We start from the raw sequence: 273,491 nt of genomic DNA, 5'->3' as shown, positions 1-273,491 counted from the left end.
GCTGCTGCTGGGGACGGGCAGTCGTAGCGTTCGGCTGATGGCGTCATTTCCGGGAATCGTCTGAGGGCGGGGAACCTTACAGTGATGACTGAAGGGGCTTTCGTTTTGATTTCTTGTTGTAAAGAGGGGATTGGTCCCTGGAGTATATATTGTAAAAACAGGCAACGCCCCTTACACCCCCTAAAATCCTTTCCCCTAATCGTGTTTGTGCCTCCTGCTTTTCCTGTCGCCGAGCATCGAGTACAAAGGGCTTGTTCTACCCCACTGAAGACTTGAAAAGGATTTTGCTCCTTCAGGAAAGAAACAAAAGGAAAACGACTGCATTTACTAGATATAGACAACTTGGGGGTGTTTAAGGGAGAAGGGAAGACGCATAAGAATAATAAGCTTTGATACACTTAAACATTTTTAAAACTTTTAGTGTGTAAAATTTGAAGCATATACAAAAGTAAACTACAGTTACCTGCTGCATAACATGTTTTGGTCAACAACAGACCGCATATACAACTGGGGGATAAATAAATAAAATTATTTAAAAAATAATAATAATAATATTTCATGAAATGTGAAAATTAGATTTTGTGTATGTGTGTGTGAGGAAGATCAGCCCTGAGCTAACATCCATGCTAATCCTCCTCTTTTTGCTGAGGAAGACCGGCCCTGAGCTAATGTTCCTCCTCCTTTTTCTCCCCAACGCCCCAGTAGATAGTTGTATGTTGTAGTTGCACATCCTTCTAGTTGGTGTATGTGGGACGCGGCCTTAGCATGGCCAGAGAAGCGGTGCATTGGTGCGCGCCCGGGATCTGAACCCCGGGCTGCCAGTAGCGGAGCGTGCGTACTTAACCTGTAAGCCACGGGGCCAGCCCTGGAAATTAGCTTAAATTCAAGTTCCAGTGCTGTAAAGTTTGTTGGAATGTAGCCATGCCCATTCCTTTGCTATTAATATTTTCACTCCAAGATGGCCGAGTTGAGAGTAATTTCGAGTACGAGTTGTTTGCAAATTATGCCTTTCAACATCTCTCTTTGGTTGTCTAGCAGACATGCAAAACTTAACATGTGAAAACTTCAGGGGGAGGGGGTGGAATTTCTCTTGCTTTGGGATCCCTCCTTTTAGTAATTAGCAACTGCATTCTTCCAGCTGCTCAGTCCAAGAACCTAGGAAGTATCCTCACCATCTTTCTCATATTCCTTACATTCAATCTAATCCTTTCCCCTATACTTTCAAAATATATCCGGAATCTAATCATTTTTCTACACCACCTCCACTACCACCCTGACGTGTATTACCACTAAATCTTTGCTGGATGGTTGTAATAGGCTTCCAATCTGTCTCCCTGCCTTTGCCTACGCACTCGCACCACCCATGGATTATTGTGAACATAGCAACCAGAGTGATCTTTTTTTTTTTTTTTTTTTTTTTTAAGATTTTATTTATTTATTTTTCCCCCAAAGCCCCAGTACATAGTTGTCTGTCATAGCTGCACATCCTTCTAGTTGCTGTATGTGGGACGCGGCCTCAGCATGGCTGGAGGAGTGGTGCCTCGGTGCGCACCCGGGATCCGAACCCGGGCCGCCGGCAGCGGAGCGCACGCACTTAACCGCTAAGCCACGGGGCCGGCCCCAGAGTGATCTTTTAACACAGAAATAAGATGTCATTCCTCTACTACAAACCCTCTGATGGCTTCCCATCCCACTTAAAACAGACAGCAAGGGCCTGTGTTTTTCTCCCACACTTCCGTCTCTAACTTTTCCAACTATTATTCTGGCCTTCCCTTATGTCACTCCAGACACATGGCTTCTTTGTGCTCCTCAAATTCACAAAGCACACTCCAGTCTCAGGGATTTTGTATAAGCTGTCCCTCTACCTGGAATGCTCTTTCTCCAGATGTTCACATACAATCTTCAAGTCTCTGCTCAAGAATCACCTTGCCTATTGGTATAGTCTGAATGTTTGTCTCCTCCCCAAATTCATATGTTGACATCCTAACCCTCAAGGTGTTGGTAAGTAGGAGGTGGGGCTTTTGGGAGGTACTTAGGTCATGAGGGAGGAGCCCTCATAAATGGGATTGGTGCTCTTATAAAATACGACTCACAGGGCTCCCTAGCCCTTTCTGCTATGTGAGGATACAAGGTCTGGGACCCAGAAGAGGGCATTCACCCAACCATGCTAGCACCCTAATCCCAGACTTCCAGCCTCCAGAACTGTGAGAAATAAATTTCTGTTTATAAACTACCCAGTCTGTGGTATTTTGTTATAGCAGCCAAAACGGACTAAGACATCCATGAAGCATTCCTCGACTCTTCTTTAGAAAATAGCATCCTCTTTTCTCCCTTCCTCTATTTTTCACTGTAGCACTTATGAGCTGACATATAATTTCTTTGTCCATTGTGATCCCCCTCCAGTAAAATGTAAGTGCCATGAAAGCAGGGACTTTGTCCACTGCTATACCTTCAGGTCCTTGCATAGTGCCTTAGATACAGTTGGAGCTCAATAAATATTTACAGACTATTTAGTGAAAGAAATAAATTTTCTTTCTTTCCTGTTTCACTATATGTCTCTGTACTATCCCACCTCCAGTTTTCTTCCCACTACAAACTGTTAGTTTACAGCATGTTGGACTCATCATAAGAATAGCACTATAAAACATGAATTTAATCAATTTGTAAATTACAGCAAAAATAATAAACATGTTGTCCATAAACAAAGGTAATAATATTGTTGTGCACATTGCTTCTCAAACTTTCAAGTACATGCACATCACCTGGGGATCTTGGTGGAATGCGGATTTTGATTCAGTAGGTCTGGGATTCAGTGGGGCAGCAGCCTGTCGAGCTCCCGGGTGATGTCAATGGTGCCAATCCACAGTCCACATTTTGACTATTAAGTTTCCCACAGTTAACAGGAGATGCATTTTGCTTTGTTTTGGAGGCAGTACTGATAGATTTGCATGGATTCATCCATCTATTCTGATCTTCTTCACCTTCCCCTTGTGAGTAGTGACACGGCTACTGAAGAGATGTAGTCTTTGACCAAAAAACCAAGGCAATTGCTACATGTAGGCACTGAATTCTCAAGTATGACATTATTGTAGTTACAGCTAGGAAGAGATAAACACATTATCTGGGATGACACACGACTGTTCCTCCCTGGACACAAAGGATGGCAGTATTTTATTTTAGTGTCTACATCATAGCGGCAGGTCTCAGCTTCGCCACCAGTAAGAAGACTCCAAGGCACTGACTTACCCTGGTAAACTCACAAAGGACTAATGCATGTAACCAGTGTGGCAGGTCCCTCCTTTCTGTCCCATAAAGGGTCTCTAGCTACGCACTGAAGAGGAGAAAGTCAGGGAACTTATCCATAGTGTCTCTGAGGAATCTGCTTGTTGATTCTCTTTCCCACCTAATAAGTCTAATAATTGGGTAGGCTGGTACCCATCACACTTCTGTGAACAAGGATTATCTCAGTCTAGTTCTCCTTTCCCTTTCCCTCAGACAAAATACACACTGGATTGCAGAGGAGGATAAGCAGTTCTTTTGCTGAAGGTTTCAAGTCTCCTGAAACTATAAAGAGTCAGGGGAGATCAGGAGTTACACCTCTGTTTGGTTAATTCCTTTCCTTATACCACATACAAGGAAACTATCACAATACCTCACTGCATAGGTTTAAATAAGATGTATCTCCTGGACAATCCTAGTTCCCTTAGCTCTCCCCATTCTCGTCAGTTTCCCTGCTCCCCCCCCCCCCAAAGTCCTATCTTTAAGCTGTTCCCTTGGAATGACCCCTTTATCCTCACAGAATAAGATGTGGGCCCCAGCCCCTTCTTGAGTCTGTAAAATTTTGTTGTATTTAGATGGCACCTAGGTGTCGGCTAGATGCCAACAGTCTTCCTCTGCTGAGGCCTCTGATGGCTCCCAGGAATAGGGAAATGCTTTGGTTTTATGAGTGGTAAACAACAACACTTAGGTGTCTCTCTACCAATGAAGCTATAGTTACTTTTTCTCCAGACATACCAAAACGTAAACACATTTGCCACCAGGAGAACACATTTTCTTAATAAGACTGTCACCCAGCAGCCTTCTAAAATAACATGACCTTGTCATGTTAAAATCATATTTCTGGCCTGATTTTCATGACAAAAAGCATACTCATGAACTGAAATGGCCCTGCCTAAATCCACTGGATGGTGCTATGCTTAAATAGTTTCTCATCTGATGGCAGGGTTAGGAGTTTCAGTTCACCTCACCAGATATAACCTCAGAATGTTACTAAATTAACACCGAAAATTACATCTGCCAAGTCAATTGGACTACTCACGTCTCTCAGTCAGGGCATTATCTCCCCATAGAAAGATTTACAGAAAGAGGTAAGTTATAATCTCAGAGTTACTTTTTTATCATGATTCAGAGCAAGTAAAATAAATAGATTAACTTGATAAAGTAGTGATATCGTGTATAATAAATTGCATGCACTCATTCCACTATGGGCAATCTGCCAACCAAAGCAGATACTCAATTGTGTGATACAGAATACAGCTTCCTTTGGACAGAGCTGGGGACATATGACAAGTGTTTGCTCTTTGACCTCCCCCTTCATAAATTCTGTCCTGAACATCTCCCTTCTGTCCATATCTTTTCAGTTAGCCTGGCTAGAAGCTTGTCAATTTTATTGATGTTTTCCAAAAAAACCAGCTTATAGTTTTATTGATTTTCAATATTGATTTCCTGTTTTCAACGTCATTGATTTCTGCTCTAATTTTTATTATTTCTTTTCTTGCTCATCTTTTTCTAGTTTCCTAAGGTGGGAGTTTAGCAGATTGATTTTAGATCGTTCTTCTTTTCTAATATATGCACTCAATGCTATAAATTTCCCTCTAAGCACTGCCTTTACCACATCTCACAAGTTTTAATAAGTTGTATTATCACTTTCATTTAGTCCAAAATATGTTTTATTTCTCATGAGATTTCTTCTTTCACTGTGTGTTATTTAGAAGTGTGTTAATTTCCAAGTATTTTGGGATTTTCTAGCTATCTTTCTGTTGTTAATATCTAGTTTAGGGGGCCGGCCCGGTGGTGCAAGCTGTTAAGTGCGTGCACTCCGCTGCAGCGGCCCGGGGTTCACTGGTTCGGATCCCGGGCGCGCACCGACGCACTGCTTGTCAAGCCATGCTGTGGCGGCTTCCTATATAAAGTGGAGGAAGATGGGCACAGATGTTAGCCCAGGGCCAGTCTTCCTCAGCAAAAAGAGGAAGATTAGCAGATGTTAGCTCAGGGCAGATCTTCCTCAAAAAAAATATATATATATATCTAGTTTAATTCCATTGTGGTCTGAGAGCAGACATTGTATAATTCTTATTCTTTTAAATTTGTTAAGGTATGTTTTATGGCCCAGAATGTGGTCTGTCTTGGTGAATGTTCCATGTGAGCCTGAGAAGAATGTGTATTCTGCTATTGTTGTGTGAAGCAGTCAATAGATATCAACTATACCCAATATGATATACTTGAAAACAGCTAGCTGAAAACAGCTATGTCCTTATGTCCGCCTGCTGGATCTGTCCATTTCTGATATATTTGGAGGCTCCAACTATAATAATGGATTCATCTATTTCTCCTCGCATTTCTATCAGTTTTTCTTCATGTATTTTGATGCTCTCTTGTTAAAAGCATACATGTAAAAATTATGTCTTCTTGGAAAATTGACCCCTTTATCATTATGTAGTGCTCCTCTTTATCCCCAATAACTTTCCTTGCTCTAAACTTTCCCTGCTCTGTCTGAAATTAATATAGCTATTCCCATTTTCTTATTTTTTTTTGTTAGGAAGATCGGCCCTGAGCTAACATCCATGCCAATCCTCCTCTTTTTGCTAAGGAAGACTGGCCCTGAGCTAACATCTGTGCGGATCTTCCTCCACTTTATGTGTGACTCCGCCACAGCGTGGCTTGACAAGCGCTGCGTCAGCGCGAGACTGGGATCCCAACCCGGGGCCGCCAGCAGCGGAGCGCGAGCACTTAACTGCTATGCCACGGGGCCCGCCCCCTTACTTTCTTTTGATTAGTGTTAGCATGGTTTATCTTTCTCCATCCATTTACTTTTCATCTATATGTGTCTTTACATTTAAAGTTGTCTAAAATTATAGACAAAATATAGTTGGGTCTTGCTTTTTGATCCACTTTGACAATTTCTGTCTTTTAAATAGTGTATTTAGAGCATTGATGTTTAAAGTGATTATTGATATAGTTGGATTAATATCTACCATATTTGTTACTGTTTTCTATTCATTGCCCTTGTTCTTTGTTTCTATTTTTTTCTTCCACTTTTTCTTCCTTTTGTGATTTTAATTGAGCATTTTATATAATTCCATTTCCTCTCCTTTTTTAGCATATCAGTTATACTTCTTTATTCATTTATTTTTTTTTATAATTTTATTTATTCATTTTTTTCCCCCCAAAGCCCCAGCAGATGGTTGTATGTCATAGCTGCACATCCTTCCAGCCGCTGCATGTGGGACGCGGCCTCAGCACGGCTGGAGAAGCGGTGTGTTGGTGCGCGCCCAGGATCTGAACCCGGGCCGCCAGCAGCGGAGCGTGCGCACTCAACTGCCAAGCCACGGGGCCAGCCCTTTATTCATTTATTTTTGTGGTTGCCCTAGAGTTTGCAATATACATTTACAACTAATCTAAGTCCACTTTCAAATAACCCTATATTGCTTCATGGCTATTGCAAAAACGTTATAATAACAAAATGTTCCTAATTCCTCCCTCCCGTCCCTTGTATTATTGCTGTCACTCATCTCACTTATACACAAGCGTACCTATGCATGTAGATACATAAGCATACATAACTTAATATATTGTTGCTATTAGTGTTTTGAACAATTATCTGTTAGATCAATTAAGAATAAGAAAAATAAAAGTTTTTATTTTACTTTCACTTATTCTTTCTCTGATATGCTTCCTTTCTTTATGTAGAGCCAAGTTTCTGACCTATATTGTTTTCCTTCGCTCTGAAGAACTTCCTTTAAGATTTCTTGCAAGGCAAATCTACTGGCAACAATTTCCCTCAATTTTTGTTTCTCTAAGAAAGTCTTCATTTCTCCTTCACTTTTTTTTTTTGTGAGGAAGATCAGCCCTGAGCTAACATCCATGTTAATCCTCCTCTTTTTGCTGAGGAAGGCCGGCTCTGAGCTAACATCTATTGCCAATCCTCCTCCTTTTATTTCCCCAAGTATGTCATAGTTGCACCTCCTTCTAGTTGCTGTATGTGGGACATGGCCTCAGCATGGCCGGAGAAGCGGTGTGTCGGTGCGCGCCAGGGATCCAAACCCGGGCCACCAGTAGCAGAGCACACGCACTTAACCGCTAAGCCACGGGGCCGGCCCCCTCCTTCACTTTTGAAGGATAATTTCACAGGGTATGGAATTCTAGGTTAGTTTTTTTCTCTCAACACTTTAAATATTTTACGCCATTCTCTACTTGCTTGTATGGTTTCTGAAGAGAAGGCAGATGTAAATTTTTATCTTTGCTCCTCTATAGGTAAAGTGTTTTTTCCCTCTAGCTTCTTTCAAGATTTATCTTTATCTTTGATTTTCTAATATCTGAATATGATATGCCTATGCCTAGGTGTACCTTTTTTGGCATTTATCCTGCTTGGTGTTCTCTGAGATTAATGGATCTGTGGTTTGGTGTCTGTCATGACTTTGGAGAAATTCTCAGTCTTTATTGCTTCAAATATTTATTATTTTCCTTTCTTTCTTTTCCTTCTGGTATTCCCATTACACATGTGACACTTTTCGTAGTTGTCCCACAGTTCTTGGATATTTTGTTCTGGTTTTTCAGTCTTTTTTCTTTTTGATTTTCCATTTTGGAAGTTTCTATTAACATATCCTCAAGCTCAAAGATTCTTTTCTCAGACGTGTCCAGTCTACTAATCAAAGGCATTCTTCATTTCTAGACAGTGCTTTTGATCTATAGCATTTCTTTTTGATTCTTTCTTGGAATTTCCATCTCTCTGTTTACATTGTCCATCTCTTCTTGCATGCTGTCTACTTTATCTATTAGAGCCATCAGCATATTAATCATAATTTCTTTAAATTCCCTGTATGATAATTCTCAAATCCCTGCCATATATAAGTCTGGTTCTGATGCTTGCTCTGTCTCTTCAAACTGTGTTTTTTCCTTTTAGTACACCTTGTAGTTTTTTGATAGCCAGTTATGATGTATTGGGTAAAAGGAACTGCAGTAAATAGGCCTTTAGTAATGTGGTGTTGAGGTGTTAGGGGAGGGGAAGCTTTGTATAGTCCTATGATTGGGTCTCAGTCTTTTAGAGAGCCTGTGCCTCTGAACAGTGAACTTTCAGATTTTTCACCCCTTAGGTGGGAAAGGATGGCGAGAGTGAACTGAAGTTGATTATTTCCCTTCCCCCAGATCAGTTAGGCTCTGATAAAACTCCAATAGTTTAGGCTCTGGTAAAAATAGTTTCTATTAATGGCAGGCCTTGTTTAAAAGAACAGAATGCTCTGGTTGCTTGAAAATGGTTCCTTTATCCCTTCCCCTGCTGGAAGCATGAGGGGATTTTTCTCTGATATTTACTGTGAGAATGTGATCAAGCTCCTAGAAGTAAAACTCACAAAAGTGTGGGGGCCCCCACCATGACTGGGACCTCCTGGAGTTTTCAGCTCTCAGATTTGTTGACTCTGAGCCTCCAGCATTCATCAACTACAGTTCAGGTTTTCCTACACCAGTATGGGTTCCCATGGAGGACTGTGCTCGGAGCTTCTACTCTGGTAAGTTGTGATTCTCTGTATTCACCTGTCTGTCTCTCTAATTTTAGGGGCACCAGTTTGCCCTGTGACCTCACTTCTCTGATGAAGCTAAGAAGAATTGTTGATTTTTCAGTTTGTTCAGCTTTTTACTTGTTGTTAGTATGGAGTGATGACTTTCAAGATCCTTACATGCTGAACCGGAAACTGGAATTCCTGTCCATAACTCGTCAGTAGGTACTACACAGTTGTCTAAGCTACAGTGTCAGACATGCTAATGCAAACACTCTGATTATGATTACATTCATTGGAATATGGGTTTTTCCAAAATTCCTCAGCCACCTATGTACAGATGCTTTTATTAAAGTAGATTATTTTATGTGATTTCCTTTAGAATCACAGAACTGGAGAACTGGAAGTTACCTTAGAGATCATGTAATTCAATATCTCCATTTTAAATGTTAAAAAATCAATACCTGAATCTGAATCTAACCAAGCCTCTAGACCAGCTTATCCAATAGAAACTTCTGCAATGATGGAAATGTTCCACACCTGCGCTGTTCAGTACAGTAGCCACTAGCCATATGTAGCTACTGAATAACCAAAACGTGACTTGTTCAACTGAGAAATAAATTTTAACTCAAATAGCCACATGTGGCCAATGGTTACTGTTTTGGACAGTGCAGCCCTAGAGATAATTTGCATTGTAGGAAACACAGAGAATAGAGGAAGAAGCTAACTGACAATTTATTAAAAATAAGGGGTTGACTTGTCCTGTGGCACACTGCGTGTGGTTGACAGAACTGCAACTAGAGCCCGGAACTCCTTAATCCTAGGCTTTTTTGACTCTATTATGCTGCCTTTTCAGAGGCATGAGTTTAGAGCAGGGTTTCTCAACCGCAGCGCTGTTGACATTTTGGACGGGATAAGTTTTTGATGTAGGGAGTTGTCATGTGCATTATAGAAAGTTTAGCAGCATCCCTGGCCTCTACCCAGTAAACGCCAATTATATCTTCCAGTTGTGACAACCAAAAATGTTTCCAAACAAGGCCAAATATCCTTGGGGCAAAATCATCCCCAGTTGAGAACCTTTGGTTCCCAGAATTTCCTAGTCACATAAGATGTCCTCCAGGACCCTCACCAGAGGCAAGGTAGATCCAACTTACTTGATAGTGTAATGAGAACTTCAAAAATGTATCTAGTTCTAAAAGTGCAAATTAACTCAAGACAGGGCTGCCTATTGGTGGCTACCACTAGAATGGGGACTCAAAACCAAGCATGCATAGTAATCGTTTGTTGAGCACCTATGTACATAGTACTATGTGCTTTAAATCTTTTATCTCTAATTCTCAAACTAACACTACAAGGCAGATGGAACTCTCATTTTAAAGAATAGATAAGGGCCGGCCCCGTGGCTTAGCGGTTAAGTGCTCGCGATCCGCTGCTGGCGGCCCAGGTTCAGATCCCCGGGGCACACCGACGCACTGCTTCTCCGGCCATGCTGAGGCCGTGTCCCACATACACAACTAGAAGGATGTGCAGCTATGACATACAACTATCTACTGGGGCTTTGGGGGGAAAAATAAATAAATAAAATTATTTTAAAAATAAAATAAAATAAAGAATAGATAAGTGTGGTTCAGAAAGTTTAAGTAACTGGCACAAGGTCACAGAGCTAGCTAGCAAAAGGGAGAGGCAAAATTCATACCAATTAGCCAAGTCTGAATTTAACACCCATGTGCTTTCTACTTGGACACCCATCTCTCTAACAACCTCTTTAGTACTCAGAACTGAAGAGGCAGATCTGAAGCATAAGATAAAGAAAAGAATAGAAATAGAATAAAGGGAATTTTTAAAGAGGCAAAGGTACATTCAATGGGGAGAGTTGCAGGGAGATGCCACCAAATTAGGAAAGACCAATCAGAGTTTTGAAGCAGTTTTAAGTTTAATGACAAGATTACAACTATATTTGTTGTCCTAGACCTTGTGATATCTTTCCCAAGGCGATATGTAATTGGACACTCCCCATATACACAAAATACAGTAATTAAAATTCAGTTGAAACATGGAAGAAAACCATTTCACTTTCATGTATAATGAACTTTCTGTGGTGGCTGGGAAGTTAATTGAAAGTTAAGACTTCCACAGTCTACAGTAGAGAAAAATTCCTCAATCAAAAAGAAAAAGGAAATTACAGGAAAATTTTATTTAAAAGTTGGTATTTTCTCTTTTTAAATTCTTATTTCCTCTTACTTAAATGTGAAGAAAGAAAATTTTGAGACTGGGAGAGATTTCTTATTCTAAGAAAGCAGCTTTCTTGAAATTCAATTGCTGTAATTCAAATTCAAGTTATTCAATATCTGAGATCTCTTTTTTAAAAAATTATTTTAGTGAGGTCATAATGGTTTACAACATTGTGTGGTGTACATTACTATCAGTTTCTGTATAGACTGCATCGTGCTCACCACCAATAGTCTAGTTTTTATCCGTCACCATACATATGTGCCCCTTTACCCCTTTCACCCTCCCCCCACCCCCTTCCCCTCTGGTGACCACTAATCTGTTCTCTTTGTCCAGGTGTTTGTTTATCTTCACATATGAGTGAAATCAGGCGGTGTTTGTCTTTCTCTGTCTGGCTTATTTCACTTAACATAATACCCTCAAGGTCCATCCATGTTGCTGCAAATGGAATGAGATCTCTTTACTTGTTATGTAAAGAGATTTATTTCTTTCTTACAGCGATATAATACTATAAGAATTAAAAAGAAAAAAAATAACTTTGTGTAATCTCTATCCCTGCGTCTGCTGTACCACCACACATCTCAATTAATTTTTCCCTATATTTTTCACAGTAACAATCAAAGAATGTGTATTTCTGACATTAATCTATCACTATTCCTAGGAACTATATCTAGCACTGTGTTTTCAGTTTTTTAGATAATTGTTTTGATCTGTATATTCATTTGATTTATTGGCTCCTTTTACTTTTTCTGTTTGAGTATAAAGTAGATTATCAGCTTATTTGGAATTAAGGTTATGAGATCTAGAGTTTTAGGGGTAAATGACTGTAACTGTGACTCATAGGGCTTTACTTTTCATATTATAGCAAAATTTTATTAGTAATCAAATCAGTAACACTTAAAAAAATAGATCTGAGATCAGGTAGTTCCTACTTAAATTGACAGTGTGACACATATTAAAGGCAGTCAACTCAACAACGATTAAAATAGGAAATATTTCACAGTTTTTTAAAGACATTTCTGAAAAAAGTTACATATTTCATTTTTCCTATTTTATTATAATGGATTTAATGCAAGGGGAAAGATCTTTGTTTACTGAGCATTTCATTCTCATATTTATTTCCTGCCAAAAGGATCATTAGCTTTTGTTTATCACATGATTCATCACAGTGACATCACAGTGAAACAGATTAGTAAAGAAGATTGTGGTTTCTAACTGTGAATGCACAGATGGAAAATAGTGCCCTAAAGAAATAAGTATGAATGGAACAAAAGCTTGTTTAGTACAAATTTAGACGGAGAATAGAATACTAAAGAAAAAAAACTTTTTAAATTTAGTTTTTTAAGTTTCCAAGTGAGAAACCAAGCAGGCTCTGTAAAGGATATACCCTTAGTTGAGTAATTTTACAAATAGAAACAGCATCACAAAAGCCTAGTTTCCTACTACATCTTACTGTTTGCAGTTACCCACTCGGTCCCATTAAAAGCTTTCTGATGTTTTAGTGGATATTGAAAGATCATTTTATTACAAAAAATGGGGAGGGGTGTAGAATGGGGAGTTGTTATTTAATGGTTATAGAGTTTCAGTTTGAGACGATGAAAAAGTTCTAGAGATAGATAGTGGTGATGGTTACACAACAGTGTGAATGTACTGAATGGCAATGAACTGTACACTTAAAAATGGTTAAAATGGTAAATTTTAAGCTTATGTATAGTTTACCATAAAGGAGAGAGGGAGAGGGCCAGCCCCGTGGCTTAGCGGTTAAGTGCGTGCTCTCCGCTGCCGGCGGCCCAGGTTCGGATCCCGGGTGCGCACCGAGGCACCGCTCCTCCGGCCATGCTGAGGCCGTGTCCCACGTACAGCAACTGGAAGGATGTGCAGCTATGACAGACAACTATGTACTGGGGCTTTGGGGGAAAAATAAATAAATAAAATCTTTAAAAAAAAAAAAAAAAAGGAGAGAGGGAGAGACACAGAGAGAGAGGAGCCATTTTTCCACTTTAATAGGCTATGGTAGAAAGGCAAGAAATTCTAAGAGCCTAATTAGACATTTTGTGTAATATTTTATGCATTACAAATTTTATTTCTCACCAGTCAGTTGTAACAGCTATTAAAAATAATAGAAGTTACGGAAGCAATTACAAATTCCTGAGTGACCAGTAAGTGACCAGCTGAGTAAGCATATGGATAATGAAAATAGCAACTTCCTTTCTCTTAGGTTCCTGATCCACCCTTTACAGCTTCTGCTTTAAAGTGATGTCTTGGTAATCGCCAACCTTGCCAACTTCCTAGGCTGTGCTCCTAGGAATTCTATTATCTTTCTGTCTCTCCACTCCCATTCTTAAGTACCTGTGTAAGTGAAGTGGGGAGTCAAGCTAATATAACACAGATACCATTAAAATACAGTGGATTAAATAAGACAGGAATTTAAAATCTGTCAGAACAATCTAAAGGTAGGTAAGCTGTGCTGGTGTTAAGGCAACTCCATTCCACAATGAGATTCAAGCACACCAGTTCTCGCCTTCTCGTTGCTCTTCCAACCCCAAGGATGTTGTCCTTGTCAACCAGCTCACAGGAAGGGAGAGAGTGGAAATGAAGGGCAATTTCCTTTGAAGCAAGTGACGTAGAAATTGCACATCACTTCTTCTATTCCACGGGCAGGACTTTAGTCAATGGCTACATCCAGCTGGAAAGGATATTGGAAAATACTATTTCTCACTAGGAATCCATGTACCTAGCTAATACTATGGAAAAATGAATTCGGGGGAAGAATTTGCAGTCTGCCACACTACCCTTCTCCCACCAACATCAGGATGACTGAACTTGGTTTGTCCGATTCTCCTTATAATATCAGTACCTCTAGGGATGAAAAGCTATTAAGTTGTATCTATCACAACATTCTTCTAAAGGTTTCCATAGCCTTAAAATTTCTCATAGTTTTACAATTCCTGTATAACAAACCACCTCAAAACTTAGTTTGTAAAACAATTTTATTGTGCTCACAGATTCTGTGGACCAGGAATTTGGGCAGAGCAAAGAAAGGGTGGTTTATCTCTGCTCCACAATGTCTGGGGCCTCAGCTGGAAGACTCAAAAGGCTTTTAGTAGATAGTATCCTCATGATTTCTGAATAGGGAATGATTTTTTTTATTGTGTTAAAATATATAAAAAATTTGCCATTTTAACCATTTTTAAGTGTATAATTCAGTGGCATTCATTGCATGCACAATGTTGTGCAACCATCATCATTATCTATTTCCAAAAGTTTTCAACACCACAAGCAGATATTCTGTAACCATTAAGCAATAACTTCCCATTTCCCTCCCCCCAGCCGCTGGTAACCTCTAACCTACTTTCTGTTTCTATGAATTTGCCTACTCTAGATATTTCACATAAGTGGAATCATACATTTTTCCTTTTGTGTCTAGCTTATTTCACCTAAACCCATGTTGTAGTATGATCAGAACTTCACTCCTTTTTATAGCTGAATAATATTCCATTGTGTGTATATGCCATATTTTATCTATTCACCTGTTGATGAACATGTAGGTTGTTTCCACCTTTTGGCTTTTTTGAATAATGCTACTATGAAAATTGGCATACAAGTATTGTTTTAAGTCCCTGTTTTCAATTCTTTTGGGCATATACCTAGGAGTAGAATTGCTGGGTCATTGGTAATTCTGTTTAACTTTCTGAGGAATCACTAAATGGGAGTGATTTCTTTTCTTTTCTTTTTTTCTTTGTGAGGAAGATCAGCCCTGAGCTAACATCCGTGCTAATCCTCCTCTTTTTGCTGAGGAAGACCAGCTCTGAGCTAACATTTATTGCCAATCCTCCTCGTTTTTTTTCCCCCAAAGCCCCAGTAGATAGTTGTATGTCATAGTTGCACATCCTTCCAGTTGCTGTATGTGGGACACGGCCTCAGCATGGCTGGAGAAGTGGTGCGTTGGTGCGCGCCAGGATTCGAACCCTGGCCACCAGTAGCGGAGCGCGCGCACTTAACCGCTAAGCCACGGGGCCGGCCCCGGGAGTGATTTCTTAAACAAGAAATAAAAGAGCACTAGCCATAAGGGAAAAAATTGGTAATTTTAACTACATTAAGATGAAGAAACCCTGTTTCTCAAAGCACCAGAGAGTGAAAAGACACCCTGGAATGGGAAAATATATTTGCAACACATTTTTTTTTTTTTTTGAGGAAGATTAGCCCTGAGCTAACATCTGTTGCCAATCCTCCTCTTTTCTGCTGAGGAAGACTGGCCCTGGGCTAACATCTGCACCCATCTTCTTCTACTTTATATGGGACACCGCCACAGCATGGCTTGACAAGTGGTGCATTGGTCCGCACCTGGGATCCGAACATGTGAACCCCAGGCCACCGAAGCCGAGCACATGAACTTAATCGGTATGCCACCGGGCCAGCCCTGCAACACATATTTTTGACAAAAGACTGTTATTTGGAATATATGAAGAATTCCAACAAATAAGTAATATAAACTATCTAAATTGTGTGTGTGTGTGTGTGTGTGTGTGTGTGTGTGTGAGGAAGATTAGCCCTGAGCTAACATCTGTTGCCAATCCTCCTCTTTTTTGCTGAGGAAGGTTGGCCCTGGGCTAACATCTGTGCCCATCTTCCTCTACTTTATATGGGACGCTGCCACAGCATGGCTTGACAAGCAGTGCCTCGGTCCGCACCCGGGATCTGAACCCGGGAACCCTGGGCCACTGAAGCAGAGTGATTGAACTTAACCACTACGCCACCGGGCCTGCCCTTATCTAAAATTTTTTAAATAGGAAAAATATTTGAATTGGCCGTTCACAGGAAGGGAAATATAAATGGTGAACAAATATTGAAAAGATCCTCAAACTCAGTTGTGATTAAGGAAATGCAAATTAAAACCACAATTAAAAACCACTGTATACTTATCAGCTTTGCAAAAGTTAGGAAATCTGACAATAGAAAGTATTGTTAAAGATATGAAACAACAGGAATTATCATACATTGTCAGTGAGAGTATAAATTGGTACAATAAGTTTGGAAATCAGTTTGGCACTATCTGGTAAAGCTAAAGATATGAATATCCAATGACGTAACAATTACTTTGCATATAGGCTGGAGAAACTGTGCACATGCGTGCCAGAAGACATGTATGACCTGTACCATTTGAACACCAATCTATATATTTCACCAATTTAACAGACTAAAGGAGAAAAACCATACAATCATCTCAATAGATGCACTATATGACAAAATTCAACATCTTTTCATAATATAAACTCTTTGCAAACTGGAGACTATCTGAAATCTAAAGAGCTCCAAATGTGTGTGAACTACAGAATGTAATGGTTACTTTCCAATATAAATATCCTCTGAACTATTTGGTATACAAAATTCAAGATAGTAGCTCAGAGCCAATGTTCCTTAAAGATTATTTATTACATCTTTATAACATCTTGGTAATTAAATATTTTGTTGCAAGGGATTTCCAAGATCAAGGTGGGTTGAAGATAAAATTAAAGTGTTAATACTACTTTGGAAAAAAATATTAGTTCCCACATTAACATCTTAATGCATATCCTACAGTCCCTTATCTGAACTATCACCTTTTAATTACAGATGGGAATTCTCTAGGTTGGCAGGAAGCATACTCTTCCTTATGGTGAATCTTGATAGTTCATAAATTGTTTAATTTAGAGTTAAATCTGGTTATAACATGGACTTTAGAGTAACAAAGTCTTGGGTTTAGATCTCTGGTTCTTGGCTTCCTAGCTTTATGATCTTGAGCAATGTATTTAATCTGAGTTTGTTTTTATTCTATAAAATTGGGATAATAACACCCAAGTCAGTTGTGAGGATTAACTGATAATCAGAAAGCATCTGGCACTCAATAAATGTTATCTATTATCAAATTTTAGAACTAAGTTAACTAAATATAATATGATAAATGAACAACGCCTCTTTTTCCCACCATTGTTGATAGTCCAAATGCTGCATTGTTGGGGGAAGGGCAGGGCAGGTAAGTTAGAAAGAAAGTGCATGCTGCTAGGTAGCAAGTCATTACGTAATTCTTCCTTTTAAATAACTTTTTGAAACACTAAGCCTTATATTGTAAGTTCCATGTACATTATTAAAAAAAGAAGTGATTAAACATAGTTTAATTTTCTTTTTTTTTCTTTTCTTTTCTTTTTTTTTGTGAGGAAGATAGCCCTGAGCTAACATCCATGCTAATCCTCCTATTTTTGCTGAGGAAGACGGGCTCTGAGCTAACATCTATTGTCAATCCTCCTCCGTTTTATTTTTCCTCCCTAAAGTCCCAGTAGATAGTGGTATGTCATAGCTGCACATCCTTCTAGTTGCTGTATGCGGGACGCGGCCTCAGCATGGCAGGAGAAGCGGTGTGTTGGTGCGCTCCCGGGATCTGAACCCGGGCCGCCAGTAGCAGAGTGCGCACACTTAACCGCTAAGCCACGGGGCTGGCCCCATATTGTTTAATTTTATATCTATGTACAAAGTCCATACAGTTTTCATAATTGAATATAATTCCTCTTTCATAACAAGTGCTTGAGTTCATTTCTGCTCATTTGCTCTTTAAAACAAATGCTTTCAGTCCTGCATTGTGAGCAGAATCATTGCAAAGCTGGGGAAAGTAAGGAAATTTAAGAACTCTAAGATTTAATGATTGTGGCTTATCTAATCTCAAATTTTCAAATTACTCAGCTAAGTGTCAGAAGCCTACTTCCAAATAATTATGTCTATATAATTTCAGCTCCGAATGATTTCACAAGTAGTAAAAAAAAAATGTCACTTATTCTCTACAATTTAGTGTCCTCCACTATAAAATAGGAAGATAATATTTACACTTGGTTCTATCACAGAAATTTTGAGAAGGAAAGTTAAGCAACATGTGAAAATAGAAATAAAATGAATAACAAATCCTACCTATCTCACAAGGGAAATATAAAGATCAAATGAAATATTGTATATAAAACAGGTTTTTCTACAAACTGTACACCACTTTGCAAGGTATTATTATTACTACTACTAGTACTATAAGGCATTTATCAAACACAATAGTATCCAAAAGGAAGATTAATGTAGAAAATCAGAGTCTAAAGTCAATTTTTATAAAGCATGCAGTAGTAATAGCAGTCAACTTTTATAATACATGAGATAATACATTTAGTAATAAATGTATTACTATGTAAATACAGTGAATGCTGATGTAATATTTCACAAAATCCTGTGTCACTCATCTGCTTTCTATGAAATTTTAACTTCTTGGTTCATCTGCTGTGATTTGAATTATTTAGCTCCTTTTTATTTAGTTTAATATTCTAGTGTTATAAGTACAAATGTTTCTCAAAGTGCCCTAACACTGAGAGTTGAGAAGAGAAAAAAAAAAAAGGGATACTTTTCCACTCAAAATTTTTTTAGCCGCTAGCTGGCTTCCTCCTAAATCATTACCCATAATTACCACCATTAAACAAATGAATCCGTGCTGCTCACCCTAAAGTACAATACATGGAGTTGACTAAGAGAAGCCACTTGATCAGGAATCATCTCTTGTGACCTTCAATTTGGGGCTCCTATTTAAAATCACTCCTTTTAGTTCTGTCTTAATGCATGACATGTGTCTCTGAATAGTCCTTTATTATACAGGGGTCTCTGAATTCGAGCTGCTCTGGAAGATGGCTGGCTACTTCTTCGATTTGCCCTTTTGGACCTCCTGACATGAATTTTCTGTGCACCACAAACTTACAAGTTGAACCATCATAAACATACTCCCTAAATTTGGCAAACATGTTTAGTCATTTTTGTATGATTCAGTAACAGAGTATTAATTTAACCTAAACTCATCAACACAAGGGAAATTTATCTTGTTTTGGGGGATCTAGATTTATGCTTAATGTCATTTTCCAGTGTCATGACTTGATTTTCTTCTATGTTCCATTTAATTTTTGATTTTTATATCAGAACAAATTATTTTATCATCTTAGGTACCCACTAAATCATTTGGTACTTACATGTGATTCCAATATTTTTTAGGCTTTGGAATCAGACAGATAATTCTGCCCTTTCCAGATGACCTGGGGAAAATTATTTAACCTCTTTGAACCTCAGTGTCTTCATCTAAAAAATGGGGATAACAATACCTTCCTCATAACACACCAAACCCCCTATTTCTTACAACCCACACATTCTTTGCAAGGGTGAATTTAAAAAATAAAAATTCATTTCATTGTGTTTGGAGAATTGGTTACCTGAGGAAAAACTCCATTTAAACTTTACTTATTGTCTGCACCAAAATAATTTCAATATATGAAAAAAAAGACAAGAAAGATATAAGAAATTTTAGATAAATATGTACCTGCTATCTAGTTGAAGGAGAAGGACTTCTAAGCACAGATGTTATCAAATTAAAAAGCAAACTAGAAACAGAGAAAAAGAGCTATTTATAGACAGAGTTAATATATTTAATAAATAAAACATGTGTTTCACATGAAAGCTTTGAGGAAAAAATGAGACAGACCTAGTATATTGACATGGTAAGAAATCTGAGACAAAAATAGGTGTCCACAATAAAAACAAACCACATATGACAGTACTATATAATAAAGAATTTGACTCACCTTTGTCCCTGGTTCCTGGGAGTGAATCTAAATTCCTAGAATTTCCCAAGTAAAAGGAGTGTCTTTGTTGTTCTTGAGCCCCTTGGATCACATCTGGGTTTATGCAAATGAAGTGACTCATGGTGGGCCCCTAGACTGCTTCAGGATCCAAGCTGATCATGCCAGAAAGAGCAACCACGTGATTACAAGATTGGGGCTTTGAACCACGTGATATCAGCCCAGCCTCCTGATTTGGGGAAAAGGAGGGGTCTGCAGAATGAGTTCAACCACAGGCCAATGATTTAATCAATCGCCTCTATGTAATGAAACCCCAATAAAAACTCTGGACGTGAAGCTCAGCGGTGCTTCCTGATTGGTGAACACATTGATGTGATGGGGGCAGAAGGAAGTGCCTTGATTCCACGAGGAGCAGGCACAGAACCTCTACAGTCAGGACCCTCCTAGACCTTGCCATATGTCTTTTATTTGGCTGTTCCTGATTTGTATCCTTTCTAATAAAACTGTAATTGTAAGTATAGTGCTTTCTTGAGTTCTGAGTTGTTCTAGCAAATTATCCAATCTGAAGGGGTCATGGGATTGTCTCAAATCTGTAGGCAGCTGGAAGTGCAGGTGGCCCGGGGACCCTACTTTTGACTGGTGTCTGAAGTGGGGCAGTCTTGTTGGGGACCACGCCCTCTAATTTGAGTGGTCTGTGCCAACTCTGGGTAGTTAGTGCTAGAACTGAACTGCAGTATACCAGTTGGTGTCAGAATAAACATCAATTACATAAAATATATAAGAGATGCATTAAAGAATGGTTGCCAGAATATCAATAGTGCTTATCTCTGGACTGATTTCAGGTGATTTTTACTGTTCTAAAAACATCTTTCACATCTTGATCAAATTTTTTGTAATGATCACGTGCTGTGTACATAGTAGGGGGGAAAAGCTGTCTACATTGTGGGGAGAAAAAAGCAAGCTCCCAAATACATACTATTAAAGATGCTGAATAAGAGGTATTATACAATCCATTTATATTTATATATATGCATATCCATGTATATTCATATATATTTAAAGAATATGGAGATACATGCATATTAACAAAATGAGAATGGGAACAACATACTCTAAAATGCTGTTGACAGTGGTTATCTCTAAGGAAGGGTGTCAAGGGAGGGAGTCATTTGCTATGCATATTTCTGTATTGTTTGAATCTTTTACAACTAGAATATTTATGTGTTATTCAAGTAATAAAAAAAAGAAAGACAAATGATCCCATAGAAATGTTAAAAAAACACAAGGCCACAGAAATTGATTTTTTTAGGGGCCGGCCCGGTGGCGCAAGCAGTTAAGTGCGCGCGCTCCGCTGCGGCGGCCCGGGGTTCGCTGGTTCGGATCCCGGGCGCGCACCGACGCACTGCTTGGCAACCCATGCTGTGGCGGCGTCCCATATAAAGTGGAGGAAGATGGGCACGGATGTTAGCCCAGGGCCATCTTCCTCAGCAAAAAAAAAAAAAAAAAAAAGAGGAGGATTGGCGGATGTTAGCACAGGGCTGATCTCCTCACAAAAAAAAAAAAGAAATTGATTTTTTTAAAAAGTATATTGTAATATAAAAATGGGCTAAGTGAAAAAAATTGATATTTCACATAAGAAAAAAAGCAATATACGAAAAACACCTCAGTAAAAAAAATGTTAATTTTAACAAAAATGAGATATTTCAAGTTAGAAAAGTCTTTAAATTACCATATTTAATTCTCATGAGGATATGTGATCAGATGCACAATCAAAAGTTACTTTGAGATAGAGTAAAACAAAATTTGTAGAAAAAAATTTAATAATATTATCAAGAGTGTGAAAATGCTTATGCTCTTTAAATACTAATTCCACGTTTTAGAATCTAAATCAAGAAATACAGTAGTCAGAGACGCAAAAAATGGTTTTTTTTTTTGGTGAGGAAGATCGGCCCTGAGCTAACATCTGCCAATCCTCCTTTTTGTTGTTGTTGTTGTTGTTGTTGTTGTTTTTTTGCTGAGGAAGACTGGCCCTGGGCTAACATCCATGCCCATCTTCCTCTACTTTATATGGGACGCTGCCACAGCATGGTTTGACAAGCGGTGCGTCGGTGCACGCCCGGGATCCGAACCAGCGAACCCCGGGCTGCCGCAGTGGAGCGCGCGCACTTAACTGCTTGTGCCACTGGGCCAGCCCTGCAAAAAATGATTTTTATACAAAAAATATTTGGCATTAAAAATTGGAAATATCTAAATGTCCAAGAATATAGGGAATGGATAAATAGATGTGAAAATCCTATATCATGCAACATTATATATCCCTTACAAAACGACAACTTGGAAGAACTTTTAAGGCACCGTAGAAAAATATATCATAGTGTTCAGTTAAAAAAAGCAGGATTTATAACTGCATACAATCCAAATCATGTTTAAAGAAGACAAATTACTTGGTTTTAAATATAATTATTTTTCTATCTTTTTCAAGTCTCCTCAATGGGAGCTTCTTATTTTAATAATTTTTATTATTTTTTAAATTAAATTTACTCAGTGGCATTTTAAAGCAATGTTTCAATCAGCTGTCCGTTTAATCTTTGGTTTCCTGATAGAAACCTAACTCAATACAATAAAAATATTTTAATTCATGGATACAGGACTGAACCTTTTAAAGGTTATAGCTCTAAATCTGACAATATGGGCTGGCCTGGTGGTGTAGTGGTTAACTTCGTGTGCTCCGCTTCAGCAGCCTGGGTTTGAGGGTTCGGATCCGGGGCACAGACCTACACAGCGCTCATGGAGCTACGCTATGGTGGCGTCCCACATGCAAAATAGAGGAAGACTAGCACAGATGTTAGCTCAGTGACAATCTTCCTTGCCAAAAAAAAAACCCACAAAAAAAACCTGACATTAACTGTATGACTCTGGGAAAATTATTTATCCCCTCTGAGCCAAATTTACTCATCTGTTTAAAAAGAAAAGCATGGGATAGGATTTCCAAGGTCTGTTCTAGGTCTAAAAATGTTATGAGTGTCTGACTTAAGACACTCTTTGAATAAAATAAAGCAAACGCCATGAAATGAGTAATACTTTCAATTAATGCATATTATTATTAATGCAGTTGAACAAATAATCATATGTATACATGCAACTCATATTATTTATTTGTTTAGAGACAGTATTAGATTCTCAGATCCCTCTGCAATTAATCTACAACCCCTCAGGGATCTCAGCCAATAGGTAGGAAACTACTGATAAAGACAACTAGCAAATATACATGGGAAAGAAGCTAAATTTCAGTTCACAGGAAAAATTCAAAGTGATATTTTAATTTGTATCTTCAAATGTTGACTGGCACTGGGCAGAATTATCCTCTTTTGAGTCTCAATTTCTCATTTATATAGTGAGAACAGTAATGGCAGTTTACAGGACTGCTAGAAAGATTGAAAGATAATTATGTGAAAACAATGCATAATATATAGTAGATATTCAATAAATGTCAGTTCCTTGCCCTTTCCCCTTTGCATTCTGAAAATTACCATCATCAAACAGGAACAGAACCTGTAACACTTATAAATCCGAAAATTTAATGATACAGAAAGAGAAAAGAAAGAAAAGACTTTCTAGCTGTAAAATCTGCATTAGACCCATTTAGTAAATAATTTGTTTCATTCCATAGCTTTTTGTTACTGATCTACATCCAGTCCCTGCTGACAGATACCAAGTCATGAGAAGTACCATCAACACTGGGGGCCCATGTGGACAGTTTCCACAAGTCATAGGCTCCGTAGAGCCAACATATTTCAGAGAACCATTGAATTCTGTCATTCGCCCTCGCTCTCTCAAGTTGCAGATGAAGAAACTGAGGGCCAGAGAAATGAAGTGGTTCACCCAAGGTGACTCAGCTAAGTAAGTGGCAGAACTGGTTCTCTGCTCCTTCTATCACTTTACGGCAGTTGCACATTTCTCACACACTACTTATCCTACCAGCATCCCTTGCTGAGTTTTCTATTGTAGTTTACTTCCTGTGAAAATACTTTTAGCCAAAGGGTATCGACAAAAGTAGAAGAATTAACTGGATATAAAATTGCAGGGCAGGAGAAATTAGAAATAATCAACATACAGCTAAAGGTTGTAACTAAATGAAATTCAGGATCATTTTAAACCATCTTTTCTTCCTTTATAGTTTTTACAGTGGAAATGGGTAAAGCCCTAGCTTCTGTGCTTACTGCTACAGAGTTAAAATCTACGGAACCGTAAACTCTAGTGTAATTAAAAATTAAAATGATCTCAGTGTTTCCATGGAAATAAAAAGACCTCATGCATAAAGAATTACTATTACGCAACTGATACAGAAGTCTTCTACTCTGAAAGCCACATATTATTTTATAGCTACTACAAGGTAGATGTTTTTGTTTTGTTTTATTTTTGCCTATATCCTTTGGTTAAATTCTTCTTGAAGGTCTAAATACATCCATATTTTTGATGAATACAATTCTGATATCAAAATATTACAATGTATTTTCAAATGTTAATCAGATCTAAAAAGAGAGGAAAGATCTTAAGACAGTTAATATATTTACATAATTCTAATCATCTTTTTAAAGCCAGAATTTATAATTCCATCTAACAATATTTTAGGTAAAAGCAAAATAAGTGAAAAAGTTTAATAGTTTATTAAATCTAAAATTGAATAATATATTAAAAAGATAATAAAAAATTGATAGTTTAAGGTAGTTGGTTTAAAAAAAAAGACAAGAAAGCAGAAAGTCAGACTTTTCCAAAATATTTTGGTAATCAAGCCTAGAAATCTGATGCCCCTCACTTGCAAGGGAGTGTTATATGTAAATATGGTATATTAAGAGGCATTTAGACTGGAGTTACCTTATATTGTAATGTTTCTTGCAGACCCCTGTTTATAATACACTCAATATGTATTTGTTGGCTAAGGGACTGAAGAGATTGTTTCAATTAGGAACTAATCTAATTTGAGGTACTTCCTGCCCCTACATTCCCTCATAGGGTCCAAAGTGGACTCAACTGACCAGTTTGAAGCATTCTTGGTGTTCCTTTTAACTTCTTAGCCATCTTTCCTGCTCTAGTTAACCTACATTTTGGGGGGCCCCAGGGCTAGATCCTGGAGATTCTTCTCTTCTTTATCTATATTATCTTCTCAGGTGATCTCTCTGTTCTCTAGTTTTAAATACCATCCATATGTTGATAAATCACAAAAATGTTTATCTCTAGTCCTGACCTCTAGACTTTATTTCTAAGGGCCTACTTAACATTTCCATTTGGAAGTCAAACTAATCAGGTCCAAAAGAGAGTTCTTGCTTTTCTCTTCTGAATCTATTCATCCCCATCAGTATTCCTCAAAGCAGTAAAACTCACTACCATTGATACAGTAGCTCAAGACTAAAACCCTGGCGTCACTCTTCATTCCCCCCTTCTTTCACACACTATCCTCACTCCCACTCCCAACAGCCAATCAATCAGCAAGTCCTGATGATTTTATCTCCAAAATATATCCTGAATTTGTCCATTTCTCTTTGCCTCCTGTATCACTATCACTCTGGTTCCAAATCACCTAAGGTCTCACCTGTGCAATTGCAATAACCTCCTACTTGCTCCAACCATTTCTATTCATGTCCCCCTACAACACATTCTCCTACAACACATAAACCAAAGTATATCACTTCTCCACTTAAAATCCTCTAATGGTTTTTGTTGTACTTAGAATGAAATTGGGGCTGGCCCCCTTGCTTAGTGGTTAAGTGCACATGCTCCGCTACTGGCGGCCCAGGTTCGGATCCCGGGCGCACACCGATGCACCGCTTGTCCGGCCATGCTGAGGCAGCGTGCCACATACAGCGACTAGAAGGATGTGCAACTACAACATACAACTATCTACTGGGGCTTTGGGGAGAAAAAAGGAAAAAAAGGAGGAGGATTGGCAATAGATGTTAGCTCAGGGCCAGTCTTCCTCAGCAAAAAGAGGAGGATTGGTATGGATGTTAGCTCAGGGCTGATCTTCCTCACACACACACAAAAAGAATGAAATTGACCCTATGATTACCATGGACTCCAAGGCCTTCTGTACCTCCCTGACCTCATCTCATACCATCTTCTCTATTGCTCTCTAAGCTTTTGCCACACAGGTCTTCTTTCTGCCCTTTAACACTTTTTTCCCACCTCCCAAATCCACCTTTGCATTTACTGTTCCTTCTATCTTTGAAGCTCTTTTTGAATGATTGCTGCTTTTCGTCTGTTGAATGCCAACTCCTTGAAAATACCACCAACCAAAATAACCTGTTGATAGAGCAAAACTAAGTTTTCTGCTTACTACAGTAGGAAGAATACTACCTTGACAGATCGTAGGAGTGTCTCTGAGGGGGAAAGGGCAAGGAGAGCTATTTATGAGGTTTTTGGGGTCTAGCTGTTGTTGAGTTTTTCAACACAAGGACCTGATTGGTATTGGATCAAGTCTGCAAGGCTGATGGGGGAAGCTCGAGCCAAAGTTACTCATCAAAGAGTCCTCCTTCTCTCAGAAATGGGCCTGTCCTAGGGCCTTTGCCATGCTCACCATTGGCTGGGAGCAGCCTGTGAGAAGCACAGCTTCTGCAGAAGCACCACAGTAGAGTCAGAGCACGCAGCTGGGGCCATCTGTCAATGAGTCCACCTGCAGCAAGAGCTCTGAGTGGCTCATTTTCATAGCTGCCACAGCTCACCCCTTGCGCTGACCAGATGTCTCTCTTCCCACAGGTTCAGGGTGCACGTCTTCCATGATTCTTGTGGGCCTATGTTCCTGAGGGGAAACTCAGAAGTGTCCTCTGACACTGCAGTTGATCTTTGGGGTTATAACCAGTACTCATGCTCTCCCTCTTTCACTAGCTGTTCTAATTTCCCTCACCCTCCCCTCATCAGGTCTTGGTGGCTTCCTGGTGGTGTGCCTCAAATCTTAACTCCTGAAGGGTCCGAGCAATCATACTGTTCTCAGGTTGATGTTGCTGCATGTATCCATTCACAGTTACAATGAGACCTGGGAGTACCAAAAGGTCCCCAAATGGCTCATCTGGGTTCCACGTGTCCCTGCTCTACCTCCTCCTGCTGATCAGGGTCGATTACCCCTGCCAGAACGCTGATGCCTCTTCTTACCTGCTAGTGCCTGGATATAAGGACTTCAAAGTGCACTGACAGCAGCCATATCTTGTAATTCAGTAAAAACTTTGTGTTCCTCCTGGCAAGAATATGCTCCCTTTGGGGACCAGGACCTCCAACCCCGCAGAGCCCAGAGTTAAAGGGATGAGAAGCATAAAATCTCCCAGTGTGTCACTGGGAATGATGGTCAATGGGGCCACTCCTGCTTCTGCCCCTTGGTTCCTGGACCCACGTATTCTTCCTGTTGGGAACACAGCACCACGCAGAGGTCTCTGATTTGATGCATAAACTACATCTTCAAGGATGGCACCCATCCTTTTAGAATGTCGTCTCTGAGTTAATGCTACAGCTCTGCTTTTAGCAGGCCACTTCAGCATTCCAGAATTTACCATTTTAAGTGCAACAATTTCTTTAAGGAACAAACCGTATCAATCATTTTGCATACATATTCATATCTCTCTGTAATTATACTAAATATGGTCTTAATTGCTCCACTTAACCTAGGTGACCAACTTTTTTTTTTCTCCCAGATAAAACTAGAAGACAGAAAACCAGAAACTGTTTAGCTATTTTTCTAATGAGCATGCCTTTCATATCATCTTTATAAATTTTGAGAAGGCTATGTATATAGCAAAATCCAAAGGTACTTTCACATCCTCTAAATCTATATCTATTTTTAAGTGTATAAGAATAACAATAAAATACAACTTTCAGTGGCAAATGTTTTGTCTCTCATATTTTTTCTTTAGATTTTGTCCAAGTATTCAAAGATTATGTATCCATAAACTCAGTTTAACATTTGTCTAAGGTCTTTAAGTCAGCTAAAAATCTAGAAATTACAATTTTAGTTAAATATAAACTTCTTTAGAATTTTGATATTATAGAAATATCATAAGATTATAAACCTTTTTAAAATACTCATCATTACAATTTTATCTAGTTAATCATGATTCTAAATTTTTGTAATCTTAATTTGTAGAAATAATGGTAATAATGATAACTTGTTTGTCCCATAAAATGAGCGCAAAGAATATAAGAAGTTTAAATTATGAGATGTTCTATATTCTTGTATAAAGTAGAATATCATGTTGGCATTAATTCATATATTAAAGTCAGGAAGAAGATAATTGTTTTCAATTCTTTAAACCAATATGATTAACTCATTCTAATTTGTCCAATGATTCATCCATTTATCAGGGATATTTTATGAACATTTTATATATAATATATAAGCTTTGTATTCATAAATGAAATAATAAAAACTCTTATTTATTTATTTTCCCCCCAAAGCCCCAGTAGATAGTTGTATGTCATAACTATCCCTCCAGCTGCTGCATGTGGGATGCGGCCCCAGCATGGCCGGAGAAGCGGTGCGTCGGTGCGCACCCGGGATCTGAACCGGGCCGCCAGCAGCGGAGCGCACGCACTCAACCGCCAAGCCACAGGGCCGGCCCTATAAAAACTCTTTATATCCTCTTTCAAAGCCCTTCACCTTAGAACGAAGGCCTTTTCTTCTTTTCCTGTAGTTTTAACCAGAAATATCTCCTGAAAGTAATTTTAAAGAAAAAGAAACACAAAACAATTTAATGATTTTGCTTTCGATTCAGAAATTCTTAATTAGATATTCCTAGATTGAGCACATAATGATAGAATAATTATTTTCATCAATTAATCTTTAAAGTTTCCCTAGGGAGGAAAAGGAGAAGAGTAATAGAAAGAAAAAATGAGAAGGAGCCAGCTTTAGTCAAATACAAAATTATCATTATAAAAGATGAATTATCTTTCCTTATTTAAAGAGAGGGGAAAGTTTAGATGCAGGAAAACCTATTTTGACACACAAGCACACAAGAGAGGGAGGGGAGGAGAAAGCAGGGGAGAGAGAGAGAAAGAGGGAAAGTCATTACAGCTGGTTTAAAAATTAACTCAGGCCCTTGACAATTCGATTAATTAATATGATTAAAAAACTAGTAATTATTAACAGTTGAAGTATGGAAATGAGAGGGGTGTCTCATAGTAAACAAAGTGATCTTTCTCTTTTAGACCAACAAGACCATCTCCTTATGAGGTGTTTTTAAAGGAAGGAGAAAAAGTCAGAAGGAGAGATGGGACAGAGGGAAATGGAGGAACATAGGGTAAGGAAGTGGAATAGAAGAATAAAGGGCATTATATTTAAATTGGATTTGAAGGGATCCAAAAGAGATAGTTTTAAAATTTTTACATTTTTCTCTTGCCTTTGCCAAGGAATCTTAAGGAAGCAATTTCACAGTCCTTTGAATATATGCCTTAAAATTTAGACAAAAGTATGTCTGTGATATTTGCTTCCTTTTTGCTTCGAAGTGCCTACCAAAAGGAACAATTTTGTTCATATCAAAAGTTCTTCAAAGTAATCATTATAATTTGAAATAATTCTTATATCCTTTAGAAAGTTGAGAACTTTTTTTTTTTTTTTTGGTGAGGAAGATTGGCCCTGAGCTAACATCTGTTGCCAATCTTCCTCTTTTTACTTGAGGAAGATTCACCCTGGGCTAACATCTGTGCCAGTCTTCCTCTACTTTGTATGTGGGACGCCACCACAGCATGGCTTGATGAGCAGTGCGTATGTCCGCACCCGGGATCCGAACCCGCAAACCCCCGGGCCGCCGAAGCAGAGCATGCGCACTTAACCACTTGCGCCACTGGGCCGGCCCCCTAAAAAGAGTTTCCTATTCCTAAATACCACTCTCAAACCAAATAAACTAAACTTATCATTTGGAGTGTTTAATGAATAAATAAGAAATCAGAGCTCAAACCCCATATGAACTTACCTCACCATTGTCACTGGAAAGACCCTGTGCAGGAGCTCAAAGGGCCTCAGGAAACCAGGCTGTTTCCAAGGTGACCAGAGTTTGATGGGACCTCCTGGATCATCAAATGCTGGCTCCTTTAAAATATCTCCAAAATAACCTGTTGATAAAGCAAAACTGAGTTTTTTTTGCTTACTGCAGTAAAGGAAAATACTATCTTGAGAGCCTCAGCAGTGTCTCACAGGAGAAATGAGAGATGCAACATTTATGAGTTTTGGGATCTGGTTTAAGGTGAGTTTTAAAGCAGGGGATCTGATTGGGATTAGGCAAAGTTTGCACAGAATAGTTTTTGATTGGACACAAGGAGATGAGAGTTTGGGAGTGATTCTTTCACGATCATCTGGCTTCTTAGACTCATCTTCTGCTATTCCTTCCACAACCTGAATTCTTCACCGGTGTGGAACAACTTCTTTGATTCAAAATGTTTTTTCCTGTGTTTGAATTGATAGTACTTTTCACACTATATGACAGCTGGTTGATTGTGTAACTGTCTGCCCCTACACTGTGAGTCCCCGTAGAGCTAGGATCAGGTTTTGTTAATTTTTCTTATAGCCAGCAGGTAACACAGTGTCTGGTTCTCAATGAACACTCTGTCACTGTTGATAATGATTGGAGAAAAACATACAAAAACACTGACTAATCTGATTTTCAATTTATGAACATGAACCTCAAATGAACTCTTAATCAAGTAGGCCCATTAATAATATTACACTTTCCTCATCTACTTACTCTTTTACTTTTACTTTTTACTTACTCTTACTTTTTCCTCAATTCCCCAGCAGTTTCCCCACAAACTCATCTTAAACACTCACCTAAGGCCCTGCTTCTTATCTCACTGAGAAAACTGAAGCTATCAGAAGAGAATTTCCACAGACTCTCACTTGTACCCACCTCCTAGCACCTTTACCGATGTAGTCTGCCTTGTCAGCTATCCACAGATGAGGTATCTACGCTCCTATCTAAAGTCAAACCCTTTAGTTGGGCATTAGTTCCCATCCCCTTTCTCCTACTCAAAGATATTTCTTCAGCAATTCTCTCCCCTCAACAACTTTCCTATCTCTCTTTAAGTTGTTTTCCATTTGTTTTCTACAAGGACACTCTAAAAATCTTGAGTGAATGGTCATTCATTCAAAAATATTTTCTAAGCATCTACCACTGTGATACATCAATGAACAAAAATAGACAAAGATCCCTGCCCCGCGCTTTATAATCTAGTCAGGGGAGAGAGATAGACTATAAAATTTATTCTTAACACAATGGCCAAAGTGATCCTTTTAAAGGGTAAGTCTTATGATGTTGTCATTTCTCTGCTCAAAACTCAGCAATGGCTTCCCATTTCCACAGAGTAAAAGCCAAAGTCTTTATAATGGTTTATAAGACCCTACATGATCTGACTCCCCGTTACCTCTCTGACCTCATTTCCCAGTACTCTCTCACTTGCTCACTCCACTCCAGCCACAATTAGCCTTCTTGCTGACCTTCAGGCATAGGGGCACTTCTCAGTCTTGCAGCTCCCTCTTCCTGCACTACTATGCCTGGTATCTGCATGACTAACTCTCTTACTCCCTTCCAGGATTTGCTTACATGCACCTTCTCAATGAGGCCTGCTCTGATTGCTCTATGTGGAATTGCAACTCTCTCCACACTGAACCCCTATTTCCCTCTGTCTGCTCCACTTGTGTTCCATATCACTTATCAACCTAACACATAAAAGTATATAATGTACATATAATAATACATATAAGTACATATAATATGCTTACATATAAGTACTATACTTATTTATTATGTTTATATATACTCATTTATTATGTTTATTATTTATTGTCTATCTCCCTCTAGTGGAATGTAAGTTCCAAAAGGGCAGGAAACAAGTCTGTTTTGTTGAATGAGTGAATGTCCATCTTTAAGATTTTACAGTGTCCTTGTAGCATATAAATGTAAAAAACCCACGACTTTCTAAAAGCAATTATAGCTGCCATAGTCACGGCCATAAAATTGTTATACAATTTTATTATGGTAATCAATAAATTATTCTATCACCTCCATTTGGACATCATACCTACCCTTCAGAAATCTGTGAAGCTTTATTTTTCACCCAGATTTTAGGTACATTTTTTGATTCAATGGACTCCTTCAATAGATCATTTTAATAAGATTTTAATCTAACACATGCTAAGCAAAATGTAAAATTCTTAGCCTGGCCTTCTAGAATTTCTACCATTTAACCTCTCTTATCTTTCCAATCTTTTCTCCAGCTTCATCACTGAATCCTAATGTTCTCACCAAAATGAGCTTACCAGTACCCTCAAATGTGCCATGTAATTCCTTCTACTTGCTCCTTGAATTCCATACCTCTGTATTTTAATCTCATGTTCACATCCTGTCACAAAAGATCCAACTCAAAGATCCCATCATGAAAAGATCACTGCTTTTCTGGATTGTGTAGCAAAAGGAATGGGGATCGGTACTGGCCAGACCTTGGTACCAATATGAGCTTTGTTACTTAACAGCTGTGTAACAAACTCAGGCAAGGTATCGAATTTCTGAATTTCAGTTCTCCCATTTGTGGGAGACACCAGTAGTGGCCTAAAGGATATTTAAAGAATTCTGTCTCTTTCTCTTACTAAAACACGGTTTTTCTTGGGGTGGTAATGTGCCCAGATTACAAAAAGAACTACGTTTCCCAGCATCCCTTGTAACTAGGGTGGTCACACAGCAGTGCTAACCAACGAGATCCAGTGCAAGCTGCCGCTGGGTCTCCTGAGAAGGACGTTCGGCTCACTAACTCAGCACAGGCCTTTTGCCCCTTGTGCTCTTCCCGTCTGAACTCGGACGAGTGCTGGAGGTGGAGTAACCATCACGGGCAAAAAGGTAACAAGCATGTAGAAGCAAGTCACACGTTAGAGACGGGTATATGAAAAGATTCAAGGAGTCTGGGTTCCTGATGGCAACTTGGAATCACCACACCAGCCCTGGTCAGACTGCCCTTGGACTTGGTTTCATAAAAAAAAAAAAAAGATCTCTTTATTTGTTTAAGCCGTGTCTCTGCTGCAAGCAGCCAAAGGTGCTCCCTAACAGATACACCATCTTGAAAATAAGGATAATGCTTACCTTTCAGGATTTTAAAGTTCATTATTAATTTAATTAATTATAAAAACTAACATATATTGAGTGCCATGTATCAGATTCCGTCTAAGATCTTAACGTGAATTAACTCATTAAATCCTCATAACAATTCAGTTAGGTAGCTACTATGCCTATTCCCTCAATAAAAAATATGAGGAACTGAAAGTCTAAGTAACTGTCCAAAGTTACATAGCTAATAAAAAGGAAGCAGGATTCAAATCCTAGCTGTCTGACTTCAGAGCACATGCTCTTAACCACAAGTCCAAGCTATAATAATAAGAAACCACTTACCTCATGCCAGGCAAAGTCAAGTACTTTAACCAAACAATATGAAGCACCAAGTACAATGTCCAGTGCACATTAAAATGTCAGTTCTGGGGGCTGGCCCCGTGGTGTAGCGGTTAAGTTCACATGCTCCACTTCAGCGACCCAGGGTTCACAGATTCAAATCCCGGGCACAGACCTACACACCACTCATCAGGCCAAGCTGTGGTAGGTGTCCCATACACAAAATAGAGGAAGATGGGCACAGATGTTAGCTCAGGGCTAGTCTTCCTCAGCAAAAAGAGGACAATTGGCAATGGATGTTAGCTCAGTGCCAATCTTCCTCACCAAAACAAAACAAAACAAAACAAAGTTCTGTTCCTTGGAAGTAATGTCTTTTTCCTCTGAATTCTCACATAATTTTATCTATATTCCTATTATCAAACTCATTTTCTATCTTGTATAAAGTTATAGATCTCATTTAACAGACACTAAGTTCCTTTAAGGCAAACTTTTAAGTCATTTGTTTTGGTATCCTGCCTGGAGTCTAACCCTGTCAGTGATGGGACACAGAAGGCTGAGTCATTATGATTGATGAAACCATGACAGTGGGGATGGAAAACGATACCATCAAAGGTGGTCTCTACACAATCATGTAGTTCTCGGGAATTACTTTAGAACAATCATACACCCTAAATCTCACAATGATATACATACTTGTCTTGCTCAGATTTGTTGTACCCTATTCTACCTCATAATCTATCCTTGCACTTCTCTTACAACCTCCCACTTCATCTCCCAACTCTACTGCTCCTGCAGAAATCCAAATGTGACATTATGTTAAGCTGTCCAGAGAACCTCCACATCTAGTCAAGATGGAGTAAAAGTGACCAGATTTATCCTCCTGCCTGAAACAACTATAAAATATATGAAACAATGATTCTCAAAACATTGGACAGGGCCGGCCAGGTGGCTCAAGCGATTAAGCAAACGCACTCCGCTTCGGCGGCCTGGGGTTTGCGGGTTCTGATCTTGGGCGCACACCTACACACCACTTGTCACACCATGCTGTGGCAGCGTCCCATATAGAGCAGAGGAAGATGGGCACGGATGTTAGCTCAGGGCCAATCTTCCTCTGCAAAAAAGAGGAGGATTGGCATCGGATGTTAGTTCAGGGCTAATCTTCCTCTCACACACACACACACACACACACACACACACACAAAATTGGACATCATGCAACAGAGGACAGTAATCCCTGAGAGATGGAAACCAAATGAGATGAGGCCTTCATTATCCCAAATTACCACCCGAAGAGAGTTGCCAGGCTTTGGCACATGGATGGGGAATGCAGGCAGAGTCTCTCTGAGTAGAGGAGATAGAACTTGAAATCCAGGAAGATCAAAGCAGCTAGAGTTTGCAGGACAAAGTACTGGAGAAGAGAGACCTACACAGATAGAAAACTCCAGAGATCTGCAGAAGGTCACTCTCTAACATTTAACAGAGTACTTACTGTTCAGTGCCTGAGTATAAGGAAACTACTTGAGGCTAGGGAAAGAACAACCTGAAAGGATTTGAGGGAACAACCCTTGAGGTTCACATGGGACCTAAAGACAGCCTATTCTCACCAGCTAGAGTGGAAAACCTCATTAATTCAAAATCACAATGTAGAGAACTCAGAAGAGGTTTTTGTTTTTTTTTTTTAAGATTGCCCTGAGCTAACATCTGTCGCCAATCTTCCTCCTTTTTTCCTTTTTTTTTTTCTCCCCAAAGGCCCAGTAGATAGTTGTATGTCATAGTTATATATCCCTCTAGTTGCTCTATGTGGGATGCCGCCTCAGCATGGCTTGATGAGTGGTGCATAGGTCCGCGCCTAGGATCAAAATCAGCAAATCCTGGGCCACTGAAGCGGAGCGCAAGTACTTAACCACTATGCCACTGGGCCAGCCCCTCAGAAGGGTTTTGCCTCAATGGTGGGACAAAATTAAACACTAGGTTAAGTGCTGCTCTGGTCCAAAGCAAGATGTTAAGGGAACAAACTCTTTCCAAGAAACTTAACTGTGTCCTAGAAGAAAACTCAAGAATATTTATAGCAATACAAAAATATCCAGCACCCAACAAGGTAAAAGTTATGTCTGAGAGCCAATCAAAAGTTACCAGGAATCAAAGAAGCAGGAAAATACATCAGAATAATGAATAGAAAATCAGTCAACTGAAATCACCTCAAAAAAATAAAAGATGCTAGAACTAGTAGACAAGGATATTAAAATAGTTTTACAGCTGCATTCCATATGTTCAAGAAGCTAGAGGAAAGATTAAAGATGTCAAGTAGAGAAATAGAAGATACAAAACATTCCCAAATTAAACTTATTAATATGAAAACTACAATGTTTGTGTTGAGAAATACACTGGATTATTAATAACACCAAGTTAATCTAGGATTAACAACAGATTAGACATTGCAGAAGAAAATATCAGTAAATTTGAAGACACAGCAATATAAACTATACAAAATGAACAGAGAGAGAAAAGAGATGGAAAAAAAAAGAACAGAGCATCAGTGAGATATGGGGTAACTTTAAGCAGTCCAATATATATATAATTGGAATCTCTAATAGAGAGTAAGGGGGAGGAGAATCTACACAAAGAAATGAAGAACACTGGAAACAATAACTATGGGTGTAAATAGAAAGATTTTTTTATTATTTAAATATCTTTACAAGATAACTGATTGTTTAAAGTATAAATAATAACAATGTATTGTGGGGTTTATAAGATAGATAGAAATAAAATGTATGACAACAAATAGCACGAAGGCAAGAAGGGGAAAATGGAAGTATATTCTTGTAAGATTCTTACCCTATACGTGAAATGGTGGAATAGTACTTGAAGGTAGACTGTGATAGTTACAGATGTACAGTATAAATACTAAAGTAATCATTAAAATAACAAGAGTTACAGCTAATTAGTAAAGGAGGTAAAACTGAATCACAAAACAAGCTCAATTGTACCAAAAGGTGGCAGAAAAAGAAGAAAAGGGGAACAAAGAACAGATGAGATAAATAGAAAACAAACAGCAAGATGGAAACCTTAAACCCAACCATATCAATAATAACATTAAATGTAACTGAAACTCAACAATACATAAAACAGGATAATGCATCCTGATGAACAAGTATGATTCATTCTAGGAATGCAAGGATGAAAGGCTGTTTTACTCTTTGAAATTCAATCGAAGTCTCTTACCATATTGAGAGACATTAAAAGAAAAACTAAATGATCATCTCAACATATGCAGAAAAAGCTCTTGACAAAATCAAATATCCATTCCTCAAAAACTCTCAGCAAGCTAAGAACAGGATGAATCTCCCTCAATTTGATAAAGGACATATGCAAAACCTATGGTTAAGATCACACTCAATGGTGAAAGACTAAATGCTTTCTCGCTAAGATCAGAAACAAGACAAGGATGTCCACTCTAACCACTTCAAATCAAAATTGTACTTTAGGTTCTAGCCAGTGTAATAGTTGAGAAAAAGAAATAAAAGGCATCCAGATTTGAAAAGGGAATGTAAAACAACATGATTATCTATGTAGAAAATTTGATAAAATTTACCAAAAAGCTATTAGAACTAGTAAGTGAGTTTAACAAGGTTGTAAGATATGATTCATATAAAAAAAAACTGTATTTCTATATAATAACACAAAAATCAGAAATTGAAATTAAAAAACAATGCCATTTTTAAGTTCCTAGTGATAAATTTGACAAAAGATATGTGAGATCTGTACACTGAAAACTATAAAACATTGCAGAGAAAAATCAAAGAATATTTAAATTTCAATTACCCTCAAATTGATCTATATATTCTACATAATCCTAGTCAAAATGCCATCAGCCTTTTTTTTCTTTTTTAAGAAATTGATAAGGTGATTCTAAAATTCACATGAAAAAACCAAGGACTTAGAATAGCCAAAACAAAGTTGAAACAAGTAGAAGATTCAAGGACTTATACTACCTGACTTCAAGACTTATAATTATAAAGCACAGTAATCAAATCAGTGTGGTATTGACATCAAGATAGACAGAGTTTATCAATCTCGGTACTATTGACATTCTGGGCCAGATAATTCTTTGCTGTGGGGGCTGTCCTATGCATTGTACGATGTTGAGCAGCATCTCGGGCTTCTATCTGCCAGAAACCAGTAGTACCTCCCCAGCTGTGAAAACTAAAACTGTCTCCAGACTTTCCCAATGTCCCCTGGGGGCAAAATTGCTCCGGTTGAGACCACTGAGATAGACAATAGATCAATGGAAGAGAACAGAGAGTCCAGAAACTGACTCACCTATATATGATTAATGGATTTTTCATCAATTCAATGGAGAAAGTATAGTCTTTTAAAAAAAATGGTGCCAGAACAATTGGATGTTCATATGCAAAGAAAAATAAGTCAATCTATACCTTGTACTATGTATACAAAAATTAACTCAAAATGGATCATGGACCTAAATGTAAATCTAAAGTTATAAAACTTCTAGAAGAAAACAGGAGAAAATCCAACCTTGGGTTAGGCAAAGATCTCTTAGATACAACACAAAAATATGATCCATAAAGGAAATAAAAAAGATAAATTGGACTTCATCAAAATTAAGAACTTCTGCCCTTTGAAAGATTCTGTTAAGAGAGTGAAAAGATAAGCTACAGATCAGGTGAATGTATTTGTAAACTGCATTTCTAATAATGGACTTGTATCTAGAATACTTTTTTAAACCTCTATATAATAACAATAATTCATTTAAAAAGTGGCTGAAAGATTCAGACAGACACTTCATTAAAGAAAATGTACAGATGGCAAATAACACATGAAAAGATGCTCAACAGTGTTGGTCATTAGAGAAATAGAAAATTAAAACCACAATGAGCTGCTACTACACACCTAATACAATGTCTAAAATTTAAAAGCCTGTCAACACCAAGTGTTGACTAGGATATAGAGCACCTGAAACTCTCATATACTGCTGATAAGAATGTAAAATGGTACAACCACTTTGGAAAATCATTTGAGAGTTTCTTATTTTTATTTTTTGTGAGGAAGATTAGCCCTGAGCTAACATCTGTTGCCAATCCTCCTCTCTTTTGCTGAGGAAGTCTGGCTCTGGGCTAACATCTGTGCCCATCTTTATCTACTTTATATGGGATGCTGCCACAGCATGGCTTGATAAGCAGTGTGTCAGTCCGCGCCTGGGATCTGAACCTGCAAACCCCGGGCCACCAAAGCGGAGTGCGCAAACTTAACTGCTAGGCCACCTGGCCAGCCCTGAGAGTTTCTTAAAAAGTTAAATACATACCTACCATATGACCCAGCCATTCCACTCCTAGCTATTTACCCAAGAGGAATGAAAGCATATGTCCGTACAAAGACTTTTACACAAATGTTCATAGCAGCTTTATTTGTAATACCAAGAATGTAAACAACTCAAATGTTCATCAACAGGTGAATGGATAAACAAATTACGGTATATTCATAAGATGGAGTACTACTCAGCAGTAAAAATGAATGAACTATTCATACATCCTGTGACATAGATGAATCTCAAAATAACTATGCTGAATGACAAAACTCAGATAAAAAAAGGTTCATTCTATAGGATTTCATTTATACAAACTTGTAGACAAAACAGATTGATCTCTAGTACAGAAAGCAGATCAGTAGTTGTCTGGGGAGGGTGGGGTGAGGATGGGAGGCAGGGAGAAGTGCGATGGATTACCAAGGGGCAAGAGGAATCTTTTGAGGGTGATGGATATGTTCATTATCTTGACTATGGTGATAGTTTCATAGATGTATACACATATCAAACCTTACCAAATTGTACACTTTAAATATGTGCAGTTTATTGTACATCAATTATACCTCAACAAAGATATTTAAAAATAAAAATTCTGCTGGTATCTGACTCCCACTCTGTCCTCTGGTTTTAGAATTCTTTTTTTTTTAATTGAGATATAATTGACATAGAACATTGTGTAAATTTAAGCTGTACAACATGTTGATTTGATAATTTATATATTGCACTTTAGTTACCACTGTAGCATTAACTAATGTATCTATCACGTCACATAATTATTCTTTTCTGAGTGAGAAAAATTAAGATCTAGCCTCTGAGCAACTTTGAAATTTATAATACAGTATTGTTGACTGTAACTATTATGCTGTATATTAGATCTCCAGGATTTATGCCTGGAGATCTTATTCCAGGATATATATATATTCACTATATACACTATATATACACTATATATATATATATATATATATATATACACACACACACACACATATATATACATTAGTTGCAAGTTTGTACCCTTAAACAACATATCTCCTGTACTCTTATACCCATATCACATTCTCAAAGGTTTTCCATATTAACCAACTTATTTTTCTTATGAATCAATTTTGCATCCATTAATAAGTGAGATTTTTTAAATTCTGAAGTTTTAAATTTTTTTATTCCTGAAGTTTTAAGAATTCAGTCGGCAATGACTATTTGTATTATCTAACAACAGAATTCATAGCTAATATGTATGTGGCAAAAGAATACTAAGGCTTTGCCATTATGACTAAGTTAATTAAGTAGAATTACAAATGTTTAGATGTCAAAACAATATATCATTTAAGATGTCTAAAGCCTAAGTCAGCTGATTGGGAAGAGTCAATGCAGTCCGCCTTCCTGAGAAAGTAAGATTTTCTACGGTCTTGAAAAATAGGCAGAGTGGAATGAAGCAAAAAAAGCAAAGAGGGAAAAAAATTAATGATCCCTCCTTTTAAAATCACATACTTCCATCATTACTCCTAAAATATAAAGCTGTACTTGAAGATGGCTGGCTGAGTTGAGAGTAGTAAATGCATATATATCCCCAAATGTGATGATAACCGGAGTTACTGGTAGCTATGCTTAAAAACTTGCAGCTTCCAAATTGAACATAAATCTCTAGCCAAAATTCTCAGGTATTAAGTGTTTATTCAGCATCGTCAAGATAAACAAAACTACCACTATCTCCAGGAAAAGCATAAAAAGAAAACTACTAAGTTTAAGAAAAAAATAACACAGGATTTTTTTAATGAAAAAATTACATTATAACAAGGACACTATACATTAAATTACAATATATATACACACATTTTTAAACTTTTTTATAAATCTGGTACAAATTAAACATCTTTCTCACACTCACATGATTAAGTATGTATTTTAACAGGATATAAAGATGAAACACAAGCTGGTGGGCCTCAAAATTAGAAACTCTAATGCAGGACCAGATCCCAAAATCTGTTTTCTATCGCTTTTGTGACTTTTAGAAAACATTTACCTTGTATAAAACATAAAAGCTTTTTCTTTTAATTATGATAATTGCTTACACAGAAAATTACTATCGAGGGAAAGGCCTACATGGCGATGTTTATCTGTAATTCACCATAGTACATATAAAGTTCCCTTGGAGGCTTGGAACATGAAAACCACAATGAGGAAACAGGCTCAGCTGTGATTATGAATTTCTAACTGTTTATTTTGAAAGTCCACCTTACCACTATAGATATTATGCCTTGTAATACATGACACAAAAGAGCAAATGTCAAACTTTGCTGTAGAGCTGTTAGGAGAATGCCAAACATAGATACTAAAAATTTTATGCACTTGTATTTAATACTCTGTGCATTTAAAAAAAATTGAATATTTAAAATATGTAAACATACTTTTTAAAAAGCAATGCTAAGCACCTTTAAAATACAATACTGACATACTGAGACTGAACATGCATTTAGAGGACAAACGAATTTTTAAAAACTAATTTAGAAATCATTTTTAAAGGGCTACTCATTGAAATACTTACATGAAAATATTGATAGTTCCAGTTTCTACCTAAAAACCAAAAGAGTATACAATTAGGGATTTAAACCTTCCTTCATGTTCTTTTCTTTCTTTTATTTTTTGTTTGTGGGGAGGATGCACTGTAACTTTCTGTCCTCATAATAAAAAACAGTATCAGAAGAGACATTCACAGAGAAAGCAGCAAGAGAAATGTTTTTAAACTATGTTTTGTTCTTGATCAAGTGCCAAAGTCTGAATCCTCTGACATCTCTCATCCTCATAGGTAAGTGACTAGAGTTTGTATCTTAACAAGCATTTCTCCTTAGCAACTCAACATCAAAACAGAAAGGAATGTCTCCAAAAGACATAAATATTTCAACTGGTGAAATATTTAATAATAAACTATTACCATTATTGAAAGGTGAAGATCTATTATTTAAAATCTTGAAAAAGTTTCCATAAAAACTATAAATAACAGGGGCTGGCCTGGTGGCACAAGCGGTTAAGTGTGCGCGCGCTCCGCTGCGGCGGCCCGGGGTTCGCGGGTTCGGATCCCGGGCGCACACCGACACACTGCTTGGCAAGCCATGCTGTAGTGGAGTCCCATATAAAGTAGAGGAAGGGCATGGATGTTAGCCCAGGGCTAGTCTTCCTCATTAAAAAAAAGAGGAGGACTGGCAGACGTTAGCTCAGGGTCGATCTTCCTCACACAAAAAAACAAAACTATAAATAACAAATGAAAGAATATTACCTATAATGCAACACTAAACTATAAATAGATTTGGACTTACTCCTTTTAAGCATACATAGACTTAAGAGAAATCTGGGGTTGAGGTAACTAAGAGTTGTGTTTAACTTAGCAGAACATAATCAGATTTGACAGCCTGCCTCTATAAATGCCGACATCAAATATTTTCAATGCTTAGGCAAAAGAAAAGCAATTCTTACTAAAAATCACATATGTAACGGAATATTAACTTTGTATTAAATAGAGGTATAAATAATAAATTTTATATTAAATAGGATATAAATCTAAAGAGAACAGAATTTTAGAATTCCACCTACTTCTAATATAACAGTGCTTTATACTTAGATACATGTCATATACCTGAAATAATTAAAGTGAATTAAGAATGAGAGACTGGATTTAGAAAAGCCAAACATGACTCATATTCATGTAAAGTAGTAAGGTTAAATTTCATATTATTTTCCGCATGCTTTGAATATTAAACATTAATATCCATTTAAAATCATTATTTTTAAATAACATTTTAAATATACCCACAAATGGTCTCTGGGGGAAAAAAGTCTTTAAGTTGATTTCCTGACAGTTATAATTGACATTTCTAGTTTACCAACCTTCCAGAAAACAGAAGCTTATAATGAATATACTGATTAGTACCTATTCAGTATTTGAAGTAACTATGCTTACTCAACAAGCAAATATAACACATTAGTTATTTTAAAGTTTTAAATATGAACTAAATTTTAAACTATAAATACTTACCTTGAAATACTATAAATTCTAATTCCATCGATTCAGTAACAACTCTGGCATAGAAAAATAAATACAATTCAAATTCCTTTCTAACCAGAGCTAAATCTTCAATACAAAATAGGGGAAAAAATCCTCTGCTGATATCAAAAAGCTCCCCAAATTATCTGTAAACACCAGAGAATTGTATTATTGTTTCTGAATTCTCTCAATTTCTACATCTATCTACCCATAAGTAGTGTTTTGCCTACAATACTGCATAATCCTTGCAATATACATTTATTTCTGTTGCTTATCTGATTAATTCAAGTTAAAATTATCAGTACTTATCAAGACACTTCAAATTTCTACTGGATGACCATTAGTATGCTATTGGTTCCTAGTTATAAGTATAAAAATTAGAAGGGAAGAAGCTAAAACGCAACCACACAGTTTCCACAGATGTGACTGCTGGGCTTCGTGTTGTAACGTAGAGTCTACTGTTTTATCTTTCCAAATGAGACAGACAACAAATATTCTCTCACTCGTCTGCCAATTTAAAAAGTTTCTTCACAATTTGAAAGATTGAATAAGTTCTTTTAGAACTTAAAAAAATGTCATCACACACACACACATACACTCACACACTGTTATTGTTGTTTTTTGTCTTTTAAGAACCCAAACTGGCTATTTCCAGGGGATGAGTTAGATAACTGTGTTCACACTATATCACCATGGATAAGTTCAGATGATCTTTTGAAATACTGGCCTTATTAGATAATCAAAAAGCATAAGAACTATACAAGATAAAGGGAGTAAAATATCTCTTAAGGTAAAAACATGGAATTGGCAACAAACATATCAGTTTTAAATCAAAGCTGCTCATCGAACCAGTCTTCAGTCCATATATCACAACGCCGCACTTTGACAATATTCACCTTCTTTTCTATGACATCAGAAGTCACAAGAGTTGTAAATTCTGAAAAGCTTCAGTAATTTATGTAGTAGATAATTTCTTATAGTCCAAATTTTTTTTTGCTTCCATAGACAACGCTGGTTCTTTGGGTTCTTGCTTAACTTGGTTCACAGAAATGGTACCTTCTGGATTTTCTTCAACTTTAAAACCAAACATAAAAGAAAAACTCTAAAGGTTAATATAATTTGTAACATTAGAATCTTTAGAAATTATATTAATTAGAAGCAAAGCAAAAAACAGTAGTTTAGAAAAAGAATCAAGTAATATGGAAAAGCAGTCAGTATATTTGAGAACTCAGTGCTTCTGACATCTTAACGGTCGTTCATATTAAATTCCTTCAGTATGCTTCTAGTAAGAAAAAAAAGAAGAGATCAAGAAAACTATAAAGTTATTCCTTCTAAAGATACCTTGACAAAAAAGCAGTTCATAATTTGATAAAATGATGAGAAATATCTCATACTTAAACTTAACTGTCTTTAAAAATACGTGTGAATAAAAGTTAGGAAGCTTCCCATTATTTGAAAATAATTTGTTTTGGGCCGGCCCCGTGGCTTAGCGGTTAAGTGCGCGTGCTCTGCTGCTGGCAGCCCGGGTTTGGATCGCGCACCGAGTACCGCTTCTCCGGCCATGCTGAGGCCGTGTCCCACATACAGCAACTAGAAGGATGTGCAGCTATGACATACAACTATCTGCTGGGGCTTCGGGGGGGGAAATAAATAAATAATTATTTTTATTTTTTTTTTTTTTAGATTTTATTTATTTTATTTTTTCCCCCCAAAGCCCCAGCAGACAGTTGTATGTCATAGCTGCACATCCTTCTAGTTGCGGCATGTGGGACTCGGCCTCAGGATGGACGGAGAAGTGGTGCCTCGATGCGCACCCGGGATCCGAACCCGGGCCGCCAGCATTGCAGCGCGCGCACTTAACCACCAAGCCACAGGGCCGGCCCAATAAATAATTATTAAAAAAAAAAAAGAAAATGATTTGTTTTGCAAACAGCAGACATATGTATTACAAATTCACAGATGTGTTAGCATTCCCGTATGGTTTCCACATGTGGTCAAATATCAAGGAAAGTGTTCCCTCTGTAAAGAAACTTTACTACATAAGAACTTTAGAAAAAATATGCCACATTTTAAATGATAGCTCTGACTTAGCTGCACGAACCATGTGTTTGCTTCTCTGAAACATTTCAGAATGCACTTACCATTTTGATTTCAAAGTACTTATGACCAAATTAATCTAAATGTAGCATACCAGCATCACTATTGTGAACTGGCAAGTGGAATGTCTAAGATCAAATCTTTCTCTCTCTTTCTCAGGAATATCAGTTTTTCAGTTGCTATAGGGAACCATATTGCTCAGAGAAGTGTGTTGAACACATCTAATGTTTGTCATATATGGATGTGGTGGAGTTTAACCCAAGCCACAGAGAAAACCAGTAGGATGGATTTGACCAACCCTGAGAATTCATATTCAGGTGAAGTAGTCCCTTAGATTATGATCTAACTTGATAAATCATCCAAGTTCGGATCCAAAGAGGATCTCCTTTAATGCATTCTGATTTAGAGCTCCCAGAAATACCTTGGCATGACACAGAGGGAGGAACCATATTAGAATGGAAAGAAGCTTTGGAGCCAGACAGATCTGGGTTTAAATATTGCTCTGTCATTTACTAGATGTGATTTTTAGGCAATTATTTAACCTCCCTGAGCCTTAGTTTCCCCATTTGTGGAATGGGGACACCACCAACTATTTCACAGAGTTGTTGTGAGGATTAATTCATATATATTCCGTTTCCCTCCCTCCTATTTAATTCCCTCAATATTGACAACGGCCACAGCCCTCTGGATGAATTTTCTTAAAAGTAATGCTTCCGGGGCCGGCCCCGTGGCTTGGTGGTTGAGTGAGCGCGCTCCACTGCTGGCGACCCGGGTTCGGATCCCGGGCGCACACCGACGCGCTGCTTCTCCGGCCATGCTGAGGCCGCGTCCCACATACAGCAACTAGAAGGATGTGCAGCTGTGACACACAACTATCTACTGGGGCTTTGGGGGGAAAAAATAAATAAATAAAATCTTTAAAAAAAAAAAAAAAGTAATGCTTCCAATAAATTTAAAAGACAATGATTCTTTTCTGGAAGGAACTATCTCATGGTTTTCCTTATCCAGAAGAATAACGACTAAGAATGAAGAGAAAATACTTTATATGTTCTAAGGATAATTTCTATAAGATTTTTGCTCTTCAAAGCAAACTGCTAATCTTTTTTCCACAAAAGGTCCTAATCCAGAACGATTTGTGTAAAAAGAAGTGACATAGCTAGGTCAAGTAGGAATTAACAGAGTTTACTACTATGTTGACTGGTTTGTTACAAAGTGAAGGTAACAAGGTCTTGGATTAAACTGCAGTCCTCAAGTCTTACTAGTTACCTTCCAACATTTAAGTCTATGACTCAAAATCTTCCCTTTAATCTTTATATCTGCCCACTTCATTCCATTTTCCTTTGTGTGCGTATCAATTTTTCCATAACCTTTATACTAAAATAGTTTGCCTTTTTCAATATCTCTTATTTTTTTCACGTATTCTAACATGACCTTCTTGATTTCACATCATCACAGATTTTCCATGTAAAACTTGGTAATTAGGGAATGAATAATTTTGATAAGAAGAAAATAAATTTAAAAGTTTAAAGTTATTAAACTCATGCTAATGAAATTTTTTCCCTTTTTCTCATAGTTTTACTTGATTTACTTATATATTATACACCCAATGAGTAGAAATTCTAGTTTTTTTCTGTAGTTTAATAGTGATGATAGTCCATAAAGTTTAAAAAAATAAAATCATAAGTTGATTTTAACTTACTGAGAGCTGGGTGGCTGTCTATAATCTGTATTGGAATGGTCTGCACATCTTCCAACAGAATCCGATGAACACTTCCTTGCAGATTCTCTGTATCCTCAACATCTCCAACTTCCACCAGCTGATCCATTGCAACCAGATTTCGATCTGGTCCTGGAAGGTTACCCACAGTAGAGGCAATACTATTGTTTTGGGTTAGGCATGAATCTGTTTGAAGGCTATGACTTTGACCAAGCAGTAGAGAATTATTATTCATTACAGCACTTCCTATTGAATCCAGAAGTCTTGATGGACTGGAGGAGGGGTGATTATTTACTGATATCAGAGCCGGTGATCCATCAGGAGAGGTAAATCTTGGTTGCAAATGCAAACCCTTTTAAACCGAAAAGAGTTATATCAAAATGTTTTAAGTTACTATGTATGACTGTTTTCCTAGGATATAGTATTCTTTTGACAGAAAATTGACTCAATAAAATATAAGAGTACAGTTACTAACAAATATTAAGTGAGGACAGAAACAAGAGCCAAAGGAAAATACAACTAAATTTTATTGCATGCATAGTCAGCTCAAACTTTTTCAAAACATATTCTCAAAATTATCATCTTGGGGCCAGCCTGGTGGTGTAGTGGTTAAGTTTGCATGCTCCGCTTCGGCAGCCCAGGATTTGCAGGTTCAGATCCCGGGTGTGGACCTACACACTGCTCATCAAGCCACGCTGTAGCAGGCGTCCCACATATAAAGTAGAGGCAGATGGGCATGGATGTTAGCCCAGGGCCAATCTTCCTCAGCAAAAAAAGGAGGATTGGCAACAGACGTCAGCTCAGGGCTAATCTTCCTCACCAAACAAAAAAAAAAATCATCTTTAATCAAGACACAAAAAAATTCAAGAAATTAATAATGAAAACATCTTTGATCATTATTATAATTCTATAATAATTCTGTAAACTCTATAGAAGAAGAAGAGACGAGATTGAAGAAGAAAGAGAAGGTTGTTTGGCTGTTTCACTAGATACCTACCTGGAGTTGTGTAAATATTTTTGGCTCAAATGAGGAAAGTGAGGAGAGCAAATGGGCTGGCTCTGGAGACAAAGAATTCCTTATCTGATTTGTTTCCACTTTGGTGGTAACTGATTCTCCTGGTGAATTTCCTATATTATATAGAAAATAAACTATTAAAATAAAATAATTGTTATGGCTTCTAGAATATTACACTTTATTACAACCCTTATTATCAGAATTGGAATAGGAAATAAGGTCAAAGGTTTGGCAAGGACTTTTTAAGAAGTTATCTATCTAGTCCACTAATTCCACAATCTGGCAGATCATCAGAATCATTTAGAGGACTTAATATATAAATTCCTAAGTTTAACCTCCACTAATTTTAATTCAGTATATATGGGGTGGGATATAGGAGATTGTACTCTTTTCCTTGAAAGATTTTGTATCTGTAACTCTAATCTAGTCCATTTCCCATATTATGATGCTGGACTACACCTAAACTTCTCTAGATGTGGGAAACCTATTGAGCCTCTCAATCACCAAGACTAAACTTAATTCATCTTTGGTAGCTGTAGTGCCTAGGACAATGCCTGGCATAAAGTGGGTCTCAATAATAACACTACTAATTTCTTTCAGTAACTCATTTTGGAATAAATAAGAGTAAAAATCTCTCTTCTTAATATCTCAATTTTTAAAGTAATTGTCTTCAGTGAATTTGAGTTCTTCTCATGTAATTCTTATGTTAACCCAAATATATTCATCTCTTTAAGTCAATCAAAAATCAATTATCAACAACTATTTATTGCTTCCATACCATAACTGAGTAATTTTTAACAATGGCCCTGGTATCAGGCAAGGATGGATTTAAGTGCTGGCTTTTCTCTGTAACCTTCAACATACTATATAACTCGGTTTCTAAACTTCAGTTTTCTCATCTGTAAAATCAGAATAAGAGAATCTTCCTCAAAGGACTGCTGAGAGGATTAAACAGCACTCTTACATTTCTTGGCTTCTTCATTTCTAATTGTCTTTCTACTTCATCTGCTGCAGTTGCCCACTACTATGGTCATACTCTGGGCTATTCTACACCTAAAATCTTTTAATCCAACATCCCATTCTCTGATCACGGCCTTTCTCTTCCAGGGATTTGCTCAGGTACTCCACTACAATTGTTCTTCAACCTCATGTGAACCTCCAGTCAACTGATTCCTCAGTTTTCTTCAGATCCATCAACCTCTTCCTTAATAAAATTCTCTCCCCATCCAGCTTATAGTCCTGGGTTTATAATTTCAGTCACTCTCTTGCAAATACCCTAAAGTCCCTTGTCTCTCTGTCCCTTGGCCATACTCCCCCTGGTAAAATCCTAATTCTGGATGAAAATGGCTTCCAGCGCCTACACATGTGAAGCTGAATGATGCTGGAGAAGAAACTCGCTGCTACTGTTTTTACCAATTCATGATATCAACCTCAACAGGACCTTCCCTTGTACCTGACCACCTTACAATGTTTCTCTTACTCTATATTAGGGATGATATCTAATCTCCATTTTCCTCAAATCTTGGCCACCCTTCCGAGATCTTTTCCCATTCTTAGCACTCTTACTTAAAGAGAAAAGAAAAGCTATCAGATAGAAATTTCTTCAACTTCCCATCACCAAAGCTATCAAGTTCCTTCATCTTCCTCTATCTCTTCAGGTCTCTCCTGTATTAAAATACCTTCCCTGAACCCCTCAACCACACTCCCTTCATAGCAAACTTCTTGAAAAAGTGGTCCACATTGTCTCTACTTCTTCTCTACTTCTTCATTCATCTTCCATTCACTCTTCAACCACAATATGGCTTCCTCCCAATCCACTCCGCTGAAATGGCTCTGTTACTCAAGCTTTCCAAACCTGATCTCATGATCTTTCTTTTCTCTCCCCTGCCACCACCAACACCCCATTCTTATGCCAGTGCTGCTGAGCTGGGTAAATGCCACTATTAGTCAGTTGCTCACGGAAGAAACTCAGGAGTCATCCTAGATCGTTCCCACTCTTTTACCTCCCACTCTTGGTTATTCAATCAATAACCAGAGCCTTTGAATTCTACTTTTTAAATAACTCTTAAATCTGTCCAATTCTAGTATAATTGCCACCAACTATAGTCTAAACCACTATCACCTTTCATTTGGAAAGCTGAAATGATCTCCTAAACCTATTTTGCTTATCCAGTTTTATCTCCAAGCATTGTCTATGCTAAAACCACAATAGCTTTCTTAAGTTCCTTGACCAAGACAAACTCTTTCTTGCTTAGCCTTTGAACACGCTTTTCCCTTGACTGGAAAATCCCTATTAATTCTTCAGTTCTTAGTTTAAAAGTCACTTTCTCAAGAGTCCCTTCCCTACTCCCTGGACTAAATTATATGTCTCTATCACTATTCCCATGCAATTTTGTACAACTCTCTCATGGCACTTTTCACAATAGTAATTAATTAGAATATATTTGTCTAGTGTCTTTTTTCTCTTGCTAAGCTTTAAATTCAATGAAGCAGGAAACTTACTTGTCCTTTTTATACCCAGCATTCATCATAGTGAGTAAAATATGTGCAGAACAAATGAATAATGCTAAATAATTTGAAAGTTATTCTGTAGGGAAAGTGAGTCTTAAAGGTTAATAAGCTGAAGAATAAAGAAATAATTGTATTGTGTATAGTTATTCACTAATTTATTCTAAAGCATTTATTTAGGTGTTAACTTTTTAGCAGGCATTGTGCTAGGAACTAGGTATATTAATTTGAGTAAAATACAATCCTTGCCCCTGAGGAGCTCAAATTATGATGAGTAAACAAAAGGATACCATGTTAAATGCAGAGGTAAATACAAAAGAGTGAATATCTAACATTATGTAGGGGGAAATAAAGAGAGCACTTAAAGTCAGAGATTGAGATTGCTATTTGAGTAATGAGAGGAGTTTGCCATGCAGAAGAGGAGAAAAGATACTTCCAGAATAGAAATCAAAAGAGTTGAAATAAGCTTGGAATATTGAGAGAACATAGGAGTAAGAATGTATGAGAAAAAGCAAACCATACAAAATGGACAATAGTTTCCTGATCAAGGTATCTTAGAGTTATTACTATTGGAATTAGCCTAGCTTTACAGTAAACTGTGCTAGTAATCAGACTCAAAATTTCAATCATAAAGAAACATAAAAGCCGACAATAGCAGGAAATTTAAATAGCTGGACTTATTTTGATAAATCCTAACATAGTTGCTCTTGCCTCTTTGGGCCATGGTTTCCTTATCTAAAAAATTTGATTAGATGAGATAATATCTTAAACGTCTGCCAGCTTTAACACTGTTTGATTTTATATTTTAAAGGTATTCAAGATAACCTACCTTCTGCAAATGTAACTGTCACAGTTTCTCTGAGAATATTCCCGCTGTCTGTAGTCCATTGAAGCTGAAAGGGGAACATTTATTTCAGTAAAAATAATAAAGCATTTATATTGAAAAAATATTTTAAAACATCAATATAACTGTCATATTTTATTCAGTCATAGTATAATTGTGCTTTATTCTGTAACACTCTCTTCACTTGCTCATATTTTCAAGCACTATATACTTTACCATCCAAATACATTAGTTTCCCAAGTTCAGATAGCAAAAATTTGGATAATAAGTGTCCATGGCAAGGACCATTGTTAACCAAATCTGTTTCAGTTTCTGAATTTTGGATAGTGAATAATTAAGAGTTTTGGATAGCAAAGAATAGTAGCTCTAGCTTAAAAAAATCTGAATTTATTCAGTTACTGAATTTGGATAGTAAAAATTTGGAGAGCAAAGAATATTGCTAGTGAGATTTTAATGCTGTAATCACTGCCTGTATCAAAATCAGTAGTTTCTGGGTAATTTTATTAATCTCTTCAGAGTAGGCAAAATTTCATAGAAACGACCAACATTCAGGGGGAAACGACAGTATCACAGTATAAGGTAAAATTGATACACAGAGATGGCATATGGAACCAACATCTAGTTGTGTATTCAAGTCTGAACTATTCTACTTAAACTTGCCCATCTATTTAAAAAAGAGGGGGAGATATGCATAGTGTGTACTCAACGTCTGTTAAATAAGATATACTTTTTACAGAGATAAAATATGTTGATTTTTAAATGAAGATTACTATTGTTATTACAGTCAGAGTTGGAAATTCACTGATTTTTCTTCTTGTGAGAGTAATAAAAAAAATTTTAGTCAAATCATCTGAGAATTCATAGTGTTTACGTTTTAAGAAAAAGATACTACTATTTTTTCTTATATCACAGTTTTTTTATAGGGCCTAATAGCAACCATACCTATTAGGCCACATAGTAATATAAGCTAAGAAAGATTCTGTAATAAAACAAGGAAATACAGTTGTAATCATACCGTTGCTGGAATAATCTCTGAATTACATACATTATCTCCATTTCTCAAGGATTTCTGCACCTCATGGATGTGATTCTTTATATCATTTACAGTTGGAAAAAAGGATAAATTATGTCTTTCAGGTACTTCATCAGGTTTGAACAGTTCCCTTTCCACAAATTTTCTGGGGAGAATATAAAATAGAATAAAAACACAAACAATCTAGCAATATACTTTAGATCAAAGGAGAGAAAAAAGTTCTCTTTTATCATAAATTTCTGTAAAGCATGGTTTACAGCTTTATAAGAAATTGATATTTTTTTACTTTTAATTTTTTCCATACATTAGATCATAGAATTCATGAAGATTAAAGAAATGTAATATTTTCATTGGTTAAGCACCTGTATATCTTAGAGTGGGCTTTGACATTTTTATGAATTTAAAGGAATCACTATTTTCAATATAAGTATGTTTTTGAATGCTTATTACATCAGGCCCTGGACTGAACACTTCACATCAAGCGTCTCCTTTAACCCTTACTATAATCCTGGGAGGTTAGTACAATTATCATTCCCACTTAACAGATGAGAGAACTGAGGGCTGCAGAAGTTAAATAATTCGCCCAAAATTATACACCTACCTAGTAAGGAAGAGAGCTTGGGCCTACACCCTGGTTATTTGCATGGACATCACGTTATATTGCTTCCAAAAGGCACCAATTAACATCATACGAAATATGATCTGCTTGAATTTTACACGTAGACAAAAGAGAACATAGACACAGAGGGCAGCATTGCCATATAATCATATAAAAAAGAATACACAGAAGAAATGATATAGTTCAATATATATATGCTTTGTGCATTACATTAGGTAGACCATACTGCAGAGCTGTATTATACCTCTGTTCTTAAGATTCATGTTTAGTAAATAGTGGATGGCTTTACCAAACTTTGGCTCTGTTCTAAAACTGCCCCAATGGAAATAAATATAAAATGTCGAAGAAAGCTGCTAAGTAGAAAAGCCATTTATTAATTAAAAAATAATCCTAGGTGGGCCAGCCCCGTGGCTTAGCGGTTAAGTGCGCGCGCTCCGCTGCTGGTGGCCTGGGTTCGGATCCCGGGAGCGCACCGACACACCGCTTCTCCGGCCATGCTGAGGCCGCATCCCACATACAGCAACTAGAAGGATGTGCAACTATGACATACAACTATCTACTGGGGCTTTGGGGGAAAAAAAAAAAAAAGGAGGAGGATTGGCAATAGATGTTAGCTCAGAGCCGGTCTTCCTTAGCAAAAAGAGGAGGATTAGCATGGATGTTAGCTCAGGGCTGATCTTCCTCACAAAAAATTAACCAAAAAAATAAAAAATAAAAATAATCCTAGAAGGGGCTGGCCCGGCAGTGTAGTGGTTAAGTTCTCGAGTTCCGCTTTGGCAGCCCTGGGTTTGCCAGTTCAGATCCTGGGCGTGGACCTACACACCACTCGTCAAGCCATGCTGAGGCAGCATCCCATAAGAAGAGCTACAACTCTACAATTATGATACACAACTATGTACTGGGGCTTTGGGTAAAAAAAAAAAAGGAAGATTGGCAACAGATGTTAGCGCAGGCCCAATCTTCCTCAAAAAAGAAGGAAGGAAGGAAGGGGTGTTGTTCAGATCAGACTACATAATAACTAGTAGGAACAAGGTCAGTTTAGTACCAGAAACCATGATGAAGAGCACGAGCTGTAGAGTTAGACCTAGATTTCAGTTCTGCCTCTACTTCTTAAGCCAGTTACTTAACCACTCTGAGTTTCCATTTTCTCATCTGCAGAATGGAGATAAATACACTGACTTTATAGAGTCATAAGAATAAATGAGATTGTGCATATAAAGTGCTTAGCACAATATCTAGCACACACATAGTAAATGCCACATGATAATAATTATTATTATATCCTGAGTATCAATAAAATTGGACCAGAGTGCTACACATAAAATTTCATTAGACAAAGAATTATCCATATTCTTTCATTGTAATAAAATTTAATTGCATTTCAAATAGCTTAAAATAAGTATCTTGGCCTAGGTTTTAAAATCTCTGATTCTAAAAAGGTTTTTTTTCTGGGTTTTTATTATATAATTCAATTCATATATCATTTAGAAATAATCCAATTTGCCAAATCTGAATATGGAATGTCTCAGATGAGTAACTCGAATCATTACTCATGGCTTGCCAAGCATCTGCTGGAAAATGATCAGTTCATAAACAAGATTATTTTAATAAGTTAATAAACTGTATTCCTCATCTACTCTGATAGCATATATCTTGCAAAATGTCTATAATATTAAGAGTATTATTTAAACCAACAAACAAAAATGAAAAATGTAAAAACAATTCGTTTCTACTGTACCTTAGCTGTTTCCTTACTGCATACACTTGTTCTATTCCCTGTGATACTAACTCTTGAATCTTATGTGCTACTTGAGGATGTAGACGTGAGGGTAATGTACAATTCTCATCTCTAATTGCAGTTTCCTCTTCTTCAAGAGAAGACACAGGAAAAGGGGAAGGTGACAAAGGGAGGCAAGGAGTCTCTAATTCATGATACTGATGAGCTTGCTGGGTAGGTAACTGTACATACCACCTGACAAGAGAAAATATTTAAAATTATATTACTAGACAAAGGCAAGAATCATAGTTAATTATGTTAATACTCATCAAGATAAGGAATAATCTTTTAAGAAAAAATTATATATGATTATATCATATTAGATTAACATAAATAAAACTTTTGAAAATAATAAATTAAATAAAATTTAAAACATCCTCTGCTTAACTCTTCCAAGATTGGCTTTATACTCAATTAAATAAAAATCTTTATAAACCTTTACAGACTTTTACTATGCCCTAAAGTTAAAGAGGGTGTGGGATTTAACTATATATGAAAATTGTATTTTAAATTTCATATTAAGTAAATTTTACCTCAAAGTAATGAGACTTTAAGTCATCATCTTTGAGTTGCATTTTCCCATTCTTCTACCATTTTGTACCCAGATTACAACTTCTGTGTTGCACCTATAATCCTTCAACCAAAGAGTGGATATAATTCAGAGGCAATCAAGACTGAGCTATGTGGGAGGATCTTCTCTGACAGGAGCTCAGGGAACCAACTCAAAGGTGAATACAGGTCTCTCGTACAGCAGTGTAGTACAAAAAACAGATGCTAGGAAAATGAACTGATCTGGTAGGATACTGTTTTTTTGTGGGTTTTTTTGGTGAAGAAGATTGGCCCTGAGCTAACATCAGTGCCAATCTTCCTTTACTTTGTATATGGGACGCCACCACAGCATGGCTTGATAAGCGGTATGTAGGTCTGCACCTGGGATCCAAACCCATGAACCCTGGGCCACTGAATCGGAGCACACGAACTTAACCACTATGCCCCCAGGCCGGCCCCAGGATACTGTTTTAATTGATATTTTTGCACAAAATGCTTGCACTGACTGATATTGCATGACCTGGAGCCTAGTCAAAAATTATACACGATGTTCTCCAAATGAAGGATCTAATTATTGACTCTATTCATTTTTCCTGTATCTGAAAGATTTTTTAAAGATAACACAAAAACTAGATTCCATATACTTAAATCCATTATAGAATTGCAAATTCTTCACATGGACTGACACAAAGGAAAGTAAGAAAGAAAGCTAATTTTTTTTCTTATTTAAAACCCGAAGCATAAAAGACATAAAACAGAATTTTATGTAGAACTTAGAATTCATTTCTGGCTGCCATAAGTAATGAAGGATGAGTTAAAAAATATACAGGCAAGTTTGGCTCCTAATAAGTGTCTGAAACAAAGTACACAATATATAATGAAATGTGTTGCTAAATATGTATTTGTTGTTTTGGGAAAACACTTCCATATGGTATATAGAATTCTTTGGTCAAAATTATCCACAACATTTGGCTAATAAACCCAATGGTTTACACAGTGGCAAGTCATTTTAATACTTAATGGTTTACACAGTGGCAAGTCATTTTAATACTTAGAAAACTACTGATGAGACATCTGCCTTATAAAAACCATTTCTTTTTTTTTTTTTAATAATTTTATTTATTTATTTATTTTCCCCCAAAGCCCCAGTAGATAGTTGTATGTCATAGCTGCACATCCTTCTAGTTGCTGTATGTGGGATGCGACCTCAGCATGGCCAGAGAAGCGGTGGGTCGGTGCGCGCCCGGGGTCCGAACCCTGGCCGCCAGCAGCGGAGCGCGCGAACTTAACCGCTAAGCCATGGGGCCGGCCCTAAAAAGCATTTCTTAATGAAATAACTGGAAAACATAATTATAATTTCTTTTATAGAAAGAATTCTTGCAAATGGAGCTAATTTGTAAAATAAAAGAACTATATAAATGTCATACCTAAGAACACCACCAGCATCTACCAAGTTCTTCTTTAGCATGTTAAAGGCTTTTTCCTGCTCCATTCGGATTATTTTCCTATCAATTTTGGGGTCTGTAGGAACTCCATATTCAGGAAACTTCTGTACCTTTTTAATGTAAATCCTTTTTACAAGAAAAAGAAGAATTTGTTTCACTATATTATAATCTCAAGAAAATCTAACATATCAACCAGAAGTTTACTTTAAGCATTAAAGTTTAGAGAAAACTCAAATAATCTATAAAGCATTCAGAGGATTATGTGAAAGATATGCCACATTCTCAGTGCATAATTAGCAAATTAACAATAATCATGACTTTAGTAAAAATATCTAAATATTTATGGATATTAACATTTTTTTTCTGGATTCTGCCTCTTCTCTATTCTCCTGGGAGCCATAAACCTCATGCCTGGATTATTTTAATAGCCTCCTTCTGAGTCTCTGGGCCTCCAGTCTTTCATTACCTAAATCCACTTGATACATCAATACCACCATCATTCTTCATATTTGTACTTCTCTGGTGAAGAACCTCTCTGCTCTTTAATCAGGTACAAATATCTTGGCAGCATTCAAGGCATTCCATATGATTCTAGCTTATTTACCTAATCTTACTTTCATTTACTTCAAGTATAAAATTGCATTTCCTGTGAAGTTTATCGTCTTAATATGTTCCTTCCTCCTCTGATACCAAATATACAAATCACACGATATCTTTATTTATATAGGTCTCCTAGCATACAATATTTTCCTTCTAATTCTCTACCTACTCAAATTCAATCTAAACTTCAGCATCCAGGTTAAGTTGTACTTTCTTTCCTGTTAATGAGTTTGCATGGATATATTCCCTCTCTGAAATAGTCAGCTAATCCACACATTTGACACCGCATACTATACTATTATGTTCTCTAATAGTTTTTTGTTTCTTGATCTACTCCAACAACATTTTAAGTTACCTGTGATTAAGTAAAATCTTATACCTCTTTTATTCTCCCTCCTTCGCATGGCACCCAAGGAAGTTGCTGGGCACAGAGTAGATATTCAAAAGTACTTGTAGAATGATAGATAACAAAGTTATTTCTTCCCATAGAGAGATTTTCTCTCAACTTATACTTAAAGTTTTAGATTTATCATATTTAAAAAGCAATTGAGAGTTTTGTTTCATGGTCAGGTTTAAATATTGCCTAACGTTAACATTATTAAATTAAACATGAAAAGCCTTCTGAACTGGCTCTAAAAGCTTCTTAAGAATGCTGAGATTTGTGATATGAGATACAACGCTAAAATAAAACGTTTCAAAGATCAATTAAATCCAACCTTTACATGTTATCTTTTTAAATTTTATTTTATCTGATAATTTAAAACAGTTTCAATGTCTGAAAAAATAATATTATTAAAGGACATTATAAAAATTTTTTATTGGTTCACATTTTTCATTCTGATTCAGAGCAATGACTACTCTGCAGTCCTATTCTATCTAAAACTTACTATGTTTGTCTCATACATTGCTGGTATAAATATAATTGGTAAAGTATCTCTAAAAATCAACTTTGCAATACCTGTCAACATTTAAAAAGAATATAACCTTTGCCCTAGCAATTTCATTTCAAGCAATTTATCCTACTGATATACTTGCACAAGTGTACAAATAGGTACAATGTTATTAACTACAGCTTTGTACATAATAACAAAGAATACTTTTCAGAGCCTACATGTCCATCATTAGAGGACTAATTAAGTAAATGATAATTCGTCTATAAATGGAATATTATATCGCTATTAAAAAGATGGAACCATGAAAATACTATGTTATATGTCAATTATACGTCAATTTTTAAAATAAATAAATACAAAGAAGGAACCAGTGCTTTTATGTACAGATATGGAGCCAGCTTTGAGAGATATTGGGAAGGAAAAAAAACAAAATGTAAAGTAGTATATGTCATTACATTCACGCTAGTATGAAGCATAATAGCTGTGCAGTTAATAACAACAATAGGCATTCAGAATGGAAATAAATCAACGTGAATTCATAGCAGGAAAGAAGATACACCACCACCTAACTTTAAGGAAAGAAACTATTAGTAAGTTGTACTGAGACCTTCAACATTTATGAGAATAAGGAGGACACATATATATGCATATACACAGAATACCTTTGGAAGGTTACTCAAGAAACTAGTATACTAGACTTGCTCCCTTAAAGAGGGACACAGGGAGCAGGGGTAAGAGGAAACTTAGATTTCACTGTTTACTTTTTGGTGCTATTTAAACTTAATAAAAATGTTCATATTAGCTATTCAAAAATAAGTATTTAATAAAAAAGAAATAAAAGAAAATAAAGCTTACCGGGCTGGACAAGTGGCTTTGTAGAGCTGACAAGACCTGCTTTCCTGCTCACTGATTTTTTTTAACTGGAAACCTTTTCTCCTTGGCCCATACTGACATTCCATTACTACGGCTCTACTCCCTGTGGGCCAAAACCAACTATTGATATTAATTCAAGTATCCATCTGTTCTGAATACTAGATTAAAAACAACTTGGTGGTGGAAATGTCAAAATCTATACTTTCAATTACACAACTTTAAGGAAAGAAAACATTAGTAAGTCTTACTAAGATGTACAAACACATAAATTTAAAGGTTTATTGTAATATTTACCAAATGTACCACATTATGGTAAGGAAATTAGCAAATATCACATTTACTGAATGTCAATTGATATTTACATACATACAATTTTAATGATACAATTTACCACTTTATAAGTAGAAATTAGCAAATGTTAAACGTGTTAATAAATATTAAGGTCATTTAAAATTTTATTTCCTTTTATAATTATTTATTTCCTTATTTCTATTTGGGCTGTTAGAATAATGTGATAACCAGCCTCTGAGAGGGCCCCCAATGATCCCTGCCTCCTAGTACTCATGTCCTTGTGTAATTCCCTCCCCTTGAACATGGGCTGGACTTATTAATTTACTTCTAATGAATATGGCAGAAGTGACAGGACGCTATTTTTGATATTAGGTTATAAAAGACTGTGACTTCTGTCTCGGGTACTCTCTCGCTCTTGCTTGGATTGCTCTTTCTCGGCGAAATCAGCTGTCATGTGGTGAGGCAGCTCTGTGGAGAGGCCCACGTGGCAAGGAATAAGGCCTGCCAACAGCACATGAATGAGCTTGGAAGCAGATCCTCCCCCTGTCAAGCCGTGAGATGACTGCAGCTCCAGCCAACACCTTAATTGCAGTCTTCTGAGAGAACCTGAGGCAGAACCACCTTGCTAAGCTGCTCTTGGATTCTTGACCCACAGAAACTGTGAGATGATAAATGTTTATTGTCTTCAGCCACCAAGTTTAGGGTAATTTGTTACATAGCAATAGATACTACAAATAAGTAGATGTGAAAACTATACAGTTTAAGATTTTAAGTTGAAAATCCTACTCTATGTAGGGTATAGCAAACTTTTTAAATATAAAGCCAAAAACACCAATCATAAATAAAAATGTTAATAAAGCTGGTGTTAAAATTTAAAACTTTTATTTAAAAGACACCATAAAAAAAGGTAAAAAGAAAATAACTAGTAAACAGGGAAATGCAAATTAAAACAACAGCAAAATACTATCTCACACTCTTCAGATTGGCAAAAATTAAAAAAATTGAAAATACTCTAAAACAACCAAATCCACTGATCAATCTTAATATCATAAAAAGGTGTTACACATAGGTAGCTATAAGAAGTACACAGCACACCTATGAAGTATTCTTGCAAAATACTTTAATGAAGATTAAATCTTCATTTAATCAAGCCTCTAGATCTAACAGTTTACAGGAAATACAGGAGATAAAAGAACATGTTAAACTACACCACAGAGATGGAATCCGCAAAATCCAGAATATGGCAAACTCTACAGGACAAACTACCTGGGGGAAAAGAGGAGAGAAATTTTTAGATGAAAAGAAATTTAAGAGATATGTTAACCAAATGTAATCCATGAACTTTGTTTGGATGTGAATTTGAATAGACCTATGGAAAAAGAATTATGAGATAAGTGGAGAAATATGAACACTGGACATTTTAAGACATTAAGAAATTACTGTTAATTCTTTTAAAGTGTGATAATGAGATTCTCATTCTTTATATATATAAATGTATATAAAGAGTACTTAACTTTTAGAGATATATACTTTAGTATACACTATATACTTTAGTAATTATAGATGTAATGATATGATATCTGGAATTTGCTGTAAAATCATCTAGGGTGGGGAATGAGGAAGTGGGTAGGGGTATACATGAGACAAGACTGACCTTATGCTGACAGTCGTTGAAACTGGATGATGGGTACATGGAGTCAGGGGATTTCATATATTATTACCTCTATTTTGATATACATATGAAAATTTCCATAATATAAAGATTTCTAAAAGTCTTACAACGCTAAGTCACAGAGTGAACACGAGAAAGGGAAATTTTCATACATTACTGAAAGGAGTAAAAATTAGTATAGGTCATTAATCTTTCATGTACGATTCTGAAATCTAAAAAGCTCAGAAAACAAAATTTTTTTGGAACTCATTTGGATACAAAAGCTGAGGCTATTTATAGTCCTTATTTATTTTATATATGAGGTTATTTACAGTCTTGACTTATTCCTCTTAAAGTGACTATCCATAAGGTATTGTGATATTGTCTATAGAATACTTGCTAGTAGTATTTTATAATATTACCATATTACATTCCAAAAATTCAGAATTCTGGAATACATCTGGCTAAAAAAATTTCAGAGAACAGATTTTTGGACCTGTACAACTACTTTAGAGAGCAATTTGAAATAATCTTGTAAAGATGAAATGGGCATACTTCACAACTCAGCAATTCCACTTTAACGCATACACTCCAGAAAAACTAATTACATCTTTTCAACAGAAAACATATATTGTAGAGGTTTGACTACAACATTCTTTGTAATATTGAAAAGTTGGAAAAAACCTAAATGATCGTTCATAGAAAAATAACTGTGGTTTGGTCATATGCTGGAATGTTATATAATAGTTAAATTGAATTAACTAGGATCTATAAGTATCAATATGGAAAGATTTCAAAAAATAAGGGTTGGGCTGGCCTGGTGGCGCAAGCGGTTAAGTGCTTGCGCTCTGCTTCTGCGGCCTGGGGTTCGCAGGTTCGGATCCCTGGTGCACACCGACGTGCTGCTTACCAAGCAATGCTGCGGCGGCATCCCATATAAACTGGAGGAAGATAGGCACGGATGTTAGCCCAAGGCCAGTCTTCCTCAGCAAAAAGAGGAGGATTGGCATCAGATGTTAGCTCAGGGCTGATCTTCCTCAAAAGAAAAAAAAGGGTGACAAAAATTTACATAACAATGTCTACAGTTTACTATTTACGTATATTTTTAAATATTCAAAACAATAAAATATATTATTATAAACACAAATATGTATGGTAAAGTATAAAAATATAGACTAGAAAGATACACACCAAATTTATAGTGGCTGCCTGTGGAGAGTTAAGAAGGGGATTAGAACTAGGGAGGGGAAGAACATTGCACTTCTTTTACAGAATACTGATGAAACCTGGGCAGAAGGGATTACATTTATTTAATCTTCCTCTAAGTATTTCTCTTTACCCTCAGAGGTCCAGGGTGAGGCTGCGCCTCTTCCAGCTGAATCAGCACCCCCATAGTCCTGAAATAAATCACTTATTTTTAGGTTCTTTGGGGTATAACTAGTCCTAGGGTGAATCTCTGGGAATAGCTTGAAACTCTACTGCTTTAGTAAATGCCAGCCCAGTGTTTGAGAATACTGTACGTAACACACCTGATGCCTGAGAACCCTAATATTAGAATTCTATATAATAACTCCTGATTATATATAAATTCTATATAGCAACTCCAGAGATATAAGCTATATAAAATGGACACAAATTTGTCTCACAAGATAAATCAAGAAAGAAGGAGAGAATATCTGGATTAGATGAAAAAAACTCAAAAGACACACAATTTAAATTAATAAAATGGCTCTATTGTTTAATTTTTATTAAATAGGTCTACCTAGAATTTCACTATTTTTATTTTCTATTTATTAGTATAATATCTAAAGAAAGCATTTATTTACACTAACATATTAAAATGTAATTTTACAACATAAAATAATTGTTATATTTAAGTTTTTTTTAAATTTAATATGCATTTTCATCAATTAACATTCAGTTGTCATCTACCAAAATGAAAATGCATCACCTTAGGAAACCACACTTTCACAATGGATCATGGCTGGTGCTGAACCTTTTAAAATAATTCTTTTAAACAGTACCTGCATTCACAAATGGGATTCCATCATATGGGACATACTGGGATTTCCACATCAAGCGTGTAGCTGGCTTGGCTGGGCTCGGAGATTGGCGGGTCCCCCAAACACTCTGTGTTTGCTGCTTGTGAAATGTTAGGACACTTTCTAATTCAGTCTCACTTACACAGTAGCCACGGTATGAATCTCCAATTTTCTGCACGTAGTAGAAATTAAATAACAAAATTAGCAAATATGTTTCATTGTACAAAAAATTTAATTAAGTGGTTGTCTAAGATGAAAGACTCATCAGCTTTCAAAAGAGAATGTCATTTCTTCTCTCAGATCGATAGTGGATTACAACCAGTGAGTCTGATCTGAATTCAACCAGCATCATCAAATAGGTATTGTCCAGGTATTTGTTAGAGAATACCATGCCAAACTCACTCCCACACTATCTTTATCAAAATCCTGTTTGAGAGAAACAGTATTTAGGGAGGATAGCTTGAAGATCATATCATGTAACCCATTCTTCCATACATTTAAAATTCTACCCCTGGATCCAACCAGATCAGCATAAAACTAGCCACAAAGTACTGGTTTCCTGTGGGACCTCTTCTACTGACATTGATTTTGCTATGATGCTATGAGTCTCTTTGAAAACCTATGAAAATTGTGATGGTATCTCCTATAAAAATGATGTCAAAGAATTTTCTCATTATGTCAAGATTCTTTTTATGAGATCCTTCTCTGAAAGAAATTCCTGTCTAGCCTTACTACCAAAAATAGTTAATGGTTTTCTTTCATCTTGTGGAAATTAGCATAATTACTTTTATCTAATGGACACAGAATTTAGTAACTAACTAGGTTTCCTCTTTTGAAATGTAGATGCTTAGATTATAGATGAGACGAGTATATACACTTACATATAGTTCATTAAGATACACGTTTCTTACTTCCATTTTATGGTTCCATTCTTATTTTTCTTTATCCTTTAGCTCCACTTTTAATTTCCACCTTGCTAATATATTTTATGTATTTTTGTAAGCTGTCTTAAATTCCTTTTGAAACAAGGCAAGGTATGAGTAAATCATGTGAATAAACTGATATTATCTACCCACAACCATGTGTGTATCCCTTAACTAGAAGAAAAGCTTTTTCTATACCAAAAGAGACAATCTGTTAACTGTGATCTCTTATACTGAAATGCATACAGACTTAGAATTGACTCCATGTCCTGTAGGTAAAAGCTAAAATAATCATTAGATTATTTACAGAAAAGATATGTGGGACTTGCACTGGAATTTGAAGAAGAGTTAAAAAGGTAAGTAGAAGAAAAAATAATATATTAGGAAATGGAGACAAAAACGAGTGAGGGCAGAGATAAAGGAAGATTCTGAAGTGTACGTAGGAAGTAAAAAGACTAGGCTAACAGGAATGAAAACTGAGTTGGAGAAAAGCAGGGAATAAGGACAAGATACGGTGATACCAGGTCATGGAAGACCTTGAAAGCTAGCTACAGTAGCTAAATGACATGGAAAAATAACACTGAACTTAGAGGGCAATGAGAAAAGACAAGGAAAGCAATGTTTAAAGACAAGTAGTTTTAGAAAACTAAACAGTAAGGACCAGAAATGGCAGAGCCAAAGAGATTAGAGGGAAGGCTGTTACTATAACCAAGTTCAAGACAACAAAAGTCTGTGGAAGAGGAGCCCCCGCCCCCCAAAAAAGAGATACTTTAAAGGAAAAACTGAAAGAATCAGGCGACTCCCTGAATATGAGAAAGGAAGAAATTAGAACTTTGTGCCTGGGTGTCTAAGAAAATGGTATTTGTCATTAAACAGACAAAGAATTTAGGAAGGAGAGCTACTTGTGTTTAGGATATATTCTGTTTTGGATATGGTGAATGTGAGGTGAAATCCAAGTAACCTTCAAGTACCTCGAGATCTGGGACAAGACCAAGGGCACAATTACAGCAAGCAGAGAAAGAGAAAGAATGGTTAGGGCCGGCCCCGTGGCTTAGCGGTTAAGCGCGCGCGCTCTGCTGCCGGCAGCCCAGGTTCGGATCCTGGGTGCGCACCGACGCACCGCTTCTCTGGCCATGCTGAGGCTGCGTCCCACATACAGCAACTAGAAGGATGTGCAACTATGACATACAACTATCTAGTGGGGCTTTGGGGGAAAAATAAATAAATAAAATTATAAAAAAAAAAAAAAGAGAAAGAATGGTTAAAAGATATAAAGTAGAGAAACATACTAGTGAAGTTTCATGGAAGACAAGGGAAAAAGAGTTTCTAAGAGAAGAAATGATAGTGAAGTGTGAAGGGATTTGTATGATCTCTGCTTTAACAGAGCTTACAATCTCTAACAAATAAAAAAATAGATGAGATCAGATTTAGCATAAACATTAACAAAATATTACAGATACAGCTTATATTAGTTGTACTCAAAAGTGGACATTTTGGGATGAATTGTAGTTATAATCAATTGAGTGAACCTAGGTAAGGATTATTTTTAACTCACCTCACAGCTCCTAAGACGGCAGGCCCATATAGGTGTGTTAGAAGAAAGTGCCTGGAGAGGAGCCAGAAAGGGTTCTTCAAGCATTCTGGAACAGGGGAGGAATATAGATAGATACATATTACAAGTTACAGACACACACCCCCATTCAACTGCTTTATCCTCTTGGCCAATGTTGAAGACAATATATTGAGGTCATCAATAAGAAACTGTAATAATAATGACAGATTGATCTGATGGGTATATTAATTATAATTTCCTTAACTGCTAAATTTTAGTAATTTTAGTAACTGTTAAAGCAAAGGCCTAAGTTTGTTCTTCCAAGTACCTGTAGTCCCAACAAATTTAAGTATTTTATACGTCTCTCTCAAAGCTTATTTTGTACTCTTCTCATTATATAATTGTTTTTCATTTATCAAAAACGAGCTGGGGGCTGGCCCGATGGCTGAGTGGTTAAAGTTCTGCAAGCTCTGCTTCGGTGGCCCGGTTTCGCAGGTTTGGATTCTGGGCAGGGGCCTACTCCACTCGTCACCCATGCTGTGGAGGCATCCCACATACAAAACAGAGGAAGACTGGCATAGATGTTAGCTCAGGGCTAATCTTCCTCAAGGAAAAGAAGAGGAAGATTGCCAATGGATGTTAGCTCAGGATGAATCTTCCTCACCAAAAAACAAACAAACAAAAAAAGAGCTAATAAAATATCTTCAGGTGACTTGTTAAGAATAACATGATATTATGTCAAGTTCTAAAACTAAATGTCATAAGTATTGTGTTCATTTAAAAATATTTTCATAGAACAATTAAAAAGAACATAAATAATACAAAAACCATGTCTATATTTCCCTATATTATTATAGACAGCGTAAGGCAAAATAAAGCTGAAATAGGTGTTAACAAAAAACATGTTAAACACTTTACCACAGAGGAATTAAATGCATAATAATATGATGATACCACCAAAAATTTTAGGAACAAGAAAGGATATTTTTTTATTCTAAAAACTCTATTAGTGTCAGATAAGTTTTCAGATTGCTTCACAAGATCACAGGCAAGTGTCACTGAGGAAAAGTAGCACTTTGGGCATTTATAGTTTCTACGGTAGCCTCCTTGTCGCCAAGATCTCATTAAAATGATTAAAGATATATTTCATGATAGATTATTCTACTTCCTGAATTTATGATCTTTTCTATAGTCAGCCAGCTTTAGGTGTAATAATTAAAAAAAAAATTTCCATGGCGATGCCAAAAGATGAGCTCCTCTTTCCCACTGACTCACCTGGTCACTGTCTTTTTGGGCAATGTGAGGGATGTTTGTGGATGAAGACTATAACTACTGTTATTGTCTGCTAGAGCATCCACTCTCACAGCTGGTAAGTTTCTGTCACTGGGTTTCTCTTCAGAGACATCTTAACAACGATAACAAGGACAAAGCAACATCAGTATCTTGAATAAGACCATGAGAATGTAACTAACTATAACATATATTTGAAATAGGAAAGGGAAGTTATGCTCTGAAGCTAAAGATAACAACACTTACAATGCTTTATTGAAAATTTCTCTGACAAACTTGTTTACTTTCAAATTATAATACTGACTACTGAAATTTTATAATTAAGTTTTTGGGACTTATACTGAACAGTTTGGATATAAAAGTGGTAGGAGGAATCGTTATATTAAGAGTTTCACGGGGCCAGCCCCGTGGCTTAGCGGTTAAGCGCGCACGCTCCGTTACCGGCGGCCTGGGTTCGGATCCTGGGCACACACCGACGCACCCCTTCTCCAGCCATGCTGAGGCCGCATCCCACATACAGCAACTAGAAGGATGTGCAGCTATGACATACAACTATCTACTGGGGCTTTGGGGGAAAAAAAGGAGGAGGATTGGCAATAGATGTTAGCTCAGGGCTGGTCTTCCTCAGCAAAAAGAGGAGGATTAGCATGGATTTTAGCTTAGGGCTGATCTTCCTCACCAAAAAAAAAAAAAAAAAAGAGTTTCACAATATAATAGGAAACTGTAAAACTGACTCTTTTTTGTTTCTATACCATTTTTATAGTGTTTTCTACAAACTATTCTTTTTTTTGTTTTAATGACTGTTAACAAAGACAAAGAATCATAACACTCAGATAAAAATATCTACCCTAAACCATTAGCTCTGAAAGAGCAACAAACAGTGTAGCTACGACATTAGAAAAGAGATTCAAATAGATAGAAAAAGAAGGGAAGCAAAAGGAAGAGAACTAATAGGGATATTATCAAACAGATAAAGGAAGAATAAAATACAAAGAAATGGGGAGCATGATTCTCCTTTCTGAACATGAAGGAACAAAGGAAGGAAGAAAAGAGCACACAGGATAAGAAGAATCGTTAAAAAAAAGTAATGAGTCACATGGCTAACCACATATTGATAAAAATACAAATGTAAAAACTACTTCAGTAGCTGTTAGCACTATATTCTTGTTATTGTTGATGTTATTATTACTGTTATTATAATTAAGAAGAATTTATTTTATGCTCACTGGTCATTTGGAAGGAAGCAAGAGTCAACCAGCTTCATAGAATTCCAAAATGAAATAGCTAACCTAGACAGGAGTTGAAAAATGAACTTGAAATTTATTTGGGCCAAGAAACTTTTTCTAATTATTCAGTTCACAATCTCACCCAAACAGATCAGTTTTAGCACTGATTTTCATGAGGTGATTTTCTGAAATACACATTTGCTTTTTAAAACATTCTCCAGTCCCCTATTTCCCCTTACTACTCACCCTGAGGACTATTCACATCCACAGGCTGCCCCTGAGGTATAATCACTGGGGCCATTCCTGTCTGTGTGGATGGAATTACACGAAGCACCTGTCCATTTTCTGATGGGCTGGCAACAATCATCTTGGAAGCATTAAAAAAGAAATCAAATGCATAAGCCTACAATGATTTAACAGAATTATTACTTAAATAAATAACTAAAGACATGCCTACCTCTATGGTGGATACTAATATTTCCCTCATTTTATAGATGAAAACACTGAGGCACATAAAAAATTTTTCCAAAGTGTCATAACTGATAAATGGTAAAGCTAGGATTCAAAATAGGCACTTTGACCTATGTTCTATGATCTTAACCACAAGCATGAGGTCTAACTACTTAGTAATCTGAACAGGGCTCTGCATGGATTAATGTGTTTACTTTTTTTTATTTATTGTATTATCCATATATGTTTGACCTATTTGTGTGGTAATCATGTGTCCCATATTTTAAGTCATTTTCATTAGTTTAAAAACAGTATCTTGTTAGATGTCTAATGAAACAGAATTTATTTTTATATCTCTGCATTTACACATATTCTGTTTTGGTCCATAAGGAATACTACAGAGGGTCCCAAAAGTGTGAAAACGTAGGAAAAATCATAAATTTATTATACATTTTTCTCAGTTTAACAACTGAAACCACTGCCTCCAATTTAGAGGAATGTCAATTAAAAAGGCATCTACAGGGCCGGCCCTGTGGCTTGGTGGTTAAGTGCGCGCACTGCGATGCTGGTGGCCCGGGTTCGGATCCCGGGTGCGCATCGAGGCACCACTTCTCCATTCATCCTGAGGCCGAGTCCCACGTGCAGCAACTAGAAGGATGTGTAGCTACGACACACAACTATCCACTGGGGCTTTGGGGGGAAAAAATAAAAAATAAAATAAATAAAATCTTTAAAAAAAAGGCATCTACAGTTGAAGAAAAGCATTTTGAAGCTATCATTTGAAAATACAGCTAATATACTATTTGAAAATAAGTTTATCCTGTATTTCCAGACTTTTTGGACACCCTGTAAATTTTATTACCTAATATACAACTCTTCTACTGACAGTTTTACTGTTTTACCCCAAGTCCACTGTCCTCAGTTCTCCTGAGTGCAAGTCTCTCTCCTTAATCATTCCATCCCACCTTCCCAGCCTTCCCTTTTGCTATGTAAGACATGAAAACATTGCTGATGCCTGACAGGGATTGCATTCTTACTTTTAAGAGGGTCCTTTTAAAAAATTTAAATTTGAAAAAAATTGAATTAAAAAAACTCAACAAAGTAAAATGCTTTAAATATAATCATAAACATTTCCCAGAAATTAAGAGTAGGAATTGTTTCCCTCCCCCAATGTTTATCAAGTTTCTTGAGACAAAAATACCTTGCCATACTGCCTATCACTTCAGCATGAAAAAGCAACTGTCAACTCTGACGATGATAATTGCTTTACAATTGTTGAGCGCATACTAAGTGGCAGGACTTTACATGTATTACCTTATTTAATCCTCATCATATGTATATGAACTATATACATTTTACACATGAGGAAATTGTCATAAAGGTTACAAAACTCACGCAAGGTAACACAGAGCTAAGGAGTCGTGAACTGAAATTCAAACCCCAGCAGTCTGACTCCTTTTAATCACTACTCTGTACTGCCTCTCAATATCTGATGATGTTATTTAAACCTAAAAAAAGACAAAAAGAAAACAATACAAAAAACTCTGCTGAACTTTAAAAGGTAACAGTAATAATATTGTTTTAAATTCTTTACTCCTTATGAGATTAAATACCTGTGAAAAATATTTCATTGATTCTTAGAAAAAGTGCTGCAGTTATTTTTAAATCCAAATAAAACACATATATTGATAATTTACTCAATCATATGAAAACTTCATATTTAAGACTGATCTGTGGAATATCCCCTTAATTTTGAAGCTATGTTTCCCAAGCACAGTGAAGAGTCTCCTCCACTTTCTCTCTCCTTGGCTTATTCCACCTGGCACCTATTTTTAACTCATATAATTTCACAGTGGGGATGATACTATTACTTTTCCTATTTAGAAAAGCTAATTATCTTTAATTTTTGCTATGAAAACAAACATAGTTTTTAAGAGTCATCTGCTGCAATACATTCTGTTGGCGGCAGCTTAAAAATTATCAGAAAACCTTGGCCAATGAGTAGTCTCATATTTATTGGGCTCTTTGTGTACAATATATCTAATAAATCCAAAATACCACCTCAGCTTCACTCCAGAACCTCCTCATTCATTGCAGACTCACCCACTACAGAATCTTTACTAGTTCCTCGATAGCTTCTATATAAAAAATCATATTTCAAAAAAAAGAAAAAGAAAACCAATTCTTTCAAAAAGCTCCACTTAAGGGGGGATGCTGATAACAGGGGGCAGACTATGCACATGTGGGGGCAGGGGGTATATGGGAAATCTCTGTATCTTCTGCTCAATTTTGCTGTGAAACTAAAACTGCTCTAAAAAACAAAGTCTACTGAAACAAACAAAAAACCCAAAAAGCTCCACAAAGTTTCTCAGAATATCACCCCTTTCTGATCTTTGGTTCTTTGAAGAAAATGCTTTCTTATACTCCATGTTTCTTATATTTATTTCCAGGCTTCATGCCACACACTTCTTATTTCACAGCTTTAAATAACGCTTTGTATCATCTCCTATCCCAAACAACGTAAAAATCACCTTTATAATCACTTTGTATAGAAAGTTCAATACAATTACAAAAAGAAGGGGAACTCTAACTATTTTTGGAGTCAAACAAATAAACAACTTTGACGTGTTTTTTAGGGGAGGTACCATGTGTAAAATGACAACCGTTCACACATTTAGACTCTTTTGATCCTTCTGTCAGAAATAGAGACTTTCTAAATATTCTGACGGAAACTGGAATAAATGTCAAATAACAAGAGAAATTACAGAGTTTTTCATTGTGGACATGAAATATTAAAATGTAGTTGGCTCACATCTAGATTATCTGTTGCACATGAACCTCTGCTGTTGATGCAGTATGGTCACAGAAGCTCACCCTTATTTCACGTGTCAGTCCTGCAGGAGGCCCAGAAATATGTTGAGCCTGAACACATACAAAAAGGACTTGTCTACACTTAGCCACCTCTCAACCAATTCTTCTCAACTCCAGAATTTAGCTGGATTATAAGGGAGCAAAAGGACATAGATTAACTCTAGAATGCCCTAGACTAGAAACAGAAACAAGGATTAATTTTAGGTAAAATGGTTGCTTACTTGTGTATAATTTATAATTTAAGTTATGATTTTAAAAATAATTTTATTATGAAATTTAATAAATATTCATGGTAGAAAATTTGGAAAATACAGGTAAACAGACACACATTATTCTTCATATTATTACTAATGTAAGTATATCCTTATTAATCAGAGAGCAACTTAGAAGTTTTTCTCGGGCCGGCCCCGTGGCTTAGCGGTTAAGTGCACGCGCTCCGCTGCTGGTGGCCCGGGTTCGGGTCCCAGGTGCGCACCGACGCACCGCTTCTCTGGCCATGCTGAGGCCGTGTCCCACATACAGTGACTAGAAGGATGTGCAGCTATGACATACAACTATCTACTGGGGCTTTGGGGGAAAAAATAAATAAATAAAATTAAAAAAAAAAAGAAGTTTTTCTCAGTAATTTTCTTTATTTGAATCAAAATCATCTTCATCTCTTCTACTCCAACTACAAACTTGGTCATAAAGACTGTCAGCTAACAGTTTAAAGTAGCATTTTCATCTTTATGGATTCTTATTCACATGACACATACATATCTACCTACAAAGATCATCAAGGGTATGTCTAATGGCCAGTATAACATTGGGACTTTTATTACTTTCTTTTTCTCAAGAAAGCATACCAGCATGCGGCATGCAAGTTGGTGACTGAGATGTTGATAAAGCAATGACCTTGAGTTCAGTCAAATGCATACACAAAAAATACATGTAACTTATATGTAAACTCTGGCACTTGAGTACAAGTTACAGATTATGTTACATTTCCAACTGATCTCAAAGCACCAGTGTGCCTAAACATGGTGGCTGGGAAACACTGATTTGAAGTACTATTTGTAGTCCTGCAAGGGAACCTTTTAAAATATCTTACATAACTTAAAAATGAATGTCATGGGAATAGTATTTTCAAAGCAATGTAAGTCAATAGTGTCAAGAAATTGAGGTCATCTAGTAAGACTATTTTGCTAAATAGCAAAGAACTGGTTATTTATAAAATATACTCACCATTTGTGCACTAGAATCCCCCAATGACTGAAGTTCATATTGAATAGGTTGCCCATTTTGGTCCACTAGATGGAACTGTTCTGCAGAAAGAGTCCGTGTCTGAGTCACGGGCCCTGGTATATTCTGTGATGTGAGTGAATTATCTGCTTCATGAGTAGTAATGGGTAAAATTCTAGGGGAACCATTTTGTCCAAAGGAAGGATCCCTGGAGTCCATACAGGTTAGATCCTTTTGCAAAGAAAAAAAAAATCACTTAGATGTTTGTAAAATATAATGTCACACACACAAAAAATAGAATGTTCATAATAAAAATGTAAAGACGTTCACTTTTCAGTTAATTATTCACTTTACTTTTTGCAGGAGCTGTCAATTCACAAAGACTGATATAGACAAAAAGCAGTTCTTATGTGAAATTGTTGATTTTTATTATATTTTATTTCAATTTTATTTGAAATAAAATTGTCCATGGGAATGCAACTTGAAATGATGAAATATAATTCAATATACAGATTTTTCTTTATATACAAATTTTTATGAATACCTTACTTTAAGTAAAGCTCTATACTATAAAATTAAATATATGTAGAATTGTGGATAATTAAATGTTAAAATTCTTGAATACATCAAATATAACACTATTCCTTAAGCATAAAATGTTGTTAAATGGCATATTGTTTTCCCTTAGAATGGGAAAAAGTTCCCAGTTGAATCCCTCCCTCAAATACCTGTGAATCTGTTTTTGACTCTTCGGAATCATTATGGTTGACTCTTAATGAATCATTAGACTGCTCCATGCTGATATCATATTCAATTCCATTGTCTTCTATTATTTAATAGCTGAAAGAGTTTAAATATCTGATCAACTAAAGCACTTAACATTTTTCAGGAATGTTGTTTAAAACAAATCTCTCACCTTCCCTACTGTGTTACCCTATACAATTTAGGTTAAATCTTTCCATTCCCTGACTTGCCAGGGCACCAGAATACATTCAAGGCAGAGCAAAGATTAGTGTTATGCAGTTCCCTCATGCCATCCTTAATTACACTCACATACTGGCTTATTAAGATTGCTATTACATAACATCTCTTCAAAAACTTCTACAATTCTTACTTTACAAAGATTTAATGCAAATAAAGGTTTTTAACTTTCTGAGTTGGATGTGCCCTAAGGTAGCATTAGATAATCTTAGAAAAGATCTCTTGGTATAGAGGGAGACGAAGTATACATAACTCTTAACATAATATACAATCATACTGCTTAATATTAGTTTGACAAGCTTTGAAAATGAAGAAATATGTATTCCAAAAAGTTTGAGCCACTTAGGACTAGAACAGTGGTGTTCAGCTGGTGGCGATTTTGTCTCCTCACACGTTCCTCCACCCTTGGGGATATTTGGCAACGTCAAGAAACATTTTTGGTTGTCACACCTGGGAAGAGTGCTACTGGTATCTAATGGGGAGAAGCTAGGGGTACTGATAACCATCTTACAACGCACAGCACAGCCCACAAAAAGATGTTAGTGGTGCTGAGGTTCACAAACCCTGGCCTAGTATATTATAGTGACTACAGGATTCTGTATTATCTAACAGGAATGACATTTTATGTCTCAGAATTGGAGTAAGGTCAAATGAAACTGGTGAAGGATACCATTGAAACATTTATAATATAAAATAAACCTCATGGAATCTTTTTAATAACCCACCCATTTAATTTTATTTTTCATAAGATAGCATAAATTCTTTTTAAAAAATCTTTACAATTTTTTTAATTTAACATCCATTAAATTGAACTTTTTTTGGTGTATAGTTCTATGGATTTTAACACACGTAACCACCATCACAATGAGGATACACATAATTCCATCACCTTAAACCCTAATTTAAATTTATACCTTGTACTTAAGACTTATTCAGTATATATATTTGAATACATTGAAAACTTATTTTTCTGATAGCATCCAAACATACATTTGTGAAATTAACCATTTCATAAAACTACAAGGTTTGCCATTTTATATTTTCAAAATATTATAAATACTTCTACTCAAATGTAAGTTGCAATAGGCTATAAAATCTGTCTTATTTATTTATTCATTTTTGGTGAGAAAGATTAGCCCTGAGCTAACATCTGTTGCCAATCCTCCTCTTTTTGCAGAGGAAGATTGGCCCTGGGCTAACAGCCATGCCCATCTTCCTCTACTTTATACGTGGGATGCCTGCCACAGCATGGCTTGATAAGTGGTGCGTAGGCCTGCACCTGGGATCCGAACCTGTGAACCCTGGGCCACCAAAGCACAGCGTGAGAGCTTACCCACTACACTACTGGACAACCCCAAAATCTGTCTTATTTTTAATATATAACTATAAAATATCTTAAAACTACTTCTCCTTTAAGATTTTAAATTATCACTTGTATTCTAATCTAATTTATTATAAAAATTCCAAAAACCTGCAGTTACCTCTTAGGCTGTAAAAGTAAGAGAAATTTCATTTTATAACTTTCTGTTTTGAATTTTTACACTATACATACATTATGTAAGAATAATACTTTTTAAAGGGGTTTAAAAAATAATAAGAATGTTCCATTAACAACAATATGGCAGATTAGATACTATAGAAGGCTCTCTTGCTAGAAAACAAAAAACAGAATCTTTAACAATCTAACGATCTAAAACAAAATCTTTATTTTGTGGCTGGGCTCTGCTATAGGAAGTAACAAAAATCAGAGGCCACTCCTGTCCCCCCTCCTCTCCCCCCAGACACAAAAGAAAAGCAAAAGCTGTGAGCTAAAACTTAAGTGATGAGCACAAACAGAAGGAAATTTCCCCAAAGGCAGTGCTAATACACAGGTTTGGTGGCTGGGAAACTGGAGGGAGGACCAGCAGCTGGTAGTGGAGGAGAACTTAAAACTCCCAAGTTAAGACTAGGAATCCGAAAGGTCCTGGACCAGGAGTGTTAGTCTGGCTTCTGGTAAGAACAAATGCAGCTATTATCTGGAGGAACATGAACCCAATTAAGGCTCTAATTTCCTTTCACATTGAGATCAATCAAATATACACTTACAATCAAAGAGTGCCAAAAACACAAGGAAATAAACCACAGTGAGAGAGAGTCAGTGGACTCAGACACCCCCTAAAGACTTCAAATATTGGAACCATCTAATACTGAATATAAAATAATTATTTAATGTTTAAAGAAATAAAAGAATGAATCACAGGAATAAGCAAGCAACAAAAGACTAAAAAAGTTTAACTTGAAAAAGAACCAAACAGAACTTTCAGAAATGAAAAATATGAAGAATAAATGCAGAAGAATGAATTACTAAATTGGAAGACAGATTTTTAAAATTGCCCAGAATGCTTCATAGGAAAAACAGAAGATAAAAAGTATGAAGAGACTTAACACTAGGAAAAATAGAATGAGAAAGTATAGCATATCTATCATTGAAGAGATAATGGCTGACAACTTTTCAAAACTGAAGACATGAATTCCCAAATAAAGTAAGTACAAAATGTACCAAGATAAATCAAAAGAAATCCATACCCAATCTAGTGAAAGTGCAAATTCTAAAAAGAAACAACAAAATCTAAAATACAACCAGAGAAATAAGATCACCTACAAAGTACTGACATCAGATATACAGCAGACTACCCAATAGCAACAAGGGCAGTAGATGTCACAGGGATAATAAAAAAGAAAGTAACTATTAATACACAATTGTATACACTCAAAACTATTTTTTCACAAAAGAGGATGAGAGAAAGACATTTTAAGATTTAAAAAAACTGAGAGTACAATGAACAGATCCTACATGAAAGAAATTCTAAAGAATACAGAAAACAAAAATGATTTGAAAAGCTAGAAAAATGGTAGGCAAAAAAATTAATAACTATGAAAAATCTAAATAAACACTGTGTAAATAATATTATTATAATTTTGTGTATGAGTGTTTTAAGGATAGAAATAAAATACTGGAAAACTAAATAAAATACACATTTTATATAAATAAAATACACATCACCCCTCAGGAGGGGGTGATGATAGGTAAACACAATATATCAAAACTTATGGGATGCAGGGAAAGCAGCACTCAGAGGGAAATTTAGAGCAACAATGCCTATATTAAAAACAGAAAACATCTCAAAACAATAACCTGACTTTACACCTTATGGAATAGAAAAAGAAGAGCAAACTTAACTGAAATCTAGCAGAAAGAAGGAAATAATAAAGATTAGAGGGGAGATAAGCAAAATCAGAAATAGAAAAACAATAGAGAGTATCAACGAATCTAAAAGTTGCTTCTTTGAAAAGACTGACAAAATTGACAAACCTTTAGCTAGACTGACAATAAAAAAAAAGAGAGAAGATACAAATAACTAAAATCAGAAATGAAAGTAGGGACATAACTACCAATCTTACAGAAATTAGAAGGATAATGAGAAAATACTAAGAATAATTATACAACTATCCCTATTCACAGATGACATGGTCTTATATATAGAAAATCTGAAGAATCCACAAAAAACTATTAGAGTGAATGAAACGAGCAAACAAAGTTGCAGGATACAAGATAAACACGTGAAAATCAGTTGTATTTCTATACACTAGAAATGAACAATCCAAAAATGAAATCAAGAAAATAATCCATTTACAATAGCACAAATAAGAATAAAATACTTACGAATAAATTTAACCAAGGAGGTACAAGACTTGCATGCTGAAACTATAAAATATTGCTGAAAAAATTAAAGAAGACCTAAATAAACGTAAAGACATAGTGTGTTCATGGAACTGGAAGACACGAATATTGTTAAAATGGCAATACTGCCCAAAGCAATCTACAGATTCAATGCAATCTCTATCAAAATCCCAAAGGCCTTTTTTTCAGTCATGGAAAAGCCAACCCTAAAATTCATATGGAATGGCAAAGAACCTGAACAGCCAAAACAACGCTGGGAAAGAAGAACAAAGTTGGTGGACTTGTTCTACCCAATTGCAAAACCTACAGTACTCAAAAGAATGTGGTACTGACATACAGACAGCCATGTGGATCAGTGGAGTAGAAATGAGAGTCCAGAAATAAACTCATATATCTATGGTCAAATAATTTTCAACAACAGTGCCAAAGGCATTCAGTGGGGAATGAACAGTCTGTTCAACAAATGGTGCTGGGACAACTGAGTATCCACAAACAAAAGAATGAAGATGTACCTCTACCTTACACCATATACAAAAAATAACCAAAAATAGATCGAAGACCTAAATATAAGAGCTAAAGCCATGTAATTCTTAGAAGAAAACATAAGGGTAATTCTTCATGACCTTGAATTTGTCAATGGTTCCTTAGATATGACACCAAAAGGACAAGCACCAAAAGAAAAAAATAGATAAATTAGACATTATCAAAATAAAAACTTTTGTGCAAAAGACACCATGACAAGAGTGAAAAGACAATCTAGGGAGAAGATATTTGCAAATCAAACACCTGATAAGTGTCTACAACATATAAAGAACTCCTACAACTCAACAACAAAAAGACAACCCCAAACAACCTAATCAAAAAATGGGCAAAGTAGTTGAATGGACATTTCTCCAAAGAAGACATACAAATGGCCAGCAAGCACATAAAAAGATGCTCAGGTTCTTTAGTCATTAGGAAAATGCAGATCAAAACAACAATGAGATATCAGTTCAAACCCACTAGGAAGGCTATATTTTAAAAAAAAGAAAATAACAAGGGTTGGCAAGGATGTGGAGAAATTGGAATCCTCATGCATTGCTGATGGGTATGTAAAATGGTGTGGGTGCTGTGAAAAACAGTTTGGCAGTTTCTTAAGAAGTTAAACATAGAATTACCATATGACAGCAATTCTACTCTAGATATATACCCAAGAGAATTGAAAACAGGTGTTCAAACATAAACCTATACACGAATGTTCACAGCAGCGCTATTGATAACAGCCAAAAGTGGAAACAACCCTAATGTTCATCAGCTTATGAATGGATAAACAAAATGTGGTATACTCATATAATGAAATAGTATTCAGCCATAAAAAGCAATGAAATACTGATACATACTACAACACAGATGAACCTCAAAAACATTATGCTAAGTGATAGAAGCCAGACACAAATAGTCACATATTATATGGTTCCATTTCTATAAAATATCCAGAATGGGTAAATCCATACAGACAGAAAGCAGACTGGTGGATGCCAAGGGCTTGGGGGAGGGGAGAACAGAGAGTAACTGCCAAATGGTACAAGGTTTTATTTGGGGATGATGAAAATATTTTGGAATCAGATAGAGGTGGTACATGCACAACATTGTGAATGTACAAAATGCCACTGAATTGTTCATTTAAAAATGGTTAATTTTAAGTTATACGAATTGCACCTCAAATTTTTAAAAAAGTAAAATAGTACCAAAAAGAAAAAACATATATACGTGTGTGAGTGTGTGTGTGTGTGTGTGTGTGTGCGTGTATGACAATCAGGAAAATGTGAATATGAATTAGATAGTTCATGATATTAAAACAAGGTTTGGTGTGTTTTTAGGCGTGTGAATGATAATATAGATGACATTACATGATGTTATAATGCCCAGGATTTGATATTCTCTCTCTCTTTGTGCCTGCTACTGACCTCAGTTTTCTCTTGTGCGGCCCTGTGTGGCATGCATCACTCCTCTTGGGAAATGTCAGTAATAAACTATTTTTTCAATGGCAATCATCTTCTGATTTGTTGGCCTCACCATATCTGAATAGAAATAAAATCTATTTTAAAACAATCAGAAACATATAAATACTAACATCCTAAATAAAACCTCAGCAAACAAAATGCAGCAATGTATAATAAAAAATGCTGTATCTCATCAATTCTCAGATGCCATTGACTTTAAGTACACTCAACATGAACACTAAGTTTAGACTCGAATTTTATATGAACAAAGTATGATACCAGCTGCCTAAAATAGCACAACGGCATAAAAAAATGAAAATTCTAGAGATAAACTTGACAAAAGATATGCAAGATCTATGCACTGAAAACTACAAAACCTGGGTGGGATAAATTAAAAAACTATTAGAACTAACAAACAAATTCAGTAAAGTTGCAAGATACAAAATCAATACACAAAAATCTGTTGTGTTTGTATTCTATACACTAACAACGAACTATCAGAAACAGAAATTAAGAAAATAATCCTATTTACAATTGCATCAAAAAGAATAAAATACCTAGGAATAAATGTAACCTAGGAGGTGAAAGACCTGTGTATTGAAAACTACAAGACATTAATGAAAGAAATTGAAGATGACACTAATAAATGGAAAAATATTCTGCGCTCATGGACTGGAAGAATCAATATTGTTAAAATGTCCATACTACCCAAAGCAATCAACAAATTCAATGCAATCCCTATCAAAATTTCAATGACATTTTTTACAGAACTAGAACAAATAATCCTAAAATTTGTATAGAACCACAAAAGACCCCAAATAGCCAAAGCAATCTTGAGAAAGAAGAACAAAGCGGGAGGCATCATGCTCCCTGATTTCAAATTATATTACAAAGCTTTGGTAATTAAAACTATATGGTATTGGGGGGCCGGCCCCGTGGCTTAGCGGTTAAGTGAGCGCGCTCCACTGCTGGCGACCTGGGTTCGGATCCCGGGCTCGCACCGACGCGCTGCTTCTCCGGCCATGCTGAGGCCGCGTCCCACATGCAGCAACTAGAAGGATGTGCAGCTATGATACACAACTATCTACTGGGGCTTTGGGGGGAAAAAATAAATAAAAATAAAATCTTAAAAAAAAAAAAAAACAAAAAAAAACTGTATGGTATTGGCATAAAAACAGACACATAGATCAATGGAACAAAACAGAGAGCTCAGAAATAAACCCAGGCATATATGGTCAATTAATTTACAACAAAGGAGCCAAGAATATACAATAGGAAAGAACAGTCTCTTCAATAAATGATGATGGGAAAACTGGACATATGTAAAAGAATGAAACCCAACCACTATCTTATACCATACACAAAAATAAGTCAAAATAGATTAAAGGCTTAAACACAGGACCTGAAACCATAGAAGTCCTTGAAGAAAACATAGGTGGTATAGGTCTTGGCAATAATTTTTAGAATCTGACACCAAAAGCAACAAAAGCAAAGAAAAACAAGTGGGACTACATCAAACTAAAAAGCTTCTGCACAGCAAAGGAAACCATCAATGAAGTGAAAAGGCAATCTACTACTGAATGGGAGAAAATATTTGCAAATCATATATCTGATAAGGGGTTAATATCCAAAATAAATAAAGAACTCATACAAGTCAATAGCAAACAAACAAACAATCTGATTAAAAATGGGGTAGAAGATCTGCAGAGATATTTTTCCAAAGATGGTATACAGATGGCCAACCAGTACATGAAAAGATGCTCAACATCACTAATCAACAGGGAAATGCAAATCAAAATTACAGCATTATAGCTTCATAAAGAATTGTTTCACCACCACAAACATCTCCTGTACTTCACCTATTCATCCCTCCCTAACCGGCTCCCCCCTAATACCCAACCTCTGGCAACTACTGATCTTGTTACTATGGCCACAGTTTTGCCTTTTCAAGAATGTCATATATTTGGAATCATACAGTGTATAGCCTTTTCAGACTGTCTTCTTTCATTTGTCAGTATGCATTTAATGTTTCTCCATGTCTTTTTGTGGCTTGATAGGCTATTTCTTTTCATCACTGAATAATAATAATTCATTTTATGGATAAACCAGTTTGTTTATTCATTCACCTATTGAAGGACATCTTGGTTGCTTTCAAGTTTTAGCAATTATGAATAAAGCTGCTATAACTATCCATGTGCAGATTTTTGTGGGACATAAATTTCAACTCATTTGGGTAAATAGTAGTATAATTTCTGGATTGTATGGTAAGCCTATGATTTTTTTTCTTTTTTGTGAGGAAGATCAGCCCTGAGCTAACATCAGACACCAATCCTCCTCTTTTTGCTGAGGAAGACTGGCCCTGGGCTAACATCGGTGCCTATCTTCCTCCACTTTATATGGGACGCCGCCACAGCATGGCCTGACACGGGGTGCGTTGGTGCATGCCCGGAATCCGAACCCGGGCCGCCAGCAGTGGAGCGCACACACTTAACCGCTATGCCATGGGGCTGGCCCCCTAAGCCTATGATTTTTACAGTGATGAAACAATTCTTCATGATACTATAATGGTGGATACATGACATTATGCATTTGTCAAAATCCATAAAACTATACAAGAGTGAACCTTAATGAAAACTATGGACTTTTGTTCATAATAATGTATCAATAATAGTTCATTGATTTTAAGAAATGTACCAAACTAATGCAAGATGTTAGTACAGTCATGCACCACATAACAACGTTTCAGTCAACAACAGACTGCATATATCACAGTGGTCCCATAAGATTAGTACCATACAGCCTAGGTGTCTAGTAGGCTATACCATCTAGGTTTGTGTAAGTACTGTAGGGGAGGAAGAAATTTTCCTCTACACTTCTAGGTTCTTCTGGCTGATCTAAGAATTAAATTGACCTGAGACAGATTAACAGGAGAAAATCAAACAAAAGTTTAATAACATGTATACATGGGAGAAACCCAGGAAAACCGAGTGACTTGCTAAAATGGCCAAAGCCCTCACCTTAAATACCATCCTCAGCTAAAGATAAAGAAGATGTGGCGGTGGGGAGAGTCAGGGACTTCAAATGGAAGGAATGCAATTCACAGGTAGGTGAAAAGGAGCAAATGTTTGGAAAACAAGTGTTTGGCCACACAGAAACAGAAGAACACAAAAAGGAGCTCAACAAACAGGTTTTTCTAGGTCCCTCCCTGACTACCACCTAGTTCATGTTATGCTAAGGTGATAGTTTACTTCCTGAGACAGGTTTTTTTTTTATTTGAATTCTTTTGGGAAGTTAAGGGGGAGGCAACAAAAAAAACCTTTCTGAATCTTTCATTTCTTAAAAATAATCAGCCTAAAATAATCTTCATGTTAAAGAGACACATTTTGGGGTAGAAAACTTTGTTCCCTTTCAGTACACTCTGTGATGTTCGCACAACCACGAAATCGCCTAAGGATGAATTTCTCAGTAGAGATCCCTGTTGTAAAACAAAACATGACTGTAATAGGGAAAACAGTGTGCCGGGGTGGGGGATGGGGGGGTAGGAACATGGAAATCTTTGTATTAGCTGCTCGATTTTTCTGTAAATCTAAAACTGTTCTAAAAAAATAATCTTTTAGTTAAAAAAAAAAAAAAAAGCAGAGTGACTGCAAACTAAAGCCAATAACAAATCACAGTATATGAACTCCAAAATTATCCTGAAATTTTTGGTTACGGTACCACACTCTGAACAATGTTGGAGTTAGGGTGTACAAGAAAATATATTATATTTTCACTAACTTTTAAAACAAAAACTGAGAGAGTTTTGTCAATAAAACTGCATAAAATAGTCAGAGAGAGTGTTCTGTAGTCATATGGTATAGGTTTGCATTTCAGCTTTATGCTTACTTGTTAAATTAGTTAACCACTCTGAGCTTTAGTTTTCTCATCCGCAAGTTGGCAATAATATTGTATCTACCCATTGGGTTGTCGTAAAGATTAAATAAAATAATATATGCAAAGGGCTTGGTGCAGTTCCTAGTACACCGTCAGTGCTCAATAAATTATTTTTACTACCTATAACTATGCAAACTAAGGTTAAAATTTCGCCTATCCAGACTAAATAGACCCTTTGGTTCTTAAGGGCAAAAACTTTTAGTCATCACATCAATGTAATCAAAACTTATCTGGACTTAGCATGAAGCTTCTAAATATACTTTTCTATACTGTCTTTGAAAAATTGAAAAAATTATAAAAATTTTTTCACTTTCAGACGACTAATAGGCTCTATTTCAATATTATTATTGTTCAGCTTAAAAATTCACACATCTCATAAATGTAATAGAGAAAGAACATGGAGTCAGTCTAGATTTGATGATAAAATTCAAATTGTTAATTTCTCTGAACTTCAATTTCTAGTGCTTTAAAATGAGGAGTTGGTATGGGTGATCTCTAACATCCCATCCAGTTCTAAGATTTTATATTTCTAATAGCTGATTATCCTGATGATTTTTAAAATTCATTTAACTATTATTGCTTATTGACTGACTGCTTATGTGCATTGAGCAGAAAAATAAAAGAGCCCTATTCAAAGAGAAAACTTTTACAAAGTTAGATTTGGCTGAAGATAAATTCCTGTTGAGGGACTTATTAAAACTGAAATAACTGCTGTCAAGAATACAATTCAATTTTTTTAAGTAAATTACGTATATTGAAATAGTCACTGTTTAAACATATTGACATTACGATTAAAAAATATTTTTGAGGGGCCGGCCGGTGGTGTAGCAGTTAAGTTCACGAGCTCTGCTTCAGCAGCCCGGAGTTTGAAGGTTCGGATCCCGGGTGCGGACTGAACCTGCGGCAGCGTCCCATATAAAGTAGAGGAAGATGGGCACCGATGTTAGCCCAGGGCCAATCTTCCTCAGCAAAACGAGGAGGACTGGCAACGGATGTTAGCTCAGGGCTAGTCTTCCTCACCAAAAAAAAATAATATTTTTGAGAGCTATTTTGATTTTTAAATATAAATACTGTTATGATAGAATAAAGATTATGAATTTAATGATCATAGCTATAAAATAATTTAATGTTTATTGATGCTTATTATACTTAACAATTATTAACTAGAATTATTAAGAATCATTCTACTCTTCTGTGATGTAGGACCTATTATCACCATTTGCAGAAAAGGAAACAGAGGCTCAATGCTCAAGGTTATAAGGTTATCATTTACTGAACACTTACCATGGTAAAGCACTATGCTGTGTTTTACATGTCATTTTATTTAATCCTTTCAACAACCCTGTGATTCAATTACTTTCTCCAATTTACATATAAGGAAATAAGACTCAGGCAATTAAGTAACTGTCCCATGATTACAAATATACTAAGTGGCTGAGCAAGGATTCAAACCTACATTTATTGATTCCAAAGCCCACTCTTTATTATCATAACAGGAACGCTTTCAAGGTAACAGATAAAGCTCCCTCCTTCCTTCATTAGTCATAGCTTTAAATCTTTTCTTTTTTTTTGGATAGGTTAACAGATTAAAGATACTTAAAGAAGTTCTTTGTTCGTTTGTTCTCAACTTTTCCTGGTTGAAATTTAATTAGACGCAGTCCCTAAGACACACAAGCCCTCCTGCAAGCAATCTAAAGATCTCTGACACCACAAAAACACTAGAGCTTTAACTATGCAGGCATCGCAGCCACTGAGAAAATATTCTGTAAAGAGATTCAAAAGTGGAGCTTGGGAAGGAGCAGCAAAAAAGTGCAAATAGTTTAGGGGAAAGAATCCTAAAAACTGATCCCTAGTTTCCTAATAGGTGCCCTGATCCCATTACAAATTATCCCTACTGGCCTAAATTTTCTTTCATTTTCTTTACTTTCTCTTGAAAGTAAATGAAAATCTGAAGTTTTCATTGCAGTTAATGAGCATTTTCTCTCAAAAAGAAAAAAAACTCCAGAGATAGTATCAGTCATTAACAAATTTGTGTCAATTTATGTAAGGATAGTTTTCTTCCTTTAAGATGAGTTAAAAACAGCTACCCTGAAAAGTTCAATTTGGAGGTGAGGAAGTAAGTCCATTTGAGGCTCAGAGCACTTAAGAGATTCAGCAGGTCTGAACTAGTTGCTGCAGTGAAGACGGAGGGCAGGATGAATGCCCTACGGAAGTGCACCAGGGAAGGGCTGGGGATGATAACAGAGGAAGAGTGCCCAAACATAAACCTCCTGCTTCAGAACTTTGCCCAGACTGGAATCTTGCCAATGGAAGAAAGATAACTTTTTTCTTTCTATTGTCTTCTGAGAACTCAAAACTCAAAAATTTCCCTTCAGTATGTGCTACAACACATCTATACCATGGCTTAAACAAGCTTTTTGTGATTTTGCTGTTAGCGCCATCGAGTCAATTCTGACTGCTAGTGACCCATGTATACAGCAGAGTGGAATCCTGCTCAATCTTTTTATATCATCCTCTCACCTTCCAGTGCTATAGCGGACAATGCTATTCACAGCGTTTTCATGGCCAAGTTTTTCAGAAGTGCGTGGTCAGGTCCTTCTTCCTAGTCTGACTAATCTGGAAGCTTCGCTGAAACCTGTCCAACATGGGTGACCCTGCTGGTATTTGAGATACTAGTGGCATAGCTTTTCAGCACCACAGCAACATGCAACCCCCACAGTATGACAACAAACCGATGGTGGTGTGGTTCCCTGACTGGGAAACGTCCCAGGTGCTGGAGAAGAGAGCACAGAATCTTAACCACTGGACCACCAGGGCTGGATTTTTTGTTATTACACTGGGAAAATACTACTTAAAGTAGTTTCTGTATGCAAAAGAGGGTTTCAATATCTATTGACCTAACCCATTGTTGGAGATTAAAAGTACGTTTTTGAGTCACAGACATCCTTTTAAAAAAATAATCTGAATGCAGCGAAAAGTATTACTCCTTCCTTCTTTAACTCTTCTATCAATTTGCATTACTTTCTTCAAGCCTGACAACTGCAGGGTGATTTAAAATACCCAATTTGCCCATCTAACCTCAATGTTAGTACGTGCTATAAATTATTATCCCTAACTTTCAATTATGTCAAAGTAAAGTTTTTAAGAATGAAGATATTAATATTAAATAGCTAGGTATAAAATGTTCTTTTCCAACTGGTAACCACAAACAGAACCAAATACCTAGACACAAAGTGTAATTTGACTTTTTCATTAAAATGTAATAGACAAGTTAACTTTTATAGAGCTATAACTTTCAATCAGTTAAAAATAAAATTATTACCTTCAGGCAGTAGCTCAAGTTTAAATTCCAGGCCTCAAGCATTCTATTACCCACAAAATGCCCTCTCTTGTCCACTGAAGTTCTTCCTTTTTAGGGCACTAAATCATGATAGTTGTAACTTCATTTATGTGAAAGCTATAAATTATATCTTCATAGCACCATTTTTTTCTGTAATAAGAAGGCATGTTGGGCCGGCTCCGTGGCTTAGCGGTTAAGTGCGCGCGCTCTGATGCTGGCGGCCCGGGTTCGGATCCCGGGAGCGCCCCGAGGCACCACTTCTCCGTCCAACGCGGGGCCGAGTCCCACGTACAGCAACTAGAAGGATGTGAACCTATGACATGCAACTATCTACTGGGGCTTTGGGGGGAAAAAACTGAATAAAAATCTTTAAAAAAAAAAAAAAAAAAAAAAAAAAAAAGAAGGCATGCAATATATATTTTATTTTCCTACACATAAAGAAAACTACTACATTTTGTTAAGCAGGTATTATTATAAAATGGCTATTACCAGCCTCGTATAATAGAACCATCAATGGATTCAGTTAAAGAGAACTCAAGACTAGGACTGACTTGACAGATAACTGCTTGTGTCCCGGGGTAGGTGACTTAACCTCTCTGTTTGTTTCCTTATCTAAAAATAGGCATTTGGACTAAGGTTTTGTTTTGACTCTCATATTCTATAACTACTACTGACACAAAGACCTCTGCAGGAAATTACATTTTCTCCACAATGAAAATATTTACTAATAGGGCATCTTTTGGAGCCATGGAAGCTGGAAAATAAAGCACTCTCCCACCGCCATCCCACCGCCTATAAAATCCTAGAATTGATTTGACAAGCTTATTTCTTAACCAAGTAGTATTGCGATTGGATAAAGAGAACTGAAATAAAGGAGAAAGTATTAAATATGTAGTCGACAGTTAATAATGATTGGACTTCAGAACACACACTAAGGCATTAATTTTGCTTTCTAGAATGTTTCATACCATATTAAAAAAGTGGATTTTACCTTATATCAAAAGCAAAGATTAGGAAGAAACTGTTAAATTAAAAGTTTGATGTTCTGGGCCGGCCCCGTGGCTTAGTGGTTAAGTGCGCGCGCTCCGCTACTGGCGGCCTGGGTTCGGATCCTGGGCGCGCTCCGACACACCGCTTCTCCGGCCATGCTGAGGCCGAGTCCCACATACAGCAACTAGAAGGATATGCGGCTATGACATACAACTATCTACTGTGGTTTTGGGGAAAAAAAAAAGGAGGAGGATTGGCAATAGATGTTAGCTCAGAGCAGGTCTTCCTCAGCAAAAAGAGGAGGATTAGCACGGATGTTAGCTCAGGGCTGATCTTCCTCACAAAAAAAAAAAAAAGTTTGATGTTCTTATTCATAGGGGAAAAAGGCTTTTTATTGTTTATACATATTGACTGCATGGCAGAGGGGAAGAGACTATTCAGGCTGTAGTCCTTCATATTTCTGTGGACCGTACTTGGTCTACTGCTGTTTTGTTCAATAGCATTTCTATTTGTTCAAAATTTTAGAGGTAATTCTCAGCTGTAATTTCTAAAAAACTGTCTTAACATCTGATTATTTTGTTGAGTTTCTCCTATAGGTTTTCCGTAGTAAAATTCATCCGTTAAAACCAATGGTCTGAGAATAAATCCCCAGACACAATAACTAAAGAATGAAGCCATTTGAAGTTTACTCTTAGTTTCTCTTAATTCCAGGTACCTTGGTTAGTGTCTCAAGATTTAAAGGATCTTGAAATTTATTCAATATCAATGTCAGATCTTACTAACTACATTAAAAAATACTGCTCAAAAGTACCTTAGAAAATAAAATCTCTCTCATCTTTTAGAGTAGGTAAATGACATAATGTTCCTTTTATGATGTATACAAAATTACTACGAATCAGTGATGTCAAAGATTAAATCAAGACCTCTTGTTCACAAATATTTTATAATTTATTTTTTTAAAGATGGGTTTTGAAAGTTGTAGCATGTTAAATCAACATTAAAATTTTAAATTCTTGCAAATATATATAACAATAACTTATTTTAACTTTTCACTTTTTAGTGAAAAAAATTTAAGGCTAGTGCTCACAAATGTCTCTTTTATCTAAGGTTTGTCCTCCCTATAAACTTCCTTGTAATCTTGGTTTCTATCCATTTCTCACCCTGTGCATACAAACCTCTTTTTACCTCTTTGCTCTTTGAGAGCTTCACAAATCATTTCATGTAATCCTCACAATGACTCTGAGGTAGACCTTATTATCTCAATTTACAGGTAAGAAAACCAAAGCTGTCAAGTAACTTGCTTAAGAGCACAGAGAGCATTAGAGCTCAGATTCAAAATTAAGTAGGAAAAAAAAAAACCCCAAACATTTAGGACTCCAAAGCCCATGCATAGTCTTTATACTATACCACGCCATGCCATCATATACAGAAAAAAGACACCTATAATAAAGAGAAATACATTTTCCAGGCTGTGGTTCTCCAGATAACAATGTGTCTTCATGAGGACCACAGTAAATGAATCATGCAGGAGATCGTTAAGAACCAAAAGCTTGCAGTTAATGTTCTAAGAAAATTTAAGCAAAAGACTCAAAGTAAAAGCACTAACTACCCCAGGTATGGCAAGGAGGCAACACCAAATATGACACTTAAGTCACTGTTGAAAAAACATCAAAGCCATCACATTGAGCGTACAGGTATTTTGGAACACTTATTAACTAATTTTCCCTTAACTAAAGGTCTCAGTCAAATGAAAAACGTATTTTAGTGAATTCAACATTTCTGCTTTGCAAATTGAAGATTAATCTTCTTAAGCATTCCGGTTCTGTATCTTACTGATCATTTTTTTCAATTTGAATTAAGATCAACCTTTATTGACTCTATCAGGTATTGTATTTTCTTAGTTTGATAAATTTCAAACTAACGATAGTTAAAAATGTATTAATCTACTGATTATACATTTTTAAAAGATATTTTAACCCATGATATATTCTCAATAATAAAAAATTATCTAAAAAAGAACCTAATTATTTGAAGATTTATTTTAGGTTCTAAGAATTTTAATTCAGGCAATTTCACTGCTGTAACTCAAAAATCACAAGATTAAAAGAGAATGTTTAAAATTGTCCAATTTCTTTCCACTTCTACCTAATTTAAAAAATATGGATTAAATAGCAGGACTTCAATTAAAAAGTGTTTCAAACTTCAGGTGGCCTAACTTACTAACGCATACAATTCTCAACATTACAATGAACCAAATGGTTAAAAGACCACCGTTTCCATTTGCAAGCCCAGTGCTTTCCTAGAACTTCAGCACAAGAGGTTTTCTAATTTTATTCCTCTAACCATGAGGCTGTTCTCCCTTATTCACATTGGCAAAACATCTAGTTAAACTGGCATCAAATGATGACGGTAATAATCGTTAACATTTACTACGTGGCATTTAATTCTCACAGTTGACGAAAGCGTGGCACAGAGAAGTTAATAAATTAGTAGCTGAGGCAGGATTCGAAGCCAGGCATTCGGATTCCAGGGCCTGCATTCTAAAAAGGTGAGTAAATTGAAAACAGACCTAGTTTCGTCGTCATTCCTCTCTAATAAAAGATTATTTTTCGCTTACAATTGTTTAAATCACTTCTTATATTCTACGGCTGATTTAAATAATAGGTGTCTACTTAATTGCAGTACATCTTCAGGCAACGTAAGAAAGGCAAGCTTTCCTTGTCTTCACCTGCACACATACCGCTCTGCCCACAAATTTTGCATCCAGTTCTGCCTGATTCTACACGGCTGTCTCCCCAAGTCCCCCTCTGGGAGCTTTTCTGGCGAACGTCTTAAAAAGTGACTTTTGAGATCTGCATAGTTCTCTCTCTCTCCATGCATCCTCCCTCAGAAAAACAACTAAATTCAATCAGAATAATTCTCGGGCACTGAGATTAAGGCATAGGCCTTCGGGTAACTTCAAGACAAAAAAAAGTCAAAAAGCGGAGATGTGGGAGGACGCCTTTCTCCCTTGCAAACGTAAAATATCAAACGGCTCCTAAACAGAAAAATAAGACGCAGGAAAGCGGGCGCAGGCAGGCGAAGGGCCACTCGCTCGGCGCTCCCGGCCGGGGGGCCGCTCCTTCCCTGCGGCGCGGGGCGTCCTTGGGCTCGGCAGCCCTCCTCGAACAGCTAACCTCCGCCTTCCGCAGCCGGCCGCCCCGGCGCCCGCGAGCCCCGTCCCGGGCGCGGGGTAGGCCTCGCCATGGACGGCTCCGCAAGGCCGCGAGGCGGGGCGCCGAGGCGCCTCAGGGCCGGGCTGCGGAGGGGGCGGAGGCCGGCGGCTGCTCGGGGACCCGGCGGGTCAGGGGGTGACGGGAGGAGGAGGCAGGAGAAGAATGGGGGCTGGGAGGTAGCGTCCGCTCGGTGGGCGCTGACAGCTCCGCCAAACCTCCGACTGCCCCAGTCCCGCCGCCGCCGAGAGCCCTACAGGGCGAGGAAGGAAGTCCGCAAAGTGCTGGAGCAGAGGGGAGAAAATTCAAAACGAGTCTACTCAACCTCGTCTTGGCTCCGAGGCCCCGCCATGGAGACCAGCACAATGCGCAGGCGCACCACTCCGAGAGCGCGCAGCGCTGGGCAGTGAAATAAGTCCACTATCGGCCACCGTCAGCGGTGTTCTTTCAGATTCATTGTTTTTTTTTGTATTCTCGCTTCTCACCTACATCCAAAGCCTGAAGCGAGCGGCGAGAGTCCACAAAAAATCTCGGTGGAGTGAGGTTCTGATTGAGAGTATGCGTGAGAAAATAAACCCAGAAAGCTTTTAGTAAATGAAAGCAGAAGGCAGAGAAAATACAATCGATATCTGGCTGGAGTCGGGAAGGTTTAATGCAAATAAGATATCCTGAGGACGGCGTGGCAAAAAGACTACGATTCCCAGTGGTGACAGCGTCTGAGACGCGCTGCTTTCTGGGGGTTGTAGTAACTAGGAGCTGTATTTGAAGTATCGGGTCTTAACGACAGCATCTTAAAATTAGAAACAAGAGAGAGAGACAGAAGCAGATTTGAACTGGGCCTTTCTGTACCTTCATAATCCATCACAGGCCTAAATATACTACAAGAAATCCAAAAAGATTACGGGGACACGTCCCCTTTAAGACTGGGCTGTACTAATCGATGATTGCTCAATCTGGGATAGGTAGTTGACGTTTGTGGGCTGGTCCTCTGAGGAAGGGCAGCCTCGTGGTGCCTTCTTGCTGAGGAGTCCCGAGGAAAGAAAGCGGGGCCCGGTCTCGGACCGCAGCCTCTCGCTCACCTGTGCGGTCTCATGTTGAGCTGTCTCTTCTTGCAGTCCTACGAGACCCGAGCGCCCGTCGTCTGACTGTTACCCCGTACGTTTCTGCAGGCGAGTCTTGTGTGTACTCCCCGCCATGGCTCAGCTCCAGACACGCTTCTTCACTGACAACAAGAAGTAAGTAAGCGGCCTCGCCTTCTCTCTCCCCTCTCCCCTACCCGGGATCCTTTCCAAGGACCCCTTAGGTGTGACCTTGTGGACCCCTGGTTGTCTTTGTCGTCAAGTCACTGCCCCACCCCCGCGCCCGCATTTATGCTGGGCTCCTCGCTTGAGCGCGTTTTCCGCCAGGGGAAGGGGTACCTTGGAGGATTTGTCAGGGGCGGACTCCGAGATTTCCTCCTTTCTGCCTAGCTTCTCAGGCTCTGTATAATTTGAACTGTGAGTGCAGAGGCGCCTGAAGGGCTTCAAGTTTGCTGAATGAAGCACATTATGTAATTTAACAATAAACAATGCACTGAGTCGTTACAGGCTGTCGGCTAGTGGTGTCTCACAGTTTCTGACAACACAACTTCATTTTCTTGTAAGTAGGTGATAGACGAGGCTTTTCTAAACCAGGCAGAAAGTGGAGCTCTGAATAGGGGGTTGGTAAAACTGGTTTTTGATAGGAATGTGAAGTCAATTCAGTTACAGATTTGTGTATTTATGTACTTACATATAGATGTATACGTATGTGTATATATATGTACCTGTGTATGTACATACATGTATATATGAACATTTTAACCAGTGGTCCCCAGGCCTGTAGCATTCGTTTGAAACCTAACTCTATTCTACCTTGTGGTGTACGTTACACTATTAATTAACTTTTCTTTGTGTTTGCCTGGTCTTTTCAAGTGTGTTGTAAATCTCTTAATGGTAGGGACTGTGTATGAAGCTTCTTGGATTGAGTGAGTCAAATGTTTGTCAAGTTCTTCTGGTACTGATGATAAATAATAAGTATTTGTTGTATTAACAAGTTAATGTCAGCCATAAGCTAGAAAACTCACACCTCAATTAAGATTATATCTTCGATTCTGTGTTTGTAGCTTTATGAATTGACCTGGTAAATCATATTCACTCGTCTTGTGTTGTTGCTTACAGTATACATGAATTGTATTATCAATGCACATGAGTATATATACTTAGTCTAAATACTCCTCGAGGAATGTGGTGATGTGATAACATGACTACTGTATTTTTCCTAATTGAAAATTTTATTAAGATTATTGTTGATTTACATGAAGTTTTAAGAAATAGTAGACCACTGTATTTTAACCCTGAAGATAAACAGATAAACATCATATATACATATATGTATGTGTGTGTATGCGTATTTAGATTCTCCATAAAGGTAACAAAACCTAGAAATTAAAGTTCTTGCTTCTTCCTTTCACGTAATGTTTTCTGGTCAGTAAAATGAGGAGGAAAAAGTTTATTGACATATGTGCATATAATTTACATATATATGTATATTCATATATGTGTATATGAATTATGCTACTCCCCCCCCGCCCTTTTTTAATAAAGCCTTTTACTTTTTGAGGAAGATTGGTCCTGAGGTATCTGTTGCCAATCTTCCTCCCTTTTTCTGTTTTTCCCCCCAAAGTCTCAGTAGATAGTTGCATGTCATAGTTGTACACCCTTCTACTTGCTCCACGTGGGATGCCGCCTCAGCATGGCCGGATGAGTGGTTCACAGCTCCATCCCCAGGATCCGAACCTGCGAACCCCAGAACCCCAGGCCGCCGCCACTGCCAAAGGGAGCGCCGGAACTTAACTGCTATATGCCTTCGGGCCAGCGCTACCCCTTATTTTACTGACCAAAATAGTGAGTGCAAGAAAGAATCAAAATTTTTAATTTCTAGGTTTTGTTACCTTGCGGAGAACCTAAATAACTGCTTACTTTTTTTGGTATGATAAATATGTAACCATAGCCTTACTACTCAAAAGTGTAGTTTGAGGACCAGCAGCATCAGCATCACTTGGGAGCTTGTTAGAAAAAGCAGAAATCTCCGACTCCACCCCAGACCTGCTGATTTAGAATCTGCACTTTAAAAAGATCCAGAGCCCCCTCCCACACCCCCATTGTAGCAAAAAGAGATTTATTGTAGCATGTCTTGATGAGCCCTGTCGATTCTTCCTTAGCATCTTTTGCAACTTGTCCATTCCCCACAAATACAGCTTTAATTCAAACCTCATGGAGACTTTTTTTTTTTTGGTAACAACTTTATTGAGATGTAATTCACATACAATAGAATTCGCATATTTAAAGTGTCCAATTCAGTGGTTTTGAGCTTATTTGCAGAATTGTGCAACAATCACTACAGTCAATTTCAAAACATTTTTCATCACCCTTTAGCTATAACCCCGTAGTCTTTCCAATCCCCCCAGCACATTTTATATAAATGGAATTATACATACGTGGTCTTTAGTGACTAGCTTCTTTCATGTAGTATGATGTTTTCCAAGGTTCATCCATGTTATAATATGTATCAGTTCTTCATTCCTTTTTATGGCCAAATAATATTCCATTGTATGGATATAGCACATTTTGTTTCCAATGTTTAGTTGATGGATATTTGGGTTGTGTCTACCTTTTGGCTATTATGAATAGTGGTGATGTGAACATTTCTGTACAAGTTTTTGTGTGGACATATATTTTCATTTCTCTTGGGTATATACTTAGGAGTGCAGTTGCTAGGTCAAATGGTAATTATATGTTTAACTTTTTGAGGAACTGCCAGATTTTTCCAAAGCAACTGCGTCATTTTACATTCCCACCAGCAATGAATAAGGGTTTAATTTCTGGACATTCTCACCAACACTTATTATCTTATTATCTGTCTTTTTTATTGTAGCCATCCTAGTGGGTGTGAAGTGATATCTCATTGTGGTTTGATTTGCATTTCCTTGATGACTAATGATGTTGAGCATCTTTTCATGTACATGTTGGCCATTTGGGTCTCTTCTCTAGAGAAATGTCTATTTTGATCCTTTGTCCATTTTTTAAATTGGGTTGTCTTTATTATTGAGTTGTAAGTGTTCTTTTATATGTTCTAGATACAAGTTCCTTATCAGATATATGATTTGCAAATATTTTCTGTGATTCTCTTACAAGAGTTTCCTAATCTACCTTCTGTCACGTGTTCTTCTAATCCAGTCTCCACAGTGCTGCCAAGAAAGAGCTAACTAAACAAAATCCTAATGATGTTATTCTTTAACTTGGACTTCTACAGTGATTCCTCATTACCTGGAGAAAGAAGTAAAAACTTCACACAGTATATAAACCACTCCATGCACATCTCTTTGGCCTTATCTTTGGTCATTGTCTAGAGCAAAGTCAGACTTTCTGGAATAGGCTGGGTGGGCAATGTAATAACTCTCAACTGTTGTTTTGCTGCTCTCCCCACTTTCCTGAACTCTTTTTCCTGTCTTCCGCCCTTTAACCTGGCAGAAACTCACTTTTCTAGATGTAGCTTGAGAGTGAACTTTTTTGTTCATCCTTTCTGACCCTGCTCCTCTATCCTCCTTTTCTCTGGTTGAAATGACCTACCACTTCTTTGTTCTCCCATTTTATATATCACTGTGACATTGTTCTTATATAATTTGATTGTATTTGATTACCATTTGATTTGATTTGATCAGAATGTACTTGAACTCATTCTGAGAACAGAGACGGTATCTTAATTCATTTTTGTTAACCCCATGTAGCAAAATGTCTGGCATGTATTAGATACCCAGTAAATGTCTGTTGAATGAATAAATGCACATTTGTTAAAATGTCTGTAGACTTATCTTCTTGACGTATCATTTCCTTTTTATAGATATGCCGTAGATGATGTTCCCTTCTCAATCCCTGCAGCCTCTGAAATTGCTGACCTCAGTAACATCATCAATAAATTACTGGAGGCCAAAAATGGTGGGTATATATGCTCTGAGAAGTTAGCCAAGGGCACAATGCCACTGACTACAGTAAAATATATCACATTTTAATTTTATTTACTTTTTTTGGCTTTATTTTATAATACTACATGCATTTTATAACAGTAAAATTTATAAATTGTAGCATATGGGTTTCCCTGCTACATGATACTTTGAAAAATGCTTTAAAATAAAAGTTTTCAGAAACAAGTATTTCAGTTTAATCTGCTTTTAAGGCACTATGGAGATAAGGTGGTTGAGATTTAGGAATCAAGATTTTAGTATAATAGTTGTGATGTCGAGGTAACCAGGACACTGATTCTGCTAGAGAGGGCTGGGTTGGGCAGGTATAGAACCAGCATCTTGGTGCTTGCTGTACTTCTACAAAGCAAAGTAACAATATCAGTATTTGAATATTTTGTGTAGTAACAAATGCCAATGTTAATAGTGGTATTTTTTTAAGTGTTTAGAATTTATAAAAAAATTAATGGATAAAACAAACATATATAAACATGCAAGAGTATTAAGTAAAACATTCATACACATATAAATATTAAACATATGCTATGGTACGAATATAAATTATTAGCCCATAAAATTAATATGAACAATGTCTGCAAAAATATTGATTAAACAAGATTGGCCATAAGTTGATAATTGTCGAAGTTGGGTGATAGGTATATGAAGGTTTATTATGTTTTTCCCCACTTTTGCCTATATTTGAAATTTTCTATAATAAGATGTTTTCAAAAAGGTAGTGAAACCATACATAAAATAGATTTAAATGTGAAAAATTGAAAATAACAAAGTGTGATCTTTAAAAACAAAATTTGTCGGGGCTGGCATAGTGGGTAAGTTCTGCACCCTCTGCTTCAGCGGCCTGGGTTTGGTTCCCCGGTTCCGGGGTGGGGACCTACACCGCTCATCAGGCCATCTTGTGGTGGTGACCCACATGCAAAATAGAGGAAGACTGGCACAGATGTTAGCTCAGGGCCAATCTTCCTCAAGCAAAAAGAGGAAGATTGGTGACAGATGTTAGCTCAGGGCAAATCTTCCTCAGCAAAACAAAACAAAACAAAATAAAATTTGTCAATAGAATCACTATTTAGAGGCAAGTGTATTTTCATGCAGATGTTTCCGATGCTTCAAGGCTCTTTTGATTTTACCCCAGTTGGAGGAATGGGGAGCTGAGAGTTATAAACTAATACCTAATATTTTCCCCTTCATCTTCAAATAACCCCATAACTGTTTTGTTTGAGACAATGTTTTTGAACAACTTTTTTTGAGAGGGGCAGGGTCTGTCATCTTTTCATTGCTAGCAAAATGTAGTTCTTGATTCAGAGATATTCTCATAGCATTTCCTATCATCCTTGTCTTTACTTTCATCATGGATGGTGAAGAAGAGGAAGACTATCCTCTACCACATTGGGTCCTTTCTGGCTGGGCTACAAATTAAATCAATGTGAGACAGAATAGCAGGAGAAAATCAAAGAAAATTTACTAACATGTATACATGGGAGAAACTCAGAAAATAGAAACTGAGCAACTCATCATTCTGAGTAAGCTGCTCGCTTAAGTATTTTCAGCTAAAGGTGAGGAGGGTATTGGGATTTCAGAGGGCAATAAGACAATTCATATGGAGATGGAAATGCAAATGTTTGTCAGACAGCTCTTTACAGGGCCACCTATAGAGAATGTGACTGGAGAGACAGAATTTTTGATAAGATGGGGTTGTTGGTGCCTTTCTTATCACATCTATTTTATATTATACTCAGCTATCATATGGTAGTGGCTCCTTCCTGGAATAGGCCTTCTTTTTTTTTTTTTTTTTTTTTTTTTTTTTTTTAGATTTTATTTATTCATGTTTTTCCCCCCAAAGCCCCAGTAGATAGTTGTATGTCGTAGGTTCACATCCTTCTAGTTGCTGTACGTGGGACTCGGCCTCGCGTTGGACGGAGAAGTGGTGCCTTGGGGCGCGCCCGGGATCCGAACCCGGGCCGCCAGCATCAGAGCGCACGCACTTAACCGCTAAGCCACGGAGCCGGCCCTGGAATAGGCCTTCTATGTTAAATTCTACATGTTGAAAAAGTCTTTGAATTAGAATAAGAATTATTCTTGCATTAGAGGCTTTGCAATACCAGTATATGGTTGGTTGTTGTTACCCAAATAGTTGCATATTTTTCTAATCTTGTAGATAAAACATTAGTTTGTCTTTTTGTATAAGTGAAATAACTGAGTCATTGCTCTCGAGTTGAAGATGCAAATGATTCAGATTCCAGATTTTTAAAAAAGTAACAATCCAGATAGTCAATGAGGGAATTCTTTCAGAAGGATTATAGCTAATAAATGCAGAAAGAATGAAGAATATTTAGCATTTTGTAACTCCAAATTAAGTAATGGATTTAAGTAGTGATTATCAATAGCTGCTAAAACCATTAATTAGGTAAAAGGCTGGTAGAACATTATGATGGATGGGATCAGACTGACATCATTTGAGCCCAGAGGTGGATCTTAATATCATAAAAAGAGACACAACAAGATAATATGCTTCCTGTGATGCAACAGGAAGTACACAATACTGTGTGTAAATATTCTTGCCCCCCACCCCCCAAAAAAAGTGCACCTGAAATCTAATCAGGTGTTTAGGTCTGCCTAGTATTCAGGATGTTTAGGTGGTAGAGGAATGTGTTAAAGGACACCTTGGAGATGGAATCAACCGGAATGTAAGAAATATTATAAGACAGATGACCCTGTTTCTTCAGCAAATAAGTGACAAGGGAAAAAAAGGAGGAGGAACTGTTAAAGATTAAATAAAATGTATTAATCAAATATAATGTGTGGATTTTGGATGCTGATTCTAAAAAGCTCACTATAAAAAGATAGTTATGAATCAAGGAAATATGAACATCAACTGGCTATACTGAATTATTATTGATAATTACTAAATTTTTTAGCATTGTGACTCTTTTTTAAGTCTTTATATTTTAAAGATACATACTAAAGCACTTACAGATGAAAAGATCACTTCTGAGGTTTGCTTTAGAATAAACCAGTGGAGGAGTGTGCAGAGGAGTAGAGATGAGTGTCCATGAGTTGGTAATTGTCAAAGTGTGTGATGGGGGTGGGGATTCATTATGTTATATCTACTTTTGTATATATTTGAAATTTTCCATAGAGTACAAAGTTTTTTTAAAAATTGGAAGAATTACACCAAAAATAATAATAAAAATATTATATCAACAGAACAAAATGTTTCTGTTTTTAAAAATCACTTAGTATGTACACTGGAATACGGGGCCTTCTCTATGATTGTATCATAGAGCAATTCTGGAGAAACTCAGAGGCCACTCTGGAATAATAGGTCCTTGTTTGTTTTGAGATCTCATACTTCTGCCAATAATACTTCATGTTCTAAGAGTGATAATTTTATTATGTATTTTCTTTAGAGTTCCACAAACATGTGGAGTTTGATTTCCTTATCAAGGGCCAGTTTCTGCGAATGCCCTTGGTCAAACATATGGAACTGGAAAACATCTCATCTGTAAGTTCAAATGTTTACCTGCTCTATTTTACTTAAGGTATTATCACATAATGTAGGTAGTAAACTCCACTTGGAATCACCCTGAATCAACAGCAACCAAGATCCTTTCGATTATTGTTTTTTCCTAGAAATTTGAACTTCAGTTTCTATATATTCAACTTTGAAATACCCTTTTTTCTTCTTTTTTTTTTTTTTTAATTTTATTTATTTATTTTTTCCCCCAAAGCCCCAGTAGATAGTTGTACATCATAGCTGCACATCTTTCTAGTTGCTGTATGTGGGACGCGGCCTCAGCGTGGCCGGAGAAGCGGTGCGTTGGTGCACGCCTGGGATCGAACCCGGGCCACCAGCATCGGAGCGCACGCACTTAACCGCTAAGCCATGGCGCCGGCCCTACCCTTTTTTCTTCTGAGAGTGTATTATTTAAGAAATGCAGATGAAGGAATATGGAAAGATAACATCATATTTGTGGAAGAATTATCAAGAAAGGAAATAGCAAATAATATGTTTACTACTAATAAAGGTGTACAAAATGACTGTGCACATATAAAAACTTACAGGGGAGGTTATTGTGATTTATAGTGACTTCCCCCTTCCTCTAATTTTCAAATGTTTCTTAATATTGCTTTTATAATTTAAAATATAATTTATAATTGCTTTTATAACTTTTTGGACAATTTTTAGAACTGTGGTAAAATATACATAAAATTTATTGTTTTAACCATTTTTAAATGTATAATTCAGTGGCATTAAGTACATTCACAATATTATGCAACCATCACCACTATCCATTTCCAGAACTTTTTCATCATCCTAAACAGAAGCTCTGTACCCACCAAACAGTATGCTTTTATGGTTTTACAATTTCAAGTTTCCTATGTTCTTCTTTTTCTACCTTGAGCATGTTTTCCAAGGTTATTAATATTCATTTTTATTACTCTTAGCATACTGTTAGGTCAAATAAAGTTTTTCACTTTTTGTATGGCTCCAAATTGTCTGGGTTATGAAGGGGACTTACGTGAAGGAAATGTATTAAATGGGGTCGTTGATCTTCATAATGTACCATCTTAAAACCGCACCACCTGATGGCTCTCTGGTTTCTCTCTGTGACCAGGAGGAGGTTGTGGAACTGGAATACGTGGAGAAGTACACTGCACCTCAGCCAGAGCAGTGCTTGTTGCACGATGACTGGATCAGTTCAGTCGAAGGGGCGGAGGAATGGTATTGTCAGATGAACTGTCTTGTATCTGTTTTCTTATGCCACCCCCATCATTCTTTTGAAGTGCATGATGTGAATATTTTTCTCTGTTCTTTGTGAAAGTAATTTTGTGAAATATGTATCAGTGACCATGCCAAAGATCTTTATATTCAATGTTGTCAAGAAGAAACATATCTATTAATGTTTTCTCTTCTGTCTCAAGATGTTGTGGCGACATTTGTCTTCTGAATAGGTCTAGTGTCTTAGGGCATTTATTTGATTGAATATGTTGCTTTTAAGATCAAGGATATAATTTGTTTCATAGAGGGAAAAAAACCTTTTATAGCCACACATATCCTGGCCTACTACCGTAAAGACGCAGACCCTGCTGTTTTAGGGCTAAAAGGGCAGACTGGAATCAAGAAGGTGTGGATGGTTCAAAGCAAACCTCCACTGGCCTTGCTTGTAGAATAGCACCTCAAGAGTGGATCGCAGTAGGAGCTTACTTTCAAAGAATGTCTCCCTGTAGTTATTACACAAAGTTATATTTTTACTGGTTTTACTTTTTCTTTAAATGGTTTTACTGTTTTTCTGTTTAATGGTTTTCACTGGTTATTATTTAATGGTTCACTAGTGAAATACAGAGGACTATTACGTTTTATAAGCAATTTGTTTAGCCTCCCTGACAGCTGTAGTGTTTCCAACGATAGTAAAAATGAAATCTAGGGTTTATTGGTTATATTTTTATTTTTAAGAGATCAGGAAAAGCCAAATGTAACATCTTATCTATTGTGGTGTGTTTTGAAATCATAATCTTCATATTAAAGTAGAGTTTAAAAGTATAATCCTCAATATTTACTTTGTCATTGCCTTAGAAATATAATGGATTTCAGGGTTTGAAAAAGCTGCTTTTTGTATTTCATAGGATTTTTTTTTGTCCTCATAGGATCTTGACTGGTTCTTATGATAAGACTTCTCGGATCTGGTCCTTAGAAGGAAAGTCAATAGTGACAATTGTGGGACATACAGACGTTGTAAAAGATGTGGCCTGGGTGAAAAAAGGTAGGACTCCTTGCCTAAACTGAGAGGAATCCTCGATAGGGAATTGGAAATCCCATTTTCAGTGCTGGGGCAGAATGAGGACAAAATAAATTGTAGGAAATGTCTCATGTCTCAGTTATCGTGAGGTCTTCCAAAAATGTGTTCAAGAACAAAAGGATTATATAAAACATCCATAAATTAGTGAAAGTGAATCTTTACTAAAATTATATCAGGTAATATACATTTTTAAGTTAATATTGAGAGTGTGAAACTCACACAGTATAGTATTTTTGAAGGTTCTTCCCTTTACACCATAAGTTAACTTCTTTTTCAAAGCTGGCCATATGAGCTCTTTTATCTTTTTAACATCTTTCTCAACAACAGCAAAACATTCAATTCTTTGGTTTCAGAACATGATGCATTTTAACTGTTTGTACTAATTTGTTTCTGATTCTTGTGTTCTCCTCTCCAGACAGCCTATCTTGCCTACTGCTGAGTGCCTCCATGGATCAGACTATCCTCTTGTGGGAGTGGAATGTGGAGAGAAACAAAGTGAAAGCCCTGCACTGCTGCAGGGGTCACGCCGGCAGTGTGGACTCCATAGCTGTTGACAGCACGGGAACCAGAGTAAGTGGCTGTTGTGGTATAATACTCTGTGGAATCAGAATTTCAGCTTCTTATGCAAAAGGTTTTTTCTACCTATGTTCATTGTGATTGGCCTGTTTTCATAACAGTTGGTGACGAAAGAATATGATTTCCAACCAAAAGCAAATACTCACACGATAAGAAATATAAAGATGCACTTCCTTAGTCTGGGTGTCTCTGGTTTAGAACTTTATATAAATTGCAGAAATTTTAAGAAATCAGGTAAACAAGCGATTTCTTTATGTAACCCTCCTAAGTCATATGATGGACATTCTCAATCTTTCAGCTACTCACAGTGTTGTCATCAGATGAAAGTGTCTAGTTGACCGTCTAAGCCTTAGCATACACTGAGGTTAGTGTCGATAGAGGTTGTTTTACTGTTATTGCTGATCTACTTTTTATTACAAGATGGTTGAAGTTAGTTAAAAGGAAGCAAACCAGAAGGCTATGCTGTATTGACTCATGAGGGCTTATAGACTCGCTTACCATTTGAAAGTTCCCTAAACCACATTGAAGCATTCTGGATTTGAGTGCTTCTTTGGCGTTTCTTTGCCAGTTAGCGTAACAGAGGACATTTGATGCATTCAAAGATAAAGATTTATGATTATTCATATTGAGCCATGAAGAAGGTTTACCTGTTGTTGAGGCCAAACTTAAGTGAATTAACTGTACCCTGTCTTTTGGCTATGAGAGACAGAAACTCATCTTGAACTTTTTTCAGCTTAAAAGATTGTGAGATCCAAGGAAGAAGTGAACAGTCCCATCACGAGCAGGGTGATGATGCATTCGGGTCTCAGGAACCAGTGGAGTGGAGGCTTGGGTGTGGCCTGCACACCCCTCCCTCTCCTGTTTCCCCAGGTTGACTTCATTCTCTCTCACCTCAAGCTGGCTTTCTCCACGTGGCAATAAAACCTGGCCTTCACTATTTCCAGGTTTTACATCCTGTACCATTTGTCCCTGGAAAAAGACTGACTTCAACTCCCTGGAACACAAGTTTTCAAAAAAGGTCTTGAAGGAGGAAGAGATCTATTGGCGCAGTGTAGTCAGTTGCCCACCCTGATCTAAGCTGCCATGGCCAGGGCACAGGGCACAGGGCCGTATAAGAATGGCAGCTCCTTCAGTTGCCATAAGATAGAGGGTACAATTTCCAGGGGACTATGAAGACAGGCAGATGATACCATAGTAATAAGGATTTCAGAGCAAAGTAAAGGTTTTAATAAATAGAAAAAACAAGGCAAATAATATGATGGATTATATTACATTTCAAATGGTAATGTAATTATGTACTCTTTTTCCTTTCATATATATCTGTTTAGTTTTGCAGCGGCTCCTGGGATAAGATGCTAAAGATCTGGTCTACAGGTAAATTAAATATTTCTTTTACTTTGACTCATTAATGATATATTTCAAGAATTTTGATGGAAGAGGACTTTTTAACCCATATTTTGCCTTAAAAATGGACCAGAGCATAGTATAGAGAAAAATTAGTATATTTCTTTGTGTTTCAAAATGTTTCTCTACCCCACCATCCCTTATTCCTTGGACAATGTCACTGGACTGCTGCAGGCATCAACAACACGTTTGGTGCAGTGGAACATAACTGCCTTAGTTCTCTGAGTTCCCGTATTCAGGAACTTGGAAATAAACAAACACACCTCCTGAGTCACTTTGTCATGGAAATTTCTTAGTTAAGCTGGTTCACTTAAAAAAAAAAACTTAATACAGTTTTGCCAAACTTAATTTTTTTACTTTGAAAACACAGATTAAAAGAACAATTAAAGGAGGAGGAGAGAGGACTCTTAGAGGAAGGTGCCTTGAAAGTAGTAAGAAGACACTGATAGGAGAAGAGAGGGGAAAAAACCCACAGAAATTTAAATTTTAAAAAGTAGTAGTCTAGAACTATTTATTGCACAGGTAAACAGATCAGAATACATACCTCTGTTACTTCTGAGGGCATTGCTGTATTACAGTAAAATACCCTAACAATTCACAAAGTCGAGTTGAGGGGATCCACAAAAGCTTAAATAGTTTTAAATCATTATGTGTAAGATGGCAGGATATATATAATCCATTTTAGTAGATTTTCCAAAATTGCTTAAAGCAAACAGTTTTGAGGCAGAAAGGCGTTTGTTTAGAAATTTTTCCTTTTGTGGAATATTCTATTCTTTGATAGCAATGGGTGAATGAGATATTGTAAACGATTAGTTGTTATCCTTAAGGTATTTATAGTCTAGTTTGGGGAAAACAGATGACATTTATAAAATAGTTAAAAACATTAAAATCTATGGTTTTCCATCTGGGTTTGCTACCTAGCTAAATGATGTATAACAAATATTTTTTTTAAAAAGTCAAAAAATGACTATAAAACACTTGATTCATTGTTAGAAAAGTTAAATAGTCAAGAAGAATAAACATGACTGGAATGTATCTCCTTTAACATGTGTTTACCTTGTCATTCCCGTCTTCATAATATAAATGCAGTCTGGTCAGAACTCTCCTACAACTAATAGTAAGCAGTGATTCATAGGAATGGTAAAGTGATGAATATTCTAATGATGATCTTAAAGACATAGCAAGATATCAAACTGGTTAGGTTTTAGGGTTTTAATGTACTTTATTTTTTGCTTTCTCCTTTTGGAAGATTGATAACCCAAGTGTTGTTTTTATATGTAATTTTCTATTAACCAAAATAAGGAGGAATATCATTCCCTAATCAGTTGAGATAACATGGAGAAAGTATATACCCAGAAATGTAAGAATTCTCTGAGACTGTTTGTAATTAATATTTACCATAAATTTTAAAAATATCAAATCTAACTCTCTATGATACAGTCCCTACAGATGAAGAAGATGAAATGGAGGAATCCACAAATCGACCCCGAAAGAAACAGAAAACAGAGCAGTTGGGACTAACAAGGGTAAGTATTTGTGAGAACTGACTATACTTGGCTTAGGTCTGTATTAACAAATATATAGTAATTTAATCTAATCTTTCCTATTTAAATTTCCTTTCGTCTTGCCTTGCTGCTTCAACCATAATTAGGCTTTCTTTCAGTAGATTTGTAAAATTTTATTATAAATACTCCACCATGCTACATTTGTCTTAGTCGTTGAATGTAGTAGCTTTGAGCCGGCTTACAGATCGGTAGGTTGATTATTTAGCTATTATATTTGATCTCATGGTGCATTTTGAAGTAGGATCTTTTATTTGTTGAAGCTTGCACTAAAGTTGAGTGAAGCATCTCATTGCCTGACTAATTAATAATATTAGCTGTTTCATACACTGAGGATATAATTCTTTCTAGAGATGCTAGTTATATCCCCTAAATCCCTAGAAACCAAGAGTTTAATTTGGGTTTTGATTCTATCATTTAGCTGTTAGATCCAGTTAAATTGAACTCAGAAAGTTCATACAGATTCCTATTTGTTCTGTTTCATTAGGAAGATATTTGTCATAATATGATCTGACCTGTATTAATATACTTAATGAGAAGGACAATACTGAGTCAGGTTTAGGAAAACATTTTTACTTCATTTTCTAACAGCTGTAATGAATGTGCGGTAAATCAAGCACACATTTACACATTATTTCTTGTCACCATTAACAAGATATCTTATAAAAATTGTTAAAAATGAGGAATAAAGTGTGATCATAAATGATTCCTCAAACTCACATAAAATGCAATAAACTATAGCACTTACTGGTTCCAACAGAAAGTAGTGATTTATAATTTCTTAATACATTTAAACATGGACTGCTGAATTGCAAGAGGAACGATCTGGCAGCAACTCAGCTTCCTTATCACTTAGCCTGGTGAGACAGATGAAAGCTGTAAATGCCTTACCAATTGGATGTCGTGCCAGTGCAATTTATTGATGCATGTCCCCAATCGACCTCTGAAGAGTATATCTGAGTAGAAAAAGATTTCTTAAGTTATAAAAATTCTTTACTCAGAAGGTGACTTTTTTTACCTGTCTTTTAATTTGAAGTTTTGCATACATATATTAAGTGTACAGCTCCGTGAATCTTTAGAATTGTGTATACCCAAGTAATCACCATCCAAATCAAAACACTGAGAATTACCAACACCTTAGAGACTCCCTCTAGCCTACCTCACAATCAGTAGCCCCCAAAGGTAATCACTCTTCTGACTTATATCATTAGATTAGTTTCACTTATTTTTAAACTTCGTATCTGTGAGATTTCATTCATGCTACTGCATGTAATAGTATTCTCTTTATTTTATTTTATTTTTTTTTTAAAGATTTTATTTATTCAGCTTTTTCCCCCCAAAGCCCCAGTAGATAGTTGTATGTCATAGGTTCACATCCTTCTAGTTGCTGTACGCGGGACTCGGCCTCGCGTTGGACGGAGAAGTGGTGCCTCCGGGCGCTCCTGGGATCCGAACCCGGGCCGCCAGCATCAGAGCGCGCGCACTTAACCGCTAAGCCACAGAGCCGGCCCAGTATTCTCTTTAATACATAGCATTCCGTTGCGTGAATATACCAGAATTTATCTGTTCTTCTTTTGATGGACGTTTAGGTTGTTTCCAGTTTTGGCCACCATAAATAAAGTTGCTAAGAAAGTTCTTATGTACATATGCAGTTGTTTCTGCATGTGTAGAATTGCAGAATTAGAATTGCTGAGTCACAGGGTATGCACATGTTCAGTTTTCTGAATGTTAGATACTGCCACAAAGTTTCCCAAAATGGTTCTCTCAGTTCCCACTCCCACTGACAGTGTATGAGAGTAAAAGTTACCGCATCCTTACAAGCACTTGATATGGTCAATTTTTTAATACCATAACTGATTTTATTTTATTTATTTATTTTTTTTTATTTATTTATTTATTTTTTAAGATTTTATTTATTTTATTTTTTCCCCCCAAAGCCCCAGTGGATAGTTGTATGTCGTAGCTGCACATCCTTCTAGTTGCTGTATGCGGGACTCGGCCTCAGGATGAACGGAGAAGTGGTGCCTCGATGCGCACCCGGGATCCGAACCCGGGCCGCCAGCATCGCAGCGCGCGCACTTAACCGCCAAGCCACAGGGCCGGCCCTGATTTTATTTTACCACGTAACATGTTCGCATTTACTTACTATTAAAAAAGTGTGTCATTTTGTCGATTTCTGGTGGCGTGTAGTGGAATTTAAGTCCCAGTCCTTTGATATCTAATTGTGAAGTGCCTGTTCCTGTTTTTAACCCATTTTTTAGAAGTATGTTGCTTATCTTTTTTAAATTGATTTACATTGTAAGAGTTCTTTATGTATTCTGGATTCAAAGTCTTTGCTGGATAATATATATGGATTTTCTCCCACCCAGTGCCTTGCTGATAACTTTTATTTTTAGGTGTATACTTTTTATACTTGCTTCCATCGTTCATTTTATTTGAGAGAAATAATAATATATTCATTTTCTCATTTAGGTTTTTATAAGCTTTAAATTCATGCCTTCATAAATTATTAATTGAAGTTATGCTAGAAACCCTTGAAGTGCTATTTGAAGTGAAAAATTGTGCTGCAATGGAAAAAGTTGGATTTTTAAGACCAAAATGATAAAACAAATATCTAAAGTAGTTATCTGCTCTCTGGATTTCTTTCTAGTACCTGACCTGATTTATGAATAATACTTGACTTGAATATGAGTAATGCTGCCAGTCACTTAACTTACTTGTCATTTGTTTCATACATTAATATACAGTAAGGTGTTTTTCCTTGTTTCTTTCAAAATTGCTTTTTTCCCTTCAGTACTATTCTACTGGAATTTGTAGTAACAGTGTCAAAGTTGACTTTTCTACCTTTTTAAAAAAATTTTACATATAGGAAAATTCACTCTTTTTGGTGAATAGCTTTAGAGTTTTGATAAATGCAAAGAATCTGTAACCACTACATCATCAGATACAGAGCAGTTCATCATCCCCTAAAACTCATGTTTCCCATTTGTAGTCACCCTCCCCCTCAACTTTCAGCCTGACAATCACTGATCTGCTCTGTTCCTATAATTTTTCTTTTTCTAGAATATGTATAAGTGGAATCACACAGTGTGTAGCCTTTTGCATCAAGCTGCTTTTCACATAGCATAATTCATTTGAGACTCATGCCCCCCCCTTTTTTTTTTTGAAAGAAAAAAAGATTCATCCAGGTTATTGGGATCACGGTTTATTCCTCTTAAATGCTGAGTAGTATTCTGTTGTATGGATATATAACGGTTCGTCTAATCATTCACCAGTTGAAGGATATTTGGGTTGTTTCCAGTTTGACAGTTATGAATGAAACTGCTGTCAACGTTTGTGGACAGATAGATTTTTGTGTGAACTGAAGTTTTCATTTTTCGTGGGTAAACATCTAGGAATGGGATTACTTGTTCCTATAAGTTTGCCTGTTGATCTTACCATGCCATGTCCTCTCCTAGAGCCTCTGATGGATTACCTGTATGTTACCTTACTGTTCATTCTGTTTTGGGTCACAACAGAGGTGGTTCTATTCCTCACTTCTCTATCAGGTTCCTTGACTTCTTTCAGGAAAATTTGAGAGGTGGAAGAGAGACCTTAGGGATCATTTGGTCCAGGAGTTGGCAAACTATAGCCCAACAGCCGATTTGGTTCTGGCCTGTTTTTGTACTACAGAGAGCTAAGAATGATTTTTACATTTTTAAGAAGTTTTTTTTTTTTTTTTTTTAAGAAGTTTTAAAAACAAAAAAGAATATGCAACAGAGACTGTATGTGGCCTGGAAAAGCTAAAATATTTACTTTGTGGACCTTGACTGAAAATCTTTGCTGATCTCTGATCTAGTATAACCCCCTCATATTATAGATGAAGTAATTTAAGGAGGTTAAATGTAACAAAGTTACAAAAGTAGATTAACTGTCTCCCATTTCAGAATTCTTTTCCTTCTGTCTTTCACATGTTCCTTATATTTAAGACAGACACTACACCTAGTTTGAGGATTTTAATTTGAGAAAAATATTAGAGATTTTGGAATGTTAATAAATGAGCCACGGACATTATTTAAAGATTGGCTGCTGAGGAATTGAGGTGGTGAGAATAACACATTGAGATTAATTTACCTGGAAGAGTCATATGGAAAATGGCAGCACCTTGACTCAAACTGGAGCTGTCTGATCCAGAGCTTTTTCTGCTAACTTCTACATATAACTTGTTTGTCAGTTGGGAGAATTAAGTTAGTGTTAATATTAGTACTTCTCAAAATGACACGTAGAACAGATGAGGAAGCAGCAGAGCATAGTGGAAAGACTACGAACTTGGGAGTAGTATTTGAGTTCAAACTTAAATCTGCCTCGTATAGCTGAATGACCTTGGGCACGTTATCTTGCTTAGCTTCAGTGTCTTGACTAAAAAATAAAACCAGAAATATCTGTCTTGGAGGATTGTTGTAAAGAAGAAATTAGGCAGGATATGAAAGCTAAAGCACCTGGCATACAGGCTTCAGAAGTAATAACTACTATTATCGTTTCAATTACTCTAAACTGAAAATGCTTTCCCTTTTGGGTGTCTTTCCTATTCTAGACTCCCATAGTGACCCTCTCCGGCCACAAGGAAGCAATTTCCTCAGTCCTGTGGTCAGATGCTGAAGAAATCTGCAGTGCCTCTTGGGACCACACAATTAGAGTGTGGGATGTGGAGTCCGGCAATCTTAAGTCAACTTTGGTAAGACTCATAAATTCACTAGTTCTCTGATTAACTTTGAGCTTTTAAGTGATAAACTTCTAGAGATGGTTACTTTTAGCCCACCATGGTTAAATGTTCTTTCTCTTTTTTTTCAGACAGGAAATAAAGTGTTTAATTGTATCTCCTATTCTCCACTTTGCAAACGTTTAGCGTCTGGAAGCACAGATAGGCATATCAGACTGTGGGATCCCCGAACTAAAGGTGAGTGATGTGAATCACTGGAGGAAAAATATGTGTAAATAACATCAATTTCTTTTCTCACTTTTTATTTGTATAAAAAGATAATTTTCTACAAATTTTGAGGAGGGTTGTTCTGCCTACTCCTCTTTTCTAAAATTCAGTAATTGTTATCTTTTTTGCTTTGCTCAGATGGCTCTCTGGTGTCGCTGTCCCTAACCTCACATACAGGCTGGGTCACATCAGTAAAGTGGTCTCCTACCCATGAGCAGCAGCTGATTTCAGGTTCTTTAGATAACATTGTCAAGCTGTGGGATACAAGAAGGTAAATCCTATTTATGATCTACCCAAAGAAATGTATTAATTGGCTGTTGTATACAGAGAAAATGAAATGAATACTGAAATGATTATCCAAAAGCAGAAGGGTAAAAAAAAAAGTTCTTGGTCAGACAACCTGAAATGATAATGACATCAAAAAGAAAAGTCAAGAGCAAAGAAATTTTCTTCATGTTAATATGTTGTTTTGCATTCTGAAAGAATTTAATTGTGATCATTTATCTTTTGCCAAAAAAAAAGAATCCACAAGTTTATAAAATCCATCCTTCTGACTTTGTTATATAAAAGAGGAACAAAATAGAGTTTAGAAAATTTATCCTGACCTTTAATATAAATATGATAATTTTAAAAGTAGAAAGCCAGTGGTCTCTGAGTAAATGGAACTGTGATCAAATTATAAATTATATGTTAATAAAAAATTAACTAAAAATACAAATTTTTAAAGATAACCAGTTATTAAAGGTTTCTTTCTTACTCATGGACTAATGCCATGTTACTAGTGTATGCAGATATAAAATCCAATAAAATGCATACACAATTTAATTACATATTTTTACAAGTAGAATGGAGAGGCATTAACCAAATACCTGTTTGTTTGTTATTGTTTACCTTAAATCTGCATTCTAAGATCCTTATACTACCTAATGATACATGATTTGTTAATATCTAGAAGGTATATACATTTTAATTGGATACTTTGTATAGCAATTAGCATATCGTTTCTGATAATAGTAGTAAGTACTATGAAAAAAATAAAGCAGAGAAAAGGGACACTTCTTTGGGGAAGGCCGCTCTTTGGAAGTGATATTCTAATAGTGACTTGAACAATGTGAAGGTATGAGCCACGCACAGATCATGGCAGAGGGAACAGCAGATTAGGTGGGGAGAGTCTTGGCATGTTGGCAAACTAGCAGGAGGGCCAGTGTTGATGGAGCGCAGCAAGCAAGGAGGAGAGTGGCAGGACTTGAGGCGGGTAACGGTTATGTCAAGCAGGACCTTATGGGCCATGGTCGGGAATTGGGGTTTCATTCTAAGTGTGATGGAGATGGCTTTGGAGGTATCTGAGCAGGAAAGCAAGAAAGCAAGCAGAGCAGCTGCTGTAGTTCAAGAGACAGATAGTGGGGATTTGGACTATGGTGGTAGCATCAGAGATAAAACGTTGGATTTGAGGTTTATTTTGAAGATAGCTCTTTGGCATAATTGGCTCATGGCTTGAATATGCAGCTAGGAATCAAGGATAATGCCCATATTTTCTGCCTGAGCAATTTGGTGATTAGTGGTGCCATTTACTGTGATGGGAAAGAGTAGAAAAATAGGTTTGTGAGAGAAAATCAAGAGTTTTGTTTTGGTTGTAGTACCCATTAACACATCCAGCTGTCAGCCAATTGCATATACATATCAAATTCAGGGGAGAAGTTTGGGCTAAAGATTTAAATTTGGGAGTTATCAGCAAATGGATGGACAAAGGTATATAAAGCCATGATTTGCAAGTAGAAGAAAAGTAGTCAAGGAAGTGTGAAAGTGGGCCTAATTATAAATAAATAGCATTTTTCCTGAATATATTTGTTACAGTAAATCTCTGTAGTCTGCTAATGATAGAGGAAAAACAGGAGAGGTGGTTAAGTAAATACTCAGAATTCTAAGATTAAGTGGTTATTGGGGCAAGAATTGTAAACTCTGTAACGTTTTCAGAAAAGTACAAGTGATTTTCATATATGTTTGTTTTAATACTGTGAAATGCATATAACATGTTAATATTTTCATCTTTTAGTTGTAAGGCTCCTCTCTATGATCTGGCTGCTCATGAAGACAAAGTTCTGAGTGTAGACTGGACAGACACAGGGGTAAGAATGTATTAGATATTTGGTGAAGAGGAAAATACTTTATTAGAATAAATCTGGTGTTTGTGTTTACAGAGTTACTAGTTTCAATATATCTGATATTTATAATTCAGTATTCTAAATTTCCTTTAATATTATTCATAAAATCTTACATCTCATTCAAAGAAGAAACAAATTTTTTTTGAAGTATAGTTGACATACAATATTATATTAGTTTTGGTGATTCGACACTAATTCAGTGTTGAATTAGTGATTCGACATTTATACATATTACAAAATGATCACCACAATAAAAAAGAAACAAATTTGTCCTTTAATATTAGGAGTAGTAAAATTTGAAAATTTTGAAGCAATTTTTCCTCTTGAGTATTTTAATGAAATGTTTTAAGTCCATAAACTTGCTACTTCAGACTAATTGGATCAAAGTATTTCCCACTTAGAAAAATCTTATGTAACATAAGTCTAGATTATAAAATCTCTTTAAAGAATTACAATTTAATTATTTTTATGTATTTACATAAGCCCTTATTGCCTAAGAATTCTTTCCAAATACAGGTCCTAGGGCTACCTGAATAATTTGTAATGTCCATTTACCCACAAACAATTAATGTGCTGTCCTTTAAAAAATTAATTTTCTTAAATAGGTAAAACTATATTACTTTTCCAACTTTTTAATTTTATTACATTTCTTAGCAAATGCTTCATAGAAAGTACAATAGCATATTATGCCTCAACCAAATTCAAATGATTACTTTTAAAGTTTTAATATACTGTGTTGTAATATAGTAGTGAAAATTGATGTAATTGGTCCATTTAAGTATTAACTGTCAATGCAAGTTAACTGCTCATCCATAATTCCTTCTATAATTAGAATCATCAGTATTTAATTAGGTTAGCTGTCATGAAATAATTGTATTTACTTGTGTGTGTGTGTGTGTTTCTCTCCCTTTACACAGTTACTTCTGAGTGGAGGAGCAGACAATAAATTATATTCCTACAGATACTCACCTACCACTTCCCATGTGGGGGCATGAAAGTGAATGATAAATGTGACTACAGAGATTCTTTCTATAAATGAATGCAGATGCAGAAAGCAGACTTTTAGATTAAAGTTTATATAATGTTTCACCCTTAATAATAGTTATCACTGTCTTTTTCTTTATTTTGTATTTATTATATAATAGTTTGTGTTTATAAAATATAAAATGTGGCCTGCATTCTCTACCTTATGCAAACTCTTGAACTTAAACTGAGTTTTTAATTTCTTTTTAAAGGTATTGGTTTGAATTAAGATTTGCTTTTGAAATGCTATAAAAGCATATATTAAAAATACAGTAATTGTCCAGATTTTTATTGCTGACGGAGAAACTTAACTTTTTAAAGTTTGCTGTTTAAGCAACTAGAAGGGGCTGGCCCCGTGGCTTAGCGGTTAAGTGCGCGCGCTCCGCTGCTGGCGGCCTGGGTTTGGGTCCCGGGCGCGCACCGACACACCGCTTTTCCGGCCATGCTGAGGCCGCGTCCCACATACAGCAACTAGAAGGATGTGCACCTGTGACATACAACTATCTACTGGTGCTTTGGGGGGAAAAATAAATAAATAAAATTATATATTAAAAAAAAGGCAACTAGAAGGATATGCAACTATGATGTACAACTATCTACTGGGGCTTTGGGGAAAAAGAAAAAAGGAGGAGGATTGGCAATAGATGTTAGCTCAGAGCCTGTCTTCCTTAGCAAAAAGAGGAGGATTAGCATGGATGTTAGCTCAGGGCTGATCTTCCTCCCAAAAATAAATAAATAAAGTTTGCTGTTTAAAAAAAATATCTAAAAAAGCCTAATAAATTTTAATAGAGAAAAAATTAGAAATACAATTTGCTTTTGGGAAAATAAGTGATATCTGACTATAATAAGACTGTAGGTATTCAGAACATTAAAACATGTAGATGTTGCCAATTTATTAAGAATTTGTTGAAACATTTTAAGTGAAGTACTTCATATTAAAGATATGTCAGAAGCATTTAGAAACTAGATATAGATTTCATGGTAACCAGGAATATCTCTCCCAAACTTATCCTTGTATATAGATAAGAATAGATGCTTTAGACAAAAACCTTTCAGTCAGTATTAGATAATAAACATTCTACAAATGTATCATTAGCATTTATCTAAATTCATATGTTATATACCAAATATTTAAAGTAAATGTCTTCTTAGAATGTGACTCCATCTTTAGTGGATTGGTATTCCTCAAGCAGAGCACTTTAGCCTCTGAGTAATCTATGGGAATCTTTTTGGTCTCATCACTAGACTCTAATGCAGCATCTCGCACTTGAGGTTCCTCTCTCAGAGGTCTAGGAAACAGGAGCTATTCTTGGCTGCAGTTGAGAGCCAGATTCACAGTGGATGACACCAGGTGGGAGTTCAGTTAGAGGCAGTCCAGGGCTGGTCTAGTGGTTTTGTTCCACACCCCTTAGGGACCCAGGTCCCTCTACTCCTATGATATGGTCCTTATTCTTACACAGACCAAGAGCTAGGGCTCCAGTTACATCATTTCTTTAAAGAGGGTATATTTTAATGCCCCAAAAGTGAAGAAAGGTAGCTAGAAAATTCACACACACAGTCTTTGTTTTTCTCAATTTGTGCAGACTGGTGTAAATTTCATCATGTCTGTAGTGTCTGGAAATCTAACTTTCAGAGGACAAAGATGAATTTATATTCCTGTTTTGGACAAAGCATACTTAATTGCTGAATAAGTCAGTTCAAGAAAAAAGGCTGAACTTCTACCATGTACCAGGGTCTCTGCTGGGGTGGAGAAAAGGGAAAAAAACACAGAAATGTATACGACATGGACTTTTTGAACGTAGTCACTACCTTCAAAAAGTCCACATTCTTACATCGGAGATACTCATTTAAAAATTAGTTGCAGCAGTGTCCTAAGTGCAAAGAAAGATGTAAGGTAGAAGGGTAGCAGACAGAAGGGAGGAATTAGCTTTGTGAGGAGTGAGTTGGCTGTCAAGGAAGGCATTGTAGAAGAGTGACATTGGAGCCAGATTTGGACAGAGGGTTGGGAAGGTGGAGATGCAGGTTATTTCTGGCAGAGGGAGCAGCACAGAAGCGTCAGAAATGATAGCTCCATGGGGCCGGCCTGGTGGTGCAAGTGATTAAGTGCATGTGGTCTGCTGCGGCGGCGGCCCGGGGTTCGCCGGCTCGGATCCCTGGCACGCACCAACGCACGGCTTGTCAAGCCATGCTGTGGCAGCGTCCCATATAAAAGTAGAGGAAGATGGGCATGGATGTTAGCTCAGGGCCAGTCTTCTCCAGCAAAAAAAAAAAAAAAAAAACAAAAACAAAAACAAAAAGAGGAGGATTGGCAGATGTTAGCTCAGGGCCGATCTTGCTCACAAAAAAAGAAATGATAGCTCCAAATACCATGAGGAAGGAAGTGACCATAGTATTTCTTCATATACTAAGAAGTTGAATTTTATTTTCCTCTTTCAAATAAAGCTGCCTTCCAGGTCTTAACTAAGATAGGATCTTTTTATATTGGAAACTGAAAGCAAAACCTGGCTGTGATGATTACCTACAGATTATTAGGGAAGAAACTTGTTACTTAAGATTTTTATTCTACATAGAATGTAGAAAAACATTACAATAGCACTTCCACGAGTAGATGACCAGTATTTGTTTTGTCACATTCTTTGCCTTTGAATTTAGAATGACCATTTTGGAACTACTGTCAACAATGCATAATAATATATTGGAATGCTTCCTAGCATTATGAGAGGAGAGAGAACAAATGAAAGTTTAAATTGATGTAAAATACACATAATTGAACAAACAACCCTGCAAAAACAAAGCAAACACTATCTGGGAATTTCTGATAATATTGAAATCTGTACACAAAAATTCTTTTGATGTATTCTAGTTTTGAAAACTTTGCTGCTTATATAAAGCAAATATAAGGAGAAATATTAATCTTTATCATAGCTCCTATTCTTAAAGGAAACAAATGATATTTTAAGACTGCATATACAAGGGATAGTCAATATCTTTTTTATTTAAAAAACCACTAATTGGAATCAGGTTTCATTAGGCAAGTAATATCCAAACTTTGCTAATCAGAAACTGCCAGGTATAAAAACAGAACTTTTAGTCACTTGAATACTGGCATTTTTTGACTGTGACTTCTAGTATCAAACATATTAATAATGTTAATTATTACTTTGATATATAAGCAAAATACATCTTAACAGTAGAAAAGTATTTTTGATTTGTTTATTTAATAGATTGGCTGTCTTTGTTCACTGATTCGCAGGGTGAGGAAGTAAATTATTTTCTTGCTGTGTTTGTAAAAATGGCAAAGAACTATCCCACATAACAGTCCTCTGACATTGGTATTGAAATGATCTGTGTTTTAACGAAGAGGAATATATATGTTAGAGAGGTCAAGTTATTTGACCAGATTTCATGTAGCCTGTGAATGGCAGGGCAAGATTTGAGTTTGGCTTTACCTGAGTCTAGAGCTGAAGCTCTTAACTAGTAGATATTCTCCCAGTTCTTCAGTCATGCACAAGAATGATGTTTTTATAAATGTAAAGAATAAGTGTGAAAATGTCTTCACCTGCATGAAAGAAAGGTTACATATCAATTTAAGAGGCATTTACTGGTACCAAATCACCATAATGTTACGTTCAGCTTTGCATGTTTTTGCCTTTAAAATTAATTTCAATTTTAGTATACTACTAAATGTATTAGTATAGTAATATATAAAAATATACTTTAGGGGCCGGCCCCGTGGCTTAGCGGTTAAGTGTGCGCGCTCCGCTGCTGGCGGCCCGGGTTCGGATCCCGGGCACCAACGCACCGCTTCTCCGGCCATGCTGAGGCCGTGTCCCACATACAGCAACTAGAGGGATGTGCAGCTATGACATACAACTATCTGCTGGGGCTTTGGGGGAAAAAAATAAATAAATAAAATTATAAAAAGTATATATATATACACTTTAAAGATCCATTTCTGTATTTGCATATAGGAATTGTATATGAGCAAATAGAAACTTTAGAAATTGTCCTGTTGTTCATATTATTTGAATTATCATGTTATTGAAAGAAACCACAACCCAGACAAGTTAAATAGCTAGTGTGAAGGTATACAGCCAATCAGTGATGGAGACAGGAGACATGCCTCTGATAATAAAGACCACAGAGAAATGATCTGGTTAAGTACAACCTGATATGAAGTTTAGAAACATGTCAAACAATTCTATGTGTATTTAGTAAAAGTATAAATAACACACCTGGGACTTATTAATACCAAATTAAGTTTAGTGGCTGTTTCAGGGGGGAGGAAATACTTTTTTTATATGTCCATAACATTTCACATTTTAAAAAAATCATTTTAATAATACTGTCTCTAATTCTAGCCTTACTTGAATAAACAGAAATGCAGTATGGGAGAGCATGTTTAGCTTGCCATGTGTAAGTAATTACTAGTGTGGGCGTCTGGGAAGACAGCTCTCCATACCTTCACTGACTGCCACTGACCTGTTGTGTCCGACTTCCTTGATAAGATCGAACAGACTACAGAGAAAGTGGAACACCTTGATGAAATGGAGCTATTTCTGTGACATCAGGTTCAACAGATCCCTAATCCTTAGTAAAACAATACAAAAGGGTAGAATTTTTAACATGTTTTCTAATATCAATTGAGGTTTTATTTGGGAGATTAACCAGAGGTTCGCTTGATAGTGCAAAAACAAAAGTAAAGATCACTGCTCTCAAAGGAAATTAGGACTCGAGGTTGGGAACCCAGATTTGTGGAGCCCCACATTCCAAGTCATCTAATGGTCTTCTCTTCTAGTTAGCTTGTAGAAGCCTGCAATGGAGGAAAACACTGTATACTAGGAAAAATCTTAATATGTTGATAGAAAACATTTAACAGTTCTGTAAGTGTTTGTACTTCTAAATGAAATTAAATCCTCCCATATAAAAGTATTTTAATGGTGTTAAATCCTTTCGTTTTCTAAACAAGGTTTTTTATGAAACAAGTAATTTTAACTACTGCGGCTGCCTCATTTGTTAAGGGACTAGGACAAGCCATTTAAGTATTTCCTTATTAATCCAACAGCTAAAGGAAGATAATCACTTTATTCCACAAACATGGAATACCATGAGTAAGCAGACCTGATTCCTGCCCAGGAGGAGTGTCAGGAGCTCTCGTGTGCCGAAACCATTCGGATACTGTGCCCCCCCTTGCACGCTTTTCTAAGTGCCCTGTGAAGAAAAAGTGATTACGTGTAAATGCTACATTTTATGGTGGAGACATTGTGTGTCTTTCGGTAATTTTCCCCAATTAAGTGAACAAAACCAACAGGCCTGGCCCAGAGTCACTACTCTGATTTACTGGTGTGTCCCTGGAAGGCCTTTCTCTGCTTCAGATTGAGCTGAAGAAGCTATTAGTTTAATATCCTCTTGAGTTAAACTTCATCCTGTTGGAACAAGCATTTTCTAAAACATCCCAAGAAACTTACTGTGGTGCACGGTAACATTTTGAAAGTCATTTTGCTTACCATATTAGAATCATTTATTCTTTGGGGAGAAAGGTGTTCAGTTCTTTTTAGATACTTTATACTGTATCCTTCAGTTGTCAATTAGTTATCTTTGTTTCTGTTCATTTATTGATTGAACATTCATTCAGAACCTAGTGTGTATTAGGCACTGTGCTAAGAGATAAGGCTACAGAAATGCATAAGGTTTTCACTTTGGAGGAGCTCAGCATCTGATGGGGAAGACAAGCAGGTAAATGATTACAATACAATACAGTTGTTCAGAGTAGAGGCATGCCCTTAGTAGGGACGTCAAACTTAGCATGAGTGAGTCAGGAAAGATCTGAGGAAGTACAGCAATCATCATATTTGCCAAATGCTAATTCTGGCCCTTTCAAGGATCTGGACTTTGAGAATCTGAGGAAAGCTGTGGTTTCTTTCCTTAAAAAAAAAAAAAAAAAAAAAAAAGCCATACCACAATTAACTCTAGTATAAATTAGCCTCCCCTTTTTCCTTTTCTAAAACTACTTTTTTCAGGTTTTCAAGCTAAGTACTTTGTTATAATATTCTAGAATCTCACCCCATCTTTATGCCTTCTATGATCATACAGACTTTAGTTATCACCTCATGTGTAAGCTTTTTTCCTTGCTAGCCTATATGTCACAGTTTTAATTAATTCATATTTCATAAAGTTTTAGGAAAGCTGATATTTTTTGAGTCACCTTTAAAAAGAAAGCGCTTTCAATTTAAATTATCTTCCACCAGTAATATAGTTTTACTTTTGCCTTATTTCCAATTTTTTCCTGAGGTTTTTAGGCTCAAATTTTACCTTTTACTCTCGAAGACTCATTTATGACAACAAATTATGGCTACGTGTATGTGCATTTGAGGTCAGTTATTAACAGTTAACTTAATCCTCTCTAAACCTTTACATAAGAGTTAAACAGCACGAGAGCATTTCCCGCGCGCCGGCTCTGGTATGAGAAGCGCGCGAGGACTCAGGAATGACCGAGGCTCAGAAGCCTATAGCCTGCAGGGGTGGCCCCGAGGGCCCGGCATGTGCAGGGGGCTCGGAGGAGGCGGGAGGGCCCCGCGCCGAGAATCCCTCCCACGTACCCATGCCCCAGGGGTCTCGACTCGGTTCCTTGCTCTGCTGTGCGGACCGGCCTGGGGTTGTCATTCACTTTATTAAGTACAGAGGAATCCGGGGAAGAAGGAACAGAGGGCTCCCGGCGGGTAGGCCGGAGCCTGCGGGGCGTGAGCGCGGCCGCCGGGTTTGAATCTCCCGCCGCCGCAGCCGGGGCCGACACTGCACGCACCGGGCGGAGGGGAGCGGGCTGCGGGAGCGGACGGCGGCGTCAGGGGCTCGCGGGCGGCGGCGGCGGGAACGGGCGCGGGACGCCCCTCCGCGCGGCCCAGGGCGACCCGAGGCGGCGGCGGAGCGGAGCGGAGCGGCGCGGCGGCTCCGGCGGCGGTGAGCGTCCGCGGCTCCCCGGGGCCCCTTCCCGGGCGGCGGGGCCCGGAGGCCAAAGCCGCGGTTCCCATGGCGACGCCCCAGGGCGGGGGCGCGGCGGGAGCGCCGGCACGCGCGCGCGCTGTCCCTCCGGGCCTCGCCGGCCTCCCGGGGAGCCGGCCCTGCGGCCCCCTCCTGGACGAGGCCCTGGGCCGAGCTCCTGCGGCCTCTCTGCCGCCAGAACGGGCAGGAGCGGGTCTGGCGTGGCCGGGTCCTCTCGGGACCGAGGGAGCTCCCGCCCGCGCCCGCCCGGTGGCCCCCGTGAGCGGCGGCCTGAGGCTCGTTGGGGTGATTTCGCTCGAAGGTGGAGGTCGCTTCCAGTAGAGGCAGATGCTCACAGCCTTCAGGTGCTTTCCTGCTGACCTCCTTTTATGTTGTGCTTATTTTGATGTCATTAGTTTGTAATGGGAATTCTTTAGAAACTAAGTGGACAGCGATTGGTAAAAACAAAACATAAGTAAATGTGCGGTTTAAGGCGAACAGCGGAATGCACGAGCTCCCGAGGGCTTCTGGGCACAAATCCCAAGGCCTTAAAGCCAGCCGCACGCACCGATGCGGCTTGTGGAAACGCGGAGCATCTGGTCAGGTGCCCGAATGATGTCACTGGTCGGATACCTGATGCCCTGAGAAAGATGGAGAGGGGAAAAAATCCATCCTGGCAAGCAACCCGCGATGCCGTGGGTTTGCCGGTAGAGGGGGTGGGATTATTTTTCATGTAATAGATGATCTTGATGCACAGAGCATGAAAGCTATTATAAACTGTGCGTCACTGTGAAATAGCTTACTGGGAAGATGACATTTATCCATGGTTTTGGGTTTTCTCTAAGTGTTTTATGTATTGGTTTATTTGATTCTGACTCAGGCGACGTACTGTAAGGCGATATTACTTTAATCATCTTCACATCAGTATTTACGGAGTAGCCACAGGTGCCTCATCCTTTAGCAGGAGTTAATTATACGTTTATTGGCCAAATAAACATCTAGCGGTATGTATATATTTTTTATATGACCAAAATTTTTAATCGTTTTATATTTGTTGTCTGTGCCTGACATACCCAAGTGTTCTTTGAAATTTCTGTACTTATTTAATTGTGCAGAATGATTGTACGTCTAGGCATTGAAACAGTTATGTGCAAGACATTGGTCTAATTACCAGTAATTATAATTGCCAGGTAAACATTATAATTTTAAAGTTAGATAGGCATTCAGAAATCAGCCAGTCCAAGGGCAAAAACTACAAACATGAGACTGGTGGAAAAACTAGGAAAACATTTTTATTAGAAATATTTATTATGAAACAAAATTTATACCAGTGACTGAACTAGGACCAAATAACATATTAAATATCGGATATAGAACATACTATATTGTTTTGTTCTACTGTGCTGTCCAACCTTGTGATTTCATTGTGTGATACAGCCTATATTTAAAATTTTTACTTTTATAGTTTACTTTTTTCAGTACTAACTGTGCCTCCTTTAAAATTTTCTTCTTTTTATGTTCATTAACAACAGATGGGATGTGTGAAAGACTTTTAAATATGTCTATAGGGCCGGCCCCGTGGCTTGGTGGTTAAGTGAGCGCGCTCCACTGCTGGCGACCCGGGTTCGTATCCCGGGCTCACACCGGCGCGCTGCTTCTCCGGCCATGCTGAGGCCGCGTCCCACATACAGCAACTAGAAGGATGTGCAACTATGACATACAACTATCTACTGGGGCTTTGGGGAGAAAAAATAAATAAATAAAATCTTTAAAAAAATAAATAAATAAATAAATATGTCTATAACTGGGAAGATTTCCCCAAGTGAACTGGCTTTTGTTATTTAATAATATCTTTATTCCTTTTTTCCATTTTGTCTGTTTTTCATTGATTCCGTAAGTTTTTCCTTTTTTTCTGAAGTCAAACTTTTAAACTGCTGCTTGGGTCCAATATTCACCATTAAAAGTTAGTCGCCTTCTATGTAACCCATTATTATCATTAGTAGTAGTAGTATTTTGTCATTGTTGACTTGTTTGCTAATAACAGTTTTTAGATTTTTTAAATTTCTTTTTGTGTTGATTTAGTTTAGATTAAAAAAATGAAAACAAAGACAAAAGTACCACAATACAGAAGCGTATTTACAACAGCCAACATTAGCAACTGTTAGCCTTGTGTCATATTTCTTTCAAGTACTTTTTAAATAAGGAAATAAAATATTCCCAATGAAGCTAACGTTCTTTTTCTCCCATACCCATTCTCTTCCTGCCCACCTGATATTGCTCATTCATATTTTTATTTCTTCTTGATCAGTCTTGCTGGAAGCTTATCACTTTTCATAATTTTTTCAAATGAACCAACTTTTGACTTTGTTGATTTTCTCTCTTATTTGCCTATTTTCTGTTTCGCTGATTTCTACTCTTATTTTTCTTATTTCGTTTCTGCTACTTTGGGTTTAATTTGCTCTTTTTCTGACTTCTGAAGGTAGAAGCATAAATAATTGATTTTATACCTTTCTTCTTTTCATATGGGCATTTAAAGCTGTGAGTTTTCTTCTAAGCATGCTTTAGCTGCATCCTACAAATTTGAGTGTTTTCATTATCATTTAGTGAAAAATATTTTAAGATTTTTCTGTGATTTCTTGGATCCATTATTTATTTAGATGTGTTATTTTATTTCCAAATATTTGGGAAGTGTCTTAGATAGATGATTGCTGTTGATTTCTAAATTTGTGATGTTGTGAGAGAACATACTCTGTATTATTTCAATACCTTTACATTTGTTGAAGGTTTTTCTTTTTTCTGCCTAGCCTATGGTCTGTCTGGGTGGAATGTTCCAGTTACCTTTGGGGGAAAAATGTGTATTTGGCTGGTGGTGGGTGGAATGGTCTATAAATATCAATTAGGTCAAGTTGGTTGAGAGTGTTGCTCAAACATTTTATATCTTCACTTTTTCTATGTCTCCTTATTCTGTCAGTTACTCTGGAGAGAGTGTTAAATCTGTGATTGTAGATTTGTCTGTTTCTCCCTTTAGTTCTGTTACTTTTTTTTCTTATTTGGTAGCTTTGTTGTTAGTCACCTACACATTTAAGATGGCTATGTCTTTTTGATAAATTGACCCTTTTATTATTCTGAAATGTCTATCTTTGAAAATACTTTTTACCTAGAAGCCTGTTTTGTCTGACATCCATATAAGCTTACTGTTGCCTTGTATCTTTTTCTCTCCTTTTCCTTTTAACTCATCTGTCTATTTATGTTTAAAGTGTGTTTCTTATAAACTGCATATAGTTGGGTTTTACTTGTTTATCCAGTCTTACGATCTCTGCCTTTTAATAGTGTTATATAGTCCATTTATATTTTTGTAATTTTTTCTGAGTTTGCATTAAGTGTATTGGTGTTCTTTTTCTATTTTCCCATTTACTCTTTGGTCCTCTTTTTCTTCTCTTTTCCCGCTTACTCATTGGTCCTCTTTCCTGCCTTCTTTTGAGTGAATTGAGTTTTTTAAAAAATATTCTTTTTTTTTCCTCCTCTCTTGACTTTTTCATTTTGCCTCTTTGTGTTCTTTTTCTATTGGTTGTGCTAGAGATTACAATACGCATCTTGAACTTATCACAGCCTATTTTCACGTGTATTCTAGTACTTCATGAACAATGTAAGAATATTACAATTTATACTTCCAATAACCATCTTCTCATCTTTGTACTGTTATCATATATATTACTTCTACATATGCTTTATATTTTCATTATTTTTAATTTAAAGAATCAATCTTTTAGTGAAATTTAAAGATGCATGTATATATGTAATTTTAAAAAAATCCTCTGTGTCTATCAGTATATTTACCCTTTTTGATTTCTCTCTTGCTAAAGAGGACTGAGTTTCTGTGTGTTATCATTTCCCTTCACCCTAAAGAATGTTTAGAATTTTGGTAGTACAGGCCTGCTTGGGATAAATTCTTTCAGCTTTTACCTCTGAAATTTTATTTTGTTTTCGTTTTTGAAGGATATTTCTATTAGATACAGAATTCTTGGCTAACTTTGTTTTCAGGACTTAAAGATGCAGTCCCTTGTCTGCTGGCCTCCGTGGTTTTGTTGAGCAGCTTAGCCCTCTTCCTGCTGCTCTGCCAAAGGTGAAAGCAGCCATGCGCGTCAAGTGCTAGGTAGGGCTAGTCACTTTCTGGATTTTAGTTCATTAGCTTTCTTTGCACTCTCAGCTCTCTCGTGGGCTTTAAGAAAACACATAATTTTGTAGTTATCTACCTTATTCTCATCGTTAGGATGGGAGTGATGTTCTCTTGCAACTTTCTAAAGTGGAAACGGAAGACCAGTACAATACTAATTTAATTAATATTGCTTAAAAATCTCTTCGTTCTCTTATTTTCTAGATTTTTCCTGGTTATTTTTACATTTGTGTTCCTAATGAGTTTCACAGTCAATTTGTCTTTGTAACAAGAATTGCAAACAACCTCTTGGTAATGATTTAGATGACATTGAATGTATTGATTGATTGTTGATTAGAGACAAATGACCTCTTTACTTTAAGTCTTCATATCCAAGAACAGGGCATGTCTTTTCTTTTTTAAGTCTTCTGTTTTACTTTTCTTCATGTGAGTTACTCGATGTTGAATTTATTCCTAGGAATTTTAATTGGGATGCATTTTTTCTTGCATTATATTTTCTGTTTATTTTTTGGAAATTAATAGGAAAACTGCTCGATTTTGTATATTAATTTTATAACCAGCTACCTTCTTAAAAGATCTTGTTGCTTCTAATAATTTCTCAATGAATTGTCTGACGTGTTCCAAGTATACAATCACATCATGTGTAAAATGATACTTTAGCCTCCTCCATTTTGATATTAATCCCTCATTTCTTTTTTTAGTCCCACTATATCGTTTAGCACTTCTAGAACAATGCTAAATAATAGATTAATGGTGGGCTTCCTTGGTATTGTTCCTTGCTTTAATGTGAAAGCTCTTGGTGTTTTACCATTAAGCATTATGGCGGCATTTGTGTGTGTGCGCGCATGTGTGCGCGCCTCCCATTAAGGTAGAAGCTGTATATTTCTGTTTTATTGAAAGATTTCTTTTTAAAATATCAAGAATGGATGTTAAATTTTATTAAATGCCTTTTTATCATGAAACATGAAGAATTTATCATACTTTTTTTCTCACTAACATTTTAATGGTACGTTCTAGAATTTTTGTCCCAGGTGATTTTCATCAAATTTTTCTTATTTTTGCATTATGTATCAATTATTTTAACAGTTAAAACAATTAAATTCTGTTTTGTTTGTTATAATCAGTTAGATTTAACTGAATTAAATGCTCATTGCTAACCCTTTTCATAATTTCTTCATTTTATAAATTCTTGATTTTAAATATATTTTAGTTGTATGGATTGTGGCTTCAAATAATTTTTGTTTTGTTGTTTTGTTTTATCAGTTTTAGGAGGGGTTCATGGGTGCTGTATTCCTGATGCTTGCATATCTAAAAAACCTTTCTAGACACTCAGCCTTACTCAAATGCTGTATTTCATTGATCCTAAGAAGCACTTGTTCATATTTTCACATCTCTGACATCATTTCTGAAATCTGAACTTTTTATGTATCTGAAAATTGATGATTTGAAAGTTTAATTTGTAGCTCTTTTTCTTATATAGAGGTACATAAAATAATGGTCACCTTTCAAATGGTGGTGTCTTCAATTTGATGAAATATGGTAAGATAATTGCAAATTATTACTTTACCAAAAAATAATTTTTTATCTATAAGGTTGGCAAAGATCAGAAAATTTAATAACACAATGTGTTAACGAGTTGTGGTGACTAAGTATTTTCCTACATTACTGGTGGGCATAAAAATTGGTACAATATCTATGGAGGACAATTTAGTAAAATGAAAAATTTTTTTTTTTTTGTGAGGAGGACCAGCCCTGAGCTAACATCTGATGCCAATCCTCCCCTTTTTTCTTGAGGAAGACTGGCCCTGAGCTAACATCTGTGGCCATCTTCCTCCACTTTATTTGGGATGCCACCACAGCACGGCTCAACAAGCGGTGTGTCAGTGCGTGCCTGGGATCCGAACCTGGAACCTCGGGCCGCTGCAGCAGAGTGCGCACACCCAACCGCTTGCACCACCAGCCAGCCCCATGAAAAATATTTTTAAATGCGTCCACCCTTTGATTCAGCCATTATACTTCCAGGAATTTATCTCATAGGTGTACTTCATGTATTTTAAATAATACATATATGTTTATTCATTGCAGTATGGTTTGAAATAATAAAATTCTGGAAACAATCTAAATATCCATCAATAATAGACCAGTTAAATTAATTATAGTACATCCATAAAATGGAATGTTACATATCTATTAAAATAATATTCCAGCTAAGTAGAAAATTCCATGTCATATTCTTTTTCCCTCAGCACTGTACACAGTACTCCCTTTTATCCATTATCTAATGTTGCTGAGGAGTTGTCTGAGGCCAGCATAAATTATTTAATTTGCAGGTGGCCCTGTTTCTTCTGTCTAGATGCTAATGGCATTCTTTCTTTATCCTTAAAATTCAGCAACATTCCGTAATAATGTCGTAGTCTTCATCATTCTCTGTTAATTTTTCCTGGAACATGGTTAGCCCTTTCAATTTTCAGCTGTATGTCCTTGAATATTTTGGCCGTTCCAGCAGTCTCTCTCTGTCCAAGAGTATTGCTTGTGTGTTAGATCTCAATTGTTTATCTTCTGAATCTGTCTGTCATCTTTCTTCTGTCCAACCACTTTGACTTTAACCACCTTTATCTTGTAATCTTCATTCTGAATGATTTTTCCGAGTTTGTCATCCATGTTATTAACTTGGTTTTCTGAAGTATCTATGTACTTGGAGTTGTTTCTAATATAGTTTCAAGTTCTGGGGTTTTTCTTCTCTTCTTTTTTGTTATATCTTTTATTTTCTTCAGCTCTTTTTAAAAATCTGTTTTGTGGAGTTATGTTCTATTTAGCTGCACGCAGAGCAGGTTTTCTTTAAACTTCTATATTTTATGGTTCTTCAAATGTATATATTTTTTCTCTTTTTTACGATATGGTTCCTCCTCCTTTTCTTGCAGTGCTACTTTTTCATGTTATTTGTTTTGCATGTTATTTATTGTTGAAAGGGGCAGTTCTATTCTGGCCTGCTCTTTGCCCAAGAGCGGTGTAAATGGAGTCTTCTTAACCCCCTCGCATTGGCCATTGGAATAACTGCATTAGAGGCTGAGATAGGAGACTGGATGCATCATCGTGATCTCTGTTCTTTAATTGACTGCTGGGTGACAGTTTTCATGTGTTCTCTCTAAGCAGTTTCCCACAGTGTGTGTTAATCATTGGTTCCAGAGATTCAAAATAGTCAAAGGAGCTAGGCAGATGGAGATAAAATGTCAGGCTTACTACTGAGAGAGCTATTGGAGGATGTGTATGGAATCAGTGTTCTTATTCTTCTGTCCTCCAATCCAGACTTGGAATAGCCCACCCAAAGTAAAGTTTGGGTCTTCATAATAGACGCACTTACCTAAGACTTTTGCCTCACACTGATTACGTCACAAGTGGTGGGTAAGAGGTTAAAAAACAAACTAAATTCCCTGATTTTAAGACTTTTGATAAATTAGCTCTACCCAATCAAGAAATGTGGACCAATGGTAAACTCACCAGTCAGGTTTCACACTTAAGGGAGAAGGGGGGAGAGATTAGGAATATTTACGGAAAATCCCTCCTCATGGAAACCAGAGCAGTTGAAAAGAAGCATTCCCCACCTTAAACATCATGATCCCTTCTTCAGTAGTATTCTTTACTACCCTGTGATAGGGAGATAGGCACCAAGTAGAATGCTGTCTATTGCTTCCATAAGTCTGGTTACTGTGTCTTGAAGGACTCGTGTTTTCAAGTTAGCGATTGATTATTTGTATTGTTCTTCGGGACCCGGTTTCCCCAGACCAATCTGCTTGAGATTAGATCGGATTTGGACATCCTCTTTAACTGTGATGCAAACTTCATTGTATCTGACAGTTATTCATTGGCGTCAGTGCCATGAGATGTGGCCATCTTGCACAGGAGTTTCCGTCTCTAATTTTGGTCATATTTTGGTCAGGGAAAGGAGTTATGCAAACATATGCTCATTCCCTCTTTTTTCCCAGAAGCTGTTAATCTTTTTAATCATTGCTCATCTGACAGATGAACATATTTTTCTTTCATTTTTGCTTCTTTAGTTAGAAAAGAGGTTAAATAACATTTTTGTGTACAGTATTCACTGGACTTTTGAAGTTCTTTTGTGAATTGCCTATTCTTATTTTGCCCTTGTTTTTCAATTTGTAAGTTTGTCTTTTCACTATTGAGTTATGAATTCTTTAATTTAAAATTATTAACTTCTTCTTCTTCATATCTTATCTTACCCAGTTACTTCTTATCAAATTTTGCTTGTGGCCCATTTTGTCATATAAATTTAAAATTTTTATGATGTCCTGCATGATTTCTGTGCCTGGTATCACATTAGAAAGGTTTCTGACCCCAAGTTTGTAGAACTCGCACATATATTTTCACATGGTATTGTTATAAGGGTTTTTTTTTTTTTTTGAGGAAGATTGGCCCTGTGCTAACATCTGTTGCCAATCTTCCCCTTTTTTTTTTTCTTTTCTTTTCTTTCTCCCCAAAGCCCCAGTACCTAGTTGGGTGTCATAGTTGTAGAGTTGTAGCTTTTCTATGTGGGACGCCGCCTCAGCATGGCTTGATAGCAGTGAGTAGGTGGGTGCCCAGGATCCAAACCAGCGAACCTCGAGCCACTGAAGTGGAATGTGCAAACTTAACCTCTACTCCACCGGGCCAGCCCTTTTATAAGGTTTTAACATTTAAATTTTGGACCATCTAAGAATCAAACACTTTTTTTCAAATAGATGGTTAATTGTCACAACAATAGTTATTGAATAATATATCCCTTTCTCACTGATTTGAAATGCCACATTGACTGTAGTGGGCTGAATGTGACCCCCAAAGAAAACAGGTCCTAATCCCTGGAGTCTATGAATGTTACTTCCTACAGTAAAGTGTTTGCAGATGTGACTGAGCTAAGGATTTTGAGATGAGATTATTCTGGATTACTTGGGAGAGTCCTAAATGCCATCACAAGTGTCCTTATTTTAAAGATTTTATTTATTCAGTTTTTTCCCCCCAAAGCCCCAGTAGATAGTTGTATGTCATAGGTTCACATCCTTCTAGTTGCTGTACGTGGGACTCGGCCTCACGTTGGACGGAGAAGTGGTGCCTCGGGGCGCTCCCGGGATCCGAACCCGGGCCGCCAGCATCAGAGCGCGCGCACTTAACCGCTAAGCCACGGAGCCGGCCCACAAGTGTCCTTATTTTAGAGAGAGGCAGAGGGAGGTTAAACACTTACACAGAGGAGAAGCCATGTGAAGACAGAGGCAGAGATAGGAATTACGTGGCCACTAGCCAAGGACGGCCTGCAGCCGCCAGAAGCTGCAAGAAAGAAGGAATGTGTTCCCCCAGAGTCTCCCAGAGGGTGCAGCCCTGCTAACACCTGATGTCGAATTTCTGGCCCCCAGAACTGTGAGAGAATAAATTTCCATTGTTTTAAGCCACCAAGTTTGTAATTTGTTACAGCAGCCATAGGAAGTTAATACGTCGATCATATACTAAATTCTTTTATATGTTTTGGTCTTTCTGTGGATTTTTTTTCCCGTTTGTTCACACTGCTCTATGTGTTCTGGTGCCAGTACCATTCTGTTTTAATTAGTAAGATTTACCTTCAGGTTTATTTTTCAAAATAATCGTTATTTTATTAAAGTTGTATGCATACATGATGTTTAAAAGTCAAATAATGGGGCCAGCCCCATGGCGTATCGGGTAAGTTTGCACATTCCACTTTGGTGGCCCAGGTTTGCCAGTTCGGATCCTGGGCACGGACCTACTCATCGCTCGTCAAGCCATGCTGAGGCAGCGTCCCATATAGAAGAGCTACAACTCTACAACTATGACACACAACTATGTACTGGGGCTTTGGGGAGGGAAAAAAAAAGAAAAAGAGGAAGATTGGCAACAGGTGGTAGCACAGGGCCAATCTTTCTCAAAAAAAAAGTCAAATATTAAAGGACTATAGTGTGTGAAAGCAGTCTGCCATTCCTGCCCCAGTTCCAATCTCCAGTAGCAGCTACCTTCAACCCTTCTGTTTCCTCTGCTATTTCCCGCCATACTTCTAAATCACGTGTTTATATGCTGCTGTTTGATTTATTAGTTCAAGGCATTATCTGCTTACTTTCCATGTGGCACACGAGGACTTAGCTATCCTTCACCACCACTGTCCCCTCTCGTCCTCCCGCAGTATAGCTATGTTACGATTTTTATTAAATCAAGTAAGTGTTTACACTACTGTGAACTGTTAAGTATTGAAACAACTTAGTCAATAGTGCGCTATAAGCAGGCCTCCTTTTTTGAATATCCTTTCCCTTCATTTTTATTGGAGTTAATAATAGCTTTTTTCTTATTTACCTAATTTTCTGAATACCATTGATTTTTTTCCCCAGTTGCTCTGACGTTTCTGCTACATGACTACGAATAACATGCTCAAACATACCAGTTATGTTTCCTAGAAATCTCCTTTCCACAGTCCTTCGTCTTCCTGCTTGAGTCTGAGCTGCTTGCTCTGTGCAGCTGTCATCTTGGGCCTTGCCTTCATTGCTCTTCTGGACTGGACTTTGGTCTTCTGTCTTGCATTGCTGCTTTTGAAAAATCTGCTCTTATTCTGACTCCTACTGCTTTGTATGTGATCTGTTTTTTCTCTCTTAAAACTTTCATGATCCTTTTATCCCTGGTTTCCTGAAAGTTCACAATGATGCATTTTGGAATAAATCTCTTTTTGTGTGGAGATTTGTGTCTTTCAGTTATAGGAAAATTTCTTCAATTATTTCCTCCCTTTAGAAGACTCTTTAGTCAAACATTGGACTTCTTGGACTGTCTCTAATTTTCTTACCTTTTTTGTGGTTCTACTTTCTATTTGTTTATTTTTCAACCCTTTTATTAAATTAAAAAGAAAGTTCAGTATCCTATTTTTTCCCCCAAGGTTCTTTCTTATTCTTTTATTATTCCTTTCTGAGTGATAGTCTGTTGTTTTTTTCATGGAAGGAGTATCTTTCTCTCTGAGGTTATTATTAGAGGGTTACGTCTTGTTTGGTTTTCCTCCCTATGTTGTCTTTGTTTCCTCTCAGCTGCTTTCTTTTCTCTGTTTGTTGGTTTAGGTCAGAAGACTTTCCTAAGATATCTGGTAATCTTTGGCTTTGCATTTATTTTGTGTGTGTGTGTGTGAGGAAGATTAACCCTGAGCTAACATCTATTGCCAATCCTCCTCTTTTTTTGCTAAGGAAGATTGGCCGTGGGCTAACATCTGTGCCAATCTCCCTCTACTTTATATGTGGGATACCTGCCACAGCATGGCTTGATAAACGCTGCATAGGTCCGCACGTGAGATCTGAACCTACGAACCCTGGGCCACCGAAGTGGAGCACGCGAACTTAGCCACTACACCACCGGGCCAGCCCCTGCATTTATTTTTAAGAGTAAAACTATAACAAAGTTAATTGGAAGCTTTGTGTGTATGAGCGAGCTTGTCAGCTGTGAATTTTGCTTTACGGTGAATAGGCAAAGATCTATCCTTTTAGAATGTCCAAATGACATATTCCTTTTCTCTGGAGCTTTTAATTTTTTCCAGAGGAAAGAATGTTCCAGTCTTTTCTGAAGAGTGGAGAGGTGTGTGTGTGTATGTGTATGTTTGTGAAAGCTTTGCCATGATGAGTGAGGAAGAGGAAAAGAGCTTGACATTCAGTGATTCAGTCTGTAGACTTTCACTTAATCATTTTGTTTTGAGGCCAAGCCCTCTGCTTTGCTGGTATGCCCTGTCCAGAGCTTTTCTGGTTCAATTTCTTCAACTCCCATTGAGTGACACTGATTAGGGAGGGGCCTCAGGGTCTAGCCATCTGTATACAGACTTCAGTGAATTCTTCTACTTCCAAATGGTGAGTCTTTCAGATATTCTGTAGTGTAATTGACTCACTTCTCATTAGCATTTCTGTTAGTTGCTTAGGTTACTACTTTTTCTATTGCCTTCCAAAATTTATTGAAGTTTCTCACGTGCTCTTGTTACTATACTTATTCTCTCCATACTTATGAGTTGCTAGATTACTTTTTTGGTTTAATCCTCTACAGTTGTTTTAGTGGGTTGCAAATAAGTAAAATCACTACATAAAAGTGTAAGTACTTAATATATATTTAACAATACATGAATGAATGACTATCACCTTTGAGTAAGGGGTTGCTAGCATTGCATAGTGATAATAAATAAAATACAGGCATACCTTGTTATTACGCTCTGCTTTATTGTGCATTTTTTACAAATTGAAGGTTTGTGGCAACCCTGAGTTGAGCAAGTCTTTCGGCGCCATTTTTCCAACAGCGTTTTCTCACTTCATGTCTGTGTCACATTATGGTAATTCTCACAATATTTCAGACTTTTTCATTATTATTATGTTTATTATGGTGATCTGTGATCAGTGATCTTTGGTGTTACTATTGTAATTGTTTTGCAGCACCGCAAACCATGCCCATAGAAGAGGGCAAACTTAATCGATAAATGTATATGTGTGTATGAGGAAGATTAGCCCTGAGCTAACATCTGATGCCAATCCTCCTCTTTTTGCTGAGGAAGATTGGCCCTGGGCTAACATCCGTGCCTATCTTCCTCCACTATATGGGACGCTGCCACAGCATGGCTTGACAAGCGCTGCATCAGTGCGTGCCTGGGATCCGAACCTGTGAACCCCGCGCTGCCAAAGCAGAGTGGGCACACTCTACCGCTTAGCCACCGGGCCGGCCCCTAAATGTATGTGTTCTCACTGCTCCACTGACTGGCCATTCCCCCATCTCGGTGGCACAACAATGGTGAAATAAGGCCAGTTAATAGTCCTACAGTGGCCTCCTAGTGCTCAAGTGAAAGGACGAGTCTCATGTCTCTCACTTTAAATCAAATGCTAGGAATGATTAAGCTTAGTGAGGAAGGCATGTTGAAAGCTGAGACAGGCTGAAGGCTAGGCCTCTTGTGCCAAACAGCCAAGTTGTGAATGCAAAGGAAAACTTCTTGAAGGAAATTAAAAGGGTTATTCCAGTGAACATACGAATGATAAGAAAGAGAAAGAGCCTTATTGCTGATATGGAGAAAGTTTTAGTGGTCTGGATAGAAGATCAAACCAGCCACAACATTCCTTTAAGACAAAGCCTAGTCCAGAGCAAAGCCCTAACTCTGTTCAATTCCCTGAAGGCTGAGAGAAGTGAGGAAGCTGCAGAAGAAAAGTTTGAAGCTAGCAGAAATTGGTTCATGAGGTTTTAAGGAAAGAAACCCTCTCTCTAACTTAAAAAGTGTAAGGTGAAGCAGCAAGTGCTGATGTAGAAGCTGCAGCAAGTATCAAGAACCTCTAGCTAAGATCATTAATGAAGGGGGCTACACTAAACAAGAGATTTTCAGTGCAGACGAAACAGCCTTATATTGGAAGAGGACGCCATATAGGACTTTCACAGCTAGAGAGGAGAAGACAATGCCTGGCTTCAAAGCTTCAAAGGACAGGCTGACTCTCTTGTTAAGGGCTAATGCAGCTGATGACTTTAAGCTGAAGCCAATGCTCATGTACCATTCTGAAAATCCTAGGGCCCTTAAGAATTATGCTAAATCTACTCTGCTTGTGCTCTATAAATGGAACAGCAAAGCCTGGATGACAACACACATTTGTTTACAGCATAATTTAAGCCCACTGTTGAGACCTATTGCTCAGAGAAGAAGATTCCTTTCAAAATATTACTGCTCATTGACAATGCACCTGGTCACCCAAGAGCTCTGATGGAGATGTGCAATGAGATTCATGTTGTTTTCATGCCTGCTAACACAACACCCATTCTTCAGCCCATGGATCAAGGAGTAATTTCAACTTTCAAGTCTTATTATTTAATAAATACATTTCATAAGGCTATAGGTGCCATAAATAGTGATTCCCCTGATGGATCTGGAGGAAGTAAATTGAAAATCTTCTGGAGAAAATTCACCATTCTAGATGCTATGAAGAACATTCGTGATTCATGGGACGAGGTCAAAATATCAACATTAACAGGAGTTTGCAAGAAGTTGATTCCAACCCTCATGGATGACTTTGAGGGATTTAAGACCAGTGGAGGAAGTAACTGCAGGTGTGGTGGAAATAGCACGAGAACTAGAATTAGAAGTGGAGCCTGAAGATCTGACTGAAGTGCTGCAATCTCGTGATAAAACTTTAGTGGGTGAGGAGTTGCTTAGTATAGATGAGCAAAGAAAATAGTTTCTTGAGATGGAACCCACCCCTGGTGAAGATGCTGTGAAGATTGTTGAAATGACAACAAAGGATTTAGAGTATTACGTAAACTTAGTTGATAAAGCAGTGGCAAAGTTTGAGAGTATTGATTCTGATTTTGAAAGAAGTTCTGCTGTGGGCAAAATGCTATCAAACAGCATTGCATGCTACCGAGAAATTGTTTGTGAAAGGAAGAGTCAGTCAATGTGGCAAACTCACGGTTGTTTTATTTTAAGAAATTGCCACAGCCACCCCAACCTTCAGCAACCCCTACCCTGATCAGTCAGCAGCCATCAACATTGAGGCAAGACCCTCCACCAGCAAAAAGACTCGCTGAAGACTCAGATGATGGTTAGCATTTTTTAGCAATAAAGCATTTTAAATTAAAGTATATACATTTTTTAAAAAATATAATGCTGTTGCACACTTAATAGACTACAGTAAAGTGTAAACATAACTTTTATATGCACTGGGAAACCAATAAATACATGTGGCTTGCTTTACTGCAATTTTGCTTTATTGTGGTGGTCTGGAACTGAACCTGCAATAGCCCCATGTTATCCTTGTAAAATAATAAATGAAATATTAATAAAACATAAAAGACAAAACCAAAAAGATTTAACTTGGTTTGATAGTCAAGTAAATATTTTTCACAATAACAAGAGTTATACAAAAGCTAGTTATACATGTTAATTGTAGTAAATTTGGACACTACAGAAACTGTCATCTCTTATCTCACTGCAAAGAAAACCTTTGTTGACATTTTGGAGTGTTTCCTATCAGTTCTCCCCCCCCCCCCCCCCCACCGAAAGTTGAATCATTAACAAACTCAGATTCTTTGAGGAAATGTTGATTGTGTTTGTAAGAAAATTCATGGCTTGGGAGCCACAGTAATCAGGAATGCTACATTAATATTAAACAGCAAACTTGTCTATTGTATTTTCGTAATTGCATCAAACAGTAATATTATATTTAATCAAAAATCTTCAGCGATTATTTTTCTCAAGTGGATTTCAGTGCTCAGTTTGCATATTACCATCAGTCTGTCTGTCTTGCTTTTCAGTGATGTCACAGTAATGAGATGTTACAAGTAAAGTGAGGACAAAACTACCTCTAAAGAGAATGTCAATATGTTTTATTTTAAGGTTTGTACTCCAAATCTGGGAGATAGCTAAAAAATTTAAATGTTGTATAGTGTATAAATGAATTAAGTGTTCTATGTGGTCACTGTGTTCAAGTAAGAAAAAAAAAATTGTACTCTTACTAGAAGTAAAAGGGATTTCTAGTTAAGATCGTACAGTAAGGTTTGCTCCAAATTCATGGTAATCACAAATAAAAAAACAAACTCCAAAAAATATATTTTGGCTAAATAATAAGATAAACATGGACCAGAAACAAAATGGAAAGACAGAGTGGTGAGTGGGGCTGAAACAAGTGTGCTGAGCTCTCAGTATAATAGTAGGTCCTGGCCTCTGGGAGTTTGGTTTCGGCAGGTTGGTGGAAATTGAAAGTGCTTCCCATGCAGTGTTCCTTCAACTCACCAATTAGATCAACAGTATTTCAGATATCACTGTATCAGGGGCCCTAAAATATCAGTATAAGACACTGTGGAAGTGGGAACCCTGAAGGTGAAGTAGAGACAACTGTATAACCATAGATAAGGAGGAATAACCACAGAGAGGAAGAAGGAAAAAATTAAAAGATTGTGTACTCACAATGAGCCTACAAAATTCAACCAACAGAATCAACATTTTGAACATGAATTCACTCCAGATGAAAATAATTTTATGAAAAAGTCTAAGAATTCTATATATTTAGGGTGCCAAAGAGAAAATTATTGAATGATATCCATTAAAAAGGACAAGAAATTAGAATATGAAGAAGAACCAATTAGAAATCTTAGAAATTAAAAAAGAAAGAAACAGTCACTGTATTGAAAAAAAACCTCAGTAGCTGAGATGAACTGTAGACTGGACAGAGTTCAAAAGAGAATTCATACATTTGAAGATTGTACTGAGGAATTTATCCAAAATATAACAGAAAAACACAGATATAAAAATGAGCCATTAAGACATACAAAGAATAACACCTAATAAAAGATTCAGATAAAAAGAAGAAATTATGGCTGAAAAGAAATATGTGGAGGGATAATAGCTTAGAATTTTCTAGAACTGAAGGAAAACATTTCCACAATGAAAATATACTCTACCTAAACACATCTGAGAGAACCTCAGGACATTAAGGATAAAGAGAAAACTCTTTAAAAGATTCAAAGAGAAAAAGAAAGCTTACTTTTAAAGGAGGGGCAGTTTGACCCCGGACTTCTCATTGACTATAGTAAATGCCCTAAGACGTGGGGACTCTATCTTCACTAAGGAATGCTAAGGAATGCTATGTAATAGAAACAACAAAACAGATACATACATAGCAACATATATAGAACTTAAAAACAAAAGGCTGAGTGAAAAAAAAACCCAAAATCAGAAATGAAATCTACAGCACAACATCATTTGTGTGGATTAGAATATGTACATAACAGCACATTTTACAAGAACACATTCAAATAAAAAGGTACTCATCAAATACATTAGAATGATTGTGAGGAGAGGTGGAAATGAGAAAGCTGTTAAAAAGGAATGAATGTACAAGTAAATGAACAAAGAAGAAAATTGAGTCTCACATGGACCAAGAATGATAGCTAAAAAATGGAAAACTAAAGGAAAAGTGTTCCCAATCTAGATTTTTGTATACAATTAAACTGTCATTTATGAATGAAGGCAAACATAGAGTTTCATAGATACCAAGACTAAGAGAATTTTCTACCCAGGGGATTCTCTAAAGGAACTATTAAAGAATGGACCTTTGCAAGAGCAAAGAAGGAAAGTATAGGATATAAGAAATAATGGTGGGGCCAGCCCCAGTTGCCTAGTGGTTAAGTTCAGCACACTCTGCTTTGGCAGCCTGGGTTCCCGTGTGCAAACTTACACCACTCCTTTGTCAGTGGCCATGCTGTGATGGCAGCCACATACACAATAGAGGAAGATTGGCAACAGATGTTAGCTCAGGGTGGCTCTTGCTCAGCAAAAAAAAATAAATAAATGAATGAATGGTGGGGGTGGGGGAAGGGTGAAAGAGGTAAAGGGGCACATTTATATGGTGACAGATGGCAACTAGACTCTTGGTGGTGAATACAATGTACACTTCTATACAGAAGGCAAAATATGATGTACACCTGAAATGTATCGGTGTTATAAATCAGTTACCTCAACTAAAAAAATGCAAATAAAAAAAGACTAATTATACCCTTGATTTTAACTCTAGTTTTGTTGATGGTGAAAGTTAGAGAATTTCAGTCCCCAGGATGGAGAGGGTAAAATGGCTTACTACTTGGTAGAAGGAAGAAATAATAAAAAACTTATTTATAGTCATCAACCAATAATTGAAAGTTTTGAGTCAGAAATGATTGGGGAGAAATTTTTGAGACCTAATAGATAGAAGAGAAGAATCTAAATTGTCATAAGCACACGGAGTTTGCCCTGGCTGTGACCACCAACTCATTTTGTCAAGTGTCTATGCCTCAGCCTTCTGGTTTGTAAAATGATTCTACTTTCCATTATTTACAAGGCATGGTTAATACCTGAAACCTACTTTAAAAGTATAGTCACTCTGAGGATTTTGCAGAGTAAGATGGTTTACAATAGTAGGGAACCTAAGTAACCTCAAAGCCACAGTTTCCACTACAGTGTAGATGTCAGCATTACACCAAGTACACTCATTAACTGAAAACCTGATTTTAAATCAGCCTCTTCGTGCTTGTAGCTTCATCTGCTTGTGTGAATGTATTGGTGTTCACTGCCAAGTTATGCTTTGTGCTGGTGAACACAGATGCCATGATGTAGGCTGGAAATACTATGTTTTGAAAAAAAAGTTACATCCTGAATTTCTGCCTGCACCCCCTGTGTGCTTTATTCTCAGTTGAAATGTTCATATAAAAGGAAAGATGATTATGTGATTCATTTATTGGCCACAAGTAAAGAACGTGTGAGTTCAAAAAAAATAAAATAATGGTGAGCATTCTTCCTTTTCCCATGTGAAGAAGCCTGCCATGATCCAGTTACTTCTACCTGTTGGCAAATTTGTTTAGTCCTAATGCTCAGTTAGGAGGACCATTTAACTCTCACACTAAGCTATATCCACAAATTTTGCCATTGTTAGTAACAAAAAATGGTATTTTGGCCTCCAGCTACTACACTTTATATTATTTGTTTTTTAAAAGGGATGCCATTTATTTGGCCCCCTCAGAGATTCAAAACATCTCATGTAATGGTGAGAACATTGAGAAATAAAATGAAAGCGTGGAATTTGGTGTAGTAAAATATACAGCGCACCAACGCACTGGTTGGCAAGCCATGCTGTGGCGGCGTCCCATATAAAGTAGAGGAAGATGGGCACAGATGTTAGCCCAGGGCCAGTCTTCCTCAGCAAAAAGAGGAGGATTGGCATCAGATGTTAGCTCAGGGCTGATCTTCCTCACACACACACAAAATATATATATATACAGATGTAAAGGCTTTTGATGAGACTGGGAGGTATGCTATTTATAATAGCATCAATAAACATAAAATACTTAGGAATAAATTAAACAAAAGATGTGCAATACCTGTATATTAAAAACTCCAGAACACTGCAGAGAGAAATGAAAGAAGACCTAAATAAATAGAGATAGACACCGTGTTCATGGATTGAAAGAGTCAATATTGTTAAGATGCCAGTCCAGCACAACTTAATATTTAGATTCAATGCCATCCCAATCTAAATCCCAGTACTCTACAACTCAGTAGTAAAAAAGACAAACAACCCAATTTATTTTTTTTATTTATTTATTTTTTTAGTTTTTTGTTTATTGCAGTAACATTGGTTTATAACATTGTAAAAATTTCAGGTGTACATCATTGTACTTCTATTTCTGCATAGATTACATCATGTTCACCACCAAAATACTAATTACAACCCATCACGACACACATGTACCGAATTATCCCTTTCAACCTCCTCCCTCCCCTCTTCCCCTCTGGTAACCACCCATCCAATCTCTGTCCCTATGTGTTTGTTTATTGTTGTTATTATCTACTACTTAATGAAGGAAATCATACGGTATTTGACCTTCTCCCTCTGACATTTCACTTTGCATTATACCCTCAATGTCCATCCATGTTGTCACAAATGGCTGGATTTAATCGTTTCTTATGGCTGAGTAGTATTCCATTGTGTATATATACCACATCTTCTTTATCCATTCGTCCCTTGATGGGCACTTAGGTTGCTTCCAAGTCTTGGCTATTGTGAATAACGCTGCAATGAACACAGGGGTGCATGTACCTTTACAAATTGGTGTTTTCAAGTTCTTTGGATAAATACCCAACAGTGGAATAGCTGGATCATATGGTAGTTCTATCCTTGATTTTTTGAGGAATCTCCATACTGTTTTCCACAGTGGCTGCACCAGTTTGCACTCCCACCAGCAGTGTATGAGAGTTCCCTTCTCTGCACATCCTCTCCAACACATGTTGTTTCCTGTCTTGTTAATTATAGCCATTCTGACGGGCGTGAGGTGATATCTCATTGTAGTTTTGATTTGCATTTCCCTGATAGTTAGTGATTTTGAACATCTTTTCATGTGTCTGTTGGCCATCTGTATATCTTCTTTGGAGAAATGTCTGTTCAGGTCTTTTGCCCATTTTTTAATTGGGTTGGTAGTTTTTTTGTTGTTGAGATGCATGAGTTCTTTATATATTTTGGAGATTAAGCCCTTATCAGAAGTATGGTTTGCAAATATCTTCTCCCAATTGTTAGGTTGTCTTTTCGTTTTGTTGATGGTTTCCTTTGCTGTGCAGAAGGTTTTTAGTTTGGTGTAGTCCCATTTGTTTATTTTTTCTTTTGTTTCTCTTGCCCGGTCAGACGTGGTGTTTGAAAACATGTTGCTAAGACCGATGTCGAAGAGCGTACTGCCTATGTTTTCTTGTAGAAGTTTCACAGTTTCAGGTCTTACATTCAAGTCTTTAATCCATTTGGAGTTAATTTTTGTGTATGGTGTAAGGTAAGGGTCTACTTTCGTTTTTTTTGCATATGGCTATCCAGTTTTCCCAACACCATTTGTTGAAGAGAATTTCTTTTCCCCATTGTATGTTCTTGGCTCCTTTGTCAAAGATTAGGTGTCCATAGATGTGTGGGTTTATTTCTGGGCTTTCGATTCTATTCCATTGATCTGTGTGTCTGTTTTTGTGCCAGTACCATGCTGTTTTGGTTACTATAGCTTTGTAGTATATTTTGAAATCAGGGAGTGTGATACCTCCAGCTTTGTTCTTTTTTCTCAGGATTCCTTTAGCTATTCGGGGTCTTTTGTTGTTCCATATAAATTTTAGGATTCTTTGTTCTATTTCTGTGAAAAATGTTGTTGGAACTTTGATAGGGATTGCATTGAATCTATAGATGGCTTTAGGAAGTATGGACATCTCAACTATGTTAATTCTTTCAATCCAAGAGCACAAAATATCTTTCCATTTCTTTGTGTCTTCTTCAATTTCTTTCAGAAATGTTTTATAGTTTTCGGTGTACAGATCTTTCACCTCTTTGGTTAAGTTTATTCCTAGGTATTTTCTTCTTTTTGTTGCAATTGTAAATGGGATGGTATTCTTAATTTCTCTTTCTGCTACTTTGTTGTTAGTGTACAGAAATGCAACTGATTTTTGTATGTTGATTTTGTATCCTGCAACTTTACCATATTCATTTATTACTTCTAAAAGTTTTCTGGTGGATTCTTTAGGGTTTTCTATATATAAAATCATGTCATCTGCAAATAGTGACAGTTTCACTTCTTCCTTTCCAATTTGGATCCCTTTTATTTCTTTCTCTTGCCTGACTGCTCTGGCTAGGACTTCCAGTACTATGTTAAATAGGAGTGGTGACAGTGGGCATCCTTCTCTGGTTCCTGTTCTTAGAGGGATGGCTTTCAGTTTTTCACCATTGAGGATGATATTAGCTGTGGGTTTCTCATATATGGTCTTTATTATGTTGAGATACTTTCCTTCTATACCCATTTTATTCAGAGTTTTTATCATAAATGGATGCTGTATCTTGTCAAATGCTTTCTCTGCATCTATTGAGATGATCATGTGATTTTTATTCTTCATTTTATTAATGTGGTGTATTACGTTGATTGATTTGCGAATGTTAAACCATCCCTGCATCCCTGGAATAAATCCTACTTGATCATGGTGTATAATCTTTTTAACATATTGTTGTATGCGATTTGCTAGTATTTTGTTGAGGATTTTTGCATCGATGTTCATCAGTGATATTGGCCTGTAATTTTCTTTTTTTGTGTTGTCCTTGTCTGGTTTTGGTATCAGGGTAATGTCAGCTTCATAGAATGAGTTAGGGAGCTTCCCCGCCTCCTCAATTTTTTGGAAGAGTTTGAGAAGGATAGGTATTAAGTCTTCTTTGAATGTTTGGTAGAATTCCCCAGGGAAGCCGTCTGGTCCTGGACTTTTATTTTTGGGGAGGTTTGTGATTACTGTTTCGATCTCCTTACTGGATTGGTCTATTCAAATTCTCTACTTCTTCTTGATCCAGTTTTGGAAGGTTGTATGATTCTAAGAATTTATCCATTTCTTCCAGATTGTCGAATTGGTTGGCATATAGCTTTTCATAGTATTCTCTTATAATCTTTAGTATTTCCGAGGTGTCTGTTGTAACCTCTCCTCTTTCATTTCTGATTTTACTTATTTGTGCCTTCTCTCTTTTTTTCTTGGTGAGTCTAGCTAAAGATTTGTCAATTCTGTTGATCTTTTCAAAGAACCAGCTCTTGGTTTTATTAATTTTTTCTATTGTTTTTTTGGTCTCGATTTCATTTATTTCTGCTCTGATTTTTATGATTTCCCTTCTTCTACTGATTTTGGGCTTGGCTTCTTCTTCTTTTTCCAGTTCCTTTAGGTGCATTGTTAGATTGTTTATTTGAGATTTTTCTTGTTTGTTGAGATAGGCCTGTATCGCTATAAACTTCCCTCTTAGAACCGCTTTTGCTGTATCCCATAAATTCTGGCATGTCGTATTTTCATTTTCATTTGTCTCCAGGTATTTTTTGGTTTCTTTGTTAACCCAGTCGTTGTTCAGTAGCATTTTGTTTAATCTCCACGTATTTGTGGCTTTTCTGATTTTCTTCCTATAGTTGATTTCTAGTTTCATACCATTGTGGTCAGAAAAGATGCTTGGTATTATTTCAATCTTCTTAAATTTATGGAGACTTGTTTTGTGGCCTAATATGTGATCAATCCTGGAGAATGTTCCATGTGCATTTGAAAAGAACGTGTATTCTTCGGTTTTTGGATGGAATGCTCTGTTTATATCTACTAGGTCCATCTGTTCTAGTGTGTCGTTTAGGGCCAATGTTTCCTTATTGATCTTCTGTTTGGATGATCTATCCGTTGGTGTAAGTGGAGTGTTAAAGTCCCCTACTATTATTGTGTTACTGTCTATTTCTGTTTTTATGTCTGTTAATAATTGCTTGATATATTTAGGTGCACCTACATTGGGTGCGTAGATATTTACAAGTATTATATCCTCTTGTTGGATTGTTCCCTTGATCATTATGTAATGCCCTTCTTTGTCTCTTTTTACAGTTTTTGTTTTAAAGTCTATTTTGTCTGATATGAGTACTGCTACCCCAGCTTTCTTTTCATTGCCATTTGTGTGGAGTATCTTTTTCCATCCCTTCACTTTCAGTTTGTGAGTGTCTTTAGGTCTGAAGTGTGTCTCTTGTATGCAGCATATATATGGGTCTTGTTTTTTTATCCAGTCAGCCACCCTATGCCTTTTAATTGAAGCATTTAGTCCATTGACATTTAAAGTAGCTATTGATAAGTATGTACTTACTGCCATTTTTTAACTTTTTTTTTTTCTCAGTGTTTTAGTAGTCCTTCTCTGTTCCTTTCTTCTATACAGAATTGATGGTCACTTTAGTTTGACCTCTGTCTGAAAGCTGTACTCTTAACTCCCCTTCTCCCTCCTTTTATGTTTTTAATATCATATCTAACCTCTTTTTTGTGTATTTGTATCCATTACATTCTAATCATGGAAATAGATAATTTTTCCTATTTGTGGTCTTCTCTTTTCCCCTTAAATCAGTCCCTTTAACATTTCTTGTAGCACTGGTTTCTTGGTGACAAACTCCTTTAATTTTTGCTTATCTGGGAAAATTTTGATCTCTCCTTCCATTTTGAATGATAACTTTGCTGGGTAGAATATTCTTGGCTGTAAGTTTTTTCCTTTTAGCACTTTAAATATATCATGCCATTCTCTTCTAGCCTGTCAGGTTTCTGCTGAGAAGTCAGCTGATAGCCTTATGGGGTTTCCTTTGTATGTAACTTGACATTCTCTTGCGGCTTTTAGGATTCTCTCTTTATCTTTAATTCTGGACATTTTGATTATGATGTGTCTTGCTGTCAGCCTCTTTGGGTTTATCTTGTTTGGGGCTCTCTGTGATTCCTGTACCTGGATGTCTGTTTCCTTCCTTAGGTTAGGGAAGTTTTCATCTATTATTTCTTGAAATAGATTCTCTGCCCCTTGTCTCGCTCTTCTCCTTCCGGGACACCTATAACACGGATATTAGTGTGCTTGATGTTGTCCCAGAGGTCCCTTAGACTGTCCTCACTCTTTTTAATTCTTTTCTCTTTTACCTGTTCACCTTGGGTAATTTCTTCTAGTCTTTCATCCAGCTCACAGATCCGTTCTTCTGTATCCTCTACTCTGCTTTTGAGTCCCTCTAATGAATTTTTCATTTCCAGTATTGTATTCTTCATTTCTGATTGGTTCTTTTTTATATCTTCCATTTCTTTGTTGACATTCTCACTGAGTTCATCTATTCTTCTCCCCAGATCAGTGAGCATCCTTAACACTCTTAGTTTGAACTCTCTGTCAGGTAGGTTGCTCATTTCTGTTTCACTTAGTTCCTTTTCTGGGGTTTTGTCCTGTTCCCTTACTTGGAATGTATTCTTTTGCCTCCTCATTTTGCCTCTTTCCCTGTGCTTGTGTCTACGTATTAGGTAGGTCAGCTGTGTCTCCTGCTCTTGGATAGGTGACCTTATGTAAGTGATGCCTTAGGAGGACTGTAGTGTGCTTCCCTCAGTTCTTAATGTTCCAGGTGTGACCCCTATGTGGGCTACGTGTGTCCTTCTGTTGTGGCCTGTTTGCTCTCCCTGTAGGCACCCAGGGAGGCTGAGTTACGCTCCTGGCCAGCTGTTGTAATGCTCAGCTGCTTGTAGTTGTTGTGGGCCCTTCAGTCTCTTTATCAGGTGTGGGGAGCCCCAGCACAGTTGGCTGCAAGTTCTAATACCACATTTGTGTTGCAGTATTTCTTTTAAGTGAGTAGGCCCCCAGCGTGGCAGGTTGTTAGGCTCAGGGCCTTACAATTGCTGTAAGCCTCTAGCCTATTAGGTCTCTTGTCAGCTCTCTGAGGATTGCAGCTGGGTGGGGCTGGCCTCAGGCACAGGAGCACCCAATCGTTTCAGGCTTTGGAAGGTGGGGCAAACCTCCTATGTGGGTCTTTGAGAAGCACAAGTCTTCTGCAGCTGACAAACCCTGCCGCCCACAGGTCCACACACACAGTCAACACAGTCCTGCCCCGTGTGAGCACCCCGACCTCCCCAAGCGGACCCAGTCTCTCCACGGCGGGAGCCCCACACACTCCGCCACCGCCCCACACTCTCCACCCTCTCCTTGTGCACACCCTGCCCTGCTCAAGTCGGCTCAGTTGCCAGGCTGCACAGAATCCAGTCACCAAGCTATGCAGGCCCACAAGTTGCCTGAGGGCTTGTTGTTGGGTGGGGCCAGTCTCTAGGGTGGGCTGCCTGCCCTGGCTGAGCTGGATTAAATCGGTGCTCTAGTGGGTGGGGCAGACCCTGGGCTAGCAGGCCTCAGGGAGAACTCCAATGGCATCTGTGTCAGCACGCCCACACCAGGCCACAACAATGGCCACTGCCAATGTCCCAGTCCCTGGAGAGGTCTCACCCCTCACCGAGATGCACTCAGGGCCTATTAGGTGAGTCTCTTTTCACCACAGCACTGTGCACCTTTTTTTCTGGTGATTTTAGGATGCTTTCTGAAACGGGTGAGTTTGTGCGCGGGCCCTTTAAGAGCCAGTTTTAGTTTCTTTGTGAACCGAGTTTTCTGGGGGTACTCCCCAGTGTTTTAGTAGCAGGCAAAGTCAGATATTATGCTGCTGGTCTCGATTGTGCTGGGTCCACAAAATGCCCACAGCGGGGGCGCTCCCCAGCTCAGGGCCCCGCACCTCCAGGGAGGCTGTGTACCTGTGAGCTGCTCCCGGCGGCCGCGAAGCTGGCGGCTTGTGAAGGCGGCGTTTTTCCTCTCCAGAAGGGAGTCTCTGCCTCTTCTACCTCAGTTAGGATTGTCCGTTGTTGCGGGAGTCCCTCTTATGCAGTTTTCAGTTCTGTCTCAGGGGTAATTTTTCCACGAGTAGTTGTAAATCGGCTGTATCCACGGGAGGAGGTGAGTTCCGAGTCTGCTTACGCCGCCATCTTGACTCTGCCTTCCAAACAACCCAATTTAAAAATGGGCAAAAGAGGGGCCAGCCCAGTGGCGTAGCGGTCAAGTGTGCATGCTGTGCTTCGGCGGCCCTGGGTTCGCAGGTTTGGATCCCGGGCGCACACCAACGCACCGCTTGTCAAGCCATGCTGTGGCGGCGTCCCATATAAAGTAGAAGAAGATGGGCACAGATGTTAGCCCAGGGCTAGTCTTCCTCAGCAAAAAGAGGAGGATTGGCATGGATGTTAGCTCAGGGCCAATCTTTCTCAGCAAAATTGGATGTTAGCTCAGGGCTGATTTTCCTCACACACAAAAAAAAGTGGGCAGAAGAATTACAAACACTAAATATTGGAGGATATAAAAATGAGCAATTCCCCCATGAAAAAGTGCTCATCATCATCAGTTATCAGGAAAATACACATTAAAGCCATGGGGAAATACCACTACACATCAGCTACAATGGGTGAAACTAGAAAGACTGCCAGTGTGACACGTTAGTGAGGATGTAGAGCAGGTAGAGCTCTCGCCCATCGCTCACGGGGATGTAGAAATGGCAGTTTCTTGTTATGTATACACTGATCCTGCGACAGAGAAAATGGATTGCTAGGTCTTTATCCAAGAGAAATGAAAACGTGCACCAAAGACTAGTATAGGCATGTTCATAGTAGCTATATTTACAGTAGTCAAAAGTGAAAACATGCTGTTACATTCATACAATGGATTACTATTCAGCAATAAAAAAGAACTAACTAGAGAAGGAAAACCTAAGGTGAAAAAAATCAAAATAGTTACTACTTCTGGTAGGCTAGGCATTGTCTAGAAAGGGATACAAGGGAACTTTGTGGGGAGTTGGAAATGTCCTATACCATACTAGCCATTTGTCAAAAGTATACAGAGAAACACTGTACACTTCAATGTAGGTAAATTTTACTAAAAAGAACCATATAATAATGATGATAATGGAGTGAGTTGGTAGGGAACAGGCGAGGGTATAAATGATACAAAAATGGCAGAATATTGATAACTGAGCTATCATTTTATTATTGTCTGCATATGTTAAACTACACCTTTTAAATAAATTAAGAAAGAAAAAAGTCTTATATTTACCCAGATGTTTACCAGTTTCGATCATCTTCATTCATTCCTGTAGATCCAAATTACTGTTTTAATTTCCCTTCAGCCTGAAGAATTTGTTAGCATTTCTAAAAGTCCCCTGGCCATGAATTCTCTCATTTCTTTATCTGAAAATTTCTTTATTTTGCTTTCATTTTTAAGGGACAGTTTTGATAGATATAGAATTATGGGTTGGTCATTCTTTTTTCTTTTTTTTTTTTCTTTTGGTGAGGAAGATTGGCCCTGAGCTAACATCTGTTGCCAGTCTTCCTCTTTTTGCTTGAGGAAGATTGTTGCTAAGCTAACATCTGTGCCCATCTTCCTCTATTTTGTATGTGGGACACCACCACAGCATGTCTTGATGAGCGGTGTGTAGGTCCGCACCCAGGATCCAAACCTGCGAACCCTGGGCCACCAAAGCAGAGCGTGTGAACTTAACAATTATGCCACTGGGCCGGCCCCATTCTTTTTTCTTTTGTTCAACACCTTAAATATATTCTTCCATTGTAATCTGGCTTTTGTTGTTTTGTTGAGAACTTATCTTTCATTTGTATTTTTGTTCCTTAGTATGTAATACGCCGTTTTTCTCTGCTTTCAAGATAGATTTTCTCTTTATCTTTGAATTTAAGATATGGCATAAGACATTGTCTGTGGCACACCATAGACAAACTGTGGTTTTCCTTGTATTTATCGATCAATAAGTTAATGCCATTTATAAAATTTGGGACATTTTACTCAAATATTTTTCTGTCCCATTCTGTCTCATCTCTCCTTCTGGGTCTTTTTTTCCCCTCTCTCTTCTTCAGATTAGGTGATTTTTGTTGATTTATGTTCAACTTCACTTCTTACGTCTCCCGTCTTCAGTTTGTTCTTAAGCCTATCCAGTCAGTTTTTAATTGCAGTTATTGAACTTTGCAACTGGAGATTTTCACTTGTTTTCTTTTAATATTTTCTGTCTGTTCATTTATTGTGTACATATCCTACTTTAAGTCTTTGTACATGTTCATAACAGCTGCTTTAAAGTACTTGTTTGATAATTGCATTATCTGGGAAATCTTTGGAATCTGTTTTTATTGACTGCTTTTTTTTGTGAAGTATGGGTCACATTTTCCTATATCTTTGCATGTCTGGGTTTTTTGATTGGCTACTTGGCATTTTAAATGATGGATTTTAGAGACCCTGGATTCTGTTTTGCTTCTCTGATTCATAATTTTTATTCTAGAAGGCAGTTATCTTGGCTGAACTCAAACTCCAGACTGTCTCCTCTGTAGTGGTAGCAGCTGAAATCTTTACTTAGTTACTTCAGTTTCCAGCTGCTGATTTTCTGCCAGGACCCCTGGGGTCCCCTCCCTCACCTTGTGATTAGTTTAGTGATCAGCACAGGTCTTAGGAGGACTTTGTTTACTGATTCTGGAGATCACTGCTTCTTTGGCTCCCTCTCTTACAGGTTATCCTTCCTAAATTTCTGATAGTTCTCAGGCTGAAAGTCTGTCATCTGATATCTCAAGCCAGTAAGACTTGGCTTTCTGCTCAACCCACCCCCAGTGGCAAGCAGATTCAGCAGTGCCCTCAGTCAGAAAACCACAAATGTGCAAATCTCACCTCCTGAGATTTACCCGCCAGCTGCTGTCTTCCCTTGCCAGGGCATGTGTGGTTTCTGCAGGCAGGATGGCTTCCAGAGAGGAAAGGGAGGACCCAGTTTACTGCTCTCACATCCAATCAGATAAGTTGCCCCTTGTCCCCCATGAAGGAGATTGTGAGGGAGTGGAGAGAAGTCAGGAGTATACTGTCTGAGCTACATCAGTGTGGAAGTCGAAGTAGGGAGGAGATGTTCTCCTCTGACACTCCATAGAACCTTGTTCTCTTGAGAGCCTATGCCTACAGTCGACTTAGTAGAAGAGGTCAGCAGTTTGTCGTACAGTTGGAAGACCCTCATGGTGATAACAACCTGAGGGGAAACACTAATTGAAAGCAGTCGAGCAACCGAAAGCAGACAGAAATTAGAGGGGAAAGATAAAGTGCCAGTTTTCCCTCCAGATTCTTTATGTGTCAGTAGTATAATGCTTATAATCCAGTCCCCTTTTGTACCGAGATTAAATTCTCTCTCTATTTTCTATCCCAAATTAAGCCAAGTTATCCAGCATAGCATATGAGAGGTTCTGCAGGTACATGGTGACTGATCTCTGCTGCCCAGGAATCCAGGAGGATGTCTGGAGGAGGATGTCCAGAGGAGGATGTCCAGAGGAGGACGTCTAGAGGAGGACATCCAGAGGGGGACGTCCGGAGGAGGACTTCCAGAGGATGCTATCCAGAGGGGGATGTCTAGAGGAGGACGTCCAGAGGAGGAGGTCCAGAGGGGGACGTCCAGAGGGGGATGTCTAGAGGAGGACGTCCAGAGGAGGATGTCCAGAGGAGGACGTCCAGAGGAGGAGGTCCAGAGGGGGACGTCCAGAGGGGGATGTCTAGAGGAGGATATCTGGAAGAGTGGCTGCCTGTGGACGTGCTATCTTTGTTCTATTTGATGCTTTTGATTTAAACCCACTTTGTCTGAGATTACTATGGCCACCCCTGCTTTCATTTTGTCTGTTTTCACCTGGTATATCCTAACCCATAATTCTTTCTGTCATTTTGTTTTAGGTGGATCCCAAATAGCATAGAGTTGGATATGGTTTTTGTTTTTCATGACTTGGAGTGGTTTGTATTTAGGAGGAAGTTTGCGTTTATCACACTCAGCATTGTTCTCACTGTCTCCTTCTTTCGCGCTGTTTGTTATACTGCCTCCCTCCTGCTCTCCCAGCCGGCTTTGGCTTGGCTAGTGCTTCCTGCTCTTGTTTTTCCCCTAGTAATTTAGAAATTAGACATCCTGTTTTTATTTAATTAGTAATTACTTCAAAATAAAAAGCAAGTGAACCTCTGTTTCTTTACTAACATTAAGAATACGTTAGTATCTATTGATTCCCCTGGAAATATGGAGGAGTCACATACTTTAGTACCTCCCTTTGTTCCTACCTCCCGCCATTTTTTGGAACAATTTGGCCTTTTAAACTACTATTATTTCTTTTTTTATATCTCCTTAGGGAACAGTTTTCACATTTGCATTTTCTTGTATAGCCATGTTAACAGGTCACAATTTCCACCTCTATTTCTTTTATAACATATCTCCCCTATACCTAAGATCTTTATTTTGGTTTATTTATTGGATACTAAAGTATTTTTTGAGTGATTTTTAAAGAAGAGTATGTATCTGAGTCTTTGCATATCTGAGAATATTAAATGTACATTCTTCTGACATAGCAGTTATAACTATAGGAAGTTTTCCCAAGGAAATGACAACAATATGCAAAGATATGTGTACAAGTTCAGTTGCCCAGTATTATTACGAAAGCAAAAATTATAAATGAATAAATGTCTGCAAAGAGAGACTGAGCAAATAAAATAGGATTCTTTCCAGCCATTATTGCAAAATCCTAACAGTTTTATCACCTTTGTCACCTAACTGAAATCAGTGTCATGAGTCTTTTTGCCTGTTACTTGTGCAAGTTACAATTATAATATAAATTTAGACCACACAAAGCAAACATTAGCATGTTTAACTGTTAACATTAATATTCTATTTAGTATCTTTTTCGGTTTTTCAATTAGATTAAATATGGACTAAATAGATACTTATTATTGAAAAGATTTTTTTAAGAAATTTAATTTTAGTCCATTCCTTGTAGTCACTCCATGGATTCCTTTGGGCAACCCAGACCAGAAGATAACCAGTCAGTAGTCAGCAGAATGCAAAAGAAATACTGGAAAACAAAACAGGTCTTCATCAAAGCAACAGGGAAAAAGGAGGACGAGCACGTGGTGGCATCTGATGCCGAGCTGGACGCTAAACTTGAGGTAAATTTGAGGAATCTGTGTATTGCGTGTGACTGGTTATTATGTGGGACTGCAAGGGGGACTACCACAAGCTTTCACACTGAAGAACTTTTCAGTATAAATGCAAATTTGATAATAGAATGTTTAATTGTATCTGTCAATCAGATCTTCTGGAGAGGAGGTCACAATTCTGACAAATTGAGAATTGGCAGAACTGGTATTCATAAATTAGATAATCATGAATTAAGTAATTTCTCTGGCACAAGTATTATACTTTTTAAGCTAAATGTTAATGAATTAATTATATCCCTAATTGGGACCATATACTCATTATGTATTATGTCATAATATTTTGTACTATTTTTATGTGAAGTCTCATACTTCACTGAAAAAGAGTAATTGAAATCAAATGATGGGGCCGGCCCCGTGGCTTAGCAGTTAAGTGCGCGCGCTCTGCTGCTGGCGGCCCGGGTTCGCATCCCGGGCGCACACTGACGCACTGCTTCTCCGGCCATGCTGAGGCCGCGTCCCACATACAGCAACTAGAATGATGTGCAGCTATGACGTACAACTATCTACTGGGGCTTTGGGGGGAAAAAATAAAAATAAATAAATAAAAAGTAAAACAATATTTAAAAAAAAAAAGAAATCAAATAATGAGTGAGGATTTTATAAGTTAGAATTTTTGTTTCTATTATTAAGGGATAGAGTTATTGAGGTATTTCATAGTGCATTTTTGGCTCTATTTTTCATTTAAAATAAAAGGAATAATTACCATGAAACAACTTTAAACCGATAAGTATTTTATACTTTTAAGTAATTAAGCTAATTAGAGAAAAAGTCTCATGTATATTAATGAAAAAATCTGGAATTTTAAATGCAGATTTACTATCTCCATGTACATGTACTAATTTAAGATAGCTTTCACAAATATTTCCAAGCAGGGGCTCTGTTATGCTTGGAATATAATCATTTGTTGGGATTCTTAAAAATATAGGTATAATTAAGTAGGTATAATTAAGTATACTTAATCTACTAAGTATTTTTATTCTACAAAAAGTAAATTTATGTCATTGTCATAACAAATATGGAAATAGAAAACAAATTAACAAGCTTTTACTATTGTGTTAAAAGTATTCCTCTTAGGATTCAATGACAAATGTGGAAAACATGAAGGGACTTTTATAAGTAATATATGTTTTAACTCTAAGTGAACTCGTCACTGTTTCCGCATATATTCCCACAGAAGTATATTTTTTTGTATTGTTTTACATCGTTAGGTAATCTCTGGGTGACATAGTTTATATTCAGTGTTATTCTTGTCCATTAGACAAATATTTGGAATCAACGAAGAACTTTCTCCCACGTTTGTACTATTTTTTTTTGGTGAGGAAGACCGGCCCTGAGCTAACATCTCTTGCCAATCCTCCTCTTTTTGCTGAGGAAGATTAGCCCTGAGCTAACATCTGTGCCCCTCTTCCTCTATTCCGTATGTGGGATGCTGCCACAGCATGGCTTGATGAGTGGTGCATCGGTCCACACCTGGGATTCGAACCTGCAAACCCAGGGCCACCTAAGTGGAGTGTGCAAACCCAACCACTATGCCACCGGGCCAGCCTGCATTTGTACTATTTTTTTAAGAATGAGAAATATTTTCATTATGAGTATACTTATATCAAATCATCATGTTTTATACTTTAAATATATTACAATTTTATTTGTCAAATTATACCTCACTAAAACTGAAAAAAATATTTTAATTGAAAAAATAAAAAGCAATAGTATATAAATCTTTCAAGGAACTATGGGGAAAAAGTCAACCATAATTACTTCATCATAGTAGAACTATAGTTTTTGTATTCTTTTCTAGTCTTCTTCCATATGAATTTTAAACAGCTTTTTAAATTGCCAAATCCGTATACCAAATCCAATTCAAATATACCTAAAATATACAGAAAATTGATGGTTGCTCCTCCATTTAGACTTTAGTGTCTGTTATCAGTCTTCGTTAGGTCTCATCAAACATGAAAACAATAGCAAAACTGATTCAGGTAGAGTATTCAGGCTTAATGGTGATATTGGAAATTTATTTGATAATCAAAGGATAGGGCCTAAGATTATACCACAGTGCCAAGGTCTTTTTGAACTAAATCTCATAACAGTTTTTCAGCATAGGACTTTGAGAAAAAGGCTTCACCCCAAAACCTATGCCAGCTCATTTCTCTGGGAAAACCTAAATTATAGATATGTGTGAAGAGTTACTCATGTGTATAATGTGTCCTAATCTCAAATTTTTGTGTGCTTACTTTGAAATGGAGTCTACTGGATAGTATATTTTTCTGTTAGCTATTAGCAACAGTAGTCATGAGGGGATTAATATTCATGGAAAATTCTAAATGAAAATAATCCCAAAGTAATTTATTTTTGATGTTGTAACACATTATTTAATTTTTATGGTAAATTCACTGGCCTTTTTTGCTTAGACCAATATCACAGAAAAGCCAGACTCCGAGTTAACGTTTTCTAGGGTTATCTATACGCCTGTCCTCTGTGGTTGGCAGTGTTTGATGCAGTTTATATTGGATTTGTCTTTTTGCTATTTAGATAGTTTGGAGCCGAGGGGAGGACAAACTCCACAGTTATAAATTTTTATTAGGTCCCATGTATTTACCACAATTTTTTCTAGCCCTCATAGGGGAAATCAAAATGTGCTTTCTACATCAGAAATAAAACCAAAGCTGAGGTACATCACAGTCGAGGAAAAGAGACATAATACTTATAAGAAAATGTCCTGCTTTTGAAGTGCTTATAACAGATATTTTATATTTGTTTATGATTCTTTAAATTGTCCTAATAAAATTTATATTTCAAAGGTTTTTCACTCCATTCAAGAGACGTGCACTGAACTTCAGAAGATAGTTGAGAAATATCAGCTAAGACTCAATGGTATGAAATCATAGATACCTATCTGATAATTTCCAATTAAAATAAATATTCATTTGCATTTTTGAAAATGAAAGATTTAATGTAAAAATAGTAGTTTTTGAACTATTTTGTAAATAATTTCTTATGACAAAATATGAATATTTACAGGGACCTATTCTCAAAGCCCCCAGGGTTCTAAATTAATCAAATCCTGACACACATTCATTTTGCTGAGTTTATTTTTCCTGCCCAGTGTGTTAAGTGGATTTGCTTCCATCACTTAAAAACTCTCTCTCGACCCCCACTTGCCCTTGTAGTTATCATCCAATTCACTGCTCCTGTCACAGAACATTTTGACATGCAGTCGTCCCTGGGTATCCGTGGGGATTTGTTCCAGGACCTCCAAAATCTGCAGATACTCCAATTCCTACAGTCCGCCTTCTGTATCCGCAGGTCCCGGATCCGTGGATTCAACCAACTGTGGATTAAAGTTGAATCCGCGGCTATGGAGGGCCAGCTGCGATTGTCTGCCTGCACAGTCTCATTCCTTTCCTTCCGCTTTCTCTTGTACCCCAGTCAGGTTTTCTTCCCCACCAGTCCACCACATTTGTTCTTGGCATAGTCACAAAGAGCTAGATCCAATGATCAGTTCTCAGTCCTTGTCTTAATTTGACTTATCACATTATTTAGCATAGTTGATTGTTCTCTCATCCTTGAGACACTCCTTACTTGGCTTCCAGGCACCACACTTCCCTGGCTTTCCTCCTACTGGTCATTCCTTCTCAGTGTCCTGCCTTTGCGGGATTCTCCTCTCTTCTTGACCTCTTCAGGTTGGAACTCAATCTTTGGATCTCTCCTCCTCCTTTAATTACAGTGGTCTCTTGGACATGGCCACCTCTCTGATCCTGGTTACCTCTCTGATCTCATCTCCTAAAACTCTCTCCTCTTCAGCCATATTGATCTCCATCCCAGTAGGCATATCCACATAGTATGCTCCCTAACTGCCTTTAGGTCTTTGGTCAAATGTCATCTTTTTAGTGAGGCCTTCCCTGACCCCCTATCTAAAATGAAATATCCCTCTTTCTCATAATTCTCTGTCTACTTAACAATAGCACCTAACAATATTCAACATTCTATATATTTTATCTCTTGTTTTTCTTACCACCACTAGAATATGCTCTCCTTGAGGACAGGAATTTTTCTGTTTTGTTTATTTCTGCATCCTTGAAGCCTGGAAACAGTGTCTAGCATGTAGTCTGTACTCAATAAATATTTGTTCAATGAATGATTTTCTGGTGTAGCTATGTAAATTAATCTCAAAACTTTATAATCAAAGCTCATAGATTGTCTCAATAAAGCAAGAAATCCAGAATAGCATGATAATTTTTTGAGTGCCTGCCATGTGTAAGACTACCTGCTTTTCCCAAGGAAATAGCTGGAGAAACAACTTTGTAACAAAATAAGAAACACAGAGTAATATGTAATTGAGTTCAGAATAGTAATACAGATATAACTCTGAATTCTCTCGGAGTGAAAAATAACTATGGGTTAGGGTCGTTGGTAAAGACAACTCCATAGGTGGGAGTTGAGGTAAAACTTAAAGGGTTTATAGAAGTTGAATATGTACAGTCAGAGAACAAAGGAAGATTGAGGTCAGATTGCTAAGGACCTTAAATATTTTACCAGGCAGTAGAAAGCCGTCACAGTCATTGGACCAAGGGAGTCCTGTGCTGGAAATGGAAATGTGTGTCTTGCATTTGTCCTGAAATCACTAGATCTTTTAGCACACTAGTGGAGCATTTCAGGATAAGGAAGAGAGATACATATATAGATTTCATTGTGTACTTTCTCCTCAGGATTGTGTATAAATATGTGATTGGTTGAAGACTATTCTTGTAATACATCTTCTGTTGATACTAACATCAGACAGCTACAGTAGACTAGCACTATCAACCCATACGGGAATCGCTTGACGGGGGGAAGAACACAGAGGAGCGGGGGGTCTCTGAGTTTTTGGCAGCAGGTCCCAGCACAGACTCAGCACAGGTTTAGCTTCATCTCCTACCCTTTCTGCGCTGATAAGGGTGAGGCTCACTGATGGTTCCTGTTCAGCTGACACTTGACAATGAAGTCATCCAAGTTCTCAGGGAGCTGTCTGAATCATCGTATACAAATTAATATTTTTCTAGTAGTTTTCATTGAGGTATATTATATGAAGTTCTGATTCAAAGGAAATGTGTAATCTGTACATCTCTCAAGTAATCAGAACATTAAATTAACAAGACTCCCCAAATCCAGTCCTCTCTGGATCAGGTTAATTGTTCATAAAACAGCACATGGTTTTATTGAAGATGATACTACAGGATTTGCAGACGCCCTCTCCCGAGACACCGTCCTGATCTCCTGGGTCACCCTTGCAGGCTCGGCGAGGAGGAGCGGTGGAGTGGGGAGACAGCAAGTGAGAGGCCTGAGTTCTCTTGCTGCCTCAGCAGGACCGAGGGACTTCCCTTTCAGTTTGTAACTTCAGTTTTTCCATCAGTAAACTAGGGTGAAATTAGGCATGGCATTTGTTGTTTTTTTCACTTTAAGCTTAGAGTTTGAACACTTTACGGGCTCCCTCCCATTAGTCTTGTGTGATTAGGGTCATCTTACACTAGATCCGTGCTTCTAAAACTGTGGTGAAGGACCACTTTTTTTGTTTCGTGTTTTATTTCCAATCTGTTGTAAACTGACACTTTTGTAAAATACAATAAAAATGAATTTTTAGAAAAATGAAATTAGAGAAGACTGCAAAATACTCAGTCAAACTGTTAAAAGTGCCTGAACAGGTTTTTTTGTGTGTGTGAGGAAGATTAGCCCTGAGCTAACATCTGTTGCCCATCCTCCTCTTTTTGCTGAGGAAGGTTGGCCCTGGGCTAACATCCGTGCCCATCTTCCTCCACTTTATATGGGACGCCGCCACAGCATGGCTCGACAAGCTGTAAGTTGGTGCACGTCCGGGATCTGAACCCGCGGACCCCGGGCCACTGAAGTGGAGTGTGCACATTTAACTGCTACGCCACCAGGCTGGCCCCACCTGAACAGTTTCTTAGTTTTGGTACTTGTCACAGGCTGGTAACAGATGGTTCTGGACTGGCACTGGTCCGTGGACCACACTTTGAGTAGTAATGTGTTACATGACAACTTTTAGGGTTTCAGCAGCAAAATTGTAGACATCTATGAGTCTGGGATACTGCACATAGGAAACTGAAGCCAGGATGGGAGTCAAGAATAAGTTAAGTTTAAATAGGAAACAAGTACTTTGCAAGAGGCAATGATCCTAAAATGCATTTCTGCACATTTGAAAATGCATCATTTGTGGTTTTATTTTGTTGTTTTCGATTTTTTTTTTTTTTTTTTTCACTAAAGATCAGTCTTTCCCAAAGCAAGGTCCTTGGATTCACTGCATCAAAGCCATCTGGAGTGCTTTTAAAAAAAAAAAGCAGATCCTCAGACCTATAAAATCAGAATCTCTGGAAATGGAGCCCAAGAATTTACATTTGTAAAATAAGACCTCTTCTTCTTCCCCCAAGTAATTTTACATATAGAGAATTGTTGCCTTGAGAACTTTAGTTGTATGTGTGTGTTTTAAACAAATAATGAAATGATATAGTTAACTATACTGTAATTTTTTTCCTAGTTATATCAGAGGAAGAAAACGAACTAGGGCTCTTTTTAAAGTTTCAAGCAGAACGGGATACAACGCAAGCTGGCAAAATGATGGATGCCACTGGCAAGGCACTCTGTTCTTCAGCCCAGCAAAGGTTTACCATGGTTTTGCATCATCCTTAAATCTGTAGTCAGTATGACAGTTTTGACGTATGTACCTGTTTGTAAAGGTTACTGATCATTCCAGTGGAGGGTTAAAAGAGAAATATATTACAGAATATAATTGGTTTGGTGCCCAATTCTTATTTATTTTGTATTTAAAATAATTACTTAAAAATTGACATTCTCAATTGCTTAATTCCTAGAAATAGCCTTTAGGCCTGTATTTAAAATACTTAAGTGGTTTAATGCAACAGAAGCACAGAATGGCTAAAATTTAAATATGTATATTTTTATTTTTTTCTTTGACTTTTTTGGATACTATACTATCTATGAGTACATTGGAACCTTTCTTCTTTTTAAGTAGAGGAAATTTTTTCTTCTTAATTATATACTTTGTATTTATCATTTTACAATTTTTTAGCATAAAGATACCTGCTGCAAAGAATCTCCTACAGTTACTAAATACAGCCAAAATCTTTGCATTTTCAGAAAAAAATAAAACAAACAGGACTTATCAGCCCTGTAAGGATGATGTGTAACCGAAGTGGCTTTATGCTGATACCCCATATCAGTGCAGAAGTCCATCTTCAGGGAAGTGACAGACACTCAGTGCACGGCCCTCCAGTGCCACTAAGTCAAAAGCAGACCAGAGCAGCAGGGTTTGACTTGTGCTTCTTAAGTCCTTGTTTTTCTGTCCTCACCCTCAGCTGCTAAGAACTTGATCCTCATTAGCTCTTCTAGCATTTATCTGCTTTTCTATACCCAGGTTTTTCCTAAATTTGTCAAAAGAAAGGATTTCTATTTATAGGATTATTGTTTATGAATACAGAATCTCTTTTACCCATGGAACTCTTTTCCAAATGGCAGATTTAATTGGCAAGTTATTTATACATGGATTAACTCCAAAATCTTGGAAAAATGATATATTTCCCAAAATAAGAAAGGGAGAGATATAGACATATCTTTATTAACAATTCAAAGTTGGCTGTATGATTCTTACTTGCTTTCTAAAGCTCCTCAGGCATCTTAATAATTTCCTATTTATCGACTCGTCTTGATAGAAAATATGCTGTATCATTGTTTTAAAGCTTTGTTTTTGTTTTGGGATGTACATCCCTCTGATTTTTACCTCTCTGCTGTTAGATTAGCCCTGTATACTCCCCTGTCTCGTCTTAAGCAAGAAGTAGCCACGTTCAGTCAAAGGGCGGTATCTGACACCTTGATGACGATCAATCGGATGGAGCAGGCGCGCACAGAATACAGAGGGGCGCTGCTGTGGATGAAAGATGTGTCCCAAGAACTAGACCCAGACACCTTAAAACAGATGGAAAAGTTCAGAAAAGTATGAAAATATATTCTTTTCCTTTTCTTGATACTTAAGCCTGTTGAACTTCTACAGAATAGTTTAATCAAGATCATAAAATGTCAGCCTATTTTTGAAAAGCATGTTCTATTATAAATTTGTGGTTGCTTGGAGATCTTTGGTTGAAGTACAAAAGGTTGTCACACTTTTTTTACTCTTTGAGTGGCATCCTTTTACCCTGTCAACCTTTTCTATTGATTTTTTTATCCCCCTCATAATAGATCTAACTAGTCTTTAAATGTTGCTTCCCTGGACTTTTGGGATTTGTTTGCAGGAGAGAAATAGATTATTAGTGAGAAAAAATATATAATTTAAGTAAAAATTCATGTAAAATGGTTATTAATTTTAAGAAAAAATGAAAGTTACCAAATTTTTCATTCTGGCACAATACATAGTTTGACCACAAACTTTAAAGCAACTATCTATGTATGTACATACGTTTTTGCTAAATAAACTCCTTATTATAAATTATATCTCCCAAATTTCCATATATGAATAATAAAATTCATTCACTCCTTCATTTCATAAATATCTAGAGTACCTATCATAAAAATCGTATTTAATATTGATGGAGCCTTTACTCTGTACCAGCTGTTATAAGTGGCTTGCCTCAGTGATTATTCCCAGCAGCCCTGGGAAGTAGATGGACACATGGCCTCAGGGCACAACCACCTGTTCTATGCCTTTATAATCCTTGACAATTAGAATACAATCCAAGGGGGTGGTCGCACAACATTCTGAATGCACTAGTGTCACTGAATTGTACGTTTTAAAATGGTTTAGTATATGTGAATTTTACCTCAATTTTTAAAAAAAAGAATACAGTCAAAACCTCTTATCTGACCCAAATAGCCCTGCACAGTCTGAGCCCGGGTCCCTCTGCAGCCATACCTTGACTTACTTTCTACGCTCCGGGGAGGAACACGCTCTACCCTAGTCCTTCCTGTTCTGCAAACACAATAAGCTCTCCTTGCATCTCCCACGCCCAGGACTTTTGTCCTTGCTTTTCCCTGGGCCTGGACTGCTCCCTTCAGGGTCTTAACATGGCCCACTCATCATCTTTCTGTCCTAGTTCAGACATCATGCATGAGCTCACCAAGGGCGTCCCTAACCATCTTGTAAAAGCAGTCATTCATTTCTGTTCACTTATTATGTTATCTTTGCAACTTGAGATTATCTTATGTGTTTATTTACTTCTTTTTTCCCTGTGCCTCCCCACTCAGGGATGATGGGGAAGACCATCATTTTGTTCACCACAGTATCCCAGTGCCTAGAACAGTGCCTGGCACATAATAGATACGTTATAAATACTTGTTGAGTGAATGAATTAGTATATTTAAAAGTTGAGTATTCACACTACTTGTTGACGTATAACTCACCTTATGTATAAGAAATGTAAGAATCCTATATTTATATTCATAAATATATCTGCATGACTCAGAACTATTCTTCATGCTTCTCAACACTTTAACTATGTCCCCTTGTTATTTATTCTTCTACTCTTAGCTAAATATTATCCATCAGTAGTTTTATAATTTTTATTTATTTATTTATTTTTCCCCAAAGCCCCAGCAGATAGTTGCATGTCATAGTTGCACATCCTTCCAGTTGCTGTATGTGGGACACGGCCCCAGCACGGCCGGAGAAGCGGCGCGTCAGTGCGCGCCCGGGATCCGAACCCGGGCCGCCAGCAGCGGAGTGCGTGCACTTAACCGCCAAGCCACGGGGCCAGCCCTATCCATCAGTAGTTTTAGATTTTTTTTATTATTTGGAATCTGTGTTTTTTTCTTCTTAACTATATACTTTCCATCTATCATCACATACTTTCTCAGCATAAAGATATCTACTAGAAAGCATCTCCTACAATTACTGAAAATAGCCAAAATCTTTACCATTAATCATGAAATAATAATACAGGGAAAGGGAGTTAGTCTACTTTATTATAATTTCATGTGTCTGAAAATATGTATCATGAACCTGTATGGTGTATTTATACCTGTGTTATCAGTAATAATCATTAACATTTTTATGGTTGCAGGTACAGATCCAAGTGAGAAATAGCAAAACTTCTTTTGACAAGTTAAAGATGGATGTTTGTCAGAAAGTGGATTTGCTTGGAGCTAGTCGCTGCAATATGTTATCTCATTCGCTCACTGCCTACCAGGTACCCATTTCCCTGGTCAGCATGTCCTTGCAGTGAGGATGAGTGGTGAGATTCCTTTCTAAAAGTTGTGTGAAGGTGTAAGAAATTGTGTGATTGATCAGATTCCTTTGACTTTGCTAAATTGACTTATTGAGGTTATGAAAGTCAGAGAATCGTAGAATTCTAGACTGAAAAAGACCCTAGGGATTGCCTGCTCCTGTAGCTCACGTTACTCCCCTTGGTGTCCTAGGGGAGAGAGAGAGAAAGAGAGAGAGAGACTTATGGAGCATCTAGGTGAAGAGGGGGCTGTGGGGGTGAGGGGGCAGGATTCAAGGCCCCTTGGGCCTGGCTCACCCAGAGCTACCCCACTTTAAACTTCTACATAAATTTCATTTGAAGCAAAGATGCTGTAGCCCAGAAAGTTTAAAACTTTTCTGTCATTTTATGGATGAGGAAAGTGAAGCCTATGAGAATTAAAGCAAATGGCAATGCTGCGCTTAAAAACCTAAGTTTTCTAGTTCTGGGTCGTGTGTTCTTTTCATTCTGCCACGTTGCCATCCTACACCAACTTAACCTCAGAAGTCTCACTTGTGCTTACATGACCCCAAATCTCACATAATAGCATACAACAAATAAGTTAGATACGAATAACTGGTAGTTACTGATTTAACAAGTATTTGTGTTTGGCAAAATAGGAGAATAAACTGTATTTAATAAGGAGACAATAATAAACTACAGGAAGTAGACATTCACTGCTGTTTTTAGGGAATCCACCTACTTCAGTTCAGTTCTGGGGAATTCGGGAATCAGGAAAGCATGCAGTTGAGAATAGCAGTATGTGACCATCTGTGTAGCATCCTGCCCGAAGCACAGGGGCTGTTGGTTCAGTTCTCCTTATTCTCTGCACTCGTCCTCCTCACTGTGAACAGGAACCTTGCAGCAGCAACAAAATGTCCCATCACTCGAGTTAGCTTGAGAACACACTTTTTTGGCCAGTCTTTCTTGAACCCTAAATGAAAGACCAAATTTAGTGGTACATATTATTTTTCTCCAATTAATAAGGGTTTATATATGCTTACCAATGTAAAGATTTTACACAAACCCCTAATACAAATATGGTATTTTTGTGCTTTTAACATTTGTCTTTTGGATTCCTCAGAAGGTGTTCTGATCCACCAGGTTCATTCCCTTGGCTGCAGTTACCCTCTAGCTGGCTCCAGTGTACATTCCAGTGCTGTATACAGCAGGCACACATCCATGCAGACGCAGATGCCAATTCTTTTGAGAATTACTATTTACAGTGCTTTCTGGTTCCCCAAACTTGGAAATTGATTTTAGTTCCTGCTGCTTCTTATTCAGCAACCTTTTAACTACTACACTAGGAAGGAAAAACAGCACTGAAAAAAATCAGGGAGAGGAAGCAGAACGGTAGTGTCACCTTTTCTTTTTCTGCAGAGAACACTGCTTGGATTCTGGGAGAAAACAGCTCGAATGATGTCCCGAATCCTCGGGGCTGGCACTGGCTTTCATCCGTATGATTTTGTAGCTCTCAAGGTACATTTGTTTCCATGTTCTTTTGTTAGATTATTATACTTTATTTGGATAATAACATTGAAACTATTTTTGCTAAGCCTAATTTAAAATTTACAAAACATTGGGAAACATTTTTCTACATTCCTTCAGCCAGCCATTTTTCTGCACTTCCCCAATTCCGAACGCTGCCAGCAACACTGAACAAATACAGGGAACCTACTGGCAGGTTCACGGTACTAGTGGGGTGGGGGTGGGGGAGATAAAAGAGAGAGAGAGTGGAAAGAAAAGTAAAATGCAAAAGAGATAAGACAATGTTATAGAGAGGAAAACTTAAGAGGAACAAGTGATGGAAAATGGTCATTTGTTTTAAAAAATGACCAGATTACCTACCTGACAATTTTAGAAGTTAAAGAAAAATTTCCTTGCTTTACTTTTTTTTTTTTTTTTTTTAATTTTATTTATTTTTCCCCCAAAGCCCCAGCAGATAGCTGTATGTCATAGTTGCACATCCTTCTAGTTGCTGCATGTGGGACGCGACCTCAGCATGGCCGGAGAAGTGGTGCCTCGGTGCGCGCCCGGGATCCGAACCCAGGCCGCCAGCAGCGGAGCGCACGCACCTAACCACTAAGCCACGGGGCCGGCCCCCTTGCTTTACTTTTACACTCATGTCATAGATGTGATTCATGATACAAAAATTATGCCAGTTGGGTTGTTATATATGTGTGATTGCAGCTGAAGAGACTCCTGTATTAGATCAGCTCTTTCTGAGGAACAGGTACTCTGGGGCTATGATTCTAATGCTTTTAACCTTTGTCAGTCTGCCCGTCAGCCTTCTTTGCATATGGCTGATCCAGCAGAGTCGCACTGTGGTAGTCATTTCTTCAGTTCCAGTAGGTTAGGTTTCAGTACCTTTGAACTTACCATTCTGCCTTATTTTCAGTAGAGCTTGAAAATGTCGTTAGTAGGTTTGCTCAAGCCAGACGTGGTATCTGTGATGGGTTCATGTCTTCCAACTGTAGATTCCTGGGGTTGGTATGGACTTTTAAGTCATGTTTTGACATAGCATCTTCCAGTCTAATAGATACTCTTGAATTAGGTTTTTGGTTTGTTGTTATTGTGTGTGTTTTGTTTTGTTTTTTACTTTTTCTATCTCAGTGCTTCACTGGATAGCACACTGTGTTTTTAGGCAAATTTAATATCCAATTTCTGCTCAGAATTTAAGTTGAAAATCTTTAGCTGTATTTAGAGCATTGCAATACAGGCTAGCAACATGGTGTGAGTCTTCTTTGGCATATCACAAAGTTGTAAAGCCTGTGGCCAGCCCGAGTCACTGTGTGTACAGGCAGTCAGCGTGAACAAGGACACAGACTCAGCTCAGACTGCATAAGCAGACATTTCCCATATCTCTCATTCTCTACTTCAGAACTGTTCCTATTTTATTTTGCTTTTTAGAATTTTTAGTCTCATTTTGTTTGCACAAAGAGAGAAACAGATCCTTTCCATCTATTTACATTGAATTTCTTATCCTTAGCAACTACAAGACACTCCAGGCAAGCCTACTGAAGATGACAGAGGACAAATAGAAAACAGTTCTCTCGCTGAAAACCTCAATAAGTAAGCAGGCAAAAGTTGTATATCATGTTATGGAAGTCCTGGGTACCACTGTATGATATATTTGGAAACAGTTGTTTCTTCTCTGGCTTACTGAATACCTATTTCTATGTCATTTTTCCAATTAACATTAAATACTTGTTCTGAAGCCTTTTTTACCCTTTTTTTTTTTTGCTGAGGAAGATTCACCCTGAGCTAACATCCATTACCAATCTTCCTCTTTTTTTTTTTAATGTGGGCGGCCACCACATCATGGCTGCTAACAGGCGAGTGGTAGGGGTCCGCCCCCTGGGATCTGAACCTGGGCCACTGAAGCAGAACGTGCCAAACTTAACCACTAGGCCACCAGGGCTGGCCCATTTCCACCCCCATTTTTAATGTGGCAGGCGAAGTCAGTGATAGGAGTACAGAACAGTTTGGGATGATAAGTCCAAAATTCTATAGTTTGGGAGGCTGAGCCTTGTATTAAAAGCCTCTACCTAGTGAATCCCAGAAGGGCAGTTTGAAAAAGAAAGGGACAGGTGCCAGCAGAAACTCTTGACAGAAACCATTGAAAATCTATCTCCAGAACAACACAGGCGGGACTGGGACTGGTTACCTGACAGTGGGACTCTTGCTCTGCACAGCCCTCACGTTGCCAGTTTCCCTTTTTACATCTCACCTCTGTTTTCCTTTCTGAGCTGCCACTTCTCATTTTAACCAGATTGTAGTGAGTATAGTAATGAACCCAGAAATAAGGCCCAAACAGTGACAAACCGTATATTGTTGAGTGGAAGGTGATCTGAAATGTAAGTATTTCCCTCTTTTCTCTACTGGGAAATCCAAACAAAATTTTTGGCTAATTTGAAGATATAAATGTTTTAGAATATAGATTAAATAATCAAATGTATAGTTATACATTAAGCTTATTAACTTAGTTATACATTGACATTTAAAATTATATGTTACCTTAAATATATTAATTTAGTAAATTTTTCCCATGATCACGTTTCATGAAAGTTTTATTCAAAATCTTCTGTATCTTCGGCATTATGAGAGCTGCCTTTTGAGTGAACTAGCAGATTCCAAAGCACCTCACCTTCTCTTCCGTCCAGGTTGTTTAAAAAAACATATATGTATATTGTCATTGGAAATTTCATTCCAACTCATAAGTATCTATTTGCTCTGTAGGGTTATTTTTGTAGTATTTGTAAATAAATACTGTATTGCCTTTTACGTGTCTTTAAAAAGACTTATTAAAAACAACCTCCAATACTAGAATTGTGAGGTTATACCCTAGGAATGATGACTAAATCTGTGTTCAATTTCTTTGTCTCATTTTTTTATTATTACACCAGATGGATGATATAAATATCCAAAATTAGTATTGATTGAGAATATCTTAGGCAAATGTGTCTTCTTTTGCAAACATCACCGTCATTCAAAATAGAGTACTCCATTTTTTCTGCAGTTCTTCATTCCCTCTGTTTAGTTCCCAAGTATTCTTGAGCAAAATCCTTCAATGCTTGAAAACTAAACTAAACTTCATGCTTTGGTGACAGATGTTCTCTGTGATATGGAACTTAGCACAGTGCCTACAGTGCTGAACACAGTGCCTGGTGCTTCATCAATACTCAGTAAATGTTTATTACAAGAATAAGGAGTGCAGGATTATTTTCACAGTCTATGTAGACCTAGAGAAGAAGTAAGATTTATCTCAGACAGATTTTAGGAGATCTACCGGACAACTATTTTATGTCTCCTCAGTTTAAAAAAAAATTTTTTTAACCATATAAAACTGTTTGTAGAATATGAGTCCCAAATGTATTTTAACCAAAATCTTTGCCTTTTTTGGTTTTTACTTTAGGTTAGTTTTGTCAGACGAAGACGTGAGCTTGGGAAGTGAACCAGGTAAGATGGTAAATTCATTAAATTGTGAAATGGTCACATTTTAAATGTCAAAACAGTTTGTCACAGCCTTTTAAAAGAGATTGTGTTAATATCCATTCAGTTAAAAAAATGTCAAGGCACTTTATAAGTCTCGTCTGTGCAAACACTCGAGTTAGCTCTCTTTTTTTATTCCAGCTTTATTGAGTTGTAATTGACATAACACTGTGTAAGTTTAAGGTGTACAACGTGATGATTTGATACACGTATATATTTCGAAATGATGATCTCAATAAGATTAGTTAAGACATCCGTCACCTCACATAGTTACCGTATTTATTTTGGAGGTAAGAGCATTTAAGATTTACTCTTTTAGCAACTGTCAAGTATACAATACAGTATTGTTAACTATAGTCACCATACTGTACATTAGATCCCCAGAACTTATTCATCTTATAACTGGAAGTTTGTACCCTTTGACCAATTTCCGCCCCCTCCCCAGGCCCTAGCAACCACAAATCTATCTCTGTTTCTATAAGTTAAGCTTTTTTAGATCTCACATTTAAGTGAGATCATACAGTATTTGTCTTTCTTTGCCTAACTTATTTCACTTAGCATAATGCCTTCCAAGTTCATCCATGCTGTTGCAAATAATAGGATTTCCTTCTTTTTTATGGCTGAATAATATTCTACATTTTCTTTAGCCATTCATCTGTGATGGACACTAATGTTGTTTCTATATCTTGGCTACTGTAAATAATAATGCAATGAACACAGGGGTACGTGTATCTTTTTGAATTAATGTTTTTGTATTCTTTGGATAAATATGCAGAAGTGGAATTTCTGGATCATCTGATAGCTCTAATCTTAATTTTTTGAGGAATCTCCATACTGTTTTCCTTAGTGACTGCACAATTTACACTCCCACCAATAGTGTACAAGTTTTCGCCTTTATCCACATCCTCACCAGCACTTGTCATCTCTTGTCTTTTTGATAATAGCCATTCTAACAGGTGTGACGTGATATTGTGGTTTTGATTTGTATTTCTCTAATGATTAATGCTGTTGAGTACCTTTTCCTGCCATTTGTATGTCTTCTTTGGTTGGAAAAATGTCTGTTCAGGTTCTTTGCCCATTTTTTCTTCAGATTATTTGGGGTTTTTTACTATTGAGTTGTACGAGTTCCTTATATATTTTGATTATGAATCCCTTATCAGGTATATTACCCATTCCGTAGGTTGCCTTTTCATTTTGTTGATTGGTGTTTTTTTTCTGTGCAGAAGATTTTTGGTTTGATATAGTCCCACTTGTTTATTTTTGCTTTTGTTTATTGTGCTTTTGGTCTCATATCCAAAAAGATCATTGCCAAGACCAATGTCAAGGAGTTTTTTCCCTATTTTTTATTCTAGGCATTTTATGGTTTCAGATATTATATTTAAGTTTTTAACCCATTTTGAGTTAATTTTTGTGAGTGGTGTAAGGTAGAGGTCTAATTTCATCCTTTTGCATGTGAATATCCAGTAAGTATAGCTACCCCTGCTTTCTTTTGGTTACCCTTTGCATGGAATATCTTTTCTCATCCCTTCACTTTCAGCCTATGTGTATCCTTAAAGCTAAAGTGAGTCTGTTATAGGCAGCATATCCTTGGATCTTGTTTTTTATCCATTCAGTCACTCTATGTCTTTTGATTGGAGAATTTAATCCATTTACATTTAATTATTGATAGGTAAGGACTTACTAATGCCATGTTGTACATTGTTTTCATTCCTTTATTCCTCTCTTGCTGTTTTCCTTTGTGATTTAATGACTTTGTGGTGGTATGCTTTGATTCCTTTATCTTAACTTTTTGGGTATCTGTTACAGGTTTTTCCTTGTGGTTACCATGTGGCTTACATAAAATATTTTATATTAAAAAAATTCTATTTTATGCTGGTAACAACTTAAGTTCAATTGCATACAGAAACTCTATACTTTTACTTCTCTCTCCCTCATGTTTTAGGTTATTGGTGTTACAATTTACATTTTTTATATTGTATATCCAATAACAAATTATTATAGTTACAGTTATTTTTAATATGTTTGTTTTTTAACTTTTAAACTAGAGTTGAAAGTTATTTATGCACCACTATTACAATATTAGAGAATCTGACTTTGACTATATATTTACCTTTACCAATGAGTTGTACACAATCATGCATTTTTAAAAGATTAATTAGCATATTTTCATTTCAGCTTGTAGAATGCCCTTTAGCATTTCTTGTAAGGCAGGTCTAGTGGTGATGAACTCTCTCAGCTTTTGTTTGTTTGGGAAAGTTTTTAACTCTCCTTCATTTCTGAAAGACAGCTTTGCTGGGTATAGTATTCTTCATTGACAGTTTTTTCTTTCAATATTTTGAATATATCATCCCACTCTCTCCTGGCCTGCAAAGTTTCTCCTGAGAAATATGCTTATAGTCTTATAGGGGCTCCCTTGTATGTGACAAGTTGCTTTTCTCTTGATGCTTTCGAAGTTGTCTCTGACTTTTGATAATTTAATTACAATGTGTTGCAGTCTGTGGTTGGGTGAAGCTGCTGCCCGTGCTCTGAGGTGAGGGGTGCCCACTGACTGGGCTCTTTGTTCAAGGGGTGCTGCTGGCTGGGCTCTCTGGTCAGGTGAGGCTATGCTCTGAGGTCAGGTGGGGTCACTAGCTGGGTTCCTCAATCACCTGTCATCAGGCAGGGTCACTGGCAGTGACCCTGGCCAGATGCAGTAGCCTCTGTGTTCAGGCAGGGCTGCAGGCAAGGCTTCATGATCTGATGTGGCCTCAGCCTGTGCTTTGCAATCAGGTGGGGTCGCAGGCTGGGTTTCCCAGTTGGACAGGATGGTGGCTGTGCTCTGCTGTTGGGTGAGGTCACTGGCCAGACTTCCTGGTTGGGTGGGGCCTCATGCTGTACCCCACAGTTGGATGGGGCTTGAGGCTACACTCCCTAGTCAGGTGGGGTCATGACTGGGCTTCTTGCTTAGGTGAGATCACAGGCTCTGCTCAGCAATTGGGCATGGCTGTGAGCTGGACTCCACTGCCAGACTGGACTTTAGTCTGGGGTGTGCTGCTGGCCAGTACTGTAAGCTGGGCTCTGAGGGTCCCCAGGATCATTGTTAGGGCTTCCTCATCAGGCAGGCCAGCAGTTATGCTCCAGAGTTGTATGGGGCTGCTGACTTGCTTCCCTGCCTGGGCAGGAGGTAGGATATGCTCTGCAACTTCCCAGGGTCTCAGTCCAGGCTTCCTGGTCAGGCAAGACTGGCGGCTATGCTCAGCAGTGAGTTAGCTTTCTAGCAGTACCTAATTAGAGGGTCCAATTGTCTTCTTTAGGGAATTCTGGTCTTCTCTAAGAAGTGCTTTTAATGTAGACATCCAGTTCACAGAGTTATATGATTAAGTTTCAAGTTTTTCCTCATATTTAAATTCATGTTCTTATTTTTTTATTAATATATTTTATATATACAGTCAACATATATTTGAATCACTGTGGCTTTGGAGCCTGAAAAATCTGGGTTTGAATGCTGGCTTTAGTTTTTTAAAGGTTTTTCCCCATCCCCACCCCACACCCCGCCCCCACCCCCACTGGGAAAGATCAGCCCTGAGCTAACATCTGTTGCCAATCTTCCTCTTTTTTTTTTCCTTCCCCAAGCCCCAGTACATAGTTGTATATTCTAGTTGTAAGTCCTTCTAGTTCTTCTATGTGAGCCGCCGCCACACCATGGCTACTGACAGACAAGTGATGTGGTTCTGCACCCGGGAACTGAACCCAGGCTGCCAAAGTGGAGTGTGCTGATCTTTAACCACTAGGCCATCAGGACTTTCTTGAGTACTGGCTTTTTTTAAACAAGTCATTTATGCCTCTCTCATTTTTTTCATCTGAAGTATGAGTCACATGCTCCTACCTCATAGGGACGTTAGGGCTAGAGATAATATAAACTACATAGCACATAGTAGGTGTCAAATAAATGTGAAGAGGTATTTTTAAGTATACACGTAAATACAGATCATACTGATAAAAGAAACAATTTAAGAAGTCATAATAATCATGAACTTGTATAGCTAACACAACTTCAAATATATATTCAAAAGTTTACCTGCTTGTGTGTATACAATCCTGTACCCAAGTAGAGAACATTTTTTTGAAAGTCACAAATGAAATACAGTGAACACTGTTGTAGTTTCACCATTCATTTATAGTAATATTTTATCTTTTAAAACCTGCTCTATCAGTAATGTCCCCTTTTTAATTCCAGATATTTATTTGTTCCTTCTCCCTTTTTTTCTTGATTTATCTTGCTAAAGATAAAATATAAATATATAGATATTTAAATCTATATATAGATTTAATAAGATAAAATAGATTTAATAAGATAAAAATATAAATATAAAGATAAAATAAAAAATAAAAGATTATTTGTTCTTTCAACAAACCCACTTTTTGCTTTGTTAATCCTCTGTTGAATCCTTCTGTTTTATTAATTTTAGTTCTGGTCTTTATTATTTTCTTCCTCTACTTTTGTTTTTCTGTTCTTTACGGCTAAAATTTCCCTCAAAATTTTCCATTTCTTGTATCCAAAAAGTTTTTTAACAAGCTTTATTGAGGTATATTTTATATATCATAAAACTCATTTCAAGTGTACAAGTCAATGATTTTTAGTTACTATTGAGTGTGGCAACCATCTCCATAAATCAGTTTTAGAACATTTTCATCCCCTCAATAAGATTCCTCTGGTCCATTTGCAGTAATCCCTGTTCCCACCCCTAGCTGACCACTAATCTACTGTCTCTCTACATAAATTTGCCTGTTCTGGACATTTCCTATAACTAGAATCGTGCAGTATGTGGTCTTCTTGTGTCTGACTTCTTTCACTTCATATAATGCTTTTGAGGTTCACCTATGACATAACTTGTGTTGATAGTTACTTTTTATTGGTGAATCCATTGTATGGATATCTATAAATTTTGATATGTAATATTTTCATTATCATTCAGTTTCAATTCTTTTAAACTTTTTATTATATTCCATGACCCATGACCATGAGTGATTTTAAAGTGTTTCTGAAATTGCTAAATTATCAAGATATTAAAATTCATCTTTCTGTCATTGACTTTTTTTTTTTTTTTTAGGAGAATTGGCCCTGAGCTAACATCTGTTGCCAATCTTCCTCCTTTTTTCCTTTTTTTCCCCGAAGCCCCAGCAGATAGTTGTATGTCATAGTTGTACATCCTTCTAGTTGCTCTGTGTGGGATGCTGCCTCAGCATGGCTTGATGAGCGGTGCGTAGGTCCGTGCCCAGGATCCAAACCAGCGAACCCTGGGCCACAGAAGTGGAGTGCACAAACTTAACCGGATTTGTGGGAAACTGACTCTAAGAAACTGGGTCCCATTGTAGTGATAGGGCATAATTTGCCTCAACGTAGGCCCAAAACTTGGAGATAATTTTTACAAAAAAACAGTTTTTGCCTGTGCGGGCTTTGGTTTGTATGTTTGATTTTTTTATGTGTTAAAAACATTCAAAAAGAGAGTATGCTGTCTTTTAGCCCATGTGTTTGATCTTTCCCTCCCTATGAAGTCACTACTGCTCTCACTCTGGTGTGGGTGAGAAGTGTGGGGATGCTGCTAACAGGCAGGCACTGCTCTTAGAAGGATAAAGCAGCCTTTGAATTGAAAGTAGACCATATCCAATCATTTATTCATTCAGTCAACATAAAAGGAACATCTGTGTGTCAGAGACGTGAAGATCAGGCAGAACAAAATATAACATGGCCTTTTAGAGAATATAGAATGAGAACAGGTCCACCCGCAAAGGAATAGGCTTTGGAATATGAAACTTTTTTTTTTAATCTAGGGAGGTATAATTGACATACAACATTATATTAGTTTCAGATGTACAACATGATGATTTGATGTTTGTATATATTGTGAAATGATCACCACAATAAGTCTAGTTAACATCCATCACCATACATAGTTACAAATTTTTTTTCTTGTGATGAGAACTTTTAGGATTTACTCTCAGCAAGTTTCAAATATGCCATACAGTATGATTAACTACAGTCATTGTGCTGTACATTACATCCCCATGACTTATTTATTTTGTAACTGGAAGTTTGTACGTTTTGACTCCCTTCACCCATTCCCCCCCACCCAACCTCTGGCTACTGCCAATCTATTCTCTATATCTCTGAGCTCGGTTTTTTGTTTGTTTGTTTTTTAGATTTCGTCTGTAAATCAGATCATACGGTATTTGTCTTTCTCTGTTTGGCTTATTTCACTCAGCATAATGCCCTCAAGGTCCATCTGTGTAGTCGCAAATAGCAAGATCTCATTCCTTTTTTTATGACTGAATAATATTCTGTTGTATGTATCTATCACATTTTCTTTATCCATTCATCCATCGATGGACACTTAGGTTGTTTCCATATCTTGGCTATTGTAAGTAATGCTGCAGTGAACGTGAGGTGCAGATATCTTTCAAGTTAGCATTTTCTCTTTTTTCAGACAAATACCTGGAAGTGGGATTGCTGGATCATATGGTAGTTCTATTTTTAATTTTTTGAGGAACCTCCATACTGTTTTCCATAGTGGCTACACCAATTTACCTGGAATGTGAAAATTTAACTTTCAAAGGGACATATCTATAACACAGGACCTGAATTACCTGTGGATATTATAAAGTTATTTGTTTATATGCATATAACAATTATATATATTATATTATTTATATATATACACACAAATGTGATTTTTATATATGGTTCTTTAAATTTTTACATCTCCTTTTTATATGTTTTATAATCTGCTTTGGTCAGTTGAACACTTTGGCTGAATTATTATAAAATATTACAGTAAATAAGCATGCTAATTTGTTCAACTTATTTCTATGTGCTTTTGTTTCAGCAACCAAAGATCACAAGGAAAAACATTTTCAAACGAGGGAATTTGAAGCACCTCAGATTTCTAACTCTGAAAATGGTAAGAAATTATAATTTCACTATATATATGGATAATTTGTTACTTAAAATTCTTTAGTTTTTATTTAATATTTATTTCCTGAACATTAAAATCTGTATAGGTCTCTACACAGGGATGCAACCCTCTACTTCTACTTTGTAGCACGTCACAATGGAAATTAAATAATTCGGTGTTTTGTGTGTTTTGGCCCTGTCTAATCGTGTCTGTGTGACTGTGGGGACAGAGAGGACTGTGTCTGTCCGTCCTCTCTGCATCTCACCATCTGGCAGTGTAGGCGCTCAGTAAATACCACCGTGAATGTCTTCCTCAAGAAAGTTTGTTGCAAACACTTTCTCCTGGTTCGTCATTTATCTTTTGACTTTTCATCTAGCTGTTTCTTGCCTTGTAAATATTTTAAAAATTTTTATATAGTCACATTTATTAATCTTTTTTTTTGGATCTGGATGTTTGTCATTTGCAGAACCCAGGTTAGAGGAATTCATTTATACTTTCTTCTATTATTTGTGTAGTTTCATTTTTTATATTTATCTCTCTAATTCATTTGGAGTTTATTCACGTGTATGGTGTTAGAAATGAATTGTTATCTTTTTGAAAATGGCTATCTTTTATATCATTTTTTTAAAATGCCATCTTTGCTGCAGTAACTTGAGATAACTTCCAATCCTTGGCGAGATTTCTGTATGTACTCGGGTTTATATCTGGACTTTTTTAATGTTTCATTGATGCGTGTGTGTACCAGTGCCACATGGTTTTAATTATAGAAACTTTCTCTCTGTGTTTTTGTATCTAGTAGGGCTGGTAACCTCCTCTTCTTTTCATTATTTTTTTACTAGTCTTGCATGTTGATTTTTCAATATGAACTTTATATCAAATTATCTAGCTCCATAACAAAGCTCATTGATACTTTTATTGTGATCACATTAAATGTGAAAACTGGCAGCTTGATGACGTTGAGACATCCTAACCAAAAACAAGGGACATCTTTCTCTTTGTTAAAGTTTACTTGTATATCTTTCAGATATAGTTTGTTTCATACAGATTTTGAACATTTCTTGTCGAGTTTATTCCCAAGTATTTTTTCTTTTTTGTTGCCATTATAAATGAGGTTTTCTTTTGCATTGTATCTTTTATTTTTTTTTTTATTTTTTATTTTTTTTAAAGATTTTATTTATTTTTTGCCCCCAAAGCCCCAGTAGATAGTTGTATGTCACAGCTGCACACCCTTCTAGTTGCTGTATGTGGGACTCGGCCTCAGGCTGGACAGAGAAGTGGTGCCTCGATGCGCACCCGGGATCCGAACCCCGGCCGCCAGCATCGCAGCGCGCGCACTTAACCACCAAGCCACAGGGCTGGCCGCATTGTATCTTTTAACTGGTTATTATTTTGTGTGTATGGATGCTATTGATTTTTGCATGTTAATTTTATATCCTGCTACCTTGCTGACTTTTTTATAGTTTGAGTTGGTTTTATCATTGACTTTCTAGAGTTTTCCAGGTATACCATAATGTCATTTGGAAATAGAGATAGTCTGTTTTTTCTTTACCAATTCTTGTCACTGTAAATGATTTCCTTTTGTTTGATTGCACTGGTTACTCCCTGTAGAACAATGTTAAATAGTAGCGGGCATTTCCTGATCTTAGTGGAAATGCTGATAATGTTTCTGAGTTAATTAAGATGCTGGCTTTTGGATTGAGGTATATATTTTATGTTGTTAAGGAAATATCCATACAGTCCTATTTTCTCAAGAGTTTTTATTAGGAATGGTTGTTGAATTCTGCCAACAGCTTTTTTAGCATCTATGCCAGTAATTATTTGATTTTTCTTCTTTTTTTTTTTTTTAAAGATTTTATTTATTTATTTTTCCCCCTAAAGCCCCAGCAGATTGTTGTATGTCATAGCTGCACATCCTTCTAGTTGCTGTATGTGGGACGCGGCCTCAGCATGGCCGGAGAAGCGGTGCATCGGTGCGTGCCTGGGATCCGAACCCGGGCCACCAGCAGCGGAGCGTGCGCACTTAACCGCTAAGCCACGGGGACGGCCCTGATTTTTCTTCTTAAATATATTAATATGATGAACTATATTAATAGACTTGCTGATATTACACCATCTTTGCATTCCACTTGTAAGTCCAGCTTTGTCATTGTGCTTTTAGTCTGTCGGTATTTTATTTACTATTTTTGCATTGCTATTAATATTTCCTGTAAAAACATCTAGGCCTGGTGCTTTTTTGTGTTTTCTTCTCTGTGGAAATTGATCTGTTTAAGATTTTTATCTATCCTGGGATCAATTTTAATAAATTATACTTTTCTCAGAAATTATTCATTTTTTCTAGATTTTCAAATTTATTTCCATAGAATTGTACAAAATCTCTTGATTTTTTAACAACTTTATTGAGTTATAACTTAAATACCATAAAATTCACCTGTTGTAAGTGTAAAATTCAGTGATTTTTTTAGTAAATTTATAGAGTTGTACAACCATCAGACAGTTGAGTAGTAGAATATTTCCATCACCCCCAAATCCTCTCATGCTTGTTTGCAATTAATTCTTGCTTTCACTCCCAGCCCTAGGAAATCACTAATCTGATTTCTGTACATGTAAATTTCCCTTTCTTGGACATTTCATATAAATGAAATCATACAAAAGGTAGTCTTTTGTGTCTGGCTTTTTGTGTCTTCCATTAAGCATAATGTTTTTTAGATTCATCCATGTTGTACCTAACAGTAGTTATTACTTTTTTTTCCTTAATTTTTTTTTTTGCTTTAATTCTTTATTTTTAATTGAGGTAAAATTGGTATATAACATTATGTTTCAGGTGTACAACATTTAATTTGGTATCTAGTTACCAGCCATCACCATAAAATTGACCTTCAACTGTTTCACTCAACCCCCAACCTCCTTCAGGTCTTGTAACCACCAATCTGTTCTCTGTGTCTATGAAATTGTTTTTGTTTTGTTTGTTTGTTTTGTGTTTTTTAGATTCCACGTATGAGTGGACTATGTATCTATGTGTTTGTTTGTTGTTGTTGTTTTATCTTCCACATATCAGTGAAATTATATGATATTTAATTATATGATATTTCTCTTTCTCCATCTGGCTTATTTTACTTAGCATAATACCCTCATCCATGTTGCTACAAATGGTAAGATTTCATTCTTTTTTATGGCTGAGTAGTATTCTGAAAAGGCAACCCACTGAGGGGCCAGCCTGGTGGTGTAGTGGTTCAGTTTGTGCGCTCTGCTTTGGTGGCCCAGGGTTTGCAGGTTTGGATCCCGGGCATGGACCTCCGTACCACTTATCAAGCCATGCTGTGGCAGGTGTCCCACATATAAAGTAGAGGACAATGGGCACAGATGTTAGCCCAGGGCCAATCTTCCTCAGCAGAAAGAGGAGGATTGGCAACAGATGTTAGCTCAGGGCTGATCTTCCTCACCAGAAAAACAAACAAGAAAAAGCAACCCACTGAGTGGGAGAAGATATTTGCAAATCATATCTGACAAGGGGTTAATATCCAAAATATCTAAATAACTCATACAACTCAACAACAAAAAAACAAACAACCCAGTTAAAAAATGGACAGAGGACTTCAATAGACATTTTTCCAAAGAAGACATACAGATGGCCAACAGGCACATGAAAAGATGTTCAAAATCACTAATTATTAGGGAAATGCAAATCAAAACCACAATGAGATACCACCTCACACCTGTTAGAATGGCTATTATCAAAAAGACAAGAAATAATAAGTGTTGGAGGGGATGCGGATAAAAGGGAACTCTCGTACATTGTTGGTGGGAGCGTAAATTGGTGCAGCCACTATGGAAAACAGTATGGAGATTCTTCAAAAAATTAAGAATAGAACTACCATATGATCCAGCAATTCCACTTCTGGGTATTTATCCAAAGAATAGGAAAACGTGAATGAGAAAAGATATATGCACCCCTATGTTCATTGTGGCATTATTCACAATAGCCAAGACTTGGAAACAACCTAAGTGCCCGTCAATGGATGAATGGATAAAGGAGATATGGTGTGTGTGTATATATATATATATATATACACACAATGAAATACTACTCATCCTTAGTTTTTTTATTGTGGTAAAATACACATAACATAGAATTTACCATCTTAACTATTTTTAAGTGTACAATCAGTGGTATTAAATACATTCATATTATTGTGCAACCATCACCATTATCCATCTCCATAACTCTTTTCGTTGTGTAAAACTGAAACTCTATACCTATTAAACAATACCTCCCCAATGCCCCCCTCTCCTCGGCTCCTGACACCCACCACTCTACTTTCTGTCTCTATGATTTTGACACTCTAAGTACCTCATATAAGTGGAATCATACAGTATTTGTCTTTTTGTGACTGCTTATTTCACTTAGCATAATGTTATCAAGATTCATCCATGTTGTGGCATATTGCAGAATTTCCTTTCTTTTTTAAGGCTGAATAATAATCCTTTGTATGTATATACCATATTTTGCTTACTGTATTTTATTACTTTTTATTGATGAATAGTATTCTATTGTGTGGATACACCACATTATGTTTATCCACTTACCAGTTGATGGACATTTGGACTATGTACAGTTTTTGGCTGTTGTAATATTGCTGATATGAACATTCAAGTACTTCTCCTCGTGTGGACATATGTTTTCATATTTCTTTGTTAGATTCCTAGGGATGGAATTGCTAGGTTATATGGCAAATTTGAGTTTATTTTGTGTGTGTGTGAGGAAGATCAGCCCTGAGCTAACATCTGTGGCCATTCCTCCTCTTTTTTTTTTTTCCTGAGGAAGACTGGCCCTGGGCTAACATCCGTGCCCATCTCCCTCTACTTTATATGGGACGCCGCCACAGCATGGCTTGACAAGCAGTGCGTCTGTGCGCGCCCGGGATCCGAACCTGTGAACCCTGGGCCGCCAAAGCAGGGTGCACACACTTAACCGCTTGCACCAGCAGGCCAGCCCCTACCAATCCTCTTCTTTTTGCTGAGGAAGATTGGCCCTGGGCTAACATCCGTGCCCATCCTCCTCTACTTTATATGGGACGCTGCCACAGCATGGCTTGACAAGCGGTGCATTGGTGCGCACCCAGGATCGGAACCTGTGAACCCCAGGCCACCGAAGCGGAGCGCACGCATTCAACTGCTGCACCACTGGGCCGGCCCCTGAGTTTAACTTTTTAAGGAACTGCCAAACTGTTTTTCAAAGTGGCTGTATGATTTTGTTCCCACTAGCAAAATATGAAGGTTCTAGTTTCTCCATATCTTCATCAACATCTGGTATTGTGTGTCTTTTTAATCACATATATTCTAGTGCTTTTAATTTGTGGTCTTTATTTGCATTTCTCCAGTGACATGATGTTGAGCATCTTTTCAGGTGCTTGTTGGCCATTCATATATCTTTGTTGACAAATCTATTAAGATCTATCACCTATTTTTTAATTGGGTTATTTATCTTATTAAGTTGCAAGATTTCTTTATATATTCTTGGTACAAGTCCTTTGTCAGATATATGACTTGTAAATATTTTATCCTAGTCTTCTTATTTTCTTAATTTTGCATCCTGAAACACAAATTTTTAAAAGTTTTATGAAGTCCAATTTATCTTTTTTTTCTTCTGTGGATTGTTCTTTTGGTGTCATATCTTAGAACTCTGTTTAACCCAAGGTTACAAAGATTTTCTCCTATGTTTTCTTCTCAAAGTTTTATAATTTTAGCTCTTACATGTAGGCCTGTGATCATTTTGAGTCAATTGTTGTGTACATTGTGAGATAAGATTTTGTTAGTTTGTTTTTGTTTTTGTTTGTTGCATATGCATATCCAGTTGTTCCAGCACCATTTGTTGCAAAGACTCTTCTCTCTCCATTGAGTTTTCTTGACATTTTTGTTGAAATCAAGTGATGAAAAAATGTAAGAGTATACTTCTGGTTTCTAAATTCTGTTCCACTCACCTATATACCTATCCTTGGCCTGTACCATACTATCTTGATTATTGTGGATTTATAATAAATTTTGAAATTAGGTAGTGTAAACCCCACAAGATTTTTCTTTTTTCAGAATTGTCTTGGCTATTCTAACCCCTTTGCATTTTCATATAAATTTTACAATCAGCTTGTCAGTTTCTGCAAAGAAAGCCTAGTGGGATTTTGATAGGTATTGTGTTGAATTCCTACATTAATTTGGAATTAATTGCCACCTGGACAATATTGATCCTTCCAATTTATGGATGTGGGGATTTTCTCTCTCTGGCTTCCAGTAGTTTGTATATGATGTGGCTTGATATGGATCTCTTTGTATTGATTCTACTTGAGTTTGGTTAAGCTTGTTGGATGAGTAGATTAATATTTTCAACCAAGTTCGGACATTTTGTCCATTATTTCTTCAGATTCTGGCCCCTCCATCCTTTTGAGACTCCTCTTATGCGTATACTGATACTTTTAGTGTTGGCCCACCTTTTCTCTGAGGCTCTCTCTGTTCATTTTTCTTCATTCTTTTTTTTCTGTGTTCTTTGGATTGTATAATCTCTATCAATCTATCTTGAAGTTAGCTAATTCTTTCTTATGCTAGTTCAGATCTGTGGTTAATCCTGTCTAGTGACTTTTTCATTTCAGTTATTGTACTTTTCAATCTCAGAATTTCCATTTGGTTCTTTTTTTGTAATTTCTAACTCTTTATTGATATTCTCTATTTGATGAAACAGTGTCATCCTTCTTTTCTTTACTTTTTTTTTAAGATTGCTTTTTAGAAATTTTTTAGCTTTACTGAGCTATAATTGATAAATAAAATTGTAAGATATTTAAAGTGTGCATTGTGCTGATATGTATACGTTGTGAAAGGATTCTCTCCATCTAGTTAATTAACACATCTGTCACCTCACTTCCTTTACTTTAATCGCGCTTTCCTTTAGTTCTTTGAGTATATTTATTAGGGCTACTTTGAAGCTTTGTCTGTTAAATCTGACATTTGGTCACTCTCACAGGCAGTTTCTGTGGTCTGCCTTCTTGCCAATGTATGGGTCATCCTTTCTTGTTTTTTTTGCATGCCTTGTTATTCCTTATGGGATGCAGGCCTAGGTATACCCACAGTCACCCTGGGATGACGGTGGTTTTGGAAGGGCTCTCTTTGACAATCTCTTTCCCTGACCACACCCGGGTGTTAAACTCCACTACTTTCTAGCTGATTGTTCTATTGTTTTCAAGAAGGCCCTGGACCATAAATTGTTCTACAGACCAAACCAATCAAATTTGGACTCCTTTGAAAGGACAGTTCCCAACCTCAGTGTTTGAGATTTGTTCTTACCCTGAACAGGCTCTTCCCTGCTGGCTTTTCCCCTGGTTCTTCCAGGCAAACTAGTTGGCCTACAGTTGAGCCTATATTTCCAGTGAATCTACCAATCTCCTCCCAATTGCCTTTCGCCACAACATCCACTGTTTGTGAGAGTATTCTTAGGCTTGAATTTCTCCACACTGTTGCAAATTAGTCCCTTCCTTTAAAAAAAGATTAGGAGCTATTTATTTGATAGTCTGCTTCTCCTTCTAGGAAAAATCTCTGGGTCAGGGCTTGATCTGGGGATGGAAACAATGACATATATCTCCCTGAGTGACATCCTTGTTCTCGGAGCTGAGTGCTAAGTGAGAAGGGTGACAGCAGTCGTAGGTCTTCCTGCATGAAACTACCACCTTATGAGCAGGGTCCAGTGAGCAGGGCCCCCTGCTCTCAGCATGCCACATCCAAATCAGAGTCTCCATCCCATGCCTGGGGTCTTGGTGTCTGGGCGGGAAATGGGAACTTCCTCCTCTTGACTGTACTCCCTAGGACTTAGCCTTAGCCATAGGTAACTGAGGACAGGATATGAAATGCCGACATTGTGCCCTCCTGGGAAGATCACTCCTGACCGAGAGCTGGGGGCAGAGGGAGCCCTGTGTTCTTGGCTGCTCTGGGCTAGAGTGGAATTTCTATCTTGCTGAATTGGGAGAGAGGAGGAAGGGAGTGGTTCTTAGTTCAAATACCACAGTCTCTCTTCTTTCTGAATTTTAATAGATTTTCTTGAGTAAATGTTTCTTCATTTGATGTATGTCCTTGGAACAATTTCTAGAGACTTTAAATGGTTGTTTTTTAAGTAACTTTCACCAGTTATTTAAAAACTGGTGTGGAGGATCACAGACCTCCTCACTCTATCAGGCTGGAAGCCCCTCTCTTTCATTTTTGTTGATAAAGTTGTTTAGGGTCATGACCTTTCCTTGGTTAATTGCTGCTTAAATATCCCATGGATTATGATATGAAATGGCTTCTTTATCATTATTTTTCAGAAGTTCCATTCCCCTTTCAACCAAGAGTTGTTTAATAGAAAGTATTAAAAGTTACAGGTAGAAGAGCCTTTTAGTTTTTGGCTTCATATTTTAAATTATTTTATTGCATTGTCATCAGAGCATGTTATTTATAATATTTCTACTTTAAGAAACTCACTGATTTTTTTGTGTGTACCTTAGTATAATTAATTTTTGTTAATTTTCTATGTATGCTTGAGAAGAAGGTATATTTTCTATTAGGGTTTGTGTATGTGTATATCAAAATAATGACCTTATTGATTATGCTATTTAAATCTTTTATATCTTTACTTTTATCCTCTTGGCCTGTTTTTTACTGATGGTGGGTTCGTAAAGTCTCCTAATATTAATTTGTTTCTATTTCTACTTGTATCTCCCATAGTTTCTCTTACATAGGTAGTTGCTTAATTACTTCACACATAGATATTCATAACTGTTATATCTTCATTGTGAAATGTGGTCATTTTGATCTATAGTCTACCTAATTAGAAATAACTTTCACATAAACTTCCAACCAGTTTAATTCTTCCTTAAAAATTATGTTAATAAAGTATGAGAACAGTGAAACAAGTTTGATTTGCCCAACATCCTCATTTCTTCAAGAAGAAAAAAGCCATTCTGTTTTTATTTTCACTCAACAGTTGCAAAAGATTTACCTGTAGATTCATTGGAAGATGATTTTGAGAAGGAATTCTCATTTCTGAACAACCTCCTAAGTCCTGGTCCTTCCAGTACCCGTGAATTTACCCAAGAATGCCAGCATGCCTCTGGGAGCCCCAATGCCAGTCTCTCGTCCCAGGAGCCTTTGGTGGGGTCTGAGTCGCTTGCTCATTCCTCACGATTCCTTCCTTCACGACTCTTTGACCTTGGCCTTCATGCCACTGGAGCTTTCAACAGTAAGTGCCTATGACACATTTGGACACTCACGACTTATTTTATCTTTTTTTTTTTTTTTAATATTTTATTTATTTATTTTTTCCCCCAAAGCCCCAGTAGATAGTTGTATGTCATAGCTGCACATCCTTCTAGTTGCTGTATGTGGGACACGGCCTCAGCATGGCCGGAGGAGCGGTGCGTCGGTGCGCACCCGGGATCCGAACCCAGGCCACCGGCAGCGGAGCGCGTGCACTTAACCGCTAAGCCACGGGGCCGGCCCTCACAACTTATTTTATCTTTATGAAACAAAACTATGTGCATGTGGATGCTAAAATCAACAAAGATATTGATGTTAACTTCAGTACTCTTAGATGAAATCTGCAATCACACCGTTGACTAGAAAAATAACAATATCCCCACTGGAGTCTGTCAACAAGAGTGAGACAGGGTGCTTTCCTGCCACCTTCACCAAACCCCACACTCTCTTCATGGACTTTCCCAGGTGTCTTCTCCACATAGAACATCAGTGTCTTGACCTGCTAAGTTACCCTACCTAGGGCAGGTCATACTGTTTCTTCCACTTAGCAAACTTGGTGTATTCTCCTCCTGTGGGTTCAGAGTTGACAAGAGCAAAAGGAACAGCTCTGGAGGCTGGTTCCACAGTAGCCGTCCGGGCAAGGCAGCGGGAGTGGAGGACTGTGGGAGAAGGCGGGGGGGTGTTTTCCTGAGGAAAGGGTCACCTGCTTTGTTGATATGTCATGGACTCCCTCTGCTCTCCTGCTCTTCCAACATACTGTGTCCGGTTCAGCACCCCAGGAGTCATTTTGCTCCCTGCTTCTTTTTTGGTCACTAAGTCCTGTCAATTGTTTCTAAAACATGTCTCAAACTTCCCCCTCTTCCTCTCTGCTTCCAAACCGAGCCATTTAGAGTCTCATTGGGTTTCCTGGGTTGCTGCAAGAGTCCCAACAGATCTCCCAAACACCTGGTCATCCTCCACGCTTCCTCCAGAATTTTCTCTCTAAGAAGCAGATTCTGATGTCAGCACCCTGCTTACATTTAAAATAAATGAAGCACCACCAGCTCCAGGATCCAACCTGCCTGTGCCTGCATTTCCACCCTTATCTCCTGCCTCACTCCAGAGACTTAGATTTTCCGTGACCACATGGAGTGTTTTCAGATCCCTCTGAAGCATCTTTGCTTGTGTCACTTCTTTGAATGATAGTGTTCGTAATGGAGCGTGGACTTGAGCCTGAGCGTTACGTTCCCAATCCAGTGTTTTCTCCAAGACGGCCACCCCTTGAGGACTTCCTCAGTCCTGCCAGAGGGAGGGGTTCCCTTCTCCGGCCTCCCGTGGTGCTTTATCTGTTTTCATGGCTGTGATCACAGTTTCTCTTGCCTGATATCCCTCTTTCATCTCCCAGTTGATTATAACCCCTGAGAACAAGCCTCACGGCACCTGTGTCTTAATGCAGTCACTGTACTTTGTATTAAAAAACTCATGTTCATACTTGATCTGCAAGACCATCATACGTTATTCACTCTGCAAGCACCTCAAGGGCATGATCTGTGGAGTGATTTATCCTTGTGTGTTCTATGACAGCAGCATAAATTACTCAATAAATAAAATAAATATCAGTTAATCACTCAGTAAGAATTTTTTCAATAGCCTAAAGGTAAGTGTGGGAGATCAAGATTTGGCCACCCTGAAATCTATCTCTTTACCTTGGTGGTTTTCTCCAGGGGCATTTGACCTCCCCCACTAACTGCCTAAAGAATTTGACATGGTGGCTCCTTCCTGGAACAGATCTATCATGATGGCTATAAAGATAATGTAGGATGGAGATTACAATAGGAAAGGCACCAACAAGCCCCTCTTATCAGAAGTTCTGTCTCTCTGGCCACATTCTCTGGATGACCCTGCGAGGAGTTGCCAGACAAACATTTACATTTATAAGGGAAATCTCCATTTGTAAAGGTATCTCCCTCTCTGTATTGGGAAGAGGGGGGGATGGCCTCATTTTTAGAGGCTTATCAATGTGAAAGGTGAGGCCTTAAATCTGCATAATAACCTTACTCTTGTTTACAGTGCTTTAGTGGTAATCTCCTGTAACTGACTCCCCCCACCCCCAACATCCTCCTTTGTCATTGGCTGAACATGGTATTTAAGACGAGAATTTCTGCTATTGTGTTGAGAAACGCAGTGTCCCTGCTTTCTCCCATGTATACATGTTATTAAACTTGGTATTATTTTCTCCTGCTAACATGTCTTGTTAATTATTTGGCCAGCCATAAGAACCTTAAGGAAAAGGGCAGAGGGAGATTCTCCCTCTTCCCCCTACATAAGAATGGACAGTATTATTTGATAAAGAGACACTCTATCTAGATGTTTTGCTATAGTAAAATTTTAGAAAACAATCACTCTCGTGTCGCATATCAACGGCCCAATAGTTATAAAGATTTACTAACTCACTCATTCTCCACTGTGGGCTCCTCCTGAGTTAAGGATCTCTTTCTCCTTCACTTGGCACATCTCTAGTAGCACTGGATTCTTCTCCTGTTTTCTGGCAATATCGACGATATTTCCTCACCACTCAGAACACCTATCTGGTCCCGGCCTGCAGGCTGACAGTGTATTCCATGGGATAGCCGAGGCAGTCGATTCTCAGTGTTTGAGTGTCTTGCTCAAGGTCATCAGGCAGTTTAGACAGTTTGGAGGGGACCAGAATCTGGTCCTTTAGCTCCTTCAGCCTTCCCTCTATGTCCACTTCTTTTTCTCTGTGATGGAGACCAGGAAAGTGCGCTGCCCCGAGGGTCCAAAGATCTGTTCTAGGAACCCAAGTAAGAACTTGGGCCTCAAATGATCTCTTCTATACAAGGAAGGTAGTTGGCAGGATAATCCAAGTTCTTTCTAGTGCTGTGCTTTAACTACAGCGTAAACACCTTTTCATGTTATAGCAAACGCTTCTGTGTGTTACCGCGAGTCTTCACAGAGAGACTTTCTAATGTCTGCATATAGTATTTTGTCACATTTATCCACCATAATCTACTTAATTCCTTCCTTATTCTTTTTCATCTTATAGATAATGCTGCAATAAACATAATCATGCATGTTTTTCCTTCAGTTAAATTATTTAAGATAAATTTGGAATGGGATTACCGAGTCCAAGGGTATAAACATATTTATGGGTTTCGAGATTCTAATTGTCAGGTCTGTTTGCTCTCTTCCTAACTCCTTAGAACTTCTCTTTTTATATCTTATCCATTAGCAATTGTTAAAAAGAAAAAAATTTATTTATTTTAAAATCACTTTGAAAAATGTAAGGAAGTCTAACTTTAGCTGGGACTAAATTTAGATGATTGGAATAAAACACATAATTGCAGATAAATTCTAAGTGTTTTATATCTCTTATACTGTAGAATCTTACCCTGGTACAAAGATTGGAGGACTTATTAGATATTTTTACCTTTTCTTGTTTTTCTGATGCTACTTCCTGTTTGATTAACAATGGATAATTCATTACTTCCCTCCCTCCAGGCTGGGCCTCCCAAGGGAGATTAGAACTTCCTCTTTCACACACTGATAACCAGCCAGTGCCTTCACAGAGTCCAAAGAAGTTAACAAAATGTAAGTTATTTATTTATATTCTTTGCCATCATATTAACAATCAGTTGAATTCAGATAAGTTTAGAAAAGGATCACTTTATAGTCTTCGCCTCATATTGTCCAAAAAAATATTTTCTTACTGATGAATTAAAATGAAAGCTATAGCTGGCTACCCCTCACCATGGAAAGAATTGAATAGAAATTGTGAGATCGTCATAGTAAACTAAATTCTGTATTTTAATCTTTTACATTTTGTGTTAATGTTTGTTGATAATGGATAATACATACCATTAGGGATGGAAGATGCTCTTTGATTACAGGATGCCTATTGACAAAGAATGCACTCAGGCACTTAGCATGGAGCCTGGTACATAGTAATTGCTAACATATATTGAGTACTTAACCATGTTGTTGTCTGCAGAGCTGGGCCATGTTGTAAATACCATGTAGGGTGTACATAGAAAATAGACACACTGTCTTGCAGGATTTTAGATACATCTTAGTCACTGATGTTGATTTTTTTAAACTTTTTAATTGGAAAGAATTTCAAACATACAGAAATGTTGCATAAATGAAAATAGCACAAAGAACACCTGTGTGCCCTTTCCCCAGCTTCACCTATTAGCATTTTCCCCATTTGCTTTATGCAGGCCTGTGTGTGTGTGTGTGTGTGTGTGTGTGCATGACATCCATCATGACCCTTCACCCCTAAAGACTTGTGTTTCCTAAGGTGTTCTCTTGCATAACCGCAGTATGGGTGTAAACTTCAGGAAATTTACTATTAACATGGTGCTCTCCTGTAATCTACTGTGTATTTGTACTCCAGTTTTGTGAGTTGACCCCGTAGTGTCCTCTACAGCACCTGCCCCTCTGGCACAGCGCCGAGGGGCCTGGATTGCGTCCAGTTGCCTTGTCTCTTCAGCCTGCTTTAATCTGAAACATTTCCACAGCTTTTCTTTGACTTCTGGGCGTGGACGTTTTAATGGAGTGTAGCGCCTCTGCTCCACCGCTTTTTGTGTTTGATAGAACGCTCCGTATTTCAGTTTTATCTGAGGTCTCCTCATGGTTCAACTCAGGTCATTCATTCTCCACTGGGATACCGCAGAGGTGCCCTTCCTTTCTCAGAGCTTCTCGTCTGAAAGCTTGCACTGTCCCTCTCTCCCTCATTGGTGATGTTAATTTTGACCACTCATTCAAGGTGGTGTCCAGTTTTTTCCCTCTATAATTACTATTTTATTTTACTCTTTCTTGCAATTACTAAGCCGTCTGTGGGGAGACTCTCTGAGACCGTGCACACATCCTGCTCTTCATCAGAATTTCCACTTCAGTTTAGCATCTACTGTTGCTTTTTGCCTGATTCAGTCTTTACTCTAATGGGTGAAAATGATGATTTTCCAACCCCACTACTCCCCCCACAGTTTTTTTTATTGTGGTAGAAAACACGTAACAAAATTTACCATCTTGACCATTTTTAACTGTACAGTTCAGTAACGTTAAGCATATGCACATTGTTGTGAAACAGATCTTTCTCCAGAACCTTTCCATCTTGCACATCTGTAACTTTATACCCATTAAACAACAACTCTTTTCCCCCTCCCCCCAGCCCCCAGTAGCCACCATTTTTACTTTGTTTCTATGAATTTAACTACTTTAGATACCTCATAAAGGCGGAATCATACAGTATTTGTCTTTTTGTGACAGTCTTATAATGTCCTCAAGGTTCATCCATGTTGTAGCATTTGACAGGACTGACTTCCTTTTAAAGGTTGAATAGTACTCCATTGTATGGACAGACCACATTTTGTTTATCCATTCATCCACTGATCACATTTTTAAAACAGCCTTATTGACATATAATTCACATGCCATATAATTCACTCCATCCACCAGCCTTCAATACTCTGTGTAAACAAAAGACCTCTCCCCCATTTATTATCAGTATGGATTCAGGTTTTTTCAATAGTTTATATCACAAGGGGGAACTAAGGAATGGTCATGTCTGTTTCTTGATGTTGGTTTTGTTTATGGTTGCTTTTACTTTATGAAAATTAATAACAGTTATTTGGTTCTTTTTATCTACATGTATATTACAGTTCAGTGTAATTCATTCATTTTCTATTTGTTGTCCTGTAAGAATCTCTGGAGGCAAGAAAAGTGTACATAAGGAGAGCCCCCATGAAAATAGTGTAAGACCCTCCCGTCCCATTGTGACAGATGACTATAAAACCATCCCACATTTGCAAAACGCTGTGCAACTGTCACCTACTCATCAGGGAGGCCAGGGATTACTGCAATGACTGTGTCTCCTGGGTGACACCTGTTCTTCCATCATAATTATTAAAAGCCCCTGTTCACTCTCAAGTATCCTGGTTTAATGATAAATTATATGATTATTACTTTACAGATGAGGAAATAAGAGCCCTGAGGTTCACTGACTTGCCCATTATTACTTATTAGTAGGTCGTGTGCCCAGGACTCAAAGTCAGAACTTAAGTGAGTTTCACTGACTACATTGGGGTTCCCAGAAACATAACTGGACACACACTGAAGCCTTTCACTCTGTCCTGATCCTTGAGGCTTGGGATCCCCACAGCCCCAACTCCAGTTCTCTGGTCTGTGGAAAGTGGTAACCATGATCACAAAAGAGGGTTGCCTTAGACTCTTCCCAGTAGGACTGCCTTCCATCCTTTGCCCCCTGTGTCTCTGGTCTCTTATCTCAGTCTTCAGATTGTCTCCTGGGTCTCAGCCCTGCTTTCTGGATCCCTTGGCTTTCAAGAGCCTAGCCTTCTGATATGACCCACTGTCTGTGCTACTGTGCATTCTTTATTAGTCCCAGCCTTCAGCCCAAATGTGTATCTTTGAATATCTGCCACAGTAAACTAGTAGAGTGTTGACATACGAGATTTTTCCAGTCTCCACAGGGAGAGGGAGTTGGTTAACAGAAAGTTGTATCTGAGACACAATCTACTCCATAAAATCTATATCAAAAATTTGTAGAGCATACATGGAAAAGACAAAGGAAACAACTGTAAACCAAAATGACAACTGTTGGGTGTGTTAATGTGATAGGATTAGGGAGATTTTTTTTTCCTTATGTTTAATACTACTCTCATAATAAATATAGATTTTAAGCACTGAGTTTACAAATGTAATGTTCCTGCTTTGTAGGAGCAAAAGTTACTTTTAATTTTGAACCTTATCTGAGAGCCTTGTGTACATTATGTTAGTGTTGCTAAGAAGACTCTACTACTGCCTGCCTTTTCCTTTTAAAGATTTTATTTATTTATTTTTCCCCCAAAGTCCCAGTAGATAGTTGTCTATCATAGCTGCACATCCTTCTAGTTGCTGTATGTGGGACGCGGCCTCAGCATGGCCGGAGGAGCTGTGCGTCGGTGCGCACCTGGGATCCGAACCCGGGCCGCTGGCAGCGGAGTGCGAACACTCAACCGCTAAGCCACGGGGCCAGCCCTGCCTTTTCCTTTTAATCAAGTCCTTTCTCAGAGCAACATGCAATTACTTATATCTAAGAGCCTTAGCAAAACACAAGGTATCTGCATCTGCTTTTCAAAATTATCCTCAAGGAGATATCATTGATAGTTTATTCTTGTCAGTTGTCCTAAATTTTGATTCAAAAGAAGCATCGACTTTAAAATCATAAAAGTGATACAGTAATATGATTTCAAAAATCTGAGACTCCTAAATGTGTTTTTTTTCTTGTTTAATAGCTCCCAACAAGTGTAACCAAGACATGTCAGCCTGGTTCAGTCTATTTGCAGACTTGGATCCACTTTCAAACCCAGATGCTATTGGACACTCAGACGATGAACTACTTAATGCGTGACTGAAGTTATGATGTCATTTCAATGGCTTTGAGACATCAATTTTGCAACATATTGCCTTTGTGGAAAGGAGTTTATTTTGTAACCCAGACACAAAAGCATCAGGTTTGCCGATATCACACTTGTCAGCCAACTTTAGACAGATGGTGAGGACCACATTTGAATAGATTAAGTATCTTTTTTATATCTTGGATTTGCAGCTGTTGATAATATGTGGAAAATATTAGAAAATTAAAAAATGAGTCTGAAATAGATACCAAAATGTATTTCAGAATAACAGCCAGGAGTACTTCTGTCAGTAAGGAGTGGGGCTTATTTCTTTGGAAAGCCTTTTACGTCTAACTGGCATTGCTGGTGTGAGAATTCTGTGTAGGTAAAGGACGGCATGTACGTTGGGTTGTGGTTGGGGGTTGGTTTTTAAATAAAACAGTGGTAGGGGAATTTTCTGTTGTGGAAAAGAGCACTTAGAACCAGACCAGATTTGTCTTGAGTTAGGAAGGCAGAGTACGATTTGAGAACTCAATTTGCTGTAATGAAACCACAGAGAAACTTCCTGCTTGTTTTCTCTGCTTGGAGGCTAAAATGTTATATTATTTAGTTTTTCCTTCATACAAAATCATGGACACCCCTCAATTCTATTATTGAACTTTCATGGGGCATAGCAGGATGAGTTATTTGCTAGGTCCATCCTCCGCAGAAACGGAAACATTGCTCTTCCCATCTCATAAACCACAAGAATGTCCAGCAATAGTCAAGACGTCGTGCAGGTGTCTCCAGGCCTGGTTTTCACACATTGCTACCATAAAAGTGCAGTATTCACACTCTTCCTGAAAAGAAAACAAGGAGAGGACCCTCCCTAAGCAACTGGCAATAGTATTCCTGAAATTACCCAGAAACTTCTGTCTGAATGAGGGAAAATTCTAAACACCTTATCCTTATATATATCTGCATGCTTACCCCATATTTCTTGACTTGACTTAACCCAGAATATGTTCTGGCAGTTACAGAAAGCTCTACATGATCATTAAGGGAGTGTCTTATTTTTCCACTTGCCCTTTCTGTGGGTAACATCATCTGGGTCTCTGTTTGATTACTAAGGAAAAACTATCACCCTGACAGGGTTTAGCATCTAAGCATTGGAGGGAAGGCTAGTTAATGGAAATTAGTGTAAGCAAAGGAAAAACACAGCCACTGTGTACACCATCAGTCACTCAACTTCCTGTTCTTTTTTCTTGCACCCTTTGGTTTTGAAGCAGTTCTCTAGGTGTCTTATTTTTGTCATCCAATCCATTGTAGCTCCATAGGGAAACATTTTAAGTTGTTCACAGTAGTTTCCATATGCTTCTAGTTCTAAACAGGCTTATTTATTATTTATGAGAGAATTGCTTGTAATGTCCAACTTGTATATAGAAAACCATTTTTTAGGTAGGAATGAACCAGACAGAGTAAGTAAAATGCAGTGCACCTCCCATCCACAGCAGTCCGGCCTTAACTACGATCTGAACGCCCATGAGCTCTCCAGAAAACCACTACTCTGGCCAAGTCCTGCATAGCCTGGGAAGACCTTCTCTGAGGGTCAGAAACAGGGACTCAGGAAAAGGTTATGAAGTCTTTCATTAACATCTTTCCACATGCTTATTCCTATTTCTTTATTTGGTTATCCCTTTAGAAGCATTTTTAACTCTTTTTATTCAGTGAAATACCCCAGAAGGCAATACTGTCATTGTTCGGCCAAGAGTGAATCCCCAAGGGTTATGATCACAAATCACAATCTAAATTCTATACCCATAGTGACTCTGTGCTCTGAACCTTGAGTACCTCAAAAAAATTCAATTTGTCTTGAATTTGTGCCGTTTTTCTTTCACTAATTTTCACTAATGCATTAGTTCAAAAATATTTGTGTATCTCCCTCTCATGCACGCAGAGCAGCAGCCGTTGTCTCGTATAAACAGACACCTCGATACAGAGGAAAACCACTAGTCTCTCTAAGCCAGAAGCCCGAATCCCAGACAATGGGATGTGAAGGGATCCTGCCCTCAATTTTCCAAGAGCAAAGGTTCTCAAAAATAGAAATAAAAATAGACAAGGGATTTTTATTACTCAATTCTTAGTTTCTGGAACATTTTCTCTTTCAACACAGAGTATGTAGTTGCCCATTTAACCCAAAAGCAACACTAACTGCCTTATCAAGTCTAGCTATAACTTCAACAAGTCTAACCACCTTGTTTTTGAAGAGCACATTGAAAACTTTATTAAAATCAAGGTAACCATTCATGTTTTCTCAAGATTAGTTATTTGAAGCTCAGTCATCAATTTAGGGGCCAGAAACAGAAATGCAGCTGTTCACACCTACGCTGCTAATATAGGAAACCAACCACATACCCAGTCGGGAGTGAAAGGAGGGACAGGATAAACACAGCACAGAAAGGGGGTCAGTTGTTGTCTGACTCTACATCGACCATTCAATGAGAAGTAAACTAATGAACCTAAACCAAGGGTAGGCTGAGAACAACTGTTTCAAAATAAATGGATGCTTTTTATATTAAATGGGGGAAAAATGCCTGTCTTTTACTTTTTAATACCAAATAATGCATTTGACCTTAAGAAAAGCTCCAGAAGAACTAAAATTTGCCTACTATTCCTACAACCACTTCACGAGAGAGGCAGGAGTACCAGGGCATGTTAAGATCAGATTGGTGTAACTCTGTAATTGTTGAAATCTTTCATTAATTGTAAAACATAGCTCTGACATGGTTAGAAACATAAAAACTGTATTTTAGCAAAACAGGTTTCAGTATTTGCACAATGAAGAAAGTGTTTGTATTTCAACTATGGATATTTGTTTCACGTAACTCTATAGACCACCTGGACGCAGAGGTCTTACAGCATAAGAACAAAGGAAGTCTGAATGTGCTCTATCTATTTTTCTGAGCCTCTTTTAATAAAGATTACAAGATGGCATTAAAAAAAGTTTATTTCCTAAAATATTCAATACGAGTCCAATTCTTGTTTTGTTTCCCTATTCAAAAACTTGGGTTTTACCTCAGGACCATAGTAGTGACAAGGTAGTTTGAATTGATACGGATACCACAGAATGAAAATAAAATGAAGGCAATTCATATCCTGGTAAGGCTGTCTCTTTCTGATTTACTTCATACAGAAGGGACTTTGTAAGATATGGGAAATAACAGAATGTGTGTTCTTGTGTCAATACTCAGTAACAAAATACAACTTTTGAATATCAAAATTTTGAGCCTAGAAGCAATAACCAATGAAACATAAGCCATAGTATTTAACCTGATTTGCTGAAGGCAGGAGCAGAAAGAAGCCAGCCAGGATCGATCCAGTTATTTCCGTCTTCCATCACATCGCAGGGCCCTGCACTTCCTTTTTTTTTTTTTTTTTTTTTTTGGTGAGGACAATCAGCCCTGAGCTAACATTCATGCCAATCCTCCTCTTTTTGCTGAGGAAGACTGGCCCTGGGCTAACATCTGTGCCCATCTTCCTCCACTTTATATGGGACGCTGCCACAGCATGGCCTGACAAGTGGTGTGTCGGTGCGCACCAGGGATCCAAACCCAGGCCGCCAGCAGCAGAGCCCGTGCACTTAACCGCTATGCCACGGGCCGGCCCCCCAGCCCTGTCCTTCCTTACCTTGAGCAGTGAGGCAGCCGCAGAGTCTTGGGATATAGAAACTAAACTGGGAAGGAAATACAAATTGTAAAATAGTAACTAATTCAGCAGTATTGAAAGTAAGGCATTTAAAACATTCAATGGTAGGGTGTTTAAATATGGCAAAGAAAACCTATGGAACAGGATGGGAAGAAAAATGTCTGTTGGTCACTTTCAAAAGCCCAACATAAAATATCTTCTTCCATCTTTTATGTGTCATTTAAAAGAAAACTGAAGAGTTCAATAAAAACTGTCCTTGGCATTTAAAGTCAAGACGTGGTTCCTCATTCAGTGGTGTAAACAAATCGTTTAATGTCCAAAAAGTAAATACAAAAAGGAGATAAAGGTCTGGGTGGTGCTAACCGGTAAGATTTTGAAGTGCATGTTTGTACTGTTAAAAAAAAAAGGTTGTTTCCTTTTTCCCATTTCAAAGTAATACCCTTTTTTTTTTTGGTGAAGAAGATCAGCCCTGAGCTAACATCTGCCAATCCTCCTCTTTTTGCTGAGGAAGACTGGCCCTGGGCTCACATCCATGCCCATCTTCCTCCACTTTATATGGGATGCCGCCACAGCATGGCCTGACAAGCGGTGCGTCGGTGCGCGCCCAGGATCCGAACCCGCGAACCCCGGGCCGCCAGTGGAGCGCACACACTTAACTGCTTGCGCCACCAGGCCAGCCCAATACCCTCTCTTTTAAAAGTCTGGCAAATACTAAAAAGTATAAGAAAAATCATCCATAGCCCTACCATCCATGAATAACCACTTTTAACATTATATACATATTCTGTTATTTTATAGTACCTTTGGGATCACATATGAATTAAATTGTGATCCAGGTGATTTCATTTTATTGTCTTCTCTGTCTGAAATGGGCATACCAAGTTATCGAGATTAAAAAATTACTTTTCTAAGTCTTTTTCTCAAAAAGTCTGGTAAAAAAATCCACCAAAAAGGTGACTGAAGTCACTTTCTGCCTCTCTAAAAGATGTGCTCCCCAAATCAAAAAAAAAAGAAAATGTCTCTCGAATTTCTGCAGCAATAGCAACATTAAAACCCAGAGAGCTGAGGACTCATGTCACTCACTTGCTTGGTCAGGAACCAGTGTCTAACCAGCTCACTTTCTCTTCGCCCTCTGAACCAAGCTGCCAGCAGTGGAAGTGATGAAGAGGACTAGAGAGGAGAACAAACAAGGCGACGGCCCAATAGCACATCATCTGCAATGATACTAAACACTATTTTATTAACGTCACCGTTCCAGAAGTAGTAGTAGTAAGGCTTTGTGGTTAAGCTGGAAGCCTCGAGTCAGACTCGGTTCAAAGCTGACTTCGACATTTCCCAGATGTAGGACCATGAATAAGTTACCTAATCTAATTCCAATTTTGTCATCTACAGGACTGTAAAAATACCAGTACCCCGCTTCATAAGGTTATTGTAAACATTAGGGTAGGGGCCAGCCCGGTGGCGCAGAGGTTAAGTTCGCACGTTCCGGTTCAGCAGCCCGGGTTCACCCGTTTGGATCCTGGTGCAGACTTCCTCACCGCTCATCAGGCCATGCTGAGGCGGCGTCCCACATAAAGCAACTAGAAAGATGTACAACTATGACATACAACTATCTACTGGGGCTTCGGGGAGAAAAAAAAAAAAAGGAAGATTGGCAATAGATGTTAGCTCAGGGCCAATCTTCCTCAAAAAAAAAAAAAAAGATTAAACAGTAACATATAAAGTGCCTGGCACTTGGTAAGTTATCAGTTAAGTGTTACCTATTTTTATTAGGATTTCAGCTCAACACCCTTGACTACATTAGACTTTACAAGCTAAAAAAGAATTTTATGGGACCATTTCCCATGACCAAAAACTTTTGGCTTTCCTAAGGAATGAATAAACTTCCCTAACAAAAGGTAAAGGAGATGATAAGTGTTTGCTTCCATTTTATAGGTCAAGCTGCTTTGCTGTTCATTAGCCATTTGACTGACAGCACTGTCTCCAGCACTTCCTTCATCACGTAAATATGAGAACTGAGGTTCAAAGAGGCGGCTTCCTTGCCCAAGACCCCATGACCATGAGGCCGCAGAGCCAGACCAAGACCCCAACGGCGGCCTTAGATCCAGGGCTGTTTCTGCCTCTCCTCTGAATCATCTCAAGGGTCTCAAAAACACTGCTTACGGCATGGAACTGAGACGAAGGGTTACATTCCTGGTTTTTAACCATCAGAGCCTCCCTGACAGTCTCCCAGAAAACAATGATTTAGCAGGACTGATCCATGCTAGCGTATAAAATCAAATGAAGAGCATATGGAGAGAAATTCTCAGTTTGAGGAAGATGCAAAGTGCTGAAAAGACAAGTATTTTTTTTTTTTTTTTTTACAAAACCAGCAATTTGGAGATACTTATTAAAGAGCGGTAGAAGTAGTGCCTTAAAGCCTCCAGTCTCACCTGTGTTAAGACTCCATACCAACCTAAGACACACACACAAAAGCTGTATCTAAGCAGTATTTTTCAGATCATTTTGATTACAACTCAGTGAGAAATACATTTTACTTTACAACCTAGTATGTATGGATCTTCATGTCTAGCAAAAGTTTTACAAGTAATACTCTCCTTATGTATGAATATATTTAGGTTTTCGGGTCTGCTTCATTAAAAAAAAATGTTGGCTGGACCCATTTAATTCATTTCAAGATCCCAACAGTTTGAAAAACACTGAACCAAAGAGATACAAAGGCTATTTGTATTATCATACCATGTTCTAGTAGAAGTTTAAAACAAAGATATTTAAAAAGCACACCTAATCTTAGAAGGAAACCACCTGTTACTGATCTACATTGGCAGGGATCTGCTGTGAAGAGGACACTGTATTTCACACCCAGCCACTTAAAAGCACTTGAAGGACAAGGATCATTCCAGGCCTAAAAACTTTCTTGGGGGTATATTTAATACTAATGAATCAAAGCCAAAAAAAAAAAAAATCAAATAAATGGAGGAAGAGAGGAACACCCAACTTGAAATCTACATTTTCTCCTCTCAACCTCTTTAAAAGTAGACAGAAAAGACTGAGAGAAAAAATGGGAGAAAATTTTGTGCCAAATTTGAGAGATTCTCTTTGCATTTGATACCGTATTAAACTATAATGTAAATATATATACATTAGCTATCCCCAAATTCTGGTTAACGTTTCCCCCAGAAGTAAATTTTAGAATTTTTTACAAAGTAATTGGTGACCACTTTTTATGACTGACAGCTGTGTGGCTTTTTTACTTCACTTCAAAGGTGTCTCTGCTTCCTCAGTGGTTACACAGCATGCAGTCTTCAGTGGTGCCCAGCTGACTAGTTCTGTTGTGGGCCCTCCACTTGAACAACTGTCTCGCATTTATAACCTACTGTCACAAAGGAAGAACATGGCTGGTTTCACAAATATGAATTACCAAAACGAAAGAATAAAGCCCTCTAGTGCACTTTAGAATGAAACTGCCCCAGCTAATCTCTAACAAACTGTGCAGTACTGAATTACTTATAAAGAGGTATATCTTTCAGCGTGCTTGCTTCTATTTTAATGTTTGCTCAGCACTTACCACTTGAAGTTCTAGAGCAAGTGAGGAGGCAGCAAGAAGTTAACAACTGACACTATTATATATCCTGCTACTTAACACAAACTTATTTTTCCATCAATTTGTGAAAAAGAATATACGATTTATAAGTTATTTCAGGCCAGAAGTATCTGAAATCAAATTTGAATTTGAGGCAATATTCATAAAAGTACACAGGAAACAACTCAAGGAGAACAGACTTTATTTTTAACATAAAAGTTCTATTTTCTTGTGAGGCAGCAACAAGTGTTCAGATACAGGGAATACATAAGTACACAGTAACAATATTTATCACCACTGGAAATGCTGTTTTTTATGAGAATTTTGTTAGAAAAACAAAATTTTAAAAAATTGCATTTTAAAAAGATTTACACAGCTTCAATAGAGATGAACCATACAGACTTAAAAAAACATAAATTATATTCTTCGACAGGACTGTATAAACAAAATATTGTTCAGGGCTGCTCTGCTTATCATTAATTTAGGCAGAGTAAAACTTAAACCTTAAAGTGCGGAGTTACCTATTCTTAGCTTTTTAACTGCAAATTCAGCACTTGCACTGGTCTGGTTTTGAGACATCAAAATTCCAAGCATTAAGGAATGAACCTTAAGTTTAGAATAGTCAATTCAATAGTGGCAATTTTTCTTTTATTTCCTTTAACAAAAGAAAATCTTGACAACCCAGTCCTAATCTTGGACTTACAGAAGGCTACAAATTCTGCCATTTTTTATACCTTCTTCTAGTAAAAGTCAACCATTAAAAAGAAAAGAGGAGGAAAAAAAAAGCCTTTCTTGTTGCCTGTTATTCCATAGCTACCAACAGCACCTTCTAAAAGGCTGACTTGGCTTGTTATAGGAAATATTTTCAACAAAATGAAGAATCTAGTTCAAAAATAATTCCGGCATCCATGTTCACCATCAAATCAAAGAGGCGCAACAGGTATTTTTATAACGTACTTGCTCACAAAAGCCATGACAAGTAAATAGTCATGAACAGAACCGTAAATTTATATATTTTTATCACCACAAAGAAGAAATGGTTTAAGGGTAAAAAATAACTTAAGACTGACAAAGTGAATGACCAGAGAATAGCTCCTTCTGCTGAAATATACATGCCACCTCTTTCTTTCTTTTACTGCAATGGAATATTCCCAGTGAAGCTATTCTAATTTATTTACCTTCTACACAGTTTTCTACAGAATAACAAAATCATTATGGAATGTAACTTTAGAAAACAATATTATGTATTCTATTGAGAGTAGATCCACTTAAAAGAAAAAAAATCAACCACCTGGGAACTAAAGGTTAAATAAAAGGGCTGAACGGACCTACGGTTAATATTCTTTCAAGACTGCCTTAAAGCTTGTCTGCTTACAAATTAGCCCTTTGGCACTGGCAGAGTTGTGTGTACCTTGTACCTTTTTCTTTCCTCTTCAAATCTCAGGCTCTTTTTCTCCCAAACCTGGGGTATATTTGGTTGCCATACAATTCATTTACCTGCAAATTCACATTCTCCTGACAACCAAACATTAGAAGTTCCACTTATAAGACTATGTAAATAATAAATCTTAAACTTGTTCTCCCATTCCGATTTTAAATTACTTTAGATTAAGGATATATGAAACTCTACAGAAAGATGTGAATCAGACAAATATGTCAAACAAAGGAAAAACTGTTTTTGAAGTAGCATTCTAGTTGTAAAATACCCTCGTGACTTGTAGAGATAGAGAGTGAAGAAAGAAGGCATGAGGCAAGGAAACGAACACAGATTTAACAGAACTCAGGTGATCTCAAAGTTGAGGGTCTCTTTAAAACTTGGTTTTAAGGTCCTCCTCCTGCCATTCACACCAACTCCCCCGATGCCTGCTTTCCCTTTTCTTCAGGACTTGTGAGAGTGGTTCTCAGCGGTGAGGTGGTAAAGTCAAAAGGCGTAACAGAGAAGGCAAAGAATCAAGGTTCTCAAAAAACCAACCAACCAGAAAATTTAGAGCCTGAATAACTGAGCTTTTACTCATTTAGAAGCCACAATGTACTAATAATTCCAAGTAAATTAGTTTTGGACGGAAAAGGTACCAAAATCATCAGTCCTACCAAACTGAAACCTGACAGGCTTATTCAAATGTTTGAATTTGTCTAATTTGCCTCAATACATCTCCATTTTGAACTTCACAGGGCATATTTCTAATTCCTTAGATGTTTCAAGGTGCATGAGTATAACAAGTCCTTTCAAAAGATGCATTGCTACCACTAGGTTTTCTCTGATGGCACACGTCTGGACAAACGGACATATTAACCTTCTAAACTGTATCCCTTTTACAAGTATTTAAATTTTTTCTCCCTATAATATGTATAGAAACATTAAATTATTGCATCATAAGGTCGTATATGAAGATCTTAGAAGGATGCTTTTTATCAACATTGTTTGCTGAAACTCATTTTTATTTTTTTTTATTTTTTTATTTTTTAAAGATTTTATTTATTTATTTTTCCCCCAAAGCCCCAGTAGATAGTTGTATGTCATAGTTGCACATCCTTCTAGTTGCTGTATGTGGGACGCGGCCTCAACATGGCCGGAGAAGCAGTGTGTCGGTGCTCGCCCGGGATCCAAACCCGGGCCGCCAGCAGCGGAGGGCGAGCACTTAACCGCTAAGCCACGGGGCCGGCCCACTGAAACTCATTTTTAAAAAGAGCTGCTTCTTACTTTCACTACCCCATACCCAGACATGAAGCACTGCTGTCATGTGATATCAGCAGTGATTGTATTAGGTTGAGCCTAAATCCAAAACTGCGTGGTTTTTTTCAAAGGTTCCTGTTACATGTGCTCCGAAGTTCTTGCCTGTTTCCCCCACTGTGTGGAATGTTGGAGGGAAAACTAGCAAAATCTGTAGGCAACGTTTCTCAGTGCAACCACCATAAAGAAAATGTCAGTCACAAGATTCTGTGACTACGGATCACTAGTCAATGGATTACGCTCCTGGCAAACTACTAACCCTGACCAAAACCACAAGACAAGAACACCACAAAAGCAAAGGAGGAAATCCATGCACAGTCATTTCAGGATCTCTTAGGACTATGATACAGTGATGATTAAAGGTAGAAGGACACCTGTGGTAAAGAAGGGAGACTGTGTGATAAATATTTCTTGGAAAACCAGAGAGGCTCCTGACTCCTGGCTAGCAATCAACACAGGGCAGTTTCCTTTGGGCTCACTGACTTAAACCAAGTTCCAACAATGGGTGAGAACATAGTAAAGCACTTGTCTCTAGACTATAATTTTTCTGACCACATGGTGACATGTGTACAGGAGTAGTGAAGAAAACAGCAGTTTTACAAATATTTCACCCAAAGCACAAACTTCTGACATCAAAAAACATAAATCACATAATGTACTAATATTGCTTTTTATCTCTTTTTATATATACTTGTTCAATGTGTTTACCTCTCAATTCTTGTCTGGGAGAAGAACATAGTCAGGAGATTAAGACTGCGGGGAAAATGTCAACAATCCCTTTGGTCCCAAAGCTGAAGACAGCTGAGAAAAGCACACATCTAGAAAGGAAACAAGAAACAGAGGCCACCAAAGAATCTTTTAAACATCCTGTTTGCGACGTTTCAGAAAATGTAACATTGGTTATTATAAAATAGTCACTTTCATATAAAAGATGGTTCTTGCAGCATCATTCACATCTCCCTTCAGGAATCATGTTTGCAGGGATCAGTTTTTTGTTTTTGTTTTAAAGAAGTTTAATTTGAAAACAAAAAACAATGCGATATTGGTCCTCCAAAAGTAAAGAGTGAGACCTTTCCTGCTCCAACCAGTGCTCTGAGCAAAAGCAGACAAAGCACCGAGGGCTGGCCTTCACGAGTGAGCAGGGCCGGCAGGGGGCTGCTTTCCTCCAGAAGCCCTACTGTGACGTGTCACTGTGGAAGCTGCAGGACATCACAGCCAAGTGGGAGTGCACGATGCAGGAGCCGAGCATCCGAGGTTCTCTGTCGCCCAGAACAATGGCCACGCAGCCCCGGGACCTACCCTTCAGCTTCCTCAATCGGCTCTGGCGGTGGGAGCAGCGAGGCCGACGGCATGACTGTACTCGTTCCTCGAGAGATTCGGTCTTGCTCTGTGTTTGCAGACAGGGAGGCCACAGCAATAGGCTGCAACAGAGTGGTTGCCATGCCCGTAGTGACTGTCAGACTGTGGCCAGAGCCCTTGAGGGTAAGATCTGGCGTGGGGAGCAGTGGCTTGAGGATGCTGACCAGGCAGAAAGCAGAGCCACTTTTAGGAATGAAATTCACCTTGTTTTTATCAGGACAGTAAAAGGCTGGGATTTCGTGAAGTTGTTTTGGCCTAGACATAGAACAGACAACCCAAAACTTTTAAGTCACAGAACAACAGAATTAAGTTCTTTTATTCTTTTTTTAAAAACAGATAACTTATAGATACATAAAAGGAATACAAAACTCAAGCTATGTCAAAAGCTTCAAATGCTATGGACCAAAATGGAATTAGACACATGGGTCAAAATAATTATCTCAGAATGCCAGAAGGACACCATTCATCACTGCTGCTTCCAGTTCCCTGGCGAGCTCGTGTACCATACAGGTGGTCAGGCTGACGACCACTGCATCTCAGTGGAGATCTAAGATAGCCAATAAGAACAAAGAATTTCCTTTATTCCAATAAAGAATAAAGCAAAAGAAATTCTAGATGTTTAAACACAAAAATACGTTTCACTACCATGATTTTTCCAACATCTGTACTATTTTGAAGGGAGAAGCAAGGAAATTAATGACATAAATGCCCATCTTTTGCTAAGTTACACGACCAAAGCATGACTAAACTTGTCTTAAAGTATGCTTAAAAATCTCTTGACTGAAATAATTCTTAGAGTTAACTATGATGGTTTTCTGGGTAACATAATGGAAATATGAAATAAAAATAAAACTAATAGTAGTCCTTCTGCAAGTTTTTATAGAAGCCAAATCCTTCCTGTCTCCAGGTGCTCCTGAAAACTAACCCGAATAGTTGGAAAAGGATACCAGTGTTAATGGTATTCTAAAAAAATAAAAATATAAAAATTAAATTGTTATAGTAACATGGAAATGCCACAAAATCAAAAAGAAATTAAGGTGGGAGAACCTTAATCAGATTCAGGTGGAAAAAGGTAATATGATCATATGATACAAATATGGTTCTTATCTCCCCTAATAAAATAAAAAAAATTAAAATCCAAGTGTGCCAAGTCTGCACTAGATTCTGGAAACCCAGAGATGAAACAGTCTATAAGCAGACAGACTAAATACGTACTTCTTGGGGGGAGGGACGTATTGGGAACAGAACTGTATTTCAATAGTCTCCTTTGTAATCTTATGTGTATTATGCATTTAAAGACATTATGCAGAGAAGTTTATGGATTACTTCAAAGCATCCATAAGCTTTACCAGACTGCCAAAGGTGTCCATAGCACAAAAAAGGTTAAAAACTCCTACAAGAGGGTCTGACAGAGGTGATAAAAATGGTGTGTAAAAGGTTACAGGTAGCACAAGGGAGCCGATGACCTGTGGCACAGAGAAAGGGGGAGAGTTTGGCAGGAAGAAGGCTTCCAAAGGAAGTAACATGTAAGCTGGGTTTTAAAAAATGAATAAACAACAGACCTGGGGAGTGGGTGCAAAAAAAAAAAAAAACTGTTCCAAGGAGAAAATGCTTTGGGTAGACAGATTTTATTGATTAATAGTGAATACTACCCATGGATAGCTTTTGACAAATAGAATAATTGAAGAACAAAGAAATCAAATCATTTAAATTATGTTTTACTTGTGCACTATCCTTTCTTGAATACAATGGAAACTTAATACATTGAGTACTTTTAGGGCCAAAAGTGTATTTAAATATATTACTGATAAGAAGAGTACACACCCCTCTATTTTTACTACTCTATTTTCACTATAGTTTTCAATTCCTTAAAGAAGAAAGTTGAGGTTGTTTCTATAATTAGTTAATGCTTGAATTTTCTTTTGAAGCAGAATTATTAGAGATAACCTTCATTCTTTTACTAGAAAAATAGGCTAATCAATTTTTACACCCTCCTCCAAATGAGGCTTAGGTTTTTAATTAATTTATTTATTTGTTTGAGGTTATATCCTGTTAAAAATGACAAGATATGTGGCTGCTAATGGATCTTGAGGATGAAACCTCACATTTCTGAAATACGAATAAACTTCCTGGCTGACATTTTTCAATGACAGAATCTAAAAACAGTTTAACTTCCTTGCTGCTTTCATGAAAACAGACTTATGACAGATCTTGGACAAAATAGTGTAAACAGCAGTAACTTGTCTAACTAGCATCCAGATCAAGAAACAGAACATTAACAGTAAAAAGCACCAAAAAAACCCTCCCCTCGTCCCCTCTTTCCAGTCACTATCCCAACCCACCAGGAGGAATCACTGCTGACCTCCAACATTTGACTTCTGGGAGCAGACTTCCAGGAAACATACTACCCGCCCCTGGCGGGTATGACCTATACTCATGCTAACAGAAGCTGCAAGTACTAATACCACATCAAAGCATTTTTCAACTTAAGAACTGTAAGTACAAAAAAAAGAAATCTCAGAACTAGTTTTAAAATTTTATTTTTCCTTAAAAAGTTATCCCAAAAGGATTGTGTCTCAAAATAGATATAACTGTTTGATAGCTGACTTTTTAAAGAGATGGATGGATGGGCTGTATAATTACTATAGATATTTTCATATTGATGCAAGGAATTCTTTGGTATCCTTTTTCAAAGCCTTGCTTAATTTTTTCTTTTTAATTCAGGCATAAATTACCAGCAAAGAAAATGCTGGGTCCGAGTTACTTATAATGGGAAGGAGGGAAAGACAGAGGGAGGGTCATGTACATTTTAAGATGCCTCCACACTGCACAGAGGCCATAGTGTCTGGGCATCTAAGCTCACTAATGTCAGGCGTTCACTAGTGGGATCAGGAAACGGCACACTGGACTTCATTCGGAAGGACTTACTAAGTGCAGATGGCAGGGCTGTGGTGTGTGCTGTATCAAAAAGAACACGGAAACAGAAAGAACTGCAAAATCTGGTCTTGCCCCTTCTGGGCCCAAATCTAACTATCTAGATATTTTCTTTCAGGTAAATAAGACTTACATTTCTAGAAGCCAGAGATCAACCCACACCCCACTCCAACCCCCAGTTCAGGTCAGAGTTACTACCTTTAAACCAAAAGTAAGACTTAGAAAAGTATTCTTTCAAGAATGATGAAATAAGCTAAAATTTTTAATTAGGACCAATAATCTACCTTTGCTTTAATGCTAGTGTCTCCAGTGGGTTTTGCTCTAATTCTGACATAGCTAGGGCAAAAAGAGACTAATTTTTTTAGACTTTGAATAATTTGTTTTATTGATAGAAGGTTAAAATTACCTCTAAGAAACCCACTCTCGGGTTCCTGCTGTTAATTTGTTTTTGGGACGTAATGAAAATGAACAGGTTTTTGTGTGTGACACATGCTATCAGTAAAATTTATAATAAACTATACACATTTTAAAAAGACTAGGTTTACCTTCTCATAACAGATGCATGTGCCATAAAGCATTTAATACGTTAGGGTTTACTTTATGTTTCTTTAACATCTCTATTCTCCTCCCTGTCCTTTCTTCCCTCCCCGCTTTAGACACAAATAATGTAGTATATAGAACCTCATACTGACTCCTAAGAAATTTTCCAAATGCAACGGTTTAGGCAGATACCACAGGACACTGACCTACACAACGAATATTCACTCAAATCATTTATAAAACAAATTCAAATTGCTCTTGAGCCAATCGACCATTTCTCTATACTCAGGTAAATCTTAACTACCAATGAGTAAAATCAAAGAGCTCGGCTTCAAAAAGGTCCATTTGAACCATTTGATTTTTACTTAATAGAATGACTCTGTTTCTTAAGAACTCTCATGAAAATGTCTAAGGCAGTATTTTCAAATTGAGCATAAAAATCCTATGAGGTATTTGTTAAAGATGCATAATTCAGGTCCTACCTCCATATTTACTCATTAGGCCTGGGACAGGGCCTGGGAATCTGCAGTTTCAACTAATACCTGAGATGATTATGATGCAGGGAGTCCGTGAAACAGATCTGGAGAAATACCGCTTATACTCTCAGCTGGCACCCGTCAAGCTTTTAGATTGACATGGTGAAAAAAACCAAAACAAGCAGTTGCTAAAATAGAGTTTTCAAAGTCACAAAAGCAGCAAGGAGACTGACAGCTGGGATTTCCTAGCAGAGAAGTTAAAGGGATTCAAAAACAAGGCTCTTCATGTGGCAAAATTATTCAGAACTTAGGTTAAAGGCAGCACTGACAGGAGGTGCGCACAGAGGAACAAAAGGATGCCGTATTTCAAGATATTCCAAGATGTTCATAATGGAGGAAAGAGATAAAATTGGAGACAATCTCCACGTTGTATTTTAGGTTTCATAGTGAGAAAAAGCCATAGTGAGAGTGGAAGGTGAGGGCTAAGAACTATCATCATATCCCCAAACAACGTTCATCACCTAATGTGCTCAGTCTCATACATCACACAACCCGGCAGCCATCACTTACAAAGCAAGGAGCCAGAGCCACCGAAAACACAAGGCTGCAATACTTCCTGGGCAAATTTTGAGTCTACAATTGGAGTACTTGACAAGAGAACCAGCCAACAGAAGCATATGAGCACAGGAGCTCGGATACCAAAGGTACCAGACACTGTTTAAAATTCTGCTTCTTATATTATCTTCACCACAGTAACATGATTCTGCAAAGTAATAGAATTCTGTTTCCTACACTGTCAGACAAAATTTTAAAAAACTGTTTAGGGGCTGGCCCTGTGGCTTGGTGGTTAAGTGCGCGCGCTGCGATGCTGGTGGCCCGGGTTCGGATCCCGGGTGCACATCGAGGCACCACTTCTCCGTCCATCCTGAGGCCGAGTCCCGCATACAGCAACTAGAAGGATGTGCAGCTATGACATACAACTATCTACTGGGGCTTTGGGGGGAAAAAAATAAAATAAATAAAATCTTTAAAAAACTGTTTAAAGAACTGGAGACCAAAAGTAGATAAAAACTGAAGGGAATTCGATCCTAGAAGGAAAGAAACCACACTGGGTAAGATCCGTGGTCTATCTTGAATAAATATACTGCTAAATTCAGTGTGTGATGTGAACTGCACACAGGTTCAACAACCACAGCCACAGATCCTCCGCTGGGGACCACCGGGGAAATGGGAATGACGACTGGACATTAGCTGATATTAAGCATTACTGTTAGTCTTCTTCGGTGTGATAATGGTATTCTGGTTATATAGGAGTACTGTGGTTAATTTAGGAAACGAATATCAAATTACATGTAAGGTTAAGTGTCATGATGTCTGTAACCTACTTTCAAACAGTTCAGCAAAAACGACCACCACACACACAGACAAAGCAAATACAGCGAAACGTTAACACAGGATCCAGGTAGTGGATATGTGGGTGGTCACTGTACTGTTCTTCAACTCATCTGAAAATTATCATAATAAAAGGTTTTTTAGGGGGGATACTTACGAGCTTTCCTCAAAGACTTTGACCCTTTCACAGCCCTCGGGAGGTTCCCTTTTGAACATATAACTGTTGTTAGGTTTTGGTGAGGTTGCATATTTGGGCAAAGGAGAGTTGTTTCCATTCTCTGCAATAAACGACACACTGGATCACTACAAGTACTACTACATAAACGCACAGTCACACTGCATTTAACCGTCCTTGGCCTCCCCGCCCCAACTACTTGAGGGTAGAAAGTGTTTTATCCACCAACATCACCCTAATATCTAACACAATTCCTGGTAAAGAAGACATAATGTTTGTTAAATAAATGCAAAACGAAAAGATTTTCCTTTTCCACTTACAATCACCACAGCCTAGGCCTGTATCACTTTATCCTCAGTACTGAACACCGATCTATCTCGCTGCCTTACAGTCACCTGTCACTCAACGATGGGGAATATGTTCTGAGAAAGGCATCGTTGGGCGAGTTCGTCATCATGCAAATGTGACAGAGTGCACTTACACAAACCTAGATGGTACAGCCTACAACACACCTAGGCTATGTGGTATAGTCTATTGCTCCCAGGCTACAAATCTGTACAGCACATTACTGAATACTGTAGGCAACTGTAACAAAATGGTAAGTATTTCTGTATCTAACCATATCTAAACACAGAAAAGGTACAGTAAAAATACAGTATAAAAGATAAAAAACAGTACACCTGTATTGGGCACTTACATCAACGGAGCTTGCAGGAGTGGACGCTGCTCTGGGTGAGTCAGTGAGGGAGTGGTGAGTGAATGTGGAGGCCTGGGACATTACTGTACACCACTGTACACTTTATAAACTCTGTACACTTAGGCTACACTGAATTTATAAAAAATATTTTTTTCTTTAATAATAAGCTAAGAATTTTACTTTATAAACTTTTTAATTTCTTAAAACTTTTTGACTCTTTTATAATATTAAACACTTAGCTTAAAACACAAACACATTGCACAGCTGCACAAAAATATTTTTTCTTTATATCCTTAGTCTATACGATTTTTTCTATTTTTAAAATTAAAATTTTTTTTACTTTTTAAACTTTTTTGTTGAAAACTAAGACACACACACACACTTTCACCCAGACCCCACAGGGTTAGGATCATCAACATCACTGTCTTCCGCCTCCACATCTTGTCCCACTGGATGGGCTTCAGGAGCAATAACCTGTGTGGAGCTGTCATCTCTTATGATAACCATGTCTTCTTCTGGAATACCTCCTGACGGACCTGCCTAAGGCTCTTCTTGAGGAGGTGTCACTCTTTTCAGAAATACATCCATGGTGGTTTGCTTGGTTTGTTTTTTTTTCATCACAGATTTGCTTGTAAGCAGATAATGCACCATGAACATTCCTCTCTATTAATGAAAACCTTTCAGTGTTGGGATCCATGCTTTCAAACTTTTTAAGGAGGTTGTTAAGGTCTGCAAAAGCTTCTGCTAAACCCTTCACCATAAATTTTCTTGTGGGTTCTTCTTTTTCTTCTCCTGCAGGTTCCTTGTCTCCTGCCTCTTCTTCAGCTATGTGTTCCTGTTCCAGTTCCAACAAATCCTCATCAGTCAGTTCCTCAGGAACCACCTAGAGCTCCTCACTGTCATCCTATCCACACCCAGGTTAAAGCTGTTTGCCATCTCAACCACAGCCTTGTTGATTTTTGCAACCTCCTCATCCTGGGCAAATCCTTTTAAATCACAGGCAAAACTCTCAAGTGTCTTCTTCCAGATGCCATTCATACACTCCTTGGTGACATCAACCCAAGCAAGCTTCTTGATGCAGTCATGGATATTGTAACCCTTCCAGAATTGCATCAGTGTCTTCTCAGTGTCTTCCTTAGTTGCAGCAATAGCCTGGGCAAAGAACCCCCCCAGGTAGCAGCTTTTAGGGCCTACTGTCTCCCTGATCCATTGGTTGGATCAAAGAAGTGGTGTCTGGAGGGATAAACACTGCTTTGATATTGGGATGAAGATCAATAAAAGCAGGATGTCCAGGAATATTATCAACAATAAGCACAATCTTGAAAGGTATGTTATTCTCCAAACAATACTTCTCCATTTTGCTGACACAGCAATTCAGGAGAACATCTTGGAAGAGGAGGTGGGTCATCCATGACTTTTTTTTTTTTTTTTAATCTCCAATGGTATTTATTTATTTATTTACTTTTTGCTGAGGAAGATTCGCCCTAACATCTGTGCCAATCTTTGTCTATTTTGTATGTGGGTCACCGCCACAGCATGGCTGCTGACGAGTGGTGTAGGTCCGTGCCCGGGAACCGAACCTGGGCTGCCTAAGTGGAGTGTGCAGAACTTAACCACTACACGACAGGTCCGGTCCCTCATCCATGACTTCTTGTTGCTCCTGTAGACACTGGCAGTCTGTGCTTACTGATATGCTTGAAGGCCCTGGGGTTCTCACTGTGCCAGATCACAAAGGGTTTCTATTTGCAGCCTGCAACATTGCCCCCAAGCAAGACTGTTATCCTGTCCTTAAAGGCCTTGAAACTTGGCATTGACATGGCCTCCTTATGGAAGAAAGTCCTTTCAGGCTTCCGTTTCCAGGGTAGGGAGGTTTCACTCATATTGAATATTCTCTGGCAAGTAATGTTCCTCTACAACCAGCTTATCTAGAGTTTCCAAAAATTCTTCAGCTGCCTTCATGTTAGCACTCACAGAACTCACCATTCACTTTCACATTATGTAATGAATAACGATTCCTAAATCACTTAAACCACCCAGAGCTAACAATAAATTCAACATCATAGCTGGGTCAAGCCTTTTCTTTCAACATCACAAAAAACTTTTTGCTGTGGCCATGACTGTCCTGGTGCTGAGAGAGATATGCTTCTGTGTCTGGTCTTCAATCCAGGTCATTAGAAGTTTCTCCATGTCTGATATAGGCCCTTCTCGAATCTTTCTTAGTCCTGTTGCCTTCAATGAAGAAGATCCTTTAACAGCTTCTGTCATTTTGTTCTTCTTCTTCAAGATCATAGCCATGGTGGAATGGGACATGCCTGAATGGCAAGCAATAACCATCACTGATTTTCCACCTTCATAGTCCTTAATCACTTTTAATTTCATTTCCAGTTCAACCACTCAATGTGGCCTCTTACTGGCAAGATCACCAGAGGATTTTTACACTTTGGGGCCATGATGAACAAAACAACACAAGATTAAATCAAGCACAAGAGAAAAATGATGCAATTAAGAGACACAAGAAACACAAGATGAGGCTGCTGCAGAGTAATACAGCATACTGTTTCACAGTAAACTTTTTTTTAAATAAGGAGAAAGAGTACACTCTAAAATAATAATAAAAAGTATAGCAAACCAGTAACATAGTTCTTTATTATCACTACCAATTATTATGTACTGTACCTAACTGTATGTGCTATACTTCTATATGACTACAAGTGCAGGTTTGTTTATACCAGCATCACCATAAACACGTGAGTAACGTGTTGCACTACGACCTCCATGGGACCTTGATGGGACCACCATCAAATATGCGATGTCATTGACCAAAACATCGTTATGTGGCACGTAACTATATTTCTATTCTATACACAGCAGTTAGACTCAAATGCCACTTCCATTCTTCCCAGTACAAGTAACTGAAATAGTTCTTCATTGGCTGCTTATCATTCATTCTTCATCTGCCCTTCAGAACGTCTCAATTTGATTTCTCTGCTCCTCTTGTTACAATCTCTGCTCCAGGTAGTCAGAGCCATCCATATGTGCACTGTATGCCCAAGGCTTCCTTTTGCCCATGAACTTCTCCATGCCTAAGAGGTCCTTCTCTGTTCATTTTCCGAAACTTCCTTCAAAGTCTGGCTCATGGGGGCCGGCCCGGTGGCATAAGCGGTTAGGTGCGCGCGCTCCACTGCAGCGGCCTGGGGTTCGCAGGTTCGGATCCTGGGCGAGCACCAATGCCCCGCTTGTCAAGCCATGCTGTGGCAGCGTCCCATATAAAGTAGAGGAAGATGGGCATGGATGTTAGTCCAGGGCCAGTCTTCCTCAGCAAAAAAAGAGGAGGATTGGCAGATGTTAGCTCAGGGCCGATCTTCCCCACAAAAAAAAAAAAAAGTCTGGCTCAGAGTTTCTGAAATCTTTCCGAATTAACCCTATCAAAAGGAACATTCTTTACTCTGGTATTACTGTTCAGCGCTGATGCCCTCAGTTTATACTATACTAACTTAAAATTCTTGACATGTTACATAAGTGTTCTAAATTTTCAGTCTGACTGTGTCAGCTAAGCACTAAGTTCCTTGTTGGCTACAGCACTATGGCACTTGTTTTCTTATAAAAGAAATTCAGAGAAGCTAACCAGTCACTAGTCTCCTAAAGTCAAATACAGTAGGACACAAAATTTATGGAATTCCTCCATGTTATTAAAGTAAAATTAGAAAGTACAGGAAATCAAGGTGCAGATTTTAATAGCTTTTAAATTCTCAGTGGGGGTACATTTGATGGAGCACTAAGGACCAGGTGCTTGCTAAATGGTCTGCATTCACTATCCCTTTTAATCCTCACAGTAAGTATAAGAAGTAGGGAATTATGCAGACTCCTGACAAGAAACACAAGGCCCAATCATATAGAATTTAATTCATTGGGGGTCAAACTTGAGTGCACAATGGAATTAACTGGGAGATCAAAAACTCCTGGCGCCTGTGTCCCAGCCCCAGGGGTTGTGATTTAACGCGTTTGGGGTGTTGGCCTGGAACAGCCAATTTTTTTTTAATTCTTTTATTCTTTTTATTTTTATTTTTTGTGAGGAAGATTAGCCCTGAGCTGACATCTGTTGCCAATCCTCCTCTTTTTGCTGAGCAAGATTGGCCCTGGGCTAACACCCATGCCCATCTTCCTCTACTTTGTATGGGACGCCACTACAGCATGGCTTGACAAGCAGTTCGTCAGTGTGCGCCCGGGATTCAAACTGGCGAACCCCGGGGCTGCCACTGCAGCGGAGCTCGCGCACTTAACCGCTACGTCGCCAGGTCGGCCCCCTGGAATAGCCATGTTTTATTTAACCTAGAAGCTGGCAAAATAGGGTCCAAATAATAACATTTTACAACTGCCCACAGCTTGAAGTGACTTCTTCAGAAAATCTTATGTTCTCTGCACTTGCTATAGTCTCAATAATTCAGGTGGTTGGTAATAATGGCCAGCTGTAACAATGGAACATTTTGGAACATTCAACATACTGTGAGTGGGAGGTTCTAAATAAATGACTCCTACACTGAGCTACAGAATTTACAAATAAATATTTTATTCTTGCTCTCAAGTACATGAAATAACTAGGATTGGACTAACAAAATATTGCCCTGACATAGACAGACAAAAGGTCATATTTATTTTAAAGCTAAGAATATTAGTAACTAATATTCAAACTGCTTATGTCTCCAAGTTATTTTTTAAGTTTCATAAGTAGTTTAATACTATTAAGTAACCCTCTAACCTTCTACTCCAGGCTTGCCTTGAATACTCAATTTTGCAATGATATAAATTAGCTTAATTCTCGTTAGAAATGCCACAAATACAGATTCTAAAAAACAGTAATTTGAAGGTTTCACATTCAATTGAAAAATAGGTAGTAAAAACATGACAACTAAGGTGACAGAGAACAAAGTGCTTTTCAGGACAATGTTCATCTCATTTATACCAAAAAGAATGTTTCTCCCTAATAAGGAACTTGTATTTACAAGTGCAAAAAAAAGAAAAAAGTACAAACAAAAACCCACCCAACTTGACCATCCCCTGAGCACCACAGTAAAACCCACTGTTTATACCCCAAGTTTTTAAAATCTTATGTTTCAAACACATCTCAAAGTAATTCTCTTAGTAGCCTTAAGCATGTGTGTTCTGCTAGAAAATGACTAGAATGAATGATGAAATAGGTGTTATTCCCTCACCATGTGTTCACAAGTTCCTCCCGCACCATACCTTTATCCCTGGGGTCCACGAGCAGGTCATCGGCTGAACAGGGGCTCTCCTCGCTGCCCTCGGTGGAGATGGTGAGGAATGACGTGGGGGACACAGACTGACAGCGGCTGCTGTTGTTGCTTCCCCTGTCTGCCCCGCCGGGGGTCTGTGTGTCGATGCTGCGTGTGCTGCTGCTTCTCTGCACAAGGGGAGGAGGTGCACGATGGCCATCGGGAATATCTTGTGGCTGTTATAAAATTTTTAAAATGTGTATCTATTACTGATTTTGAAATTCACCCAGCAATGCACCCAATGTCCACTGCACCCAGAATCAACCTTCCCCTGCTGTTCCAGAAGACTCACAAATCAGAAATCCCCTACTTATCAGGCCTTACGAGAAAGAAGCCTTTGTGTTGCTCCGTTAGTGACACCCTAGTCTAACCTGACTCCCCCACCAGACACTGGGCAGCACGGGCAGTGACTCTGTATTCCCAAGGTCTGGTACACGACAGACAGGTGGCCAACGCTTGCTGAATGATGACTTGCATTGAGTTACTTACGTGCTCAATATTATTTTTAAGGTTATAAAGAAGGGCCATGGCGAAGAGGAGAAATCGAGGCTAACGCTAGGCTCCATACTAGAAAAGGTCATCCACTGTGTGAACTACTGATACCTGATGACCAGTCCTGTTACCTTCTACCCCTGCCCACTTTCCCCAGAAAGAGTTTTGTTCAAAGTAACCTTCCTAAATGACGGAAAGGTTAATCCCAGCAGTGCTAATTATAGGAGGAAATCAAGGAGAAGATACAGAGGAAAGCTTGTGTGGCTCACTTAGCAAGGAAACCGGCTCCCTGCACACCTGTGGTTCATTCACCTTTATTACGTCAGGGAAAGGTTCCCCATCATGCAGTATGGAGAAGGAGGGTGTGGGAAGTAGTGTTTTCTCTAAGCTAAACCAACCTTTAATCTTAAGGGAGAGGCTCTTAAGCACCAATAAAATACTACTTCAAACTCCCTAATTCCTCTTTCACTGAAGAATGAAAGCTTACCTATACACTGTGACATGGTTTTAAATATAAACAGGAAATTTTCTCACCATGTCTTACATATGAATCATTCTTATGTGTGTTACAGTTAGTACAATACACACTCTTATGAGTTTTATAGGTAAGCAGAATTGCACTTCATGATACAGTCAACCAAACAGTAACTGACAAACAATAAGGAACAGGTAGATTCATGCTTAGCAAGTATGCGATGTCATAGCCTTCCCTCCCCAACAAATTAGCTAAATTTTTGCTAAATGGAGTCACAGCAAATGAAAAGTATATCACCTGTCTAGTGATTTTTAAATGCAGATCAACAAAAAGTAGTTTCTATTCAAGGATCCAAATTTAAGTTACATCAGTTGTCTCTGTGAGATATAAGAAATGAAAACTTCTCATTCACTTCCCAAGGTCAAAGTTTTTCAAAAGAGATAAACTTTCATTCTCTCTCAACAAGAAGGAAGAAACCTAACTAAATATGGAAAAAAAAATTATAGATCTTTTAATAATTAGAACAGTAAATGTGTAAGGATGATTTTAAGATACCGGATTACTTACTATAAGTTGTTCCTCCTTTTCCCCGGTCTCTTTAATAATTATTTCAATCTCCTGATTCAGTCCTTCCACACTATTCCGGAACCGGGAGCCTGTTGACTTGGTGATGGGGATTACTGGAATGAGAGCACTCTTTGGAACAGGAGCCTCAAGAAGAAGTGGTGCAGTGGGGAGAAGAGAGGTTTACTGTTACCTTTCAATTCTCTAAATTCAAGTACACTTCCACTGGACACGAGGAACTTTAAAATAAATCAAAAGTTTGTAGGCCTCAGAAAAAGTGTGAGTAACCAAACCTGCTCCCTGGTATACATGAAATATAATTTAAAGTCAAAAACCCAGACAACCAGGTTAGAATTTCAGAAGTTTATTCATATCTATGAGGTACTGTAAAGGGATTAGGGACAAAGGAAAATAGGAAAAGAATGTCAATCTCAGAAATTCTTTTATGACTGTAACAGAGTTCAGATTTCAGAACATAACTGTGAAGTCTTCTAGTGCCACAACTATCTATATTCCAGGAAAGAAAGAACAATAAAAGCGATTTATCAAAAAAAAAAAATATTCTGGTTGGAAAAGCAAAATCACTTCCAATGTCCATATATAGCAGCAAGACTGTAGATATGAGAATAACTTCCCTGTGAAATTTAATTATTTACACTTTCACTGTAATGGTTTTAATGTGTTTTGCTCAGGAAAGAAAATGATATAATGCGTTTTCTCCTTTTTCCAAAGCCTCTAATTTTTTTAAATAATTTTTTTCCCACTGGCACAGTATTATTTTTGAAAAGAAATAACTGATTATATAATTACAGGATGTTACTTGGTTTCCTGACAAGATACTCAAAATAAAATACGAAACTAGAATTGCAGAGGTATCTGCCCAAGTTAACAGCAACAGTATGCCAGAAGACCGTCTCATGTATTGCCCTGCTGTCTGGTAAAGAAATGAGATGAACTCATCCTTCACTTAGGGAGGTTTCTTTGAAAAACCTCTCTTTTAAGGGACGGTGGGCAAGGAGACAAAGGTAACAGGCCTTTAATCAGTTATCATAGTTTTCATTCAATGGATAACCTTGTCGTCTGATATAGAGCTACTTAGTGTTAAAGCTGTATTCCCCCTCTTTTATTCCTGCTCACCTTTATAATTAAAAATTTTAAAAAACAAGCAAAACACAACTTGCACAAAAGAACACAACACAAAAGAAACCTGTGAGAAAAAAGCCAAAGCTTCAATCTGGAGTGCCAAGGCGGCACTTTCTCAGTGCTCACTTTCCCCCCATGTGAGATGGGAACTCAACCCCCATCCCAGAGAGCAGCTCTGAGGATGGAATGAGAGGAGTGTGGCACGGTGCCAGCCCACAATGATGGGTACACAACAAACAGGAGCTACAAGTTCTGTGTGTTTTCCCTACTATGTATTTTATTCTTAAAATAATCCTTGCTTGTCTTTTCACAATTTTTTTTTGGTGAAGGAGATTGGCCATGAGCTAACATCCGTTGACAATTTTCTTTTCTTTTTTTTTTTTGGCTGAGGAAGATTAGTCCTGAGTTAACATCTGCGCCGATGTTCCTCTATTTTGTATATGGGATGCCACCACAGCGTGGCTTGATGAGCGGTATGTAAGTCCACGCCCGGGAACTGAACCTGAGAAACCTGGGCCGCCGAAGTGAACCACACAAACTTACCACTACATCACCAAGCAGGCCCTCTTTTCACAATTTTTTTCAAGTATCATTTATTTTCTTCTACATATGGTGTCTTCTAATTTCCCCTCCTCTTTAATCCTAGTTTTCCCCCCCTCTTTAATCCCTCTGTTCCCCAATCTTATCTCCATACCCTTAAGCTTCTCATATTATTTATTCCCTTTTCTAGTCTCAGTATCGACTATCAAAGGAATGTGAAAAATCTTAAGTTTGGATATTATCTAGGTGTTTTATAGAGAAAATGTTTTCAAATCCACATCTTTGAGCCATTCCCTACAGTGTAGATCTTTCGGGCACTAATATTCCATTTCCAAAGTTGTTTTTTGAGGAAAATCTTTGCCACATCAATGAATCATTCTCTTGGTCTCAGTCGTTGTCGCTCAACACTTTCCTGGTCAGCCTCTGTCCGCTTCATCCATGGTAACAACTCTACATCTGCCCTGGCTGGCGGCTAAAGCACAGTGGGCCCTGTCAATCAGTACTGGTTGGAAAAGAACACTTGAACTCGCTGACACTCCATATTTATCAAAATTTAAATGTGATATAACCTAGTGTCGGTTAAACTAATTCCAAATAATGTAGAGTGGCCTGTAAGGTAAAAACGATCAGATTTTTAGGAGGTGAATGGGAGAATTATTTTGTAAATTCACAAATAGAAAATTAAGGGACTAAAACTTGACCCACATGTCTTCAATGGGTTACTTATCCTTTTTTTTTTGGTTCGCTCTTTCTTCAAACAAAAACATAAATACTATGTTCAGGTAAAAAAAACCCAAAAACTAACGTCTCAATATTTTCTGTTCTATCTATTGGAACAAAGCCTCATCTATCCCAGATACTTCACAAAAGCAAAGTTAAAGAACATTCATTCTTCCTTTATTTCTTCAAGTTTATCTGACCAAAAGTCAACATGTACGTACACAACACACACACATTTATATTCCACACAGAAAGACAGACTATTCTCCCAAAATCTCAAGAGTAAGCTATATAATTCTGAATTCAAACAATTCTGAAATGTGTGGCTATATTTTCTAATGAGAATATATTCTTGAAATAATCCTTAAAAATATGACATTTTAAGCATCTGAGGGCTTTGTCCACTTTGGAAACCACTGACACGTGAAAGAGTCTCTCTTCTAAGAAACTTGGCAGCATTTATTCTTCATAACAGATAGTTCCCCCCTGAATTTCCAGGGAAAGAACCACTCAAAAAAGTATGTGAGAGTTCTTTTCTAACTGTAACAAATCCATTGTAAGCCCAAGAAGAAGAGCTTTTGTGAACTAGTGGTTGTAGACTTCTCCACTATCAGAAGAGCAGCACTGTGTCTGACTGTTCAGGGACACTAAAGGAATTTCCCAGTAAAAATAATCTTCCACATACCATGAAGCCCAAACAAAAAACTGTAATAACTTGGAAGTCCTATCAAGGAAAAAAATCAGAGTCCCCAAAATTTTCAAACTTCTCAACCAAATAAAGGAAAACCTATCCCTAGGAAAGTATAAATACAGAAGCAGCTTTCAGCACACAGAAATCAGACCCAACAAAATGGCCAAAATTAGGGAAACACTCTACAGAATCTGAAACATTAAAAATGTTCTGAAGCACTTGTAATAACAAACATTTTTCCATGTTAAATACAAAAAAACATTATAATAAAGTCTAACATATGGTATGATCTCAACAAGAAATGCAAAGGGAAAAAAACACTTAGAAGAAAAAATGTTAGAAATAGCTCTTTAGAGGGTGAAACTCTGGATGATGTTTTTCTATTTGACTTGGGGAAAAAAACACCTTTATTGAGATATAATTTTCCTACTTGATGTTTTTTTGGTTTCTAAAATTTCTGTAATAAGCATGTTAAACACTTTTATAATAATAAAAGCTTTAAAAAATAAGTTGAACATGGAACTGGTAGAGAAGCCTGCTGGAAAACACAACTGGTTTACTTCTTTTGTATTAAGCTGCTACCTCAAACAGCCTAAAATTTACTGAGCAATTATTATGTGCCAAGAATTGCATCCAGTGTCTTGTAACATTCTGTCCCATTTAACCCTCGGGACAACACAACAACCAGGTAACATCACAATGCAGAGTGCCTGAGGAACTTCCTACAGCTAGCAGCCGGCAGGACCAGACCTGCAGCTGAATGGTCCGACCTCAGAGCACCTGTGCTCGTCCCCTACACTGTCATGACCTCCCAGGTTACTTCCGGGTTCTTTTTTACCATCTAATCTAATTCATTATTTCCATACATTTATATTTGTATTTTACGTATTTGTTTTTTATGTTGGTAGATATTTTTTATAACAGCTTATTGAAAAATAATTCACATACCACACAATTCACCCATTTAAAGTGTAGAACTTTTGCTTTTTTAATGGTTATAGAACAGAACTGTGCAACCATCACCCCATTTTAGAATCACACACACACAAAAAATCCCTCACCCATTAACAGTCACTCCCCACTTCCTCCCAGCTTTCCCAACTCTAGGCAACCACCAATCTACCAATCTGTCTATGGGTGTACCTATTCTGCACATTTTATATAAGTGGAATCATATAATACGTGTCCTTTTTTTGTGCCTGGCTTCTTTCAATTAGCATAATGTTTTCAAGGTTTGCCCATGTTGCAGCATGTATCAGTACTCCATTCCTTTTATTCCTTAATAATATTCCATTGTACGGATATACCAATTTTATTTATCCATTCATCGTCTGATCGGTTCATCAGACATTTGGGCTGTTTCCAAATTTTGGCTATTGTGAACCATGCTGCTATGAACATTTGTGTTTATGCGAATATGTTTTCAATTCTCTTGGGTACATACCTTAGAGAGGAAGTGCTGGATCATATGGTAACTCTGTGTTTAGCCTTTTGAGGAACTGCTAGACTGTTTTCCAGAGTGGCTATACCATTTTACATTCCTATCACCAATATATAAGGTTTCCAATTTCTCCACATCCTCAGTAACACTTATATCTTTTATAATTTTAGCCATCCCAGTGGGTACAAAGTAGCATCTCACTGGAATTTTTAATTGCATTTCCCTGTCTACAAGCGACACGGAGCCTCTTTTTTCACGTGCTTATTGGCTATTTGTATTTCTTCCTTGGAGAACTCTCTATTTAGATCCTTTGCTCGTTTTTAAATTGGGTTGTCTTTCTATTATTGAGTTGCAAGAGTTCTTTATATATTCTAAGTACAAGTGCTTTATCAGATATATGATTTGTAAATATTTTCTCCTATTTTGTGGGTTGTTTTTTCACTTTTTTGATGGTGTCCTTTGAAGGACAAAAGTTTTTAATTTTGATATAGTCCAATTTATCTACTTTTTCTTTTGTTGCTTGTGCTTTTGGTGTCACATCTAGCCAACCACTGCCTAATCCAACATCACATTTATGCCTATGTTTTCATCTAAGAGCTTTTAGTTTTTGCTCTTACATTTAGGTCTCTGATCTATTTTGAGTTACTTTTGTATATGGTGGAAGGTGGGTAAATATATTTTTAGAATCATGTTGGGTTTGTTTTTTTGTGTGAGGAAGATTAGCCCTGAGCTAACTAATATCCAATGCCAATCCTCCTCTTTTTTTGCTGAGGAAGCTCGGCCCTAGGCTAACATTCATGCCCATCTTCCTCTACTTTATATGGAACGCCGCCACAGCATGGCTTGATGAGCAGTGCAGAGTGCGTGCACTTAACTGCCACACCACCAGGCTGGCCCCTAAAATCATGTTTTAAAGGCTAGAACTGGCATTATCCTTTACTCCTATTTCTCTATCATTCCCATCTCTCAACCATCAGCTAACACAGAGCCTAAAAACTCAGTCTCTGAAGTCAAAATGCCTGCAATAGAATCCCAACTTTGTCTCACATGACTTTGAACAAGATACCTGACCTCTCTGGGCGTTAATTTCCTCTTCTGTGAAATGGGGATAATAACAATCCCCACCTCAAAGATGAGGATTAAATGCTAATAATATATACAAAAACTGAGTAGAGTGCTTGCCAGACAGGAAGCACCATTATTACTTTCTAAATGTCACTCAGATTTGTCCCTTCTCTCCAGCTTGACAGGTTCTACCTTTCTTTAGGCCACATCATTTCTTACTTGGATTATAAATCCTATTCTTAAATGGTTTTTCTGCCTCTAACCTTGTCCTCTCCCAAATTCACTCTCTATTCTCAACTCATAATGCCTTAGAATGTGTATCTGATCAGACATCAACCTCCTGCATTTAAAAAAATAGTCCCCCGGTGCCTCTAAGACAAACCCCAAACTTTTTAACAACTGAGACATGAAGACTTTCAGGTCTGGCTGCTATTTACCTCTCTAGCCCTAAGCTCTTACTACTACCCCTACCTGGGTGGCCATGATTTCTTTCACCTCTAAAGACTGGCTGAATCCTACTTATCCTTCAGGGATCAGCTAAGACACCACTTTCTCTGAGAAGCCTCTCTAGAGGGCTCCATAGCCTGTCCCAGGATAAATAACCCTTCCACAGCACTCTGAACTCGCCCCTCTCAACACACTCACTACATCGTAATAATTAACTGTTCACTTATATTTATCTGAGACTTGGTGGAAGGCAAGCCCAATATTTCATTTATCATTGCATCTCCTAATGAGTACTACAATACCAGCCATATGGTAGACATTTAATAAACGTTATGTGGTTGGAGGAATGGCTTCAAAAGTAAACATATCTCAAAGTGGTACTTTTCACCACTAGAGAGACCCTACTAAAACAAAGCCATTCCCATGACTTAATGAATAGTATTTTCATGTTCATAGTCTGAAAGTTGTAATTAAACATGAACAGCACTGTCATAGCTATCACGATGCACATATGCCTGATCTCTGGTTGGCTACTAATACTCAATAAAACAAGTCAAGCAGTCGAGATGTTTGGTGTGTCAAGTGCACAAAACTCAAGCTACACGAATTTATTCTTCAAGTTACTCTATTTTCTAGTCCTTACCTTCTCTGCAAAGAGATGTTTTAGAATTAAACTTCACTATCCAATAATCTTTATTAAGCTCCAATAATCTTTATTAAGCAAATTCAACTTGCAAGGGAAAAAAAAGGAAAATTTTGGATACTTTGCTATTTTGCTGATTTTAATGCAACTTTAAAAAAATCACTTCAGAAACTTATAAACTCCTAAAACCCATCATTTAATTCAATAAAACTCAACGTTAACCCCTATTCTACTTGGAGTAAAATATGGGTTGGGAATAAAAAGTAGCCTCATCTCTTAGCAATACACATGAAATATTTATGGATGAACTAGAAGGACTGGAAGGTTGGTCAGTTCACCTGTGCAACATCTGGGTCTGTAGCCTTTCGAGAGTGAGAGGGTTTCATTTTTAATTAGTATTCCAACTTTGACAGTTATTAGTCTATTCAAATTTTTCATTTGTTATTTTGTCAATTTTACATTTTCTATTTCTTCAGATATAAATCCAGGCTGTTTAGATTTTTAAATGTATTAGAGTATATTCATACTTCATAATTAAAATACCTTATATGTGGAAAAAAGCTATTGGAAACTACAACCAAACTATAAATTTGTGAAATCAAATTTGACCCAGGTATCAATATTTTAGGACAAAATTAGTTTGAAAAAATATATACCTCTACCCATACTTTCTCTCAAAAACAATGCACATATACTTGGCAACCATCAGAAGCTATCATCCTATAAAAGGAGTTAGCAAACTGTCTCCTGCTCGCTCCTTGCCAAGGCCCCATCCAATTTCAATTCAGGTAAAGAGAGATGCTCCCTGGGGGAGCCATCAAGAGCGGCTCACAGGGTTCCATTAAAGAATCGAAACAGCTAAAGGTTTTCCCCTACTAAAAGACTTTATGAGACAGCCATCATTATTATCCTTAACCTTCAGATGGGGAAACTGAGACACAGAAAGAACAGGTTATTTATCCAGGGTCTGGTTCCATAGCCAATGCTTATCTCTCTGTATTGTTCTGCCTCTAATATACTGAATTGATAAAGACAAAACTACAGTAAATCAAAATATGCAATTAGCTATGTCTCCCAGAGGTCATATCACAGGTCACTAAAGGAAAATATTTTGTCAAACTAACCTTCTGGTTTTTTTATGAAGGCTATGATTCAGTATTCAATCACTATTTCAAATATGCTTTTGGACATTTTTATCCTAAACAGTTACCTATGAAATAAATCATCAGAAAAGCAACAAATCCCTTGTCTGGATTTTGTGGTATCTGCGCTCCTACCTGACACTGGTTAATAGCTGCATGGTTGCCATGGAATGGAGACTGTCTTTCTTTATCTCGATGATGCCGACTGCTGTGTTTACTTCTCTGCAATTGCTGGCGTAATTTTGCAATCTGAAACAGGGAAAAATAAGTGCGTCAGAGTGTTTCCCACACTAAATAAAACATATCCTTGCTTAATAAGAACCAGCCGAATTCAGCCTTAACTCTTTTGAGTTTTTAAACCATATCACAAAATTTGATTTATTGTATGAAATTTATATACATACACACACGTGTGTGCATATATGTGTATCTTTCTTTTAAAGAGAAACAAAATTGTTTTCCAACACCGTTCTTAGCCTTCAAGCTTCCCAAGCACTAAACAAATGAAGTTTTCGTATTTAGAATAAATTACATTATAGCTTTCACAAAGAATTAAAAAATAATGACAATTATTCTCTCATTGCCCTTACAATGAGTCAAATTTTAGACTCAGACTTCTTTATCAAACACCTAACCTTTAACAGCTCCAAAACTTAAACAGAATTTAAAAATCAATTCAAGCCATGAAATACATTCACAGATACAATCTTTAAATAACAAATACAATTACAATCAATATCTCATATCATTCCTTGACTGAATTTTTCTGTTTTATTTCTACTTTATGTATAAAATGCAAATATCCTAATTATAGGCACAGAAAATGGTAATCAGAGCATAGGGCCATAATCAACTTGGTTATACTAGGTTACTGAATTTCAGAAATACTACCATTATATATAGAAATAATAAACGTGAATTTGTTGTATCACTACAATTTTATACATCTAATGTTTTATTACATTAACAAGTAAGGACTCTCACTAAAAACAAGGCAAAGAAAAACACATAATCAGGTTAAGTAATGTGTACATTTCCCCACTGAAATCTTTATCCAACCAACATAATAACTTTTTCTGTTATTTCTCAAGTAAACAAAACCACCACCAAAAAAACAAAAAACAGAAACTGATAAATCCTTGCTGCCCACAACTTTAAGGAACTAGCCAACGAAGGGATGTAATTTCCACACCCACTTCCTTGGAACCATTTTCCTGACCTCTTTAAGTTGATCTGTACTGCCCCAGGATGCTGATCGCTTGTGAGACCCTTTCTTCTTTTCAGAGTATTCTTCAGCCCATGCACTCTCTGTCTTTAATTGGAAAAAGAGATAAAATAATCATTTAACAATAATGCATACTACATTTGTGACAACATGGATGGATCTTGAGGGCACTGTGCTAAATGAAATAAGTCAGACAAAGACAAACACTGCATGATCCCACACGGGGAATCTGAAAAACAAAAATAACCAAACTCACAGAAGCAGAGATCAGATCTGTGGTTACCAGAGCACCGGGGTTAGAGGAGGGGGGATTGGATGAAGGTGATCAAAAGGTACAAACTTCCAGTTATAAGATAAATAAGTACTGGGGATATAATGTACAACACGAATGACTATAGTTCATACTGCTGTAATGTATATAGAAAAGTTGCTAAGAGAGTAGATCCTAAAAGTTCTCATCACAAGGAAAAAAAAATTTTTGTAACTATACGAGGTGATGGATGTTAAACTTACTGTGGTAATCATTTTGCAATATACGTATGTCAAGTCATTATGCTGCACACCTTAAACTTATATAGTGCTATACATCAATTATATCTCAAAAAACTTGAAAAAAATTTCCTTTCTAAAAAAAATTACATATACCATATTTTTCTATTATAAAATACATTCCCATTACAGAAAAATTAGATACTAGAAAATTTTTAAAACAACACTAATTACCCACAACTCCCCCAGCACCAGTTACTTAATTACTATAATATTTTAGCCTATTTCTTTCATTTCTATTACTAATAAAAAATTAGTTATTATTTTTACATAATTACTAGTATAGCCTTTATTGAACAAATGCATACTAATAATAGCAAACACTCCTATGATCTTATTACATGCTAGGCACTGTGCTTTCTGAAAGCACAGTCAAGGATCTTCACTATATTATCTGATTTAATACACACAAAAAGTTCTACAAATTTTGCAGATAAGGAAGCTGTGACAATGAGAGGTTAGATAAGATGCCTAGGGTCTCACAGCTAGAAAGTAGCAAAGCCAAGCTATAAACCCAAGACTCCAGAGTGTGATCACAATCAACCTCTATACCACGTCTTGTCTTGCTTGGTATCTGCAAAACACAGCCTCAAAAATGTTAAATCCTTAGTGGTTATACAAAATCCAGAATTTCAAAACACTGTATCAGAAAAAAATACAAATGAGTTCTTGGCACAAGAAAATTTGCACAAACTCAACCGTAATAAGACAAATGCAAGTTAAAACTTCACTGAGACTGGGCCATCTAGTAACATTCACCCTCCTCCATTGCTAGTGGGAGTGTAGATTAGTACAGCCTTTACGGAAGGATTCAGCAATGCTGTCCAAGTTACAAATGGACATACTGTTTGACACAGCACCCTCTCTTTTGGTAATTTATGCTACAGATGTACACAATGTATACCTTTATGCACAAAATGACATATCATATTATTCCCTGTAGCACTGTTTTTACAACTAAAAGATTAGAACAATGTAAACAGAGGATTGGCTAAATAAATTATGATATATCTTTACAAGAGAATACTATGCAGCTATAAAATATGAATAAGGAAATTCACGATGTACTGATACAAAATAATCTCCATGAGAAATTGTTAAGTGAAAAACTCAAGACTCACTACAGTTATATGGCAACTACCTTTAGATAGGTCTGCAAGAAAGAATCTACACATATGTAAAGTATCTATGGAAGAACACAAATGGTAACAAAAGAAACTGTACCTCTTGAATTCTGCACTGTATGAATGAATGCACAGCCTAGTGAAAACAATACTTCTCTATACATAAGGGGGGAAAAAACCTTTTAAGGTAAGAGGGAATCTTTCTATGTGGACAGAGTGATGTCCTTATGTGAAAAACAAGGTTGCAGAAGAACGTATAGAATGTGCTATCTCATATTTAACGAAAAAAAATCTTTTTTTTGCAACTTCCAAGGTAAAAACTGATTTAGGAGAGGGTCACCGATGGATACTAAAACCGTTACTAGGTTAAGTTACTAGGAAAAGTTACTAGGGAACATAATATTCACGTGGTGCAAAAAAGTACTCCACAGATTACTTGCTAATTGCAAAAGAAAGAAGTATCTCCTTTACAAATATGTAGGATAATTCATAAAATAACAATGTTATTAACACCAAAAAAAAAAAAAAGGATGAGAATGAGCTCTTCTAAATTAAAAGGGACTAAGAAGAAACCAAGGACAATGCATGAATCTCATATTGGATCTTGGTTCAAAAAAAAAAAGAAATCTTAGGGAAATTTTAACATAGACTGGATGTCACGTGATATTAAGGAATTAGTGATTTTCCTAGGTAAGCTAATGCTACTGTGGCCATACAGGAAATATCCTTATTCTTAGAATATATATGCTGAAGAATTTAGGGATAAAATGTCATGGTATCTGCAACATACTTTCAGAAAGTGCGGCAAACACATACACACATACAAAGACTGGTAAAGCAAATATGTCTAATGTTTAAACTGTTGAATCTAATGACAGCTTAGCATTCTTTCCATTTTTTTGTATGTTGAACATTTTCTTAGTAAAAAGTTAGAGGGGGGAAAAAAGAGAATCTTAAGTCATATCAATTGAAATTTTATGAAATTCATTTAGGACAATTCCATGAAGAAATAGTTCTGTCAAAAAGTATTAGACCAACAAATAAATGCAGAAAGAATGACAACAGAGTTAGAAAATCATCATTTGGAACTACTACAGTAATTACTCACTTAAGCAAGAATCATCAATGAACGCTAAAACCAAGGGGTGAAAGTTTGTCAGGGAGCAGGATATTTACAGTCTCAAATATTTCCCCCCAGATTGCTCATTAGCTATGAAGGGAATCTGGTGGATGGAACTTATCATTGATGTCACACACCTCTTGATACACATGCAAAGGGAGAATATTCCCACCAAGAATGGAATAACTTGAATCTAATCATGAAAAAAACAGATAAACCCAAGTTGAGAAGGTTCAATAAAAAATACTGGCTTGCACTCTTAAAAAATGTCAGTGTCATGAAAGACAAAGAAAAGCTGAGGAACTGTTCTAGATTAAAGGATACTAAAGAAACATGACATCTAAATGCCACGTGTGGGGGCCAGCCCGGTGGCACAAGCGGTTAAGTGCGCGTGCTGCGCTGCGGCGGGCCGGGGTTCACAGGTTCGGATCCGGGCACGCACTGATGCACCGCCTGTTAAGCCATGCTGTGGTGCCGTCCCATATAAAGTAGAGGAAGATGGGCACGGATGTTAGCTCTGGGCCAATCTTCCTCAAGAAAAAAAGGAGAGGACTGGCATTGGATGTTAGCTCAAGGCTAGTACTCCTCACAAAAAAATAAATAAATAAATGCCATGTGTGCTCCTTAACTGGATCCTGGCTTACAGGAGCAACTGCTACAGAGAATATTATTAGGGAAACTGAAAAAATTTGTATGTGTACCACATATTAAATAATAGTATTGTATCAAAGCTAAATCTCCTGGATTTGGTAATTATACTGGCAATACTTTTTAAAATCCTTGTTCGTATATATGCTGAAGAATGTCTGCAAATAATACCAACAGTAATAATAACAATTATGTGTACACAAAGAAATAAAGCAAAATATGGAAAAATGTTTATTGGTGAATATAGGTGAAGAGTATATTGGTGTTCACTAAAAAGTCACAATTCTCATGACTTTTCTATAAACTTGAGACTTCTTTCAAAATAAAAAGTTTTTAAAAATTAGGAAAACTACTAAATATATTAAGTATAAAAATTAATTCAAGGAAAAGCAAAGGAATATAAAAGTTTCCTATAGATTTAAGAACAAATTAACTATAAGAAGAACAAGAGTATTGATTAGCAAGACAAACAAAAATAAGCATAAAGAGCAACAGATTGCTTTGCTAATTTCAGTGATAAGATGTTCAGGCAGGAAAAAATACTTGGCAAAAGTCATTAAGTTTACTTAAACTCCTAATTCAAAAGATAATTGCTTTCTTTGTTCAAGTAAGCTGTGTCTTTATTATAAGACACTCTCAGGTATTAGTAAAAAGTAAAATCGAGTTTTAACTGTTTCAATTTTGTTCAGTCTTGCACCGTATACCAGAAAGCTATTAAGTATCTACTAACGCGTGAGGCACTGGACCAGGTACTGGGTTAGAGAGGAAACACAGTTCTTATTCTCAAAGAGCCTTTTCTAGGAAAGAAGACATAAAAAGCCAATTATGATATCATGTGATGACAGAGGTCCCCTAAGAAAAGCACCTAACCCAGAACTGGAAGGACAGGGGAAGCAGATAGGCAAGATTACGGAATGGGGATGGGGGGAGACTGCTATGACCATTAGAGCATAAGTTATCCAGGCAAATGATGGGAAAGCACTCCAAACAAAATAGAGAAGCTGGGAAGCATGAGTGAGTGGAGTACACAGGGTACTGCAGGTTCATTATGGAGAGTTGGGGTCTACATTCAAAATTATTATTATTTTTTTTTTTTTGCTGAGGAAGATTGGCCCTGAGCTAACATCTGTGCCCATCTTCCTCTATTTTGTATATGGGATGCTGCCACAGCATGGCTTGATGAGCTGTGCATAGGTTCACACCTGGAATCCGAACCTGCAAACCCCAGGCCACCAAGGCGGAGCTCCTGAACTTAACCACTATGCAACCCAGCCAGTCCCCCAAAATGTTTTTTAACAAATAAAAAAAATCAGTTACACAATCAAGAAACTATTTGTTTTAAAGGATTCCATGATGTAACTAGTTCTCCATTTGTTACGCTGCCACTAGCCTGTTTAAAAACAGTATGTATAGAGCCACTGACATAGAGAAATCCGATCTAATGTGAAAACAGGAAAGGACAGGAACACCAGTCAAGTGGTAAAGCATCTGGAAACGCAGATGATTTCAGAATCCTAGGCTTACCCAGGTAAGGCAAAGCTATTGAGAGGCAACTACAGGGCTTACATTGAGGTTATTAGATTTAGGTCTGAAATAAAAATTTTAACACTCTCCTTTCTTCTTAACATTACACTCCAATTTTAACCAGTAGACCAAGGTTTTACTCAAAAAGTAATTATTATTATTTTTTTGCTGAGGAAGATTCACCCTGATCTAACATCTGTGCCAATCTTCCTCTATTCTGTATGTGGGTTGCCGCCACAGCATGGCTGCAGAGGTGGGTCCACGCCCAAGATCCAAACCTGTGAACCCGGGCCACCAAAGCGGAGTGTGCCGAACTTAATCCCTACGCCACGGGGCTGGCCCCAAAAAGGATTTTTTTAAAAAAGCTAATCCACCTTCTCAGTATTTTCATTTCACAACAGTAAGATATAAATTTTTTAGTGTTGCTTATATCTATCAAACATATAAAAGAGTGATTTCTTTTTTTGTTATAAATTCCAGAACATTCTTCCAAAAAAGGAAACAATCTCTAAACAAGTTTGTAGACTTATAAACATCCACCTTCAGTAATTCAACATTATTTTAGTCTCTAATTTACCAAATACTTCATTTCATTAGGTTTTAATCACAGGCCATTTTACAAAGTTTCTGAACTTGGATCTTAATTTCAAGCCAATGCATCAACTGGAAAAATAAAACAATTTAATAAGCTATTAATCAAAATCAACCTCTGAAGAAGAAAAAATAGGCTCTGAAATGTAGGACTTACAAGAAAAAATAATAACGTAAGATTTTTAAAAGCAAAATATGACTGCTTTATGCAATAAATGAACAAAATAAATAAGAAAGAAAACCAGACACCAATTACATGAGTCACAAATTCACATACCCTAACAAGCCACCTCTAAGAGGTCAGGAAGCTGGGAAGAGAATATCTTTTGAGTCAAAAGAATGCCAAATAATCCAACCACACATACACATTATATTCCCTCTCCCTAAAATGATATAGTCAGAAAATACAAAAGGCACCCCCTGGAAATTAGATAGATCAAATTAAATTAATGAAACTGCAACCTAGTTAGATAATGCTGGGAATACAAATTAGTGTCACCTTTTTGGAGGGCAAACTGGTAAATGGTCAGTTTCTAAAAGAATCTTTAAAGGAATGTGGGAGGAGGGGGAAGAGAGGTTCGTGACAGTGTAGTATTAAGCTCTGTACCAAACTCTAAAGCAGAAATGGCAAATCAGTTTCGTAGACAGTTCCTCTCCTGGACCACGCCTGCTCCACTGGAAACGGCATGCTACAGCACTGTGCCAGAAGGATTCTCGGGCTATTTGAGCTCACAGGGAATGAATGATGTCTGCCAAAGATACAGAAAAACAGAATGATGCCACATTTTTGCTAACTTTGTTTAATTAGAATGATAAATAATCATGTACAGTAAAATCTTAATCAAATTCACACAAAAAGAATAAAGAATCCTAAAATTTATATGAAACAACTAAAGACCCCGAATAGCCAAAGGAATCCTGAGAAAAAAGAACAAAGCTGGAGATATCACACTCCCTGATTTCAAAATATACTACAAAACAGCATGGGACTGGCACAAAAACAGACACAAAGATCAATGAAACAGAATCGAGAGCCCAGAAATAAACCCACACATCCGTGGACAGCTAATCTTCAACAAAGGAGCCAAGAACATACAATGGAGAAAGGAAAGTCTCTTCAATAAATGCTGTTGGGAAAACTGGACAGCCACATGCAAAAGAATGAAAGTGGACCATTATCTTTCGCCAGACACAAAAATTAACTCAAAATCGATTATACACTTGAATGTAACACCTGAAACCATGAAAATTCTAGAAGAAAACATAGGCAGTACGCTCTTTGACATCGGTCTTAGCAACATATTTTCAAGTACCACGTCTGACCAGGCAAGGAAAACAATAGAAAAAATAAACAAATGGGACTACATCAAACTAAAAAGCTTCTGCACAGCAAAGGAAACCACCAACAAAACGAAAAGACAATCTAACAATTGGGAGAAGATATCTGCAAACCATATATCTGATAAGGGGTTAATATTCAAAACATATAAAGAACTCATACATCTCAGTGACCAAAAAACTAACAACCCAATTAAAAAATGGGCAAAAGAAGATACACTGAACTGCAAGAAGATATACGAATGGCCAATAAAACACATGAAAAGATGCTCAACATCATTAGTCATTAGGGAAATACAAATCAAAACCACGAGATACCATTTCATACCTACTAGGATGGCTATAATGAAAAAAAGGAAAATAACAGCTGGTGGCAAGAATATGGAAAAACTGGAGCTCTTCTACATTGCTGGTGGGAAGGTAAAATGATGCAGCTACCATGGAAAACAGTTTGGCAGTTCCTCTAAAAGCTAAACATATGATCCGGGAATTTCACTCCTAGGTATGTACCAAATGGAATTGAAAGCAGGGATTCAGACACCAATGTTCACTTCAGCACTGTTCACAACAGCCAAAATTTGTAAACAAACCAAATGTCCATAAATAAATAAATGGATAAACAACATGTGTGGCATATCCTTATAATGAAATATTATTCAGCCATGAAAAGAAATGAAGTTCTGATACATGCTACAACATGGATGAACCTTGAAAACATTATGCAAAGGCAAAACAAGCCAGCTATAGAAAAACAAATATTGTATGATTCCCCTTACATAAAATAACTAGAATAGGCAAATTCATAGAAATAGAAAGTTGAATAGTGGTTACCAGGGGCTGGAAAAAGGATGAGGAGTTACAGAACTTCTGTTGGGGTGATGAAAAAGTTTTGAAAATAGATAGTGGCAATAGTTGCACAACATTGTGAATGCAGTTAATGCCACTAAATTGTATACTTAAAAATGGTCAAAATGGCAAATTTTATATTACATATATTCTACCAAATTTTAAAAAGTTGACTTAATTAACTAGCATACATACATTAGGGAATCCAATATCTGCCAATAATCACGTTAGTGCTAAATTCACTTGCCAAAGGTGGGGGCCAAAACATAAATGAAAGACTAGAGTGTCCCAGGCTATCACTGCCATTATGCCCTAGGAGATTCTACATGTGAGCTTTACAAGCAAGATTAACAGTATGATAATTATACATTTTCTTTACATTTGTAACCTTAACATTCCCAATCTGGAGGACATTTAGAAGAAGGTGAAGAGAGTATGGGGTTTATACTTTAATTCAATGTAGTCAGAGCCAGGTCACAGCACCTTGCTGAAAAGACTTATGAACTGCTTCCACAGATCAAGGAGCTCTCAAGGCTTGTATTCTTACTGATAAGAAAAAAAAAAATATCTGAACCCACTGAACCTGAAAGTATAGAGGAAATAAAGTGTGTTGTAGAAATGTTCAAGGAAATACACCCATTCAAACTTAAATATGACATGTGGATTAACCAGAAAGCAAGTAGAGACTGTACTCATTTTCCATACTACATGCCCTATCCTCAGCAAAGATACAGATTCTGAATAAATGCAGAGTTCTGCAGAACTCTTTGGTTTAAAAAGTCACAATTTCTGAAAAGATTCATTACTTTTGATGAGTACAGACTCTGCACTTTCGTTTCTGTAGTTGTCATTGGATTATGAACCTCCAGGTAATCTCAAACCCCAAGCATCTACCCTAACAATGGGGTTCAGTTTCAAGAGTATTAGAACAGAGAACACAATTAGGCCCACCGAGAACACCTGGAATTTTGGAAACCAGTGTGCAAATGCAAAAACCACTGCAAAATGTGTTTACTTGGTTCTGTAAAAGCACATTCTCTCATAAAGTGCAGGGATCAAGCAATCAACAGTGATGTAAATCTGAAGTCTAAATCAAGATGTACCTTAGCTGATTTTCAACAATCAGTATAAAGAATCTTTCAACTCTTTAAATGATTTTCATTCTTCACTAGCACTAAAGCTTTAACTGTTCTGCTCATTCATTCCTTTGCAAATATTCCTTGAGTGTTTATTCTGTCGGTACAGTACTAAGTCCTGAAGATGAAAATACAGAAATGGACAAGCCAGACACAGTTCCTGACTTCATGGGCTCACCATCTAGTGAGTATGAGAAACATTAAATAAATGATTAGACAAATAATTAATTATAATTGTACTAAGTGCTATGAAGGAAACTACACCAAACCAAGATGCAGTCATCAACTGGCTTTACGATCTTGGGCCTCAGCTTCCTCATTTGTAAAACCAGGAAGTAGATCTAAATGGTCTTTTAAGATCCTTCTAATTAAAAAAATATAAAAGTATAAAACTCTGCTTCCAGAGTCCCTCTGTCAGGATATTTATGCTTACAGAATCTATCAATAACGTAACAGAATCCCCATCTCCCAACACATGATTTTTGGCACAAAAATATAAGGTTAGATGGAAAGTAAAGTAATCTTTACTGTTACAAATTCTTAAGTCCAAATTCCATTTATTAAATATACTGTGATGTTCTAAACTAACTACAAAGAGTAAGTGGGAGAAAAGCAGGTCCATAAATTATCTGTATGTATTGGAAGCACTTTGGAAACTGTTTAAAATGCACATTCCCAAGCTTCAACCAAAACCTACTACAGAATATCTGGAGGTCAGGCTGGGGAATCTGCACTTCTGATAAGCTTCTCAGGTAATTCTAACACACACTAATGTTCTAAGAAGTTGAGCACGGAATAGAACAAATAATGTTATGAGAAATGGTTTCAGAGTAAAACACCTCAGGACAAGAACTGTAAATAAACCTACCTGTGTGGCCTTGTCCCTCATGCAAGGAGCAGCTTGCCCATGACTGTCACGAGGCCAGTGCCCTGCGAGGTACGGAGCAGCAAGGGTATCCAGAGAGGAAGTGCGGCGGATGATACTAGAGGGGCTTGAGGAAGGTGGTCGTGTCTTGTCACCTAGATTTGAGACAAATATATTTATTTTAAAAATAGATTCGAAAGGAAACGAAGTAGAAACTAAGTTTTAAACTACACAGAAGTTCTCCAACATAAAAAGGAATAAGCTATTGATTCACACAAACTTGGATGAATCTCCAGGGAATTACTCTGAGTGAAAACAGTCAATCTCAAATGGTTACATACTGATGATTTCATTTATATAACATTTTTGAAATGACAAAATTTTAGAAATGGAGGAAAGATTAGTGTTTGCCAGGGGTTAGAGATGGGGGAGAGAAAACCAAGTGGCGGGAGGGAAGCAGGCGTCATAAAAGGGCAACATGAGGGACCCTTGTGATAAGAAACTATCCCGCATCCTGCCTCAGTGGTGGGTATACAAACGTACAAAGGAGATTAAACAGTTCAGAATTCAACACACACACACGAGTACAAGCAAAACTGAAGAAACCTGAATCAGAGCAGTGGACTGCACAACATCAATAACCTGGCTGTAATATTGTACTACAATTCTACAAAATGTTATCACTGAGGGAAACTGGGCAAAGTGTACAAAAGATCTCTCTGCATTATTTCTTACAACTGCAATTATCTCTACAAAAAAATTGAAAATAAGACAAATGTATATATACCCATTTAAAAAATGTTGATCTTTACAATTAAATAGGTACTATATGTAAAATACTCATTTATCACTATACCATCTATACTCAAAAGGATATAAGGCAGCTAAGACAAACTTACAGGTAAAATTTCATTTTAATCAGCTCTATAAAACAGATCTTAGTGAGATTTTGTTACAATAAATAGACTCTAAGAAACCATATTAACCAGGCTATAGGAGCTATAATTGAGGCCACATACACAAAAATCTTTTCCACTTCAAATTACAGAATATATATTTAGATGTAAGCCAAAAACAAAAACTAAAAAAACTTGAGGTAATGGGAAGTTAAAGGTGATGTAGAAGAAATACCCTCATACCTCCCTTTTTTTTGATGGGGGAAAGGACTAGGCTTAGCTAATTTATGCTTTAAAAATAAAAAAAATTAAGAGACTAAAAATATTAAATATAAATATATGTATAAGTAGGATTATATTACAACGCTATCATTCTACTTCTATATAATAAATACCTTGTTCTTCTTAAGGCTATATATGAAAACATTTGAAGACATCTCTCTTCTATTTGCATTACGTTATGCCTTTTTTTTTTTTTTATAAGTTTTATTTTTTATTTTTTTGTGAGGAAGATCAGCCCTGAGCTAACATCCCTGCCAATCCTCCTCTTTTTGCTGAGGAAGACTGGCCCTGTGCTAACATCTGTGCCCATCTTCCTCTACTTTATATGGGACACCACCACAGCATGGCCTGACAAGCGGTGCTACGGTGTGCACCCAGGCTCCAAATCGGGGCTGCCAGCAGTGGAGCGCACGCACTTAACCGCTACGCCACGGGGCCAGCCCCACGTTATGTCTTAATAAAGGTCTTGCATCGTTATAAGTATAAAAGTTCAGTTGCTGGTTATGTGACCCAAATAACAAAAGATTCAATTTCACTAAGTTAACAGTTACAGCAGCTGTGTTGATAATGATCATAAAAGCTGCTTCACAGATATATAATTTGCTTTCAAAACGGCACATTTCACTAAAACAATGCCTACTTCTTACAAATGCTAGTCATCTCTGCATACAGTGTTCTGTTATAGTAAATAGAAAATAAACGCAGTACATATCCATAAGTTCAAGAAAGCATGTGCCCACGTTATCAACTGTGACAAGTGAAAAGCAATACATACATGTGTTCATGATTTTTCCTCTAAAAAATTAATTTCTATTAGGATAGTCACAAGAAGACTGTTCTTAGCTAGGGAAAAAAAAAGGCACAGACACTATGTAAACTGGTGTATATTCATTAAAATCAAATTGCTAAAAGCTGTCTGGCACTTTTCTTCCCCCACTATGACCCTGCTTTAGTCACCCACCAGAGCACTAATCAAACACACCCTACTAACGGATCTGATTCCATTTTCAAGGTTTTTAATTATCCAAGAGCTGACTTTTCAACTAGGCCTCCTAAGACTATTACATTTTCTATAATGAAAGGAAACTAGAAAAGTTATATATGGTCCCACGGAAAAACACTAAATATTTTCTCTTTTGAACTCCCTTCCTATAAGCCATCCATTTAAACATTTACTAAGAGTCTGTGAGCCAGCGCTAAGCCCTAGAAATTAAAAAGCCTAAGTTACAGTCTGTGGTAAAGAACACACAGTCTGTATCTAGCTTGTCATTATTCCATTTCAATCCAAGTTTCCAAAATTGACAGGATTTGGTGCCCAATTATGAGGGAGGTTAAGGGAGGGGAGGGAGCCTTAAGAGTCAAAGATGACTCAAAGATTCCCAGCCTACATGAACAAAGGCTGTATTTATAAGGGAGTTCAGAGGAACAGTCTCTTGACAGCTGACAAGACCCTTCATGATCTGGCCTCTCCAGCCTCACTTTCCTGCCTGCACGGCCTCAATTCCTACCATGCTGAACGACCTGCACTTCCCAACATGTGCCATGCCCTTGCACGCCTCCAGGCCTTTCTCTCTGCCTAGATTACCTTCATATCCTTTCTCCGGTTGGGCTAATTCATGTTTAACCTTTCAAGCTTCAGTTCAGACGTCTGAACTGAAATTCAAAATTCAGTTCAAATGTTTCCTCTGGAAAATCTTCCTTGAACAGCCACCAAGCCCAAATAACACATCAACGTCTAGGTCAAAAGCCCTCTTGTGTGCTGCCATAGCATGGTTCACTGAAATGGTTCCTGACTGTGCCAGTGCTCCACTCGAGAGTGAGATTTTGGAGGGCAGGAATTCTTCTTCTCTGAACCCCAATGCTTAAGACAGTACTTGACATATGTGCAGAGAAGAGAATGACGTCTAACGTTACTGTATTCTATCAACAAGGGCAGGTGCGCAATCAATTCAGACATTCTTTGGTTAATCCAAAGTAAATCAACAAAGACAAACACTGCACGGTATCACATATATGTGGAATCTAAAAAAAAAAAAGTCAAACTCATAGAAACAGAGAACAGAAAAGTGGTTGCCAGGTGGATGGGGGAAATAGGGAGAGGTTGATAAAGGGTACAAAGCTTCAGCAAAAGATGAATAAATAAGGTCTGAGGATTTAATGTATAACATCTTGACTACAGTTGATAACACTGTATTGTACAATTGAAATTTGCTAAGAGAGTAGAACTTAAAATGTTCTCACCAGAAAAATTAAAAAATAAATAAATGTGAGGCGATGGATACGTTAATTAACTAGATGGGAGGAATCTTTTCACAATATATACATCTATCAAATCATCACGATGTACCCTTTAACTATCTTACAATTTTATTAGTCTATTATACCTCAATAAAGCTAAAAGAAAAAACCAAAGTAAATCAAAACATCAAAACAAACGTTCAAACTTGACTTTGTTCTTTAAAAATCAAGTCTTTAAAGAAGTTAACTACAGGGTATGGCATTAAAAATTTCAGTCAATGCCTTGGGCTCTGAGAGTTCAGAACTCCCCCCAACTATCTGCACCAGTTCAACTGGCTCCTGGGTAACTTCAGCGGCAGCAGTAGACCATCCCAAACCATGGCCCCTAGGTATTACGTTACAAAGGTCTGACAGATCTTGTCAGATTTAGGTATTTGTAGAACTTGATCAGGTACTGGTTTAAAGACTCTATTTCCTGTTATCCACAAAATCATTTAACAAGCAGAAGAGAGAAACTGAATATAGTCGTTTGTTCAGAAAGGGAAAAAAAAACCTTTCCTTTTTCAAGAATATATACAATACTCAGTATAAAGAAACCTAACAGTACAAAAAAAAATCCCAATAGGCCACCACGCAGAGAAAACCATTTTAATGAGTACTTATTTCCAAAAATCTGTCTACACTTACAGACATGTACAATTTTACATGAATGAGGCACTATTAGGCATGCTATTACTTACTGTTGAGAAAGAAAAAGGGCACGTCGAGGACCTATTTCCTTTGTGAGAAACATAAATCTACAATACATCACCATTTTTAATAGCTGTATAGTATCCTATTGAATGGATGGACATACCACAATTTAATTCCATACTGATGGACATTTTCAGTGGCAGATATATATCTTTTTATGCTTATTTATCTCTTTGTGAAAAAATTTCTAGACATCAAATTGTACATCCAAGGATACACATAGATCAAAATTTTCTTGACTATATTAATGTAAAATTTATTTATATGAGAAAAGATACTATAAAGAATGATAAAAGGCAAAGACTGTGAAAAAAATACTTGAAACACATTAAAACAAAGAATTAGTAACTAGATAAATATAGAAAACCTGCAGTCAATAAGAAGGCAGCAAACCATCCAAAAGAAAAATTAACAAAGGACACAGAAGAGGAAACGCAAACAGTCAATGAACGAGATGAAAATTTTCAGTATTGCCAAATTGCCTTCCACCAGAAAGGATCTTGCCCTCATAAGAACATTCATTTGCCCACATTCTGAAGTGTATTTTATCAATTTTGCCAATCTAAAAAAGATGAAAAATACTATTTTATTTGCATTTCAATTATTATTTAGTTCTAAAATATTCATATTTTACTGGCAATTTATATTTCTTTACTACATAACCAGCATTTAAAAAATATTACTCCTGGGCCAGCCCTGTGGCTTGGTGGTTAAGTGCGCGCGCTGCAATGCTGGTAGCCCGGGTTCGGATCCCGGGTGCGCATCGAGGCACCACTTCTCCATTCATCCTGGGGCCGGGTCCCACATACAGCAGCTAGAAGGATGTGCAGCTATGACATACAACTATCTGCTGGGGCTTTGGGGGGAAAAAAATAAAATAAATAAAATCTTTAAAAAAAAAAAATAAATAAAATAAAATAAAAAATAAAAAATATTACTCCTAACTTCTCTTTTCTTAATCTTATAGAGATCTTTTCTTCTGATGAAGAAACATTTAAATTGAAGAAGCTTCCTTCAGTTTCATTTTAGCTTCCTTTTATCGAATTCAAGTAAAATTAAACCTAGCCAATCTTATCTTAAATAGTATGCATAGCATGATTAAATTCTTATAAAAGTAACTATCTATTCACCCACTGTCTAAACTGCCACACACACACACACACACACTTAAAATGTCTCTGGAAAGAAATACAAAGAAACGGATGACACCAACTGCCTCCAGGAAGGGGAACTGGATGGCTGGTAGACAGAGAGGTGCAATGGAGATATTTCACTGTCTTCCCAATTGTACCTTTTAAATTTGACATGTGAACTTATTACTGGTATTTTTTAAATTCATATTCTTTGATTCCATGATTCTACATCTAGGCATGTATACAAATGTGGAAAAGGGCTTTAATTTCAAAGATATTCATAACATTTGCAATAGCAAAAATCATAAATGCTATGTTCAAAATTACAGAATAAGGAAACTGATGGAAAATACATAATGGAATATTAAAAATATTAAAAATTTTCTTTTGAAATGATACACCTACATGAGAACTTATTTAATCTGTTAATGGAAAATTTAGGAAAAAAGTATGTTTCCATAATTTCTAATTTCGTATCTTCTTCAGTTATTTCCATACTTCTTCAGTTAATTCCTCCACTAAGTTTTCTACGAAACATTAACAGATAACATACCTAATAACTGATACAGGCATAGTAGTATCTAATTAATAGTTAATCCTAATAAGAACTAAATGATTAATTCAACCAAACTGCCTAGACATGGTAACAAAATAAAGAATTATTCTAGAAATTTAAAAATCCAATTAGTAATTATTCTTTTGTTAAACATGAGGTTTAATTTACATAAAATGGACCCATTTTTTTAGTGTATAATTTGAAGAGTTTTGAAAAACAAATAGACTCATTTAATCACCATCACAATCAAGATTTAGAACACTGCCATCACCCTAAAATGACTCTTCAGGCCCCTTTGAAGTCAACCTCTCCACCCTTGGACCAAGGTAAACTCTGACCTGCTTTCTGTCAGAGGTTAGTTTCGCCTTTTTAAAAAGGTCACACAAATGTAATCACATAGTGCATACTCTTGTGTCTCACTTCTTTCACTTAGCACAATGTCTGTAAGATTCATCCTTTTGTGTATTAGCAGTTCATTTCTTTTTATTGCTGAGTATTCCATTGTGTGGAAGTATGTGGTGGTTAATTTTATGTGTCAACTTGACTGGGCCATGGGGTGCCCAGATAGTTAGTTAAACATTATTCTGGGAGGGTGTTTCTGGATGAGATTAACATTTGAATTGGCAGACTGAATAAAGCAGATTGCCCTCTCTGATGTGGGTGAGCCTCATCCAATTCATTGGAGACCTGAACAAAACAAAAACAGCTGAGTAGGACAAAAAAGCAAAAATTTGCTCTCTTTCTGCCTAACTGCCTTTGAGCTGGGACATCGGTCTTCCCCTGCCTTCAGACTCAGATTCAGACTAGAATTTAGAGCACTGGCTCTACTGCTTCTCAGGCCTTCGGACAGGGGCTGGAACCACACCACTGACTCTCTCAGGTCTCTAGCTTGCTGACTGCAGATGATGGGACTTCTCAGCCTCCAGAACCATATGAGCAAATTCCTTACAATAAATCACTATCTATCTATCTACTTAATGTGTCAATAGGATGGATGGAGATATACAGATACACAGAGATACATATATCCTACTGGCTTTGTTTCTCTGGAGAACCCAGACTAATACAATATACAACAATTTGGTTATCCACTAGCCTGTTGGTGGACATTTAGGTTGTTTCCAGCGTTTCACTATTAAGAATAAAGCATATATCAACATTCTTGTACAAGTCTTTTTGTGGATGTTTTCATTTCTCTTGGGCAAACAGTGAAAACGCTGGGTCAAAGGACGAATGTAGGTCTCACTTTACAATACACTGCCAAAATGTTTTCCAAACTGGTTGAACCAATTTACATTTCCACCAACAGTGTGTAAGAGTTCCAGCTGCTCTACACCCTCATCAACATTCAGTATTGTCACATTTTTTCATTTCAGTCATTCTAGTAGATGCGTAATGGTATCTTGCTGCGGCTTTAATGTGCATTTCCCCAATGACCAATGAGCTTGACCACTTTTAAGTGCTTTGCTGGCCATTCGTGTATCTTCCTCAGTGAGGCATCTGATCAAATCCATTGCCCATTTTTTGACTGGGTGGTTTGTCGTCTTATTAAATTGGATTTACATATTCTGGATGCAAGTCCTTTGTCAAATATATGTATATGAACATTTTTGCCTAGTCTGAAGTGTGTCTTTTCATTTTTTAATGATTTTTTTGAAAAACAATTTTTAATTTCAATATAATACAATTTATCAACTACTTCTGTTAACAGTTTGTGTTTTTTTGTTAAGTTTGTGTTTTAAGAAATCTTTGCCCACCCCAAGATCAAGAAGATTTGCTCTTGTTTTCTTTTAGACATTTTTCAATTTTAGCTTTCACATTTAGATCTTTGATCCATTTACATTTCATTTTTGTGTACATAGTTTGAGGAAAGGGTCAAAGATTATTCCCTCTGCATTTGTTCCAGAAACATCTGTTGAAAATACTATACTTGCTCCACTGAACTACTGTAGGAACATTTACTGAAATATGTGGGCTATTTCTGGATGTTCTATTCTGTTCCATTGATCTATAGCTCTGTCCACAGGCAGTACAGTATAAGTTCTCCAATTTTAATTATTATTTTTCAATATTGTTTTGGCTATTTACATTTTGATATAAATATCAGGTCTTTGCATTTTCACATAAATTTTAGGTTTAATGGTAAAAAAAAAATCAAATTTTACATATTTTTTCATATAAATTTTAGGACCAGAGTAGAGGTCATGAGAGCTGAGATCCCTGATCTGTTCCTGATCTCATGAGGAAAGAAATATGACATTAGCTGTAAGCTTATATTACATATCTACACACCATACAATACAGCTGCCTTTATTAGAAGTTCTCTTCTAGTCCTTGTTTCCTGAGAGTTTTTAACATGAAAAGATGTTGAATTTTGTCAAATATGTTTTCTGCATAAACTGAGACAATAATGTGGTTTTCCTTCTTTGCTCTTAGATAATAGGGTAAAATACAGTCAATTCTCACTATTCATGGTAGTTACGTTCTCTAATGTCTCCATGAGCACTGACATAAGGAATACTGAACCACTGCTCCTAGGGGAAATATAGGGTTAGACCTCCACCAGCCTCTAGTCACATTTTCATCAACCAGTCATACATAACCTTGTTTTATGTATGTTTCTGTTTAAAGACACCTTATTTAATACATATGATTGATTTAACACTGAAATCATGGCCAAAGGCACTATAACTCATGCCTGAACAAAGTTTCTCCAACGTATCTATTTCCTCCATAAGGCACATAACAGCCTTCCTGTGCTTAGGAAACTAGACAGCACCTTCAGCACTCACTTGGAGGCCATTTCAAAGAAAAAAAAAAATTAACAAAAAGCAAAAAATGAGAAAAACGAGGCACTAAACAGACTGTGAAAAGGATACTTGTTTATAGCATGAGAGCTAAAACGAGGCAGAGTGCTCTGTTTGACCTCAGCTGGGAATGTGTGCATCGCACGACTCAAATTCCTTACTGTCTGCAAGTGATTGCAAAAGTGTCACAAGTATTGATTTTGGAATGACAAAAAAATTTTAGCTGGTTGGCAAATTTTCAAATATGAAATCCACAAATAATACAGATTGACTGTATATTGATTGATTTTTTACTACTAAATCAAACTTGTATACTTGGCATAAATGCCACTTAGTCATGATACATCATCATCACATTCATATTTATAGTGTTGGACTTGTTAATATTTTGTTAAGGAGTTTTGTGTTTGTATTCATCAAGAATATTGTCATGTAGTTTTCTTACAATGTCTTTGTATGGCTTTGGTATCGGAGTAACACTACCTCATAAAATGAGTTGGAAAATGTTCTCTCTTCTCTTTTCTGGAAGTGTTTACACACAATTAGTATTACTTACTTCTTAAAAGCTGGATAGAATTCACCACTGAGCCATCTGGCCTGGAGTTTTCTTTATGAGAAGATTTTTAACTATGAATTCAATTTCTTTAAAAAACATAAGGATAGATAAAAGGATACTCAGATTTTCTATTTCTTCTTGTGTCAGTTTTGGTGGTTCGTCTCTTTTAAGGAATTTGTCTACTTGATCTAAATTACTGAATTTACTGGCATCAAGTCCACAATGATCCTTTATTATCCTTTTAATTTATACAGGATCTGTACTAATAACCCCTCTTTCATTCCTGGCATTGGTAATTGGTATCTTTTTTCCCTTCATCAATCTAATTAAAGGTTCATCATTTTTATTTATCCTTTCAAAGAACCAGCTTTTGATTTTACTGATTTTCTCTATTATTTTAAGTTTTCTCATTCACTGATTTCTGTTCTTATTTCCTTCCTTCTACTTACTTTGCAATTAATTTGCTCTTCTTTTTCTAGCTTCTTAAGGTAGAAGTGTAGAAAATTAATGATTTTGGACTTTTCTTCCTTCCTAATATAAGCATTTTCAAAGCTATACATTTCCCTCTAAGCATGTCTTAGCTGTATCCCAAAAAAATTATTTTGTGTTTTCATTACCATTCAGTTCAAAATATTTTCTAATTTCTCTTGTGATTTCTTCTTTGACCCATGGATTATTTAGAAATATTTTTTCAATTTCCAAATATTTTGGAGATTTTCCATATCTTATTCTGTTATTGATTTCTAATTTAACTCCATTGTGCTCAGAGAACATATTCTATATGATTTCACTCCTTTTAAAGTTAATGAGACTTATTTTATGGCTCAGTATATAGTTTACCTTGGTGAACGTTCCATGTGCAGTGGAAAAGAATGTGTACTGTGCTTCTGTTGAGTGCTCTATAAATGCAAATTAGGTTATGTTTGTTGATAATGTTGCTTAGCTCTTCTAACTGCTTACTGATTTTCTGTCTACTTGTGCTATCAATTACTGGGAAAGGAATGTTGACCTCTGCTTCATGAATTCTGAGGCTTCACTAATGGAAGCATACACAGAATATATGTTCTTGATGAAGTGACCCCTTTGTTATTATGAAATGTCCCTCTTTTTCCTTATTCTTAAGTCTACTTTAAATAGTAATCAGTACTCCAGCTTTCCTATGCTCCGTCTGTACAGTGCATATTTTTCCATCTTTTTACTTTTAACCTACCTGTTTCTTCATATTTAAAGTCTTTAGGTTGCATATAATTGGATCTTGTTCTATGTTAAATCCAGTCTGATAATCTCCGTATTTTTATTAAGCACTTAGATCATTTAATAGCAACATGGTCATAGCAATCTATCATTTTGCTATTTCCTATTTGTCCCATCTGTTCTTTGTTCTTTTCCCAAATAATTTTGGCTCAAGTATTTTTAGTAATTCATATATTCTACTGATACATTAGCTACCTTTTTTACTTTTTGCTTGGTTGGCTCAGCTCTAGGGTTTTACAATATGCATCTTAACTTACCACAGTCTACCTTCAGATAAAATTATATCACTTTACATGTAACATAAGACCCTGAGGATTGTATGTTTCTACTGCTGCCTCCTGTCCTTTGTGCTACTGTTGTCATGTAGTCTATGTATACATTATATACCCACATATGTTATTACTATTTAGCTTTAAGCAATTATCTTCTAAAGACATCAAATGATGACAAAAAAGTCTTATCTTTCTCACTTACTTAGTATTTCTCTTTATTCATTTGTATAGATCCAAGTTTTGATCTGATATCCTTTTCCCTCCATCTGAAGAACTGCCTTTAACATTTCTTGTAGTGCAAGTTTGCAGGCAAAGAATTCTCTCAGATTTGGTACATATAAAAAGTATACAGCAGAGCCGGTCCAGTGGCATAGTGGCTAAGTTTCTGTGCTCCGCTTCAGTGGCTTGGGGTTCGCAGGTTTGGATCCTGGGCACGGACCTACACCCCGCTCTTCAAGCCATGCTGCGGGGGCGTCCCACATACAAAACGGAGGAAGACTGGCACAGATATTAGCTCAGGGCTAATCTTCCTCAGCAAAAAGAGGAAGATTGGTGACAGATGTTAGCTTAGGGCCAATCTTCCTTACCAAAAGAAATAAAATAAACGAGTATACAGCCATCCTTTTGAAGGATGTTTTTGCTGGGTAAAAAATTCTATCTGGGTTTACATTTTTATTTTATTTTTTAGCACTTTAAAGACATCATTCCATTAGGTTCTGTCATATTATTATTTCTAGCAAGAAATTTGCCATCATTTTTTGTTCCTCTGTACATAAAATGTCATTTTACTCTAGCTGCTTTAAAATCTTTTTCTCTATCATTGGTTTTCAGCCATTTGATTATGATGTGCCTTAGAATGGTCTTCTTTGTGTTTATTTTGCTTGGGATTATTAAACCTCTTGAATCAGCAGGTTTACATAAAGTTAGGATATTGTTCAGTCACTGTTTCTCTAAACTTTTTTTTTTTGCCCTCCCCCTCCTTCTGAAAGTAGAATGACACCCACCTTATATCATAAATCACAAAAGTTCTGTTCATTTTTTTTTTTTTAGTCATTGTTTCCTCTAAATTTAATTTTTGGGTAGTTTCTATTGCTATGTCTTCAAGTTCACTGATCTTTTCTTTAACAGATAAGAAACTGCTATTATCTACTGTTAATCCCAATCAGTGAATGTTTCATTTCACTTTTATTTCTTATCCCTACAAATTCCATTTAGTTCTTTTTAAAATATACTTTCTTTTTCTTCTCATTACATTCATGTTTTCCTTTAAATCTCTGAGCATTCTGAACACATTTATAACACCTGTTTTAAAGTTTCTGTCTGTTAATTCTATGATCTTTGTTATTCTTAGCCTGTTTCCACTGCCTTAGTTTTCTCCTGGTGTTCACATTTTCCGGATTCTGGTAATTTTTTATCGAATGCTGTACACAGTGTTATACTTTTAAGTGTGTGGATTTTGTTATTTTCCTTTAAAGATTGTTGGGCTTTGTTCTGAAAGTTAGTTAAGAAATTTGTGGATCAGCTTGATCTTGGAAGTTCGTGTTAAGTTTAAGGCCACATTGGAGTAAACTTTACTCTAGGCTAGTTCAACCCTACTACTAAGGCACGGCCCTTTTGGGGTCTCTACTGAACATCCTGGATGATCAACAGGTCTCACCACTGCCTGGTCAGTGCTTGAGCAACTCCCCAGCCCTGGGAATTACTCAACGTACAGGGCCCCAGTCAAGCCTTGTCCAGTCTCACGGAGTCTCACTCTACATACACACATTCTACACACTCCTTTAGCAAAGGCTAAAGGAAACCCCTACAGAGATTTCTAGAACTCTTTTTCTACACAGCTCCTCTTCTCTGAAGCTCGGTCCAGCAATTTTCAGCCACTTCAACCTCTCTGAATTCTAATCTCTATCTCATCAATTCAACACCCCCCAGACCAAGACTCCCCGACTCCCCCTGCCTGCACCATGGTCTGAAATCTGTCTTCTAGCAGAAATTCAGGACTATTACAGCACTCCCCTTACCTGTTTCCCTTTTCTCAGGAATCACATTCTCACACTGCCTGTTGTCCACTATCAAAAAACAGCTGTTTGATACCTTTTGTCCAATTTTCCTCATTGTTTACCAGAGGAGATTAAGTCCAGAGACTGTTTCTTCTCATGGCCAGAAGTAGAAGTCTTTTCACGTCCAAGTAATCATACTTTAAACTCAAGTGATTCCTGATATATCATCCAGAACTATAAAGAAATCTTCTGCTTAGTGAGTTGTTTTATTCATGGAACAGAATATTTATATAGAACTATATAAATAACGAGGAAAAAATAAAAATGAAAAATAATAATGAGGAAAAAAAGGAAATACCTAAATACAACTAACATTGAGCAATTAATACATATCAGGCATTGTGCTAATTGCTTTCCATGCATTACCTCATTTAAACTACACAATAACACTATGAGGTAGAGATTATCAATTCAGAAATTCAACAAATCTTTAGTAAGCTCCTATTATGAGCCCAGACTCTTCCAGGTACTGGTGATACAGCGGTGAGCACAAAAGTCAAAATGTGCAATCTTTAGGAGTTTATCATCATTAATCCCACCCTCCAGTTGAGGAAACTGAAGTTTAGAGAAGTTAAGTAACTTGTCACCATTACAATTAGTAAGAGGTAGAGCCAAGGCTTCAGTGTAAATCTCTTTAAAACTAAACTCTGAACAAGTTCTAAACTACTACATGAGAAGGCCTTTCACAGAACTCACAGCCTAGTGAGAAATACAGATAATTAGGTACATACAACACAGTATGATCAATACTAGAAGAGTGATATGTCCACAGTGTTAAGAGGAGGACTCACAGGGCACCTCTCACATTTTACTAGAAGCAGCAAGAAGAAACCTGTTGGCACCTTTGACACTTTGCTTAGAAATCTCCTTAGCTAGATCACCTGGTTCATTAGGCACATTTCCTGCTTTCCAGGCTACTGAGGGCAAGAGTGTTGCTCGGTTTTCTGTCTCAATATAACAAGGATCCCCCTTCCTCTAGTTTTCAGCAATGTTTCTCATTTCCTCTTGAGCTCTCACCCGCAGCTTCCTCAAAGCCCAAATTCACAGTCTGTTCAAAGAAATTTCTCCATCATGAGAGACAAAATTCTTCCAACCTCCACCCACTGCCTGGTTCCAAAGCCACTCCCATATTTTTACATATTTGTTATGGCAGCACCCCACCTGCAAGTACCAAAATCTGTATTAGTTAACTATTGCTGCATAACAAATTACTCCAAAATTTAGTTTGGTGGCTCCAAAACAACAAACATTTACTATCTCACAGATTCTTGGGTCAGAAATCCAGGTGTGATGTAACTGGGTGTCTCTGACTCAGGATCTCTCACAAGGATGGAATCGAGGCTCAGCTGGGGCTGCAGTTACCAAGGCTCAACTGCAGGAAGATCTGCTTCCAAGCTCATTCACAAGGCTAATGGCAGACCTCAGGTCCTCGATGGCTGCTGCTGGCCAGAGACATTAGTTTCCTGCCATTTGGGCCTCATTATAAGACTACTTAAATATAGTAAGCTGTGACCCCAACAGAACAAGGACTCTAAGAGAGAGAAAGTTGAGTGAGGGAGAGCAAATGCAAGTGACAATCTTTTGGTAACCTAATCTCAGAAGTGACATCTCATCGCTTTTGCTACAGTCTTTTGTTAGAATTGAGTCACTAGGTCCACCTCACACTCAAGGGGAGGGTATTACACAAGGGCATGAAAAATAAATAGGGTTGTTGTGAGGATTAAAGGTGAATGTTTATGTACACAGCCTGGACATAGTAAATATAGCATCTAGCGTTATTATAACTTCCCCAAATTTCAGGCTTAGGCAACTAGGATATAATTAGTTCAGTTTCAAACCCACTGAGTTTGATATAGCTATAGGATATTAAATTGAGATTTAATAGGCAGTTTAACGCATTAGTGTGTGTATAAGAGTGTATCTAGAGTTCTGTGCCAGAAGGAGAAATTTAGAAGTAATCTGTGTATAGACAGGCTCAAGTCATCGGTGCACAGTTGATGAAGCATAAGAGAAGCGAGTAATGAATGGAACCCTAAGAAGCAAGAACATTTCAGGGACCTGCAAAGAAAGAGAAGTCTGGGAAAGAGGCTGCCTCTGGATTGCTGTGAGGATGGAATGGAAAAAAATACATAAAACAACTAGAGGATGGTGTATACTCTTTCAAGAGCCATTTCAATAAAGTCAAGTCAACAGGCAGAACTCATATTGGATAGTTTGAGGCATTATTGGGAAGTCAGAAGTTAGACATGACCCTTTAAAGAAGGTTCCTTATGAAGGGAAAGGAATAAAGTAAAAGCTTTAAAAGAATGTGGCAGAAGAAATGATTGGCCTTTAATTTATTACTCTAAAGCAGGCACTAACAACTTTTTTTTTACACTAAATTCAAGTCCAAAACAAACAGTAAAAGGAAATGCTTTGTGGTGAAGCAAGGACTTAGCCCTCTAGCAGAGACGACATCAGCCAGCTGTAACCAAAGTTCACACTACCTTAGTTCCTAAGTATGCATCTCCCTTCTGAGCTCCCATTGTAAACCATTTAAAAAAAAACTACAACAGATCCATTTGCAACCAATGAACACTTGTTAATGTCAGTCTTCAAAGAGTGACAATAAAGGAACACAACACAAAAAGTAAACAGAATTTAAGTTTCATATTTCAAAAGGTATTTTAGAATCTTAATTATCAATCAGTGCACACATCATGTTGTACTTGTTAACCTCCACAACATCAGCTTTAACTTGCTCTCTCCCTTGCGGGAAACATCAACTCACACCTGCCTGCCATATGTCTAGAGACCTGAGCTACAAGCAATTCTCAACCTATCATTTCTATCACCTTCTGTGTTCATCCTCCTGTGCTGCCTACCTTCCACAGCATTCATTCAATAAACATTTATTGAATATCTACTATACATACAGGAATGGAACAAAAGAGAAAGGCCCCTGCTCCTAGAAAACTTATATTCTAATAGGGAAAATGAGACCATAAAACCAACAAATAACATGTCAGGTGCCAATAACAGAGAACAACAAGCAGGCAAAGGAGTTGGGAAGTGTGCTGTATGGGGTTGCCATTTTATACAGAACTTACGGAAGGCCTTTCTGATAAGGTGCCATTTGAACAGAGACCTTAGAACAGACAGAGGAGAGAGGCAGGAGTATCTGCAGAGTGATCGGGCAGGAGAGCAGAACAAGCGAAAAAGCTCTGAGGCAGAAGCACTCTTGGCCTCCCAAAATCACTTAACCTTTTCCTCTCCTGTAACCCTCCCAACCCAAAACTGGAAGGTTCACCACAAGGATACCATTCTGACCACTCCTTCCTTCCCACTCATTACTACTGTTCTGATTCCAGGTTTCATCACTTCTTGCTTTGACAATTGCACCAAACTAGTCTGCCTCCAGCTCCTCCCTCCTCCATCCCAGCCTACATTCTGCTACCGTCTGTTCATGGTACTCAGAAGTTCTCAATGAGTCCACAACACACACTGAATAAAATTACAATCTGAATCTGGCATCTGAAAACTCCTCCAAATTTGCCCCAGCCTATATTTCCTATTTTTCCTAGTGCTCCTAGAAAGAGCCAGTAGAATACAGTGGTTAAAGCACAGGCTCTGTCACCAAACCGTTTGGATTAAAAACCTTGCTCTGTCATTTACTAGATGCATGATTTTGCATGTTACTTACATCTCTGTGCTTTCAGTTTCCTCATCTGTAAAATGGGGATAATTATGATACTCCTTTTAAGACTTGTTGTGAAGACTGTTTAAAAAAATTTATGCAGAGCACTTAGAATCATCCTGGTACATTAAATATATTTTATAATAAAGTAATTTCAAATATTAATCCACATATATACCTCTCCTGCCACCTCCCATCTTATGCATTCAATAAGCATTTATTAAAATGATTATATATCTACACATGGAATACAATTTGAACAAAATGAGTGAGGTTTACTCTATGTAAGTTATACCTCAAAAATAAAGTTAAGGGCTGGCCCAGTGGCATAGTGGTTAAGTTTGCATGCTCTGCTTCAGCAGTCCAGGGTTCACGGGTTCAGATCCCAGGCGCAGACCTATGCAGCGTTTATCAAACCATGCTGCCGCAGGCGTCCCACATATAAAGTAGAGGAAGATGGGCACAGATGTTAGCCCAGGGCCAATCTTCCTCAGCAAAAAGAGGAGGACTGGCAACAGATGTTAGCTCAGGGCTAATCTTCCTCACTGAAAAAAACAAAAAAGTTAAAAATAAATATAGTCCTTCCAAAAAAGACATATCTCTATGTATAAAAAACTCTCTAAGGTTAACAATAAAACATGTGCAACTCTGTATACAGTATGATACAATTCTACCAAATCTGTCCAAAGTTTATAAAATGTATGTATGTGTGGAGGGTGTTTGCATACCACTAAATAAAAATTCTGCAGGAATATCCAAAAAACTGTTAAGGGCCATGGAGAAGAATATTTTTCATTTTAGATCCTTCTGAAAGGCATGAACTTTTTTTTTTTATCATGTACATGTATTATTTTTATTTTTAAAAATTAAAAATTATTTGAAACCAACACATCACAGGCCTTGTGCTGACTTATAGTTTGACAGGACAGGCAGGTTCCAAAGAGCAGTCAGAAGCCTAATGAGTCCCTTAAAAAGGGAGAAGTGCCGACTGCTCTGGAAGCTTATGAAACAGGAAGTGTCATCAAGCTGAGACCCGAAGAATGAGCATGAGTATCTAGGGGTAGGAGGAGTTCTTCAAGCCAAGAGGAAAGAATGTGCAAAAGATCTGAAGCAGAAAAGGGCATTTTTGCTCAAGAAATCAAAAAACGGTTGATATGGCCAGGCCAGAGAGAGAAACAGTGCGGCTAACTTCCTTTCTTCTTATCCTGATAAGGGTAGGCAGACCTTCAAGACCCAGTTCCAGTATCATCTCCAAGAAACTTTCCCCAACTTTCCGGGCCAAATAGATTTCCTCTGTGTTCCTACAGGACTGAGTACATCTGACCACTTGCCACACAGTCTACCAAATTCACGTCTGTGTCTCTCACACTAGCCTGGAAGATCCTTGAAGGAAGGGATCCCATGTCTCCTCTGTCATTTTATATATAGTGTACACAGGGGTCAGCAAACTATAACCCATGGGCCACCTAGCTAAGAACGGGTATTTGCATTTCTAGAAAGTTAGGGGAAAAAAACAAAAGAATATTTTGTGACACATGAAAATTACATGAAATTCCAATTTCAGTGTCTGTAAATAAAGTTTTGTTAGAAGACAGCCATACTCATTCATTTATTTACATGTCACCGATGTCTGTTTTCTTGCTACATATCATCAGTGACATCAATTTACATATCATCAATGGCAGAGATGATTTATTGCGACAGACTGTATATGGCTCACAAGTCCAAAATATTTACTGCCTGGCCCTTTCCAGAAAAGGTTTACCCACCCCCATAAGCCTAAGGCCTCGCACCATGTCCCTGAGCTTTCTTTATAGTCTCCCTATCACCTCAGTAACTTGAAAGTTGAGTGGGGTGGGAAATATCAGAATTTCCAGGGTAGTAATGTATACTTAATATTATAATTTCCTATTGACAACATAAAATACCTATTGTTTTCATAGTATAGTCTCCTAAGAAACCAAAACTTTACTAAAATCTTGACGGTTTATACTTTCTTAACATAATCCTAAACATTTTCTTTTTTGAAGAGAACACGTTTCATTTAAAAATGAGATTTGATGTTGAAGTCACCTAAAAAGAAACACAAAAACGTATCCTTAGCTGAGGCCTCATGTTCAGCACGCCCTCCTCTGCTGGCTCCTTTCCTGGACTCATTTTTTCAGCTGAAACGGAGGAGGTTTTTCACGTATATTGGACAAAGGTGAGGTGTTCACTTCCTCAGCATTGTGTATTTGAAAATGTTAGGCACGCAGGTCTTTTATCTAAACCTCCATATGATGAAATTAATGCAAACCTTATTGAAAAAAGAAATTTCAGATTGGATTAGAGAACATATTGGAATCTATGAAACCTGACAAAAGTTTTATATGAAACTGTGCTTTTAATCACGTAGAATAAATCAGCCACTGGAAAAACCCTTCTGAAAACTTATACACCAACTGGTGCCAAAACTTTAAAGAGGAAATTAAGAAATTCCACTGCATTTCTTTGCTGGATGCCAAATTAATGACTCAGCTAAGACTCTTCAATTTTGTGAGAAACTAAATCACTCTTTATTTTTACTGTTTGTGATGTATCCATCAATAAAGGAAACAGTAATTAATTGTATACGCTCAATATACAATTAAGGAAGAAGAAATGCGATTTACAGGTGACCACTATTAAAATTTGGAGACCACTATTAAAATTAATAAAATCTTGACATCTGAGTGAGAATTCTTCATTGCCAAATGGGTCAGAGACAGTTAGTGCCTCCACTTAGGCTGGAGCTATGTGACTGGTTCTGGACATGCACTATGAATGAAGTGACACATCCGAAGGTGACGTAAGAACAGGTGTACCTTCTCCATGCTTTCTCCTGTCTACATGGTGGACAGAGGGAACTCTGTCCACCATGTAGAGTTTTAGCTTGGGTCTGAGTCATTGGTTGGAGGACAGCTCTGCCAAAGAGCCACCCAACCTATACTGGCCATGATACACCTCCGTTGTGTTAAGTCACTGAAATTTCTGGAGTGTGTTTCAGCAGACAGTGTTAACTACCGTAATGTAGAGCAAATAAGCTGAACTGGGGTGGAAGGAGCATGGTTAGTGTAGGTACTTGTGTTGTTCTAGTAATACACGGGAATTCTGGTGAAAATCCAAGGGAAAAAAACAACTATTTTGAGGATATACAATATCTTTCACCATTTATAGCTGAATCTATCAATACCCTACCGATATCCATTCACAGCCACTATGGACCGCACCTGCAGTTTCTATGGATAGTTCTCTGGACAATTTCTCAAGTCTGTGCCTCTCGACCTGAGAGCTTTCTCCAATTGAAGGAGCACACTCAACTTGGCAGCAGGGCAAGCAGGAAGTCCCTCAACGGGACAGTTCTGCGGTATGTCCTACTCGATCTATCAGAGGGGCTCAGCAGGACTGAGCTCCAGCTGCCCCCTGTGTACTTATTAATGCAACCTTATTGGCTTCCATCTCTTCCCTACTTCCTCAACATCCCCATCTAGGGTCAACGAAACAAGTCCCTGTCTCAGGATCTTCTTTTGGGGGAACCCAAACTAAAACACCGTGTAGCGTTAACTTTCAAAACTATGTCTTTATAATCTACAACACTACAACTTCCCTATGAATATGGGAAATTATGTGGGATACAAAATATTAAATCATTAAATTATTTGTCTGGCTCTTTGGACATCAAACTGAAGATCACAATTATCCTAGATTTAGAAACTGAGAGGAAGACCAATACTTGCAAGCTTTCAAAGTGAGTCAAGTGTTAGTATATGAGGTTAGTAATGAGGTAAGTTTATTTGAAGCACTGAATACAAGGAATCAAACTTCAAAATGCAAACACCAAGGAGGAGCTACTGTCTTTGCCTGTCTAAGTCTAACTCTCTCCTCACCCTTCCCTTGGTTTGGTAACAGACTCTGGTCCCTGAACAGCACGTGTAAATGACCCAGGCTTAGTCAGTAACAATACCTCATCCTTCCAGGTAGAGTAACCGATTCTGGAAAGGGCACCCAACCTAACATAGTCCTTCCCTCGAATTTTTCTAGCTGGAGTTGGTGGGGAAGAAGCCCTCTTGCCTCATTGGTCTTGCAGATGAAAATATGAGTCTGGAATGGTCTGTGGCCTTATTCCCTGCTACAGAGAGAAAGTCCTTGCACTGGAAAGTATACTTTTTCTTTTTTTTTTTTTGTGAGGAAGACCAGCCCTGAGCTAACATCGAATGCCAATCCTCCTCATTTTTGCTGAGGAAGACTGGCCCTGGGCTAACATCTGTGCCCATCTTCCTCTACTTTATATGGGATGTCACCACTGCATGGCTTGCCAAGCAGTGTGTCGGTGTGCGCCTGCGATCCCAACCGGCGAACCACGGGCCACTGCAGAAGAGTGTGAACACTTAACCGCTTGTGCCACCGGGCTGGCCCCTGGAAAGTATGCTTCTTGAGGACACAGACTTAGTTTGTCTTATTTCATCATTCGTTTCCCCAGCAATATAATCCTGTCTAGCACATAACAGGTATTTAATAAACACCTGTTGATTCAAGACAGTAGGACAGAATGAAGCTAACAGATAAGACACAGATGAAAGAAAGATTAAGGGATTACGAGAAAGTATCCTGAAAGCATTTTATCCTAGTGGCAGATCTATCCAAGTTCTTGGTTATTCAGAATTTCATCAATTTTACTGTCATTCTACTTAATTTAAGCTGGGCTGTCATTTTCAACCAATAGTCTAGAAAAATAATGCTTCAAATAAACAAAGGAAAAATCCAAAAAGTTGGATAAAGCAAATTACTGCTTTAGTATTTCTTCATTTTTGAGCCAATAAAACAGTAAGCATTTAAAAAAAAAAAAAAAAGCAACACTTACCTAGTATTTTTTTCTGAAGGATAATTTAAAGAAATACTTTCACAATGACATGCCCGAAAATTCCATTTGAACCAATGTGAGGAACATTTCTCTTAGTTATGTTCTCTCTTGGCCAAAATAACTCCAAGGACAGTTTTTATATTTCAAGCTTGATTCAGTTAACAAAGTGACTTTCCAAAAAAATAATCTGGAGAATTTTGGGGGAAAATATCTCTGGTTCACCCTCTCCCCCAAAATAAGCAAACTATTCTCCCTTGATTATTTATTTTGCAAAGCTGATATTTTTTATTGAACTTCTGGCAATAAAAACAGCGATTTCTATGAATTAAAAAAAAAAAACAGATTTCCACACTGTGTGGAACTGACAAGCCTTTTGGGAAGTAAGGAGACTCATCCACACTGATATTACATGACTAATTTAGAAAAGTACACATTTTTTAACAACTAAAATTTTTCTCCTACAATCACCACTTTATTTTTGAAATCATGTTTGTTTTGAAATTTCTAACAACATCACAGCATAATATTTGTGTTTACCAAATCAAGATGCGGGTTTAAAAGGCTGAAAAATATTTCTACTTAAAATGTCCCATTTTCCAACCTGTTTTACCAATTTTTCCAGATCATTCGGTCCATTGATTTATCACTGTATTTATTCTCTATGCTTCCCTTACGACTAGAGTCAATCCTATACCAGACAATCTTAGAGGCACTGCTAGACACTCCAACTAGAAGCAAGAAGGGAGGAACTTCTGGTATACATTGTATCTTATTTTTGTATTCTTTCAAACCATCCAGCTTAGTACACCTATTCATAATAGGTATTCAATGTTGGCTAAATTTTATTACATAATACTGTGACAAGATTTAAAAACCACAGGCCTAGAAACTAAATAGACATGAGTTGAAATCCCACATTTAGTAAGCTCTCTGAAATACTAAATGACTTACCTCTCTGGGCCTGAGTATTCTCATTTATGAAATGGGAAAAAATACAGCCTAATTTGGAGGCATGCATCCAATGCATGAGGGATGAATTCAAATATTACATCCTTTCCTTTCCCTGTCTTTGCTGATACAGAAAATAAAGAAAACTGGACCCAAAATCCACTGCTCTATACTACACGTTAGACAATATTCTTTTTTTTTTTATAATTTTATTTATTTATTTTTTTCCCACAAAGCCCCAGTAGATAGTTGTATGTCATAGTTGCACATCCTTCTAGTTGCTGTATGTGGGACGCGGCCTCAGCATGGCCGGAGAAGCGGTGCGTCGGTGCGCGCCCGGCATCCAAACCTGGGCCGCCAGCAGCGGAGCACACGCACTCAACCGCTAAGCCATGGGGCCGGCCCAGACAATATTCTTTTAAATAAATCCATATGTAAGAAGAGAATTATTACTAATCTCTCTTTAAAAAGATACAACAGAAGGTTTTAAATGTTGTACTTCCTAAATGTTTAGATTCTAGATAAACTAGAGTTTATGCACGTAAGGAAGTTAGGCCCATTGATGTGACAGGTGCTTGTCAAAAAAGTTTTTAGGACCAGTGGTTTTGACCAGGCATATGTATGACCAGGCTGATTCGACAGTGATTTTACTTCTAACGTTACTCTACTACTCTCCTCCCTGTTATTATTCTATAACCACATCCACTACTCTTTTCTGTGGTTCAGCCATGCAGACGTCCACTTCACTACATTTCCATTATCTCCTCAACAGCCACTATCTCAAAGGCCTCAAAAGACTGAAACCTAGCAGAAGTAAACACAGCCAGCATACGTCTTCAACTAGATAACCCGATTTAAGTTATTCAGTTTAGCTTAGACTCCTAAACTATCTAGTGGGGCCCAACGGCTAAGGTTCACCTTGAGATTGGTCTAAAACATAACACAAGAAGTTTATAATCCAAGGGCACCCTGACGCAGCTGTTCCTCTAGATGTGATTATTTTCTTCACCATAATAACCAGATTCAAGAACAGAACATCACTTCTCCTATGAAAATAGAGAACACACACAAGAAGCTTTTTCTGAGCCATCTCAGAAAAATTTACCAAAATAGCCCAAATAGAGGCCTAGAGCAAGTCCCAGTGGTAAGAACATTTTTACTCTATTTTTAATCCTTTTGTTTTTTTTACATTTAACTCCATTGTAAATCATTGCTATAATACAAATAGATTTTTGATTGGCCTTTTTACTATAGAAATGAAACCCAATGTTTCAAAATATTCAAAAAACAGAATTGAATAATGTAGAAAGTGAAAGTTATCGGTGCCACATTACTCCATACCATCAGTGGAAACCCAGCTCGCAGGTAACAATGCCTGACACTTTTCAGAATATAAATGTACATATGTACACACTCAGATATAATTTTTAAAAAAACAGATGTGGCAGTTTGAGCTTCTCTGACTCTTCAAGCCTTCTGTCCCTCCCATTGTCACCCAAAGCTTTGAGTGTGTGTATGATATGTTATATATGTATGTCTGTGAGAGCGTAACACTAACTAAATTTTTTACAAAGTATTCTTCCAGTGCAAACTCTATTGAGTCAACTTATTTTCTGATTAATTTACTGAAGACCATAGATAAACTATTACTAACTTTTTTTCAATTTTCATGATTACTTTGCTAAAATAATTTTCTTCTATTTCAATTGCTTTTTTTTTCAAAGATTTTATTTATTCATTTTTTCCCCCCAAAGCCCCAGTAGATAGTTGTATGTCGTAGGTTCACATCCTTCTAGTTGCTGTACGTGGGACTCGGCCTCGGGTTGGACGGAGAAGTGGTGCCTTGGGGCGTGCCCGGGATCCGAACCCAGGCCGCCAGCATCAGAGCGCGCGCACCTAACCGCTAAGCCACGGAGCCGGCCCTCAATTGCTTTTAATGTAAAGCTTACAATCAAGACCCACCACTCTTCTTTGATTACATTGTTTTATCAATTAGAGCCTTTATCATCAAGAGTTTTCCTTTGTAACAATTATTATTACCATGCCCAATATTACAAGAACAAATTGTGCAGATACATACATATGACCATACGCATGATCTATACAGGGTTTTCAATGTATAAAGATGTAATATATATGAGCACTACAACATAAAGGGAAGCAGCTAATGAAACATAACTGATTGTATGATTTCTACATTTCACCTGAAGTGTATGAAAAGTTAGGTACGTATATTGTATTCCTCACCGCAACCAATAACAACAAAAATCTATACAAAGAGATAGAGTCAAAAAGCCAATATATAAATTAAAGTGGATTACTAAAAAATATTCAAGTAATCCAAAAGAAGATAGACAAGAGGAGAGGGTGGAATGGAAAACAGAGAACAAATAATAAAATAGTAGACCTATATCCAAAGATAATAGTTTCACTAAACGTGAATTAAAAGAGAGATCATCAAACTTGATTAAAAAAAAACAAGACCCAACTATATGCCGTCTACAAAACATTCCCTTCAAATATAGTATAGATAGACTGAAAATATAGAATAATATTAGAAAGGATGGAAAAATAGATCATACAAACACTAATCAAAGTAGACTTCAGAACACAGAAAATTACCAGCATAAAGGAAAATGTATAATCATAAAAAGGTCAATCCAAAAAAGACAACAATTCTAAATGTTTCTGCATATTAAAAGAAAAAAAATCTGGGGGCCAGCCTGGTGGCGTAGCGGTTAAGAGCATGCACTCCGCTGCGGCGGCCCAGGGTTCGCAGGTTCAGATCCCGGCACGCACTGATGCACCGCTTGTCAGGCCATGCTGTGGTGGCGTCCCATATAAAGTGGAGCAAGATGGGCACGGATGTCAGCCCAGGGCCAGTCTTCCTCAGCAAAAAGAGGAGGATTGGCAACAGATGCTAGCTCAGGGCTAATCTTCCTCTCACACACACACAAAAAAATCTTCACAATACATGAAGCAAAAGCTAACAGAAATGAAAGAAAATTCCACTATTATACTTGGAGAATTCAACACTCCTTTCTCAGTAACTGACAAAACAAGTAGACAGAAAATCATCAAGGATATATAGGACCTGAAAACCAGTTATCAATCAATTTTACCTAATTGACATTTACAGAACACTCCACCCAACAACAACAGAATACACAAGGGCACATGAAACATTTTTCAAGGTAATCACATCCAGGGGCATGAAACAAACCTTAAAAAATTTAGAAGAAATGAAATCACAGAAAGTATGTTCTCTGACATGGAATCAAACTAAAAATCAACAAAAGAAAAGTATCTGGAAAACCCTCAAATATTTAGAAATTGACCAAAATCCTTCTAAATAATCCATGAGTCAAAGAAGAAGCCTTAGGGAAACTAGCAAATATTTTGAACTGAATTAAAACAAAAACACAACATATCAAATTTTGTGGGACGCAGCAGCTCAATAATTGCTTAAACAAAAATGTATAGCACTAAATGCTTCTATTAGAAAAGCAGGTCCCAAATAAATAATTTAAGCTTCCACCTGAGGAACCAGAAAAAGAGCAAATTAAACCCAAAGCAAGTGAAACAAGAAAATATAAAGACAAGAGCAGAAATCAATGAAACAGAAAAATAACAACATAAACCTAAAGCTGGTTATTTGACAAGATCTACAAAAATGATAAACCTCTAGCCAGACTGACTAAGAAAAAAAAGACACAAATTTCCAATCTTGGGAATGAAAACCCCCAAATATCCTTCAACTGGTGAATGAATAAACAAAGTGGGGTACATCTATATAACGGAATACTACTCAGAAATAAAAAGGAATGAACTACTGATACATGCAATAACATGAATGAATCTCAAATGCATTATGCTAAGTAAATGAAACCAGACTCATTTATACAGTATTCTGAAAAAAGTAAAACTACAGGAACTAAAACAAATCAGTGGTTGCTACGGCCCAGAAGTAAAGCGAGGGGAATGACTTAAAAAGGCATGAGGAAACTTTATGGGTGACAGAAATGTTCTACACCTTGACTGTGGCTGTGGTTATACAACTGTGTTCTTTGTCAAAATTCATACAACAGTATATTAAAAAGAATGAATTTTAGCATATGTAAATTATGCCTCAATAAACCTGACACCCCATACATCTGCCCAAATGAGGCAAACCTTTTAAAAACAGTAACAGCTAAAATAGTTATATCCTCAATGAATAAATGGTCAGTCAATAAATACAGAGTTAACAGACGTCACATAAACAGTGAACGAGCATTTAAAAAGAATATTCAACTGTTATTAATAACAGTGATTATTTCTTATTAAATGATATTAAGTGGCTACTATATGATGTGATCAAATATACTATCTCAAATACTCACTATGACCTCAGGAAATACGTAAGGAAATACAAATGAAAATATGATGTACTCTGTCGTACACACTGGTACAACTACAGAAAAGGCATGAAGCCTAATTCTGACCAGGCTTCACAGCAACAGACAGACACACTCCTTTCTGTTGACAGGGTAAAGTGATTCACTCTTTTTTGGAAAGGAATGCTACAAAGCATTAAATTATTAAATAATCTCAATCCCAGGGATTTTTTTCTGAAGAGGATACATATAAATGCATATTCATACCAGCCCTCAAACACATACATTTACAAAGATATTTTAACTAATTTATAAGGAGGAAAATAGAAACAAATGTCCACTAAAAAGGAGAATGATTAAGTCAAAGTTTATAAATTTGATAGAGTATTCAACGTTACATATAACAGCACACTATACTTTCTTAGTTCCTATTAGAGGGTTCAGACTCATTAAAAAGTTTGTGTCACTTTTCAAATTTTTTTAAATGGTTAGAACATGGTCCAAGTCTGACTCTTGTATGAGCAAAAAAGCTTTACAAAGGGAAACTGTTCCATAATCTCTTCCTATATTTAGCCTTTAACCCAGTTAGCAGTCAGAACTATACTTTTAATCACCAAGTATCAGACGAGAGTGTAGAGATGGATCATAATCTCACCAACCATGACGAAAATTATGCAACTTTCAGTATTACAGGGACTTCCAACAGGAGGACTTTGAAGGATTATTGAAGATACTACACTCAATCGTGAACTAGCAGTATAATCTTCATAAACAAAAGCTCAATTATAAGAGAAGAAAACCATACGCAAGAGAGGCAAAATCCAGAGCTACCAAGGCCTCCAAACCAGTACAGAACAAATAGACAAAAGACAAGTAGAGGATGGGCATGGGTCTCCATGCTCATTTTTTTTTTTTAAAAGAACTCATCCATTCATTCATTTGAACAAAATTTTAATGGGTCTCATTTAAATCTTACAGGTTTTCCCTAGCTCAACGGAGGGGAGAGAGAGACATTAATTGTAACAGAGGTACTGGGTAGGCCATACGGTAAAAAAAAAAAAAAAAAAAAAGTTTAATCGGCAGGGAGACTGTCCAAAGCTGTGGACGCTAAATCTTCCTTATACAATTGAGACATAACATCTGTGAAGTAGGACAGGAGCATTCCCGTGCCACTAAATCAATTTCCAGTAGACTTCCCAAGAATTCTTAGGGACAGCATTAATGGCAACCACTTTCTAGAGAAGTGAAGAATATCCATCCTACAAGTCATCCAGCAATTCCTGACTGCACACAAAGCACTCTGACTCAAGACAGAGTCCTGGATGGCCATATTAGGCTTTTGCCATTAAGCACCACTCTTCTTAGTAATATTACATATTTTCTTCTTTTTCCTGTCAATCCCTGAATATTGCAAAAATCCGTATCGTCTCTCTTTAATTCTAAAGTCCATAAGGTCAGGGATGTCTTCTCAATACCTTACAAGCTGCTCTGCACAGAGGGAGTATGGGTTCTAAAATAATATACACAAACATCACTGGTACTTATCTTTAGAAATATCAGTATATATGAACAATGGCAAAAAATAATTATTGTGAAATGTTTTTCCAGAAACTACTAGATAGATCTCAGTAGAAGAGTAAGTAAAGTAACAATGACAAATTTTTAAGAATGGCAAATTGGAAGAGCACATACAAAAAATAATAATAAGCCCTTCTCTTTATCTTCCAAAATTTCCATATTATTATTATATTACTTTTGAAATGTTAAAAATTTTAGTGCATTATGCTGCAAAAGTCTATGGCCTACTCTGTATGCATATAGATTATAACAGCAATTATGAAACCAGTTAATAATGATAACAATATTAACTCAACCACCCAAGTAGGCTTAAAATCTCAACCATCGTTATGCTCTCTCATTTCCCTCATCTCTCAAATCTAATCAGTTAACAAGTCCTATCAATTCTTTGCTTCTCAAACAAGCCATTTTTCATTCACCCTACAACCACCCTATTTCACACAAAGAAATTAAGAGTGCTGAAAACGGTAAAAATGAGGGCAAATAAATGTAAATGTTTTCTTATTTTTAATTGCGTTAAAAGATAATTAACCATCTAAAGTAAAAATAGTAACAATGTGGGGCCCGCCTGGTGGCAAAGCAGTTAAGTGTGCACGTTCCACTTTGGCGGCCCAAGGTTCTCAGGTTCGCATCTCGGGCGTGCACCGACGTACCACTTACCAAGCCATGATGTAGTGGCATCCCACATAAAGTAGAGGAAGATGAGCACAGATGTCAGCCCAGGGCCAATCTTCCTCAGGAAAAAGAGGAGGATTGGTAACAGATGTTAGTCGAGGGCTAATCTTCCTCAAAAAAAAAAAAAAAAAAAGTAACAATGTACCGTGGGATTTACAACAGAGAAGCAAAATATTTGACAACAGCAGCACAAAGGATGGGAGACAGGAAATGGAAGTATATTAATATAAGGTTCTAACATGAAATATTAGACAACACAGATATAGAACATTTCCATCACTGCAGAAAGTTCTTTTGAACAGCACTGCTCTAGTGCAACCACTAACAGCATAGTAGAAAGAGATATAACTAATAACTGACAGTGGAGATAAAACGGAATCACTAAAAATAATTCAAAAGAAGACAGGAAACAGACAAGAAAGGAGGCAACAATAGAAAAGAGCTTTCAACCAAGTTTTGGAAGCAGATGTGTAAGCGGCAACTTAGCTGCAGTCTGATTATAAGCTCAACTTAAGATTTCCTGATCCGCTCAGACACAAGTTCTAGATTTCTGTGGAAAGAAAAGTATCTTGCCATTCATAGGAAAGCAATGAATAATTTGCTGCACTTTCAACTTCTTATATGAATAAACAAACTTTTTCTTGTTTAACAAGCATCAAGAGCAAGGAAAGAAATGTTTCATTTCATTTGAAAAATGAAATGTGGGTGTGCTCATTTCAAGTTCAACCCAGAATTGAGATTTGTACAGCAAAAAAAAAAAAAAAACCCAAGTACATGTTTCACCTTAAAGAGATCAATTTGTTATTTTTATTTTTGAAAATATCACTTTCTACGTATGGGTCTATAAACCAAGTCAAGAAGTCAACATATGTGTACAATAATTCTGCTAGATCTATATTTGAGACAGATCATGTCACTCAGAATTTTTTCAAACTCTTATACAAAATTGTGTCTCTGGCTAAATTTTTTTCATATTATCTTGGCTTAGGAGTTTTAGCAGCTTTACTATATAACCTTGTCAATAAATTTTCATAATGTAAAACAATACTAACTTTATTTAAATTAATCTACAGAGCCTACCTTTAGAAAAATTAAATCCCATTTGGCTTAATTAAGCCAATTATTTAATCAAAATGTATTGTGTGGGCCAGCCAGGTAGCCTAATGGTTAAGTTTGGCGCGCTCTGCTTTGGCGGCCTGGGGTTTGGTTCCCAGTCGCAGACCTACACCACTCGTCAGCGGCCATGCTGTGGTGGTGACCCACATACAAAATAGAGGAAGATTGGCACAGATGTTAGCTCAGGGCGAATTTTCCTAAAAGAAAAAAATGTATTGTGGTTGCCTTATGAGTTTTAAAAATCTATGAAAAAGAAAGGGATTAATTTCAAGAAAAGTAAGTTAAGCTTAAATATGTTTTTCCCCAAGAAGAGTTAGAGGGGAAAACAATACAAAATGAATAGGCTTATAATAAACTGGCCAAATAAAAAGATCCACAGAGAAATTGGTCTGTACTCAGAAGAGCATTAATTATTACTCTATCATTATATCTCAACTTACCGATCACAAATGCAGGAGTTCCCTGAGAAATGTAAATTATTTCCAGGGTTTCTCCAGAGCAAAAAGCTTGGGAAAAACTGCCCTAGAGAGATTAACTAGACAGGCTCTGGACTTAAGGACACCACACATACCTCAGGAATGTCTGAGACTGCGGGACTCTCCCTTGGGGAAACTGGCCCAAGAGAGGAAAAAACCTGCATTTAAGCCTCCTTGCATCATCATCCTACTGTCAGACCCTGCGGTCCAGCAGCCTGGCCCAGACAGACAGAACACTAATTAGCACTTCTTTGTCTTAAAATATTAATAGAAAACTAAGCAAAGTTTCCAATATGAAAGACAAAGCTCAAGACAAAAAGAGCTCTGAGGACAACGCAGAGGGCAAAGGAAACCTCTGAGGGTATTTATTCCTTCTATAAATATTTTTAGAAAACACTGATAAGACTAGGAATAATTTAGAAGACACTGATAAGACAAGGAACAATTAGAGAGCAAGGTAAGTTCTCTGGAAAAATGAAAATTTGATGGCCAAAATTTAAAAATCAATTGAAAGGACAGAAGATAAAATCTGCTAGAACAAAGAACAGAAAGATTCAGAGATAGAAACTAGGACAGAAATAAGAAAATTATGAGTTCAATCCAAGAGGTCGCATGTAGCAGGGGTTCCAAAAAGATAAAACAAAGATAATAGAAAGGAGAAATGCTAGAAAATTTCCCAGAAACAGAGTCTCTAGATTGAAAAATTTCACAAAGTAACTAGCACACTGAATGGGGGGAGCAGGGGAGAACAACCTCACACCAAGGCCATCATTTCAGAATGATAGTAACACTTCCACAGAGAAAACCACACACACACACACACACACACCCCATTACACACAAAGGACAAAAAATCAGAATGGCATCAGACTTCTTAACAGCAATTCTGGAAGCTAAAAGATGAAGTCCTTTCATTCTTCAGTAGAAATATTTATTTCCAACCCAGAATTCTATACCCAGTCAAACCATCCAGTGCAAAGAAAAATATCTGCAGACATTCAAAGTCTGAAATATATATACACACATACATATGTATGTATGTATGTGTGTGTGTATATATATATATTTCCCACGTACCATCTCTCAAAAAATCATCAGAGGTTATGCTCTAGCAAAACAAGATCCAGAGATTAGGATATCCATAACAGGAGAGAGGAGAAGGAATCCCCAGAGAAGTTCCAAGGCAATACCTATGCCACAGACCTGGATATCAATGAGGCAGTGTGGAACAGGAAGATACAAGACTCCAGAAGGGATTTTGATGTTAGTGCCTTCAAGTGGATTCCAACCCCTAGAGACCCTGTGGACAGCAGAGCAGAGCCCTGCCCCGTCTTTTTGTGCCATCCTCTCACCTTCCGGCACTCTATCAGACAGTGCTTCCTGCTATTCATAGCATTTTCACAGCCAGCTTTTCCCGGATGTGGGTGGCCAGGTCCTTCTTCCTAGTCTGTCTAGTCTGAAGCTCCGCTGAAACCTGTCCACCAGGGGTGACCCTGCTGGGATCTGAAGTACCTGTGGCAGAGCTTTCAGCATCCCAGCAACACGCAGCCGCCAGAGTGTGACGACTGCCAGACGGGTGGTGTGGTTCCCTGATGGGGAAACGAACCTATCTCCAAGAGAAAAAGTAAAACTGAAAAAATACCTGATGTGTTTTAAAATATTTAAAAGAAAGTTTCTGTTATCAAAAGTTTGGGGATTAATTCGCGATAGGTACACAGAAAACAAAGCAAACAAAAAACCAAGCAATTTTAACTTCAAGGAGCATAAAAAGTTACAAAGAAAGGAAATGTAATTGCAGCATACCACAAGGTTCTGCTGTAAACAATATTTACACAGTTATAAAAATTTAAATAATAATGATTTAACCAAAAGGGTGCTATAACCACAATGGGAGGACTGGAGAAGATGGCGATAAGGGAGTTAAGTCTACATTTTCCATAGTAGGAAGTCACTACATGATACATAAAATTGGGAAAAAAAAAATCCTGAAGGAGCAGTATTGCATGTTATGAGAAATATGTAGGTAAACACCAGAAGAAACTAAGAGTTGAAAGTGACTGCCCCGGGGGGCGGGAGTGGGAGTGGAGAGAGATGTGGCAGAGGAACATTTTATTTGATTATAACTTTAGCGCTGTTTGACATTTTAAATTTCATACTTGTACTTTGATAAAACCAGCCCTGGTGCTCTAGTGGTTAAGATCCGGTGCTCTGACCGCCGTGCCCCAGGTTCATTTCCCCATCAGGGAACCACACCACCTGTCTGGCAGTCGTCATACTTTGGTGACTGCGTGTGGCTGTGATGCTGAAAGCTCTGCCACCGGTACTTCAGCTCCCAGCAGGGTCACCCCTGGTGGACAGGCTTCAGCGGAGCTTCAGACTAGACAGACTAGGAAGAAGGACCTGGCCACCCACATCGGGAAAAACTGGCTGTGAAAACACTATGAATAGCAGGAAGCACTGTCTGATAGAGCACCGCAAGAGGAGAGGATGGCGCAGAAAGACCAAGCAGGGCTCCGCTCTGCTGTCCACAGGGTCCCTGGAGTCAGAATCCACTCTAGGGCACTAACAACCAAAACTTTGATAAAAATAAACTTTAGGGCCGGCCCCGTGGCTTAGCGGTTGGGTGCGTGCGCTCCGATGCAGGCGGCCCGGGTTCGGATCCCGGGCGCGCGCAGACGCGCTGCTTCTCTGGCCATGCTGGGGCCGCGTCCCACATGCAGCAACTAGAGGAATGTGCAACTATGACACACAACTGTCTACTGGGGCTTTGGGGGAAAAATAAATAAATAAATAAAATTATAAAAAAATAAACTTTAAATTTAAAAATACAGTATTAAGACACACATGCTATTCTTTCTTCAAGTAGTTTGGAGATGAAATAACTCCTTCCCTTCTATTGCTGAGTTATCTATAGTCTTAACCCACCCTGATCTCCTTCCCGTCCTCAGAGAAAGAAGTGTCCTTAGTCATGAGATTTCCAGACTCTACCATGTGCTGCATCCCACCGCCTCTCACATTTTCGTGACCCTGCTCTATCTACTATTTCCATCCTCTCCTGAACTTGCAATCTTCATTCTCCTGTGAATCCTTTCCCCAAACCTATAAAACATGCTTAAGTTTTCCCCCTCATACAAGGAACAAATGGACCTGTTTTGTCCCTTTCCTTCCTTTCAGTGACATAATAATAATTTATAATCACTACTTCTACTTCCTCACCTACCACTTTAATCCAATTTGCGCCCCCAACATGCTACTTGAACTACTCTCTCTCAGAGATCATCAACCGACTGAAATGCCAAATTCAAAATCCTGTTCTCCAGGCTCAGCCTATTTGTTCCCTTCACAGAATTTGAAAATCTTTACCATCTCTTCCTTGAAATCCAATCTTTTTTTGGCTTTCTCAACACTATTCTATCATTTCTCCTCCTACCACATTCTCAGGCTTCTTCATTGGCTTTTCTTTCCACCCTTAAAATGCGTGTTTTCTCCCAGAGTTCTATCCTCAGCATTTTCCCCATCATCTTATCCATCTTAGTGATTAGTCATTTCAAGTACTGCCCACATGCAAATGCCTAGCATGAAGTATGTGTTAAATGAATGTTTACCGAACTGAAATGAATGAGTCCCAATTTCTTGCTCCCCAGCCAAACTGCACCTTGGAGTTCTAAAACTGTATTTGCCACAATCTAGAAAATTACCTGGGCCGGCCCCGTGGCTTAGCGGTTAAGTGCACACGCTCCGCTACTGGTGGCCTGGGTTCGGATCCCGGGCACGCACCGACACACCACTTCTCCAGTCATGCTGAGGCCGCGTCCCACATACAACAACTAGAAGGATGTGCAACTATGACATACAACAATCTACTGGGGCTTTGGGGAACAAAAAAAAGGAGGAGGATTGGCAATAGATGTTAGCTCACAGCTGGTCTTCCTCAGCAAAAAGAGGAGGATTAGCATGGATGTTAGCTCAGGGCTGATCTTCCTCACAAAAAAATAAATAAATAAATAAAACTGTTTTAAAAAAAAAAAGAGAGAAAGAAAGAAAATCACCTGCATTTCCTGATAGCACAAACTAAATATGCCCAGAACTGAGCTCATTTTCTCTTCCCAAATTTGCAGTCCGTACTGTGTCATCTCAATTAGTACTACCATCCAAACTATCACCCTCCACGCCCCCTTTCTCAATCCCTACACTAACACATTACCGAATCAAAGTCTCCTCAATCTCTTTTACCCTTTCATTCCCACTGCCATGGCACCTAATTTCAGGTGCTCGATGCCTCTGTGTGATAACTATCCTACAGTCTCTCCCATCTCAAATTCATACTCTTCTCATCCAAAATACTTACAAATTCTATGCATTCTAAGAACGTAAATACTACCACTAATAACAAATTAACCTTTAATGCCTAACCTTTGGATGATGAGGATGACAAAGATGATATGAAAATGGCTAATACTGACAGATGCCTATACCCACACAGAGATTACAAGAGTCTTATCCTTCTAACCACCCTCTACTGTAATTACTATCAGTTAGGATCCCCTTTTTATGGGTGAAGTGAATTTGCCTAAAGTTAAACAGCTGCTAAGTAAGTGGTAATGTCAAGATTTGAACCCTGGCAGTCTGGCTCCAGAGCTATTAACCACGGAATACATTCTATTCAAGGCCATTCTGAAAACTTACCTTTCTACTCTCTTTTTCTACTGCTCCCTCTTCTCCCCAACATCCTATACTCTACATTTTAAGACACACAGGACCAAATACGATATGTATATTTTCACACCTCTATGATCCAGCTGTGAAGTTCCACTCCTCCTCTCCCCACCCAAATCAAAAGCCATCTCCTCTGACAGAACTTCTATACCCATTCCCTATAGAATTACTCACTTCCCTGAGGCCAGAGCACTCATCATATTATATACTCATGTACCTGTCTTCCACTGCTGGTCTGTGAGCCTCTGGAGTTCCCTGTGTCTTTCACATCTTTGTACTGCACAGTTACCAACACATAGAGTAGTTCAATCAAAGCTTACAAAACGGAACTTAATTAAATGTAAATTCTGCTAGCCAAGATGTTGATCTAATAATAGTAAGGTTCTACTTTGCCTTACTTTCAACTATAAAATAGACATTACAAACCAAAAGGATTCCCTTGAAGGTATGAAGTTAGCAGCTATCCTCCAAATGTTAAAGAAACACTGAATTCTTAAAGCTGTATACTTCACAAAGCACTGGAAAGCAGAAGTCTAAGATGCCACAAACATTTCTGGTACCCTGCTTCCCAAGCGTTAGTCCAGAGAAGTCCGTCTCTGTTCCTGCTCTTGCCACTCCCCTACCCCAATAAGCAACCAAATTCATACACAACACAATGCATCCAAAGTGAGGGAGGGCCGGCCCCGTGGCTTGGCGGTTAAGTGCGCGCGCTCTGATGCTGGCGGCCCGGGTTCGGATCCCGGGAGCGCCCCGAGGCACTGCTTCTCCGTCCAACGCGAGGCCGAGTCCCACGTACAGCAACTAGAAGGATGTGAACCTGTGACGTACAACTATCTACTGGGGCTTTGGGGGGAAAAACTGAATAAATAAAATCTTTAAAAAAAAAAAAAAAAAAAAAAACAAAGTGAGGGAAAAATTAGCAAAAACACAACTTGCTACCTACATGCCAGCCACACTGCAAAAATAACTTTTATACATACTGTACTAACGCCCTTTCCTCTAATGAGGAGTTTTCAAACTATTTTCCTTCCATGCTTCTAGTGGCTCTTTCCAGTTTAGAGTACAGCAAACTCTCAGGGGGGTAGGGGGCTCTCCAGGTCTGGAGTAGAGCCTGGGAGGCTGCCTTTTTAACGAGGACCCTAAGTCATTCTGATACAGATGAACCACAGACCAGACTCTGAGAAACAGTTCTGGATGTTCACAGGCAATGTTCTCTCCAACTTGAAATTTCACAAACCATGAAAACTAAGCCTACACTGGCAATCTATGTTACATCCACTAAAACTAGAAGCAAAACTAATATGATACACAATAGCTAACTTTTATACTGAGGTACTGTGCTGAGTATTTTTCAGTTTTCTTTCATTTAATCTTTATCACCATGTGAAGTAGATATCATCACCACTTGTTTTACAGATGAGAAAGTTAAGGGTTAGAAAGGTATTCATTTCCCTGTATCACATCGCTTCTAAGTGGCGGAACACGGGTGTTAAACCCAGAGTGTCTACCCAAAGCCTGTGCTCCTAACCTGTGTTATGCCACCTGTGCATTTGTACTATAACTACTGAGTAAGATAGAGATCGTGTAGTATATTTTGTATAGTGTAATACTCTACACTATATAGTGTAGTATAGTGTAATATATTTTATTGAGTAAGACAAAGTCAGGCAAAAGGAGGGAAGGCACAAAAACAAAGGTAGTTCCTAATGACAAACCACTTTGCCGTGGAGATGGCAAGGACTGAAAGTGGGAGGTTTAAAACACCTCCTAGGGATGGGTGCTGGGATAATCTTATAGTAGTCAAGGGAAAAAAGTTCTGGACCAGCCAATGATTAGCTCTAACCCTGGTGGAATAAAGCAACTGGATAGGGATCCAGCAGAATATGGACGCCCTCTAAAGATCCGAGACCTTCCACTAAGGGACTTGCAGACACTGGGTCCCTAACAAAGGTCATCTGATAGACGCCTAGAAGCCAGCAGCCTGAGCTGGATGGGCCCTGCAATGTGAGTCATGTGAGGTTTACAGAACTATGTAAGGTAGACCCTTCCCCTCCACCAGCAAGGATTTCTACATTTCAGTGAGGCTGCAAACTGGCGGTAATCTCCCTTTAATCAAAAAGGGAGTCTAGTGATTACAAAGAATCTCCTTTTTGCCTTTTCTCTCCTTCCAGATTTAGTCTGAGAAATACAGCAAATGGTCTAGTTCATGCTATGAAGACTTCAAATCTGAAAACATTTTGTCCCTCTCTGTATGGCAGTTCAAAGAGTGAAACAATACATTCCTGGGAAGGAAGCTATCACTCACATCAACGTAACTTACTTAGTAACAAGCAGTATCCCTTGTCACACCTCGCTCAGAGCGATGCACTAGAGGAAAAAGTATTTTTCTGGAGTTTTTGGGGGGAGAGTGGGTTAATTTTACAGCATGAATACTCTATGGAATGACAGATCTGAGGGAAGGGAGTTTTAGGAAACATGAAGAGTGGTCACATAAGGAGCCCAAGATCCTGGAAACAGAGCCCTTCTAGAAATCAGAAGAAAACAGCACCCTCCTCCACACATTGCTGAACCCGGCTCTCCTTAGGTTGCCACTCTGCTGTAAGGGTCAAAAAGTTGAGAGGGCAGCCAGACTGAGGTCACCACCTCTTTCCTCCATCAATAGCGCCCACTTACAGCTCTCCTTCCCCTCCACCTGTCACACTAGGCTGGCTCCAGAAGTCTGAAGGCGAACTGAAGCAATGATGTTCCCCAAATATCTCTAAGAACTGCTTCAAAAACTAAGCCTGTGTAACTTCGGTGTGTTCTCTATTTCCTAGGTTCTATCTTATACATCATGAAGCTACCTCCTTGACATAATGTCCAAGACACAGTTTTGGAGTACCACCCAGCAGAGTTCAAATATCAACTCTACCACTTGTTACTTAACCCTCCAAAACCTACTGTGAGTTAAAATGAGATCTTGTAGGTAAATCGCCCACTATACAGTAGGAGCTCAGTAAGTGATAGCTACTCAGTAAGTGATAGCTATTATATGAGGGAAACGGGGTTCCAGAACTTTTAACAATCAAAATTTAAAGAAAGCATTTTGCATGTTCAAAAGGTTTAAAACAATACTCTTGTTCTAATTAGGAAACACTATTGATCATTTTTCAGGGCAATTCTCTCCCAAAAAAACATCCGTTGTCTAAAATCCTTGATAAAATAAATAGTAAGATTCAGCCTACTCCCTACAACCACTCCATCTGTTTTATTTGGTTAGGAAGTACTATATTAAGTTTCCTGAAACTCCCAGCCATTCAGCCCAAAAGATTCTACCAGAAATTCCCAGAGAACAAAAAACAAAGGTATATATTGGCAATATTAATACATAAGCTAAAAAAACACTCATTTCTTTTTTCACTAGATTCGAACACGAAGCCAATCAGATGATAAATCTTATCTCTTTCCACTTCCACAATTTGAATTTCTTTGTGAATGACACCGGTGGAACCCAACAGCTCCATTGAGGACCTTTCCCAAGAAAGTTCCCAGGTATAGAGAAAAACTATTTTTAGGTCCCTAATAACAAGGAGACAAACCCTGGATTGTTTTTTAAACAAACGTTTTACATCCTAAACACAAAATCAGCCTATCAGAAATACACCCAGAATCGTACTTCTCACTTCTTGCTACCCCCTTTCACCAAGTCCTAGGAAATGCTAACATGCTCCCAGCCTTCCGTCTCTTCAGGGATCCCAATCTGCTATATATGCTAAGGCATTCAGTGCCCCAAATCTGCTTTGTGCAAGAGACATGCGCTATACTAACATTAACCACGTCACTAAAACAAAGTGACAAACCACTCCTAGCCTCACCCCCAAGGGAGGGTCCGCCGTAAGCAGCGGGCCGCCAGAATCGCAGGTTTATCGTTAACAGACATCAGCCCAAGCCCCAGGGTAGCGGCTGCACCGCCCCCGTCGGGACCGCACGGGGTCGGCGGCGGGGTGACGGCGGCGGGCGCGGAGGGGCGCGGGCAGCCCGGGGAGCACGGAGCCGCACCCCCTCACCCCCTCCCAGCCCCGCGGCAGTCCGCGCGCGGCACACGCGCGCCCGGGACCCCTGCCGGCCGCCGGCGCGCCGCGCGGGCCCCGCACCCACCTGCTTTGCACACCGGGGCGCTCGGGCTCCTCCGCTCCGGGGAGCCGCGGCTCTGCTCCGGCGACCTCCTCCGGTGCCGGACGCGGGCCGCCGGCGGCGCCGCGCTCACCTCGCCGGGCCACAGGTGGGTGGGCGACGAGCTGGGCGACGACACGGGGCCCAGCAGCGGCGGCGGGGGCGGCGGCCGGGGGGGGCTCCCGCGCGCCCCGGGCGCGGCGCCGCGCGTGGGGCTGGTGCCTCGCGTGGCCGTCGCGGACGCGCCCGTCTGCGTGGCCACCGTGGGGCTGGTGCGCGCGGCCGCCCCGCCGCCGCGCGTGGGGCTCGTGCTGCGCGAGGCGGTGCGCGGGCCGCCCCCGCTCCCGCCGCACCCGCCGCCGCCGCCCGAGGGGCCCGAGGCGCCGCCGTTGTTGCCGCCGCCGCCGCCGCCGCCGCTCCGCGTGGGGCTGCCATGTTGCTGCTGCTGCTTCAGCTGGAACGGCACCGTCGCCCGCATGGGCTGCAGGCGACTCCCGGCTCCCCCGGCCGTGGCGACCGCGCCGCCCCCCAGGGAGCCGGCCGGCGTGGGGGACCCATTGCGCCTCACCCGCTGGGACATGGCCCCCCTCCCCGGGGGCCGCGCGAGACGGGGGCTTTGTTGTTGTTGGGTGGCAGGGGGAGGCCCTCGAGGCCGGGGGCCGGAGGGAAGGCCCTGGCGACGGGGTGACGAGGCCGGAACGGGGGCGCGCGGGCCGCGGTCGGCAGAACGAGGTGCCACTGCCGCCGCCGCCGCCGCTCCGCCTCATCAACAATAGTGTCTCCGCCGCCGGCCCCGCCCCCCGCGCGCGCCCATTGGCGCCGCGTCAGCGCGCTCGAGCCGCTCCGCCGCGCCCATTGGCTGCGAGCGCGCGGGTCCCGGCCCCCGCCTTAGAGAGCCCGGGTTTGCGCGGAGACCGTCTGCTCTTTAAAGAGAAAGAGACCCGCCCCCGGGGAAGACGGGCCGTGTGTGTAGAGTGTGCGCGAGCGCGTGTGTGTGTGTGTACACGTGAGTGTACGCTTGCGCGCCCCGGGCCACCCGCGTCCTTCCCTTCCCACTGGGGGGAGCCCTGGGGACTCAGACTCCGGCATCTTGCCAAAGGGAATGTCCCGAACCAGAGCGGTCCCCAGGGCTGTCTGAAGTCTTTTCTCCATAACTTGTTTCCCAACCTCAGTGTCCGGGCAGAGGCCGTGTACCTGCGTCTCTTTCTGTCGTTTTTTTCATGGTCTTTTTGTTCTGTCCTGTTTGCATCAACGTTTGACCAGGGCTCAAAGGAGAAGAAATTGAATTAATCTTACTGGCATTGTACACTTCGTCCCCCCCCCCTTTTTTTTTTTTTGGCTCTACGAAGAGCCCCTTCTCAGAAAGATTAAAATTGTTGGTTAGAATGTGGTTTTAGATTGTATCTGTGAAGTCCAGTTACCAAATGCTATTGCTACCCTCCTGTATCTCAAGCAATCAGGGGTT

General features: G+C 37.7%; 4 protein-coding genes and 1 long non-coding RNA gene across 25 annotated transcripts; 2 read left to right on the top strand and 3 right to left on the bottom strand.

Moving 5' to 3' along the window:
• Positions 1-28,058: 28,058 nt before the first annotated feature.
• CARF (calcium responsive transcription factor) lies at positions 28,059-86,241 on the bottom strand. 11 transcript variants are annotated; one of them, XM_087435646.1, is made up of 20 exons: positions 85,822-86,241; positions 78,531-78,644; positions 72,611-72,722; positions 71,886-72,113; positions 67,587-67,707; positions 66,100-66,229; positions 64,828-64,912; positions 62,332-62,521; positions 58,348-58,468; positions 55,982-56,125; positions 53,967-54,200; positions 51,592-51,754; positions 50,562-50,625; positions 47,207-47,337; positions 46,192-46,561; positions 43,292-43,469; positions 42,387-42,430; positions 40,902-40,930; positions 29,578-29,716; positions 28,059-28,318 (listed from the first exon to the last, which is right to left on the bottom strand). In XM_087435646.1, the coding sequence occupies exons 3-16, from the start codon at positions 72,677-72,679 to the stop codon at positions 43,351-43,353; spliced, it is 2,169 nt and encodes a 722-aa protein (XP_087291772.1). In that variant the 5' UTR covers positions 72,680-72,722; positions 78,531-78,644; positions 85,822-86,241; the 3' UTR covers positions 28,059-28,318; positions 29,578-29,716; positions 40,902-40,930; positions 42,387-42,430; positions 43,292-43,350. The 11 variants fall into 11 exon arrangements, with proteins under 11 accessions (XP_087291772.1, XP_087291771.1, XP_087291776.1 ...); XM_087435645.1 differs by lacking the exon at positions 42,387-42,430; XM_087435650.1 differs by lacking the exons at positions 28,059-28,318; positions 29,578-29,716 and adding an exon at positions 39,347-39,764.
• Positions 86,242-90,628: 4,387 nt separating this feature from the next.
• On the top strand, positions 90,629-112,860 carry WDR12 (WD repeat domain 12). The gene is made up of 13 exons (XM_004426806.3): positions 90,629-91,276; positions 94,962-95,056; positions 98,505-98,599; positions 99,714-99,820; positions 100,744-100,859; positions 101,311-101,465; positions 102,800-102,845; positions 104,316-104,401; positions 109,011-109,151; positions 109,268-109,373; positions 109,542-109,674; positions 111,457-111,529; positions 112,483-112,860. The coding sequence occupies exons 1-13, from the start codon at positions 91,236-91,238 to the stop codon at positions 112,558-112,560; spliced, it is 1,272 nt and encodes a 423-aa protein (XP_004426863.1). The 5' UTR covers positions 90,629-91,235; the 3' UTR covers positions 112,561-112,860.
• A 6,495-nt stretch (positions 112,861-119,355) lies between these two features.
• On the top strand, positions 119,356-189,705 carry ICA1L (islet cell autoantigen 1 like). Of its 8 annotated transcripts, XM_087435638.1 has the most exons (14): positions 119,677-119,931; positions 120,447-120,570; positions 150,391-150,559; positions 153,412-153,484; positions 157,143-157,266; positions 158,417-158,615; positions 160,675-160,800; positions 162,235-162,333; positions 163,844-163,926; positions 165,770-165,813; positions 172,710-172,784; positions 181,774-182,028; positions 185,544-185,633; positions 189,338-189,705. In XM_087435638.1, exons 3-14 carry the CDS (start codon positions 150,398-150,400, stop codon positions 189,451-189,453), a joined length of 1,446 nt encoding a protein of 481 aa, XP_087291764.1. In that variant the 5' UTR covers positions 119,677-119,931; positions 120,447-120,570; positions 150,391-150,397; the 3' UTR covers positions 189,454-189,705. The 8 variants fall into 8 exon arrangements, with proteins under 8 accessions (XP_087291767.1, XP_087291764.1, XP_087291762.1 ...); XM_087435641.1 differs by lacking the exons at positions 119,677-119,931; positions 120,447-120,570 and adding an exon at positions 119,356-119,545; XM_087435636.1 differs by lacking the exon at positions 120,447-120,570.
• Positions 161,447-194,715, bottom strand: LOC147916356 (uncharacterized). The gene is made up of 3 exons (XR_015553252.1): positions 194,207-194,715; positions 193,106-193,151; positions 161,447-161,788 (listed from the first exon to the last, which is right to left on the bottom strand). It is a non-coding gene; the product is annotated as an uncharacterized LOC147916356 (long non-coding RNA).
• Positions 194,716-196,891: 2,176 nt separating this feature from the next.
• Positions 196,892-272,763, bottom strand: FAM117B (family with sequence similarity 117 member B). 4 transcript variants are annotated; one of them, XM_087435631.1, is made up of 9 exons: positions 272,012-272,763; positions 232,634-232,785; positions 222,884-222,976; positions 221,800-221,913; positions 213,836-213,979; positions 212,252-212,477; positions 206,296-206,416; positions 200,737-201,051; positions 196,892-200,255 (listed from the first exon to the last, which is right to left on the bottom strand). In XM_087435631.1, exons 1-9 carry the CDS (start codon positions 272,604-272,606, stop codon positions 200,177-200,179), a joined length of 1,839 nt encoding a protein of 612 aa, XP_087291757.1. In that variant the 5' UTR covers positions 272,607-272,763; the 3' UTR covers positions 196,892-200,176. The 4 variants fall into 4 exon arrangements, with proteins under 4 accessions (XP_087291757.1, XP_087291758.1, XP_087291759.1 ...); XM_087435632.1 differs by having other exon boundaries at positions 196,892-201,051; XM_087435633.1 differs by lacking the exon at positions 213,836-213,979.
• Between the last annotated feature and the right edge of the window lie 728 nt (positions 272,764-273,491).

The sequence above is a fragment of the Ceratotherium simum genome, chromosome 9 (genome assembly GCF_057802395.1).
Source record: "Ceratotherium simum simum isolate JZ-2026a chromosome 9, ASM5780239v1, whole genome shotgun sequence".
NCBI classification, from domain to species: Eukaryota; Metazoa; Chordata; class Mammalia; order Perissodactyla; family Rhinocerotidae; genus Ceratotherium; species Ceratotherium simum.
The sequence above is the reverse complement of the archived record's forward strand: the minus strand, read 5'-3'. Positions and strand labels throughout refer to the sequence as shown.

Bases quoted from the DNA above. Each gene is read 5' to 3' on its own strand.
- CARF (XM_087435646.1), bottom strand. From the start codon at position 72,679: ATGGAGCAGTCTAATGATTCATTAAGAGTCAACCATAATGATTCCGAA. The intron at 67,708-71,885 runs GTGAGTATATTT...AATGCTTCCAAG, and splicing joins GGGATTCTAGTGCACAAATG to ATGATTGTTGCCAGCCCATC. The intron at 50,626-51,591 runs GTATGATTACAA...TTCCCCTTTCAG, and splicing joins CAGAGATTATTCCAGCAACG to CTTCAATGGACTACAGACAG.
- WDR12 (XM_004426806.3), top strand. From the start codon at position 91,236: ATGGCTCAGCTCCAGACACGCTTCTTCACTGACAACAAGAA. The intron at 101,466-102,799 runs GTAAGTGGCTGT...ATATCTGTTTAG, and splicing joins TTGACAGCACGGGAACCAGA to TTTTGCAGCGGCTCCTGGGA. The intron at 109,374-109,541 runs GTGAGTGATGTG...TGCTTTGCTCAG, and splicing joins GTGGGATCCCCGAACTAAAG to ATGGCTCTCTGGTGTCGCTG.
- ICA1L (XM_087435642.1), top strand. From the start codon at position 120,046: ATGTGCGGTTTAAGGCGAACAGCGGAATGCACGAGCTCCCGAGGGCTT. The intron at 153,485-157,142 runs GTATGAAATCAT...TTTTTTTCCTAG, and splicing joins ATATCAGCTAAGACTCAATG to TTATATCAGAGGAAGAAAAC. The intron at 185,634-189,337 runs GTAAGTTATTTA...CTTGTTTAATAG, and splicing joins TCCAAAGAAGTTAACAAAAT to CTCCCAACAAGTGTAACCAA.
- FAM117B (XM_087435631.1), bottom strand. From the start codon at position 272,606: ATGTCCCAGCGGGTGAGGCGCAATGGGTCCCCCACGCCGGCCGGCTCC. The intron at 232,786-272,011 runs GTGGGTGCGGGG...TCTCAAATCTAG, and splicing joins CGCCCCGGTGTGCAAAGCAG to GTGACAAGACACGACCACCT. The intron at 213,980-221,799 runs GTAGGAGCGCAG...CTTCTTCTTGAG, and splicing joins CAGCTATTAACCAGTGTCAG to GCTCCTGTTCCAAAGAGTGC.